This window comes from Caretta caretta, chromosome 7 (assembly GCF_965140235.1).
Source record: "Caretta caretta isolate rCarCar2 chromosome 7, rCarCar1.hap1, whole genome shotgun sequence".
Taxonomy (NCBI): Eukaryota; Metazoa; Chordata; order Testudines; family Cheloniidae; genus Caretta; species Caretta caretta.
This window is the reverse complement of record NC_134212.1, coordinates 126,500,097-126,707,012: the sequence shown is the minus strand read 5'-3', so window position 1 is coordinate 126,707,012 and position 206,916 is coordinate 126,500,097. Positions and strand designations below refer to the sequence as shown.

At 52.3% G+C, this 206,916-nt stretch overlaps 4 protein-coding genes and 2 long non-coding RNA genes across 12 annotated transcripts; 2 read left to right on the top strand and 4 right to left on the bottom strand.

Moving 5' to 3' along the window:
• The first annotated feature begins 9,303 nt into the window (after nt 1–9,303).
• Nucleotides 9,304–93,274, top strand: DNMBP (dynamin binding protein). 5 transcript variants are annotated; one of them, XM_075131147.1, is made up of 18 exons: nt 9,304–9,385; nt 38,896–39,050; nt 42,782–42,904; nt 43,347–45,314; nt 66,703–66,890; nt 70,020–70,119; nt 72,122–72,269; nt 72,859–72,876; nt 73,528–73,727; nt 74,065–74,195; nt 74,574–74,678; nt 74,910–75,038; nt 85,452–85,784; nt 86,322–86,504; nt 86,586–86,784; nt 87,005–87,471; nt 87,926–88,004; nt 89,612–89,734. In XM_075131147.1, exons 2-17 carry the CDS (start codon nt 38,906–38,908, stop codon nt 87,977–87,979), a joined length of 4,491 nt encoding a protein of 1,496 aa, XP_074987248.1. In that variant the 5' UTR covers nt 9,304–9,385; nt 38,896–38,905; the 3' UTR covers nt 87,980–88,004; nt 89,612–89,734. The 5 variants fall into 5 exon arrangements, with proteins under 5 accessions (XP_074987248.1, XP_074987246.1, XP_074987245.1 ...); XM_075131145.1 differs by lacking the exon at nt 87,926–88,004 and having other exon boundaries at nt 70,026–70,119; nt 89,612–93,274; XM_075131144.1 differs by lacking the exon at nt 87,926–88,004 and having other exon boundaries at nt 89,612–93,274.
• On the bottom strand, nt 63,558–66,706 carry LOC125639696 (uncharacterized). Its single transcript, XR_012669454.1, has 2 exons — nt 66,161–66,706; nt 63,558–65,340 (listed from the first exon to the last, which is right to left on the bottom strand). It is a non-coding gene; the product is annotated as an uncharacterized LOC125639696 (long non-coding RNA).
• On the bottom strand, nt 91,795–165,825 carry ABCC2 (ATP binding cassette subfamily C member 2). Of its 3 annotated transcripts, none has more exons than XM_048857241.2 (32): nt 165,732–165,825; nt 149,055–149,228; nt 148,345–148,491; nt 139,978–140,112; nt 139,408–139,530; nt 133,940–133,995; nt 133,258–133,489; nt 132,375–132,550; nt 131,419–131,596; nt 130,648–130,902; nt 130,078–130,143; nt 129,536–129,673; nt 128,749–128,895; nt 125,702–125,786; nt 125,134–125,200; nt 124,185–124,311; nt 121,763–121,939; nt 120,294–120,461; nt 119,326–119,512; nt 117,279–117,402; nt 116,384–116,516; nt 114,928–115,147; nt 114,452–114,606; nt 113,616–113,771; nt 113,243–113,442; nt 108,683–108,809; nt 108,059–108,160; nt 107,737–107,880; nt 98,387–98,545; nt 97,432–97,598; nt 94,415–94,609; nt 91,795–93,007 (listed from the first exon to the last, which is right to left on the bottom strand). In XM_048857241.2, exons 2-32 carry the CDS (start codon nt 149,109–149,111, stop codon nt 92,878–92,880), a joined length of 4,533 nt encoding a protein of 1,510 aa, XP_048713198.2. In that variant the 5' UTR covers nt 149,112–149,228; nt 165,732–165,825; the 3' UTR covers nt 91,795–92,877. The 3 variants fall into 3 exon arrangements, with proteins under 3 accessions (XP_048713198.2, XP_048713197.2, XP_074987244.1); XM_048857240.2 differs by lacking the exon at nt 165,732–165,825 and adding an exon at nt 160,499–161,209; XM_075131143.1 differs by lacking the exons at nt 148,345–148,491; nt 149,055–149,228; nt 165,732–165,825 and adding an exon at nt 144,810–144,848.
• Nucleotides 164,612–185,880, bottom strand: CUTC (cutC copper transporter). The gene is made up of 9 exons (XM_048857322.2): nt 185,772–185,880; nt 179,992–180,063; nt 173,786–173,845; nt 172,995–173,204; nt 169,928–169,963; nt 168,299–168,432; nt 166,251–166,278; nt 165,732–165,837; nt 164,612–165,063 (listed from the first exon to the last, which is right to left on the bottom strand). Exons 1-9 carry the CDS (start codon nt 185,815–185,817, stop codon nt 164,952–164,954), a joined length of 804 nt encoding a protein of 267 aa, XP_048713279.1. The 5' UTR covers nt 185,818–185,880; the 3' UTR covers nt 164,612–164,951.
• Nucleotides 176,475–177,732, bottom strand: LOC125639723 (uncharacterized). Its single transcript, XR_007357574.2, has 2 exons — nt 177,147–177,732; nt 176,475–177,057 (listed from the first exon to the last, which is right to left on the bottom strand). It is a non-coding gene; the product is annotated as an uncharacterized LOC125639723 (long non-coding RNA).
• Nucleotides 185,881–186,010: 130 nt separating the features above from the next.
• COX15 (cytochrome c oxidase assembly factor COX15) lies at nt 186,011–201,095 on the top strand. The gene is given in 10 exon segments (XM_048857298.2): nt 186,011–186,028; nt 186,030–186,161; nt 187,713–187,882; nt 189,381–189,503; nt 189,808–189,994; nt 190,348–190,515; nt 198,723–198,804; nt 199,198–199,352; nt 200,235–200,348; nt 200,713–201,095. Coding segments are annotated over 10 exon segments (1,281 nt in total). The 3' UTR covers nt 200,845–201,095.
• Nucleotides 201,096–206,916: the final 5,821 nt, after the last annotated feature.

Here is a 206,916-nt window from a genome sequence, read left to right as displayed (position 1 = left end):
TGAACAAAACCGGTCCCAGGACCGACCCTTGGGGCATTCCACTTGATACCGGCTGCCAACTAGACATGGAGCCATTGATAACTACCCGTTGAGCCCGACAATCTAGCCAGCTTTCTACCCACCTTATAGTGCATTCTTCCAGCCCATACTTCCTTAACTTGCTGACAAGAATACTGTGGGAGACCGTGTCAAAAGCTTTGCTAAAGTCAAGAAACAATACATCCACTGCTTTCCCTTCATCCACAGAACCAGTAATCTCATCATAAAATCACTTGATTTTATAAAATAAAATAAAATAAATATAAATATATACTTTATAAAATAAGTGATAAAATCACTTGTTTTCTTCGTCTCCTAAAGTGAAAGATAAAGATGGATTCTCGCTCTGCCCCTTATGTTCCCACAGGGATGTCTTTGTCTCATAAGTCAGGAAGGCTTCCTGAGCACTCAGTCTCTTGTGTCTCTCTGGAGTGCAGGAGGCATGTTTCTCTGTCTTTGAGTATGGGCTCAGGATAATCCCTGCTGGTTTAGCTTGATGGCTTTTGTGTACTGCTAATGTAACTGGAAGTAAACCCTTTGTCTAGGACAGACCTCCTTACCACCTTTATCTAGGCTAGGCTGTCTGGTCTTAAACCATGTTCTAATAACCTCATGTAGAGGGAAATGATAACTTCCCATATAACATTAACACAGGCACTTTACAATATTAATAACCAGCGTGTTACTAGTTTTCATACCATACCTCACAGGGTGTATTTTGTACAAAAATGCTTGCAGTAAGGTGTAGGGTGTGAATACAGGGGTGCTTAGCGTCACACGTCCCATCTTCATCCTTTCCATTTCTCTCCTAACTTCAGACCTATCCAGAGACATTACCAAACTGTCTTGCAAACTCCTCCTCTTTCCCAGGTGTCTCTTGGTCTCATCTCCATCACTCCTGAGCCACCCAACAGCCCATCACATGAGCCCTATTCAGCATCAGTACTCTCAGGGACAAATCCCTCCTTGGCTCTGTCTTCTCCCACACAAATCACTGACTCTCTGTCTTACTGGGCTGCAGTGAGCAACTCCACCTCAAACCTCTATTTGCTTCCAGATGCTGCTTCCCTACAATGTCTCCTCCTGAGAAAGGACCGTGGCTCAGGCCTAGAAAGAGGTGGTCACTTTTATATTGTCTCTGTTGCTGGGAGGACACTGGGTAGGAGCACATAACTACATCCATTTGTGAAAGTGATTTCACGCTGACTGCCCACACTGGGTGTGGGAGGCATACAGGTTAGTTTCCCACTTGTAGCCAAGGCTGGATTCAGATTCTCTATGCTCTCCTCCTTGAGGCTGAGAGAAAGCAAGGAAGAGGCTGAGCCATTCAACCGCTCTGTGATTTAACACCACCTTCCCCAGCCAAGTCTGGCTGCCTCTCCCCATGTTCTTGTCTCTTCTTATTTTCAGCCAGATTTTTTCATAAGAACCTGTCAGCCATTGATTGTAAACAAACATTCATGTATGAAAAGTGTTTAAACTGAGTGCGCAGGGAGAGGTCCAGCTCTTGGCCTATCAGGCAGCCTGTGGCCCCTGTTGCATGTAGCATGACTGGGGTATATTTGTCTGTCTGTTGGTGTAATTCAGAATGCAGGCTATTTGGGGCAGGGCCTATGGCTTCCTCTGGTTGTCCAGAGCTGACACCACTCAGGGAGTAATAACCAGGCATCACACTGTTAGCTGGACATGTTACGGGTCCCCATTAGGTGCAGGACAAGAGCACACTCATCACCCTCTTGTGCCGCTGGAGAGTGTGACAGGAAAAAGTATGACAGGTTTCAGAGGAACAGCCGTGTTAGTCTGTATTCGCAAAAAGAAAAGGAGGACTTGTGGCACCTTAGAGACTAACCAATTTATTTGAGCATGAGCTTTCGTGAGCTACAGCTCACTTCATCAGATGCATCTTGTGGCACCTTAGAGACTAACCAATTTATTTGAGCATGAGCTTTCGTGAGCTACAGCTCACTTCATAGTGAGCTGTAGCTCACGAAAGCTCATGCTCAAATAAATTGGTTAGTCTCTAAGGTGCCACAAGTACTCCTTTTCTTTTTAGGAAAAAGTATGTGTCTGTCTTGCTTTTCAATTTCAGCAAGATCCAGGGACTCGGGATTTCTTTGCAGCTCTGCCTTTGGAACAGGGCTGCATGTCCCAGAGGACTTGCTGGTTTCACCTGCCTATGGCCTGCCTTCACTCTAGGTAGAGATGCATGAAGTCCTATAGTCCTGGGTACAGAGGCCCTTTCATTATAAAACTGTTCCCATGAGCGTGTAACTTTCTGATGGAATCTGCCTCAGACCTGGAATTCGTCCTGTTTATTCTCAGCCCAGTGAGGAATACTTTGTGTGTGGACAGTTTGGCAGAGATTCATTTGGCTCTTTTTGAGTTATCCATATGTAGGGAAAAAATGGTTACAAAATGTTTCCACTGTGTTTAGCCATTGCTCACTTAAACCTGCTCTCACATAGCCTCAATGTGCTGGAAGACGTGTGGGCTAGAAATGACATTGCTAAATGTATACAGCTAATGTGACCAGCTGTCCCGATTTTATAGGGACCGTCCTGATATTCGGGGCTTTGTTTTATATAGGCACCTATTGCCCCTCCACCCCCGTCGCAATTTTTCCACACTTGCTATCTGGCCACCCTATATACAGCACAAGGTTTTCCATTAATTTTGGGAGGCAGTTCCAGTTAAAAGAGTTGATAGTGTTGGATCGAACTGGGTCAGGGTCTTTTAATAATTAGTAATTAATTAATTAATAAATAATAGTAATAGCCCTGGTAGCACTTCACATCTTCCAAGTGCTGTAGCTAATTCACCCCACAACCCTTCTGAAAGGAGGATCAATATTTTAGGTTGGGAGCTTTTCAAGGCCGGAAGTCTGTCGTCCTCCCTGCATGAGAAATTGGGAGCTATATGAGAGAGGGGGAGAATTATTTCAGCTGAGACTGTGGATTTGCAGCTCTGTACATGTGACGCATGCTTCTTTTCTGTGGACTTGGTGGGCCATAGTGGAGGGAGTTTCAAGTAGCTGAGGTAAAAGGAAATGAAGGCTGCCTGGCTGGGGATTGCAGCAGAGATGGCCTCAGGGCAGTGGCTGAATCACAGAGATGGCCATGGAGGATGTGAAAGACATCAGGACAGTGGCATTCATGGGCAACACAGCGGGATAGGAAAAGTCAAATATAGAGTGTCACGGAGTCCCCGGGCGATGCTCTGGAACTGCTCCCCATGAAGCCAGGCAGGACTCTGGGGCAGTCTCCTTTCTGTGAGCAGCCTTGTCTTCAGGACACAAAGCTCACACAGCTTCCACCTTCCTGGGTCTGACCTCGGAGCATTCAGCATCCTCTACCCCTCCGTGCGCTTCCCACAGCGAGTCCGCTCAGGCGGGGCTCCTGGGGAAGCCAGAGGGTCCTGCCCCCCAACTCCGCAGTCAGACGTGACTCTCAGCCAGCCAGTAAAACAGAGGTTTATTAGATGACAGGAACATGGTCTAAAACAGAGCTTGTAGGTGCAGAGAACGGGACCCCTCAGCTGGGTCCATTTTGGGGGGCAGTGAGCCAGACAACCACTTCTGCCCTTCACTCCATGTCCCAGCCAGCCTCAAACTGAAACTCCCTCCAGCCCCTCCTCCTCTGGGCTTTGTTCCTTTCCCCGGGCCAGGAGGTCACCGGATTCCTTTGTTCTCCAACCCTTTAGCTCTCACCTTGCAGGGGGGAAAGGCCCAGGCCATCAGTTGCCAGGAAACAGGGTGTCGGCCATCCTCTGTGTCCAGACTCCTGCACACACATGCCCTCTAGGGCTCTGCAGTGATTATACACCCTTACCCCACCACCTAGATACTTAAGACCTGACTAGGGGAAACTGAGGCACCCCCACACTATTCAGAGGAAACATTAAGAACAGTCCCACTTTGTCACATCGAGACAAAAAGAACAGGAGGACTTGTGGCACCTTAGAGACTAACCAATTTATTTGAGCATAAGCTTTTGTGAGCTACAGCTCACTTCATCGGATACATGATAGATTTCCACTCCATACGGCTAAATGCAGTGCCTTGCATAATGAAATATAGAGATGTGCGTGAAAAGGAGAGAGTGAAATCTGCCTGGAGAGGGAGAAAGGAAGCAGCTGAGGATTTTTTAGGGCTAAAAATATAAAAGTATTCTTTAAACCTGCAACTCTTCTTCGAACACTGGAGGGGCTGGGACCAAAGTTAGGTAAGGAGTGAATTGGGAATAGACATGGCAAAGAGAAGAGGAGAGAAGCCAGAGCTATCAAGGTGAATAATATCGAATCACAGTATGAGAAGCAGGATGTCTGCCTGTGTGACTGCACCCTTTCCTCACTCAGGGGCCAGGAGAGCGATTACAGAATGAGCAAGGAGCAGAGAAGCTGGAAGACGCTTCTCAATTGTGCATTGCTTGCTGATATAATTAGCTATAGGTAAGGCTAAGATTTTGTTATGGATATCTTTAGTAAAAGTCATGGACGGGTCATGGGCAATAAAGAAAAATTCACAGAAACCCGTGACTTTTACTGAAAATATCCCTGACAAAATGGGTCTCCACACCATCTGCAGAGGTTGGGCAGCTGCGGGTGCTGCCCCGAGCTCTGGGGCCCCCCATTGCCCATGGGGGCTTGGAGCTCCAGGTCCCCTGCTGCCCCGAGCTCTGGGGGGTCCCCGCAGCAGATGGGAGCTCTGTGTGTGTGTGTGGGGGGGGGGGGGGGGCTGCTGCCCACGGCGGCCAGGAGCTGTGGCGGTGGGGTGACCTTGCAGCTCCTGGCCAGCATGGCTGAATTCATGGAGGTTGCTGGAAGTCACAGATTCCATGACTTCAGCGATTTCCATGAAGAAATCATAGCCTTAGCTATAGGCTGCAATCCAATAGGAGCCACGGCAGGATGGAAGGAAGCACTTGGAGCTGAGGAAATGTTATGAAGGTTAGTTCCCAGAAAGGACCCGTTTTTCCATGAGTGGATACAGAGTTTGGTGTTTGTGTATATGTTTATCCATTGGTACTGTTTGCTATGATGTGCTGTCTGCACATACAGCCCATCTTTATCTCCCTTATTCTTTGTATTTTCCGTATTGTTGTTATATAGTGTAACAAACTTGTGGCCACCTGCCACATAGCTGAACATTCCTGACTGTGGGTCAGATAATGTCTTTATTGGGCCAACTTCTATGGGTGAGAGCCCAGGCTCTGGCATCCTCCCTCCTCATGGCCTGTCAGAGGTGAGGCTCCAGCCGGAGCCTGAAAATCTACCTGGAATTGTACAGCCCTGCAAGCTTGTGTCAAATGACCCAGGCCAGCCCCGGGTGTTTAATGGTAGCATAGAAACTCCCAGGGGAAGGGAATATGTGGAGCGCTGGGTTCTGGGAGCTGTCTCAGCTACGCAGGGGCAGCACTCAGCCAGAGGGTGGGGATGTTACTGAACTGAAATAAAACAGCAGGGCTGGACAGCTGCTGCTCCTGAAGCCAAAGGTTCAATTTAAAAGGAGCCAAGATTGATCGCAGGAGTGAGAGACCTGGCAGGTCAACTCTGGGGAAGTGACTGAGTCTCACACTGGTCTGTGCCAGGCCATGACCTGTTGCTGCAATGGGTCACCTGTGCTAGGTCTGGGACCAGTTCCACTGCCCATGTAGATGGGACAAAGCCGAGTGCAGCCCACAACAAAGCATGTGAGTGAGATACATTCCCCCACAAGCTTGCAACACTGCGGGAGCTAGGGTGCACCCACCTTTCCCCTAAGAATCACCATGGATCAGCTCCCCCGTTTCAGGTGCATGGTAGGTGTTTGTGTCCATGTGCCTGTCTGGCATGGTGTCAGCTGTATGGTGACAGGGGCTCTGTGTCCCCCTATGTGGTGTGTGTCCCTGTGCTGTTGGGGGAGGGGGGATGTAAGTTTGTGCCCCATGCCATCCCCATGCAGGGGGCTGCATGTCATGCGCCTCTGTCCTGTGTAGGGCGTCACTGTGTCCCATGGCTATGTAATGGGCTGTGCACCCATGTCTGTGAGTGGTGTGACTCTGTGAGGTGTCCCTATGTCTGGGTCCATGTCCCTGTATCTGTGCAGAATGTCCTGTGTCCAGGCAGGCTGTCCTGTGTCCATGTCCGTGAGGGGTGTCCCTGTATCCATGGGGGAGGGGAGAATCATAGAATCATAGAATATAAGGGGTTGTGTCCACTTCTTTGTGTCCGTGCAGGGTGTCCCCTTGTCAGCATCCCCGTGTCCATGTGGGGTGTCCCATGTCCATGTCCCCATGCTGGATGTCCTATGCCACGTGTCCCCATGTCCACGTGGGGTGTCCCATGCTGCATGTGGAGTGTCCCGTGTCTGTGTCTCCATGCCCATGGGGGGTACCCATGTCCCCATGACTATGCAGGGTGTCCCTGTGTAGGGGTGTTCCCATATCCGTGTCCCCGGGTCCATGTGGGATGTCCCTGTGTCCGTACAGGGCAGCCTATGTCCACGCACCGGGGGTTAGTCAGTGTCTGTGTCCCTGCAGGGTGTCCAGTGTCTCTGTGTCCTCATGTCGATGTGGGATGTCCTGCATCCATATCCCTGTGCCCATTCAGGGTTTCCTGTGCCCATGCAGGGGGGCTGTGTCAATGTCCCTGTTTCCCCAGGGGGTGTCCTAGGTCCCCATGGGGTATCCTGTGTCCTTGCGTCTAAGCGGGCTGACCTGTATCCATGTCCCCATGTCTGTGTGTGATGCCCTGTGTCCCATGGGGTGTCACCATATCTGTGCAGGGGGTCTGTGTCTGTGTGGAATGTCCTGTGTCCACGTCCCCCGTGCTGTGCAGGGTGTCCTGTGCCCACAGATGGGATTGTCAGTGTCCCCACAGGGTGTCCCATGTCCCTCTGAGGGGTGTCCCCATATCCATGTGAGGTGTCCCATGTCTCTGTGTCTGTGCAGGTTGTCCTGTGTCCAAGCCTGGGGGATTTGTCAGTGTCCCTGTAGCGTGTCCCCATGTCCATGAGGGATGTCACCAGGTCTGTGCCATCTCCACAGAGGGGTTTGCGTCAGGGTCCCTTTGTCTCTGTGAAATGTCCCTGTGCTGTGTGCAGCATCTGTGTCCCTGTGTCTGTGTGGGATGTCCATTGTCCATGTCCCTGGGTCTGTGTGGGGGCTGTGTCTATGCAGGGTCTATGTCAGTGTGTTCCCCCCCCCGGTAGGGTGTCCCTGGGTCTGTGTCTGGGGTCCTATATCCGTGTCCCTGGGTCTGTGTGGGGTCCTATGTCAGTGTCCTGGTGGGGTATCCCGTTTCTGGGGGAATGGGGAAGTTTCTTGTGTCTCTGGCTCTGGGACTGTGCAGGGGTGTCCTACATCCATGCGGCGGGATGTCCCTGTCCCCGTGGGGGGTCCCTGTCCCAGCGGGTTTGTCTGTGTTCCTGTGGGGGGCCCTGTCTCCGTGGGGTGTCCCTGCCCCCGTGGGGGGTCCCTGTCCCGGCGGGTTGGTCCCTGTCCCCGTGGCGGGTCCCTGTTCCTGTGGGGGGGTCCCTGTCCCGGCGGGTTGGTCTATGTCCCTGTGGGGTGTCCATGTTCCCATGGGGTGTCCATGTCCCGGTGGGTTTGTCTGTGTCCCCGTGGGGGGGCCCTGTCCCTGTGGCGGGTCCCTGTCCCGGCGGGTTGGTCCCTGTCCCCATGGGGGTCCCTGTCTCAGTGAGGGGGGTCCCTGTCCCCAAGGGGGGCCCTGTCTCAGTGGGGGGGTCCCTGTCCCCGTTGGGGGCCCTGTCCCAGCGGGTTGGTCCCTGTCTCAGTGGGGGGGGTCCCTGTCTCAGTGGGTGGTCCCTTTCCCCGTGGGGGTCCCTGTCTCAGTGGGGGGGTCCCTGTCCCCGTGGGGGTCCCTGTCTCAGTGGAGGGGTCCCTGTCTCAGTGGAGGGGTCCCTGTCCCCGTGGTGGGCCCTGTCTCAGTGGGGGGGCCCTGTCCCCGTGGGGGGGTCCCTGTCTCAGTGGGGGGGGGGGTCCCTGTCTCAGTGGGGGGGGGGTCCCTGTCCCCGTGGGGGGCCCTGTCCCGGCGGGTTGGTTCCTGTCCCTGTGGGGGTCCCTGTCCCCGTGGGGGGCCCTGTCTCAGTGGAGGGGTCCCTGTCTCAGTGGGGGGGGGTCCCTGTCCCCGTGGGGGGCCCTGTCTCAGTGGGGGGCCCTGTCTCAGTGGGGGGTCCCTGTCCCCGTGGGGGGCCCTGTCCCGGCGGGTTGGTCCCTGTCCCCGTGGTGGGCCCTGTCCCCGTGGGGGGGTCCCTGTCTCAGTGGGTGGGTCCCTGTCCCCGTGGGGGGGTCCCTGTCTCAGTGGAGGGGTCCCTGTCCCCGTGGGGGGCCCTGTCCCGGCGGGTTGGTCCCTGTCCCCGTCGGGGGGTCCCTGTCCCCGTGGGGGGCCCTGTCCCGGCGGGTTGGTCCCTGTACCCGTGGGGGGGTCCCTGTCCCCGTGGGGGGCCCTGTCCCGGCGGGTTGGTTCCTGTCCCTGTGGGGGTCCCTGTCCCCGTGGGGGTCCCTGTCTCAGTGGAGGGGTCCCTGTCTCAGTGGGGGGGGGTCCCTGTCCCCGTGGGGGTCCCTGTCTCAGTGGGGGGGGGTCCCTGTCCGCGTGGGGGGCCCTGTCTCAGTGGGGGGTCCCTGTCCCGGCGGGTTGGTCCCTGTCCCCGTGGGGGGCCCTGTCTCAGTGGGGGGTCCCTGTCCCCGTGGGGGGCCCTGTCCCGGCGGGTTGGTTCCTGTCCCTGTGGGGGTCCCTGTCCCCGTGGGGGGGCCCTGTCTCAGTGGGGGGGGCCCTGTCTCAGTGGGGGGGTCCCTGTCCCCGTGGGGGGCCCTGTCTCAGTGGGGGGGTTCCTGTCCCTGTGGGGGTCCCTGTCCCCGTGGGGGGCCCTGTCTCAGTGGGGGGGTCCCTGTCCCCGTGGGGGGCCCTGTCCCGGCGGGTTGGTCCCTGTCCCCGTGGGGGGCCCTGTCCCGGCGGGTTGGTCCCTGTCTCAGTGGGGGGGTCCCTGTCCCCGTGGGGGGGTCCCTGTCTCAGTGGGGGGGGTCCCTGTCCCCGTGGGGGGCCCTGTCCCGGCGGGTTGGTCCCTGTCCCCGTGGGGGGCCCTGTCCCGGCGGGTTGGTCCCTGTCCCCGTGTCCTTCCCCGGTCGGGCCCGGAGTCGCGGGGGCCGCCGGGCCGGGCGTGGGCGGCTAGAAGGGCCCGGCCCGGCCCGACCCCCCCGGCTCCGAGCGGCGCCGCTCCGAGTCTCGGTGCCCGGGCGGGGCGGGGACTCGGCCGGGCGGGGGCGGGGCCGGGGCCGGGGCTCCGGGCCGGGCCGGGGCGGCGGCGGCGGCGGCAGGACGCGTAGGGGCTGGAGCGGCCGCGCGGGAGCAGGTAGGAGCCGGGGCCGGGGCCGGGGCCGGGAGCCGCTTCCCGCCGGGCGAGATGGGCCTCCGGGGCCTCGGGCCCTCAGCCGCTCCCGCGGGGCGAGCCCCCCGAGACCCCCCTGGCGCCCCACTCCCGCCGACCCCTCCCTGCCCCGACCCCCTGAACCCCCCCTGGCTCCCCACCCCCGCCGACCCCTCCGGCCCCCTGAACGCCCCCAGCCCCCCATTGCGCCCCACTCCCGCCGACCCCTCCCTGCCCCCTGAACCCTCTCCAGCCCCCCATTGCGCCCCACTCCCGCCGACCCCTCCCTGCCCTGACCCCCTGAATCCCCCTTGGCCCCCTATTGCCCCCCACTCCCTCTGACCCCTTCCTGCCCCGACCCCCTGAACCCCCCTTGGCCCCCTATTGCCCCCCACTCCCGCCAACCCCTCCCTGCCCTGACCCCCTGAACCCCCCCTGGCCCCCCATTGCGCCCCACTCCCGCTGACCCCTCCCTGCCCCGACCCCCTGAACCCCCCTGGCCCCCCACTCCCGCCGACCCCTCCCTGCCCCGACCCCCTGAACCCCACCTGGCCCCTCCATTGCGCCCCACTCCTGCCGACCCCTCCCTGCCCCGACCCCCTGAACCCCCCTGACCCCCCATTGCGCCCCACTCCCGCCGACCCCTCCCTGCCCCGACCCCCTGAACCCCCCATGGCCCCCCATTGCACCCCATTCCCGCCAACCCCCTTATCCCTCCCACCGCCCCCTGCCCCGACCCCTGGCCTCCTGAATCCCCCTCATGGCCCCCCATTGTGCCCCATTCCTGCTGACCCCCTCATCCCTCCCACCACCTCCTGCCCAGACCCCCTTGCCCCCTGAACCCCAAAACAGAGGCTTTTCCAATTCTTTTTTTTGAGATCGGTGTGACCAGATCTTCATGCAGTATTCAAGGTGTGGGCATACCATGGATTTATATAGAGGCAACATGATATTTTCTGTCTCATTATCTATCCCTTTCTTAATGATTCCCTGCATTCTGTTCCCTTTTTTGGCGGCTGCTGCACAGTGAGTGGATGTTTTCAGAGAACTATCCACAGTGACTCCAACATCTCTTTCTTGAGTGGTAACAGCTAATTTAGACCCCATCATTTTATTTGTATACTTGGGATTATGTTTTTCCACATGCATTACTTTGCATTTATCAACACTGAATTTCATTTGCTATTTTGTTGCCAGGTCACCCAGTTTTTGAGATCCCTTTGTAACTCTTCCCAGTCTGCTTTGGACTTAACTATCTTGAGTAGTTTTGTATCATCTGCAAATTATACTATCTCACTGTTTATCCCTTTTTCCAGGTCATTTATGAATATGTTGAACAGTACTGGTCCCAGTACAGACCCCTGGGGGTCACCACTATTTACCTCTCTCCTTTCTGAAAACTGACCATTTATTCTTACCCTTTGTTTCCTATCTTTTAACCAGTCAGTGATCCCTCAGAGGACCTTCCTTCTTATCCCATGTTTGCTTACTTTGCTTAAGAGCCTTTGGTGAGGGACCTTGTCAAAGTCTTTCTAAAAATCTAAGTACACTATATCCACTGGATCCCCCTTGTCCACATGCTTGTTGACCCCCTCAAAGAATCTAATAGATTGGTGAGGCATGATTTCCCTTTACAAAACCCATGTTGACTCTTCCCCAACATATGGTGTTCATGTATGTGTCAAACAATTCTGTTCTTCACTACAGTTTCAACCAGTTTGCTCAGTACTGAAGTTAGGCTTACCGGCCTGTAATTGCCAGGATTATCACTGGAGCCCTTTTTAAATATTGGCGTCACATTAGCTATCCGCCAGTCATCTGGCACAGAAGCAGATTTAAATGATAGGTTACATACCACAGTTATCAGAGTAGCAGCCGTGTTAGTCTGTGTCCGCAAAAAGAACGGGAGGACTTGTGGCACCTTAGAGACTAACCAATTTATTTGAGCATAAGCTTTCGTGAGCTACAGCTCACTTCATCGGAATGCATCCGATGAGGTGAGCTGTAGCTCACGAAAGCTTATGCTCAAATAAATTGGTTAGTCTCTAAGGTGCCACAAGTCCTCCTTTTCTTTATACCACAGTTAGTAGTTCTGCAATTTCACATCTGAGTTCCTTCAGAATTCTCTGGTGAATGCCATCTGGTCCTGATGACTTATTACTGTTTATCAGTTTGTTCAAAAACCTCCTCTAAAGGCACCTGAATCTGGGACAGTTGCTCAGATTTGTCACCTAAAAAGAAAGGCTCAGGTTTGGGAATCTCCCTCACATTCTCAGCCATGAAGACCGATGCAAAGAATTCATTTAGTTTCTCCACTATCGCCTTTTTGTCCTTGAGTGTTCCTTTAGCATCTCGACCGCCCTCCTGGTTGTTTAGCAGGCTTCCTGTTTCTGATGTGCTTAAATGTTTTTTTGCTATTATTTTCTGAGTCTTTGGCTACCTGTTCTTCATGTTCTTTTTTGGCCTTCCTAATTAAATTTTTATATTTCATTTGCTAGAGTTTATGCTCCTTTCTATTTTCCTCACTAGGATTTAACTTCCACTTTTTAAAGGATGCCTTTTTTGCCTTTCATTGCTTCTTTTACTTTGTTGTTTAGCCATGGTGGCACTTTTTTGGTTCTCTTACTATGTTTTTTAATTTGGGGTATACATTTAAATCGAGCCTTTATTATGGTGTCTTTAAAAAGTTCCCATGCAGCTTGCAGGGATTTCGCTTTTGGCGCTGTACCTTTCAATTTCTGTTTTACTAATATTCTCATTTTTCTGTAGTTCTCCTTTCTGAAATTAAATGCTACTGTGGTGGGCTGCTATGGTGTTTTTCCCACCACTGGGATGTTAAATTTAATTATATTATGGTCACTATTACCAAGCAGTTCAGCTCTATTCACCTCTTGGACCAGATCCTGTGCTCCGTTTAGGACTAAATCAAGAATTGCCTCTCCTCTTATGGATTCCAGGACTAGCTGCCTGCCTCCAAGAAGCAATCATTTATCTCTGCATCCCTACCTGAGGTGACATGTACCCAGTCAATATGGGGATAGTTGAAATCCCCCATTATTACTGAGTTTTTTATTTTTATAGCCTCTCTAATCTCCCTGAACACCATCCTGGCCAGGTGGTCGGTAGTATATCCTTACTTGTTTGTTCTTATTATTCAAGCCTGGAATTACTATCCATAGAGACTGGTTTCAGAGTAGCAGCTGTGTTAGTCTGTATTCGCAAAAAGAAAAAGAGAACTTGTGGCACCTTAGAGACTAACCAGTTTATTTGAGCATAAGCTTTCGTGAGCTACAGCTCACTTCGTCCGATGCATAAAGTGGAAAATACAGTGAGGAGATTTATATACACACAGACCATGAAAAAATACACATTGTAAGGAGAGTGATCACTTAAGATGAGCTATTACCAGCAGGAGAGTGGGGTGGGGGGAGAGAAAACCTTTTGAAGTGATAATCAAGGTGGGCCATTTCCAGCACGTTTCCAGGAGTTAACAATAGAGATTCTGTGGTACAGTTTGGTTCATTTAAGGTTTTTACTTCATTTGACTTTACGTTTTCTTCCACATATACCTTTCTTAATAGTTCCCAACCTTCTGTTAACCTTTTTGACTGCTGCTGCTCATTGAGCTGAAGTTTTCAGAGAACTATCCACAGTGACTCCAAGACTCTTACTTGAGTGGTAACAGCTAATTTAGACCCCATCATTATATATGTGTAGTAGGTATTCATTTTTCCAATGTGCATTACTTTGCACTTATCAATGTGGTATTTCATCTATCATTTTGTTGCTCAGTCACCCAGTTTTGTGAGATCCCTTTGTAATTCTTTAATTTGTAATTCGCGGGCTGGATTGAAAGCCCTGACAGGCTGCATCTGTAGTTTGCCCTCCCCGATCTATATGTTGATAATTCTGTACTGTACTGTAGTTTCTACCAATTTGCCTGGGTCTAAAGTTAGGTTTGCATCCTGTAATTGCCAGGGTCGCCTCTGGAGCCCTTTTAAAAAAAAAATCAGTGTTACGTTAGTTACCTTCCAGTTATCTGGTACAACGACTTGTTTCAGTGATAGGTTACATCTGCAATTTCATATTTGAGTTCCTTCAGAACTCTTGGGTGACTACCATCTGGTCCTGGTGATATATTAGTGTTTAATTTATCAATTTGTTCTAAAACATCTTCTGTTGATGTATCAGTTTGGAACAGTACTTCAGATCTGTCACCCAAAAAGAATAGCTCTGATGTATGTATCTTCTCCACATCCTCTGCCGTGAAGACCAATGCAAAGAATTCATTTGGCTTCTCTGCAATGACCTTGTCTTCCTTGAGTGATCCTTTAGCATCTTGGTCTAGTTGCCCTAATGTCTGTTTGACAGACTTCCTGCTTCTCATGTACTTAAAAAATTCTTACTGTTAATTTTTGCAACTTTACCATGTTGCTTCTCAAATTCTTTCTTTGCCTGCCTTATTACACTTTTACACTTAACCCGCCAGAGTTTGTGCACCTTCCTATTATACTCACTAGGATTTGACTTCCAAATTTTAAAGGATGCCTTTTTGCTGTTGACAGCCTCCATTGTTCTGCTTTCTAGCCATGGTGGTGTTCTTTTGGTCCTCTCATTGTTTTTCTGATTTGGGGTATACATTTAGTCTGAGCCTCTGTTATGATGTTTTTAAATAGTCCCCATGCTTGCTGGCATTTAACCCATGTCACAGCTCTTTTTAATTTCTATCTAACAAGCCTCCTCAGTTTTGTGTAGTTCCCCTTTTTAAAGTGAAATGTTACCGTGGTGTGGGTTTTGGTGTTATCCTTCCATACAAGGATGTTACATTTAATTACACTGTGATCGCTATTACTGAGCTCTTATGTAATCACTATTACATCTGTGATATGGGTCCAGCAGCAAAGGTGGGTGAAGCTGAGGCATGCAGAGATTATGCTTGAGGGTTTAGTATGACGGTGTGAGTCACACAGCTGCAGTTTGTGGGTGAAATCCTGGCTCTGTTGAAATTAATGGCAAAATTCCCATTGATTTTAGTGGGGCCAGGATGTCACCCTCCAAGTGTCTCATGGCTACTGCTCCCAGAGGGCCTGGCATGCTAACTGCACAGTTAATACCCACCTTAGTTTGTTAGGAAGACTGGAATTGGGATTACAGGTACATGGAAGCTCTGATTTAATGATGCACTGTGCCAGATCTGCCCGTGCTACTGGTAGGTCTGGCAGAGTAAATTCTGATGGTCTGGGGAACATCGTCGATGTGGTGACGGTGTCAGAAGTAGTAAAGCTGTCGAACAGGCAGGACACCGAGAGGAACACTCCATTTGTAGGGCTAACGATATAGGCCTGATTTTAAAACCTGGCCTCTCTGCGCCCACAATTTGCTGCCCAGAGACATACATGTATAAATGACCTCAGTTGTGCCCACATTTAAGGAGACTGGGTTGAGCAATGTCCAAGCCTGGGACTGCTGCTTTAGGCAGTATTGTCACTGTTACTCCTTCTGCAGCATAAACGCTGCCTTGTAAACACTATGGGCATGTGGCCCAGCTGTCAGGTAAAGCCATTAATGCTGCAGAGCACTGCCTTTATAATTCCTGTATAGAGCACCCTTGACAGAGGGCCATCTGGCCTAGGGATTTCGATCCTCTGGGGACATGTCCACACAGCGACTGGCAGCAAGCGTGGAGCCAGGCTCAGGCTAGCTGTGCAAATGTAGCCTAAGAAAGGGGGTGGGCTCAGTCTGTACAGCTGTTTTTAGTGCCCTAAGAAAAGGAGGACTTGTGACACCTTAGAGACTAACCAATTTATTTGAGCATAAGCTTTCATGAGCTACAGGGCTGTGTGGACATACCCATGTGATCTGAGTTCCAATGGCCAGGGGGCTGTTCTGGGGTAAACCAGCAGGAGGGACCTGTATTTTGTGGCACTTGGTATTGACCTAATAGCTTATGAGAGAAAATAACTCCAGGGAGAGACAGGAGGGCAGCACAGCAGCTCCTAACTGTATAAACCCAGAGGCAGATGCTGGGGCCTCTGGGTGCTGCTGTGATACAAACATTGAACAATGTTATTTTGCTTGTCAGTAATTTGGGCCTGCCCTCTCTACCAAGCAGAAACACTAAGCCTGAGGCCTCAGAGTTCAAAGGTAGGGTTGGTGCTGTGTGCATCCTACTGGGGCGCTGAGGCCTTGTTGGTGTTGAGGAGCGGGGGACAGATGGGCAGACCCCCTCCAGTTGAGAGACCAGGTGCAGGCTTCACCCCATGGGTGTATCTTGGCTAATGTTCTCATTCTACTAAATCTCCTTTGTTTTTTAGAAAAGCCTGGGTTCAGGCATAGTGAGGGACAGAGGCAGCTTACTTTATAGATGATCTGAGCTGAGCGGCAAAAGGTGCCACCTTGATCAGCTCCTGAGGGGGTGCCTTATGACATCTGCAATCAGAGCAATGGAAGCAGGCACCTCCTGCACCTCCTCTCCCTGCTGCAGGATGTCTGACAGAGTGATGCCAAAGCTGATGCGTTATCCTTCACATGCTCTAGCCTCTCCTTGTGCAAGCACCTTCTCCTCTGCGGCTCCTGACAGGTAGAGCTGCCTCGCTCTACTCTTTTCTAGTTCTAGTTCTAGTTCCTATCCTGTCCTCATCTCTGTAGCATCTTTGTGCCTTCCAGTCATTCATTAAGCAAAGTGACTTATGTCTGTCATGTGAGGTTTGCCATGTTTCCATGGCTTTCAAATTTCTGCTGAAAAGAACCACTCTTCTGCCCCCCACTTGCCACTGCCTCTCTCTCCTTGGCTTCTGTTACAGTCTCTGTCTTTACCTCTGACAAAGATAGGAGAGAGAGTGTCTGCCCTACACAACTTTCCCAAATACAGTTACTTTGTACCATACGGCACAATCTCACCCCATCTACTCCTCCTTACTCACTTCCCTGCTTCCCATTGTGCTGTGTGTCACATTTCAACTTCTCGTCTGCACTTTGAGTGCAGAAACTGCCTACATCTCTGAGCTGGCTGGTGTCTGCTTCCCACACCCCGTGTTCTGCCTATGACAGCAGCTGCAGTTGTCTCAGTTTTTGTCTCCAGTGCGCCTTGTAACCTTCCAAGATCTTTTTGTCACCAAATTCAAATCTCTTCTATAAACCTGCTTCTGAAATAGTTTACAAAAGGAGCCTGTTTGCAGTTTAATTACAGATGGCCTGCAAAGGGATTTGAAAGGATTGGGCTTGGACTCTTGTGTGACGGAGAGGGCAGCCCAAAGGGGTTTTATTCTCATTTATTGGTTTCCAGCTTTTTTTAACCTGAAAAATATTATGACTATAAAGAAATATGGCTTTGTTGGAGGATCAGTGGGAGGCCTCAGAGGTATTTTGTTGAGCTCTTTGTGCTAATAAAACTAACAAAAACAACAAAAAACCCCTAGACTAGAAATCTTCTCTTTCAGCACAGGTTTTCTGTGTTGTTTTGTGAGGTCATCATGTATGCAAGCTACCCTGTCACCACAGAATCCTCCAGCCTTGACAGTACTTAAGTACTGGAAAAACAAGCAGAATTTTATTGTATTTATTTTTACAGAACCTTTTCGGGATCCTACGTCTATCATAAAAGGGAAGAAATGGCACAAGCTCAGTTTTTTTCCTTTGCAGGTTCCTGTTGAAACAAGTAGTATTAACCATCCTGCTGAAGGGCAGCTGGGGGTAGTTTATTTTGTGGAAGTGTCGGTCACAGCTCTGTAGCAAAGGGTGGGTGAAGATTTCTCTCTGAAGTTTGGCTGAGATCCCTCTGTATCTCTCACATGTTAATGATTGAATTGAGTCTCCAGATCTAGCACATGCTCTTCGGGGATAGTTGGACTTTCTATAATATTGTTATGGTAAAATATTTGCTCACTCTTGCAGAGGAAGCACTTAGAACTACCTTTCTCTAAGATTTTTCCCCAACAGCCTCAATTCACCACCCCCAATTAAAATACCAGGGTCCCCACAAATTGCAAATTTTCATGTATGTGTCTTTCTCCCTCACATGTCTCTGAGAGAGGCCACTGTTTAAACTGTGCAATTATGTTTAACCTACAAGGTGTTATTCCCTGTTAGGTACAGGTATTTTTTTGTGAGAGCACCCCGATGTGCCATGTGCTTTCCAGATATTCAAGAAGGAAGGAGAGTCCCTGCCCTGAGAAGCTCAAAGTTTAGAGATAGACCAAAGCCAGGGGAGGGAAGTAACAGAAAGTGATTGTTATACAAACCATCAAGATTTGCTGTGGGCAGCACAGTTCTGTTTGTTATAACTGAATGAATATCACCAAAGAAAAGCCAGAGGAACTGCCCAGGCCTGTTAGCTACTTCTGTGCGTGGACATGACTTCCCTAGTTCCTGGCTACAGCTGCTCTCCCCACATGCCTCTGTGATCCTCCATTCACTGGACTTAACGTTTATTTTTAATAGTTAAATATTAATAAAAATGGACATTGGTAAAACGAAGTTGTTTAAAACTTTGGCAGGGGTTAAGGGAGTGGGGAGATGTGGCGGGGCATGAAACTAGTGAGTCTGGCTGAGCAAGAGGGGTGGAGAACTGGTGTGGGCAGCATGGCTGTGTGACCTCATTGTGTGGAGCTCAGAGTTCAGCGTGTGACTGGGATGTGTACGCTGTGGGCGGCTCTGTGAAGGGACTTTGTAATGAAGATGATGTGTGTGAGTACACTTGCTGCCTTATGCTTGGCTTGGAAGTTAATGTTGCCTTAACTAGTTGTTTCCTACATTTCCAGTGATTGTGTCACTTGAAAATGTATTTGGGCAAAATTATAAAAGCTTTTTGCTATAATTACTTGTATTCCAGTACCACCTAGCAGCCCAGCCAAAAGCAGGCCCCCAGTGAGCTAGGAGCTTACAAACTGAGTAAGAGACAATCCTTGCCCCAAAGAGATGACAGTCTCAATAGACAACGCTGACAAAGGATTGGAAATGTCCCAGATCACATAGCAGAGCTAGAAATAGAAGCCAGTTTTCTTGACTCTCATTCCAGTGCCCCATCCGCTGGACCATGCTGCTTCCCAATGGACTCCATCCAAAATCTAAATGAAAAGTCAAGCAATTAGAATTAGAAATGCTCTTGCAACTGTAATTCATATTGCAGGGGCTCTAATACCCTATCATAGAATCATAGAATATCAGGGTTGGAAGGGACCCCAGAAGGTCATCTAGTCCAACCCCCTGCTCGAAGCAGGACCAATTCCCAGTTAAATCATCCCAGCCAGGGCTTTGTCAAGCCTGACCTTAAAAACCTCTAAGGAAGGAGATTCTACCACCTCCCTAGGTAACGCATTCCAGTGTTTCACCACCCTCTTAGTGAAAAAGTTTTTCCTAATATCCAATCTAAACCTCCCCCACTGCAACTTGAGACCATTACTCCTCGTTCTGTCATCTGCTACCATTGAGAACAGTCTAGAGCCATCCTCTTTGGAACCCCCTTTCAGGTAGTTGAAAGCAGCTATCAAATCCCCCCTCATTCTTCTCTTCTGCAGGGTAAACAATCCCAGCTCCCTCAGCCTCTCCTCATAAGTCATGTGTTCCAGTCCCCTAATCATTTTTGTTGCCCTTCGCTGGACTCTCTCCAATTTATCCACATCCTTCTTGTAGTGTGGGGCCCAAAACTGGACACAGTACTCCAGGTGAGGCCTCACCAATGTCGAATAGAGGGGAACGATCACGTCCCTCGATCTGCTCGCTATGCCCCTACCTATACATCCCAAAATGCCATTGGCCTTCTTGGCAACAAGGGCACACTGCTGACTCATATCCAGCTTCTCGTCCACTGTCACCCCTAGGTCCTTTTCCGCAGAACTGCTGCCTAGCCATTCGGTCCCTAGTCTGTAGCTGTGCATTGGGTTCTTCCGTCCTAAGTGCAGGACCCTGCACTTATCCTTATTGAACCTCATCAGATTTCTTTTGGCCCAATCCTCCAATTTGTCTCTTAGCTGCCTTGTCTCTTAAGTACTGTGGCCCCATGTGTCTGTGAGTGTGTTAGTCTTCCAGCAAAAACAGGGTAAACAAAACCCATATTTCCAATGTACAAAAAACTCCATTAATTTTATCTACATCCATCCTAAAGAGGCTAAAAAGGGCACAAACTCATTTCATCATCCTCTTTCAGGTCACCCTCCCTCTGAGTGGTGGCTTCTTTGAGTAAGGGTCTAACACTCATCTTCTCCCTTGCCTTTCCCCAAAAATGGTGAATCCATTAATGAAAATTTCTTGTCTGGCCTCATTTCAGATGCAAAGAGAGAGGCTGAGGGATGTGGGAAATGGATCTGAAATCTATGAGTCACTGTGCGGCAGAAACGTGACAAAGTCTCCACTACCCCTTTCCGCTGTATAACCTGGTTTGGTCCAGTCTGGACAGATGGCACCAAACAACATTGTAACCAGGTTAAAAGCTGCTGTGCTTTGCTTCAAGTCTCTACTTTCTTATCCTGCACTGGCTGGTCTCGCTGAAAGGACAGACGGATTTGTTGTAGGATACCGGTCTGGCTCTGCCAGGCTGCAGATTCCTCAGCGTGCTGCAGCATGGAGCTGGGATTTCTTCAGTAGGGCTCTGGGGAAGTTGCTAATCTAGGAACTGAGATGCAGTTAGGTATTGACATGTGTCACCTGCTCCGGTTCCGGGAGTGGGGGTGAGGAGTGCCTTGACAGGGTCAGGTAATTGCCTAGCTTTCTCCTCATATTCGTACAGGGGGCCCCAAACCTGCCTGGGAGGGGTATCTTGCTGCTGCTGAGCTGAGTCAGGAATTTTGTGCTCTGTTTCAGCCCTGACCTCTGCTAGGGTGAAGTCTCCATGTTTGTTCAGTCCTGGGCCTTCCCTTCCTCTCCTGCACTGCCTTGAAGGGATTACCCAGTTCTGAGGTGAGAGGGAAATAGTGCTTGGCCAGAAGTCAGGGATAGTGACTCATTGCAGATATCAGGCGGAGTGCAGCTCTCCCTAGAATTTGCTTTTCCTGCTGCTGTGTCGGGCACAAAGAGGAGGCTCTTGGGCGGAAGCTTGGGGGAGTTTTGTTTTCACCTTTAAATCCAGAGGTTTAGATTCTGTAACATCTTCATTAATGATCTGGATGATGGGATGGATTGCACTCTCACCAAGTTCGCGGATGACACTAAGCTGGGGGGAGAGGTAGATATGCTGGAGGGTAGGGATAGGGTCCAGAGTGACCTAGATAAATTGGAGGATTGGGCCAAAAGAAATCTGATGAGGTTCAACAAGGACAAGTGCAGAGCCCTGCACTTAGGACGGAAGAATCCCATGCCCTGCTACGGGCTGGGGACTGACTGGCTAAGTGGAAATGGTAGGACGGAGAACAGCACAATAAAGACAATGGATTTCAAGAAGGCAGACTTTAGCAAACTCAGGGACTTGGTAGGTAAAATCCCATGGGAATCAAGTCTAAGGGGAAAAACAAGTGAGCACAGTTGGCAGTTTTCCAGAGAGACATTATAAAGGACACAAGAGCAAACTATCCCACTGCGTAGGAAAGACAGGAAGTATGGCAAGAGACCACCCTGGCTTAACCAGGAGATCTTGAATGGTCTAAAACTCAAAAAAGAGTCTTACAAAAAGTGGAAACTTGGTCAAATTACAAAGGATGAATATAAACAAATAACACAAGTATGTAGGGACAAAATTAGAAAAGCCAAGGCACAAAACAAGATCAAACTAGCTAGGGACATAAAAGGAAAGAAGAAAACATTCTACAAATACATTAGAAGCAAGAGGAAGACCAAGGACAGAGGAGGCCTGTTACTCAACGAGGGAGGAAAGACAATAACAGGAAATGTGGAAATGGCAGAGGTGTTTAATGACTTATTTGTTTTGGTTTTGACCAAGAAGGTTGGTGGCAATTGGATGTCTAAAATAATGAGTGCCAGTGAAAATGAGGTAGGATCAGAGTCTAAAATAGGGAAAGAACAAGTCAAAAATTACTTAGATAAGTTAGATGTCTTTAAATCACTAGGGCCTGATGAACTGCATCCTAGAATACTCAAGGAGCTGACTGAGGAGATATCTGAGCCCTTAGCAATTATCTTTGAAAAGTCATGGAAGATGGGAGAGGTTCCAGAAGACTGGAAAAGGGCAAATATAGTGCCCATCTATAAAAGGGAAAATAAGGCAAACCGGGGAATTACAGACCAGTCAGCTTAACTTTTGTACCCGGAAAGATAATGGAGCAAATAATTAAGCAATCAATTTGGAAATGCCTAGAAGATAATAAGGTGATAAATAATAGTGAGCATGGATTTGTCAAGAACAAATCATGTCAAACTAACCTGATAGCTTTCTTTGACAGGGTAACAAGCCCTGTGGATGGGGGGAAGCAGTAGATGTGGTATACCTTGACTTTAGTAAAGCTTCTGATACTGTCTCGCATGACCTTCTCATAAACAAACTACGAAAATGCAACCTAGATGGAGCTACTATAAGGTGTGTGCATGACTGGTTGGAAAATCGTTCCCAGAGAGTAGTTATCAGTGGTTCACAGTGATGCTGGAAGGGCATAACTAGTGGGGTCCCGCAGGGATTGGTTCTGGGTCTGGTTCTGTTCAGTATCTTCATCAGTGATTTAGATAATGGCATAGAGAGTACATTTATAAAGCTTGTGGATGATACCAAGCTGGGAGGGGTTGCAAGAGCATTGGAGGATATGATTAAAATTCAAAATGATCTGGACAAACTGGAGAAATGGTCTGAGGTAAATAGGATGAAATTCAATAAGGACAAATGCCAAGTATTCCACTTAGGAAGGAACAATCAGTTGCACACATACAAAATGGGAAATAACTGCCTAGGAAGGAGTACTGCGGAAAGAGATCTGGGGGTCATAGTGGATCACAAGCTAAATATGAGTCAACAGTATAATGCTGTTGCAAAAAAAGCAAGCATCATTTTGAGATGTATTAGCAGGAGTATTGTAAGCAAGACACAAAAAGTAATTCTTCTCCTCTACACCGTGCTGATTAGGCCTCAGTTTGAGTATTGTGTCCAGTTTGGGCGCCATGTTTTTGGAAAGATGTGGACAGATTGGAGAAAGTCCAGAGAAGAGCAACAAAAATTATTAAAGGTCTAGAAAACATGACCTATGAGGGAAGATTGAAAAAAATGGGTTTGTTTAGTCTGGAGAGGAGAACACTGAGGGGGGACATAACAGTTTTCAAGTACATAAAAGGTTATAAGGAGGAGGGAGAAAAATTGTTCTTGTTAACCTCTGAGGATAGAACAAGAAGCAATGGGCTTAAATTGCAGCAAGGACGATTTAGGTTGGACATTAGGAAAAACTTCCTAACTGTCAAGGTGGTTAAGCACTGGAATAAATTGCCTAGGGAGGTGGTGGAATCTCCATCATTGGGGATATTTAAGAGCAGGTTAGACAAACACCTGTCAGGGATGGTCTAGATAATACTTAGTCCTGCCTTGAGTGCAGGGGACTGTACTAGATGACCTCTTGAGGTCCAGTTCTTCTAGATGTGAGTTTGCAGCAGGTGCTCAGCAAGCAGGCACTCCTGGGGCGAGACAAGGCCAAGGTCCTGGAAAAATTAATAATACATCTGAGTCTTGTAATGGAAGAAACAGAGATGAAAGTAAGCCGGGTCGCTCCGGTGCGGCCTACTGGCAAGAGCCTGTGCGCCACAGCAGGGCAGATCGGCTTCCCCAGGTGGCAATTTAAAGGGCCTGGGGATCCCAGCAGTGGCTGGAGCCCCAAGCCCTTTAAATTGTCGCCAGAGCCCTGCTGCCAGAGCCCTGGGGAAGCGGCCTGGGTGGCTCCTGCCGCAGCTACCGCCGCGTGTCCTTTAAATTGTCCCTGGAGCCTGCCGGAGCCCTGGGGTAGCCGGTGTCGGGGCTCTGGTGGCTATTTAAAGGTCCCAGGGCAGTAACGGCGGCCAGAGCCCCGGGCCCTTTAAATCACTGTCCGAGCCCCCCAGCTGCCACTGCTACCCCGGGGCTCCAGCAGGGGGCTTGGGTGGCGATTTAAAGGGTCCCCCGGGGCTCCCACTGCTGCTACCCTCCGGAGCCCTTTAAATCGACAGCCGAGCCCTGCTGCTGGAGCCCCAGGGTAGTGGCAGCCGGGGGCTCCAGCAGTGATTTAAAGGGCCAGGGGCTCCCAGCTGCCACTACTGCAGCAGAGCCCTGGGCCCTTTAAAGCTCCGCCAGAGCCTGGGGCCCCGGGGTAGCAGGGGCAGCCGGGAGTCCCTGGGGCTCCGATGGTTATTCAAAGGGCCTGGGGCTCCGCTGCGGTAGTGGCAGCTGGAGCCCCGGGCCCTTTAAATTGCCTCTGAGCCCCGGGGCTCCCAGCCGCCTCTGCAGCTGGCAGCTCCAGGGTGATTTAAAGGGCCTGGGGCTCCCAGCTGCTGCTGCCATAGTCCCAGCCCCTTTAAATCTTGATTTAAAGGCCCTGGGGATGTAAAGGCCCCGCCTCTTCCGGTAGAACCCTAAGTCCTTTAAGTTACTTTCACCCCGGGAACAAGTAAACTTCACAGGTTGGTTTGCTCCCTTCAAACAGATCAGCACATTGACTGAGCCCACAGAGAAAGACACAACAAACACTCCTGTGTTCAGGGAAGAGTCCCAGCGCATTCCAGAAAAGGGACAGCTTTTCTCAAATGCTGAGACCTGAAGTTTCATGGTGCTTGCAAGGGTGTAGTTTGCAATGCTGCAAACCTTTGTGTGCAAAGAAATAGCATTACTTCTGGAAGCCCCAGTGAGATATCTGATGTAAATGGGAATAAGAGCAGGAAGGGCTTGGTGCTGCCTAGTGATGTTCACAATCTTTGCTCAGATTCTCCAGAAATCCTGGGAGCAGTTTTTGGGCTCACCACTCCCCCATTCAATGGCTCCTGTAACCCAAAAGAAAATTGTTAGCAGATGAGAGTTTGAACTGTGGTGAGACCAAATTGTCACTTAATTGAAAATATGGACTTCCCCCCCAGCTCCCTTAGACTCCTCACATTATTAGTTTGTCACATTTTACCATTCCCCTGAAATTCTGGCCTTGCTCTTCCCAAGGAGCTGTTACTTTAACCATTTTTTTGGGTTCCTCAGCAGCTGGGTGAGAACACCCCTCTTTCCTCACACAGCTGAGAGAGACATGAGATGGCTGGGATTTTATTGGCAGCTTTGGCAGTTGTTTCATGCTTCCTTCAATTGTGGGTGCTCTCTTTAAAGATCTTGTTTGAATAAATACATGTTAGTGGATCAGACATGATGTGCAGAGCAACACTCGCCCCCAGTGCCACTTGGAGGTTGAGCAGAGGAGTGCAAGTTGACTTTCTTCCAGGCATTCCCCTTTCATAGCACAGCTCTGCCGCGTGGTGGTCTGTCCTTTCAGTGACTCAGCCCTCCAGACAGGTCACATTTTCAAGTCCACTCCTTTTGGGGTAGCAGAGTCCAGTAATGGGGAGGTCTTTAGGATTAAGCAAGGTATTCAGGGCTTCCCCCTTGGGTTGGGGGTCTCATGGTCCTGGACCCTTGTATCTTCATAGTCTTTCCCCATCTAGGTTCCCCCAAGGGATAAACTTCCATAGTTATCCCTCTTGAGGGGTTGGTAGGGGAGCCCGGACCATCCTCTACACTAAGCTCCAATCCAGAGCCCAGCTGAGTCCTGCACCCTAGGTGGCTATGTGGCTGCCTTCTTGGATCACTTCCTACCACTCCCCTCTCTTTCCACAGGGTAAAATAAATATCTAAACACACAAATCAAGTCTCTGACCTTCAAAGAGTCACAGGTCCCTTCTTTGTAGGCTTGGTCAGGTCACTATCATAGAAATGTGGGACTGGAAGGAACCTCAGTAGATCATATGATCCAGTCCCCTGGATCAATATTATCTAGAGACCATTAGTGACAGGTGCTTGTCTAACCTGTTCTTAAAAGCTTCCAATGACAGAGATTCCACAACCTCCCTAGGTAATTTGTTCCAGTGCTTAACTACCCTGACAGGAAGTTTTTTCAAATGTTCAACCTAAATCTCCCTTACTGCAAATTAAGTCCCATTACTTTTTGTCCTATCCTCAGTGGTTAAGGAGAATAATTTATCACACTCCTTCAGTCTTCTCTTCTCCAAACTAAACAAATGCTGTTTTTTCAATTTTTCCTTGTAGGACATGATTCCTAGAACTGTAATCATTTTTATTCTCCCCTCTGGACTTTTTTCAATTTGTCCACATCTTTCCTGAAGTGTTTCAGAGTAACAGCCGTGTTAGTCTATATTCGCAAAAAGAAAAGGAATACTTGTGGCACCTTAGAGACTAACCAATTTATTTGAGCATGAGCTTTCGTGAGCTACAGCTCACTTCATCAGATGCATACCGTGGAAACTGCAGCAGACTTTATATATACACAGAGAATATGAAACAATACCTCCTCCCACCCCACTGTCCTGCTGGTAATAGCTTATCTAAAGTGATCATCAGGTGGGCCATTTCCAGCACAAATCCAGGTTTTCTCACCCTCCACCCCCCACACAAATTCACTCTCCTGCTGGTGCTAGCCCATCCAAAGTGACAACTCTTTACATAATCAAGTCGGGCTATTTCCTGCATAAATCCAGGTTTTCTCACATCCCCCCCACCCCCATACACACACAAACTCACTCTCCTGCTGGTAATAGCTCATCTAAACTGACCACTCTCCAAGTTTAAATCCAAGTTAAACCAGAACATCGGGGGGGGGGGGGGATAGGAAAAAACAAGAGGAAACAGGCTACCTTGCATAATGACTTAGCCACTCCCAGTCTCTATTTAAGCCTAAATTAATAGTATCCAATTTGCAAATGAATTCCAATTCAGCAGTTTCTCGCTGGAGTCTGGATTTGAAGTTTTTTTGTTTTAAGATAGCGACCTTCATGTCTGTGATTGCGTGACCAGAGAGATTGAAGTGTTCTCCGACTGGTTTATGAATGTTATAATTCTTGACATCTGATTTGTGTCCATTTATTCTTTTACGTAGAGACTGTCCAGTTTGACCAATGTACATGGCAGAGGGGCATTGCTGGCACATGATGGCATAGATCACATTGGTGGATGTGCAGGTGAACGAGCCTCTGATAGTGTGGCTGATGTTATTCGGCCCTGTGATGGTGTCCCCTGAATAGATATGTGGGCACAATTGGCAACGGGCTTTGTTGCAAGGATAAGTTCCTGGGTTAGTGGTTCTGTTGTGTGGTATGTGGTTGTTGGTGAGTATTTGCTTCAGGTTGCGGGGCTGTCTGTAGGCAAGGACTGGCCTGTCTCCCAAGACTTGTGAGAGTGTTGGGTCATCCTTTAGGATAGGTTGTAGATCCTTAATAATGCGTTGGAGGGGTTTTAGTTGGGGGCTGAAGGTGACCGCTAGTGGCGTTCTGTTATTTTCTTTGTTAGGCCTGTCCTGTAGTAGGTAACTTCTGGGAACTCTTCTGGCTCTATCAATCTGTTTCTTTACTTCTGCAGGTGGGTATTGTAGTTGTAAGAAAGCTTGACAGAGTTCTTGTAGGTGTTTGTCTCTGTCTGAGGGGTTGGAGCAAATGCGGTTGTATCGCAGAGCTTGGCTGTAGACGATGGATCGTGTGGTGTGGTCAGGGTGAAAGCTGGAGGCATGCAGGTAGGAATAGCGGTCAGTAGGTTTCTGGTATAGGGTGGTGTTTATGTGGCCATTGTTTATTAGCACTGTAGTGTCCAGGAAGTGGATCTCTTGTGTGGACTGGACCAGGCTGAGGTTGGTGGTGGGATGGAAATTGTTGAAATCATGGTGGAATTCCTCAAGGGCTTCTTTTCCATGGGTCCAGATGATGAAGATGTCATCAATATAGCGCAAGTAGAGTAGGGGCTTTAGGGGACGAGAGCTGAGGAAGCGTTGTTCTAAATCAGCCATAAAAATGTTGGCATACTGTGGGGCCATGCGGGTACCCATAGCAGTGCCGCTGATCTGAAGGTATACATTGTCCCCAAATGTGAAATAGTTATGAGTAAGGACAAAGTCACAAAGTTCAGCCACCAGGTTAGCCGTGACATTATCGGGGATAGTGTTCTTGACGGCTTGTAGTCCATCTTTGTGTGGAATGTTGGTGTAGAGGGCTTCTACATCCATAGTAGCCAGGATGGTGTTATCAGGAAGATCACCGATGGATTGAAGTTTCCTCAGGAAGTTTCCTCAGGATTTGATTTAACTGGGAATTGGTCCTGCTTTGAGCAGGGGGTTGGACTAGATGACCTTCTGGGGTCCCTTCCAACCCTTATATTCTATGATTCTATGATTCTAAGTCAGTGGTGTCTCGAAGGTAGCTGGGAGTGCTGGTAGCGTAGGGCCTGAGGAGGGAGTCTACATAGCCAGACAATCCTGCTGTCAGGGTGCCAATGCCTGAGATGATGGGGCACCCAGGATTTCCAGGTTTATGGATCTTGGGTAGTAGATAGAATATCCCAGGTCGGGGTTCCAGGGGTGTGTCTGTGCGGATTTGATCTTGTGCTTTTTCAGGAAGTTTCTTGAGCAAATGCTGTAGTTGCTTTTGGTAACTCTCAGTGGGATCATAGGGTAATGGCTTGTAGAAACTCGTGTTGGAGAGCTGCCGAGCAGCCTCTTGTTCATATTCCGACCTATTCATGATGACAACAGCACCTCCTTTGTCAGCCTTTTTGATTATGATGTCAGAGTTGTTTCTGAGGCTGTGGATGGCATTGCGTTCCGCATGGCTGAGGTTATGGGGCAAGTGATGCTGCTTTTCCACAATTTCAGCCCGTGCACGTCGGTGGAAGCACTCTATGTAGAAGTCCAGTCTGCTGTTTCGACCTTCAGGAGGAGTCCATCTAGAATCCCTCTTTCTGTAGTGTTGGTAGGGAGACCTCTGTGGATTAGTATGTTGTTCAGAGGTATTTTGGAAATATTCCTTGAGTCGGAGACGTCGAAAATAGGATTCGACAGAAGTTACCTACTACAGGACAGGCCTAACAAAGAAAATAACAGAACGCCACTAGCGGTCACCTTCAGCCCCCAACTAAAACCCCTCCAACGCATTATTAAGGATCTACAACCTATCCTAAAGGATGACCCAACACTCTCACAAGTCTTGGGAGACAGGCCAGTCCTTGCCTACAGACAGCCCCGCAACCTGAAGCAAATACTCACCAACAACCACATACCACACAACAGAACCACTAACCCAGGAACTTATCCTTGCAACAAAGCCCGTTGCCAATTGTGCCCACATATCTATTCAGGGGACACCATCACAGGGCCGAATAACATCAGCCACACTATCAGAGGCTCGTTCACCTGCACATCCACCAATGTGATCTATGCCATCATGTGCCAGCAATGCCCCTCTGCCATGTACATTGGTCAAACTGGACAGTCTCTACGTAAAAGAATAAATGGACACAAATCAGATGTCAAGAATTATAACATTCATAAACCAGTCGGAGAACACTTCAATCTCTCTGGTCACGCAATCACAGACATGAAGGTCGCTATCTTAAAACAAAAAAACTTCAAATCCAGACTCCAGCGAGAAACTGCTGAATTGGAATTCATTTGCAAATTGGATACTATTAATTTAGGCTTAAATAGAGACTGGGAGTGGCTAAGTCATTATGCAAGGTAGCCTGTTTCCTCTTGTTTTTTCCTATCCCCCCCCCCCCGATGTTCTGGTTTAACTTGGATTTAAACTTGGAGAGTGGTCAGTTTAGATGAGCTATTACCAGCAGGAGAGTGAGTTTGTGTGTGTATGGGGGTGGGGGGGATGTGAGAAAACCTGGATTTATGCAGGAAATAGCCCGACTTGATTATGTAAAGAGTTGTCACTTTGGATGGGCTAGCACCAGCAGGAGAGTGAATTTGTGTGGGGGGGTGGAGGGTGAGAAAACCTGGATTTGTGCTGGAAATGGCCCACCTGATGATCACTTTAGATAAGCTATTACCAGCAGGACAGTGGGGTGGGAGGAGGTATTGTTTCATATTCTCTGTGTATATATAAAGTCTGCTGCAGTTTCCACGGTATGCATCCGATGAAGTGAGCTGTAGCTCACGAAAGCTCATGCTCAAATAAATTGGTTAGTCTCTAAGGTGCCACAAGTACTCCTTTTCTTTTTCCTGAAGTGTGGTGCTCAGAACTGGACACAGTACTCCAGTTGAAACCTTATCAGTGCTGAGCAGAGCAAAAAAATTACTTGTGGTATCTAGTGTACTACACTCCTGCTAGTACATCCCAGAATGCTGGTTTCTTTTTTGCAACAGCATTACATTGTTGAATCATATTCAGTTTGCAATCTGCTATAACTCCCAGATCCTTTTCTGCAGTACTCCTTCCTAGGCAGTCATTTCCCATTTTGTATTTGTAATTCTAATTCTGTCCTCCAAAGTACTTGTAACCCCTCCCAGCTTGGTATTGTCCACAAACTATATAAGTGTACTCTCTATTCCATTATACAAAATATTTATGAAGATATTGAATAGAACCGGCCTGAGGATAGTTCCTTGCCGGACCCCACTTGATATTCTCTTCTAGCTTGACTGTGAACTATTGATAACATTTCACACAAAGATGGACTACAGGCCGTCAGGAACAGTATCCCCGATAATGTCACAGCAAACCTGATGGCTGAACTTTGTGACTTTGTCCTCACCCATAACTGTTTCACATTGGTGGACAATATATACCTTCAAATCAGCGGCACTGCTATGGGTACCCGCATGGCCCTACAGTATGCCAACATTTTTATGGCTGACTTAGAACAACGCTTCCTCAGCTCTTGTCCCCTAATGCCCCTACTCTACTTAGCACTATATTTATGACATCTTCATCATCTGGACCCATGGAAAAGAAGCCCTTGAGGAATTCCACCATGATTTCAACAATTTCCATCCCATCATCAACCTCAGCCTGGACCAGTCCACACAAGAGATCCACTTCCTGGACACTATGGTGCTAATAAGCGATGGTCACATAACCACCACCCTATACTGGAAACCTACTGATAGCTATTCCTACCTACATGCCTCCAGCTTTCACCCAGACCACACCACATGATCCATTGTCTACAGCCAAGCTCTATGATACAACCGCTCCAACCCCTCAGACAGAGACAAACACCTACAAGATCTCTATCAAGCATTCTTACAACTACAATACCCACCTGGTGAAGTGAAGAAACAGATTGACAGAGCCAGAAGAGTTCCCAGAAGTCACCTACTACAGGACAGGCCCAACAAAGAAAATAACAGAACGCCTCTAGCCATCACCTTCAGCCCCCGACTAAAACCTCTCCAACGCATCATCAAGGATCTACAACCTATCCTGAAGGACGACCCATCACTCTCACAGATCTTGGGAGACAGGCCAGTCCTTGCCTACAGACAGCCCCTCAACCAATTTGCAAACTAGGTACAATTAACTTAGGCTTGAATAGAGTCTGGGAGTGGATGGGTCATTACACAAAGTAAAACTATTTCCCCATGTTTATTTTCCCTCTCCACCCCCCACTGTTCCTCAGATGTTCTTGTCAACTGCTGGAAATGGCCCACCTTGATTATCACTACAAAAGGTCGTCGTTGCGCCCCCCCCCCCCCCCCCCCGCTCTCCTGCTGGTAATAACTCACCTTAAGTGATCACTCTCGTTAGTTTGTATTTTACACTGAATGCATCTGATGAAGTGAGCTGTAGCTCACGAAAGCTTATGCTCAAATAGATTGGTTAGTCTCTAAGGTGCCACAACTACTCCTTTTCTTTTTGCAAATACAGACTAACACAGCTGCTACTCTGAAACCTGTTGATAACTAGTTACTCTCTGAGTGTGTTTTTCCAACCACTTGTGCACCCACCTTATAGGAAGTTCTTCTATTCTATATTTACCCAGTTTGCTTATGAGAAGGTCATTTGAGACCGTATCAAAAGCCCTACTAAAGTCGAGATATATCACATCTGTTGCGTCCCCCCATCCACAAGACTTCTAGGTCCTTACAAATTGATTGTTTGATTATTTGCTCCATTATCTTTCCGTGTACTGAAGTTGAGCTAACTGGATCGTAATTCCCTGGGTTGTCCTTACTCCCCTTTTTACAGATAGGCACTATGTTTTCCCTTTTCCAGACCTCTGAGATCTCTCCCGTCCTCCATGAATTTCTCTGAGATAATCACTAATGGCTGAGAGATCTCTTCAGCCGGTTCCTTAAATATTGTAGGATGCGTTTCATCAGGCCCTGCTGACTTGAAGACATCTAACCTGTCTAAGCAATTCTTAACTTGTTCTTTCCCTATTTTAGACTCAGATCCTGCCCCATTGGCACTGATGTTCACTGTGTTAGTCATCCAGTCTCTGCTGACCTTTTTGGTGAAAGCTGAAACAAAAAAGACATTTAACACTTCAGCCATTGCTGCGTTTTCTGTTGTTCTGCTATTGCCAGGCCTCAGACAGCAAGAGCTCCTGTGGAATTTCTTCCCAGGAGTTCAGAGTGCAGGTCAGCTCACCTGCACTGTCTGCCTGCTACTGAGCTCCTCAGCCAATCCAAGCTTTGCAGGTGCATTGAAACACGGTTCCCAAACCCCTTCCTCTCCAGGGTACACCCCATCACACATGGATACTGTGTTCTATTATTACTGACATTGTTTGATACATAGCAACAGAGGAATTGCCATACTGTATCAGAGCAGTGGTCCATCTATCTGGGCATTTATATGGCTCACATCTGTGCCTCTTCCCCCTGGTGAGGTAGGGAGAGGAGTTGTTATCTGCATTTTACAGATGGGGACCTGAGGCACAGCGAGTGGAAGGGACCTACCCAAAGCCTGACAGAGAGTTGGTGGCAGAGCCAGGAACTAGAGTCAGAGAATTTAAGGCCGGAAGGGACCACTAGATCATCTAGTCCAGTGTTTCTCAATGACCGGTCTGTGGACTGGCGCCGGTCCCAGAGATCTCCCTGACACAGGTTAGGAAGGCAGCAAGCCGGTCACTGGTATCAAAAAGATTGAGAAACACTGGACCTAGCCTGACCTCTTGTATGTTGCAGGAACGGAACCTATAACCTCCAGCCCAGTGCACTCCAGATACTTCCTGTCATAGCTTCTGACCACAACCAGCGCCAGCTGCTTCAGAGGAAAGTGCAAGAAACCCCATACGGGCCTGTTATGGAATCATATGCCCATGGGGGAAGTTTCTCTCTAGTGCCCATCTTTTAACTGGCTGGCTTATGTTCTGAAGCAGGAAAGTTTAGTATACCCTCTTCTAATTTTAGCCTTTCTAATGTACCCGTGTACATTCATATTCTCGTTATAAATGTCTCATCTTTTTCTGACTCTCACTAAGATCCTGACCTCAGTGGTTGGTATCTTGTGGCAAGGAGTTTCACCGGCTAATTATAAGTTGTAGAAAAATATTTCCTTCTACCAGTTTTAAATGTATTGTCTTTCAGTATTCAGAATGTCCGGTGTTCTGCATTGGTTTGTATTTTTATGGTGCTGTTCCGTTCTCTTTGTGGATTATATTGCTATACATTGTATCACATTTGCTGTGAGTTTGTCTCACTGACTTTTTACTTTGCTACATGTTAGTACAGAAATGTTTGATAAATGTGTTATAGAGCTGTGGGAGCAGTGTGGTCACATGAGGTACAAAAGCACTACCCTGTTGGGACATCTCTGGTCCCGTCCCCTTCCTGTAGGCTATAGAGGGACTGTTCTCTTCAGTATTTTTCCCATTGCTTTCTAGCTCAATTTTAAAGGCCACCTGCAAAGGAAAGGATGATTTGGTTAGTGCCCCTTTTTAGCTGCTTTATGGTGAATGCAGGGGCCTGGAATGTTGTGGAGGTTACATTTTTTCCTCTGATACAGAAATTTTAGTAAATGAGGGTTGGGCATTTGACTAGTCCAAAAATTAGTGGTCAGTTGACCAGTCAAATATTGGTCAAATAATGTCAAAAACAGTCAAATATTTTAAAGATTAATTTATTGGAACAGTAACAACAGTAACAAAAAAGAGAGAGGCCAAAGAGGAAAAGAAAAAACAGCCCTCTGAGCGACATAAGTTACACGAAGAAAGAAAAGGAGTACTTGTGGCACCTTAGAGACTAACCAATTTATTTGAGCATGAGCTTTTTCTGAGTTAAAATAACTCAGGCTGTGTCTGCACCAGCACTTTTGTCAGTAAAACTTATGACGCTCATGGGTGTGAAAAAACACCCCAGAGTGACCTAAGTTACGCCGTCAGAAGGGCCGGTGTGGACAGCGCTATGTCAGCAGGAGACGCTCTGTGCTGACAGGAGAGAGCTCTCCTGTCGACGTAATTAAATCACTCCCAACGAGCAGCGGGAGCGATGTCAGTGGGAAAAGCTCTCCTGCCAGCACAGCACTTATATTCGTGTACTGGCAGGTTTCAGAGTAACAGCCGTGTTAGTCTGTACTCGCAAAAAGAAAAGGAGTACTTGTGCACCTTAGAGACTAACCAATTTATTTGAGCATGAGCTTTCGTGAGCTACAGCTCACTTCATCGGATGCATACCGTGGAAACTGCAACAGACTTTATATACACACAGAGAATATGAAACAATACCGCCAGTGGGGTGGGAGGAGGTATTGTTTCATATTCTCTGTGTGTATATAAAGTCTGTTGCAGTTTCCACTGCATGCATCTGATGAAGTGAGCTGTAGCTCACGAAAGCTCATGCTCAAATAAATTGGTTAGTCTCTAAGGTGCCACAAGTACTCCTTTTCTTTTTGCGAGTACAGACTAACACGGCTGTTACTCTGAAACCTGCCAGTACACAAATATAAGTGCTGTGCTGGCAGGAGAGCTTTTCCCACTGACATCGCTCCCGCTGCTCGTTGGGAGTGATTTAATTACGTCGACAGGAGAGCTCTCTCCTGTCAGCACAGAGCGTCTCCTGCTGACATAGCGCTGTCCACACTGGCCCTTCTGATGGCGTAACTTAGGTCGCTCTGGGGTGTTTTTTCACACCCATGAGCGTCATAAGTTTTACTGACAAAAGTGCTGGTGCAGACACAGCCTGAGTTATTTTAACTCAGAAAAATGCAAAACAAAGTGAAGTGAAGCTCTAAAAAAGGGGTGGCACCATCATGCAATCAAACAAGTAGGCTGCCGCCAACATCAGGACATTCTTGCTGGAATATTTGACGGTATTTGACCCTGGTCAAGTAATAGGTCGTCAATTGACATTATTTGATTGGTCAAATTATTTGACTTGCCACTCCTAGTAATGACAAATCCAGACTTCCACAACCTATGTTGCAGGATGCTTTGGATGACCCAGAGATGTGCCTTGGGAACCTTCTTAGCCCTTAGTTGAAGGGATGGGGGTGTTGAATCCTTAACAAAGACCTCTTGTCTCCTAAGTAATTGAGTTTGGAAGGTTTCAGAGTAACAGCCCTGTTAGTCTGTATTCGCAAAAAGAAATGGAGTACTTGTGGCACCTTAGAGACTAACAAATTTATTTGAGCATAAGGGCTTTCGTGAGCTACAGCTCACTTCATCGGATGCATTCAGTGGAGATGCATTCAGTGGATGTTCAGGATTGAAAGCCCTGACAGGCTGGATCCAGCCCGCGGGCTGTAGTTTGGTCCCCCCGCTTTAAGGTAAAGATTCTGTCACAGGTATTTTGACTAAAAGTCAGGGAGAGGTCACAGGCAATAAACACACATTCATGGAAGCCCATGGCCTGTCCCTGACTTTCACTAAAAATACCCTGGGGTGGGAGGAGACTAACAGTCAGAGCGCTGCAAGGGGTTGACCTCCTGCAGCTGCTCCAGCCCCAGGGGGGCTGACCCAACCACTTCAGCCCTTTGGCCGCTGCTTCAGCAGCCCCGGGGCTGACTGCTGCTCCAGCCCTGCCCCGGAAGACGTCACAGAATCCATTACCTCCATGACAGAATCATGTCCTTAGTAATACCCTTTAGCTGCATCCATGTGACACATCTGTTGAACACATTTACACATTCTTCTATTTAAACGGGCTCCAGTTATCCCATCATGAACCACCCTAAATAATTCTTCATCCTCCTTCGTGCTTACAGATAGTTATCATGTCTCTCCTCCCTCCCCCAATCAGGATTTAGATGAGTAGCACATAGCTTTGTTGTTCGTTCTGCATCAGTCTGTCCCTGCAGCCCCGAGCTTGTGTCTGGTACATGTCCCTGCATTCCCTCAGGTCCCCTGATTTCTTTCTGGTACAAAATTGCCTTCCATTTTATGTGTTGTATATTATTTGTATTGAAGCATGCCTACTAGACCTTGTTCCACTGTGCTGTGAGCGCTGTACAAACATATAATGAAGAGAGAACCTCTGCCCCAAAGAGTGTATATGGGAAGGATAAGATGAGACGGCAGGTCGGTACAACAGCCAGACAAGCCACCAAAGGTGACTGATTCTGGTTAGTGTGATAAGGAGCCATCACAGCACACTTGCTCATTGTTGAGTGTTATGCAGGCGCTGTGGCAGAGCTGAATGTTAAGAGGCAATTTGGAGGACGGGATGTGGCTTTGTGGATGTCTGCAGGGAGCTTGTCCTCTGTTTGAGGAGCAGCAAGGGAGAAAGCAGGATGATGCATGCTGGAAACTGTAGTCACCCTGTATGCTTTTACTGCCCTCTAGACAGAGGCTGGCGTTACTCTCTGTTGTTGTCGATGCTGCTGTATGACGTTCCTGGAAGCATCTGTTTAATTTCCTGCCCGCTCTCACTCTTGGATTTCCCCTGCAGCCCACCCATGTAGTTTGATCCTCGTTCGGATGCACATTAGGGTTTGTGCTCCTCGGGGCCACGTGTTGGGCGTGTCTCCTGGGCACACTTGGCCTTTTGGACGCACTAAGCAGGCTCCTTTTTTGAAAATTCTCTTTGAAGGGAGAGACCGAGAACTCTCCAGTGCTCAGGTTTCCTGCATTCTGGCTCGGTGTGTCTATGAACCTGTCCCCGTTCTGTGCGGCCCCTGCCAGCTGTGAGAGCTGCCGAGGCCCTTTGCTGGGTGGTGTGTGTCTTTTCCTGTGTGCTGGCTGTATGGGAGAGCCTGGGATGAGGAGAGACATGCCAAGGCAGCGTTCTGGCAGAACACAAACTCTGCATTGTTCCTGTGAGGTGATTTGCACTTGATAAATAAAGCAGCCCCGTCAGCAGAAACTGTTGCCATGGCTGGGTTCTCCTCTGCATCCAAAGGCACTGCTGCAGACCTGGGGCGGTTGGGGGAGCCTCTGGCTGGTCTGGGCCCTGCTGTTTTCTGAGGTACAGACCCGGGGCTGGGGGTAGCTGCTGGCTGGTCCAAGCCCCGCTGCTCTCTGAGGTGCAGACCTGGGGCTCTGGGGGGAGCCTCTGGCTGGTCTGGGCCCTCCTGCTCTCTGAGGTGCAACCCTAGGGTATGTGTGGGGAACTGCTGGCTGATCCGGGCCCAGCTGCTCTCTGAGGTGCAGCCTTGGGGCGGTGGGGGAAGCTGCTGGCTCGGGGTTGGGGCCCTGTTGCTCTCTGAGGTGCAGCCCCGGTGTGGTGTGAGGGAGCTGCTGGCTGGTCTGTGGCCCACTGCTCTCTGAGTTGCAGACCTGGGGCAATGTGGGGAGCCGAGGCTGATCTCGGCCCCACTGCTCTCTGAGGCATAGTCACTGAGAGCTCCTTTCTGGTCCCCAAGTCAGAGGATCCCTTCCAGTTCCTCTCCTGAGGGCTCAACGGCCGTAGGTTGGGATGAGAGGAATGCTCTGCTCAAGTTGCAGGTTCATCCCTTGGGCTTGGGCGCGTTACAGATGCCTTTAGAGAAGACCTGTTGGATGCAAAATGGAGCTGAGTCAGACGGGGGGGTCTCAGCTTGCAGAGTCATTTCCAGCAGCACCCCTGAGTTGTGAGGCCCGTTGCAAGCAAGGGGAACTGGTGCAGTGTGTGCATGTGCCCGCCTCGCTGGGTGTGTTCCCAGGCATGTTTCTGCAAGGAGGGCTCGGGGCCTGGCCCATGTTTGCATTGTGTATGTGGCCGTTTCAGCACCAGTCTCCAGAACGCAAGCTGGGGTCTCGCTGCTCCCTCCCCGGTACCAACCCCAGCCGCTGGGAGCAGGCAGTTTGGGGGCTATCTCAGCCTGTTTGTGCTGGCACCCTTCCTACAAGGGGCACTGTGGAGCCGCATGGAGAATAACTGACGCTACAGGCCGTGGGAGCTTTCATCGTTACTGGCGTGTTCCACTCTGTACAGGACCCAGTCTCAGCCACCTCTGCCCAGAGATCACAGTGTATAGTACGTGTCAGGGGACTATGCCAGGCCAGGCCACGAAGGGCACACAGGGGGAACGACAGGGCGACATTTTCCTGTTGGTTCCTTGAAGGTATTGTGATTGGGGAGAGTGATTGGGTGGACTGGAATGGGGAGGGAAATCCATGCCCACAGCTCTTACTGGGGAAATGAGTGGCAGTGCCCTCTGCCCCCCTCTGTAACTCTGATAGGGGGTTGGTGGTGCCCCGTGCCCCCCGTGGCTCTGGCAGTGCACGGGCGGGTGTTGCAGTGACCCCCCCCCCTTGCTCTGGCAGTGCACACAGATGGGTGTTGCAGTGACCTTCCTCTCCCCCGTGGCTCTGGCAGTGCGCGGGTGGGTGTTGCAGTGACACCCCCCCTTGCTCTGGCAGTGCACACAGGTGGGTGTTGCAGTGACCTTCCTCTCCCCCGTGGCTCTGGCAGTGCGCGGGCGGGTGTTGCAGTGACCCCCCCCCTTGCTCTGGCAGTGCACACAGGTGGGTGTTGCAGTGACCTTCCTCTCCCCCGTGGCTCTGGCAGTGCACGGGCGGGTGTTGCAGTGACCCCCCCCCCTTGCTCTGGCAGTGCACACAGGTGGGTGTTGCAGTGACCTTCCTCTCCCCCGTGGCTCTGGCAGTGCGTGGGCGGGTGTTGCAGTGACTCCGCCCCCCTTGCTCTGGCAGTGCACACAGGTGGGTGTTGCAGTGACCTTCCTCTCCCCCGTGGCTCTGGCAGTGCGCAGGTGGGTGTTGCAGTGACCCCCCCCATGGCTCTGCAGTGGGTGGGTGGGTGTTGCGGCGCCCTGTACCTCTTCTGTATGACTGTCAGAGGCAACGCCATGTTGCTGCTGCTGTTTATCTGCCTGCAGGTCCCGCAGGCAGCGTGCCCAGTCCGGTGTGTCAGGGAAGCGGTGAGCTTCCTCTCCCGCCTCTTATTTCCTTTCTGACGGGAATTAATTTCCAGCATCTCTCGCTGCTTCTTCCCCATTATCTCCCCCTGAGTTCAGCCCAAGTGCGCTCTCTGGCACCAGGGTCCAGAGATACGGGACAGGACAGCTAAAACACTGCGAGCCATCCTTGCTGCAGGGTTTCAGCTCCCCCTTGCAGTGAGCTCTGATCCCTGTGGGATGAGTGAGTGCAGGCATGGGGACCCCTATGCGGACATTAGCCCGTTTTCCTTGGGGAGGGTTTACACCACCCTCATTGCTCTGTCTGTCTCTCTGGCGACTCTGTGCTCATTGCCATGTATTTCAGCCTGAGGGACTGAGTCTGTCTGTGTCCTGTCCTGCAGATCCTGAGCAATGGAGGCTGGATCCGTGGTGCGAGCTGTCTTTGATTTCTGCCCCAGCGTCTCTGAAGAGCTGCCCCTGTTTGTGGGGGACATCATAGAGGTGCTGCGGGTGGTGGACGAGTTCTGGCTCCTTGGGAAGAAGGAGGGGATCAGAGGTAAGAGCTAAAAGGTGCTGAGCAGGATCCACAGAGATGGAGGTTTTCTAGGGTCAGTGGTTCTCACCTGTGGTCTGTGGACTATGTCTAAGGCTGTGGTCCCCAAACTATGGGGAACACCTCCTAGGGGGCACGGAGGAACATTTTGTGGGGGGAGCGGCAGGGCCCAGGCCAGCCCCAATGGGGAAGGGGGAGGACGCACCACCCAGCCCCGCTCTCCTCCCAGCCACAGCTGCAAGTCCAGCTGTGGTCCCTGGCTCCTGGCCCCAACCATGGGCCCACTTCTGGCTGCAATTCCCGACCCCGGGCCTGCTTCCGGGCTCCCGGCCACAGCCACAGCCCTGCTCCTGGCCCAGCTCCTGATCGTGGTTCTGGGGAGGGCGCGGAACAGGTAAGGGGGGACATGGACAAAAACATTTGGGGACTGCTGGTCTGAAGGGGTCCATGAAAGCCAGACTGAAAACTGAACAGAATTCAACTGTAGGTAAAGACCATAGATTTCCAAAGGGGTCCATGCCTCCATTCAAAATTTTTGGGAGTCCGCAGTGAAAAACGGTTGAGACCCACTGTCCTAGGTAACTTTGGGTAGGTCAGTTTCCCCATCTGGGTGCATCCCCCTGGCCAAGGGCCATTCTGATGGCGAATGCGGGGGCCAGAGCCGTTTGACCAGCTCCTGGAGTCTTCTCTCACTTGGGCTGTACCTGATGCTCAAAATGTTTTCCCGTCAGCTTCATGGTGAGTCTTAAACTGTCCTTGCTCTTGTTTTTGTTTGTTTTTCAGTAGCGCTGAGTGCAGATAAATCCTCAGCAGGTGGGAGCTAGGTGCTGTACAACGCATAGTGAGAGAGACAGTCCCTGCCCTTACAGGCCTACTGGACAAGGCCATGAAAGGGTGGGAGGGAAACAAAGGCACAGAGAGGGGAAGTGACCTGTGGGTCAGTGGCAGAACTAGAAACAGACCCCGAGTCTCCAGAGCTCTGGTCCAGTGCCCTGCCCGCTGGGCCCTTCTGCCTCTCCATGACAGTCTCTTCAACATCCACCTATTTCTGCTCCTGAAAACTCCCTCTCCCACGGGCCAGTATCCGGACCTGTCTGGATCAGGATAGAATGTGATTTCATTGGGCTCCTGAAAGGACATAAAGAAAAATTGGAAGCTCCAAAATTCCCATAAAGGGCCATTTTAAACTTTTGTAATCTCAACGGCTCTTTCTCGGTGTAATAACAATATTGAGAGAGCATTCAAGCTCTCAGTCAGATGGGAACCAGATCACCTCAAAATGTGATGATTGTTCTCGTCTAGTTACAAAGTGGGCTCAAATCAACCTTAGAATAGGACTGGGATTGCAGCCTTCGGAGAGGCTACTTCGCCTCCTTTGTAACAGAGCAGAGACCCAGAGTCCTGGTCCTGTAGCTCCAAACATGCAGACCTCTGCCACTTGGGCTAAAAAACAAAGGTCGACATTAACTCGAATCTGCAGAAGAGCCCTTTTCTTCTCTCTAGGCCTCAGGTGGCCAACAGAGGGCAATATGTGTGCACATGCATGCACACACAGTCAGCCTGCTCCTGCTTCTACTGACATCATTGGCCCCAAACCATCTACAAGGAAAGTCACCACAGCTACTTAATCACAAAATTTTTTCCCCTGGGCCCGCATTCTTAAGGAGATATGGCTGTGGAGAGTGTGAAGGGGCAGTAACCAGGTGTGTCCTGCGAGCTCAAAGATGAAGAAACAGACAAAAGTCAATCAGGCTAATTCTTAATGACTTGTAACTGAAAAACCATTTGAATTTCCTGCTTTCTCTCTGAGGATATCTGGCTATTTTCAAACTAATTTTCCAAACCAAAAGTTATAGGGGGCCTAAAATAGACCTTTAGAATGGAGAGGCTGCAACCTACCCATAATAATACTTAACACGGTATGGAAATTAATTAATGAAGCCTCACAATTTGGTGTAAGACACAGCAGGATTATTATTTCCATCAATGGGGAGGGAGACCCAGGCAGAGAGCAGGGAACAGACTTGGTCTAGGAAGTCAGCAGCAGAGCCTGGACTAGAACTCGGGTGCATATTAGGCCACTGGCACTGCAGATTAAGGATAGTGACACACTGAATTACACTGAATTGGGAAGAACCATGTCAGGGCGTCAAGAGAGCATCCAGCTCATTATCCCTGTGATTCTTCCAGAAAAAAATATGTAAGCCCAACTTTACTGGTTACTAGAACATCTGCACAGGGCAGTTTCCCTCATCATGGTAATCAGCCTGTCGGTATCTGAGCCATATCTCACCGTAGTATCTGAGTACCTGGCTCCACACTGGGGAGATGCTGCGAACCTGTCCTACGGAATTGCAAACTATCGGTCCAATATATGTAGGGCCCTACCAAATTCACGGGCCACTTTGCTCAATTGCTTGTTCATAGGGTTTTTAAAATTGTAAATTTCATAATTTCAGCTGTTTAAATCTGAAATTTCACGGTGTTATAATTATGGGGGTTCTGACCCAAAAAGGAGTTGTGAGGGGGTTGCAGTATTGCCACCCTTTCTTCTGCGCTGCCTCAGAGCCGGGCAGCTGGAGAGTGGCAGCTGCTGGTCGGGAACCCAGCTCTGAGGGCAGGGCCGCCACCAGCAGCAGCGCAGAAGTCAGAGTGGCCGGGTATCGTATTCTGCGCTGCTGCCTGCAGAGCTGGGCCTCGGTCAGCAGCCGCCGCTTCCTGGCTGCCCAGCTCTGAAGGCCGCAGCGCAGCGTGAGGGTGACATGGTGTGGTGTTGCCATGCTTCTGTGCTGCTGCGGGCGGGGCACTGAAGGCAGCACAGAAGTAAGGGTGGCAATCCCGTGATCCCCTAAAATAACCTGGCAACCCCCTGCAACCCCCGTTTGGGTCAGGATCCCCAGTTTGAGAAACGCTGGCCTACCCCATGAAATCTGTACGGTATCGGGTGAAAGCACACGAACGACCAGATTTCACTGTCCGTGACGCGTTTTTCATGACCACAGCGCTTTGTAGCTTCCAGCCGGAGTCTTGCCATCTGATCTGTGTGTGCAGCACCCCAGGGGGCAGGTCCGATTGCAGGATTGGGGCCTCTTTTTATAACCAGTACATCCTGATCCTGACATGGGGCTTCCCTGTCATAAGACAGAAGATGGAGGCTAAAGGTTATATGTTTGCTTTCCCTGTCTGGGTGTTGGTGACAGTGAGATCACAGCATGCATCTGATGAAGTGAGCTGTAGCTCATGAAAGCTCATGCTCAGATAAATTGGTTAGTCTCTAAGGTGCCACAAGTACTCCCTTTCTTTTTGCAAATACAGGCTAACATGGCTGTTACTCTGAAACCAGTGAGATCACAGTAATTCAGATGGGCTGCTCATTGCCCTGGGGTATTGGTTGGTCTGTTGGGCATGCAGGGTGGAGGGTACTGTATTTTTCTTTAAAAACTAATAAAGAACAACATTTTCAGAAATCCTCAAGAGCGCCTGACTTCCAAACCCATGGTCATTCCTGTGGTCCATGGGGCCAGCCAGAGGGGATCCTGGGGAGGGGTGGGACTCTTTCCCACACAGAGGAGGGAAGAGTCTGAGTGATGGTGGGGCCGGAGGCGAGGTAGATCCCGGGGGAGGCTGGGTGGTGATGGGGGCGGGGTGGATCTTAGAGGAGTTGGGAATGGGGGACACAGTCTGGGCCCCTGAGAAAGGGGTGACCATGTGCTGACAACTGCTTCTCGTTCTAGGGCAGTTTCCCAGCAGTTTTGTGGAGGCAGTGGATATTCCCAGTTTGAAGCAGGGGGAGAAGCTGTTTGTCTGCACCAATGACTTCACGTCCCAGGAGCCAGGGAGCCTGTCACTGCAGAGAGGTAACCTCTGCTCCCTCCCTTTGGCTCCTGCCCTCCCGCTCCCCTGTCCTGTCACTCATGTACCTTGGGAAACAGAGGGAACCTAGAGCAGCTGAGAAGGGGTTTCCTAACAGCTGTGGATTCTAGGTCCATCGGCTGCTTTGTGCTCCTGCCCCTGTGCACCTGCGGGACTCAGGCCAGCTTTGTACCCTGTGTTCTGAGTTCTGCATGTCCTGCCCCCGCCCCCCAATACACATGCGCTGCACTGGGGTGGCCCCCCAACCCTGGTGTCTCTGTGGGGCTGGGCCAATACCATATACATGTGCCGCAGGTGCCCCACCACTGCACTCTGCATGGCTGGGCTGGCGAAGGAGGTGACCAGGCCTGGAAGGGGAGTGGGGAAGGACTCAGAAATTGCCATCGGGGTGAGTCCCTGACCCTGTGTTTCTCATTCTCCCCCCAGGAGACATGGTGATCCTGAGTGGCTCCCCAGCCTCCAGTTGGCTCCAGGGTAGAAGCTGCTGGGGCTCCAGGGGCTTCTTCCCATCCTCATGCGTGCGGGAGCTTTGCCTCTCGCCCTGGGGCCGCCGGCTCTCTCAGAGCACTGTCCTGAAGGTGCCTGCTGACTCACTGGGCCAAGCCCGAGCCTTGATGAGCCTCTCTGCTCAGCTGGAGGAGGAGCTGGACTTTAGGGAAGGGGATGTGATCACCATTGTCGATATCCCTGAGCCTGGCTGGTTCACAGGGGAACTGGGAGGTCGAAGCGGGATTTTCCCAGAGGGTTTCGTGGAGCTGCTGGGTCCCTTGAGAGTGACAGGTGGCCCAGAGGAGCCGGGGCCCTACGAGCATTACAGTGTTAATGGCGTTGCAGACATGCCCCCCCAGGAGGAGGGCGGGCAGGAAGGGAGTGAGAAGCCACTGGGCACGTATGGCATTGCACTCTATCAGTTCCAAGCGCTGGAGCCCCAGGAGCTGGATTTTGATGTGGGAGACAGAATCCAGATTGTGGGGGCACTGGAAGATGGCTGGTTGGAGGGCTTGCTGAGGGGGAGACGTGGCATTTTTCCTCACCGGTTTGTGAGGTTGGAGGGCTCTGCTCCCTTCAGGGAAAAGAGGGGCACTGGGATGTTGCAGGAAGAGGGCAGCTGTGGAATGGCCATCCATCAGGACCCAGCAAGTGCCTGCGTTGGGGCCCTTCCCCTGCAAGGGGAAGAAGGGGAAGACCTGAGTGCCTGGGGCTCACACCATGTTGAAGGGAAGTCCAGTACAACTTTGTCCCAAACACCAATGAGGTCAGAGGATCCTTCTGATGTTGGGGTTGGACAGTGCAAGTCTGCATCCTTGGAAGGGCACCCTCCCAGCACAGAGCTCCAGGGACCCCTTCCCAAGGACACAGTGGGCTCCCTCCCCATTGACTCTGCAAAGGCTATCAATGGCATTTTCCCTACCCCGCAGCTCCCTCCCCAGCCAAAGAGCAGACCCCGTTGCCAAGCAGTTGAATTGGAGCCCAGCCAGAGCCCTGGGGCCTTGCAACGGCCCTTGGACATCCCTGCTTCACCAGAGAGGGAGGGAGAGAGTCCCAGTGTGCCCCCATGGGCACCATGCTCCCCCCTGCACAGTAGCAGGAGCCAAGTCTTCCCTCCTCCCAGTAGCTGGGCTGCAGCAGAGCCCGGAGAAGGTCGGAGGAGCACCCTTTTCCAGGACCTGGCCAGCTGGGTGGAAGATCAAAGGCAGAAATCTAAATCCCGTTCTTCCAGCTTCAGTGGTGCCCATGAGGGCCTGGATACATGGCCTGGTGCCCGAACAGACCGGCCCTCGCCCATGCTGCATGGAGACAGCTGCACTGACCTCGACTCCAAGCTGACAGAGCAGCTGGCACAATTTGAGAAGAGCGTGACTAGCTCTGGAGCTGAGTCGGACAAGAAGGTCTCCCGCCACTTCTCCATCCTGGACTACAGTTCAGAGAAGGACATTGTGTGTGGCTCCCCAGAGTGTGCCCCCCATTGGAGGCTGCCAGAGAGGAGGAAAGGCCTAAGGCCTCCACCTCCCCGCCCCAATGCCCCAGCCCGAGCCGTTTCTCCCTCCTTCTCAGTGCGGCCCTCCCGGCCAGCCCCTCTCCCTCCTCCAAGTAGGCAGAGGAGGAACATGGCCTCTCCACAGCTTCAGCACAGGAGCCAGCCCAGGCAGGAGCCACAGGCAGAGGCGGGCCAGGGGGATTCAGTTGGGGCAGCTGCACGTCAGTGCCCCTTTCTGCTGACAAGGATCCGGGAGGTGGAACAAGACCTGGAGGCTTATGGCAAGACTCGAGCTGAGCTGAACTCGATGCTAGAGCAGCAGCAGGATGAGCTGGTGAGATCAGAGACCCTGGAGAACCTGGATTTCTGTGACTCCAACATCAAAAGCCTCAACGCAGAGTTGCAGGAGCTGAGAGGTGAGACTGCAGCAGCCCTGGAAATCAGGGTGTGGGAGGTACTGGCCCTTTCTCTGTGTCACAGGGGTCCTGGCCGCTGTGGCAACTGGTTCCTTCTCTTTCCTTCTGAGTTCTGAAGTTTGTCTATTTTTGTCAGAGTTGTTCTTATACTAATTTTCATTAATTAAGTTCTCCCAATGCCCCCTCCCTGTTCCCCCATCTCCTCCCCCTCTTTTGACACCCCCTTCGGTCATCCTTCCCTGTGTCCCTCAGACTCACCTTCTCCACTGTCCACTCCTCCTCTTGTACTGCTCCCCCTTCACACTCCTCATCCCTGTTTCCCTCCTGTCCTTCTCCCCCTCCATTGCCCATCCCCATCACCAGTCAGGGCTGTTGCTGGTGCTACCCTGCCGTGCCCTCTCTCAGGAATAATATGGTCCCTGTATCCCACCCTCTGTCCCCTTGTCTGCTGTGGGGGAAGCAGCAGGCCCAGAGTTGCCTTAGAGGCTGGTGATCTCTCCCTGGAAACAGCAGATCAGACAGTGCCTGTGGAGAGAGAGGTGGCAGCTTTTGGCCAGCTCTGGCACTAGGCTTGCTGAAGGACTCCTGCCTGAGATGGAGCTCCAGAGCCATGGGAAGTTGTGTTCTGCTCTGGACCTCTCTGTGCCAGACAAATCAGAGTATGTAGAGAAGAACAGTGAAGCTGAGCTGAGTTAGTGGGAAAGACTAAAGCAGGGTCCCATGCACCTGCCATTCTGTGGAGTCCAGAATTTCAGCTTCCATTGGAAAAAATAACTCTCCCATGCTTATGATGGTCAAGAAAAGCTTAAACATGTGACCTGAGAGTAACTGGTGCAATGATATCTGCCTGAGTTTGCAAAGAACCTGTAACAGTTGCTCTAAGAGGGGAGACCTTCCCAATTTCTCTCAGTGGAGTGTTGTCTCTGAAACATAAAGTTGGTGAGTTAAATATCAACATTGTTTCACTACTGACCATTTTAACAGAAACATCTGACCCATGTGGTACTCCCACACAGCACCTCTCTTTCCTTCCAGGTGCCCCATCACCCCCATTAGTGTTTTTACAATCCAGCTCTCTTAGCAGCACAAACCATGGGCCCAGCATACGTTCGTTTGGATCCACTATCAGAACAAATAGCACGAGAGCTGCTGCTGGGGGGGGTGGTCTGCATTCTTTACTGAATTAATTACAGATCTCTATTCTATCTTTTAAACGAAGCTGCCACAAACCTCCTGTTGCCGGGCTGCAGAATGCAGGGTTCTAGTTGCAGAATTTAGGTTTGTCTGGTTCAGAGCACATGGGGCCTTGATTCAAAGCAAATAAATCCATGTAACTCGGTTGGGGGAGAGAGGATAACAGACTGCAAAGCACTGGAGAGGGAGAGATGATTTGGTGTGATGCTGAACCCGAGGGAATATTCCCTGTTGGGGGATGCATCTGGCCAGGGCACTGTTTCCCCAAGGACGAGGTGAGAGCCCCACTGCCCTGGAGAGGGGAGGGATCTGGTTGAACCTGTGCCATGGCAGTGACTGAGACTGGAAGATCCTTCTCCAGAAGTACAGTGTTAGCCCCCTCCTGATGAGGGACATTGCTCAAGCTCAAATGAACCTGGAAGAGCCTGTCTGGACCCATGACCAGCACCTGCCGTGTCAGAACTGGGTCTGTCCTGCAGAGGGAGGCATAGAAGGGAGCCCCTGCGGCCTGGACCCAGGCCTCTCCCAGGTGCTCAAGGTCAGCAAGGGAACACCTGGCCCTTCTGATCACGGAAATTACCGAAATCCTCTGGCAGGTGCCCTGGCCCGTGGTCCTTGGATTCTAGCCCTTCTTGCCAATGTCCTTACAAACACCTGCCCCAGCACTGACCACCCCATCCTGGCACAACTGTCAAGGTGGTGGCAGGGAACTGATTCCAACAGCTCCTGCCTCTGCTGAAGCCCTATATCCCTCCCAGCTGGGTCTAGGCCAGGCCATGGAACCAGAGCCATGCTGGCCACACTGAGGACCGATGACCTCCTGACAGTGGACACAGATGATATGCCGAAGCAGCTGCTACTCGACCTATTGTCCGCCTTGGCAGTATTGCTCCTGAAGTACTGTTGACCGGCCTACCTGTCCTGCCTGGGCAACAGAACTGTGCTGCGTGGGCCTTGTTCATTCCTTCCCAGCCGGTCCCACACGGTGCTGATGTGCAGCTGTCGTGCTCCTCCTCTCTCTGGGTATTTGGCTGCGTTGTGTCCCTCCGGGCTTCTGGAAACCACTCCCAAAGGTGGTGGTGTCAGCAGTATGCCAGTAGAACCGCTGTATGGATCCTTGTGTCCAGAGCAGACCCCAACATCTCCCCGGTAATGCAGGGCCAGAGGAAGACTGTAGTGTGCCTGAGGAGCGGCTGGGCTAAACCAAGTCTAGGAAAGACCTAAGTTATTCCAGTCAGAATAAGCAGTTGCTCTGAGGAGCTGTTAACCACCTCCACCTCTCCTCAGTAGTTACTGTAGTACCCAGACTGACCCTGTCTCAGTAGTCATTAAAACCATCTCCACCTGGCAGGCTGATTCTGTCCATTCTTCTTGAATGAAGACCAGGCCCTGGCAGCTGACATGTTCATCACCTCCAGGCTGGTGGCTGCAGCTCCTCTGCCTTGACAAGAGCAGCCCAACCCCTAAGTAGAACGGGCCGGAGAAAGTGTATCACACTGGGGCTTTCATTAACGTGGACACCCCCTTTTACTCCAAACACCCCGCCATCCTCGAACAAACAAAAACCTTGAAACAAATCAACCTTAAAAAATAAAAGTAAATTAATATATTTACAATACAATACAATAAAACAACCCAAACCCCTCTCTGAGGCAGAGTTTTCACCCTATAAAGAGAGAAGAGCCAGAGACTCCATGGAGTCCACTGGAGTCTCTTCTTTTGCTGTCAATTCGATGTGGAAGGCACTCAGATACTACAGTGCCGGGCAGCAGATACCACTCTCAGGTGGAAGATAGATAGCTTTGCAGCCCACTCTGCCAGATCCAATGCAGGACCTAAGATTGCAGATGAATCTGAAGCAGCCTGTCTGGCCCCATGACCAGCACCTGCCATGTCAGAACTGGGTCTATCCTGCAGTGGGAGGCATAGTAGGAAGTCCCTGCATCCTGGACCCAGGGCTCTCCCAGCTGCTCAAGGCCAGTAAGGGAACATCTGAACCCTATGGTTATGTCTACAGCAGCACTTTTGTTGGTCAGGGGGGTGAAAAACCCACCCCCCGAGTGACATAAGTTTTACTGACAGAAGCGCCGGTGCAGACAGCGCTATGTCGGCGGGAGAGCACTCCTGCTGGTCTTTGGGGGTGGTTTAATTATGCCAGCAGGAGAGCTCTCTCCCATCGGCATAGGGAGACCTTACCGCCGTGCAGCTGGTACAGGTCTCTAGTATAGGCATAGCCTTAGTGGGACCTGTTGAGAAGGAATGAACATGGCCCACCTAGCACAGCCCTGTTGTCCCCTGGCAGGCCAGTAGTCCTTCAGGAGCAATAATTCAAGATGGATGACATGTCAAGCAGTAGCTACCTCTGTTCAGTTGGAGAGGCTCACATTGCCTCATAGACCAGCCTGTAGGTGAAGGGCCACCCACCATGGCAGGAATGACCCCCTGCGATGCCACATTAGTTGGAGCTAGATGCAGACCAGAGTGAGCAGGGCAGAGCTTACTCCAAGCCGCCCAAGGCTTTGGCCACCTCCCAGGGTAGGGCAGGAGGAATCCTGGAGAAGGGCCCAGCCTCGTTCAAAACGTTCCCTTTGGGAAGCCAGAGCAGGAGAAAATATGTCAGTCATTAACGTGGAGGAGGGCAGAGACTGTGCCTAGAACGGGGCAGCTCTCACTGTGTGTGACTGACGGCCTGTGTTGGTATAGCTTACGTCACTCAGCAGTGTGAAAAAACACCCTCCCGAGTGACCTAAGTTACGCTGACAGAAGCGCTGGTGTGGACCGTGGTATTTTGGTGGGAGACGCTCTCCTGCGAACATAGCTGCCGCCATAGCTATCGTGGGGGGTGGTTTAATTATGTTGACGGGAGAGCTCTCCGCCGTTGGTACAGGGCGGCTACAGGGGAGGCCTTACGGGGTGCAGCTGTGCTACTCTAAGGTCTATAGTGTAGATGTTGCCTTAGATACTGCCCAGTTCAGACGACATGTTACAGCAGAAATCCTGGTCAGCCCTGCAGGAAGAGCTTTGTGCTGCCTGGTTGCTCCTCCTCTCTGTCCTGGCAGCTGATGACTCTGCTCTGTGGGTGAGGTAGTTAAGGAGGAGCCTCGGGCAACCCCCTGGAGTTTGGCCGGGGAGAACTAGGGAGAGCCCTGGGGAATATGTGGGAGAGGGTTGCTACCCTCATTTGTGGAGGGCTCCACAGGAGCTAACTGGTCTTTGATTTCCTCTGGCCCTGCTTGTTTCTCTTTTTCGGCAGGGGGGCAGGGTGGGGTGCGGGTGTGTGCTGTTCTCAGCATGAGGCTACCTCACACCCCAGTGCCAGCTCCTCCCTGCCTCTGAGCAGCCTGCAGGGCCCTGCGGTCGCTGGCTGCCGCCTTCAACATAACAAAGCAGAGAAGCCGGTTTGGGCAGGGCAGGCCCATCCAATCCGCAGCCCCAGCTCCCAGAAGGCTGGTTACTAATTACCTCGGGCAGCAGGTGGGGGAGGCTGGAGCTGGCTGCTGATTGGGTATGAAGGTTAAAGTCTCACAAGTGAATTTCAGGCAGAGAGTTTCAGAAGGGAGCATCAGGAGTTAGTCAGGAAGAGTCCTGGAGCGCTGGAGAGAGGTGGTTGCAGGCCGGGCCCTAAGGCTGGGCCTGGGCTCTTGGAGCTGACCAGGGCTGGGCACTCTGCACGCCAAGAGAAACATGTGCACTTACCCCAGGGCAAGAAACGGGGCCGAAGTTCCAAAGCAGGAGCCCAGGCTCCTCAACTGGGAATATGAGGACTGCAGCATTCTGAAGAGAGGGAACATCACTGAGCTGGACAAGCTCTGCAGAGACCATGGCTGGAATGACAAATACAGAGGAGAAGGGCAGTATGTGGACTCCTGGTCACTGGACAGAGAATGTGGGCCTTATAGGAAGGGAGAAAGCCAGTATATGCAGCATGGGAGAGTAGATGGGGACTACAGGGATTATAGGAAGGGAGAAAGCCAGTATATGGACCGTAGGAGAGTGGAGCTTGACTGCGGGGATTCCAGAAAGGTAATAAACCAGTATAGGGATGATGAAGACTATGGGGATTATAAGAAGGGAGTTACTCGGTATATGGATCACAGGAGAGCAGATGGGGACTATGAGGATTACAGGAAAGATTATACCAAGTATATGGACCGTAGGAGAGCAGATAAGGTTTATAGGAAGACAGATAGCCAATATAAAGAGGATGAAGACTATGAGAGTAATAGAAAGGGAGAGATTCCGTATATGGACCACAGGAGAGCAGATGGGGACAGAGATTCTAGGAAGACAGAAAGACGGTATAGAGAGGATGTAGACTATGGAGATCATAAGAAGGGAGTTATTCTGTATATGGATCACAGAAGAGCAGATGGGGACTATGAGGATTACAGGAAAGATGATACTAAGTATACGGACGGTAGGAGAGCAGATAGTTGCTATAAAGAGGATGAAGACTATGGGGGTTATAGAAAGGGAGGTGTTCAGTATACGGACCACAGGAGAGCAGATGGGTACAGAGATTCTAGGAAGACAGAAAGACAGTATATCAGGGATGTAGACTCTGGGGGCTACAGGAAGTGGGAAGGCCCGAATATGGGCCTCAGGAATTTAAACGAGGACTTTGAGCCCTGTAGGAAACCCAAGAGCTGTGTTATGGATTGTAGGAATCTGGCTGGAATCAGTGAAAATTGTGAGGTGTCTAATCTGGGGCCAGAAATCTGGAGCAGAGAGCCCAGGACTTGGGATGTGGAATACAGTGGCTTTGGGGAGCCAGAGGAAGTGGCCACAAAGCATAGGCAGCTGGATTTGGAGAGTTTGGGAAATGGATACTTAAGGAAACATATGGAGCATTCAGACTGGAGCCGGACCTGGGAGCGTGAGGCCGAGCGAGCAAGTGGTGCAGAGTCCTGGCAGCGGAACAGCTGTTACAGGCGGACAGCCCCGAGTGCCCTGAGGCACTGCGAGTTTGTACGGACCAGGAAGGAAAAGCAAGGTACAAAACAGAATTGGTTGGGAATTAGCTTGGGACACTGTGCGTGTAAGGGATTTTTGTGCTCCTCCTCATCCCAACACCAGAGCTCCCAGTGAGACTAGCCCCCTGCCATGAGCTGTAGTAATACATTGCACAGTGAGAACAGCCGATGAGTGAATTACATTTTCAATAGCACATTACAAATGTTAAATAACCATCACTGAGAGTCAGAATCATTGCTGGAGGCAGGGGGAGGAAGGGACTTTTCCCAGAGTTACTGGGTCAGATTCAGAACTAGGATTCAGAGTAGCAGCCGTGTTAGTCTGTATTCGCAAAAAGAACAGGAGGACTCGTGGCACCTTAGAGACTAACAAATTTATTTGAGCATAAACTTTCGTGAGCTACAGCTCACTTCATCGGCTGCATCTAGGATTAGAACTAGGATTAGAACTCAGGAGTCCTGGCTTCCAGCCCCCTGCACAGATTGCTAGACCACATTTCTGCTTTTCATTTTTTTGGTAGGTCGCAAGCTATGAGCCTGCTTTGTCCATCCTTTCTAACCTTTGACTGACTCCTGGCTGCATTCAGCTGGTAGTGACTTGTGACTCGCTGAGTATTTAATCTGATAATCTTCCATTGCTATAGTGCTTCACCCTACTGGTTTCCAGCCTGCTTCAGTAACTGTATCTAGGAACCACACCCCAACTCTGCCATGCAGCCCTCCCTGGGTGGAACCTGAGAGCTATTTAGCAGCAGTTCACAGCAATCATGCTATGCAGCAGTTTGAGATAGGAAGGGAAGAAAGATTTTGTATCCATTTGGAAATGTAGGGAGGGCAAATACCACCTTTCAGAATTCCACTGTTCAAAGACACCAGGGCTGATCCTCTGACACTTCCCCAAGAGGAGGGATTTTTAATGAACATGAGAGATCAGGGATGTGGTCTTGAATTTCAAAAGATGACACCTATCAGCCTAGCTGTCCCTGGTAGTGAGCTGGTCACTGATATCAGAGGGAGGAATGCCCCTTGCTTATGGCAGCCACCAACTCCATATTCTGCAGCGCCTAAACTTTCCCCTAGACTATCCCATCCAAGTAAAAAGAAAAGGAGTACTTGTGGCACCTTAGAGACTGTACTGACATCCAAGTACTGACTGCATAGTTTGTGAGGTTTAAATGCACAGCTGGAGGGTGCAGGCTGCATAGCTGCTGAATGGATTATCCTGCTGTTCTTTGATATCTGTTGTTGATTTGGGCACAACAGCTTCGCTGGGGTTTAGTTTCCTGCTTGAGAGCAGGTTAGTGTGTGTGTGTGTGTGCGTGTGCGCGCGCGTGGGCGGGGGGGGGGTGGATGGGAGGGATGACATAAGAGGGGCACATCTGCTGGGGCTAGAGCTGCCCTCTTGGGGGATGCAGGGAACTGCGCTTGATTAGTGAAGCACCCTGTTGGAACTGCAGGGGTGTTTGAGAATCAGTGTTCATATGGTTACATCTTCTGTCAGGATGTCCTTTCCAGCCATCAGAAAGAGTAGGAACTTGGTCGGAGCTGTCAGGGCTGCAGGCTGCAGCAAGCTACCGGCTTGTGTCCTGTGGAGTCTGTTCTCTGGAGGCAGCTGGGAGAGCAGGCTCTGTTGTTTGCATTCCTGAGCTCACAGTTGCCTGGAGCTCTGTCGTTTGCATGGAACCTTCTTGTGCCTGCAGCTTCTCCAGGGCGGGGAAGGCAGGGAGATTACAATGGAGGAGTGTTCAAAGGGCAGCAGCACAACTGATGCTAAATGGGGAGGAGCCGAGGAAAGAACTAACCCAGAGCCTGGGGAGAGCAAGAGCATGGCTAAGCTCTGGAGAATGAAAAGGAGTACTTGTGGCACCTTAGAGACTAACCAATTTATTTGAGCATGAGCTTTCGTGAGCTACAGCTCACTTCATCGGATGCATACCGTGGATACTGCAGCAGACTTTATATACACACAGAGATCATGAAACAATACCTCCTCCCACCCCACTGTCCTGCTGGTAATAGCTTATCTAATGTGGCTACTGCTCTTGGGGAAACTATCGGAGCCCTGCTTCTCCCTTGGAGGTAGCAGCCCTGCTGCAGCTCTGCTGGGAAAGTGCTGACCTGTGGGAGTTACGGCTGAGGCTGAGGTGCAGAGAGGGCCTGTGTGCATTTACTCCCAGCGGGGTTAGAAAGAGAGCAGGCACTCACCTAGGAGAAGGAAAACTCTGATTTCAAACGGAGGTGTCAGGCTTGGACAGCCAGGCTGTAAGGCTCATGTGAGCTGAGTGTTAGACAAGAGAGTGGTAAAAATGCCCAAACCCCGTCTACACTAATACCTGCACTGCGGGTGAATTAGGCCTTTGATTGTTTTCCTAGAGTAAACAAAGTCCAGGGAAGCAGGAACAGCTGAGAGATACCAAGGCATGAGATGTATTTTAGAGTACTGGTAGCAAACTGGGACTTAGTTTGCAAGATAGTGTGTGATGCTGTTCATCCCGGGGAGGAGGAATGTGGCTGGAGCCTGGCTTAGGTCTTTGTAGCAGTGTTCACTCTGTTGCCCTCCTCTGGCTGAAATTCCATTACCTTGTCACCCCATCCTGCCCCTGTGGGGACAGTTTTACTTACTGCTGGACTTCTCCCTACTACAGGACATGCAGCTTTGCTAGTGCCTCTCCAGCCCCATCAGATTCCAACAACCCCTCCCCGCCCCCCCCAGCTCCTCAGAGCCTACCCACTTTCCCCAAATCCTCCCAAAGTACCTTGCTTCTCATCGGCAGCTGCCTGGCTTGCTTGGTTGGAGGTTGGTGCCTTGAACTCCTTCCTCTCTGTTCTTTTCTCTTAGCTTACACCATGCCCCTCGCTGTGTTGTCTGGGCTTCTTACAATGGGCTACAGTTCCCTACAAACTTCCCCCTTTTCAGGATCAGCAGGTGAGGGTCCCACTCTCCTCTTTTTGGGGTGATTTTTCTGCTCCCCTGTTCTCAAAAGGGTGGGTCATGAATTATTCTAGTAGACTATCTGTAGCTCATGACAGCCTCTTAGTCTTTACGCTCCCTGCTGCCTGGGCCCCTGACTACAGAACCCTGTACACTACAGCCTGTCTGTCCTGCCCAGCTGTGAGTCCTCTCCCAGGGCTCTCTCCCTCTGTTGGAAGGGGAGTCGCTTCTAAGAGAATTTGTCCCTCAGTCCCTGTCTCTCTTGAATTGAATCTGCTCCAAGTCAACACTGGTCCTTTTTTCTGAGGATGCCATCTTATGTTCCAGAATCTTGGCTTTCATTAAAAAGTCTGTAGCCCTTATGGTTGTGAAGCAAACATTCAGAACATGGCCTGAATATAGCTGATTCAGTTCTGCCTCCCTGAGTTTACAGACAGCTTGAAGCAGTAGCAACTGCCCCATTTAGGGAGAGGTCACCAGTCTGGTTGGGCTCCCTCTGCCTGCCACCAACCAGACTGCTAGGAGGAGAATCCAAGCTTCTGGATCCTCCAGTGTATTTAAACTTCCCTGGGTCTCAGCAGGCTGCAGCCCTCTTTCCTCCCTTGACCTCTCTGGCATATGTCCTAGTCCCTGACTCTGTCTGCGACCCCTTCGTGGAAATGGAGCCCCTCAGCTCAACTGCCTTAATCTCCCAATATCAGTGCTGACCCACAAGGTACCCCAAGTAGTTTAACACACCCTTTTCCAGAATCCCATTGAAGGAGTGAGCCTTTTGGGTTGCATTTTAACTCCCTCTGTGGCCCGTTGTAGTTGAGTAACATAGCACACAGACACTTTACTCAGAACTCTTAACAAGTTATTGCTCTTTAATAATGTGATAAATACACAGAATCATACACAATAATAAGTGCCACACACATTTCCCTGCCTCAGTTTCCTCACCATTCAAGACCATTCTTTGGGCTTGGGTCATCCAGGTTCTTCTGCTGCAGTGCATGGCTTGGGTTCTGTTTGGTAACTTTCCACTCCCCCCCTTTCCTTCTTCCCTTTGAGAGGTCAGGTAAAACAGGGTTTCCCCTAGAATGCAGTTACTCTTTAGTATAACTATTGACTGGATGTTAAAAGTAAAGTACTGGGGAAGACTGACACCACCTTGCTAGGCCACAGTGGAGAGACATATAGGGGCATTCGTGGTATGGTAATTTCCATAGCAACAGCTTCACAATATCATCCAAAATTGATTTTTTGTTGTTGTTGCAGAAAAGCAACATCATTCTGGGATGTATTAGCAGGAGTGTTGTAAGCAAGACACAAGAAGTCATACTTCTGCTCTACATGTGGTGCTGATTAGGCCCCAACTGGAGTATTGCGTCCAGTTCTGGGCGCCACATTTCAGGAAAGATGTGGACAGATTGGAGAAAGTCCAGAGAAGAGCAACAAAAATGATTAAAGGTCTAGAAAAAATGACCTATGAAGGAAGATTGAAAAAATTGGGTTTGTTTAGTCTGGAGAAGAGAAGACTGATAGGGGACGTGATAACAATTTTCAAGTACATAAAAGGTTGTTACAAGGAGAAGGGAGATAAATTGTTCTGGTTAACCTCTGAGGATGGGAGAAGAAGTAATGAGCTTAAATTGAAGCAAGCGTTGTTTAGTTTGGACATTAGGAAAAACTTCGTAACTGTCAGGGTGATTAAGCACTGGAATAAATTGCCTAGGGAAGTTGTGGAATCTCCATCATTGGAGATTTTTAAGAGCAGGTTAGACAAACATCTGTCAGGGATGGTCTAGATAATACTGAGTCCTGCCATGAGTGCAGGGGACTGTACTAGATGACCTCTTGAGGTCCCTTCCAGTCCTACACTTCTGCAGATTAAGCCCATTACTTCTCATCCTACCTTCAGTGGGCCTGGAGAATAATTTATCACAGTCCTCTTTATAACTGCCCTTAACATATTTGAAGACTGTTATCACATTCCCCCTCAGTCTTCTTTCATCAAAACTAAACATGCCCAGTTTTTTTTTTACCCTTTCCTCATAGGTCAGGTTTTCTAAATCTTTTATCATTTTTGTTGCTCCTCTCTGGATTCTGTCCGGTTTGTCCACACCAATTTTTGATCCATTCTAACCCCCAGATCCTTTTCAATAGTACTGCCACCTGCCCAGTTATTCCCCATTTTGTGGTTGTGCATTTGATTTTTCCTTCTTCAGTGAAGTGCTTTACGCTTGTCCTTATTGAATTTCATCTTGTTGATTTCAGACCAATTCTCCAATTTGTCAAACCCTCCAATTTTAATCCTGTCCTCCAGAGTGCTTGCAACCCTGCCCAGTTTGGTGTCACCTTCAGATTTTATAAGCAAACTCTCCATTCTGTTGTCTATATCATTAATGAAAATGTTGAATAGTACATGACCCAAGACTGACCCCTGTGGCACCTCACTAAATACACCCTCCCAGTTGAACAGTGAACCATTGATAACTACTCTGGGTATGGTCTTTTAACCAATTGTTCACTCACTTCATAGTAATTCAATGTAGACCATGTTTCCCTAGTTTGCTTATGAGCATGTCATGTGGGACTGTCAAATCAAGAAATATCACATCTACTGCTTCCCCCTAGCCCAGTAACTCTGTCAAAAAAGGAAATTAGGTTGGTTTGGCATGATTTGTTCTTGACAAATCCATGCTGGCTATTCCTTATCACCTTATTGTCTTTTAGGCCTTACAAAGTGATTGTTTAATAACAATCATTATAAGCTATAATAATGACCATAATGATAATTATTATAAACTATATTAAAATCCCATGCTTCATGTCATTAACTGGTTAACTGCAGGGATCAGGAAGAAGTTTTTTTCCCTGATGCACTCTGTTCTCTCCACCTCTGAAGCTCCAGAGGTTGGCCACAGCCAGAGGCAGGACCCAAATAGGGTGGATCAGTGGTGTGACTTGGTACAGAGAATCCTTTGTCTTAGGAGGTTGGCTGGTGTTATCTTGGTTACCTGCTCAGTGTCAATCTGATCACCAGATTTGGGGCTGGGAAAGAATTTTTACCCCTGTCAGACTGGCAGTGTTCTTGGGGGTTTTCACCTTCCTCCGCAGCATGTGCATGGATTGTCTGCTAGGACCATCTGGGCATACTTCACCTAATCAGTTCCCTGCCTTCTCAAGTGTCTTGGGCATTGGTATTACCTTGGTCTCTCCTGTCTCCGCCTGTGGCCACATAACAGTTTAGTCTCCTGAGGACTGAAATGCTTTAATCTAATTAAAGTATTTGGGCTGAATATAAGGGTATCTGTGTGAACATGAATTGCCAGTGATATATAGGAAATCAGGCTAGATGATCTAATGGTTCCTTCTGCCCTTAGACTCCATAAATCTATGAAACCCCACTGCAGGGCAGCCAAGCCCACAGATTCTAGTAAAGCATCCCTGCCCCTGGAGCACATCTTCACTGTCCACTGAGTGGTGTCTCGTTCTAGCATCTTGAGCGGATGGAGCCTGGAAGAATCATAGAATTGTAGGACTGGAAGGGATCTTGAGAGGTCATCTAGTCCAGTCCCTGCACTCAAGGCAGACTACCCTGCTGTTTTGTTCTAGTTTGACCCCTGCCTCCTTCCATCAGGACACTGGCTTTCTTGAATGGGGAATTTAGCCGTCCAACGTGACAATGTCCCAATACACTATATCTCTTACCTGACTGGCTCTGGCTCTCCCACTCATCCATGCACACTCACACAAGGAGTGTTCCTTGGTTGGCAGACCCTAGAGTTTCTGGCACCATTACATAAAATAGATTAGCCCATTGGCCACATGTCAAGTTGTCACACATTCTACAGTAAATTGTGTACCACTCCCTGAGCAAACGGCTTGATGCCTTCTCCCCATACCTGGCTGCTGACTCAAGGGCTGCACCTCTCCAAGAACTGAGCTGACGCTTCTGGTTTATGTCCCGTCCTTTAGTCACTGGACTCTGGTTTGTGTGGTTGAATTTACTGCCTCAGACCAAAGCTCCCTTTAACAGAGCCCTTCTCTGCCATGTACCTCACCAGTTAGTCCTTGGGACATCACATTTTTTAAATTCCAGAGCTGGAAGGCACCTCTTGGGTCCCATCCAGTCCCTCTCTCAAGAGCCGCTGGAGTACAGTTCTGTACTGTGCTGTTTACTGATGTTTCGTCCCTAGCGGTGGGGTTTCCACCCCATCCTGTGGGACCCTGTGCCCCAACCAGCTCCATCCCCTGGCAGAGAGTTTAGCCTGACACTTGGCCTAAGTTTTCTCTCTTTTCTTTCACCACCTCCTTCTTAGTCGATACCCTTAGTATCTATCACCTGAAATAACTCCTCCCTTCTTGGTGTTTAAACAACAGATATTTTCAGCCTATTATTTGCCTCCATGCTCATCAATTGCCTGGGCCTTATTGAAATATGGGGCTGGATTCACCCCACAAATTATGGGTATAACTCCCATTGCCTTCAGAGGGAGTTGGGGATTTGTACCTGCTGAGCCAGGACTGAACGTGGCTTACAGTACTGAGCTGTTCTCATCTTTCTTCTGCCCCCAATCATCGTTGCTGCTCTTCTTGGGTCTCCCTCCAGTTTGTCTCTCTCTGTCCATCTACATCTCTAACCTATCTCAGCATCGTGATGGTATCCAGCTGACTCTCTTTGTCTGGGGAGCTGAGTTCCTCAGCATCTTTCTGGTAACGAGGTGCCCAGAAATAAAAGCAGGTTCCCATGTGCAGTTATGCTGGAGCTGAAGCAAGAGGAACTGCCCCCGCCCAATTGCTTAATATGATGCCCTTATGCTGAGGGGAGCCTAGATTAAAAGATTCATAGATTGAATGCCGTATGGGATAACTAGAACATCTAGTCTAACGTCCTATATAACAAATACCAAAAAATTTCATCCAGTGACCCCAGTGTTGAGCCCAATAATTTGTGTTTGACTACAATATCTTCTAGAAAGGCATCCGGTCTGGATCTGAAACATCAGGAGATGGAGAATCCACCACTTCCCTTGGTGGTTGGTTCCAATGGTTAATTACCCTAAATTGCTAAAAATGTGTTCCTCAGTTGAGACTCATTCTGGGGGCCCCAAGGCAGCTGGCTGAAACTAAGTCTGGGGAATCGGAGAGATCGCTTCTAGGAGACAGAAAACTTTTGAAGTATCCTGCTTGTTTGCTTCCAGCCCTCTGCAATGAGATCTGCCACAATCAGGTTGATAAAAGGTTCACTGCTTGAGAGCTCATCTGGGAGTGGCTTCTTGACTCCTAGCCTGCATGAGTAATGCACTTTATTTGGGGCACCCTGAAACCACTCATGAGGTGCAGCTATTGCAGAATGTGGCCACATGACCGCTTAAGGGCCTTTGCACATAAGAGTTAGTGACACCGACTCTTCCTCAGTTGCTTTGACTGTGCTCCAAGGCACGAGGCACTGAACAGCATAGGGCTAGCCTATCGTGCTCTGTCCTTCTGCAACCACTGAACTCAGCAGAGCTGGGTCTGCTCACCCGCTCTAGGTGGAGTGGCTGATAGGCGGGAATCCATTCATTGGCTGAGGACGCTCTCCTCCTTCCTATAGCTGGGCATTGTGTAAGGGAGAATCCAGACTCTTGTCTTCCCTTTTCCTGTTTGCTGAGGGGCAGCTGTTGGTTCTGTAAAGTTATTCGGCTCCTGCTTTTACTTCAATTCAGGAGGTGCCCTTCTATGCTGAGATGTTTAGTTACCATTTGGTGAGCTGCCCCTGGGCTGAGCTGTCTAAGGCTACACTACAGCTTATGTTGGCAGAACTTATATCGCTCAGGGGTGTGAATACCCCACCCCCCCCAAGTGACGTAAGGGCTGGTCTATGCTAATGCTGTAAGTTCGTTTAAGTTAAGCTACTTCAGTTACGTAACTGAAGTCGATGTAACTTAGGTCAACTTACAGCGGTGTCTACACCATGCTATGTCAATGGGAGACGCTCTCTGTTGACATAGCTGTACAGACATCTATGGAAGATGCTGTCCCATCAACTTAGCGTGTCTTCACCAGACCCGCTAAATCAACACTGCTACATCGTTTAGCTGGTAGTGTAGACATGGCCTAAGTTACACTGACCTAAGCGCTGGCCTGGACAGTGCTGTGTTAGCAGAGTTCTCACCAACATAGCTACCGCCACGCACGGGGGCTGGAGTCGTTAAGTCGGCAGGAGAGCTGTCACCCGTCAGCTTACAGTGGCTACACAAGAGAGCTTACAGAGGCACAGCTGCATCAGTGCAACTGCGCTGCGGTAAGCTCTCAAGTGTAGCCATGCCCCAAAAGCAGTAACATGGCTTAAAGCATAAATACAGGCAAATTCTCTGCCTCATCCCAACAGAATTTCTTCCCTTATCTGGGGCATCAGTTCCATGGGAGAACACCGCTCATTAGAGGGCTGGGCAGGGTCCTGGAGAATTCTTTTAGGCTATGACAGCAATTACCCTGAATGTCTGTCACATTGTTGCTGGTTATTCATGTGTTATTCATGTTATTCATTCTCTCTGCACATTCCTGAGCAGGACACCTGCTCCTCCTGGATCCCAGAGCAACGCACCTGTGATTGGATCCTGGGAAGAGGGGCAGGCTGGGGGGAACAACCGTGGAGCAGCTTCAATGGGATCTATATAGATGTATGTTAGTGGAAGGGGGGGAGCATGGAGCAGCGGTTACTGGGCCCTGGGGAGCTTCTGTTCGGGCCCTGGGGAGCTTCTGTTCAGCCCCAAGGGAGCTTTGCAGTAGGGGAATATGTTCCCTAAACAGCCTAATGCCAGCTCTCCTTTGTACTTGGTTGCACAGTCTAGTTAGGATTTGTAGATTCTGCCCCAGGGAGTTGCATTCTGGATGCCTCTGGACTTGGACTTCCCCTCTGTACAGTGGAGACTTTTGCCACTAAGTGCAGAGTCCTGGTGCTAAAGGGAGTCTCTGGGCATTGTGCTCTCAGCTTTGCAGTGGGTCTGAGGAACCGACATGAGCTGGGGACATCCTAGCTGCACCACCAGGAATGCAAGTCCTGGAGGCATCTATTCCTGAATGACAGGGCATGGTCAGAGATTGGCCTCAAGTGGAGATGGTGTGAACTCCAGCTCTGCAAGGGGCTGGCAAGATGCTGTGTGGGATGTACTTGGGCTGCTTAGGTTTCAGAGTAGTAGTCATGTTAGTCTGTATCCGCAAAAAGAAAAGGAGGACTTGTGGCACCTTAGAGACTAACAAATTTATTTGAGCATAAGCTTTTGTGAGCTACAGCTCACTTAATCGGATGTATGCAAAAAGCTTTTGCTCAAATAAATTTGTTAGTCTCTAAGGTGCTACAAGTCCTCCTTTTCTTTTTGGGCTGCTTAATGATTCACTGGGCATGGACCCCTCCCCCCGGAGCTGGCTGCTGCAGCTTGCCACCGTTGTTAGCACTGATTCAGCCCCACTGATGTGAGCACTGAGTGCAAACAGGGCTGCAGGCAGCTGCTAGCATTTTTACCACCATATCATCTAACCCTGCCAGAGCACAGCTTGACGTCAAGGGGGAGCTGATCCTGCCTTAGCAGTGGTGGGAAAGTTGGGGAAGGAAGATGAGCCGAGATAAAGCCTTTGATACCATCCAAAATGAACATACCGCAGGGTGCAGGCCTGCTTACCAGGGGTTGCCAGGGTGTCTAGTCACCGGAGCAGAGATCCAGCCCAGTGGCATGAGGCTGGAGTGAGTGCGTAGTGCATGTGGACAGAGTGCATTGGAACATTTTTGTCATCGTAGTTTTCTGTTGGAAAATTTTTCATGAAATCATATTGATTTCTATGAAACTTCTTGCTAAATGAAAATTCTGAGTTGTGACTAGTTCTAGTACAGAATCACCTTGTGTTGCAATGTGGGGCTTGGCCTGGGCGGGTGGTGGCTCCAGCATTTGGGGAGGCTGGCACGAGCAGCAGAAGTTCCTCTGGTGCCTGGGCCATGGCTCTGCCCTGAGGCCCACCTCAGTTTGGCCTCTTCCCCCCGAGGCCCTGCCCATGCTCTGCCCACATTCTGCCCCAAACCCCGCTCCCACTCGGCCTCCCCGCCAGCCTCTCGCCATTGCTCCTCTTCTCCACTGTGGGAGTGAAGGAGAGGAGTGACTTGGCAGGTGGTGGGGTCTTCAGGGGAAGGGGCGGAGCAGGGATGGGAAGGGGGGAAGAGTGGGAGTGGGACCTCGGGGCAGGCGGGGCAACAGCCCAGGCATCTGTACTGTCAAAGGCAGCGGGTTGGCAGCTGTTTGGGGAGGCCTAGCCTCCCCTGGTCTTTAATACCTGCCGCCCATGGGGCTTGGCTTGTTAGAAGGGCCGTAAGCAGCTACAGATGAGGATCATTTCCCTGGTTTTGTTACATATTCAAGCACCTTCTCCCATTCCAAGTGCAAATCCTGCTCCATTCCTGCACTGGTTATTATTTATAATTTATTTGTATTACCATAGTGCCTAGGAGCCCCAGGCATGGCCCAGGACCCCATTGTGCTAGGAGCTGTACAAACACAGAACAAAGCTGTCCCTGTCCCAAAGAGCTTACAGTCTAAGGGCTTTTCTACACTGGCACTTTACAGCACTGCAACTTTGTCGCTCAGGGGTGTGAAAAAACACCCCCCTGAATGCAGCAAGTTTCAGCGCTGTAAAGCCTCAGTGTAGACAGTGCACCAGTGCTGGGAGCTACGCTCCTGGGGTTGGTAGCTACGCCCCTCATGGAGGCGGGTTTTTTAGACTGTTGGGAGAGCTCTCTCCCAGCGCTCTGCCATGACTACACAAGCCATGTTAAAGCGCTGCGTTGCCAGTGTAGACTAGCCCTAAGCCTAAGACAGCTGGATCCAGACAGAAGAGGGAGTACAAAGAACTGATTGGGGCAGAGGGGTTTCAGCAGTGGGCAGAAGCTGGAGTGGAGAGGTTCTAGCATGGAATTGGAGGAGAGGAACTCCAGACTCTGTGCCTGTATGTCCCTGAATGTTACTGACAGATGCCATTGGAACTGGTGGGAGACTTTTTAGCTCAGCAGCAATAAAATCCAAGCGATATGGAGTGGGAAACTATGCCCGAAACTCCATCCCATACAGGTTTCAGAGTAGCAGCTGTGTTAGTCTGTATCCGCAAAAAGAAAAGGAGGACTTGTGGCACCTTAGAGACTAACACATTTATTTGAGCATAAGCTTTTCTGGGTTACAGCCCACTTTATCAGATGCGTAGAATGGAACATATAGTAAGAAGATTATATATATATACACACACAAACAGACACATAGAGATAAGTTGGAAGTTGCCATACAAACTGTGAGAGGCTAATTAGTTAAGATGAGTTATTATCAGCAGGAGAAAAAAAATTTTGTAGTGATAATCAAGATGGCCCATTTAGACAGTTGACAAGAAGGTGTGAGGATACTTAGGGAAATAGAGTCAATATGTGTAATGACCCAGCCACTCCCAGTCTCTATTCAAAGTGAAGTTAATGGTATCTAGTTTGCATATTAATTCAAGCTCAGCAGTTTCTCGCTGGAGTCTGTTTTTGAAGCTTTTCTGTTGGAAAATTGCCACCCTTAATCTTTTACTGAGTGGCCAGAGAGGTTGAAGTGTTCTCCTACCAGTTTTTGAATGTTATGATTCCTGGTGTCAGATTTGTGTCCATTTATTCTTTTGCGTAGAGACTGTCCGGTTTGGTCAATGTACATGGCAGAGGGGCATCCCCTACAGTTCCTGCAGGCAGATCCTCTGAGGGGGTAGGAGGCTCTGGACAGAGCTTAGAGGTGGGAGAGAAACGGAGCCCAAAGGAGGAAATGCCCCTGAATGAGGGACTCAGTCTGGGGCCCAGGGAAAGGATGGGGATGCAGGCTTTGTGGCTGGCCGGCCTGTGCTGCCCCTTTAAGAGCAGGCGGAAGGGCAAGTGGTGTACTTGAAAGTTGCTGGGACCCCAGAATCTGCATGGATAAAATGTCTCAGAACTTGCCTGAGAATGAGGGGGCTGGACTGCTGAGGAGCATCAGGTGGGACAGAAAATCAGGAAGCAGGCAGCTGCCAAGGAAGGGCACAGACAGGGAGGCAGGAGCCCATCCACATGCCCACCTGCAGACCCTGTACCGCCTGTGTGTGCATGTGTTCCACCTGATCTACCTGGGTGTGTCTGTTTAGCCACCTAGCCTGCCTGCTTTGTCTGTCCACTCAATTCAGGGTGCTTTATTGGGGTGACACGCAATTCACGTGCTGCCGGCATGTATCAGAGACAGACCCCGTGGCTCCATCTGCAGGTCTGGTCTGCCAGGACAAGACTTCACACTCTGTCGGGCTTTGAGCCCTGGCCATTCCTGCTCTGTAGCGCAATGCCATCTGTCCATCTTGCCCATGTGCGTGTCTGTCTATCCCACTTTGCCTGTGTGTGTCTGTCTGCATTGTTCTGCCTAGGGGCGTGTCTGTCCTGCTGTGCATGTGTATATGTCCTTCTGTCCTGCTCTGCCACTGTGTGTCTGTCCTCCTCTGTGAGAGTGTGTATGTGTCTCTCCCGCTCTGTCCATTTGTGTGTGTGTGTGTGTCCTGCTCTGTGTGTGTGTGTTTGTCTGTCTCCCCCGCTCTGCTCGTGTTTGTGCATTCCCTTTGGTGCTTAGCAGAGGGAGACACTGGGCAGGGAGCCTGGACCCTGGCTGTGCACTCGGACCCCAAGGATGAGGGCAATGCGAGTGGCTGCATCTGCTCAGGCCCAACCCTCGTCATGGCCAGTCCAGCGTGCACAGACTGAGTCTGGCCTGGCCTGTTATCTTTGGTGTACCAGCCGGGGAACGTTTGGCATCTAGGATCCAGGAGGTTGGTTGTGTGGACTGTGGCACTTCCTTGGAAGCTGATGCCAGAGCCTGCAGACCCCACGCAGGGCACTTGGAGGCCATTCCTGGGTGTGGTGTGTGGGCCCCACTCTCTGGAAAGAGCAAAGGAAAAATTATGGAGACAAAAGCCATGCTCTGGGGAGCTTACCTGTCCATGGAGGGCTCTGGTACTCACTCCCAGTTGCCTGGGGCAGGAACTCCAGCTCCAGGCTTTGGCACCTGCCGGCTCCATTGTGGCTGCTGGAGTCATTCTCGGCTATTCAGATGGAAATGCCCTGAGCTGGAGAATAGAGGCCCTGTTCCCACAGCGAGGGGCAGTGCAGGGGAGAGGAGAGCCAGGGGCTCCCGGACATGCCCTGCACCCGAGCAGGTAGGTAGCTCTGCAGTGCTTCCTCTCTAGGATCCCACTGCTGAGTGCTTCCCCAATCCTCATCCCAAAGGGAACAAGGAGGAAAGGGGCCCATCCTTGGTGTGAGAAGAGGAAGCAGGTGGGCTGCCTAGTTCAGCAGGGATCAGTGGAGGGACAGGCTGGGGAGGGAGGGGGGACGCGCCGTCAGCTCTGCAGGAGTTGTTCCCAGAGTCCCATTCTGCACAAGAAGGGATAACTCAAGTCCCTGCCTATTTTCTTCGTGTGTATGCCAGAGTGGGCTTAGTTTTCTCCTCCCCTTTGCCTGGAGCATACAGTTTTAACAGCCAGTGTTTCCTAGCTCATTAGCATTTGCTGTCAGCCCATTTTGAATCCGAACCCCACTCGCAGGGCCTGACCCTCCAGTCTCCCAGTCTGGCCAGACTAGGTGATTGGCCACTGGTCTAGTTGTGTGTTTGAAAGGTGCAGCCCAGACAGGTCCCCGGGGGTTCAGGAACTAGAACGTTGTGGGGCTGGGAGAGGTCTGTGCAGCAAGGCATGCTCACCTGTTTTGCCTGCTGCCAGAGTCAGCAGGGAAGTGGTTAATACTGGCACCATATTCCAAGGTGGCCTTCAGCATTTCCCCGTCCCTCTCAGGCTGAAGTGAATAGACTCCTGGCAGCAGCCTCCCTTTGGAGGTGAGCTGGGGGCTGTGACTGTCTGTGTCCACGCAGCACCAGTCGAATGAGGCCCTAGCGGTCTCCTGCAATACAAATAACCGTAATGTGAGAGCGGGAGCACTACGGGCAGCCGATGGGGTCAGACCTGGAGCCCTCAGGATTCCTGGAGTCGTGGCAGGACATGCCAGCACGCCAGGGTCTGTCCTCAACAGTCTGGAACCTGAGGGCAGGGCATTCCTACTGGCCAAGGTCCTCGCCATTCAGGGTGGTTCAGCTGCCCCGGGGCTTGGGGAGATTTCTGCACTTGTCGGGGTCCAGGCAATGCAAGTGCCTTGTTGATGTCACAGACCCATGGAGGATGCAGGCATCAAAGGGGGCCTGGCCATCTGCTGTCAGTCCCTGGAGCTGACCGTGCCTGTTTCTTTCAGAAATGACCCTCCTTTCCTCTCAGACTGTGTCCCTGGAGGCAGCATCTGGCTCAGCTGCCACTGAGAAGCAAAGGATGCTGGAGAAGAGGTCGAAGGTCATTGAGGAACTTCTTCAGACAGAACGGGATTATCTCCGAGACCTGGAAATGTGTGTGGAGCAGATCATGGTGCCTCTGCAGCAGGCGCAGGTGGGGAGTCTATGGCAGGAGGCGATGGGACAAGAACAGCCAGACAGGATCAAATCCGGGGTCCACTGAGTCCAGTTGCTGTCTCTGACAGTGGCCCCGGCTGGCTGGTTCAGTCCCCCTAGACTCCCGTAGTGGCAGCTGTGGAATCTCCTGCTCGTGGTGGGATGTTTCACTCTAACTTGTGTCACTTAGTGTTTGGTTTGATTTTTGTTGTGGCTTATGTGACTCGGACCATTATCATTCTCCATAGAAATGTCCAATCCTCTTCTGAATCTTGCCAAATTCTTGGCTCAGTTTTCAGAGTAGCAGCCGTGTTAGTCTGTATTTGCAAAAAGAAAAGGAGGAGTTGTGGCACCTTAGAGACTAACCAATTTGAGCATAAGCTTTTGTGGGCTACAGCTCACTTCATCGGATGTGAGTTCCACAGATTAATTATCAGTGGGGTAAAAACTTGTCTCCTTTGATCTGTTTTAACTTTGGTGGCATGAGAGATTGTCGTGGTTAGTGGAGCTGGATGACAGCCTGTGGGAGGATGGTGGTGCGAGGCAGAGGTTGCTGTAGGGGGGTGGAGGGTGCGAGGCAGAGGTTGCTGTGAGGGATGGGGGGTGCGAGGCAGAGGTTGCTGTGGGGGATGGGGGGTGCGAGGCAGAGGTTGCTGTGGGGGATGGGGGGTGCGAGGCAGAGGTTGCTGTGGGGGATGGGGGGTGCGAGGCAGAGGTTGCTGTGGGGGATGGGGGGTGCGAGGCAGAGGTTGCTGTGGGGGATGGGGGGTGCGAGGCAGAGGTTGCTGTGGGAGGGTGGAGGGTGCGAGGCAGAGGTTGCTGTGGGAGGGTGGAGGGTGCGAGGCAGAGGTTGCTGTGGGGCGGGTGGGGGATGTGAGGCAGAGGTTGCTGTGGGGGACGGGGGGTGCGAGGCAGAGGTTGCTGTGGGGGACGGGGGGTGCGAGGCAGAGGTTGCTGTGGGGGACGGGGGGTGCGAGGCAGAGGTTGCTGTGGGGGGTGGAGGGTGCGAGGCAGAGGTTGCTGTGGGCGGATGGGGGGTGCGAGGCAGAGGTTGCTGTGGGAGGGTGGAGGGTGCGAGGCAGAGGTTGCTGTGTGGGGCGGGGGTGCGAGGCAGAGGTTGCTGTGGAGGGTGCGAGGCAGAGGTTGCTGTGGGGGGATGGAGGGTGCGAGGCAGAGGTTGCTGTGGAGGGTGCGAGGCAGAGGTTGCTGTGGAGGGTGCGAGGCAGAGGTTGCTGTAGGGGGACGGGGGGTGCGAAGCAGAGGGTGCTGTGGCGGGGTGGGGGGTGCGAGGCAGAGGTTGCTGTGGGCGGATGGGGGGTGCGAGGCAGATGTTGCTGTGGGGGACGGGGGTGCGAGGCAGAGGTTGCTGTGGGAGGGTGGAGGGTGCGAGGCAGAGGTTGCTGTGTGTGGGGGGAGTGCGAGGCAGATGTTGCTGTGGGGGACGGGGGTGCGAGGCAGAGGTTGCTGTGGGGGGGGTGGAGGGTGCGAGGCAGAGGTTGCTGTGGGGGGGTGGAGGGTGCGAGGCAGAGGTTGCTGTGGGGGGGGTGGAGGGTGCGAGGCAGAGGTTGCTGTGGCGGGGTGGAGGGTGCGAGGCAGAGGTTGCTGTGGCGGGGTGGAGGGTGCCAGGCAGAGGTTGCTGTAGGAGGACGGGGGGTGCGAGGCAGAGGTTGCTGTAGGGGGACGGGGGGTGCGAGGCAGAGATTGCTGTGGGGGACGGGGGGTGCGAGGCAGAGATTGCTGTGGGCGGATGGGGGGTGCGAGGCAGAGGTTGCTGTGGGGGATGGAGGGTGCGAGGCAGAGGTTGCTGTGGGGGGGATGGGGGTGCGAGGCAGAAGTTGCTGTGGGGGGGATGGGGGTGCGAGGCAGAGGTTGCTGTGGGGGACGGGGGTGCGAGGCAGAGGTTGCTGTGGGGGGGGTGGAGGGTGCGAGGCAGAGGTTGCTGTGGCGGGGTGGAGGGTGCCAGGCAGAGGTTGCTGTAGGGGGACGGGGGGTGCGAGGCAGAGGTTGCTGTAGGGGGACGGGGGGTGCGAGGCAGAGATTGCTGTGGGGGACGGGGGGTGCGAGGCAGAGATTGCTGTGGGCGGATGGGGGGTGCGAGGCAGAGGTTGCTGTGGGGGATGGAGGGTGCGAGGCAGAGGTTGCTGTGGGGGGGATGGGGGTGCGAGGCAGAAGTTGCTGTGGGGGGGATGGGGGTGCGAGGCAGAGGTTGCTGTGGGGGACGGGGGTGCGAGGCAGAGGTTGCTGTGTGGGATGGAGGGTGTGAGGCAGAGGTTGCTGTGGAGGGTGCGAGGCAGAGGCTGCTGAGGCGGATGGGGGGTGCGAGGCAGAAGTTGCTGTGGGCGGATGGGGGGTGCGAGGCAGAAGTTGCTGTGGGCGGATGGGGGGTGCGAGGCAGAGGTTGCTGTGGGGATGGAGGGTGCGAGGCAGAGGTTGCTGTGCGGGATGGAGGGTGCGAGGCAGAGGTTGCTGTGGGGGGCATGGAGGGTGCGTGGCAGAGGTTGCTGTAGGGGGGACGGGGGTGCGAGGCAGAGGTTGCTGTGCGGGATGGAGGGTGCGAGGCAGAGGTTGCTGTGGGGGGGATGGGGGTGCGAGGCAGAGGTTGCTGTGGTCGGATGGGGGGTGCGAGGCAGAGGTTGCTGTAGGGGGACGGGGGGTGCGAGGCAGAGGTTGCTGTAGGGGGACGGGGGGTGCGAGGCAGAGGTTGCTGTGCGGGATGGAGGGTGCGAGGCAGAGGTTGCTGTGGGGGGGATGGGGGTGCGAGGCAGAGGTTGCTGTGCAGGATGGAGGGTGCGAGGCAGAGGTTGCTGTGGGGCGGATGGGGGTGCGAGGCAGAGGTTGCTGTGCGGGATGGAGGGTGCGAGGCAGAGGTTGCTGTGGAGGGTGCGAGGCAGAGGTTGCTGGGGTGGATGGGGGGTGCGAGGCAGAGGTTTCTGTGGGGGGGTTGGGGGTGCGAGGCAGAAGATGCTGGGGGGGGATGGGGGTGCGAGGCAGAAGATGCTGGGGGGGGTGGAGGGTGCGAGGCAGAGGTTGCTGTGGGGGGCATGGGTGAGGTGACTGCAGGGCCTGCCCTTGAGTGTTTCTCCCACCTGGATGCCTCTCTTCCCTGCCTCTCTTCCCATCTTTGCAGGTGCAGGGTGTGGACTTCGAGGGGCTCTTTGGAAATATTCAGATGGTCATTAGCTTCTCCAAGCAGCTGCTGGGCACCCTGGAGGCTGGGGATGCTGTTGGTATGGATTCTGTTATTCCTTCTTCCAAGCCAGGCGAGGGCCTGGGACCCTTTGGGGTGGGGGCGGGGGAGAGGGGGAGCTGTTTCAGGGGGAAGGGGCGGTCTCAGCTCGTATGCTGCCTCACCGCCTTGGGCCAGGCCAGCCTCGGGCCCTGCTGCTTGTTCTCCAGGGCTTTGTCCCATGCTCAGTGACTCCAGTAAGGAGGCTTCCCCAGGAAATCGTTCCATGTCTGCTGGGTCTGTGCGCTGGGACATTCAGATCCCTCCAACCCCCAGGAGGCTCACTGTGTCCTGGGTCTCACTGGAAATGCCCTGGCGCGCCTCAGGATGTTCCCACTCTATTCCCTTCCTCTCTCTTGTGACCCTCCCCCTCTCCGTGGCTGCCCAGCTCACTCTGCCCCAGTGCTCTCCTCCACTCATGCCAAGGGTGCAGCTCCCCAGACTCTGTCTTGCTCCCCTCCGTGGGCTCGGCTGGCCAGGGATCCTGCCGTTGGGGGTCTCTGGCATTAGGCTCCTTTGATTTTTTTCCAGGTTTTTCTTGACTAGGATAAAAGATATTTTGAGGTATTAGTGAGCATGTTCTAAGTAGTTTGAAGTCCCCTTGGCAGCAGCTCACCCAACAGCACGTGCTAATGGGCAACTTGCCTCATGAGAGAACCCACAGGGATACCTCCTACCACTCCCTTTCTGTCCTAGTCATGGCAAACCCTCAAGGCTGCTCAGTTTCTCACCACTCCCCCTCCCGCCATGCACAGTGGGCACCTCAGGGGCACAATTCCCTCCTGGGCTTTGTGCATCCCAATGGTTGACTGCCCTGGAACATGCCTCGGGGTTATTCTCCGCCCCAGAGGCGGCTTCTCTGCTCCTAGTGACCCTTTGCACCTTCCGTCTCCTGCCGGAGCTGGGCTCTCTGCTTTCTCCTTTGAACACCCAGGAACTCAGCTCTTTTTGGTTTGCTGCGTCCCACCTGTGACAAACGAGTTGCCCTGGGGTTGGAGAGAGGGGCAGGATGGTGGGGGTGGGAGTATGAGGGTCCTGTGGAGCCTAGAGCAGTTGGGAGGAGGAAGTGCCCCAGTGAGGTGCTGACGTCTGCTGGGGACTCAGCTGGTAAATGCCAGAGGGATTAGGGGAACCTCCAGAGGGATAGAAGTACTGTATGTTGGCAGTGCAGTCAGCACAGTGGCATGCAAAGCTCAGCTTGAGTACGTGTCCATTAATGTGTGTGCAAAGACAGTCTGAACTGCCCTGGACTCTGTGGGTTTCTGAACATGCCAGACCCTCTGAGGAGAGATGCAGGAGTCAGAGCTATGATCTCGTCGTGCTATTGTCTTCTGTCTCCACGGTGCCATGAGCCAGCCTCAAACCCTGCTTCTTCGTCTGTGCTGACTCCCTGGCCTCCCCATTTGTGTGTGAAAACCCTGTCCACATCCATAAAGCCAGTGTCTTTTCCTCCTTGGGTCCATCCTTTGCTGTGCTGTGATACCCGCAGAGCGCAGCCAGGGGTAATAGCCAGGAGGGTGGGGAGATGAGACTGCTGCCCACTATGCAAAATGAACTGGTCTTACTGTTCACCGTGTCTTCCTTCCCACCCCCATGTGTCTGCTTCTGCCTCTGTTGTGTCTTGTTGTAACTCAGGCTGTGGGCTTCGGGGCAGGGACTGTATTTTTGTTCCTGGTGCAAGGGGGCCACAGTTGTAGCAGGGCCTTCGGGCACTGCCCTAATACATGTAATAAGTAATGAGTTGGCATGGGGCGCTCGGTGCCAGCAGCTGCACAGGGACGGCAGCGGGCGGAAAAGCAGGAGGATGTACAGGTGCATTAAGAATGATTGGAAAGTAACCTGGGTGCTCTGATACTGCCGTCCCCTCGAGCAACATGTGTGCAGGGGGAGTGGACAGCTCTGGGCATCTCGCCAGGACAGAAATAGAGATTGTAAAGGCACCAGTGCTGTGCAGAGCTCAGGGTGGGCAGGAGTCACTGAGCAGCCTTCATCATTCTCCGCAGGGCCAGCATTCCTGGCACACCAGGCAGGGCTGGAAGAGGTGTACAAAGTGTATTGCCAGAACCATGATGAGGCTATTGCGCTGCTGGAGGCCTACGAGAAGGATGAGAGGATCCAGAAACACCTGCTGGACTCCCTGGAGAACCTCAGGTGATTACCTTCCCCACTCCGCATCCTGGCCAGGAGTCTGGGCCGCCTCCTTCCCCTCTCTGCCCCTCATCCTGAGCATGCTGAGACAGGAGCCTGCCTTCCTGCCCCTTTTGCAGACTCTCTCTTTACCCCTACAAGAATACACGGGACTGTCTTGGTGCCCAGGTCCTTTTGATCTCTGAGGCCTTAGCAGAAGAGTAGAGACAACGGTAGAAAAGGCCCCCTGGCCTGAATGCTTCATCTCCCGCTCCCACCCCAGGCAGGATACCTGCAGGGTCCCTCCAGCCACACAGGGTTACAGAGAGCAGCACATCTCTGGGGCGAGGATTCCTGAGCCTTCGGTCCTGTCGGGTCAGCGGCATGACGGCGCTGGCTTCCTTGCCTGGCTGATGTTCTCAGCTGCCTGCTCAGGGTCACAAAAGGCTAATCCCCTGAAGCCAGCAGCTTCAGTCTCTGGACTCTGCAACAGAGCAGGCAGCTGCTTCCCAGTGTCACTGCAGGGCAGAGGTGCTGGCTGTTGGATCCTGCACCTGATCATCCCATTAACCAGCTTCCTTTCCTTGCTTTTCCACCCTCTGCGGCCCTGCAGGAGCCTGTACAGTGAGTGGTAAGTGCCTCCTTCCCATTACTCACTGCATGCCTGTCAGTTTATCTCAGCCCTGCCACCGATCCCCACAACTAACATCCTCCTTCCCTGGGCTGTGTGCGTGCCTGCAGAAACGTAATGGTGCTGCATGGAGCCTGTGAATGCAGAAGCCTGGGGCTGGGTTTGGTGGGTCTGTGGCTGGGCTGGGCAGAGGAGGGAGGCGTAAAGAGTGTCTGTGCAGGAGTGTGGCAGAGCAATGGAGAGGCCATGGGGACAAGGTATGTCCAGTGTAGACAGTTCATATAGAATCAGCCTGTGTAGAGTTTAGGTTAGGATCTGGACTCTGGGGCGCACAGCCAGGATAGTGGGATGGGAAGGTGCGAGGCTGATGGGTTGGTGAGATTGTGGGGTCAGGATTGATGGCAGGCAGGATTGTGGTAAAAGGAAGGGGCTGGCGGTGCACTGGGCCCGGGCAGTTTGAGGCTGATGTGGATTGCAGGGTGAGAGTTTGCGGCAGGTTTGAGATGGGTGACCCCTGGGTTGTTAGGAGCTTGTTGAATCTGGGGGTTGAGGCTGGGAAGCTGTGAGGATGGAAGGGTGCAAAACAGGGTAGGCCCTGTTCTGTGGGGCTGGATTGGAGTTTGATCCATCTCTTTCCTCCTGACTACCAAGGGGCTGCACAAACTACATCAACCTGGGCTCCTTCCTCATCAAGCCTGTGCAGAGGGTGATGCGATACCCACTGCTGTTGATGGAGCTGCTGAGCGCCACACCCGAGTCACACCCTGACAAGGCACCACTCACTGCTGCAGTCCTTGCAGTCAAAGAGATCAATGTCAACATCAACGAGTACAAACGTCGCAAGGACCTGGGTGAGCCAGCCTCGCAGAGCCGGGCTGGGAGGCACCCGCTGAGCAGCTGGGCACGGGAACGGGGAGGCAGCAGGGGAGATGCAGCAGCTGGACTGGGAAAGCAGCTGCGGAGAGGATGTGGCAGCTGGGTGTGGGGGACACGGTGGCAGGGCTGCAATGGAGATGTGACAGCAGGGCTGTGGGGTGGCAGTGGTGATGCAGTGGGCGGGGGGATGGAGATGCTGCGGCTGGAGGGGAAGAGGGAGGTATCTGGGGATATGCAGCACCAGGGGTAGGTGATGAGATTGCAGGGCTGTTCCCCGTGTGGAGCTTTGACTACTGCTCCTCCCTCTCCTAGTGCTGAAGTACCGAAAAGGGGATGAGGACAGCCTCATGGAGAAAATCTCCAAGCTCAACTTCCACTCCATCATCAAGAAATCCAACCGTGTCAGCAGCCACCTCAAGCACCTCACAGGCTTTGCCCCCCAGGTAATCTACACGCACAGCTGGAGCCCACTTCAGGCAGTGGGAGCAGGAGGGAGGGGGTTGGTACCCCTCTGGCCTTCCCCTTCCAATTATGCTCATCATGTGGCTCTGCCTGGTGATCCAGAGCTCAGCACAGATGATGCAGGGAATGGTCATTGGGAGCCTGGTACAGACACAGCCAGGGGTCAGTTCCTCTGGCCTCTCTCCCCTCTGGGTAAAAGTGTATGTTGGGGTGTCAGTGTCCCTCAGTCTCTCTTCCCTTGGAGGGAGGCATTGCCCATGGCCTGTCTCTGCTCTGGGAGCAAAGGGCCACCTGCAGTTCCCATTGGGTAGGACACTGTAGTGCTGTATTTGACCCCTTTGAGCCACTCTCCAACACAGCTGAAGGATGAGGCCTTTGAGGAGACGGAGAAGAATTTCCGGTTGCAGGAGCGGCTGATCAAATCCTTCATCCGAGACCTTTCCCTCTACCTGCAGCATATCCGGGTGAGTCCATGCTCAACTGGGGCTGCCCTCGCTCGTCAGCCTGGTGCGGTCAGTGATTCCCTTCTCCTAGAGGAGGGTTCAAGCTCTGGCAGGCCCCATTCTCTGGGGTGAGAGTGGAAGGGGAGGGAAAGGACCCTGTTCTCTGGGTCCCTGACTGTGTGGGAGGGGTGCTGCACAGCCCTCAGCAGGGGGGGTCATTGCACTGACTGCTGTTTGTGTCCCTCGCCCCAGGAGTCGGCCTGCGTGAAGGTGCTGGCAGCTGTGAGCATGTGGGACTTGTGCGTGTGGCAGGGCAGTGGGGATCTGGAGCAGTTCCAGAAAGTGCATCAACTCATCAGCGACCAGCTCTTCTCCAGCTTTGTGAGTGAGCCTCCTCCCCTTGCGTCCTCTCTCCTCTCTGCTGACCCGCTGTCTCTGCATGGGCGGGGGCAGTAGGGCCCTTGGAATGAGCGTGGGCGAGTAACGCGGCCCCGTCACATGTTCCGGAATACGTGCTCAGTCTGGCTACGAACGTTTGTGTGTATTTACACTCCGGGTAATGCCAGCTGGGCGGTCGGACCGTGCTGTTTTGAGCTGGGGAAGGCTGTGAAGCTTGGTGTTAGGCTTGGTTTTTTGGGCTATTCTCTGACAAAACACGTAATTGACATAGAGTTACGATAAGGGAGGAGGATTCAGGGTGAAACATGGGGTGTTAACTCGAGGGGAGGATTATGGGTGAAATACAGCAGAATAGAGTAGGGGATGAAGAGGGAATGACACAGGGTTGATGGGGATGCTGATTTATGAAACATGGGGGTTTAGCAGTGGCCAGATTACGGTGAGACAGAATGACGGTTAGCAGGTAAAATTGAGAGTGAGAGTCGAAGGGGTCATTAGGAACGAATTGGGATGATACTTGAGGTGATGTGGGGATCAGGGATATGTACAGGGTGTGACTCACAGGAAGGTTTAGGGTGAAACGAGCGATGTGATGAGAGGCGAAGATTAGTGAGAGAAAGCACGGGTAAGTCGGGGGATGACTGAGAGGGATTCGTGGAGTGGTCAGTGAGTGTGATATAGGGTGGTGACTAGAACGGATGATTTACTAATCAAATGGGTATTACTAGAGGGAAGATTTAGGGTGAATCATGGGGTGGCCGCAGGAGATGTATAGTGAAACGAGGATTGACTAGAAGGGAGGACTTAGCTTGAGACACAGTGTTGGGGACTAGGAAGGAAAGTTTCATGTCAGATATGGAGGCAACGAGGTCTGATGTTAATGGAGACTAACCAGGGGTTTTAATTAGGTTTGTGCTCTGCCTCCTTGGATCTGGCAATGGCCACTGGGAATTATCTCCATGTACTGCTGCTGTGTTCACTAAGTTAGGTGTAGCTGCATTGAATGGTAGTGGGATTAGTGGGAGCAGTTTGGAAGAGCTGTGATTGTGATAGGAGGTGATCTGAGGGGCTGTACTGTATCCCGGGGGGTGAGCCCCTCTCCCTGACCCCCATGTATCTGATCATGGGGAAAAGTGTACCTTGAGAGATCCAGTCAGCCTCACTTCAGTGCAGCGCTGTGTCAGTGGCTGGGTACAGGGTGGTGCTGGATGTGTGCTCTGCATTTAATGACGGGTAAGGGAACATATTGTGTTAGACAGCATTGTACGTATAGGGGTTAGTGGGTTGTGAAAGGCGTTGAGGAGGTTGTAAAGTTTAGCAGATGTGCTGTTCTGTCTAGGGAGTAGGTTAAATGTTTGAATGTATGGCAGGGGTAAGTAGCTCTTGTTCAGTACAGCGCAAAGGTAGACTGAGAGTATGTGTCACATGCATATTGGGGCTTTGCTCAAAGAGGGCAGAGTTACGGTTATGTGGGCATGTATCTTAACTCTGTATTTCCTGGTTTCCAGAAGTTTGAGTTTTCCATTCCACTAGTATCTCTGGAGCAATGGTTCTCAACCTGTCGTCCATGGACTATGTCTAAGGGGTCCGTGAAAGATTTTGACTGAAAACTGACTGAACAGAATTCAACTATAGATACAGACAATTGATTTCCAAAGGGGTCTGCACCTCCATTCAAACTTCTGTGGACCACTAAAACTTTTTAGTGGTCCACAGATGAAAAAATGTTGAGAACCACTGCTCTGGAGGACATTAAACAGCAGCTACTAAAGTTAAGATATTTTTAAATCAGCAGGTCCACACAACTTGCACCCATTGCATCTGGACTGTTGATGTTGATTTTCAATAAGTCTTGGAACACTAGGGAAGTTAAAGAAGACTGAAAGAAAGCTATTGTTGTGCCAATATTTAAAAAGGGCAACCAGCATGACCTGGGCAATTATGGGCCTGTCAGCCTAACATTGATCCTGGGCAAGATAATGGAGCAGCTGGTACTGGACTTAATTAATAAAGAATTAAATCCTGAAGCACTTACATGGGAGGAATGTGATCAGGAACAGTCAGCATGGATTCACCAAAGGAAGGTCATGCCTGACTAATCTAATCGCCTTCTATGATGAGATTATTGGTTCTGTGGATAAAGGGAAAGCAGTGGATGTATTGTTTCTTGACTTCAGCAAAGCTTTTGACACGGTCTCCCACAGTATTCTTGTCAGCAAGTTAAAGAAGTATGGGCTGGATGAATGCACTATAAGGTGGGTAGAAAGTTGGCTAGATTGTCGGGCTCAACGGGTAGTGATCAATGGCTCCATGTCTAGTTGGCAGCCGGTGTCAAGTGGAGTGCCCCAGGGGTCGGTCCTGGGGCCGGTTTTGTTCAACGTCTTCATAAATGATCTGGAGGATGGTGTGCATTGCACTCTCAGCAAATTTGCAGATGATACTGAACTGGGAGGAGTGGTAGATACGCTGGAGGGCAGGGATAGGATACAGAGGGACCTAGACAAATTGGAGGATTGGGCCAAAAGAAATCTGATGAGGTTCAATAAGGATAAGTGCAGGGTCCTGCACTTAGGACGGAAGAACCCAATGCACCGCTACAGACTAGGGACCGAATGGCTAGGCAGCAGTTCTGCGGAAAAGGACCTAGGGGTGACAGTGGACGAGAAGCTGGATATGAGTCAGCAGTGTGCCCTTGTTGCCAAGAAGGCCAATGGCATTTTGGGATGTATAAGTAGGGGCATTGCCTGCAGATCGAGGGATGTGATCGTTCCCCTCTATTCGACATTGGTGAGGCCTCATCTGGAGTACTGTGTCCAGTTTTGGGCCCCACACTTCAAGAAGGATGTGGATAAATTGGAGAGAGTCCAGCGAAGGGCAACAAAAATGATTAGGGGTCTGGAACACATGACTTATGAGGAGAGGCTGAGGGAACTGGGATTGTTTAGTCTGCAGAAGAGAAGAATGAGGGGGGATTTGATAGCTGCTTTCAACTACCTGAGAGGTGGTTCCAGAGCGGATGGTTCTAGACGATTCTCAGTGGTAGAAGAGGACTAAGAGGACAAGGAGTAATGGTCTCAAGTTGCAGTGGGGGAGGTCTAGGTTGGATATTAGGAAAAACTTTTTCACTAGGAGGGTGGTGAAACACTGGAATGCATTACCTAGGGAGGTGGTAGAATCTCCTTCCTTAGAAGTTTTTAAGGTCAGGCTTGACAAAGCCCTGGCTGGGATGATTTAATTGGGGATTGGTCCTGCTTTGAGCAGGGGGTTGGACTAGATGACCTCCTGAGGTCCCTTCCAACCCTGATATTCTATGATTCTAAAGGAGGGTGATGTAATTAATGCTAATCAACATAAGGTTCTGGAAAATAGATCCTGTTAAACTAACTTGATAACTATTTTTGAGGAGATTACAAGTTTGGTTGATGCAGGCAATAGCGTTGACGTAATAAACTTAGACTTCTGTAAGGCGTTTGACTTGGTGCCGCACGACAGTTTGATTAAAAACACCTTAGAATGCTATAAGATTAACCTGGCACACATTAAATGAATTAAAAGCTGGCTAACTAATAGGTCTCAAAACTATAACTGTAAATGGGCAATTGCCATTGAGCAGGTATGTTTCTAGTGGTCTAGCCAGGATCAGGTTTTGGCCTTATACGATGTAACATTTTTATCAATGACCTGAAAGAAAAACATAAAATCATCACTGATAAAGTTTGCAGATGACACAACATTTGGGGGAGTGGCAAATAATGAAGAGGACGGGTCTCCAATACAGAGTGATTGAGATAGCTTGGTAAAGTGGGCAGAAGCAAACAAATGTGTCTTTTATATGGCTAAATCTAAATGTATACATCTAGGAACAAAAAAATGTAGGGCATACTTACAGGATGGTGGACTCTATCCAGGGAAACTCTGAAAAAGATTTTGGGTGATGGTGGTGGATAATCAGCTGACCTGAGCTCCCAGTGCAACCCTGGGGCCAAAAGAGCTAATGCAATCCTGGGATGCATAGACAAGGGAATCTTGGGTAAGAGTAGAGAGGTTACTTTACCTCTGCGTTTGGCAATAGTGTGACCGCTGCTGGAATACTGTGTCCATTTCTGGTGTCCACAATTCAAGAAGGATGCTAATGAATTGGAGAGGGTTCTGTGAAGAGCTACTAGAATGATTAAAGGATTACAAAACCTGCCTTACAGTGAGACTCAGGGAGCTGAATCTATTTAGCTTAGCAAAGAGAGGATTATGGGGTGACTTGATTACAGTCTATAAGTATCTACATGGGGAACACATATTTTATAATGAGCTCTTCAGTTTAGGAGAGAAAGTTCTAATGTGATGCAAGGGCTGGCAGTTGAAGCTCCACAAATTCAGGTTGGAAATAAGGCTTACATTTTTTACAGTGAGGGGTAATTAACCTACGGAATAATTTACTGCTGATAAAAAGACTCTGTATCCCCCCAAGGATATGGAATTTCTTTTCTCCCTCCTTCCGCCTAAGTCCATCCTGATTGATGCAGTGAATTCCCGTGGCTGCCAACATCATTCCAAATCCACCCCTTGTGATAGGGATCGGAAGCTCCTTCACAAGTTTAGAAGGAAGGCCTGCTCTTCTGCTGTTCTGCAGTTCAGAATTTCAAATTACCAGGCCGTAATGGCAAAGTACAACTACATGAACTATGCCAAATTCAGCACCTTTATTGACCATCTCCCAGAATGCAAACGGGAACAGTTCTGGGCCATTATCAGCCCAGGGCAGTTAGTGGCCAAAACAATACTCCAGACAGCACTTGATGCAGCTGATACAGCAGCCTGTTCCATCTCAAAGGTGGTTGTGATGCAGTCAGCTTTGTGGTTGCATATTTTTGGTTTCCTGAAGGAGGTTCAGACAACTGTTGAAGGCCTCCCCTTCGAAAGCTCTAAGTTGTTTGCTGAGAAGACTGATGTGTCCCTCCACACACTTAAGGACTCCAGAGCCTCACGTTGGTCACTGGGAAAAATTTAGTCCTCAGTCTTCTCACAAACTGGAGTTCCCACCACAACTCTATTACAAACCAGAGTAAAAGGTCCAAATTTCAGAGGCATAAACTCTCAGGTTCTCAGTCCTCAGCACCGCAATCTTTGACCTCAAAACATCAGTTTTGACGCCTTGGTCAAGACCTCGAGAGACCACTCGCTTAGACACCAGCTGCCACTTTCCAACTCCTCGCATCCCTTTGGATGCTGCCTTGCTGTGTTCCATCCCAACTGGGAACAGATAATGTCTGACAGATGGGCTTTGGAAATTATCTCCCATGGGTATTCAATCCACTTCATCTCCCTCCCCCACCCCCTTTCCCTGTCCCTCTTCAGGGACCCTTCTCACACGAGAGAATTACAACAGGAGATAGGTCACCTCCTCTGCCTAGGAGCCATAGAACCCGTACCAATGCATCTCCAAGGCAAAGGGTTTTACTTTTGATATTTTCTGATTCTCAAGAAAAAGGGAGGTTGGAGACCCACACTGGATCTCAGAGCACTGAACAGATACATCAAGGCTCAAAAATTCAAGTTGGTCACACTAGTGGTGATTATTCCATCTCTGGAACAAGGAGATTGGTTCTTGGCCGCCAGGACACGTATTTCCACACATCGATCCTACCATCCCACAGATGAGTCCTCCGCTTTACTGTGGGTTAGACCCATTACCAGTACAGAGTACTCCGTCTTGGCCTCTTGTCCACCCCCAGGGGATCATGATCAACCCATTCTTAGATGACTGTTTCCTCAGGGCCTGCTCCTTCGAAGAAGTCCTGTGGGCCACCCACGGAACTATAGACGTGTTCATGAACCTGGGCCTACAAATCAATGTCCAAAAATAGTCCCTACCTCTGGTACAAAGCTTGGAGTTTATAGGGGCTGATCTCGACTCATTGCAAGTGAGGGCACTCCTTCCACAGCACAGATTTCATAGCCTGTCCGCGCTTGCAGAGTCAGTGCAAACCAGCCCTCAAATGCTGGCCAGACATTGTCTCCAGCTTCTGGGGCACATGGCAGCTGGCACGTTTGTAATGTCTCATGCCAAACTTCACATGAGGTGCTTGCAGACACAGTTCAGCTTGGTTTACAGGCCAAACAAACCTCTCTCTATGCTTGCCAGAGTCAAACACTCCCTGGACTGGTGGAAAGACCCAGCAAACTTTTGCACGGGGGCCCTGTTCAGTTAACCGCGCCCCAAAATTACTTCTCATTACAGACATATCCTTTATGGGTCAGAGTGCTCACCTCAACAACCTCACAACTCAGGGCAAATAGTTGCTCACAGAGGTGACTCTCCACATCAACCTCCTCGAACTCAGGGTGGTCAGGAATGGTTGCACCCACTTTCTCCCACTGATCAGAGGTACACACACGAAGGTCACGACGGACAATGTTGCATGCATGTACTACATAAATCATCAGGGAGGCACCAGATTGTCCTCCCTATGTGCAGAAGCACTAAAAACTCTGGAACTGGTACATTTCCCACCATGTTCTAATATCAGCAACCTGCCGCCCAGGAGCGCAGAATACAACAGCGGACAGTGTCAATCTCAAGGTCTCACGTGACCACGAGTGAGAACAGAACCCAGCAGTACTCTGCATCATATTCTGTCAACAGGGGACACCAACAATTCCTTGTTTGCTACATAGCTGAACAGGAAGTGCCCATGTTACTTCTCCAGGGCCAGCCTCAGACAGCACTCCGTAGGGGACGCTTCACTTTTTCCATGGGACAAGGGCCTTTACGCCTTTCCCCCATTCCCTCTGCTGTTAAAAAGAAAAAAGAGCAAACGTCATACTGATTGCTCCCACCTGGCCAAGACAGATGTGGTACCCGTACCTGTCATAGCTGGCTGTGTGTCCATTGATCCCTCTTCATCCCTCTCCATATCGCCTCTCACAGAATGAAGGGTGTACTCTCCATCCCAACCTGCGGATACTCCAGCTCAACTGGCTTCTTCTTGGTTCCTGTGCATAGAGAGCTCCTGCCCCAAGAAGGTACAGGAAGTGTTACTACACAGTAGGAAATTGGCAACCCATCATAATTACCTACAGAAGTGGACCAGGTTTCAGGTTTGATGCAATTCCAGGTACATTACCTAGCATCCGCTGCTCTCCCCGTGATGTTAGACTACATTCTGACTCTCAATAAGTCAGGACTATCTCTCAATTCGCCCAAAGTACACCTGGTGGCCATTGCGACTTTCCATCAGCAAATAGAGGGATACTCAGTTTTCTCACACCCAACTACAAAGTGGTTCCTCAAGGGCATAGCAAACCTCTTTCCCCAACACAGACATCCAATCCCAACATGGGACCTGAACTTAGTTTTTACGAGCCTGACTAGATCACCCTTTGAACCTATGGCCACTTGTTCACTCACATATCTGTCACTGAAGACGGCATTTCTGGTCGCCATCACATTGGCAAGAAGAATAGGGGGAGATGGCCGCACTTTTGGCGCACCCCCCCTTTTACAGTCTTCTTTCATGAGACGGTTACTCTCAGGCCACACCCAAAGTTTTTTCTCATCTTTCACATGAACCAACCGAGTCACCTCCCGTCCCGACCTTTTATCCTAAGCCTCACCGTGATAATAGAGAAGTCATACTTCACATGCTAGATGTTAGGAGAGCCCTGGCCTTCTACCTGGAGAGGACAAAGGCTTTTTAGAAAATCTCCTAAACTCTTCCTTTCCTTTGCCGATAGGTCTAAAGGTGTGGCAGTATTGGCCCACAGACTCTCCAAATGTGTCTTGAACCGTATCGAACACTGCTATCAGGTTCGCAGTGTTGTACCTCCATCTGGAATCCACATACACTCCGTGAGATCAATTTCCTCCTCTGTCGCCTTCTGCAAGAATGTCCCTATCTCGGGAATCTGCAGAGCAGCCACCTGGGCGTCTGTGCATACCTTTGTAGAACAGTATGCAATAACTGGGGAGTCTGCTTCCAACGCTAGCTTTGACTCCATGGTATTATCGTCCATAACAGACTCGACTCCGAAGCCTCAGCCTCCCATCCGGGATACTGCTCAGGAGTCACCTAGGGTGGAGCACCCATAGGGACGCTACTTCAAGAAGAGGAGGAAGTTACTCATCTTGTGCAGTAACAATGGTTCTTTGAGATGTGTGTTCCTTTTGGTGCTCCACAATCCACCCTCCTCCCCTCTACTTCGGAGTTCTTCATCGGGACTCTGCGGTAAAGAAGGAACTGAGGGTGGTTCGCCTGTGCAGCGCTCACTAGCCTTGAGGCAGAGTATGAGGGAGGGGGAGCACATGTGCGGGCCCAACGGACATTGCTATCAAAGATCTCTGATCAGCAACACGGGGCTGCACATACATGGACAGTGGAGCACCCATAGGGACACACATCTCGAAGAACCATCATTACTGCACAAGGTGAGTAACTTCCTCATCTTTGGTGGTCTGGATGGGCACAGTATGCCACCAGGCAACCTTAACTTTGAATTAACAAGGTTTTTTGTCAGTGAATTTCCTAGTTTTTTTAACCGAAAGACACTTGATGGCAGGACTTAGTAGTTATTTAGGAAGCTGTAATTGTGTACATGTGTAGCTGTTCTCCTATGATAATAGTAAGGATGATAATCGCTAGCCTTTACATAGTGCTTTTTGTCAGTGAAGCCCAAGGAGGGAAACATCATTAATCTCATTGTACAGATGAGAAAAGTGAGGCACAGAGAGGTGAAGTTAGTTGGCCAAAGTCACCCAGCAGGCCAGTGGCAGAACCAGGAATTGAGCCCAGGTTTTTTGAGTCCCAGACGGTTGTTCTCGTCACGTGGTTGTGTCATTCCTAAGAGCTCCCTCCACCAGTACACTTTTTGTGATCATGGAATGGGGGTAATGTCATGCTTTGAAATGATTGGCGTATGTGGTTAACAGGATGCATGAGTGATTGGGGGACTATTCCTGGTGAGAGGCAGAGAGGTGATTGGGGGGTCCAGTTTTGTGTGAGAGATGGGTTTGAACAGGGGGAGATTTAGGGTGAGACCAAAGGTGTGTGGGACTGAAGAGGAGGGAGGATTGAGCATGAGACACAGCGGTGATGACTAGGCGATGATTTAGGCAGAAGCACGGTGTGACTGGGGGATTTAGTGATACAAGAGGGTGATTGGGAAAGAGGGTGACATGGGGGTTGACTAGCGAGGAAGGATGCTTCAGGGTGAGACACTGACGGGGATACATTAGACTGATACTGGGCTGAGGAGCAGGAACGAGTTGGGGTGGTGGGGAGGAATTGAGGTAAGACGGAGATGCAGAATGTGGTATTGTAAGGGTCGAGTTAGGGCAAAGTGCCGTGGCCCGTGACTAGAATGAGACCGTGAGAAGCGATTCGGGAGGTGGGTTAGGCTGAGGTGCAGGGTGGTCATTTGGATGGTGGTTTTGTCTGAGAGTTGGGAGGTAACTGGGATGGAAGCTTCAGCCTGAGGCACAGTGGAGTTGACGGGAGTGATTTAGGGTGAAACACTGAGGTGGCTGGGAGAGAGGGTTTAGGGTGAGGTGTGCCAGCAGGAGATGTGGGAATAGTGTAGGGAAGAGGTTCTCAAACTTCTGCAACCTGAGGCCCCCTATTTTGATATACAAAATTCGGCAGACTCCCACCCCTGCTTCACCCCAGCCCCTCCTCTTCTCCGCCTCTTTTTGCCCCCTCCCTTGAACACACCCCCCATCCCTGCTTCCCCCCTCCCTCCCTCCCAGGGCCTCCTGCACACCGCTGAACAGCTGTTCCCCGGTGTGCAGGAAGCCCTGGGATGGAGGGGGAGGAGTTGATCAGCAAGGCCCACAGACTCCAGTTTGAGAAACGCTGGTGTAGGAATATGCTGGGACAGAGGAGAGAGAGGGCAGAGATGGCATTGTGCTGCATACAAAGCTGTCACCAGTGCAGGAGTGGACACTGCTGACAAAAGGGTACAGGGATTCGGACCCCAGGCACAGCATGTGGTCCTACCCTGTGTGGCTTATTCCTACCCACAGACCTGCCACTTTGGAAACACTTGTATAGCTTGCCAGGTCGCACTGGATGGAATTGACAAAGAGGGAAGATTCAGGGTGATCCATGGGGCTGACTCAGGAGCCCAGGGGGAGATGGCTTAGGAGGTGATTGGGGTAAGGGGCGACTAGGAGCTTTCTGATGAAGGTGAGTGAAGGGTAACGTAAATTGAATCTCAGTCCACGTTTAGTGCCAGTGAGATGACTCTGGCTGTCGCATCAGGACAGCTAGGACGCCCCATCACTTGGGACACGTGCAGCTAGCTAGATAAGTCCCTGAATAACCAGCTGCCCTGGCTGAGAGAGGCTGAACCAGGAAAGAGAGGGATGCCCTATCACCTGCCTATTGTTTTACTGTCTTCCAGAAAGAGAGGACGGAGCGGCTGGTGATCTCCCCTCTCAACCAGCTGCTGAGCATGTTCATGGGGCCGCACAAGCTGGTGCAGAAACGCTTTGACAAGCTCCTGGACTTCCACAACTGCACGGAGCGGGCGGAGAAGCTGAAGGACAAACGGACACTTGAGGAGCTGCAGTCGGCTCGCAACAATTATGAGGCGTTGAATGCCCAGCTGCTAGATGAGCTGCCCAAGTTCCAGCGCTTTGCCAAGGAGCTGTTTGCCAACTGCTCGCGGGGCTATGCCAGGGCTCACTGCGACTTTGTGCACCTGGCACTGGGGGAACTGAGGCCATTGCTGTCGGTGAGTTCCCAGAACCCAGCCAGGCCCAGCTCAGCAACAGGGGCAGGGGATGGAGCAGGGAGGATGTGATTGCAGATGCTCCTGGCTCACTGCAGACATGTTGCCTCTGTGGAGTTTGTTTCTCGTGTGTCAGGGGAGTTTCTACTTCCTGAGGCTCGTCTCGCTTGTGTGCGAAGCTGTGCCTGTCGTCTCAGACTCTGGCTTCCCCTCGAGGCTACGCCTGTAGGCTTCCCGTGCTCCAGGGGATTGGATACTGTTGGTGGCAGGGGCTGCTGTGAAAGGTGCTGGATCAGCAGGCCTGGGGGCTCACTCTCTGGCTGTCCCCACCCTCTGTCAGAGACCGCAGGGGAAGTGGCAGGATAGGCTCACCCCTGCCCTGCCAGAGGGGAGTTCCAGGGCTGGCTCCGTCCTGGCCCTGAACACTGGTGCAGGTTCTAGATCAGCATCTGGCTCGTCTTCCGTCCCCTTTGGCTTCTGGGTCTCTGGGTTAGCAGCGCTCTGCTAATGGCAGCTTCCTACCCTCTGCTCCTGTTCCAGTTGCTGCGAGTGGTTGGCAGGGAGGGGAACCTCATTGCCATCTTCCAAGAGGAGCACAGCCGAGTTCTCCAGCAGCTCCAGGCCTTTACCTTCTTCCCAGAGTCCCACACGGTTGCCAAGAGACCCTTTGACAGGAGGAGCGTGGAGCACCAGTCTGCCAGGAGGCAGCCACTCCTGGGCCCAGTGAGTCTCTTCTGCCTTATTTCGGGGGCTTGGTCTGGGGAGCCCCAGGGGCTTTCTCATGGGTGTCTTGTTCCCCTCCAGCCCAGCTACGTGCTGCAGTCGGATGAACTCCGAGCTGCCCTCCTGGCCAGGTACCCCCCGGAGAAACTCTTCCAGGCAGACCGCAATTTCAACGCAGCCCAGGACCTGGATGTCTCGCTGCTGGAGGGTGATCTCGTGGGTGTTCTCAAGAAGAAGGACCCCATGGGCAGCCAGAACCGCTGGCTCATTGACAATGGAGGTAGGTGGGGTTCTGTGCCTCCAGCAACACAGGGTCTTCCCTGACTCTGCCATCAGCCGGGATCCATGAACAACTAACTGTAACCCTCCGGGGACAGGCGGCCATTCGGGCCTGTCTCCTGTGGTCTCCTCTCTGGTTTATCATCCTCTCCCCTTTGACCCACTCCCCTCTCCATGGGAGCCTTTTCGTTTCTGACTATGATCCGCTCCCTTCTCCGCAGTGACCAAAGGCTTTGTGTACAGCTCCTTCCTGAAGCCCTATAACCCACGTCGCAGCCACTCGGACGTCTCGGTGGGCAGCCACTCCTCCAGTGAGTCTGAACACAGTAGCTCCTCACCCCACAGCAGCAAAACCCTGACCTTCAACTCCAGTGGCATGACCATGACCTTCACCCAGAAACCTCTGCAGGACTGTGCCTCTCCAGGGGATCCATACCACTCCCTGAGGTCCCCCTCCGAGACAGATGCTGCCTCCCCGCCCCAGGCTGGCACCTCTGGTAGAACGGTTCCCATGGAATCCAACCCGCAGCCCAACATGACACCAGCTCTCCAACACGACAGTCGCCCTGAGCCGAACAGCAGCTGCAGCGCCCGCAGTGGGCACCCTGCCAAAGCATACCTCAGGCCGGCGCCTTCGCTGGAGGACAGAGACTCGGGGCTGGAGAGCAGCGAGTCTGAAGGCAGCCAGGTAAGCCCCCCTGCTGTCTTTGCTCTATGGTGGAGGGGCTGCAAGTCACACCCTTCCCTGGGCAGAGGCTGAACCCTCCCTTCACTAGGGAAGGGGGGGGTGCTGGCACATGTGAGGCAGAGGCTGATCTGTCCTCTTTACCCCGGGGGTCCTCAACCCCAACTCCGCCCCAGGCCCCGCCCCCACTCCACCCCTTCCTCCAAGCCCCCACCCCGTCCCACCTCTGCCCTCCCACAAGCATGCCCCAGCCCCCCTTCTCCCTTTCCTCCCAGTGCCTCGTGACCGCCACTGAACAGCTGTTCCTAGGTGGGCAGGAGGCAGTGGGAGGGAGGGAAGGAGTTGATCAGTGGGGTCACTGGTGGGGGGAGGCACTGGGTGGAGAGGGGTGGGAGGGGAGCTCACCTGCTGGTCGGTGCTAAACCACCTACTAATGTTTTTTCCATGGTTGCTCCAGCCCTGGAGCACCCACGGAGTCAGCGCCTATGGACCTCAACCCCGTCTCTTGTGAGGAATGTGCAGACCCCCAAGGCTAGGTGGGAAAATGGGTTGTACAGGGTCTCTCGGGCGTGGGACAGCAAGAAGATACCTGCCTTTCAGGACCAGCCCTTGTCCATATTTTCAAGTAGTGACCCGGGCAGGAGAACGGGGCTCTGGGAGTGATTGCCCTAGAATTCTTTGAGGGGGTCGACAAGCATGTGGACAAGGGGTAACCAGGGGATCTAGTGTACTTAGATTTCCAGAAAGCCTTTGACAAGGTCCCTCACCAAAGGCTCTTAAGCAAAATTAGCAGACATGGGATAAGAGGAAAGGTCCTCTCAGGGATCAGTAACTGTCTAAAGGACAGGAAACAAAGGGTAGGAATAAATGGTCAGTTTGCAGAATGGAGAGAGGTAAATAGTGGTGTCCCCCAGGGGTCTGTGCTGGGCCCAGTCCTATTCAACATATTCATAAATGATCTGGAAAAAGGAGTAAACAGTGCGGTGGCAAAATTTGCAGATGATACAAAATTACTCAAGATAATTAAGTCCCAGGCAGACTCTGAAGAGCTACAAAAGGATCTCTCAGAACTGGGTGACTGGGCAACAAAATGGCAGATGAAATTCAATGTTGTTAAATGGAAAGTAATGCACATTGGAAAACGTAATCCCAACGGTATGTACTTATAAAATGATGGGGTCTAAATTAGCTATTACCACTCAGGAAAGAGATCTTGGAGTCATTGTGGATAGTTCTCTGAAAACATCCACTCAGTGTGCAGCAGTTGTCAAAAAAACTATCAGAATGTTGGGAATCATCAAGAAAGGGATAGATAATGAGACAGAAAATATCATGTTGCCTCTATAAGGCCCACACCTTGAATACTGCATGCAGATCTGGTCACCCTGTCTCAAAAAAGATATATTGGAATTGGAAAAGATACAGAAAAGGGCAAAAAAAATTATTAGGGGTGTGGAACAGCTTCCATATGAGAAGAGATTAATAAAACTGGGACTTTTCAGTGTGGAAAAGAGATGATGAAGGAGGAGATATGATTGAGGTCTATAAAATCATGACTGGTGTGTAGAAGTTAAATTAGAAAGCATTATTTACTCCTCATACCATAAGAACTAGAGTTTACCAAATGAAATAGTAGGTAGCAGGTTTAAAACAAACAAAAGGAAGTATTTCTTCACACAAGGTCAGTCAACCTCTGGAACTCTTTGCCAGAGGATGTTGTGAAGGCCAAGACTATAACAGGGTTCAAAAAAGAACTAGATAAATTCATGGAGGATAGGTCCATCAATGGCTATTAGCAGGGATGGTGTCCCTAGCCTCTGCTTGCCAGAAGCTGGGAATGGGCAACAGGGGATGGATCACTTGATGATTACCCGTTCTGTTCATTCCCTCTGGGGCACCTGGCATTGGCCACTGTCGGAAGACAGGATAATGGGCTAGGTGGACCTATGGGCTGACCCAGGATGACTTATGCCCTAATGACCCTGGGAGATAGTGCTTTCCCCTTGCTGTGCCTCAGTTTCCCTCTGAGTGTGTCTGAGTAATCCTCACAGTACACAAAGAGCTACATGATAGTGTTGATCCTGGCTTGTTGTTCCTCAGGCCCGGCCCAGCTCTGACCCGCTTTCTCCCCCTGTCCCTCTAGGTCTATTATGCTGTCTACACCTTTAAAGGCCGAAGTCCAAATGAGTTGAGTGTTACAGCCAATCAGAGACTCAGGATCCTACAGTTTGGAGATATCACGGGCAATCGAGAGTGGTGGTTAGCTGAGGTGCATGGGAGGCAGGGCTACGTGCCGTCCAGTTACATCCGGAAGACAGAGTATACGTGAGGCTGTACCATCCCCACAGAGAGAACCAAGTTCTGGTGCCTTAATCCCAGCTGGACCATGTCAGAGACTTGGCGGGGGGAGGGCTCTGCGGCCCCTGCTGTGCTGAGTCAGCGTGTGAAACACTAACCCTCCAGCCCCGGAAAGCCATGCAGTATTGCCCGTGGTGCTGGACGGTCCAGGACCGGCAGGGGCTCTGCCCCGCCCAGGCTGCAGGCAGTTGGCGTGGTGACCGTGGCTTGGCCGGGGCAGTGAGGTTACACTGTGCAGGAGGAATCCCTGTGCAGCAGGAATTCATGTTGCCTCCTGTCCTGTCTCTTCCTCCTAGCAGGGCAAGTAGCTTCCCCTTAGATCTAGCTGCTAGAAAGAAGCTGGCTGGGCCTGACTGGGCAGAGCAAAGCCAACTCCCTGAGGAAGTGGCCTCCTCACTCGGGCCACAGTGCTGCTTCCTGCCTGTGTGCGGCATTTCCTTTCCCTTCAGGGTTTCTGGTTTAATGCAGATTCCCTCTTTAGCCAAGTACCGTTAAAAGCAACCAGGGCTGTTGAGAACAGGAGCCCCACAGCTCCTCAGCAATGAGCATTGGGAGCAAGGGCCAGGCTCCCTCACCGGGCAGGGGGTAGAATGTAGCTGGGAAGTTGGGGCTGGAGTACGGTACCTGCTCAGGGTGGGATTCTGCCCCTTCCCCCGCTCCATATAGAGGACCCATTGTCACTGGTTATAAGCCATTTGATTCCACAGCTGGGAAGACCCATCTCCCCAGAACTGCGAGCCTCCCTTGGGGGAGCTGCTGGTCTCCTAGGGTATTTCCTGCTGCCCGTGGCCCTGTAACTCGCAGCGCAGACAGGCTCACACGCTCAGCTGAACCATGGGTGATGGGCAGGGCTAGCTTCCGAAGTCCAAGCCCCCCAAGCCTGCTGGGCCCTACCTTGGGCGGCTAGCCTGTGCTGCAGGAGCCCCTCTACTGGTGTGAATTCCCAGCACGGGCTGAACGAGTGCACGTGGGATCTGCCCGTGCTGGGAACTCACACCTCCCCTGCAGTGGAGCCATCCCGGGGTGGGGCGCTCCCAAGCCCTCGTTTCAGGACTAGCAGCACCCCGCTGCTGTGGGAGATACGTGATACTCCTTCCCATAGCGCCCAGCAGGCAGCAGCTGCCCACAGCAACCCCTGACTCCAGTCGTTCAGATGAGCCAAAGGTAAGACAGCAGCCTCACCACCCTGTCACTCGAGCCATTTCCCCTCCTTACTCCAGCCCGCCACCAGAACTTGGGGGTCACGCGTCCCAGAGTGCTGTGAGGGGCTGGTGAGACTCAGGCAGATCCTTTGGCAAGAGTGTAGGTTAAAGGCATCAACACCCCAGACTGCCTGCTAGGCTCTGGCCGGGCGCCCCCGGAATGGGGCAGTACTATTGGAAGGATTGTATTTGGGGGCTGCTGTTCCTGGCCCAAGAGACACTTTCCTCCTCCCCCTCACTCCCCTGCACTCTGACAACAGTGTCTGTGTCCCCTAAGTAAAGTGTCTCCCTTGGTGGTGCTCAGGTTTGTTTGTGTCAAGCACCATGTTTCTGGTCAGGGACATGCACATGGCAACGCTGTAAGCAGCTGCGCATGGGCCCCTGGAGCAGCAGCCGCCCTGCTGCTTGCTGAGAGACTAACACAAAGTTTGGGACCCGTGCCCAGAAGCTGCTGGAGTACAACAGTTTATAGGGCAAGAATCCAGCAAATGGCGTGTAGCCAGATGGCCCAGCTCCTGTGCAGAGGCGATAGGGAGTGCAAGGACAACCAGAATAGCTGTTCCAGGCCTTAGACCCCAGCGTCACACTGGAGCCATGTTTCTATTTCAGCTTGCAACTCACAATGGAGCCCTGCAGAGCAGCAAACCGGTGCTTAGGCAAATCCTATGCCTCCTCTGTCCTCCGCCCCTACTGCTGGACTAGGCCCAGGCTTTAGCAACATTCCTCAGCAACTCCCCCCGCCCCCCCAAGTAATATCACAAACAAGTGTTTGAATATCCTTTATAGAGACAGAATTGCAACCACACACTTAATGGGGCTCTTCAGGGCTCCTGCCTGGATGAATGAGCACCAGCAGGGACCAGGGGAGTGTCAAGTTGTTGCGTGGGCTTGGAGCAAAGCCCAGAGACTAACACTGACTCCAAGTCTTGCAGTGGGGGGCAGCGGGGACAGCCCAGGGCTGCAGTCACCTTTCATGGGGATGGAGCTAAGTTTTGCCTGTGCATCCAGACATTAGTATCAGGAAATTCTGTTCTATGTAGATTTTATACTGCCCTCATCAGTGAGGTGTCTGCATTAAAGCCGTGGGTCTAATGTGTCACGTGGGGTTCACTTGTGCTTTCAGCCTCTTCCCCAGGGTATTCGTCTTTTTACAGTGTCCTGACATGCTGTTTCTGCTGGGGAGGGCTGCTCAGAGCAGTGGACCTGACACTTGGAGCAGAAAGTGAGGAACTCTGCGATGGGCCATGGTTCGAGCCCTGGACTGGCCCCTGAGGCAGCTGTCTCCTGCCCAACTTTGCCCTTGCAGTAGAGAGCTCCACTCTGCTAGAGGAGCATTGCTGTCAACCATGGTCTTCAGGCTGGAGCTTTAGTTACTCTTTCAGCTATGCTGGGCCTATGCTAGTGAGTGCCTTGAGAATAAGGACCAATAAGTAAAATGATTGTAAAAATACTCTGTTAGAGCTGCTGCCCAAGTGCACGTGGGGTCTGGCCTGCGCACGTCTAACTACCCCCCCATAGCAGGGTTTGGATCTGTCCCCCGGGTATGGCAGCAGCAGGTTCAGAGCTGCTGCCTGCAGTGAGGTAAGTCCTAGCCCAGCCCCAAAGTCCCCTCTTCAAGGGACTCAGAGCCCCGTGGCTTCACTCTCTCCTTTAAAGTCCCAGGTGAAGAGGAGTGAAGTCCTGGGCAGGTCCCGCTGCTCGGAGCTGCCAGGCACCCAGAGGCAACAGGAAACAGATTCTGGCAATCCGCCGTTTGTCCGTCCCAGTTTGCAGTGGGCCCTGCCCTAGGTTCTGATGCTGGAGATGGGTGACTCTGGAGATGGGGCTCACCCTGTCAGCTCCAGCTGTCCTACAGCACCGTGGCTTGAGCGCTCACGATCCCGGCGTCCCTCGCCATGGCAGAGAAAAGGCCTTGCTGCTGGAGCAGCCGCTCAGGGCTGTCATACTCCACGATGCGCCCCGCCTGCAGCACCATCACCCTGCAAGCACAAAGGACACTGGGCCCCTCAGGACCAGCTCTGCTCTCATGCAGCTCCTCGCAGCGCATGCCCTTCCCGGTCCGAGGTTGTCTGCAGCCCCTTCCCCACCCGAGGCAGGACAGTAAATTGCTCCCCGGGCCGGGGCCTGCCTGCGTCAGTCCAAGACGACATAAATGATGCCTCTGCTACTGGAAAGACGGGAGGGGGCTGACGCAGTGAGCTGCAGCCCACAAAAGCTTGTGCACAAATAAATCGGTTAGTCTCTAACGTGCCATGAGTCCTCTCCTGTTCCTTTAGGGGACAAAGGCATCTCTTTTACTGGACCAACAGCTGTGAGTGAATGCGACAAGGTTTGGAGCTGCACAGGGATCTTCAGGTCCTCTACGGCCTGTCCAAGATGGGGGGCTAGGCCGCATCTGCATACCCACTTGGTGCAGGCCACAAAGGAGTGCCCAGTGCCCCATCCACACCCCCTCGGGCAGTGGGGGGTCGGAGTCTGCCACCCCTCCCCCATTTGTGTGTGTATAGCCCCCTGCACCTACCATCTGGCGCCTGGCCCCTTGCACTCCACCCTCAACTTGTTTGCTGGCCCTGATGGTGGGTACAGTGCCCCTTCTCTTCCGCCCCCCTGCTAGCCAGGATGATGCAAACTTGCCTGCAACTTCCCCCACCCCAAGTGCACAATGATGCGTATAGCAACTGCTCCTGGGGGGGGTCGGGGGTCCAGGATGGTGTGTACAGCATCTCCCCCGAGCCTAGCCACGATGGTGCGTATAGTACCCCTGTGCGCCCCCCCCCTTGCTGTCTGCGATGGTGCGTACAGCCCCCCCCCACCCCCCAGCTGGCCACGATGGTGCATATAGTGCCCCTGTGTGCCCCCCCCCTTGCTGTCTGCGATGGTGCGTACAGCCCCCCCCACCCCCCAGCTGGCCACGATGGTGCGTATAGTGCCCCTGTGCGCCCCCCCCCTTGCTGTCTGCGATGGTGCGTACAGCCCCCCCCCCCCCCAAGCTGGCCACGATGGTGCGTATAGTGCCCCTGTGCGCACCCCCCACTGCTGTCTGCAATGGTGTGTACAGCACCTCTCCCCCCGCCCCCCCCCCCCCGCACATAGAACCTGTGTGCACCTACCCGCGCAGAATTGAGTGTACAGCAACTGCTTCAGGGGGAAGGGGGTGGTCCAGGATGGTGGCTACAGTGCCCTAACCCCCTTCGGGCGAGCCAGGATGGTGTGTAAAGAACCTCCCTGGAGCCCCCCCGCATTGCTCTGTGGAATGGTGTGCACAGCAACTGCTCTTGGCTGGCCACTCTGGTGGGTACAGTGCCCCCACGCTCCTCCCCCACTCCCCTGGCCATTACGGTGAGTATTGCAGGGGCGCGAGTGTGTACACACAGACACACACCCACCTGTTGCTGTCCATGATGGTGTGCAGGCGGTGGGCGATGGTGAGGACAGTGCAGTTGGCAAATTCGCTCTGGATTGTTGTCTGGATTAAATGATCTGTTTCCAGATCCACAGCTGCTGTTGCCTCATCGAGGACGAGGATCTTGGATTTGCGGAGCAGGGCTCGGGCCAGACACAGCAGTTGCCGCTGCCCAATGCTGGGGTGGGGAGAAAACACCCGCTCTGACGCTGGGCAGACTGAGAACAGGCCCAGCACCAGCTCTGCCACGGAGGGCGAGTGAGCGACCTGGAGTAGCCTAGTGGCAGCATCACATCCTTCCTCTCCTGCCTCGTCAGCCAATCACTGAGCAAGGTTAGGCCACAGGGCACGTGGGAGCCGGGCTCAGACACAAGGCTGTCTAGCCCAGCACCGGATGCTGCCGAGGAAGGTGTAAGAATGCTGCTGGCAGCAGATGTTGGAGCCTCTGCCCCCATTGGGGCTCAGATGGACCTCGCTTAGTCAGAGAGCAGCCCGTACCTTGAAGAATTAGACTTAATCATGTAGCAACATTTTTCTTAGCATTAACCAGTCTAACACTGGATAGTCTTACTAGCCATACACATGTCCAATTCCTTTCGGAAGTGTGTTAATTAATTTCTTGGCTTCAACAACTTCCTGTGGCAAGGCGTTCCACAACCTAATTACACATGTGGGGATGGGGAAGCCAGGAGGGTCCTTGTCTGTCTCCTTGGTCTTGTTTTAGAAGACAGGGAAAACAGACATTCCCCATTTAGCCTCTCACTTTGTCAGTATTTTATATAGATTTAGCCCAATATGGCCATTCTTATGTGTCTCCACCCCCTTAGCTGTCTTCTATCGAAGGGACACAATTCCAAGCCTGTCACTCGCTTGTCATGTGAGCGTTTTTCCAGGCCCTTGCTCATTCTCTTTGCTTGACTCTGAACCCCCCTCCCCCCCCCCCCCCCCCCCCCCCCCACACACGTCAGCACTATGCTGAGTGAGATGAGGTGACCGATACTGGACACGCTATTCAAATGTGGCCACATCACTGACTTAGGAAGTATTATGCACCAGTCTATTCCTTACGCGACCTCACACAGAAGCGTAGAACTGCAGGGCAGGAAGGCCAGACCATCTAGTCCAGGCCCCTGCAGTGGGGCAGGCCTACGTCTTAGCTAGAGCAATGAGTCTCAACCTTTTTATAGTTGTGGACACCTAAAAAATTTCGGATGGCGGTGTGGGCCCCTTTGGAAATCTATTGTCTGCATACATAGGCGAATTCTGGTCAGCCAGGCTTCAGAATAAGTCTTTCGCGGACCCCTTGACATAGGCCAGAGACCCCTGGGATCCGCGGACCACAGGTTGAGAACCACTAATCTAGACCATTCCTGGGAGCTGTTTAATCTGTTCTTTAAAAACCCCTCCAATGACGGCAACTCCACACCCTCCCTAGGTCGTTTGTCCCAGTGTTTAACTACTGTTACGGTCAGGAAGTTTTTTTCCCGATGTCCAACCTAACTCTCCCTTGCTGCAACTGAAGCCCACTGCTGCTTGTCTTGTCCTCAGTAGCAAAGGAGAACAAGTTAGCATCCTTCGCTTTATAACAACTTTTTACATACTTGAAGACTGTTATCATGTCCCCTCTCAGTCTTCTCTTCTCCAGCTTAAACAAACCCAATTTTTCCAATCTTTCCTCATAGGTCATGTTTTCTAGCCCTTTAATAATTTTTGTTGCTCTCCTTTGGACTTTCTTCTCTGAAGTGTGGTGCCAGACCTGGACACACTAAATCCAGTTGAGGCCTTATTAGTGTGGAACAGAGTAGAAGAATTACTTTTCATGTCTTGCTCACAACACTCCTACTAGCACATCTCAGAATTATGTTCACTTTTTTTGCACAGTATTACACTGTTGATCCACTATGTTTGTGATCCACTATGATCCCCAGATCCTTTTCTGCAGCACTCCTACCTAGGCAGTCATTTCCCATTTTGTATTTATGCATTTAATTGTTCCTTCTGATGTGTAGTGCTTTGCATTTGTCCTTATTGAATTTCATCCTATTTACTTAAGATCAATTCTCCCGTTTGTCCATCTCACTTTGAATTCTAATCCTGTCCTCAAAAGCGCTTGCAACCCCTCCCAGCGTGGTATTGTTCACAGACTTTATAAGTGTACTCTCTGTGCTAGTATCCAAATCATTGATGAAGATACTGAACAGAACTGAACCCAGGACAGATCCCTCAGGACCCCATTCGTTATGCCCTTCTAGCTTGACTCTGAACTGTTTTGTACCCTTTTTGGACCACAGCTGCACTTTGAGAAGCGGTCACCATTGAGCTGGCTACAGTGAGGTACGAGTGTCACTAATACAGTTAATTTACAACCCCATATGGTGTGTGAGTTGTTCAGTTTTTCCTCTCCCTCCAGTGTGCATTACTTGCACTTATCACCAGTGAATTTCATCTTTCATCATGTTGCCCATTCCCCTAGCTTGATCAGGTCCCTCTGAAGTTCCTCCCAGTCATCTCTGGATTTGACTCCCCCATATAGCTGTGTGTTATCTACAAAATCACTGCCTCACTGCTCAGCCTCTTTCCGGACCATTAATAAATGTATTGTACAACCCTGGACCACGTACTTCCCGCTGCCAACCTTTAGCCAGAATGAAAATTGGCTATTTAAGCCTACTTTTTGCTTTCTGTTTCCTAGCCAGTTTTTGATCCATGATGACACTTTGCCTCTCACCTCATGATGACTAGGTTGCACCCACATGCGCCTTGCCCACTCCCCCCAAACCGCACCCTTCCCCCTGGCCTTGCTGCCCCCCATGCACTCCCTCATTCCCTATAGCCTCACAGAGGGTCATGCATTCCTACAGGGATTAGTCCTGCTGGCTGGCTGGACTCTTGGACAGCCTAGGGCATGCTCAGGCTGTGCTCTACTCTCCCTGGGAGGGAGGAAGGATGTGTCTCTGGAGCTGGGCAGGCGGTGAGGCCCCCCAAGATTAGCCCACCTACCTCAAGTTCTCCCCTGCTTCGCTCACTTGGTGGGACAGTCTCTCAGGTAGGTCCAGCACGTATGTCTTCAGGTGGGCCAGCTCCAGGGCTTTCCAGATCTCCTCATCCGAGTACTGGTCAAACGGGTCCAGATTCATCCGTAAAGTCCCGGAGAACAACACCGGGTCCTGCAAGGCCAGCTCAGGGGTCTTTGACTGCGCTAGGTCTGGGGTCCTGCCAGCCCCAGAGCCATGAGGTGCTTGTAAGCCCATTACAGTTAGACACAAGGGGGGACACCCGCTGCAGCTAAGTCTGCTCTGTTTGGCTCGAGCCAGCTCTGAGCTGTTTGTCCAGCCACTCAAACTGGCTGCCCACGGTGCCCACAGCTGGGCAACGCACTGGCTGGAGGGGCAGGGTTAGTCTCCTACCAGGGATGCTTCACCAAGAGCTTGGCCATGCTGCAGCTCCAACAGCCACAGGCTGAGGGCAGGTCACCAGCCTTGCGGATCAGAGGAGCCAGCAAGTCGGTCTCAGAGGCTGGGTGAAGGTTACTGGCTGAGTCTAGGCTCCCAACGAGAGACCAGCAGGCTGATCCTGGGCCTGGGCTGAACATTTCCCACAGTGCCCAGGGAGCAGAATGGGAGGCGTCTGAGCTTTCGCTTCCAGAGCTCAGGAGGTGCCCAGGATGGGATGGGCCCCGTCATGCTGTGTCTCCTGCTGCAGCTGCTGTCAGCTCCCCTCCTTCCACACCGAGGGGCTGGGGGCTCCGGCTTGGGCCCCTCCTGCTCATAGTGCCCCATTAGGCTTTGGCTGCCCCACAGTGGCAGGTTGGGATAAGTTAATGAACAGAGACACCTGGGGCATGGAGCTTCTATGGAGAGGCACAGCGCCCACCCCACACATTTGCCCTATTGCGAAATCCCTGGCCAGCTGCTGCCAGAGACCGGGCACGCAGCTCTGCCCGTGCAGCGCTCACCTGGGGGATGATGGTGAGACTCTGGCGTAGGTCATGGAGGCCAATGGTCGATATGTCCACCCCATCAATCACGATCTTCCCTCCTGCAGCCTCCAGGACCCGGAATAGGCAGTTGGTGAGAGAGGATTTCCCAGCCCCCGTCCTGCCCACAACCCCGACCTGTGGAGACAGCACCCTGGGCAGTTAGCCTGCTGGAGCTGGGAAGGCTGCCCCCCCCCCCTCGCTTTAGCCACAGTGGGCAAGTTTTGCTCTGTCGCTCCCACTCACTGGCCCCCTGATTAGTTCTGTGGCTCTTCTCTGGCTGGCTCCCGTTCTCGGTGTCTGTATGGTAGGGGGTGCCCAGCCCTTGTGCTGCCCACACTCACGCGCCCTGCGGTAGCCCTGGCTCTCCCATGGCTTCATTCCCCTGGATTCGCTTTCATAGATTCATAGATATTTAGGTCAGAAGGGACCATTATGATCATCTAGTCTGACCTCCTGCACAACGCAGGCCACAGAATTTCACCCACTACTCCTACAAAAAAACCCTCACACCTATATCTGTGCTATTGAAGTCCTCAAATCGTAGTTTAAAGACTTCAAGGTGCAGAGAATCCTCCAGCAAGTGACCCGTGCCCCATGCTACAGAGGAAGGCAAAAAACCTCCAGGGCCTCTTCCAATCTGCCCTGGAGGAAAATTCCTTCCCGACCCCAAATATGGCAATCAGCTAAACCCTGAGCATATGGGCAAGATTCATCAGCCAGCTACTACAGAAAATTTTTTCCTGGGTAACTCGGATAGATGCTTTCCTGGCATCTATCCCCGGGTAGTGCTGCCCCCTCCCATGCCCACCTCGCTGCCCCTGCCTGTGCCTCACGGGCTGAGTTCTGGTAGCTCACGTCACTGCTGCCCGGCTTCCCAGCTCTCACAAGCGCAGTGAGTGCAAAGCCAGGACAGCTCCCTTCCGGTTGGAGGCTGCATGGCAAAGAAGCTTCTTGGTGTGTAGGGTCGGCTCTGCTGACCCGGTGACTCCAGTAACCGGTGAGTTCAGATCCCTGAGTTTGGCCAGGCAGATGGGATGAGACTGACAAAGAGACCACTGACATCCTCCGCTCTGGACTTGGGAGCAGGCCTTGCTATTTCAACTAGAAGATGACGGGAGAAGGTTGGGAGAGACTCATGAAATCTCCATGTCAGGCTTCCATGCTCAGGTGTGGAAAAACCAGCCAAGCAAAGCTATAGTAAGGGCCAGGCAAACACCACAAGATGAGCGGATGGGGAGCAAGGAGAGACAAAGTACAAATACGAGTGTTACAGTTCATGAGTCCGGCCTATCGAGGTCGCTTCCAGTCCTACAGGGCTGTGATTCTATGTGCTGTTCAGGAGGGATAGGCATAAAAGTAAAGGTGGTGGGGTAGCTGTGATGTTATCTGATTAAAATATGACCGTATAGATCAGTGTTGCAACCACTGTTATATCTTTGCAGGAAACTTGTACAAAGGGTGTCGAGTGAGGTGTCTATGGAAAGGTTATGATTATGCTATTTGTATTGATGTATCATTTTTGTATTTGAAGTTATAAGTATTGGCTCTATACCTGGATTGCAAATGTTTGCTCCTGAGGTAACGCCCACAAGGTAGCTAGGCAGCACATCGTGGAGGGACTGTTCAAATTGAGTGACCCATCAAAGTACATTAACTCACAATGGACCATGGGAGACGCCCATCTACACTGAATGGAATGTCCCGCTGTGACTAGACAAAATGCATGGACATGGGACTTGCGCATGTGACTCCAAATGCCATTGTGTTGCTGTAATTTTCCACAGTAAGAACAATGGCATGCTCTCCACATGGCAAAAGCTATAAAAGGCCCTGGAAACACCTCCATTTTGTCTTCAGTCCTGCTCCTCATCTCCGAAAGAACTTTGCTACAAATTGAAGCTCTGAACAAAGGACTGAATGACCCATCCATGCTGTGGATGTACTCCAGAGACTTGACTTAAGCCAGCAGTTTATTCCATCACTGCTACAAGCCTGAACCAAGAACTCTGCAAATACTGTATGTATTTGTTTCTTGTAACCAATTTTAACTCTCATCTTTATTTGTGTCTTTTTATGAATAAACCTTGAGGGGGCTAGGGATAGTTCAATGGTTTGAGGATTTGCCTGCTAAACCCAGGGTTGTTAGTTCAATCCTTGAGGGGGCCATTTAGGGATCTGGGGCAAAAATTGGGGATTGGACTAGATGACCTCCTGAGGTCCCTTCCAACCCTGATATTCTATGATTTTACCTACTAAAGGATTGGCATCAGTGTGATTTTTGGGTAAGATCTAAGTTATATATTGACCTGGGTCTGTGGCTGGTCCTTTGGGATCAGAAGAACCTATTATTTGATGAGACTGGTTGTAAAGAACCACTCATCTCTGAATCCAGTGTTTTTGGTGGAGATATAAGAACTGGAATGCCTGAGGAAAGTGCCTTTATGTTTTCTTGTTAGCCAACGTGGTGAAACAGAAGTTTACTTTTGTTGCAGATTTGGTATATCTTATCGGGGATTAGCCACCAGTCTCGGGGTGTATCTGCCCTATTTCTCAGCAGTTTGTCTTGAATTTGACATCCTCAGTTGTGACCCACTGAGGCATGATTACAGTAGCATTGTACATCAATGATTCAGTAAACTGTAAGAGGTAATATGGACAAAACAGAATCTGTTTGGGTCAAAATCATCTTGAGGAGGGATTGTAAAAGAGGTTCTGTTAGGATAGTGTTAGGGGTCTGTTGTAGACCCACAGGGTCAGACACAGATATGGACAGAGAGCGCTTGAATATTATTATTAGATCAATCAATACTATTGGGAATTGTGTCATAATGGGAAACTTCAACTGCATGGACATAGCTTAGTGAATAAATGCTACTCATACCAGTAGGGCTCAGTTATTCGTGGATGTGATAGACAACAGTTTTCTTCATCAGCTTGTCACTGCACCAACAAGAGGTGATGTAATTTTAGATGGTTGGGTAAGTAGTGAGGATATCACAGAAGAGCTGGTTGGAGGAGCTAACCTTGGATCAAGGGATGACGAGTTGATTCAGTTTAGATTAAATGGAAGGATCATCAAAACCAGGGCATCAGCTATGGTTTTGATTTCAAAAGAGCACAGTTTGAGAAATTAATGGAATTAGTTAAAGAAGTCAACTGGACCGAAGAGCTCAAGGACTTAAAAAAAAACCAAAAACTTGTAGGGAAAGGCTCCAGATCCAGCTGGACGAATAACCACCTCAAAAAAGCGGCAAAGCATCGTGCAGCCTCATGCATCCGACGAAGTGGGTATTCACCCACGAAAGCTTATGCTCCAATACATCTGTTAGTCTATAAGATGCCACAAGACTCTTTCGCTTTTACAAATGCAGACTAACACGGCTACCCCTCTGATACTTGACACCTCAAAAAAGTTATTAGGAGTAAGCAGAGAGCCTAGGGGAATGGTAAAGGGATTAATCAAGAAAACTATATTGTGCAGATTAGAAAATGTAGGAATAAAATGAGAATTTCTAAAAGTCAAAATGGTTTAATGTTTGTCAAAGAAATTAAAATAACTAATGAAGTGCTTTAGTTATAAAAATAAGGAAGGATGAGGCTTGGTCACTTTTCAGTGTGGATGGGAGGAGATTAAAGATAACCTAGGTGTTGCCCAAAAACGAAATGAATACTTTGCCTCAGTTACCAATCAGGATGATAATATGGAACATGTGTATGAAGGCAGTATGGCTGAGTGAAGTTAACCACATCTGAGGAGGAAGAAAAATTCCAACAGCTTAATGTACTCAAATTGGGGAGAAACCTGATAATTTCCATCCCAGAACGCTGAAAGAACTGGCACATGAAATTGCTAGTCTGGTAACAAGGATTTTTAATAAATCTGTCTATTTGGGGAGGTAGTACCATATGACTAGCGAATAACCAATGTTGTACCTATATTTAAGAAACAGAAAAGAAGTGATCCAGGCAATTACAGACCTATTAGTCTGACCTCAGTAATATGCAAGACTTTGGAACAAGTTGTGAAGTAAATAATAATTAAATTCATGGAGGTAAACAAAAAAGGGGATGTAATGCAATATGAGTTTACCAAAAGTATATTATGCCAGAGTAACCTGATTTCCTTCTTTGATAAATAACTGCTTTTTAGATAAAGGAAATCCAGCAGATCCAATATACTTGGACTTCAGTAAAGCATTCAACATGGTACCTGTGGCACTCTGTACCTCAAAGCAGCACCCTGGAACCCCCATATCCACCCTTGTCGTATAATTATGATATATTTCATAGAAAGCATGCCATGTAGAATATCATATGAATGGTCATGATCTGCTGAAACACATTGTTCTGTTAAAATATGTATATCATCGATATGGATGAAGTTATGAGATTTTGCTGTATGGTTGCTAATGAAATATGTTGTAAGTCTGAGAGTCTCTACTATAAGGGTGATGAGCCCCACCCAGGAGGGTGTTAAATGACCATTAATCAGCAGGGGAGTTGTAATCAAGGAATTTACATCTCTATGACTCAGTTGCACAAGACTACACCGGGGAATTGCTTAGCTCTGTGACTCAGCAAAGCCCACCAGGACATGCCTGGGCTCGTGTTTTCCAAGCACATGGACTAAGGATATACAATATGGGACAGTGGCATCATGTTTTCACCTTTCTCCTCCCTCTACCTACACTAGAAGCAACAAAAACACTGAGAAGACACACTTCAACTGAGGAGACTGGTCCCAGGCTTGAAAGGGGAAGCCTGTGTATTAAGAATTGTAACATCCAGTAGGGTGAGAAAACTGCTTGATCCAAATACTGCCTAGTCAAATAAGGTTTAAGATTTAGATTGTGCGCTTACTTTTATTTTCTTTGGTAACTATCTCTGACCTTTTATGCCTACCACTTATAATCACTTAAAATCTACCTTTCTGTTGTTAATAAATCTGTTTTATATTTTACCTAAAACAGTGCGTTTTGGTTGAAGTGCTTGGGAAATCTCAGTTCAGTTTACAAAGGCTTGTGTATGTCTCTCCACACTGAGGGAGGGGCAGACTGGGTAATAAACTTACACAGGTCAGGATTCTGACCAGGCAGAACAGTACAGCTCTGGAGTGCCAGGCTGGGGAGCTGAGGGGAATTAGAATCATAGAATATCAGGGTTGGAAGGGACCTCAGGAGATCATCTAGTCCAACCCCCTGCTCAAAGCAGGACCAATTCCCAACTAAATCCTCCCAGCCAGGGCTTTGTCAAGCCTTACTGGTGCCTTTCTCTGTGTGATTCGTGAGTGGCTCTGGGAGCATGCATGCAATCTAGCTGAATGTGGGGCTCCACACGCTGTTGTGCTGAGCGATAACAGCACCTGGAGGGGTTTGCTGTTTGTCCCTAGCAAAACATTGGCAAGACAGCCCAAGCTGGAGAGTACAGTGGTACCCCAGTTCCAGGTTTTACCCCGGGGATCCTGTCACAGAACAACATGGAAAATTACTAATTAGAGAAGATGGGGATTAGTACAAGAATTGCAAGGTGAATAAGGAACTGGCTAAAGGGAAGAAGGCAATGGGTTGTGCTGAAAGGTGAACTATCAGACTTAAGGGAGGTCACTAGTGGAGTTCTTCAAGGAACCAATTTTATTCAGTATTTTTATTAATATTAATGATCTTGGCACAAATAGTAGAAGTGTCCTTGAAGACAGGAGTGACAGATATGAGATGCAATTCAATAATACAAAAGTGTAAGCTTATGTACTTAGGGTCTAATAATAAATAATAGGGAAAGCAGTGGATGTATTGTTTCTTGACTTTAGCAAAGCTTTTGACACGGTCTCCCACAGTATTCTTGTCAGCAAGTTAAAGAAGTATGGGCTGGATGAATGCACTATAAGGTGGGTAGAAAGTTGGCTAGATTGTCGGGCTCAACGGGTAATGATCAATGGCTCCATGTCTAGTTGGCAGCCGGTGTCAAGTGGAGTGCCCCAGGGGTCGGTCCTGGGGCCGGTTTTGTTCAATATCTTCATAAATGATCTGGAGGATGGTGTGCATTGCACTCTCAGCAAATTTGCGGATGATACTAAACTGGGAGGAGTGGTAGATATGCTGGAAGGCAGAGATAGGATACAGAGGGACCTAGACAAATTGGAGGATTGGGCCAAAAGAAATCTGATGAGGTTCAATAAGGATAAGTGCAGGATCCTGCACTTAGGACGGAAGAACCCAATGCACAGCTACAGACTAGGGACCGAATGGCTAGGCAGCAGTTCTGCAGAAAAGGACCTAGGGGTGACAGTGGACAAGAAGCTGGATATGAGTCAGCAGTGTGCCCTTGTTGCCAAGAAGGCCAATGGCATTTTGGGATGTATAAGTAGGGGCATAGCGAGCATATCGAGGGCCGTGATCGTCCCCCTCTATTCGACATTGGTGAGGCCTCATCTGGAGTACTGTGTCCAGTTTTGGGCCCCACACTACAAGAAGGATATGGATAAATTGGAGAGAGTCCAGCGAAGGGCAACAAAAATGATTAGGGGTCTGGAACACATGACTTATGAGGAGAGGCTGAGGGAACCTGGATTGTTTAGTCTGCAGAAGAGGAGAATGAGGGGGGATTTGATAGCTGCTTTCAACTACCTGAGAGGTAGTTCCAGAGAGGATGGTTCTAGACTATTCTCAGTGGTGGAAGAGGACAGGACAAGGAGTAATGGTCTCAAGTTGCACTGGGGGAGGTTTAGGTTGGATATTAGGAAAAACTTTTTCACTAGGAGGGTGGCGAAACACTGGAATGCGTTGCCTAGGGAGGTGGTGGAATCTCCTTCCTTAGAAGTTTTTAAGGTCAGGCTTGACAAAGCCTTGGCTGGGATGATTTAATTGGGGATGGGTCCTGCTTCTGAGCAGGGGGTTGGACTAGATGACCTCCTGAGGTCCCTTCCAACCCCGATATTCTATGATTCTATGAATAAGAATTTCTGCTACAAGTTGGGGGGGCTCATCATTTGGAAGTGACAGAGGAGGAGAGAGACCTGAGTATGTAGGTTGATCACAAGGATGACAAGCTACCAATGTGATATGGCTGCAAAAAAGGCAAAGTGATCCTAGGATGTATCAGGCGAGGCGTTTCCAGTGGAGAGAGAGAAGTATTAATGCCACTGTACAATGCACTGGTAAACTCATTTGGAATACTGGGTAAAGTTCTGGCCAACCATGTTCAAGAAAGACAAATTCAAACAGGAACCAGTGCAGAGAAGAGCTGCAGGGCTGATCCAGGGAACAGAGGGACTATTTTATGAGAGCAGACTGGAAGAGCTTGGGGTTATTTTAGCTTATTTAGAAATTAGAAGATTTCTAGCCTGCAGAGGAGAGAGGCACTGGAATTAACTTCCAACAGGAGTTATGGAGGCAAACAACTGAATTAGTTTTGAGAGAGACCTGGGCACATTTAGGAGTGTAATTGTATGACAGGGTAGCATGTCATGGTTGTTGTGAAGAAGTAAAAAGGGATCTCACAAAACTGGGTGACTGAGCAACAAAATGGCAGATGAAATTCAATGTTGATAAGTGCAAAGTAATTCACATTGGAAAACATAATCCCCACTATACATACAACATTATGGGCTCCAAATTAGCTGTTACTACTCAAGAAAGAGATCTCAGAGTCATTGTGGATAGTTCTCTGAAAACATTCACTCAATGTGCAGCAGCAGTTAAAAACCTAATTATCTATCCCAATTAGGAAAGGGATGGATAATGTGATACAGAATGGCCAGGAAGCAGTGGTAGAGGCGAAATATATAAACCCTAGGCTAATTAAGGTGTGGTTCCCTGTGGACTAGGGAGGGTTGCTACAGGTTAATTGGAGCACCTGTAGTCAATTAAACCCTGTCAAGACCCTAATAAAACCCCCTGCTTCAGGCAGTCAGAAAAAGGAGAGAGGACTGGAGCTTGGAGGTGTGTTGTTAGATTTGAAAGACCAGAGAACTGAAGTGAGGGAGACTTCCTCCCCCAGCGTCTAAGGACCAAAGGTTCCCCATCCAAGGGGGAAGAGGTTAAGAACCTGCAGGGGTTAATAAGAGGGGTTGGGGCTCAGAGTGAGGAGCAAACCCAGACCCCTCCCCTGCTTCCCTCCTCTACCACCTTTCTGGGCCACTAGCAGAGACCTCGGTGGCCCAAGAGCAGGGGCAAGGGGTGGTGTCTTAGCCCCCCTGCCAAGAAAAACGCAAGACCCACCATACTAACATCGGCCATCTTGCCACAATAATAAGACAGAAAATATCATATTGCCTCTATATAAATCCCTGGTGTGCCCACATCTTGAATATTGTGTGCAGATGTGGTTGCCCCATCTCAAAAAAGATATATTGGAACTGGAAAAGGTTCAGAAAATGGTAACAAAAATGATCAAGGTATGGAACAGCTTCCATATGAGAAGAGATTAAAAAGACTAGGATTGGTCATCCCTCTGAAGCATGTGGCACCAGCCACTGTCAGAAGACAGGATATTGGGCTAGATGGGCCTTTGGTCTGACCCAGTCTGGGCATTCTTATGTTCTTATGGTGGGGAGCAGGGCTTGGAAGCCCTGGGGTTCCTTTCAGTTTCTCATGTTTCTAAAGCTCATGCTTCAGGACTTCAGCCACCTGGAGGGGTCAGGAAGGAATTTTTCCTTTCCCTCAATGTATTCTGTGGGTTTTTTTCTGGGGAGGTGGGGTGTCTCCTTCCTCTGAACCATCAGGGATGGCAACAGCTGGAGATGAGACACAGGATGTGGGGGGACAGGGCTCTGAGGTGAGACCGAGCATTCATTCTTTCTTTCAGGTGCTGGGCTGGCTGGTTCTAGCTCCCACGCTAAGGGTCTAACTGGTCACCGTATGTGGAGTTGGAAAGGAATTTCCCCTGGTCAGATTGGCAGTGACCCTGGGTGTTTTTCATCTTCCCCTGCAGCATGTGGGTCACTTGCCAGGATTATCTTGGTACATCTCAGTCAATTCCCTGCCACTGCAGGGGCCTCAGGCACTGGTGCAACTAAGTGTCTCCTCTCCTCTGCTGCAGCAGATAATCTAGTCTAAGCTGTTGTAGTTTTGTCTAATTTTGGTTGTTGGGCTTCGGGGGTGGGTGCTGAGTGGGGCTGGTGGCCTGTGATACACAGAGGGTCAGACGAGGTCATCTGGTGGTCCCTTCTGACCTCAAACTCGAGGACTCTCCAAAATAAAGTGATGTCTTCTGGCTCTGATCTGAATCAATGAGTGTTTCAGTCCTGGAATCAAACTCCTGAGGGGGTCCCCCCCCCATCATTAGCTGACAGCAAAGAACCAGAGGGGTCTGTCGGGGAGGCTTCTCACCTTTTCAGTGCTCCCAATATCACAGGTGAGCCCATGAAGAACCAGCTCCAGCCCAGGTCGGTATCGGGCTTGGTAGTCAGTAATCTGGATCTCGCCTTTGCTAGGCCAGCCGGGGGGTGGTCGCTGCTCCGTCACCCACGGAGCCTGGGGGTTGGCGAAGGAGTGTTAAAAGGATGTCTGATAACTGGGGAACTGTGGTGCAAAGCACTCTGGGTAGCAACATGCAAATGAAGTGAGATATGCAGAGAAGCAGAGGTGCCCAGTTCTCCCTGTACCACTTCCCGCTCTATCTCCCAGTCACCTTTCCCTCACCCGCTCTCACCTCATTCTCCACCTGCGTGTACTCATGAACTCGCTCCACTGCCACGATGTTGGTTTCCAGCTCCGATGTCATCCGCACCAGCCAGTTCAGCGTCTGGGTTATCTGCACAGCAGAGACCAGCGGGTCCTGAGCCTGGAACACCCAAACCTTCGCCCCTTCCTAGGGCCCAGTGCCCCAAGCAGGAGCTTCCGCATCCTGACCCCATCCTGCTATAACACACCAAGCAGCAGGCCCCCCAACCTCGCTCACCCCGTTGCATCCAGCAGCAAGGCCCCTGCCCTGTCCCCACCTCCTCCCAATGGGACAGTCCCCTTCCCAGCCCCATCCTGGCCCAGGACCCACAGAGGGAGTGCCCCTGTCCTGGACCAGCATATGCCTCCTCCCTCGCTATGGGAACATCTTTCTTATCTCCAGCCATCCCAGCACCCCCCAGCAGTGTCCCCCTCCCAGCTGGCAGCCCCCGGAAGAGAGCCCCTTTGCCGGCCAAATGCCCAGCAGCACTTCCCAGCTGAAGGCAGGAACCAGCCACTGAGGCTCTGCCACCGGGAACAGCCCTGCCCCCCTGGATGTGAGCAGGCCCCCGCACAGCAGAGAGGCCTTGTTCCCCTGAGCGGCTGGACTCACGTTGAGTGCTGAGGAGATGGAGAGCCCAACGATGCCACTCCCCAGAGAGTCCCTTGTAATCACGGCCAGGAGAGCTGCAAAGAAAACCACCAGGTTCCCGACAAACTCCTGGCGGATGGCCAGCCACCTGCAGCAGGGAGAGCGTTGGCAGTGAGGTGTGGGAGAGAGAAGCCTGCCTGCACCTACGCTCGCATGGTGGGGCACTTACAGTGAGCACCATCAGCACCATTCCTGGCCACCCGGAACACCCAGCACCACCCCATCCGCTCACCGCACCCATCAGTGCAGTGAACGTCCGTCACAATCCCCCTCCCCAGGCCTCACCATAAATATTCCCCTCAGGCACCTGTTTCTCACACAGAACTGGTGCTCTTAATCTCCTACCTGTGGCCTCAATATTCCCTACTAATCCACCCTGTCACACCCTACCTCATCTGCGAGCGAGCACCCTAATAAAACCCCACTGGCAAACAACTGTCTGACCAGCAATATTCTTTCCCAGTAATCACCCAACTCACACTAAACTGCCCCTCCCAGGCAGCTGGCTGTGCCTCATTTTAAATATTTCCCTCTCATCATCCCCATCTCCCAGTTACATCCTAAATTCATCCCGTCCCATCACGCCTGGGTATTCACCTGGAAAGCCCTTGTGTAACACCATATATCTTCCCTTGTATTTATATATACAAAAAATAAAAGGGGGCACAGCTGCAGGCGCATCACAGAACGGGGGGAGACACCCACTCAGTCAAAGGTGAGGTATCAGCCTCGCCATGTCATCTGGTTACGTCCCCCAGGCTACCAGCCCCACGTCAGCCTGATCTGGATGGAGCTAGTCCTCACTAGCATCTCTCCTAGCATCTCATGACTCCCACAGTCGCCTCACGCCCAGGTATGTGCCGCCAGGGACATTACATATGCGTCTGACCATTTCCTCAACGTTACACCAAAAGGGGCTGTGTGTGGTCTCTGGCGAAAGCGAAGGTCTAGCTGATTGTCCTAGTCATTGGGAGATGTTTTATGGAAAACAATTTTAGAGCCATGTAATGTAGGATATTCGTGTTCCAAATCTGCTGGGAGTGAAAACTACCACTTGAGGAGGAGGCATCTGAGAGCCCACCAAATCCACATGAGAACAATGGACGCCCATGGAGACAGGGTGTTTATTTACTGTCTGGAGTAGATGTTGGCTGGAGATTTACAAGGACAAACAAACTCCAAGAGAGTTCTGGGAAAAGGGGCCATGGGCTAACAGACAATAGGCTCTGACTGTAAAAGAGGAGAAGAGTTGCCCATGTGGTTATCCATGACAGGAGAAGACACTCTGTCAACCTGGTTCATAAAAAGTTGACCCCAGCTTTTTAGACTGGTCAAACGCTGCAAGAACCAACCTTTGGGTGAGAAATACCTGATTAGACAGAAAAGTAACTTGTGAATAAGTCTAGGCTAGAGATTGAGCGTAATGTTTTTCTTTTACTTGTAATCTTATCTTTCCAAATCTTTAGACTTGCTTTGATTTGAATCTTTACCTCAAGCTCTGTTAAATAAACCTCAATTTCTGTCCAAGTGCCTTGTACTAGGGCAACTGCTGAACTGAGGTGAAACCGGTGAACTATGGTGCACGATCTCTGTGGAGCCAGTGGGTCAGTGTACACAGCAGGTGTTCTGCAGATAGGGGACTGGTCACTCAAGTGTGACAAAGCAGGTGTGTAAATTGCTCGCCTGCAGAGGGAAAGAGCAGGCGCTCACAGAGACAAGTAGCTGGTGTCTGAGGAGTGTTTCCCCTGGTGGGCACAGACAAGGCTCTCTCATGCTGTGAGCAGGTGGTAGTGATTCACCCTGGGTGTAGCTCTGAAACACCGTCACACCATGTTTCATCATAAATCATCCTCCCAAATCACCAGGTCTCATGCTCAATTGTCCTCAAGTCACTTTCACTGTCCCATCCTAAATCCTCCCCCAAATCATCCAGTATCTAACCTAAACCAGTCACTTCCATTGCACCTCACACCTACATTGTCTCCCTGTCCATCCCATCTCTCCTTCTACCCTGCTCCGCCTAGTGGGTTCCCTCAGGGATTGGTTCTTGACCTTGTGCTATTTAACATTTTTATCTAGGTCATGGAAGAAAACGTAAAATCGCCAGTGATAGCATTTGCAGATGACACACAGATTGAGGAAATGATAAATAATGAAAAGGACAGGTCACTGACTGACAAGAGAGCAATCTTGATCAGTCAGGAAGCTGGGCACACTCAAACAATATCTTTTTCAATACTGCCAAAGGTATAATCATATCTCTAGGAACACAGAAAGTAGGCCATATTTACTGGATGGGGGACTCTATCCTGGGAAGCAGTGCTCTGAAAAAGACTTGGGTACCAATGTGAGATTTCTAAAAATAGCTACAGCACTCAACAGAGGATGTAGGCTCAGGTTATGGTTACCTCTACATTTGGCACTGGTTTGACTGCTACTGGACTACTGTGTTTTAAATGAGGACTGGACGTTTTTCAAAAGGTCTGCTCTAGTTCAAATCTGCATGAATTCCGGGAAGTCCCATGGCCTGTGCTATGCAGGAGTTCATGATACATGATCACAATGGCCCCTTCTGGTTTTATAACCTATGAATCAATGTACCTAGGCGGAGCAGGGTAGAAGAAGAGATGGGGTAGACAGGGAGACAATGTAGGGCAGCATTATCTCCTGCAAATTGTAACCAAACTTGTTTGTCTGAGCAATTGGCTGAACAAGAAGTAGGACTGAGTGGACTTGTACACTGTAAAGTTTTACATTGTTTTATTTTTGAATGCAGTTATTTTTTTAACATAATTCTACATTTGTAAGTTCAACTTTCATGATAGAGATTGCACTACAGTGCTTGTATTAGGTGAATTGAAAAATACTATTTCTTTTGGTTTTTACAGTGCAAATATTTGTAATAAAAAATAAAGTGAGCACTGTACACTTTGTATTCCATGTTGTAATTGAAATAAATATATTTGAAAATGTAGAAAACATCCAAAAATATTTAAATAAAAGGTATTCTATTATTGTTTAACAGCACGATTAATTGCGCAATTAATTTTTTAGATCGCGAGCTTAATCGCGATTAATTATTTAATAGCTTGACAGCCCTAAAAAAAACTATTGAAACAAGACACTTCACTGCACACACCTCTCCCTCTGGGGAGAGGATGACAGAACAAACAACATGTGACAAATGTGTAATTATAGTGCTTAATACACTACTAGAAGGTGCTCATACTTAGAATAGAATAGGAAAATTTTAGCATTTCCATCTAGTAATGGATCAATACCGTTGTTAGGATTCCTTCTGTTCTTAATACACTTTTAAAAATCCCTTTTTATTGTCCCTTACTCTTCTGGCTATAGATGTCGCAGTGTGTTATTTTGCTTCCCTTATCAATTTTCTACAATTCCTAGCTTCTAAGCCCCACCCACCCAAAGCACTCAACCAGCAATGTGCCCAACCCCCAACAATGCCCTCCAGCATTCAGTCAAGCACTCCAACACCCATCAGAACCATCCCAATCTATCTGAAGCATCCAATACTCCTAATACTGACCCAGAACACCTCAGCACCCCACAGTGTAACCTCCCCAGTTCTCCATGAATCCCATGGGCACCAGGTTTGTATAATTTTTGGTGGTGCCCAGAATGGGTCCAAGCAGAACCGTCCCATCCATAGGATGTACCGGGACAACCGCCCCAGGCCCCACGCTTCAGGGGGATGCGGGGTCCAGGGCGGCCTGGGGAGATAGTGGGGGGCCTGGCACCGGCAGCAGCGAGCAACCCGGCCCCAGCCTTCCCTGTCCTGCCAGTTCCCGGCATCGCTTGGGGGAGGGGGAGGAAGCTGGAAAGAGGCAGGGTGGGGACTTGGGGGAAGAGGTGGAATTGGGGTGGGGAGGGGGTGGAGCAGGGCTTGGGGGAAGGGATGGAGTGCGGCAGAGCAGGGATGGGAAGAGGCTGGCCAGCACCAGGCCCCCCGCTAACCCCCCCAGGATGCCCTGTACCCCACGTCCCACTGAAGTGTGGGGCTCCCCAAAGAGCGGGGCCCGGGGTGGTTCCCCCGGTCCATCCTAGGGACAGGATGGCTCTGAAAATATAAGCCCAAACATTGGTGGAGCCTGAATATTGATGGAGCATAGGCCCATATAACTCGCCACCTATGGAAGCCCCCAGCAGCGCCCCACCCTATCAGCCAAAATCACCCCAACAAGGCCCCGTGCTAGAATGTGATCCTGTCCCAAAAGTCCCCTGTTCCTAACAGAAATATGCAGACTCCATGCAGGGTCTGGAACCTTATGGGATTAGCTCCACAGTATCCAGTTCAGCCAGCCAAGACCCAGAACATCCAGAGGCCAAATGAGGCTCTTCAGATAAGCCAAAGGCCAGGAGAGCCCCAGCTCCTAGTGATCCCCACACAGCCATCGAAATCACGTGCACTGATTTTACTGCAGCGAGCTGCACTCAGCCCAGTCACATGATGAATACAAGCCCTGCTGGTCTGTCCCTTTGGGGGAGGAGTCATCTCACCTATTCGAGACAATCCAGGAGTAAACACTTTTCTGGTTGATGTCCATGATCCGGTCGTTGTGCTGCAGGAACCGCGCCTGGTGTCCGTAGGCCCTGATCACAGACAGGCCTGACACTGTCTCGCTGAAGTGGGAATAGATGGGAGACCTGGTGACGGAATCCAGACGTCTCAGCTGGCGGGACGTGGAGACGTAGATGCGCTGGGACCAGAGAAGCAGCTCCATTACTGCAATGGGCACCCAGGACCTTCCCACCCGTGGCAGACGGCAGAGACCTCAGTTCCGCTAGGTGTGTCTGCTCTGGGAATGCCCAAGGAAGGAGAGAGGCTGAGCTCTGCCCCGCCCATTGCGCCAAAAGTGCCAGAACCACTCACCAGCAGGAAGAAATAGAAGATGCCCAAGGGAATGATGATGAGAGCGAAGTAGGGGGTGGCCAGGCAGATCATGAGCAGGGTGCTGATGATGCCCAGAAAGCAGGTCAGCCAGCTACGGAAGGACATGGGGATGGTCTCATCCACAGTAAAGATGTCCTGGGAACAGATGGAGAAGAGGGGAGATGCAGGCAGTGATGCAAGGCCCTGCGCGACAGGAGGAGGCCAGAGGGCCCTGCACGTGCTAAGGGACGCTCTGATACCACTCTGCCTTCCAGCCCTGGGGCTCAGCGTGATCCTGCTGTCCAGACAGGGAGACTGACGCAGAGAGAGGGGAAGGGGCTTGCCTCATGGGGCATGTCGTGAGTCAGTGGCGCAGCTGGGAAAATGAACGCAGGGGTCTTGATTTCCAGATCCCCATATTCTAACCATTAGACCCCACGTCCTCCCAGATCTGAGAACAGAACCAGGAGTCCTGGCTCTCAGTCCCCCCAGCTCTAACCACTAGACCCCACTCCTGCTCTAGCTCTGCGTGATTAAAGGCCAGTCAGGTTCCTAGTTTGGACCCACCTTGTTCACATCACAAAGCCCTGCTGAGACCTGACCAAATGCTGCCACGTGAGGCTACTGACAAGGCAGTGGGCTGTTGGGGAAGGCGTCATGTCTCCACCAGCACAGGAATTGCCCCGGGTGAGGGTTCCTAGGATAAAGCTACTGGCATTGCAGCAAGAAATGTGCCTGTGAAACATTTGACGGAACGTCCCTCCCTCTGCTGCCACCCCTGGCGCTGATCCCGCCAGGACAACTGGGCACAGGGTCCCCCCGACACAAGCACTCACCTTGGCAAATCTGTTGATGATGCGACCCATGGGGGTCGTGTCGAAGAAGCTCATGGGCACCCGCAAGATATTGCTGAGCAGCTGCTGGTGCAGCACATGGGAGGCCCGGATGGCACCGCGGGAAGCCAGGAGGGCTCCGGCCATCAGGAAGGCAGCTAGAACGCATGCATGTGCCAGTTAGGGTCAGGCTCACGGGACCTTGGGCCCGACATAGCCCCGGCACACATGGAGAGATTGGGTGCTGCTGGGCTGCAATCCTCCAGCTTCCAGGGAGGCCTCAGACCCCAGCTGCCTGCTCCCAGCTCCCAGGGAAATCTTGGCAACCCCATTCAGTGCACTGGGGGGAATCTTGGGCCCTGGCAAACTGCCAGCTCAAGCAGAGGCCTGGGGCCTCAGCAACCCTTCCCTGGGCTCTCCAGCCCAAGTGCCCCCAGCTCACAACATCCCATTTCAACTGGGTGGGTCCCCAGACGTACCCTGCGCCATGCCCAGCGCCCCGAAGACCCCGATCCGCATGTCCCGCTGAGAGGTGGGGTAAGTCTTGTTCCAGTACTGCAGCGAGTCGTCGGTCCAGTCACTGAGCCACAGGTTGGAGCCCACGAAGGCGGCATATTGTGCAACGTAGGTGACGAAAACCCAGGCGGAGAATCCCCAGCCCACGGCACGCAGGTACCGCAGGTACAGGGAGAACTTCACCTGCAGAGCTGCACAGCTGTGGTGGCGTCCCAGGGAGTCCAGCCGCCGCACGCACCCCGACGCAGCTCTGCCTGCAGGCCACACCTCTGCCCTCCCCACACAGCGGCACTCAACCCCCCCACAGCCTCCGCCCAGCCGCCCCCCAGGCTCCCGCGCCCTCCCCACACAGCCCAGCTCGCCCCCCCCAGCACCGCCACGCTCCCGCGCCCTCCCCCCCAGCCCCCGCCCAGTCCCCCCCCCCAGCACCGCCCAGCCTGCCCCACCCAGCACCGCCACGCTCCCGCGCCCTCCCCCCAGCCCCCGCCCAGTCTCCCCCCCCAGCACCGCCCAGCCTGCCCCACCCAGCACCGCCAGGCTCCCGCGCCCTCCCCCCCAGCCCCCGCCCAGTCCCCCCCCACGGCACCGCCCAGCCTGCCCCACCCAGCACCGCCAGGCTCCCGCGCCCTCCCCACCCAGCCCGCCCCCACAGCACCGCCACGCTCCCGCGCCCTCCCCACACAACCCCCGCCCAGCCTGCCCCACCCAGCACCGCCAGGCTCCCGCGCCCTCCCCACACAACCCCCGCCCAGCCCGCCCCCACAGCACCGCCAGGCTCCCGCGCCCTCCCCACCCAGCCCCCGCCCAGCCCGCCCCCCCCAGCACTGCCAGGCTCCCGCGCCCTTCCCACCCAGCCCCCGCCCAGTCCCCCCCCCACAGCACCGCCCAGCCTGCCCCCCCCAGCACCGCCCAGCTCCCGCGCCCTCCCCACCGAGCCCCCGCCCAGTCCCCCCCCACAGCACCGCCCAGCCTGCACCCCCCAGCACCACCCGGCTCCCGCGCCCTCCCCACCCAGCCCCCGCCCAGCCCGCCCCCCCAGCACCGCTTAGGCTCCCACACCCTTCCCACCGCACTGCCCAGAATCCCATGCCCTCCCCACACAGCATCATCAAGCCCCCTCAGAGCACCACCTAGTCCCGCACACTCTCCCCACACAGCCCCCCACACACCCCAACCCTGCTCTCCCCAGCACTGCCCGCCCACCCTGCCTTCCCATAGCCAGCAGCCCACCCTCAAAACACACCCCAGCAGCACCCCTCCATGCCTCCCTCTTCACACAGAGGCCGGGAGCAGTGAAATGGGGGTCAGCAAAGCTGAGGGTCAGTTTTCTCAAGCAACTATTGTGGTTGTAAAGCGGCGAGCTGTGGGGTGGGATTTCACAGTGTCCCCGCCCCCAAGCCACAAGATCCCTTCTCTCACCTTCCCCGTTTCCATGGCCTCCTTCTCAATCAGCCTCTGTCCTGTCACCTCCTCAGAAGGCTGCTTGTCCTTGGGCCCCACCTCACTCGCTCGCAGGGCCTTTCGCAGGGACCCATTGTTGCTGGTGCTGAGGCTGCAATAGGGCGATTGCTCATCGTTAGCCATGGGGCAGCTGCACTTGGAGCCACCCACCCGCCTCGCCCCGCACTGAGCCTCCCGCTCCAGCATGCTGGCTGCAGCGGGATCTGCCAGGGACCAGCCATGGGACTCACTGACTTTGGCGAGAGAAACATTTCAACTGGACCCTTTGGTAATTCCTCCGAGTCCAGCGTTGTTCCCACCCTCTCCAGCTAAACAAGCCCAGCCCCGCACTCCGGACACACCTTTGCCCAGCCAGCCAGCCCCAGGGAAAAGCCCAAGGGCTGGATGTCTGACATACAGAAACCGCTGGATAAGTCACACTAGAGGGGAAGCTAGCTACTCAGCAGTGCGATCCTGCCCAGTGCATTGTGGGGGAGCAGAAAGCGGTGGGGTCGGGAGGCAGCTGCAACAGAGGAGCGTGGGGGGAAGACTGCTGGAGAAACCCTGCAGGCAGGAACTTGCCGAGCCTGGGCTGGGGAGCAGAACCATGACAGACAGGCCCTTTCCGATCAGCAGCTGAGCAAAGCAGAGGGCCCCACATGCCATGCAGGTCAGGGAGGCTCCAGAGACCAGGGCTCTCAGACGCTTTCCCACAGGTTCCCCAAGAAGTGAAGCCTCACACAGGGCCCCTCCATCCCAGGAAGCCCAGCAGAGGCCCAGGGCAGAGGGAGATGCCTGGACAGGGAGAGGGACAGAAAGGGAGAGGTTCTGGTGGTGGGGGAATGAGATCCGATGACTGGGGACAGGTTCCTACCTGCGGCTGAATCCTCTCTGCTGGATGCTGGCTTCTCTTTTCAGGGTCATGGTCACTATGTCAGCTGGCACTTCCTCCGGGCTAGTCTCAGGGACCTCGCCGTCTTGCTCCTCTGCAGCTTCCACTGAAATAGCAGACATAGGAGTTAGGAGGCGCCTGGACTGGATGTGGCATTCGGCATTGAACAGAGAGCAGCACACGGCTACGTAGTACCAGGCCTGTGCTGTGTCCTCCTGCACAGCAGCCAAGAGCTCCCTGCAATACCTTCAGGAGCCCTTATTAAACTGTGCTCAAGTATCCTTGGGGTCCATTGTATTACATGAACGGCTTGTGTGTGATGGTGGGCAGGGATGTATGTAACCTCTGGAGTGGGGAGATGTAATTCCTGGGGGCTCAAAAGACTATATCGAACAATGTGTCAGACTAAAACAGACTCTTGGAAAAGTGTGGAGTGGAATATACAGGGTGCGGGGAATCCCCACCTCCAGTGATGCAAACCCAGGCCCTGAGGAGGGGCCACTGTCTGCTGATCACTCTTGCTGCCATCTGACAGGTTCCTAGCTCTCTCCCCTGAAGCAGCTGGTGCTGGTGGCCCCTGTTGGAGATGGGGTACTGGGCTACACAGACCCCTGCTCTGAGCTGGAGTGGGAACCCTTCGCCTCTAGGAGTAAGAGTGCAGTGTTCTCTAGGTGGAACCGTCCCACTCCTTGTCAGGGCCCGTCTTGGGGAAACCAAGGGCCTTTTCTGGCTTCCCAGGACTGCACACTCTCCTCAGGTGAGACGCTGGGCTTGCTCCTAGCCACAGAAAGGGGAACGTCCAAGCGGCAAGGTGAGCGCGGTCTCCCAGCCGCAGCATGGGGCTTTGGGGCCTGAGCTCCAGCCAAGCTGAACAGGGAAGGAGAAGAGACCATGCTCTGGGAACCACTGTGGGTGGGAAGGTTCCCAGTAGGGGTCAGGGCAAGGTTCCTGCAGAGCCATATAGCTCTTTCTGCTGACTCATACTGAGGTAAGACGAGCTGCGTCACACTGGGTCCAGTTCAGGAGGAGGCAGGGTTGGTGTGTCCCCGGAGGCAGAGGGGAAGGGGCAGAAACAGAAAGGCCCTGCAGAGACAGACCCAAGCCCCGGAGACAGTGCGGCCGAGACTCTCCTTGTATTAGTGTTACCCTCTGTGACGGGGCAAGGCCAGATGGCTATAGAAAAGTAGTGGGAGATAGATATGTTAGCTCCAGGCTAAACAAATCCCTGGTACCAGGTTAAGTGAAATGGCAGCTGCTCCAGGTCAATTAAGACACCTGGGGCCAATTAAGAACTTTCCAGAAGGCAGGGAGAAGGCTAGGTTGATTGGGACACCTGAAGCCAATCAGGGGACTGGCTGAAACTAGTTAAAAGCCTCCCAGTTAGTCTAGTGGGTGTGCATGTCAGGAGCTGTGGGAGGAAGTTGTGCTGTTGGAGAGGCTGAGTAATACACACCATATCAGGCACAAGGAAGGAGGCCCTGAGGTAAGGGTGAAGTGGAGCTTGAGGAAGTGAGGGCTGCGGTGGGGGAAGTAGCCCAGGGAATTGTATATGTCATGTTTCTAAAAGGTCAGCTACCATAGCTGATACTATTAGGGTCCCTGGGCTGGAGCCCGGAGTAGAGGGTGGGCCCAGGCTTCCCGCCCCCACCTTTGCCCCCTGATTAATCACTGAGACTGGGAGACAACAGAGACTGTGCAAGGAAGGATAACTTCTCCTCACCTCCCTCACTGGCTTATGATGAAAATGGCTCAGTAAACTGTGACCCTTGTCCCTAGAGAAAGATGGGTTACGTGGAGGGTCACAGTGAGCCTCTGAGGCTAGCGAAATCCACCAGGAAACGCGGGACCCACGGAGGCAAGGACAGAACTTTGTCACACCTCGTTAACAGGGGCAAACCCCAGGTGGGTGAGTTAGGGCTGTCTCCTTCCCTCCCGCCAACACTGCGGTGCTCTGGGCAACACAGCACAAAACAGGACTCCATGGGCACCTGTATGAAGCTGACCCTGGGTCCAGCACATGCCCCTGTACCTGTAGCCTCCCCCTCGGGGGTGCTACCCTGCTGGCTTCCATACATGCTCAAGAGCTGAGCGAAGGCCCCCCCGTTAGCCAGCAAGGTGCTGTAGGAGCCCTGCTCAGACACGGCACCGGCCACCAGCACGACAATCTCATCCGTCTTTGGCAGGAAACTGATACTGTGCGTCACCAGGATCCGGGTCTGCCACGAAGAATGGCACAGAGGTTACAGGGTCCAGCAGCTACAGGACTGCCGCCCCCTCCCGTGTCCTTGGCTGGAAACACATGCCACCCCCGGCTGAGGACCGGCAGGGCACTCCATCACCTACCTCCCCCCCTGGTTGGGGACCTGCAGGGCTCCCCCTCACCCACTCCCCCCCTGGCTGGGGACTCACAGGGTTCCCCCTCTTTCAGCCCTGCCCCATGCTGGGGACCCAGAGGGCTCCTCCTCACTCGCCACCAGCTGGGGACCTGCTGGGCTCCCCCTCACCTATTACCGTCCCCAGCTGGGGACTCAACGGGCTCCCCATCATCCACTCCTGCCCCCCGCTAGGGACCTGCCAGGCTCCCCATCATGCCCCTTCACCATTTAGATTTAGTTGGGGATTGGCCCTGCTTTGAGCAAGGGGTTGGACTAGATGACCTCCTGAGGTCCCTTCCAACCCTGATATTCTGTGATTCCCCCAGCCCTGTCTGGGAACCTGCGGGGCACTCTGTCATCTACCCTCACCCCTGGCTGGGGATGCACAGGGCCCCCCTCGTCCACTCATGCCCCCAGTGGAGAGCCTGGAGGTGTTCCTGTTGCCAACTGCACAGAACTGCCCACCAACTAGTCCCTCGTTCAAGCCCCCTGTTAAGCCACTAAGAGGGCTTGCCTGTCTGCAGAGGGAGCCACACCAGAAGTGCCCCAGATGAGGGTTGATGGGGGAAATCTCCTAGGTGGGGACTGCTCCCTGCCCCGATCAGTTTGGGGCTGTTCTCACCTTGCCCTGCAGCAGCCCGTCCGGCCCCAGCACCTGGTCAAAGAGGTGCTTCCCCACGTGAGCATCTACGGCCGACAGGGGGTCGTCGAGAAGGTAGATATCTGCGTTGCTGTACACCGCCCTAGCCAGGCTGACCCGCTGCTTCTGGCCCCCACTCAGGTTAATGCCCTGGTAGGGGAAAGCACCTGACACTAAGTCCTGGGGCTCTCCCTGCACCCCAGTGTGCTGACTGAGGGGAGCAAAGTCTTCCACTGGTGCTCACTCACCCTCACCCAGCCCCATGTTCTCCAGACAGCCCCCCCCCGAGCATCACACGCTCTCTGCACCCCCACCCTACCCTCACAGGCTCCAGACACTCTGTACCCCCTGCCTTATCCCTACAGGCTCCAGACAGCCCCGACAAGCACCATACGCTCTCTGCACCCCCACCCTACTCCCATGTTCTCCAGACAGCCCCCCTGAGCATCATACACTCTCTGCACCCCCACCCTACTCCCATGTTCTCCAGACAGCCCCCCTGAGCATCATACACTCTCTGCACCCCCATCCTACTCCTACATGCTCCAGACACTCTGTACCCCCTGCCTTATCCCTACATGCTCCAGACAGCCCCGACAAGCACCATACGCTCTCTGCACCCCCACCCTACTCCCATGTTCTCCAGACAGCCCCCCTGAGCATCACACACTCTCTGCACCCCCACCCTACTCCCATGTTCTCCAGACAGCCCCCCTGAGCATCACACACTCTCTGCACCCCCACCCTACTCCTACATGCTCCAGACAGCCCCTAAGCACCACACGCTCCCACGCCCTCTGCAGCGCCGTCCTACCCCACGTGATCCAGATAGCACCATACGCTCTCTGCACCCCCACCCCACCCCCACAGGCTCATACAGCCCTCCAGTACCACACGCTCTCTGCCACCCCCTGCTTCCCCCCCATGCTCCAGACTGACCCTGAGCACCATACACACTCTGCACCCCACCACCCTACCCCCACGTGCTCCAGACAGCCCCCCTGTGCCCCATATGCTCTCTGCACCCCACCACCCTACCCCCACGTGCTCCAGACAGCCCTTCCCCCCGAGCGCCACATGTTCTATGCCACCCCCATCCCACCCCTAGGAGCTCCAGACACTCCCCAAGTGTCCCCCATCATTACCTCCCAAATACACACCCAGGGGCTGCTGCTTCTACCACCAAACATTCCTCCTCAGCCTTGGACACCCATGCACCTCCCCAACTCCACATACCTCCTCCTCTTCTTCTACCTTCCTCAGATGCCCACGAGCCACCCATTCCTACTACCACACGACCCTCAAGCTTCCTACACTAACACACCCTCCACCCTCTCTGAGCCACCCCAGACACCTCCCCCGCTCCTATCCCCCACCTACTCCCCAGGGCGCCTCCTCCCAGCCTTCCCCTCCATCACACTCTCCTTCCCCGACATGCCCAGTGCCAATACCTTCTCTCCAATCTCCGTGAGGTCACCTCCAGGGAGCAGCTTCAGGTCTGGAAGGAGAGCACAGGCCTCCACAACCCGCTGGTACCTAGCCTCATCCAGTTCTGACCCAAAAAGAATGTTGTCCTTCAGCGTGGCGTTCTGGATCCAGGCCTGCTGGGGAACGTAGGCCACAGAGCCCTGGAGGGAAGAGCCCAATCTGAGCTGACTCATCCAGTCAGTGCAGGACTTGGGCCCTGGACTAGGGGCTGGGGAAAGGAGGGATGGGGGAGTTGGGCCTGGGATGGGAGCAGTCACATCCCCTGTGCAGGGAACTAGACAAAGCCAAGATTGTGACATTGGCAGACCAGGTGCCAGCTCATGCCAAGGCCTCTAGGCCTCAGCTGAACATAGACCAATACATTGCTGGAAACCAGTCTGGCTCAGCTGTGTGTTGGCATTGTTCAAATAAAGTTGAGGTGTATGAGAATGTGGTTAGACATTATGAAATGCTGGTAGGAGCTGCATGTAGTAATCTCACTTACAACATCTGTACCCCACATTTTAAGGTTATATTGAGCATTTACTTTGTAATCCCCTGTAACTGTGTAACTTGTGAACCAGGAACGAAGCATTAACTAATGTAAAATGCTGGCTTCCTACTGAAGTGGTTAGGCCTTGCCCACCAAGAAAGCCCATTGAAACAAAGGAGCCATTGTGAAACATCAGAGGACAAAGATGTTGTTAATTGCTCCCCACACTCCCAGGAAGAGGAATCATCCCATCAGCTTGAGCTCTGGGGGAAGGGAATAAAAATTCCTGCCAAAGAAGAAGCTGGATCTTTTATGTCACTTGGACTTTGAAGGGCAAGGATTACCAGGCATAAACAAAAGATCCCCAATGCTTGGCCTCGCTTAGCCCTAAAGGACACATAGAGCTTGCTTATTATAGAAGCTTCTATTACTTTTTGAAACTTTAGATTGGAACCCATTGGTGTGTTTGTTTATTTGCTTTAACCTTGTAAATAGCACTCATTTCTTTTTCTTAGTCAATATATCTTTAGTTAATTTATTATAGGATTGGCTACAAGCATTGTCTTTGGTGTTAGATCTAAGGTGCAACTGACCTGAGGAAAGTGACTGGTCCTTTGGGACTGGGAGTAAACTGAATGTTGTTGTGATTTTTGGTGTAAGGGACCATCTATCACAAAGACAAGTTTACCTGGGTGACAAGACAGATCAGAGTACCCAAGAGTACTGTCTGTGACTCCCTGGTTAGGCTGTAATAATGCCTGAGGAGTTTACACTTGATGCATGGCTGGTGAAATAATAGAATCCTAGAACTGGAAGGGACCTCATCTAGTCCAGTCCCCTGCACTGAAGGCAGGACTAAGTATTATAGACCATCCCTGACAGGTGTGTGTCCAACCTGCTCTTAAAAATCTCCAATGACAGAGATTCCACAACCTCCCTGGGCAATTTATCCCAGTGCTTAACCACCCTGTCAGGGTGTTTTTCCTTATGTCCAACCTAAACTTTACTTGCTGCAATTTAAGCCCACTGCTTCTTGTCCAATCCTCAGAGGTTAAGGAGAACAATTTTTCCTCCATGTAACAACCTTTTATGTACTTGAAAACTGTTATCATGTCCCCCCTCAGTCTTCTCTTCTCCAGATTAAACAAACCCAATTTTTTCAATCTTCCCTCATAGGTCATGTTTTCTAGACCTTTAATCATTTTTGTTGCTCTTCTCTGGGCTTTCTCCAATTTGTCCACATCTTTCCTGAAACATAAGTACAGAACTCACAACAGGGGTGTGTGCTCTGGCTCTTAACAGACAGCTTGGCAGAGCTGATAATTCCTGTGACACTAAACATCCTGCAGGATAAATGTTGTTCACTGCATCTCCCCAGGACTTAGGGGGAAGAGGGTGCTGGAGGCTAGGACCCTAACTAGCCTTTCCACCCTACAGACCAAGGGTTTGCTCTCACTTCCATGAACTGGGTGGATATTTGTCCATGGCACCAAGCTGCCATGTGATCGGTCGTGACAGTTAGTGGATGTCCGGAGCAATAGCATGAAGTGTGTGAGGGAGGTCTGAAGCGTATTGGCAGAGTCGGGTAGGAACAATTTGAGTAGCGGGGGGCTGCAGATCAGGATTGAGGGGCATCGGCAAAGATATGCACATAGGGAACCCAGGGCTGGAAGAGCAGCAGGCTGTGGGGCGGGGCTGAGGGGCACCAGCAGAGCTAGAGGGTGTCCCAGAGCTGGAATACCAGGGAAATCTGCAAGTCATGACTGAGGCTGCTTGGCCTGGATACTGGCTGGGGAGAAGGGTGGGAGGGGCCTTGGTGTTCACATCTTTGCCTGGGGTGGGAACTCTTAAGTGCCCCCCAGGATCCAACAGCAGCTCACAGGGCCTCCTCCACCCAGGGCAGCTCCTCTCACCTGGATGTTAATGTGCCCCTTGAGGTTCTCCATCTCTCCTAGCACGGCTGACACCAGTGAGGATTTCCCTGAGCCCACAGCCCCGACCACAGCCACCAGACACCCAGGCTTGATATCCAGAGTGACCCTGGAAGGACAAGAGAGCTGAGTGGGACACAGAGCAGCGCTGAGCAGCTACTAGGGATGTAAATAACGCGTAAAAACAATAACCGTGTAACCAATTAAAATTCTATGGTTACATGGTTAAACGTTTAACCGGGGAATTAGGAATGTGGGGGCTGCTACAGCATGGGGATCCCTGCTGCCCGGGGATCCCCATGCCCGGGGATCCCTGCTGCTAACCCCACGCCCAGCATCCCGGTGTGCCTGGCATCCTGGTTTCCGGCCCGCGCCCAGGGTCCTGGCTGCCGTCCCATGCCACAGATCCCGGCTGCCGGCCCGCCCTGGGGCTCTGCGCTGTGGTGGCAGCCGGGTTGCTGGGCGCAGATGGCAGCAGAGCCCTGGGCACGGGGCCGGCAGCCAGGATCCCAGACGTGCGGGGCAGCAGCCGGGACCTCGGGCGGAGTTTAATTGTTAACAGAAACCGATAAGCCTCAAGCTTATTGGTTAACCAGTTAAATTTTTACATCCCTAACAGCTATGTTATCCAGGCTAACCACAGGCTCCTTCCTGGACTCCTGCGTCTCCTGGACTTGCCACCTGGGCCTTGCATGGGGCTGGAAACGTCATGAAAGGACCCAGACCATGTCATCAACGAGAACAAGCCAGTGAAGCAGGTGTTTCCAGCTGCCCGTGTCTCTGCTCTGGGGGATGTGTGTCCTGCAGAGCCAGGCTGCACAGGGGGCTGTGTTCCACCCATGACAGCACAAGGCGATTGCCTGGCAAGTCAGTAACAGGGAAGGGAGCCCCCCCCCAGCACAGCACAAGGCCCTGGACGCAGCACACTTACTCTCTGATCACAGGCCCGGCACCCTGCTCCCAGGCAAAGGAGGCCTCGGAGAACTGCATTGCACAGTCTGCCAAGAGAACGGGCAGCACCTCAGAGACTGGGTGGGGAACAGATCTCTCCCCAGCCCAACCCCAAACTCAGTGTGTCCAGCTCCCAGGAGCCACCAGCCCACTCGGGGGCTCCCCCTCATGCCTAGTGGATCCTGGATTTGGGCTGAGGGAGGAAATCCTCCCCAAAGGGCCCTGCACATGAGGGGAGGGTTGTTGTAGCACAGGACCCTGAAAACCAGGTGCCCCCCCATGAGGTGCGAGGGGGGAGGGTGTATCTAAGGGCCCCACACATGGGGTAGGAGTGGAGGGGACATTGTGCCAGGGGGCACCACACACTGGGTGGGAGAGGGGGGATGTATCTAAGGGCCCACACATGGGGTGGGGGTTGTGCCCAAGTGCCCCCCACATGCACTGGTGCTGACAGGGAGTTGTATTTGAGGGCCCTACACACCCATGATGTGGCAGCAGGCCCCCCACAGGCACACCAGGGCCCTCTTTAAGACTGGCAGTTTATTTACCAACACTGGGGTCATCTCTTATGGCTGAGGGGTCCAGGTCGCCACTCCCCAGGTACCGCTCCAGCCGCTCGGTGGACACGGTGGTCTGCAGGAAGCAAAAGGGGATGTCACACAGGTGAGACACAAATCCATCCGAGTGGGGTAGAGAGCTCCAGAATCTTCCAGCCCAACCCTCACACACTGGGGGCAACTCCCCAGTTCTGTATTTCCCACGAGATTGAACAAAAAGGCAGGGACCGTGTGTCTGCGTGTGCAGCACCCAGAAGGTTACTCTCCCTGCGCAGTAACTCGGGGTCTTCGAGATGTGTGTTCCTGTGGACACTCCCCTGTAGGACGCTCCTATGGACACCTCCTGCACCTGGGTTTGGAGAGCTTCGGTACCCACCCCCGCTGGGCTGCACATGTGCTCCTCCCCGTCTCGCACCATCTATATAGCGCTCTGTGGTCCAACCACCCTCAGTTCCTTCTCTGCTGCAGAGTGTGTGTGTGCGCTTCGAAGCAGAGAGGAAGGAGGGTGGGGAGTGGAGCACCCGTAGGGACACATCTTTCAGAACCTCCGTTACTGCACAGGGGGAGTCACTGTTCCTTCTTCTTTGAGTGGTGTTGTGATGGATGGTCCACTGTCAGTGACTGTAGAGCAGTGCCCCGAGATGGAAGTGACTTCGGAGTGATGTCTACTAAAGCTGGGAGGTTTTGCCAATACAGAGAAGGACTGGGATATCATACAGGAAGATCTGGATGACGTTGTAAACTGGAGTAATAGTAATAGGATGAAATTTAATAGTGAAAAGTGCAAGGTCATGCATTTAGGGAATAGTAACAGGAATTTTTGCTATAAACTGGGGACGCATCACTTGGAAGTAACAGAGGAGAAGAAGGACCTTGGAGGATTGGTTGATCACAGGATGACTGAGCCGCCAACGTGATATGGCCGTGAAAAAAGCTAATGCGGTCTTGGGATGCATCAGGTGAAGTATTTCCAGTAGAGATAAGGAGGTGTTAGTCCCGTTATACAAGGCACTGGTGAGACCTCATCTGGAATACTGTGTGCAGTTCTGGTCTCCCATGTTTAAGAAAGATGAATTCAAACTGGAACAGGTACAGAGAAGGGCTACTAGGATGATCCAAGGAATGGAAAACCTACCTTACGAAAGGAGACTCAAAGAGCTTGGCTTGTTTAGCCTAACCAAAAGAAGGCTGAGAGGAGATACGATTGCTCTCTATAAATATATCAGAGGGATAAATACCACAGAGGGAGAAGAATTATTTCAGCTCAGTATCAATTCAGTGGACACAAGAACAAATGGATATAAACTGGCCATCAGGAAGTTTAGACTTGAAATTAGATGAAGGTTTCTAACCATCAGAGGAATGAAGTTCTGGAACAGCCTTCCAAGGGTAGCAGTGGGGGCAAAAGATACATCTGGCTTCAAGCCTAAGCTTGATAAGTTTATGGAATGGATGATATGATGGGATAGCCTAATTTTGGCAATTAATTGATCTTCAACTATTAGCGGTAGATATGCCTAATGGCCTGTGATGGGATGTTAGATGGGGTGGGATCGGAGTTACTACAGATAATTCTTTCCTGGGTGTCTGGCTGGTGAGTCTTGCCCATGTTCTCAGGGTTTAGCGGACAGCCATATTTGGGGTTGGGAAGGAATTTTCCTCCAGGGCAGATTGGCAGAGGCCCTGAGGGCTTTTCGCCTTCCTCTGCAGCGTGGGGCACAGGTCACTTGCTGGAGGATTCTCTGCACCTCCAAGTCTTTAAACCATGATTTGAGGACTTCAATAGCTCAGACATAGGTCAGGGGTTTGTTACAGGAGTGGGTGGGTGAGATTCTGTGGTCTGCGTTGTGCAGGATGTCAGACTAGACTATCATAATGGTCCCTTCTGACCTTAAAGTCTATGATTCTATGATTATTTTTGTTGAAGTGGTGGGTACCGCTTTTGAAAGTCTTACACTGTCTTTCTCAGTGCCAAGAGACAATGTTTCCACCTGTGATCCCGCCCACTTTGGACCTGTCCTTTGCACCAGTACCGGAGGTTCCCAGACAGTCACGGTAGCTGTCTCACGTCTGTAGCCACAACGTCCTCACAGCTCCCTGGGGATGCCTTTTTCTGAGGCAGCTCCTTAGCGGGGGAGCTTGTGGCCCTTTCCTTTTTGCCTGGGCGGGAGAGGGTGGGTTTCCTCTTGGTGGCGCGCAGTGAGTGAGCGTCGGCTGATGACCGGGCAGATGGTGAGCACCGCATAGGAGAGGCATCGGGGCCCGGGTCTGAGGCTGGTCGCAAAGAACTCTCCATGAGTAAAAGTTTTAGCCTCAGTTCATGGGCCTTCAAGTTGAGGCAGCAGGTACACTTCTGAGAGATGTGTCCCTCACCGAGGCAGTGTATGCACCAGGAGTGACCACTGCTCATGGGGATGGCTTCGCAGCAAGAGAGGCACCTCTTAAACCTGGGGGATTGGGGCATAAACGACCAGGGAGAGTTTCCCGATCGGGAAAAGCATATTAAAAAAGGGAAACCTATGCTAAGTTAAAGAATAATGGGGAAGAAAGAGCAATGGAATTTTTTTTTAGGGGAAAGAAAAATGAAAGGAAACGGCGATTCTACAAATGAACAGAAACGACTATTACTGCTATTACTAAAGGCTAGGGATGTCCGAAGGGCACTGCTCAGGATCCCATCCCAGACCAAGGGCGGTTGAGAAGGAACTGAGGGTGGCTGGACTGCACAGCGCTATGCTGCACAGACACCACTCACGGCATGCATGGGCGGCCCAACGGGCCCAGCTACCAAAGATCTCCGATCCCAGGTGACACTACTGGACGAATTACAGCCCCAATCCTGGCAGGGCCTCCGGGTGCCGCCACAACACACTCGACCCACCGAGGAAATAAATCAGAATGCCGGGTGGATAGGGAGCCTTGCAACCCAAGTCCTCCTGAGCCCCACACGCTGAGCCTGAACCATATGATTCATTTGGAGGTTAACAAAAGGGCCCAAGACTCAACCTCCTTCTCTCCGCCCTGCCCGGGGGGCTCACCTGCACCAAGGAGGAGATGACCATGGGCAGCATGGCCATGGGGAAGCGCAGCACGTTGAAGAGGGAGATGGAGGTAAATGCCTTCTGTGCATCTAGGATGTTCTTCTCATCCACCATGACGTAGACAGCGAAGCTGGCCACAGATACCTGGGGGCAGGGGGTGTTAGAGCCACAGCCCCATCTGCCACTGCAGCCACGCCCTCACCCCCACCCCACCTTGTGCTCCTGCCCGGCATCCCATCCTCCGCATGCAGGGGCACGTGCTCAGGCCAAGGGTCCCATCTCCCAGGGCTTGGTGCTCCTTTTGGGGCCCCAGCCCATGTGTCCCCCACACACAGCGCTCCAGCTGGGGGACCCCCCCAGAGCTCTTGTTGGGGTCTCCCCAGAAGAGTGGACAGTGGACAATAAACACTTTGGTGCTTTGCCTGCCTTCCCTGGGACAGACGCCCTGGCACAGGGGCCCTTCCCAAGGACAGACACTCCGCCACAGGGGCCCCTCGGGACAGGCGCCCCGCCCAGGGCAAGTCCCAGTCCCTGATCATAGGGAGGTAGTATGGGATGGTGCGGGGAATAGGCACATTACTCCCCGTCCGCAGCCTGTCAGCCCCTGGGCACATCCTACCCCCTAACCTCAAAGCCTGATCCCCCCCTCCCCTCCCCCAAAACCACCTACGCATCCACGCCCACAGCCTTATCGTCCTGGGCATATCCCAATCTGTCCTGCCACCCAGGAGGCAGCCCCGTCTCCCCGGAGGCCTCCCACCACCGCCAGCCCCCGGGCACTCACCAGGAACGGGGCACAGGAGAAGATGAAGATGGAGAAGGCCTGAAGGTAGGTAAAGTGCAGCAAGCCCTTCAGCTCACGCACCCGGATCTCCCCAACCTGTTGCTCAAATGAAGGCTCCCAGGCAAACAGCTTCAGGATCTGAGTGACGACCAGAATGAGCGGATCCAGCTCCCACAGTGACCCCTGCTCCCAAGGCTCATCTCATCTGCACGCAGCACCCCATCCACCGGCTCTGGGTCCCACTCTCCTGCCTGCAGCCCCACCCATAGGTAGCTGCACAACCAGCCAGGGGCATTATGGGGGTCACCTTCCTGGACTCATACAGCAAATCCTATACCATCACATGCCATCAGCTGGGGGGGTGGGGCACTGCCAGACTGCTGCCATGCAGAGAAGGATGGGACCCTATGTGCCCTGGGGAGGGGATGGCCAGGCACCAATCCCAGGTGTCCTGGTGGGGGGCAGGGCAGCCAGGCACGCCCCTAATGCCCTGGAGGGGGAGGGGCAGCCAGGCACTCGGGGGTGGGGTCCATGGTGCTCACCTTGATCCCACTAAGGATTTCATTCATTATTTTCATGCGCTGATCCTTGTTCTTCATGTTCTTCATCTGCCAGTGAGAAAGGCGAGTTGGATCCCCCAGCCCGAACCCCAGCCCAACGCAAAGAGCAGCTCCTAAAACCCAGGAACTCCATAAACGCCCCATCTCAGCCCCAGGCTCACTCATCCCTCATCTGCCTTGCCAGCACTCCCCATCTGCAGGCCCCACCTCTGGACTCCGGTCTATTCCAGGCGGGCCCCCTCTCCCGCTGGCAGGGCCTGGACCAGCACAGGTGCAGGAGGGTCAGCTCACAGGGCTGGGGTCTCTGCTGGAGCTTGGTGCTCCACAGAGCGGCCTCCAGGCTGCAGGGTAAAGGGGCAGCCCCAAGCAGGCTCTGCATTTCCTCTCTCGGACCCCATCTACATTCCCACTCCGGAGAGCCACTGGCAGTGTGCAGGGGCACTGGAGGGAAGAAGACGGGGTGGCTGGTGCGTGGGGGGCTCAAGCGGAGAGGGGCAAGGAGGAAGCCTTTGCCAGGCCAGCCCGGGGAGTGGACCGTGCCCAACCACTGACCTGAATGGTTCTGGCCTTGGTGGCCAGGAGAGCGTTGATGGGGATGAGCAGCACCATGACCCCGATCCCTGCCAGGACGGAGGGGCCCAGCTCCCACCACAGGAAGACAACGGACAGGGCGATCTGCAGTGGTGCCGACCACAGCTGGTGGATGAAGTTGGCCAGATCCATGAACCTCTGGGCATCGGCCGACATCAGGTTCACCGTCTCACCCTGAGTGTACTCCTTGCGGGTGGCGTTGGAGATAGTGAGCGCCTAGGGTGGACAGCACAGTCACCAGGGGCCAGGCCAGCCCCCAGCCCCTGGGCGCAGTGCAGAGTGCTGCGTGCGAAGTCGAGGCCAAACGCATCAGAGCAGCTCCTGGTGGGGGCCAAGCTTCCTGGACTGACTCCTGAGTCCCGGATTTTGGACACTCCTCCTTGCCGGGCCTCCCGCCTGGCTCTGGGGGCCGCTGCACTATTGTGGGTAAATGCCTCCCACCAGGACTCTGCAGCCTGCGCTTCACTGCATGGGGATTACAGCAGGGAGCCGGCCTGGTGTGCATGGTTCTTACTGCATGACTCCCGGCAGCTAACTCCCAGGATGTCCAAACCCCCAGCCCCTTCACTGGGGAACAAAGGCCCAGCTCATAGGTGCCCTTGGAGGAGAGGCAAAGACACAAGAAGAGGGAAGTGTATTTGGGGGACAGGGTTTGGGGGGAGCAGGAAAGCCCGACATGCCGTCCTGCAGCTGTTCCTGGCAGGGAATGCTGATGGGGGTACACACACCGACCTTCTTGTAGACAGCAGCCATGAGTGCCGTGCGCACACTCATGCCCAGCAGGAAGCAGAGCTGAAAGTACTGCTGCAGGCAGATGGACTGGACCAGCGTGGTTACGAACAGTAGCAAGGCGTAGAGGTAGCCCTGCCAGGCATACGCCGTGGGGTCCGCAACAAAGGAGATCAGCAGTCTGACGGTCAGAGCAGCCCGTGAGACCAGTCAGGCATGGGGAGACCTCTGCCCCACAGAGACCAGCCCCCCAGGGACACCGCCACCCCAGCCCCACAGAGACCAGCCCCCCAAGCATGCTATCACTTCCTCCCTGCAGAGACCACCCACCAGGGACACCACAAACCCTACCCACAGAGACCAGCCCCCCAGGGACACCCCCAGCCCCACAGAGACCAGCCCCCCAAGCATGCTACCACTTCCTCCCTGCAGAGACCACCCACCAGGGACACCACAAACCCTACCCACAGAGACCAGCCCTCCAGGGACACCCCCACCCGCATAGATCGGCCCCCCAAGGATGCTGCCACCCCTCCCTGGAGAGACCACCCCCCCAGGGATGCCACAACTCCTGTCCCACAGAGACCAGCCCCACACAGATCCCGCCACCCCTGCCCCACAGACACCAGCCCCCCCAACACCCCTCCACCCCACAGAGACCCAGAAGGGTATTGCCACCCCTTGCCTCAAAGAGACTAACCCTGGGGGTGCCACCACCCCCAGCACACAGACGCCAGCCCCCGGGGTCCCCCACCCTCATTCCATCTAGAACAACCAGCCACTGATGCTAAAGTCTGGACCTGACACTGATGCTAAACCCTGGACCATGAAGCAGCCCCCTTGTCTGGGCATGTCCCTGCACCGTCCACAGAGAAACCCCCTGGGCCTGCCCTAGCTCCTGGCTGGGTGCAGGGCAGGCGAGAGGTCTCTGTGGAGGCAGCCCAGAGATGGGGACTCACTTCAGCAGCTGGGGGCTGGCAAACACCAGCAGGTCATGCACCAGCTTGAAAGCCACCGATTTCAGGAGGTTCCCTGCAAAGGTTCTGATCAGGACCTTGGCCAGCCAGGCCTTGGGGTAATCCCCACTGGGGCCACTCACATCTTCCTTCTTCTTCCTCTTCGGCTGCTTCTCCTCCTAGACAGGAGCCAGCATGTGAGAAAGGAAGCTGGATCAGACAGGCATCCTGCCGGACACCCACCCTGGGTCAGACACCCCACAGGGTCCTCCCCCACACCCAACACTCCATGGGCCCCCTGGATCAGACACCCCGCACAGGTGCCCCCACCCACCCAGAGGCCCTTCCCCAGGACAGATGCCCCCACCCACCCAGGGGCCCCTCCCCGGGACAGGTGCCCCCCCCCCAGCCAAGGCACCCTTCTCCCTGGATCAGACACCCCACTCAGGGGCTCTTCCCCGGGACAGGTGCTCCGCACAGGTGCAAGGCCCAGTCCCGGATGGCAGGGAGGCAGCATGGGATGGTGGAAGCAGTGGGTGCTCGGGAAGGGGTGGCGGAGCTGCAGGCGGCTGGTTCCCGGGGCTGGGAGGGATGTGTGGGCAGCACAGAACCCCAGAGGAGAAGGGGCGTCACAGCCCTGTGCTTAGACCCTCAGCTCATCACGGAGCAGCACTGATGGCCCAGGGAGAGGGGAGTTGTCAGACAGGCCTGTGGGGAGCTGGTGAGGGGAGAAAACCTTAAGACATGTGGAGCATCTATTGAGGGCTCCCTCCAACCCTCCTCACTCACGTCATTGCAGAGCCAAAGCTCCAATGGCCTGTGCCAGAGACACAGTGACCTGGAGCCAGAGCCCCAAGTCCAGCCCAGAGGGCAGTGAGAGAGTTACCAGCACCAGGATGTCTTGGCTCTGAGCCTTGCTGAGCCCATTCCTGTGGTCTGGGGCTGCCTCGCGCAAACTCCTCTTGCAGCGCCGTCTCTCCAGCCCCCGACGGGCCTTCCTCACCTCGGCCCTCATGTTCCTGTCAAACCTGCTGAAGATTTGCTGCGTTTTCACGTTTTCTTTCAAGTCCCAGAGATCTTCCATCTCCAGGGGTTTGCGATAACCCTTCAGAACCATCCTGTGGGGCAGAGAGAGCCTCTGGTCAGCAAAACCTTCTCCTGCACACTACAGAAACGGGTCTCTCCTGCTGACTGTCCCTCATACCCAGCCCGGAACAGACACAAAGACAATACTCGGGGTCACCGGGTGCAGGCAGCTGAGTCCACCGTGTCCCAAGCAACCAAGCTGCCTCTGGGGTGCTCAATCTCGCTGCAGTGCAAGCCAGGAGCAACTCATTTCACCCACAATTCCTCCCACCCTGCACCTCCTGCACCTGGCAGACAGTGAAACTCAACAGAGTAAGAGAACAAGAGTAAGGTGAGCAGACCTTAGCCTCACACAATGCCCCTCCCTGCCATCCCAGTCCTGGCCTCGCCACAACTCACTCCACTCTGCCGGGGTCCCTCAGTCCCAGCTTGCAACCCTTGCTGTTCCCGCCCTGGGCTCCCTCCCACCCTGCTTTGCCTACCTGGTGTACCAGCCAAAGGTGATGGAGCTCAGGAAGGAGGCTGTGACCTCTGGGTTCTAGGACACCAAGAAAGAGGACAGGTTTCAGAGTGGTAGCCATGTTAGTCTGTATCAGCAAAAAAACCGAGGAGTCCTTGTGGCACCTTGGCCCTGGTCTAGACTACAAGTTTAGGTCGAATTTAGCAACATTAGATCGATTTAACCCTGCACCCGTCCCCACAACAAAGCCATTTTTGTCGACTTAAAGGGCTCTTAAAATCAATTTCTGTACTCCTCCCAGACGAGGGGATTAGCGCTGAAATTGGCATCGCCGGGTCGAATTTGGGGTAGTGTGGACACAATTCGATGATACTGGCCTCTGGGAGCTATCCCAGAGTGCTCCATTGTGACCGCTCTGGACAGCGCTCTCAACTCAGATGCACTAGCCAGGTAGATAGGAAAAGCCCCAGGGACTTTCGAATTTCATTTCCTGTTTGGCCAGTGTGGCACAGGTGACCATGCAGAGCTCATCAGCAGAGGTGACCATGGAGTCCCAGAATCGCAAAAGCGCTCCAGGATGGACTGAATGGGAGACACTGGATCTGATTGCTGTAGGGGAGACGAATCTGTGCTATCAGAACTCCGTTCCAAAAGACGAAATGCCAAAATATTTGAAAAAATCTGCAAGGGCATGAAGGACAGAGGCTATAACAAGGATCCGCAGCAGTGCTGCGTGGAAATTAAGGAGCTCAGGCAAGCCTACCAAAAAACCAAAGAGGCAAACGGCCGCTCCGGGTCAGAGTCCCAGACATGCTGCTTCTATGATGAGCTGCATGCAATTCTAGGGGGTGCCCCTACCATTGCCCCACCGCTGTCTGCGGACTCCTGCAAGTGCGGAGTCTCACGCAACAGGGATGAGGATTTAGGGGATGAGGAAGATGAGGGGGAGGATGAGGATGAAACCGTTCTATCCGACAGCCAGGGACTGTTTATCACCCTGGATCCAATACCCTCCCAACCCTCGCAAGGCAGGCTCCCGGACCGTGAAGGGGGAGAAGGCACCTCTGGTGAGTGTACCTTTGTAAATATAATACATGGTTTAAAAGCAAGCGTGTTTAATGATTAATTTGCCCTGAAGACTTAGGATGCATTCACGGCCAGTACAGCTACTGGAAAAGTCTGTTAACGTGTCTGGGGATGAAGCAGAAATCCTCCAGGGACATCTCAATGAAGCTCTCCTGGAGGTACTCCCAAAGCCTTTGCAAAAGGTTTCTGGGGAGGGCAGCCTTATTCCATCCTCCAAGGTAGGGCACTTTACCACGCCAGGCCAGTAACACGTGTCTGGAATCATTGCATAACAAAGCATAGCAGTGTATGGTCCTGGTGTTTGCTGGCATTCAAGCAACATCCGTTCTTTATCTCTCTGCGTTACCCTCAGGAGAGTGATATCATTCATGGTCACCTGGTTGAAATAGGGGAATTTTATTAAGGGGACAATCAGAGGTGGCTGTTCCTGCTGGGCTGTTTGCCTGTGGCCAAAAAGAAATCATCCCCGCTGTTAGCCACGCGATGGGGGGAGGAGTGAAGCGATCATCCCAGAGAATTGGGTGTGTGTGTGTGTGTGGGGGGGGGGGGTTAGTTGGGTTTGTGCTGCACGTTAACCCAGAAACTTCAGCCCCTCCTTTTAAATGGCCAACCCAACAGGTGCTTGGTATGGGAAATGGGGGTGCTGCTGTTTTGAACTTTTCCCACATGTTAGGAAAGTTAAAGAAGCCAAAAGACTGTGGCTTACCATGGCTTCCTGCAAGCCGAATTCTGTTGCCCAGCCCTGCGTGTGTGATCTCTCACACCAAACCAGCACGCCCTCAATATAAGAGGCAAAATGCGACCTTGTACCGAAAGCACATGTACTATGTAATGTTAACAGCTTGGTTCATTGTTCTAACAATTGTTCTCTAAAATGTGTCTTTTTAAATACTACTCTCCCATTTTTTCCTCCCACAGCTGCAAATGTTTCAACACTCCCCCTATCATCTCCATCCCAGAGGCTAGCGCAGATAAGAAGGCAAAAAAACTGCACTCGCGATGAACTGTTCTCTGAGCTCATGCAGTCCTCCCGCACTGAAAGAGCTCAGCAGAATGCGTGGAGGCAAGCAATGTCAGAGTCCAGGAAAGCACAAAATGAACGTGAGGACAGGAGGGACACGCGAGAGGAGAGGTGACGGGAGCAAGAGGAGAGGTGGTGGCAGCATGATGAGAGGAGGCAGGATGCAATGCTGAGGCTACTGGAGGATCAAACTGATATGCTCCGGCATATGGGTGAGCTGCAGGAAAGGCAGCAGGAGCACAGACCCCCACTACAGCCCGTGTAACCGTCCGCCCTCCTCCCCAAGTTCCATAGCCTCCTCACCCAGACACCCAAGAACACAGGCTGGGGAGGCTCCTTTCTGTGAGCAGCCTTGTCTTCAGGACACAAAGCTCACACAGCTTCCACCTTCCTAGGTCTGACCTCGGAGCATTCAGCCTCCTCTGTCCCTCCATGCGCTTCCCACAGCGAGTCCACCCAGGCGGGGTCCTGGGGAAGCCAGAGGGCCCTGCACCCCAACTGCGCAGTCAGACGTGACTCTCAGCCAGCCAGTAACACAGAAGGTTTATTAGACGACAGGAACATGGTCTAAACCAGAGCTTGTAGGTGCAGAGAACAGGACCCCTCAGCCGGGTCCATTTTGGGGGGCAGTGAGCAGACAACCCCGTCTGCACTTCACTCCAGGTCCCCAGCCAGATCCAAACTGAAACTTCCTCCAGCCCCTCCTCTGGGCTTTGTCCCTTTCCTGGGCCAGGAGGTCACCTGATTCCTTTGTTCTCCAACCCTTTAGCTCTCACCTTGCAGGGGGGAAGGGCCCAGGCCATCAGTTGCCAGGAAACAGGGTGTCGGCCATTCTCTGTGTCCAGACCCCTGCACACACCTGCCCTCTAGGGCCCTGCAATGATCATAGTCCCTTACCCCACCACCTAGATACTTAAGAACTGCATAGGGGAAACTGAGGCACCCCCCACACTATTCAGAGGAAACATTAAGAACAGTCCCGCTTCGTCACAGTGAGACAAGAGCAGGAAAGCAGAGTTGCAGCGGAAGCAGTGGATGACGACGGTCATATAGAGGACCTGCAAAGTGGATTCATGGCACCAGGAGAGCAGAGTTTCAGCGGAAGCAATGGTTCAGTGACAACGGTTAGCAGTCCTACTGCACCGTCTGCTGAAAGCAGTATGGCATCCGCACGGAAAAAAGGCGCAAAACGATTGTCTGCTGTTGCTTTCAGAGAGGGAGGGGCGATTGACGACATGTACCCAAAACCACCCACGACAATGTTTTTGCCCCATCAGGCACTGGGAGCTTAACCCAGAATTCCACTGGGTGGCGGAGACTGCAGGAACTGTGGAATAGCTTCAACTTCTATAAATTTGACCTAATTCCGTGGTGTAGACATACCCTTAGAGACTAACAAATTTATTTGGGCATAAGCTTTTGTGGGCTAAAACCCACTTCATCGGATGCATGCAGTAGAAAATACAGTAGGAAGATATATATACACAGAGAACATGAAAAAATGGGTGTTGCCATACCAACTGTAATGAGACTAATCAATTAAGGTGGGCTACTATCAGCAGGAGAAAAAAAAAACGTGTGTAGTGATAATCAGGATGGCCCATTTCAAACAGTTGACAAGAAGGTGTGAGTAACAGTAGGGGAAAAAATTAGCACGGTGAAATAGTTTTTACTTTGTGTAATGACCCATCCACTCCCACTCTTTAATAAGCGATGGTCACATAAACAGCACCCTATACTGGAAACCTACTGACCACTATACTTACCTACATGCCTCCAGCTTTCACCCAGACCACACTACACGATCCATTGTCTACAGCCAATCTCTACGATACAACTGCATTTGCTCCAACCCCTCAGACAGAGACAAACACCTACAAGATCTCTATCAAGCATTCTTACAACTACAATACCCACCTGCTGAAGTGAAGAAACAGATTGACAGAGCCAGAAAAGTACCCAGAAGTTACCTACTACAGGACATGCCCAACAAAGAAAGTAACAGAATGCCACTAGCCATCACCTTCAGCCCCCAGCTAAAACCTCTCCAGCGCATCATCAAGGATCTACAACCTATCCTGAAGGACGATCCCTCACTCGCACAGATCTTGGGAGACAGGCCAGTCCTTGCTTACAGACAGCCCCGCAACCTGAAGCAAATACTCACCACCAACCACACACCAGAACCACTAACCCAGGAACCTATCCTTGCAACAAAGCCCATTGCCAACTGTGCCCACATATCTATTCAGGGGACACCATCACAGGGCCTAATCACATCAGCCACACTGTCAGAGGCTCGTTCATCTGCACATCCACCAATGTGATATATGCCATCATGTGCCAGCAATGCCCCTGGCTGCCATATACATTGGCCAAACCAGACAGTTTCTACACAAAAGAATAAAGGGACACAAATCAGACGTCAAGAATTATAACATTCAAAAACCAGTCTGAGAACACTTCAGTCTCCCTGGTCACTCAATTTCAGACCTAAAAGTCACAATTCTCCAACAAAAAAACTTCAAAAACAGACTCCAATGAGAAACTGCAAAATTGGAATTAATTTGCAAACTGGACACCATTAAATTAGGCTTGAATAAAGACTGGGAGTGGATGGGTCATTACACAAAGTAAAAACTATTTCACCATGATAATTTTTCCCCTACTATTACTCACACCTTCTTGTCAACTCTTTGAAAAGGGCCATCCTAATTATCATTACAAAAGTTTTTTTTTTTCCTGCTGAGAAGAGCCCACCTTAATTGATTAGTCTCGTTACAGTTGTTATGGCAACACCCATTTTTTCATGTTCTCTGTGTATATATATCTTCCTACTGTATTTTCCACTGCATGCATCTGATGAAGTGGGTTTTAGTACATGAAAGCTTATGCCCAACTAAATGTGTTAGTCTCTAAGGTGCCACAAGTACGCCTCGTTTTTTTTTAAAGAAAGAGAAGAGGCTGTTCACCAGAGCTGTGTCTGTGGCAAGAGCTGACTCAGTCTCCCCCTTCCAAGGTGGAATCCTGGGGGCCTCACACTGAGGCAAAGGGGATGGGCCACTGCAAGTCCCACAGAGCATGTGGGGCAGGTCTGGCCAGTCCTGGGACCTGCACAGGCTGAAAGGCAGGAGTTGAGAGCCTTGCAGGGCTGAAGTGTGGGGACTCTCTCCACCCACCTGGCCCACACTGAGACCTCACAGATACTGTCTCACGACCTCGGCCTCAAAGATGCGTGGAGATGGGATCTTGCTATGGAGCCCATGTGCCACCAGCCCCTCTAAGCTGAGGCACCTTGTGGCAGCCTCTCCCTCCCCAAGCCGCCTGCAGGGTCTACAGGCTGTGCTCACCCCAAAGCCCAGATGGGGGCATAGAGCTCTCACCTTCTTGGCCATTTCCTCTGTTTCTGGGGCGACATCTGAGAAAGCTGAGATGATCAAGAGGAGAAGCTGGAGCCCATAGGAGATGAGGAAGAGGCTGAACCGTGGCAGGTCAGGAACCAGGCCCTGTGGGGGAGGAAAGCCCTCAGGGATAACTGATGGCACCTGCAAGTGAGGTACAAGCCCAGCCTGGACCCAGGGACAACCAGGAAAGTGAATTGGGCTAAGGCTGCCTGAGCGTTTCCACTCAATCCCCCATTTCAACTGCTCCTGAATTCCTGGAGCTGTCTACTTTCAGCCCAGGCACCTCTGGACATGACCCCCAGGGGCACGCATTGGGGTGGGCAGAGCTGAGGCCCTATGGTAGGAGAGATAGGAGCTATTTCTGCTTTACCCCCACTCACGTTCCCCATGGGTGCTTGCTCACAGGGGGCTGCAGTGCCCCAAAAGCTGATGCTAGTTAACAGCCCACAAGGGAGGGGATTTCCTGGGCCAAACCCTGCCCCTTTGGGAGAACTGGGAGTGTGAGGGATTTCCCAGGGGCCCTTGCCCGCGGTCCCCGCTGCTCCTGACCGGCAGTGCCTTCCGGATCAGCGTCTGGAGCGGGAACACCCCGCAGAGCAGGGAGAGAATCCAGAAGAAGAAGAGTGGTCCGGAGTCCCTGCGCGGGTGGAAGCGCTGGGTGTCATGAAGCAGCAGAACCAGGAACTGGGGAGAGAGCAAACTGGGTTAGAGCAGGGGGTGCAGGGAGGCTGGTGACAGAGGAACCCAGGACAGTGTAACCTGGACAGGGGGCTGAACTTGAGGCTCATGACCTGGAGATTATACATGGGTCCCAGGATATCACAGATGCAGAATCGGGCTGTACAGTATTGGCTTCCATTTAAAAATGTGATCCAAGTGTACCCGATTGTGATGTTATCTGATTAAACTATGACCATGTAGATTATTGTTGCTATCTCTGTTATATAATTGCAACAAATCTTGTACAAAACGTGTCATGTAAGATGTCTATGCACAGATTATGATTTACTGAATATGATTATGCTATTTGCATGCATGTATCATTTTTCAGAGTAGCAGCCGTGTTAGTCTGCATCCACAAAAAGAACAGGAGGACTTGTGGCACCTTAGAGACTAAAAAGAAAAGGAGTACTTGTGGCACCTTAGAGACTAACCAATTTATTTGAGCATGAGCTTTCGTGAGCCACAGCTCACTTCATCAGATGTATACCGTGGAAACTGCAGCAGACTTTATATACACACAGAGAATATGAAACAATACCTCCTCCCACCCCACTGTCCTGCTGGTAATAGCTTATCTAAAGTGATCAACAGGTGGGCCATTTCCAGCACAAATCCAGGTTTTCTCACCCTCCACCCCCCCACACAAATTCACTCTCCTGCTGGTGCTAGCCCATCCAAAGTGACAACTCTTTACATAATCAAGTCGGGCTATTTCCTGCATAGATCCAGGTTTTCTCACATCCCCCCCACCCCCATACACACACAAACTCACTCTCCTGCTGGTAATAGCTCATCTAAACTGACCACTCTCCAAGTTTAAATCCAAGTTAAACCAGAACATCTGGGGGGGGGGGTAGGAAAAAACAAGAGGAAACAGGCTACCTTGCATAATGACTTAGCCACTCCCAGTCAATGTATCATTTTTGTATCTGAAGTTATGAGTATTGGCTCTATACCTGGATTTCTAATGTGTTTGCTTCTGGGAAACACCAACAAGGTGTTTAGCCAGCACATTGTGAAGGAACTATTCAAGTTAACGAGTTTCAGAGGGGCAGCCGTGTTAGTCTGTTTCAGCAAAAACAACGAGGAGTCTTGTGGCACCTTAAAGACTAACAAATTTATTCGAGCATAAGCTTTCATGGGCTACAGCTCACCTCATCAGATGTTTGAAGAAGTGGGTCATAGCCCACGAAAGTTTATGCTCTAATAAATTTGTTAGTCTTTAAGGTGCCACAAGACTCCTTGCTGTTTTTAGTCAAGTCAAGCAGCTCATCAAAAGGACACTTAACTCACAATGGAAGACACCCATCTACACTGAATGGACTGTCCTTCTGTCTGGGGTGTCGTTAATGGCTTCTTCTGTGACTAAGCAAAATCAGGCATGGACATGTGACTTTCCCATGTGACTCCAAACTCCATCTTTTACTTGTAATTTTCCACCAGCAGCAGTGAGGGCTTTGTTTGAAACAATGGATTTCCCTCTACATGGCAGAAGCTATAAAAGGCGCTGGAAACATCTCCATTTTGCCTCTTTCCTGCTCAAGCCTCTGGACTATGGATTTATAAAAAGAAAAGGAGTACTTGTGGCACCTTAGAGACTAACCAATTTATTTGAGCATAAGCTTTCGTGAGCTGCAGCTCACTTCATCGGATGCATCCGATGAAGTGAGCTGTAGCTCATGAAAGCTCATGCTCAAATAAATTGGTTAGTCTCTAAGGTGCCACAAGTCCTCCTGTTCTTTTTGCGAATACAGACTAACACGGCTGCTACTCTGAAACCTGTGGACTTATACTAATCGGAGCATTCTAATCAAGGGATCAAGGACCTTCCAATGTTTTGGAAGCAACCAGAGACTTGACTATGGCCCCGTCTACACAGGCAAGTTTGTGTGCAGTAAAGCAGCTGTGAGCGCTGTAACCCCCAAGGTGCACACACTGGCAAGCCACCGAGTGCACAGAAACTGCGCAGATGCAGCGCTCTAAAAAAACCACCCCGAGGAGAGTTGTACACCTTTCTGCACCAGGGTGTGACGTTACTGACATAATCTGGGACCGTATAAATCATTGTTGCAACCAAGATCCTGGAGTGGCACCAAATTTTGTATAAAGGGGGTCAAATAAGGTGTCTAAGACAAGGTGATGGTTGTCTGGTTATGATTATGCTGTCTGTATGCAGGTATCATTTTTGTATTTAAGTACTGGCTGTACATTGTCTGTATTTCAAACTTGTGCTATGTTTCTTGATGACACCCCAGACAAGTTGGTGTCAGCTCTGCCTAGCCTGCTTGACGGACCATTAAGGACCATCAGCTGTACAACTGACCCACTGAAAGAAGGAGTGGACTACATCCACCCTGATGGAATTGGCCCTGTCAGCACTGGTTCTCCACTTGTGAGGTAACTCCCTCCTCTCCATGTGCCAGTATATTTATGTCTGCATCTGTAATTTTCACTCCATGCATCTGAAGAAGTGAGGTTTTTACCCACGAAAGCTTATGCTCAAACAAATCTGTTAGTCTTTAAGGTGCCACCGGACTCCTGTTTTTGTGGATACAGACTAACATGGCTACCCCGATACCAGACACACCTTGGGACTCAGCAAGGTGTGCAGGGACCTGCCTATGGACAGAACTCTGAGGGTTTTCCAGGCCATGGGATGGGCAGTTTGTCTTTGGGACAAAGAAAGCAGAGACCACATGGCAAGAGACTATAAAAACCTGCTGCAGCTCCTCCATCTTGTCTTCGATCCTGCTTCTGACCTCTGGAGGGACTTTGCTACAAACGGAAGCTCTACACAAAGGTCTGATGACCCACCCCAGCTGGGGATGTTCTCCAGAGACTTGATTTGAACCTGCAGCTTATTCCATCATTGCAACAAGCCTGAACCAAGAACTTCGCCATTGCTGTGTGTCATTGATTCCATTTAACCAATTCTAGCTCTCATCTCTATCTTTTTCCTTTTATGAATAAACCTTTAGATTTTAGATTCTAAAGGATTGGCAACAGCGTGATTTGTGGTAAGATCTGATTTGTATATTGACCTGGGTCTGGAGCTTGGTCCTTTGGGATCGAGAGAACCTTTTTCTCTTTTACTGGGGTATTGGTTTTCATAACCATTTGTCCCCATAACGAGTGGCCCTGGTGGTGATACTGGGAAACTGGAGTGTCTAAGGGAATTGCTTGTGTGACTTGTGGTTAGCCAGTGGGGTAAAACCAACGTCCTCTCTGTCTGGCTGGTTTGGTTTGCCTTAGAGATGGAGAAACCGCAGCCTTGGGCTGTGACTGCCCTGTTCTAAGCAATTTGTCCTGAATTGGCACTCTCCTGTTGGGTCCCGCCAGAACCAGCCTCGTTACACGGGGGTACAGCGCTGCGATGCCAGTGTAGACACCGTGTGATTACAGCGCTGTGATTGGCCTCCGGGAGGTGTCTCACAATGCCTGTTCTCACCTCTCTGGCCATTGGTTTGAACTCTACTGCCCTGCCCTCAGGTGACCAACCGTCAGCCCCCCCCATACATTCCTCTGCAAATTTGAAAGTCCCCTCCCTGTTTGCTCGGTGATGCATGCAGTGGTCTCAGCGCATCTTTCCGGGTGGCCACGCCTGCTCCACGCACCAGATGACCCCCAGCTTGGAGCAATGCCGAGCTGCTGGACCTCATCGGCATTTGGGGAGAGGAGGCAGTGCAGTCCCAGCTGCGCTCCAGCCATAGGAATTATGATACCTACGGGCAGATTTCTAGATGCATGACAGAAAGGGGCCGTGACCGGGACACGCTGCAGTGCAGGGTCAACGTGAAGGAGCTGCAGGACGCCTACCACAAGGCGCGGGAGGCAAACCGCCGCTCCGGTGCTGCGCCCATAAGCTGCCGGTTCTACAAAGATACTCAGTGGTGACCACACCTCCACGGGGAAGGATCCTGTGGATACTTCGCTGCCTCGCGTGCCAGTCGAGAGTGGGCTGAGCCAGGGGAGGCAATCTTGGACGAAGAGGGGGAGGGGGACCCAGAGGCAGAGGATGACTCGGAGGTCAGAGATGCAGGCAGCCAGGAGCACGTTTCTACCCCGGAGGAGCCTAGCCAGTCACAGCAGTCAGAGCTTGGCGAAGCGCAAACAGGAAAGGAGGCCCCTGGTAAGTGGATCTGATTTTGGGAATCGCTGAAGCGAGGTGCTGGGGGCAGGCGGGTTGCAGGAAGCAGGCTTGTCTCCCGTCTCACGCCTAGTCTGAGCGACGGAACAGGCTGTTGATACACTCCCTCACTTCACGGGAATCTGCCTCCGAGATCTATAGGAAACACTCGTGGATACATGGGGCAATCCACTGCCGCAGGTTGCTCAGCAGAGCTGCTTTGTTTCTTGCCCCATTAACGGTAACTTCCCCGCGCCACTGTGCCGTGATGGATGGGGGGACCATTGCTGCACACAGGCTAACTGCACAGGGGCCAGGGTGGAAGCTGCAGGCTTGGAGAAGAGCCTCCCTTAATTCCCTGCTTACCCTCAGCAGCGAGATATCTTCCATAATGATCACCTCCTGTGGAAAGTGTGGGGACAGGAATGATTATCAGGCCCACCCTACAGTGCTGGCTCTCCCCAAGTGCCACGTGCCCAGTGTATGGCAGGGTCCAGGAACAGTGATTTACCCTGCCCCTGCGGCTACTCACCATTTTGGGGGTCTTGTGGCTCATGTGTGCTTGTCTGGGGTCAGTCAATTAGTGACAGGTGTGTGCGTATTGGCTGTTTTAAAGCACCGAATCAGTGTTGTCTGTGTTGCAAACAATATTGCTTCTGTAAAATGTTGCATTTAAACTTCACAGAGATGACCTTGGGAGCACAGCCTCCCTCTTTGTTATCGGTGGCAGAATGGTTGTGTAGTATTAGGAAGTGTCCAAGAAGAATAAGGAGGACTTTCTGCGCGAGGTTATGATGCACTCCGCCGCCGAGAAAAAAAGAGTCGAAGGAGTGGCAGGACAGCAAGAAAAGGGACTGAAACAAGAATGCAGCACACCAGAAAGAAGCCATGGAGCAGCTCCTAACAGTTATGGAGTGCCAAGCGGACATGTTCCAGGCGACACTAGCTCTTCAAACCGAGCAGCTCTGTGCCCGCCCTCCCCTGTAGCCGCTGTTGCCAAACTCTTTCCCATGCACCCCCCCCCACCCACACTGCCAACACAGTTATCAACCTCCTGGCTCCACTCTACCCGCAGCATTCCACTCCTCCTGCTCACAGTCCAGCAGTGCAGACTCCCACTACCCACTGCACTCAACACCCATCCCTCTGTAGTTTGGCCCGGCTGAAGTACAGCACCCGCTACATCTTACTCCAAAGGAGAAGGTTGGGTATGATCCCTGGACATACACAAATCTGTGGCCGTCCTGGGACCCCTCCTCCTCTTGAGACCTTCCCTTCCCCCTTCCCCCTTCCTGCTGATGATTTCTTTCGTTTGACTCTCTCCTCTCGTTGTTGTCTTTCCATAAAAGAATTGTGTGTGTTTATTTGAAAGCAATCTTTATTCTATCATGTGAAAGCAAAAAAAGCACTGCAAAGCAACATACAATTATGTTAAGGCCCCTTCTTGCATCATGTGCACCAATCACCTCCTAGCATTACAAGCACTGCAATCCCAAGCATAGCAACAAATATTAGTGGCTTTCAGCTTCAAATTGCTGCCTCAAAGCATCCCTGATCCTTGTGGCCCCGCGCTGTGCCCCTCTAATAGCCCTGGTCTCTGGCTGTTCAAACTCAGCCTCCAGGCGTTGATCCTCTGCGATCCAGCCCTGAGTGAAGCTTTCACCCTTCCCTTCACAAATATTATGGAGCGTACAGCATGCTGCTATGAGCATAGGAATATTGTCATCGGTCATGTCCAGCTTCCCATACAGGCATCACCAGCAGGCTTTTAAATGGCCGAATACACACTCAACAGCCATTCTGCACTTGCTCAGCCTGTTGTTGACAGGCTGCTCCTTGCTGCTGTCAAGGTGCCTTGTGTATGGTTTCATGAGCCATGGCATTAAGGGGTAGGCGGGGTCTCCCAGGAGCACAATGGGCATTTCGACTTCCCCTCTGGTGATCTTGCGGTCAGGGAAGAAAGTCCCTGCTTGCAGTTTCTTGAACAGGCATCCGATGAAGTGAGCTGTAGCTCACGAAAGCTTATGCTCAAATAAATTGGTTAGTCTCTAAGGTGCCACAAGTCCTCCTTTTCTTTTTTTGAACAGGCCAGTGTTCCGAAAGATGCATGCATCATGCACCTTTCCAGACCAGCCTGCATTAATGTCTGTGAAAAGCCCACGGTGATCCACAAGCACCTGGAGAACCATTGAGAAATACCCCTTCCGATTAATGTACTCAGTGGCTAAGTGACTGGTGCCAGAATTGGAATATGTGTGCCATCTATCGCCCCTCCGCAGTTAGGGAATCTCATTTGTGCAAAGCCATCCACAATGTCACGCACGTTGCCCAGAGTTGTCTTTCGGAGAAGGATGCGATAAATGGCCCTGCACACTTCCATCAACATGACTCCAATGGTCGACTTTCCCACTCCAAACTGGTTAGCGACTGATCGGTAGCAGTCTGGAGTAGCCAGCTTCCACAGTGCAATCGCCACATGCTTCTCCAGCGACAGGGCAGCTCTCATTCTCATGTTCTTGTGCTGCAGGGTTGGGGTGAGCTCATCACACAGTCCCATGAATGTGGCTTTCCTCATCCGAAAGTTCTGCAGCCACTGCTTGTCATCCCAGACGTGTATCACGATGTGATCCCACCACTCAGTGCTTGTTTCCCGAGCCCAAAAGCGGCGTTGACTGTGGTCAGCACCTCCGTGAATGCCACAAGCAATCTCGTGTCATAGCTAGTATGCGTGGCGAGATCAATGTCGCACTCCTCTTGCCTTTGCAGTTTAAGGAATAACCCCACTGCCACTCGTGATGTGTTGGTCAGAGCGAGCAGCACACTGGTCAGCAGCTCGGGATCCATTCCTGCAGCCCGAAAGAGGCAGGGCCCAGCGCGCAGTACACAAACCGTTGAGAGATGGCACCAAATGCGGACGGAAGCAAAGGGATTGCTGGGATGCAAAGCAATGCATCATGGGACATTGGGACAAGACCCAGGATGCCCTGCAACCCCTTCCGCCTTCCCACAAGTCTTAGTGGCAAAAGAGAAAGAGGTGCTCTGTGGGATAGCTGCCCAGAGTGCACCGCTCCGAATAGCGCCGCAAGTGTGAACACGCTACTGTGCAGGCAGCTGTCAGGGTGAACACACAACAGCGGTTTTCCTTCGGTGCTTTCTGAGCGGCACTGTAATATTGCAAGCGTAGACATGCCCTTAAGTCATCAGGTTATTCCATCACTGCTACAAGCCTGATCCAAGAACTTTGCAATTATTGTATGCATGTGATTCCTTTAACCAATTTTAACTCTCACCTTTCTTTCTTTCTTTCTTTCTTTCTTTCTTTCTTTCTTTCTTTCTTTCTTTTTATAAATAAACTTTCAGATTTTAGATACTAAAGGATTGGCAACAGCATGATTATTGGGTAAGATCTGAGTTGTATATTGACCTAGGTGTGTGGCTGGTCCTTTGGGATCAGGAGAACCTTTTATTTGACAAAATTGGTTTTAAAGAACCACTCATCTTTAAGTCTAGTGTTTTGGGTGGTGATACAAGGACTGGAACGTCTATGGAAACTGCTTTTCTGACTTCTTGTTAGCCAGTGTGGTGAAACAGAAGTTTACTTTTGTTGCTGGTTTGGTATATCTCATGGGAGAATAACCACCAGTTTTGGGGTGTGTCTGCCCTATTTCTCAGCAGTTTGTCTTGAATTTGGTATTCTCAGTTGTGACCCATGGAGGCACAGTTACACCAATGCAGTGACCACTGCCTGAGTGTGCAGGGAGCCTGGAACCATCACTCACCAGCCCTCCAGCTGAATGAGTGGTTCGCTCTGGAATCTAAAGGTGCACAGTTACATTTCTATATTAACTACTTCACTGCAGCCTCTGTTAGCAGACACATCTAATCAGTGTGCTGCTCCCACAACCCATCTGTCCCCTAGGCTATGGCCCCTATGGCCATATGATGCTAGGGAGTTTTCCCGAGATTCAGCCTAAACCTCTCTTTACTGTTTCCTCCCTTCACCCCAGCTCTGTCCCCTCGATGACCCAGTGTGAATTCAGCCAGTGGCAGGCTTGGCAATCTCTTACCCATGTCACGGTGTACAGAGCAGGGTTTGTGTATTGGACAGCGGGGTTCCTGCTGGCGGGAGTTGGGTGGGGGTATTGGCCAAAGTCCTCTGCAAGCGTGAAGGCCAGTTCAGCCATTGCTGTCAGTAAGAGCAATGTGGTCAGCGCCTGGGGGAGAGCAGCTGTTAGGAGAGACACTGGCCTTGTCCCTGCCTGTTGGACTACTGGGGAACACAGCCGTAGGTCTGTCAACACCACCGCAGGGGAGACAAGTGGTGGAAGTGGTAGCATGCCCACAAGCCCCACACCCTGTTACATCCCTCCACCCCATGCAGGCCTAATATTAACCCTCTAGTCCAGGGCCATTCCCAAGGTCCTGTTCCATCTGTCCGGGTCCACATGCCTCCTTCCTCATGAGTTCATGCCATTCTGGCCTTATGAGCACAAAACTCCAATACCCCACAAAGCCCTCATTCCCACTGTGTTCTCCACCCTGCACCCCATTACATACCTCCAGTCCAGGGCGTTCCCCAACCTACGCCCCAGTACACCCCATTACATCCCATTCTATCCCTCCAGCCCAGGACGTTCCCTACTCCATTCCCCATTCCACCCCGTTACATCCCTCCAGTCAAGGGCATTCCCCACCCCTGACCCCATTACAGCAGATGACATCCCTCCACCCCGGCCCCATTATCCCCCTGGTTCTGTAGGGCCATAGGATGCTGTACCTGCTTGGTGAGGTAGATTTTGGTTAGAGATGATTTCTTGGTCCTGGGTTTAAACATGGGAAGAAGCTGCCAAGGGGATGAAAGCCAGAGAAAGCCCAGAGGGATCCAAACAAGCACGGTCTGTTCAAAGCAGAGCGGCAGGTCGGGCTGCGGTACATCCAGTAAGGAAGCGTTCTGGGTGGGGCAGACACAGCGAGAGCAGAATCGGAGTCACACCACAAACTCACCAGCATCCCCTGCCCGGAGCACCACTCCACCTGCATGCACCCTGACGCCATGCGCCCAAGTGCCTCTCCCGCTGCACACCTCAGCCTTCCCCTGCAGGCAACCTGAACCCAAAACACTGAGAGCATCCCTCCTGCTTCACCTGCCCGACCCCTAACCCCTCAGACCTCCCCCCTAAACGCACACCCAACCCCACATTCCCCACAGCACCCCTCCCCTTCACCTGCCCGACCCCTAACCCCTCAGACCTCTCCCCCTAAACGCACACCCAACCCCACATACCCCACAGCACCCCTCCCCTTCACCAGCCCGACCCCTAACCCCTCAGACCTCTCCCCCTAAACACACACCCAACCCCACATACCCCACAGCACCCCTCCCCTTCACCTGCCCGACCCCTAACCCCTCAGACCTCTCCCCCTAAACGCACACCAAACCCCACATACCCCACAGCACCCCTCCCCTTCACCTGCCCGACCCCTAACCCCTCAGACCTCTCCCCCTAAACACACACCAAACCCCACATACCCCACAGCACCCCTCCCCTTCACCTGCCCGACCCCTAACCCCTCAGACCTCCCCCCTAAACGCACACCCAACCCCACATTCCCCACAGCACCCCTCCCCTTCACCTGCCCGACCCCTAACCCCTCAGACCTCTCCCCCTAAACGCACACCAAACCCCACATACCCCACAGCATCCCTCCTGCTTCACCTGCCCGACCCCTAACCCCTCAGACCTCTCCCCCTAAACGCACACCAAACCCCACATACCCCACAGCACCCCTCCCCTTCACCTGCCCGACCCCTAACCCCTCAGACCTCTCCCCCTAAACGCACACCAAACCCCACATACCCCACAGCACCCCTCCCCTTCACCTGCCCGACCCCTAACCCCTCAGACCTCTCCCCCTAAACGCACACCAAACCCCACATACCCCACAGCACCCCTCCCCTTCACCTGCCCGACCCCAAACCCCTCAGACCTCTCCCCCTAAACGCACACCAAACCCCACATACCCCACAGCACCCCTCCCCTTCACCTGCCCGACCCCTAACCCCTCAGACCTCTCCCCCTAAACGCACACCAAACCCCACATACCCCACAGCACCCCTCCCCTTCACCTGCCTGACCCCTAACCCCTCAGACCTCTCCCCCTAAACACACACCAAACCCCACATACCCCACAGCACCCCTCCCCTTCACCTGCCCGACCCCAAACAGCCTCAGCACATCCCTCCCCTAATCATGCACCCAACCCCATATACCCCACAGCACCCCTCCCCTTCACCTGCCCGACCCCAAACCCCTCAGACCTCTCCCCCTAAACACACACCCAACCCCACATACCCCACAGCACCCCTCCCCTTCACCTGCCCGACCCCTAACCCCTCAGACCTCTCCCCCTAAACGCACACCAAACCCCACATACCCCACAGCACCCCTCCCCTTCACCTGCCCGACCCCTAACCCCTCAGACCTCTCCCCCTAAACGCACACCAAACCCCACATACCCCACAGCACCCCTCCCCTTCACCTGCCCGACCCCTAACCCCTCAGACCTCCCCCCTAAACGCACACCCAACCCCACATACCCCACAGCACCCCTCCCCTTCACCTGCCCGACCCCTAACCCCTCAGACCTCTCCCCCTAAACGCACACCAAACCCCACATACCCCACAGCACCCCTCCCCTTCACCTGCCCGACCCCAAACCCCTCAGACCTCTCCCCCTAAACACACACCAAACCCCACATACCCCACAGCACCCCTCCCCTTCACCTGCCCGACCCCTAACCCCTCAGACCTCTCCCCCTAAACGCACACCAAACCCCACATACCCCACAGCACCCCTCCCCTTCACCTGCCCGACCCCTAACCCCTCAGACCTCTCCCCCTAAACACACACCAAACCCCACATACCCCACAGCACCCCTCCCCTTCACCTGCCCGACCCCAAACCCCTCAGACCTCTCCCCCTAAACACACACCAAACCCCACATACCCCACAGCACCCCTCCCCCTCACCTGCCCGACCCCTAACCCCTCAGACCTCTCCCCCTAAACGCACACCAAACCCCACATACCCCACAGCACCCCTCCCCTTCACCTGCCCGACCCCTAACCCCTCAGACCTCTCCCCCTAAACGCACACCAAACCCCACATACCCCACAGCACCCCTCCCCTTCACCTGCCCGACCCCTAACCCCTCAGACCTCTCCCCCTAAACGCACACCAAACCCCACATACCCCACAGCACCCCTCCCCTTCACCTGCCCGACCCCAAACCCCTCAGACCTCTCCCCCTAAACACACACCAAACCCCACATACCCCACAGCACCCCTCCCCTTCACCTGCCCGACCCCAAACCCCTCAGACCTCTCCCCCTAAACACACACCCAACCCCACATACCCCACAGCACCCCTCCCCTTCACCTGCCCGACCCCTAACCCCTCAGACCTCTCCCCCTAAACGCACACCAAACCCCACATACCCCACAGCACCCCTCCCCTTCACCTGCCCGACCCCTAACCCCTCAGACCTCTCCCCCTAAACGCACACCAAACCCCACATACCCCACAGCACCCCTCCCCTTCACCTGCCCGACCCCTAACCCCTCAGACCTCCCCCCTAAACGCACACCCAACCCCACATACCCCACAGCACCCCTCCCCTTCACCTGCCCGACCCCTAACCCCTCAGACCTCTCCCCCTAAACGCACACCAAACCCCACATACCCCACAGCACCCCTCCCCTTCACCTGCCCGACCCCAAACCCCTCAGACCTCTCCCCCTAAACACACACCAAACCCCACATACCCCACAGCACCCCTCCCCTTCACCTGCCCGACCCCTAACCCCTCAGACCTCTCCCCCTAAACGCACACCAAACCCCACATACCCCACAGCACCCCTCCCCTTCACCTGCCCGACCCCTAACCCCTCAGACCTCTCCCCCTAAACACACACCAAACCCCACATACCCCACAGCACCCCTCCCCTTCACCTGCCCGACCCCAAACCCCTCAGACCTCTCCCCCTAAACACACACCAAACCCCACATACCCCACAGCACCCCTCCCCCTCACCTGCCCGACCCCTAACCCCTCAGACCTCTCCCCCTAAACGCACACCAAACCCCACATACCCCACAGCACCCCTCCCCTTCACCTGCCCGACCCCTAACCCCTCAGACCTCTCCCCCTAAACGCACACCAAACCCCACATACCCCACAGCACCCCTCCCCTTCACCTGCCCGACCCCTAACCCCTCAGACCTCTCCCCCTAAACGCACACCAAACCCCACATACCCCACAGCACCCCTCCCCTTCACCTGCCCGACCCCAAACCCCTCAGACCTCTCCCCCTAAACACACACCAAACCCCACATACCCCACAGCACCCCTCCCCTTCACCTGCCCGACCCCAAACCCCTCAGACCTCTCCCCCTAAACACACACCCAACCCCACATACCCCACAGCACCCCTCCCCTTCACCTGCCCGACCCCTAACCCCTCAGACCTCTCCCCCTAAACGCACACCAAACCCCACATACCCCACAGCACCCCTCCCCTTCACCTGCCCGACCCCTAACCCCTCAGACCTCTCCCCCTAAACGCACACCAAACCCCACATACCCCACAGCACCCCTCCCCTTCACCTGCCCGACCCCTAACCCCTCAGACCTCTCCCCCTAAACGCACACCAAACCCCACATACCCCACAGCACCCCTCCCCTTCACCTGCCCGACCCCTAACCCCTCAGACCTCTCCCCCTAAACGCACACCAAACCCCACATACCCCACAGCACCCCTCCCCTTCACCTGCCCGACCCCTAACCCCTCAGACCTCTCCCCCTAAACGCACACCAAACCCCACATACCCCACAGCACCCCTCCCCTTCACCTGCCCGACCCCTAACCCCTCAGACCTCTCCCCCTAAACGCACACCAAACCCCACATACCCCACAGCACCCCTCCCCTTCACCTGCCCGACCCCTAACCCCTCAGACCTCTCCCCCTAAACGCACACCAAACCCCACATACCCCACAGCACCCCTCCCCTTCACCTGCCCGACCCCTAACCCCTCAGACCTCTCCCCCTAAACACACACCAAACCCCACATACCCCACAGCACCCCTCCCCTTCACCTGCCCGACCCCTAACCCCTCAGACCTCTCCCCCTAAACGCACACCAAACCCCACATACCCCACAGCACCCCTCCCCTTCACCTGCCCGACCCCTAACCCCTCAGACCTCTCCCCCTAAACGCACACCCAACCCCACATACCCCACAGCACCCCTCCCCTTCACCTGCCTGACCCCTAACCCCTCAGACCTCTCCCCCTAAACGCACACCAAACCCCACATACCCCACAGCACCCCTCCCCTTCACCTGCCCGACCCCTAACCCCTCAGACCTCTCCCCCTAAACGCACACCCAACCCCACATACCCCACAGCACCCCTCCCCTTCACCTGCCTGACCCCAAACCCCTCAGACCTCTCCCCCTAAACGCACACCAAACCCCACATACCCCACAGCACCCCTCCCCTTCACCTGCCCGACCCCTAACCCCTCAGACCTCTCCCCCTAAACGCACACCAAACCCCACATACCCCACAGCACCCCTCCCCTTCACCTGCCCGACCCCTAACCCCTCAGACCTCTCCCCCTAAACGCACACCAAACCCCACATACCCCACAGCACCCCTCCTGCTTCACCTGCCCGACCCCTAACCCCTCAGACCTCTCCCCCTAAACGCACACCAAACCCCACATACCCCACAGCACCCCTCCCCTTCACCTGCCCGACCCCTAACCCCTCAGACCTCTCCCCCTAAACGCACACCCAACCCCACATACCCCACAGCACCCCTCCCCTTCACCTGCCCGACCCCAAACCCCTCAGACCTCTCCCCCTAAACGCACACCAAACCCCACATACCCCACAGCACCCCTCCCCTTCACCTGCCCGACCCCTAACCCCTCAGACCTCTCCCCCTAAACGCACACCAAACCCCACATACCCCACAGCACCCCTCCCCTTCACCTGCCCGACCCCTAACCCCTCAGACCTCTCCCCCTAAACGCACACCAAACCCCACATACCCCACAGCACCCCTCCCCTTCACCTGCCCGACCCCAAACCCCTCAGACTTCTCCCCCTAAACGCACACCAAACCCCACATACCCCACAGCACCCCTCCCCTTCACCTGCCCGACCCCTAACCCCTCAGACCTCTCCCCCTAAACGCACACCAAACCCCACATACCCCACAGCACCCCTCCCCTTCACCTGCCCGACCCCTAACCCCTCAGACCTCTCCCCCTAAACACACACCCAACCCCACATACCCCACAGCACCCCTCCCCTTCACCTGCCCGACCCCTAACCCCTCAGACCTCTCCCCCTAAACACACACCCAACCCCACATACCCCACAGCACCCCACCTGCTTCACCTGCCTGACCCCTAACCCCTCAGACCTCTCCCCCTAAACACACACCAAACCCCACATACCCCACAGCACCCCTCCCCTTCACCTGCCCGACCCCTAACCCCTCAGACCTCTCCCCCTAAACACACACCAAACCCCACATACCCCACAGCACCCCTCCCCTTCACCTGCCCGACCCCTAACCCCTCAGACCTCTCCCCCTAAACGCACACCCAACCCCACATACCCCACAGCACCCCTCCCCTTCACCTGCCCGACCCCTAACCCCTCAGACCTCTCCCCCTAAACGCACACCAAACCCCACATACCCCACAGCACCCCTCCTGCTTCACCTGCCCGACCCCTAACCCCTCAGACCTCTCCCCCTAAACACACACCAAACCCCACATACCCCACAGCACCCCTCCCCTTCACCTGCCCGACCCCAAACCCCTCAGACCTCTCCCCCTAAACGCACACCAAACCCCACATACCCCACAGCACCCCTCCCCTTCACCTGCCCGACCCCAAACCCCTCAGACCTCTCCCCCTAAACGCACACCAAACCCCATATACCCCACAGCACCCCTCCCGTTCACCTGCCCGACCCCAAACAGCCTCAGCACATCCCTCCCCTAATCATGCACCCAACCCCATATACCCCACAGCACCTCTCCCCCTTCACCTGCCTGACCCCTAACCCCTCAGACCTCTCCCCCTAAACACACACCAAACCCCACATACCCCACAGCACCCCTCCCCTTCACCTGCCCGACCCCAAACAGCCTCAGCACATCCCTCCCCTAATCATGCACCCAACCCCATATACCCCACAGCACCCCTCCCCCTTCACCTGCCTGACCCCTAACCCCTCAGACCTCTCCCCCTAAACACACACCAAACCCCACATACCCCACAGCACCCCTCCCCTTCACCTGCCCGACCCCAAACAGCCTCAGCACATCCCTCCCCTAATCATGCACCCAACCCCATATACCCCACAGCACCCCTCCCCTTCACCTGCCCGACCCCAAACAGCCTCAGCACATCCCTCCCCTAATCATGCACCCAACCCCATATACCCCACAGCACCCCTCCCCTTCACCTGCCAGACCCCTAACCCCTCAGACCTCTCCCCCTAAACACACACCAAACCCCACATACCCCACAGCACCCCTCCCCTTCACCTGCCCGACCCCAAACAGCCTCAGCACATCCCTCCCCTAATCATGCACCCAACCCCATATACCCCACAGCACCCCTCCCCTTCACCTGCCCGACCCCAAACAGCCTCAGCACATCCCTCCCCTAATCATGCACCCAACCCCATATACCCCACAGCACCCCTCCCCCTTCACCTGCCTGACCCCTAACCCCTCAGACCTCTCCCCCTAAACACACACCAAACCCCACATACCCCACAGCACCCCTCCCCTTCACCTGCCCGACCCCAAACAGCCTCAGCACATCCCTCCCCTAATCATGCACCCAACCCCATATACCCCACAGCACCCCTCCCCCTTCACCTGCCTGACCCCTAGCCCCCCAGAGCACCCCTCCCCCTAGACACCTCAGAACATCCCCTCCCCCTAAACAAACCCTGACCCCAAACCCCTCCCCAAACACCCACTCAACTCCTAAGCCCTCAAAGCACGCCTCCCCCTAAACACACACCTGACCTCCATCCCCTCAGAGTACCCCTCCTACACACTTGTACAATAAATACAAAATTCAAGAATTAGAATGAATTTAAATTTGGTTGAGGAAATAGATTTGTGCTGTAAAGAAAGGTCCTAAGCAGCAAGCAGAATGAAGGCCTTGAAAATAATGAGTTACCAGGCCAGAAGGAATGAAGTAGGGAGGACGTCTTGTTCAAGGAATAACTAATGAGATAATGGGAAGTTTCTAAAAAAAGCTTCTGGTGATAGGGGTGCCTGCTGATGGCTTTCTATAAGGCAAAGAGAATTTGTCATAAAAGGAGCCAACATGACCCTTCCCAACCCCACACACGTGCTACAGCCTGGGTGAACCCAGGTGCCCCGGAGAAACTGGGGCAGCAAGGAGGGAGGAAAGGCCTTGGGGAGAAAGGTGGTGGTAAATGTTATCTGGATTAAGACTGGACACCTCGTTCCCCTGCACACCCCCAACCCCATCCCCCCAGAGAACACCCCCGACACCGTCCCCCCGGGAGCCCTCGTCCCCCTGTGTGCCCCCGACCCCATCCCCCCAGAGCCCTCATCCCCCTGTGCACCCCCGACCCCATCCCCCCGGAGAACACCCCCGACACCATCCCCCCGGACTCCAGCCCCCAGGAGCCCTCGTCCCTCTGTGCAACCCCGACCCCATCCCGCGGGAGACCTCATCCCGCTGCGCACCCCCGACCCCATCCCCCGGGAGCCCTCGTCCCCCTGAGCACCCCCGACCCCATCCCGCGGGAGCCCTCGTCCCCCAGCGCACCCCCGACCCCATCCCGCGGGAGCCCTCGTCCCCCTGCGCACCCCCGACCCCATCCCACGGGAGCCCTCGTCCCCCTGTGCACCCCCGACCCCATCCCCCTGGGAGTCGTCATCCCCTTGCGCACCCCCGACCCCATCCCCCCGGGAGTCGTCATCCCCTTGCGCACTCCCGACCCCATCCCCCCGGGAGTCGTCGTCCCCCTGCGCACCCCCGACCCCATCCCCCGGGAGCCCTCGTCCCCCTGCGCACCCCCGACCCCATCCCCCCGGGAGCCCTCGTCCCCCTGCGCACCCCCGACCCCATCCCGTGGGAGCCCTCGTCCCCCTGCGCACCCCCGACCCCATCCCCCGGGAGCCCTCGTCCCCCTGCGCACCCCCGACCCCATCCCCCCGGGATCCCTCGTCCCCCTGCGCACCCCCGACCCCATCCCCCCGGGAGCCCTCGTCCCCCTGCGCACCCCCGACCCCATCCCCCCGGGAGCCGTCGTCCCCCTGCGCACCCCGGACCCCATCCCCCCGGGAGTCGTCGTCCCCCTGCGCACCCCGGACCCCATCTCTGGAGCCCTCATCCCCCTGCGCGCCCCCGACCCCATCCCCCTGGGAGTCGTCATCCCCCTGCGCACCCCCGACCCCATCCCCCCAAAGCCCTCGTTCCCCTGCGCACCTGTCATGAATTATATCTAATTGATCACGCACACAAACTGCTGCGACTTATACCTGATAGGTCACGCACAGTTCGAATCTAGGCTGAGGCACACGAACAAAGTCCACAACTGCAGAGTTCCCAAAGATATTAAGTTTATTACGCTCGAGCGTGGTGCACCCCTGCTATTCAGGAGGGGACCCCGAATGCAGGTTATACAGAGATTATATACCTTTTAGCAAAGCATGTTGCCCTCGTCGGAAACCTTAGCCAATAGACAAACCCTTCCCTTATCTACCACCTAACCCTGCTAAGTGCACCCCCCCCCCCACAAACCATTACTTCAGCTACACAGCATGGTCCTAAAGCAATGCACCAGTAGCCTTTCTTTACAGGATGGGAGGCTCGCATCAAGGCCAGGAGGCAGGGAGTTAGAAACAGACAAAGAACAGAAACCGGGAGTCGAGGCAGGCTGGAAACAAGGAGGGGGGGTTTTCACAAAAATGCAGTATCTAAGAAACTCCTCCTGGTGCATAATGTGTTTGCTTTTAAACAATAGCAGGCCCCAAACCAAAATAAAGTCACATATGCTAACTTTTCCTTAACAGCACCCCCGACCCCATCTCCCTGGAGCCCTCGTCCCCCTGCGCACCCCCGACCCCATCCCCCGGGAGCCCTCGTCCCCCTGCGCACCCCCGACCCCATCCCCCTGGGAGCCCTCGTCCCCCTGAACACCCCCGACCCCATCCCCCCGGGAGCCCTCGTCCCCCTGCGCACCCCCGACCCCATCCCCCGGGAGCCCTCGTCCCCCTGCGCACCCCCGACCCCATCCCCCCGGGAGCCCTCGTCCCCCTGCGCACCCCCGACCCCATCCCCCCGGGAGCCCTCGTCCCCCTGCGCACCCCCGACCCCATCCCCCCGGGAGCCGTCGTCCCCCTGCGCACCCCGGACCCCATCCCCCCGGGAGTCGTCGTCCCCCTGCGCACCCCGGACCCCATCTCTGGAGCCCTCGTCCCCCTGCGCGCCCCCGACCCCATCCCCCCGGGAGCCCTCGTCCCCTTGTGCGCCCCCGACCCCATCCCCCTGGGACTCGTCATCCCCCTGCGCACCCCCGACCCCATCCCCCCAAAGCCCTCGTTCCCCTGCGCACCTGTCATGAATTATATCTAATTGGTCACGCACACAAACTGCTGCGAATTATACCTGATAGGTCACGCACAGTTCGAATCTAGGCTGAGGCACACGAACAAAGTCCACAACTGCAGAGTTCCCAAAGATATTAAGTTTATTACGCTCGAGCGTGGTGCACCCCTGCTATTCAGGAGGGGACCCCGAATGCAGGTTATACAGAGATTATATACCTTTTAGCAAAGCATGTTGCCCTCGTCGGAAACCTTAGCCAATAGACAAACCCTTCCCTTATCTACCACCTAACCCTGCTAAGTGCACACCCCCCCCCCCCCCACAAACCATTACTTCAGCTACACAGCATGGTCCTAAAGCAATGCACCAGTAGCCTTTCTTTACAGGATGGGAGGCTCGCATCAAGGCCAGGAGGCAGGGAGTTAGAAACAGACAAAGAACAGAAACCGGGAGTCGAGGCAGGCTGGAAACAAGGAGGGGGGGTTTTCACAAAAATGCAGTATCTAAGAAACTCCTCCTGGTGCATAATGTGTTTGCTTTTAAACAATAGCAGGCCCCAAACCAAAATAAAGTCACATATGCTAACTTTTCCTTAACAGCACCCCCGACCCCATCTCCCTGGAGCCGTCGTCCCCCTGCGCACCCCCGACCCCATCCCCCGGGAGCCCTCGTCCCCCTGCGCACCCCGACCCCATCTCCCGGGAGCCGTCGTCCCCCTGAACACCCCCGACCCCATCCCCCCGGGAGCCCTCGTCCCCCTGCGCACCCCCGACCCCATCCCCCCAGGAGCCCTCGTCCCCTTGCGCGCCCCCGACCCCATCCCCCTGGGAGTCGTCATCCCCCTGCGCACCCCCGACCCCATCCCCCGGGAGCCCTCGTCCCCCTGCGCATCCCCGACCCCATCCCCCCGGGAGCCCTTGTCCCCCTGCGCACCCCCGACCCCATGCCTCCAGAGCCTCGTCCCCCTGCGCACCCCCGACCCCATCCTGCGGGAGCCCTCGTCCCCCTGCGCACCCCCGACCCCATCCCCCCGGATGCCAGTGGAGTTCTTGCCATCCTGTAACACTGAGTTAAAACAACTGCCTCCTTCCCCGGAGCAGAAAGGGCACCTGGGGCTTTGTCTGTCCTGTCTCCGGAGGACAGCGTGCCCTGCCGTGCCGTGCCCCATGTCTCTGGACACAGTCTGGGAGGGGGCGAGCTCAGGCCACTGGCTGCTTTTCAGATCATGCTCATCTCACCATTACCTGCTCCTCCCCAGTCTGGCTTGCCACGGTGGATGGTCGGGCTGCGTGCTATGTGTGTGCAGTGTCCAGCACCCGACAGGGCCCTTCGGCATTACACCCATGGGAAACAACGACTACAACGCCAGAGCCCCGACCTGGGCCATGCCCCCTTCCCATGAGGGTGCTTTGCCTCTGAAAGGACTGGGGGACCCCAGGCTTTGGCTTGTGTTTTCTGCTCTCCCCAGGTATTCACGTGCCCCTGCCCTGTGGGGTGAGGACTCTGCGAGGACATGCAGCCACTTACCCAGAAAACAGAGCCACAGAACTCCTCCAGTGGTGCAGGCATGGCCCAGGCGTTTGCGGAGCTGACAGCTCCTTCCTCTTCGCCCTCTGCAGGGGTGTGTTAGCCCTGAGCAGGTGAGCAGGGTAAAAATCGCAAACACCCCGAAGAGGGAGGATGAGATCAGATGGCAGGGCAGTTAATCATTAACTCTGTCTTGCTCTTGCACAAAGCCCCAAATGGAGCGATGACTCAGGGTCCTCGGAAACCTGTACAGGACCCTGGGCAGGCAGACCCCAGCTGAGAGCCACAGGGGGGCCCCAGCAGGCAGACCCCAGCTGAGAGCCACAGGGGGCCCCATGGATCAGCTATCTGTCTACACTGCAGTTGAAAACCCTCAGCTGACAAACAGCGCCAGCTGACTCGGGCTTGCAGGACGTTTAACTGCCATGTAGACGCTCAGGCTGGAGCCTGGGTTATAGGACTCTGCGAGGTGGGAGGGTCCCAGAACTCAAGCTGCAGCCTGAGCCCAAATGTCAACACTGCAATTCAACATCCCCTTAGCCCAAGCCCGGGCCCGGGCCAGCGCAGACACAGGCTCTGGGAATAGCCCAGGCTCAGAAATTCCAGCAGACCCCAGCTGTGATCCATGGGATGCCCCGAGAGACACAATCTCAGACTGATCTAGTGAAACCCTTGGCAGCAGGAGGAAGACAAGTGTTGCCAAAGTGTAAGAAAATGCCCCACCCCTCAGGTATCAGTGAGGAGGGGTAAACCCCTCTGCGTGCCACCCCAGCCCCATGGGCCCTGCTCACACCTGTGTGCCCCCTCAGCCCCTGCTCACACCCGTGTGCCCCCCCCAGCTGAGAGCCCTATGGGCCCTGTTCACACCCTTCTGTGTGCCCCCCCCGAGCCCCACGGGCCCTGCTCACATCCTTGTGTGCCCCTCCCCAGCATGGCAGGGGTTGAGCTGACAGCACTGGCCTACACCACCGGCTTGAAGGGGGCCCTTTACTCCTTACAACATCAAATGGGGATATGGGGCAGGAGATGGACTTCTGGGCTTTACACTGGGATGGATGGTCCTCCAGAGCTCCCTCCCTGCCTTGGGGGGATGGCGGGTCACTCCTGGTGAGGCTGCCTGGATACCAAACCGTAACCACCCAGCTAAGGGAGTGCAGAGCAGGGGAGGGCAGCAGGTAGGGGCACAAGAGAAGCTACATGGCATGTCTTCTAGATAAAGAATTGGACCTGCCCTTGCAGTTCCACCCGAGGGCCAGCAGGCAGCGCAGGATCTCATGAAAGGAGCACATGCGGGATGCTGGAACAAACTGGGATAAGCCAAGGGAAAATTTGTTGTCTCATTCCTTAAGTAATTAGTAACTAGCTCAAGGTCAACAATGGTTCAATAAGTAATTGCACTAACATTAGCTACGAGCCACCGGCAGAGAGGCGGGTCAATGTCCAGGGATGTCAATGCAGAACTCTCACCAGTTAATTATTAGAGGCTTCATTGATTTAAATACCATCTTCATTTCACAAACAACGCCAGCCCCAACCCCACGTCGGACCCTTTAACACAGGGTTTCTCAATGCCGGGTCCGCCAGTCCCTAAGATCTCCCTGACACAGCTGAGGAAGGCAGCAAGCCAAGCCCCGGTAACAGAAAGGTTGAGAAACACACCGTGCAGGTACCAAAACATTCCTGATGGACACCCAGGAACCTGCAGCCTTGTACACAGGGGAAAGCTAGAAAAAACAGCCATTCATAGTGCAACAAAATCCCATCTGTAGTGTGGATTGTGACCTCTCTTTGAGACCTGCAACACAGCTGCTCCTTTCCTCCTTTCTTGAACACCAGGGACAACTCCACTAGCCTGCCCATAACTCAACCCTGTAACCTGGGCATCATCTTTAACTCAGCTCTCTCTCTAGAGCCTCTCATCCAGGCTGTCTAAATCTTACCAATCCTTTCGGCATGATGTCTGTAAGGTCTGGCCTTTCCCAGCCATCCACACAGCGAAAGCTCTGGTCCAAGCTCTCCTCATCTCACATCTCGATTACTGCACAATCCTTTTCTCCAGCCGTGACAAATGCAATCTGCCCCCACTCAGATCCATTCAGAATGTGCTGCAAAGACCATTTTCCTTGCTCATGACTTTGACCATGCCGTCCCTCTCTTTGTGTCCCTCCACTGGCTCCCCCTTCTCTAGTTCATCAAACATAAGCTGCTTGTCTCCACTTTCAAGGCCCTTCACCATCTCTCACAGGCTATTGAGAGGCTGCCTCCCACCTCCATTCTGCCAGTGGCTCCAGCCTCCATTGTCCACCTGTCACAAGCAAGCGCCTTTGCACTTTCCCCCATGCTGCCTGCCCTCCCCCCGCAAGGTATGAGCTCCCCATAAGCATCCACAAAGCCACCTCATTATCCACCTTCCAATTACTCCTTTGCTGGGATACCTACAAAATACTTGGCAATGATTAGGCAGTTGGTGTGCTGAGGCCGCAGCCTGGCCTGCTGACCGAGATTTCTTCACTTCTGAGGGCTCAGTTTCTCCATTTTGCAGCCAATGATTTTAGTTTATTGTTCATTTATTGTGTGATTATGATTAACATATTATGTCATATAGTTATTGTATGCTAGAGCAGTGGTCTCCAAAGTGGGGGGTGCGCACCCCAGGGGGTGAGCCAGAGGATCCCAGGGGGTGCAGGGCAGGAGGAGTGCCGCCGGACGGCACTCCAGTGTTCTTTTTCTTCTGCATGCCTGCAGCAGGTCTTCCCCTCCGGTGGCACGACTGCGACAGGTCTTCCCTCCTTCTTTCTTTGGTGGCACGTCTTCCCATCTTCTTTCTTCAGCAGCACGCCTGCGGTGAGTCTTCCCCTCTCCTTTCTTTGGCGGCACCGTGGGGGTGCGTGATCCAAAAACTTTGGAGACCACTGTGCTAAAGAGAGCTAAATTGTAGGATTATAGAAGTATAAGATTGATCAGTAGTTAGAAGGGATAATTATGTATTAGATATCTAAGTAAGAAGGGCTGAAATGCAAGGCCTACAGGCTGAGACCTGTCAGATGTCAGCTTACCCATACAAGACCATAGGCTTAAGAAATGCTTGACATAAGTAAGTGACCAAAGAATGACCCTATGCCACAAGATTATGGGAAAAGCGGTACCAATGGGTGATATTGCAAACAATTAACAGTAATTTTTTGCTTACAAGATCCCTGGTAGTCACATTTTTTAACACATGCCCTAATCGCAGGGTGCACAATGCGTGTAAATGCTAATGAGGTATAGTCAGAATCACATTATAAAAGAGGGTGCCCAGAGTGAGACAATTGAGCTGTCTATGGGAAACCCAGCAGGAACCATCTCTCTACTGAGGATCAGTCCATGACAGACCCATCAGATCCTAACACTATCTAGGAGGATGTGACTATAACTATATTGGTAACTTGAGCATAGGTCTGTAGAGAATTTCTATATGCTTGGGTAACCATAACTTTGCTGGTAACTTTAATAAAACTTTGTGAGAGACTTGTACTGGTAAATGTGTGTGTGGTCACTACCCCTGGTCTTTATGTGTTCCTAGAGACTCTAAATCTGAAGCAAGTAGCAGAGGTGACTTTCATTCTGTTAAGCTTGAAACTGTAGCCACCAGAGCCGAACCCACGATGGTGTAATGCCACATTACTAAATTCACTTTAAATAAAATAAAAGGCTACAATTTGTTCTTTGTACTAACTCCAAGATTTTTTCAAATGATTTCCCTGTGGTTTTCTTTAAGAAAAGGGGAAGAGACCTGAGCTTTCTGTTTACGAGGCTGACAAGCTTTGTCAGCAGAACCTGTGTGTTGTTTGAGTTCTAGATATAGTTCTCAGTTCAGTGTCTCCTGAACGCCTCTGCCAACCTTAGCCATGGATTGCTAAATCAGCCTGAAAGCAAGAGTCCTGAATTCAAATGACCTTAACTCTGAATGAAATCATTTCCTCGTGCTGACTTTATCCTGCGCAGATTCCCTGGAACATGACTCCTTTGCAAGCACGTCACGACTCACCATAGCAGATACCATTCACATTGGCCAGCATGACACAGACCATCAAGCCCTTTCCGTAAGGATGAGCCACAGTGACACGGGAGTGGCTGCAGGGTGTTTATTTGACAATCACTGCTGGTAATGCACAATTTAGTTACCCTTAGCTAAGGTCCCCCCTCCCAATTGCTGCTGAATGGTTTGTGCCACTACAACAGCCAGGAATGGGTCCTTGGTGGTTGTTTTTTTTTTTTTTCTAAAAAGCCAGTTTAAGCCTACAGTCCAGGGAGCGTGTCCAGGTGAAGCCAATGAAGAGACTGCAGGTTCCGTCATAGTATCCACTTCATTGACAGCCCTTGTGAGACTGAAGCCTGAGCCCATCTGTTCAGATGGGCAGAGAGGATCCCAGGGTCTGCGCGCTCCTGTCCCCCACTCAGCACTTGCCCTCTACAGGATGTTCTTTGCAATAGCGTTCAGGGTCCTCACTTGAGCCACATCTGCTACCTTTAGGGAATATTCGGAGACAGAGAGAGAGGATCCCATGGCAACACTGCTGTTTCTGTCAGGAAAACCAACAGGGGACTGATTACTGTCTGGAATGTAGAACAGCTGGACACAGGCCCTAGCCAGGAGACATCAAGGTAACTGCCAAGCTACAGCATTGTCTCCTCTTTTCTCAGCAGCTGGCAGAGGATCTTCCGGTGCCACCGCCGAGTTAACAGAGATGCTAGACAGTAGCAGCAGGAGAAGCGGTATCCCAAGCAGAGGAAAGGGTCCTGCCTCTAGGCCAGAGGCACCAGCATTACGGGAACGAAGTACAGACCTCCTAGACCCATGTCTCACAGAGATGCACCCCCACAGCCCACCACGGCACCAGCATCAGGGCTCATGCTCCCAAGTGCCATTCACATACCTCAGTGCGCTCATGCCAGGAATCATGCTCCCAACAGCTGAACACAGGAGGTTAACGCATCCAAGGGGACCTCATCGTGCACAGGACTCGCGCCCCCAAACGCTGAGCCCAGCTGAATTCATGTGCCCCAGAATACCAGTGCCAGGATTCACACATCTAGCCCCCCCGAAGCACAATTCTCACACCCTGGGGCATCAGCAGGATCAGGGAGTTTTCTCTGTAATTCGCAGACTCACTTTCAGAGCAGCAAATCTGTGGGAGGAACAAGCCAGACTGTAACTCCTCACTGGCTTAGTGCAGAGACAACCTCTTACCTGAACTTCATTCCTGAGTCCCGGGCTGAGCGAGCAGAGCAGTGAAACTCAGGTGCACCAGAGCCCTCAAGAATCCTCTGCAGGTTCCTCTCTGTTATACCACCCCCTAGTGGAAAGAATACATTCATACATCACATTCGAGCAGGACAATCCTGAGCATCACCCGGTGACTAGCCCCTAAGACCAGATCCAGCCTGGACAGCAAAGGGAAACAGCACCACAGAGGCACAGGAGGCTGGATGAGGAGCTGCATGGGACCCCTGGCTGATCCAGAGAGTATCCCCAGACCTCACAGAATGCAGCAGCTGTACAGGGCTTCACTGCCCACAGCAGGAAGCGGGAATGGTGGCCTTTACGTTCCCTGGAGGGAGGGAGAGCCACTCCCCGGTGAGGCAGCAGAATGGTTCAAAGCTGAAACATGGATCTTATGCACCTGGGCACGTGCATGAGACTGGGACCCCAGAGCCAGGGACAGATTCAGCCCCCAGTACGTGCACAAAGTTGCAATAGAGTCATTACCTGGCACCACCACAATCCTGCCCTTTGCCTGAAAAGGAGCAGAGTGACAGGTGTTAATGCTCTTGCCCACTCCAGCTTGACACACAGGAGAGACACAGTACTTGCATGCGCCCCACCTATATGCAGCCTATCATGTGGAGGATCTTGGAGTAGCATGAAGAATTCACACTCACACACCTCAGGACATGCCCAGTTATGCAGCTCACAGCATCGTCCCCAAGACACATTAGACCAGGGGTCGGAAACTTTCAGAAGCAGTGTGCCAAGTCTTCATTTATTCACTCTAATTTAAGGTTTTGTGTGCCAGTAATACATTTTCGCGTGCATTGGGGGGGAGGGATAGCTCAGTGGTTTGAGCACTGGCCTGCTAAACCCAGGGTTCTGAGTTCAATCCTTGAGGGGGCCATTTAGGGATTGGGGCAAAAATTGGGGATTGGCCCTGCTTTGAGCAGGGGGTTGAACTAGATGACCTCCTGAGGTCCCTTCCAACCTTGATATTCTATGATTCTAATGTTTTTAGAAGGTCTCTTTCTATAAGTCTGTAATATATAACTAAACTATTGTAGTATATAAAGTAAATAAGGTTTTTAAAATGTTTAAGAAGCTTCATTTAAAATTAAATTAAAATGCAGAGCCCCCTGGACCGGTGGCCAGGACCCGGGCAGTGTGAGTGCCACTGAAAATCAGCTCGCGTGCTGCCTTTGACATGCGTGCCATAGGTTGCCTCCCCCTGCATTAGAGGAAGCCACTGTCCTTGTGATTTTGCCGGACTTTCATTCTTCAGCCTGGTGCCTCCAGTGCGACTCATGCTGGAAACTCCTCCAGCTCTTCTGAAACTCAGCCCCCTGAGACACTTAGAGGCTGGCTCAAGGACTCTGCCTACTTAACATGCTCCAGCCCAGGAACCTCACAGACTCTGGGACACTGCAGCCACTTCTTTCAAGAGCCCCCTAAACTCCAATAACTTACAAGCCAACCAATAATACATGTGTGTGTGCATAGCCGTGTACATGCACGTGTGTGTGTCTCCATGGACATGCATGTGTCTACATGCACATATGCAGATAAAGTGTGAGTATTGTGTCTGTGTGCATGTGCATGCATGCTGTACTATGTTCTCAGACTTAGCCCTTTGTGCTGTTGGAGTTTAGTCTGCCAGACTGCAGATCTCCCTAAACACACCAGCCAGAAAATGAGCAGTTAAGTCATTCAACACCCCAGCTACACTCCGCTCATCAGTCCCCCTTGTCAGCCCCAGCTGTCCCCTGCCTTCTGACACTCCTAGCCCAGAGAGCTCTCTCCTCAACCCACGCAATCAACCCCAGAGCACCCCAGCCAGCACCCAATGGTAACATTCATAAACCATCACACTGCGCCGGCCTCTAGTGCCTTCCATCTGACAGTCCCACTGCCTGGCCGGCTCACTCTCTCCGGCGAGGCACTTCGCGATTTTATGTACGTCTCAGACAGAAAAACATGCAGATGAGCCGGACTCATTAAAGCCTCATCTCAGAGAGTCTGTATCCTTGGGATCCTGTCACCATCCCCCCTCATTTCACTCTTCTCGTCCTGCACCTTTCTTACTCCCATTTGTTGCATTTCATCTTAAACAGGATCGTGAGCTTGTGTGTGTGTGTGTGTTGTTTAGCACAACAGGGCCCAGGCCCTGATGTCCCGGGGGGCCTCCATGTGCTACTGCAATACAAATATGGTGTGAAGGACAACAGACACAGGTGCTGTCACACCAACAGGGAGAGCAAGTTAGAGACAAGGCCCCTCCCCTCCGTGAGGTCACCCCATCTGTAGCCTGTGAGCAAGAGCAGCCCAAGTAGCCTCCCTGTTGGCAGACGCAGGTCTCTGCCAAGTGGGGCCTCACAGCTCAAACCCACAAAGCCCTGTTGTGCCCCTGGAGCCAGTGCAGAAGCAGGAGCAGATGGGGAAGGTGCTCCCAGCCAAAGACTTCCCTAGGGGCAGCCCCCACAGAGCAGTGAGTGGTCAGGGTAACTGAGAGCAACAGCAGAGACAGAAGTGGGGGAGGGGGCGCTCACCTGTTCTGTGAGTCTCTTTATTAAGGGTAACCCCTCCAGTGCTGAGCTGTCACAGCCGCTGGTCAGCACCCGCTCGAATCCCAGGGACACCAGGGTCTCCAGGGCCACAAGAGGATCATGGACCATGTCGAAGGCTGAAAGACCAAACAAAGCAGCTCAGAGATGCCATGCTGGCACAAGCTGCAGCACTGAGTCATAGAATCATAGAATATCAGGGTGGGAAGGGACCTCAGGAGGTCACCTAGTCCAACCCCCTGCTCAAAGCAGGGCCAATCCCCAACTAAATCATCCCAGCCAGGGCTTTGTCAAGCCTGACCTTAAAAACCTCTAGGGAAGGAGATTCCACCACCTCCCTAGGTAACGCATTCCAGTGTTTCACCACTCCCCTAGTGAAAAAGTTTTTCCTAATATCCAACCTAAACCTCCCCCACTGCAACTGGAGACCATTACTGCTACCACTGAGAACAGTCTAGATCCATCCTCTTTGGAACCCCCTTTCAGCTAGTTGAAAGCAGCTATCAAATCCCCCCTCATTCTTCTCTTCCGCAGACTAAACAATCCCAGTTCCCTCAGCCTCTCCTCATAACTCATGTGTTCCAGTCCCCTAATCATTTTTGTTGCCCTCCGCTGGACTCTTTCCAATTTTTCCACATCCTTCTTGTAGTGTGGGGCCCAAAACTGGACACAGTACTCCAGATGAGGCCTCACCAATGTCGAATAGAGGGGAACGATCATATCCCTTGATCTGCTGGCAATGCCCCTACTTATTCATCCCAAAATGCTATTGGCCTTCTTGGCAACAAGGGCACACTGTTGACTCATATCCAGCTTCTCGTCCACTATAACCCCTAGGTCCTTTTCTGCAGAACTGCTGCCTAGCCATTCGGTCCCTAGTCTGTAGCGGTGCATGGGATTCTTCCGTCCTAAGTGCAGGACTCTGCACTTGTCCTTGTTGAACCTCATCAGATTTCTTTTGGCCCAATCCTCCAATTTGTCTAGGTTCCTCCGTATCCTATCCCTACCCTCCAGGGTATCTACCTCTCCTCCCAGTTTAGTGTCATCTGCAAACTTGCTGAGGGTGCAATCCACGCCATCCTCCAGATCATTAATGAAGATATTGAAGAAAACTGGTCCCAGGACCGACCCTTGGGGCACTCCACTTGATACCGGCTGCCAACTAGACATGGAGCCGTTGATCACTACCCATTGAGCCCGACAATCTAGCCAGCTTTCTATCCACCTTACAGTCCATTCATCCAGCCCATACTTCTTTAACTTACTGGCAAGAATATTGTGGGAGACCGTGTCAAAAGCTTTGCTAAAGTCCCACCCATCAGCCAGCTCACCAGCCAAGGGCGGGTGGATATATCCGGGGCCTAGAACCAAAGGCTTCCCTCACAGCTGCCAACCCCTGCACAGAGGCTTGGCATACACAGCCCCCACTCAGGGCAGCAGCACGGCCATAGAGCCTGAGCCCGCACGGCCCCCACTCCCAGGCAGCCGGACGGCTACAGAGCCTGCTGGATCCGCAAGGCCATAGAGCCTGGGCCCTCAGAGCGCCGGGCAGGGGCACAGGCATAGAGCCTGGGCCAGCTCCTTCACAGCAGGACAGCACAGAGAACAACTCACCGCGGTGGAAGGTGACTGGCAGGGGACGACAAACAGCTGCAAAGAGAAGAGTTCACATGGTTAGTGCAGGCCTCGCTGTGTGAGGAGAGGATGCTGCATCAGAGTGGGGTCCCTTTCTGTCAAGGTTCCCTCCCCACTCTGAACTCTAGGATACAGATGTGGGGACCGGCATGAAAGACCCTCTAAGCTTATTTCTACCAGCTTAGGTTAAAAACTTCCCCAAGGCACAAATCTCTATTTGTCCTTGGACTGAGGTATGGTGCCACCACCAAGTGATTTAACAAAGAACCAGGGAAAAGGACCACTTGGAGTTCCTATTCCCACAAAATATCCCCCCAAGCCTACACCCCCTTGCCTGGGGAGGCTTGAAAAATAAACAAGGTGAGCACAAACCAGACCCGTGGGTTTGTAGGACACTAAAAACCCCATCAGATTCTTAACAAACAGAACTTTATTATAAAGAAAAAAAAGTAAAAGAAGCACCTCTGTAAAATCAGGATGGAAGATAATTTTACAGGGTAATCAGATTCAAAACACAGAGGATTTCCCTCTAGGCAAAACTTAAAAGTTACAAAACCCAGGGATAAACCTCCCTCTAACACAGGGAAAATTCACAAGCTGAAAACAAAAGGTAATCTAACGCGCCTTGCCTTATTTACTTACTCTTTTTGTAATATCAGAGATTTGTACAGGATGGTTTATAGAGGAAGGAGTTTTTTGACCTGATGCTTCTCTGCTTTCCCCAAAGAACACACCAACAAAGCCTCCTCCCCACCCCCATGTGAAAGTATCTTCTTTCCCCACTGGTCCTTTTGGTCAGGTGCCAACCAGGTTATTTGAGCTTCTTAACCCCTTACAGATAAGGAGGAATTCTAGGCTACCCTTAGCTGTATGGTTATGACACTTTCTCTTCCTAACTGCTGAAAGAGTGGCCCAAAGACAAGCTCCTGGACCATCTTTGGAGAGCCCAGCAGGGAGCATAGCCACGCTGGAGAGGTGAGATGGCTGTTTCCTCCACCAGCCTTTGGAGAGGCCCAGGCTACCTAGGCTCTGGCACGGGTTTGTATATTTATGGGCCTTTTAAAGTGTCCATGTGTTTTCTGCGAAGCTCCTTGTGTATGGACTGCCCTGCAGCAGTGGGAATGGCTGGGACAGTGGCCCATCCATGCGATGAGCCCTGCAATCCTAAATTCCACTCTCTACTGCATACTGTGCTTTAGACTCATGGAAGACGGGGCTATGCATCACCGAAAGCCTGAATTGGAGAGTAGCAAAGGGTGCTCTGCATTGCAATGGCTGAAAGGCCGACCAGATTGCCAGCTTTGTGTAGCAGACAGAGCCTCAGTCAATGGCCCTGAGAACAGTGATAAACTGGGTTTGTGCCTAGAGTCCCTCTACCACCCAGCCCCACTTGTGGTGTGCATTAAGGAGAAAGGATCAATCCGGTGGGGTGGAGGGCCTGGGAAACCAGGGGAACAAACCTGACACTGGCAGGAGTGTTTCCAAGTGTCTGAAGGGAGTACTCAGACACATCACAGTTCCTCTGTCTGGAACACTGAAGGAACCACTGTCTCAGGAGGGCATAGCTGAGTCCATATTCCCTCAGATACACACTTCTGCTACCACTATGAATGACCCAATGATTGCTGGGAACGCGGTGGGTGCTTCTCCCCTGACTGTCCAGACTCTCTCTGGATGACAAATTTTTTGCCCCCAGTTAGTGGGTCTCTATTCCCACCATGGAAGCAACAAAATTTTGTTCTGCTTATGAGTAACATCAGCAGCTGCTTTCAAGAGCTGATCTTTACCCTGGCTGTTAGACAGGGACAGTGATGACGCTGCCTATATCACCCTTATCGTCTAATTCACACAGAGGGATTCTAGCTCCTTTAAGAGACAGCTTCCTCTGCAGGGACGATTTCTAGGCATTCAGAAAGGAGTCTGCTCTCCCATCACAGAGGCAGGGAAAGGATCAGGATCAAAGCTATGTGGGAAGCCAGAGAGTTAACCAGTCTGAGCTCTCCCCTGCTTTTCCACCACTTCCACAGAGCCCTCCACTGAGGACTGCTCCTTCGGACCAGAGCTGGTTATTTTCCTGATGAAGCTCAAGCTGTCTCCTCTGTTGACTATACCAGCCCCTGCAGACCATCCCATGTCACATGTAGTGCAGAGTCCTGGACAGACCCCTCTCCTCTCGCTGCACCTTCTAGGGTGTGTTCGTCTGCAGCCCAGGACCCCGAGGATCACAGATCTCAGATAGTCAGCTGCTAGCTTGGCCTCCCTGTGTCTTGGCTACAGCTCACAGATGAGGTGCTGGAGGATCCTTTCCTCCCTTGGCTCAGAAGGGGTTCGGGTCTCCCACAGCCCAGCTGCTCCAGGCAACGCCAGTTCCACCCACTTTCTGCATTTTTTCATTTCTCCCCTTTAGGCCTGTTTTTCTCAGCTATTTTGGAAGACAGAAAAATTCAGAGCGAGGTCTGGAACAGCTGGTATGCAGAAGGCCAAGACAAGCACTTCCTGGGTATCTTTACCAAGGTTTCTGAGCCGGCTCTGCTCTCACCCACAAGTAGGAAAGGAAGGTATGGGGGGAGTTTGCTAGCCATAAAATACACTGGCCTCTCTTGCATGTACCCTGGATGAGCCTCTCCAGGACGGGCTCTAGGCACCAGCAAAGCAAGCACAAAGCAGCACAATTCCAGGGGCGGCGTTCCAGCCATCCTTTTTTTTTTTTTTTTGGCTTGGGCAGTTGTGGTCTCGGAGCTTGGGGCAGCAAAAAAACCTAGAGCCGGCCCTGAGCCTCTCCCTCCCTTACCACATCATCTCGCCCAAGACTGCATTTCAAGCTGGGAACTCCTGGGGACAGCCGCGCTGCCTGTCTGCAAAGCGCTCACCCACAATGCTAGATGGCAGCATGAAACCAGGAGAGGCTGGAGTGAGGGGGCCAGACCCCAGCCAGCTATCATTAGCCAGAGCAACCTACACGACATCTTCCAGCATCACCAGGTCAGATAGCACTAAGCTGTCTGCATCAGTCAGAGCTGAACCCCATAACTGGGGGCCTCCTTACCCAGCAGGGCTGTGCAGAGCTCTGTGTCGATGCGCCCGTCCTCAGTCAGGGCCCCAAACACCAGTCCATCGGCTCCATGCAGCTTGGCTAGGCGGATATCAGCCTTCATCACTTCCAACTCCCGGTCGGAGTAGAGGAAATCTCCCCCACGAGGGCGGATCATCACAAACACTGGGACCCGCACACACTGCTTTACCACCTGCAGGAGTCCTGCCGGGACAGACAGAGAGAGCTCAGCATGGGGACAAGCAGGGCAGACACCCACCCTTCCCACTACAGAGGCCTCCCAGCCCTCACTTCTGTCCAGCAGGGAGAGCCTCACCTGGGGTTCAGGGATGGGAAGGGACCTTTGACCCCCATTATCCTGGAGCATGGGAGTTAGGCAGGAATCCCTGGGGACAGAGGAGAATGAAGGAGAGCAGGAGTGAAGAGCTAGGTGGATGGAAGTGAGGTGCTGAAGGGATTGGGAGATTGGGATGCAACTTCCATGGCTGGGCCAGCTGAAGAGCTGGGAGGTTCCCTGCCAAATCCAGGACACATGGGACCTGCTCCCTGCACTGAGGCCCTGGAGGGTAGAGAAGCCACTAAACTCCATGGACATTGGCAAAGTTTGGGCCAGCTGGACAGGAGGCTTCAGAAAATGCATGAATTGGCTCTTCCTCATGCACCCATGGCCCTGCAGGACTGGCCCTCGTCCCACTGAATGCTTCCCCAGTACGTATTCCATTGGTGCACTTGCAGGGCAGTAGTCCTGATGTCCCTGTATGAGCAAGATGCCCTGGGGCACTCACCCATACTGGGCGTGGTTCCTCCTTCCATCAGGCCAGCACACAGCTCAATCCGGCCAGCACCTGGACAAGAGACCGAGTAACAGTCGCTAAGTAAGGGGCACAAACCATCCCTCTAGACTCCTCAGAAGGCCTGGACATGGACCAAGGAAGGGATCTAGGGCTTATGGAATAGGGCCACTGGGAGACAGAAAACTGGGACCTACCGCCTGTAGAGCCAGGACACTAGAACAACAGGCCCCTGCCTTCCCATCAGGATGATAAGCCCGGACACCAGAGCACTGTGCCAAAGGGGAGAGTCATCTGCCCCACTCTCTGCTTCACACCACCTGTGATGGGATCCCTGAGGTGCAGCCTGGGAGTGTGGGATCACTGTGCCCCCCTAACTCTCTCCAGACTGGGCTGTCTCTCACAATGCCTTGCTAGTGACCAGCAGCAAACCCCTCCAGGTGCTGTTATCACTCAGCACAACCACATGTGGAGCCCCACACCCAGCTAGATTGCATAAATGCTCCCAGAGCCACTCATGAATCACACAGAGAAAGGCACTGGCCGAATCCCCCCAGCTCCCAGCACTGTGCCTCAGGACTATACCATCTTGCACTGCTCACTTGAGCAGAGCAAATTTCTTAGTTGGTTCACCACTTCATCAATGGAAAGTGGATATACACCAGCTTTTGCAAATCTGAGCAGATTTGCCACACACTTCAGGCAAACTCACTGGTAAAGATAAATAGTTAAACAAACTTATTGACTACAAAAGATAGATTTTAAGTAACTATAAGTGTTAGGCAAAAAGTCAGAGTTAGTTACCAAAAGAAATAAAATATAAGCATGCAGTCTACACTCTCAACTCTATTAGACTGGGCAACAACTAGACTAAGTAGTTTTCCTCACCCCTTTGGATACTGCAGTCCTTAATATACAGATTTGTCCTGTAAATCTGGGCCAGTCTCCTCTGTTGGAGTCTTCAGTCTTCTTCTCAGGGTGTGTCTACACTGGCAGAGTGACAGCACCGACAGTTACAGCACCGCTCAGAGAGCACTGAAGGGAAACCGCTGTTGTGTGTTCACACTGTCAGCTGCCAGTGCAATAGCATGTTCACCCTTGTGGCACTTGCAGCGGTATTTGGAGAGGTGTACTCTGAGCAGCTATCGCACTGAGCACCTCTTCCTCTTCTGCCGCTAAGAGTTGTGGGAAGGCGGAGGGGGTCACAGGGCATCCTGGGTCCTGTCCCATCCCAATGCCCTGTGATGCACTGCTACGCATCCCAGCAATCCCTGTGCTTCTGTCCACATTTGGCGCCATCTTTCAACGGTTTGTATACTGCATGCTCTGCCTCTTCAGTCTGCAGGAATGGATCCCGCAGTGTTGACCAATATACTGCTTGCTCTAACATGTCACAAGTGGCAGTGGAGTACAAAGGCAAGAGGAGTGCGACAATGATCGCGCCACGAGTCGTAGCTACAACACGAGATTGCTTGTGGCATTCACAGAGGTGCTGACCACAGTGGAATGCCACTTTTGGGCTCAGGAAACAAGCACTGAGTGGTGGGATCACACTGGCATGCATGCCTGCAATGACAAGCAGTGGCTGCAGAACTTTCGGATGAGGAAGCCACATTCATGGGAGCTCACCTCAGCCCTGCAGTGCAAGGACACGAGAATGAGAGCTACCCTGTCGCTGGAGAAGCGTGTGGCGATTGCATTGTGGAAGCTGACTATTCCAGACTGCTACCGATCGGTCACTAACCAGTTTGGAGTGGGAAAGTTGACCGTTGGACTCGTGTTGACGGAAGCTTGCAGGGCCATCAATCGCATCCTGCTCCGAAACATCGTGACCCTGGACAACGTGCATCACATTGTGGATGGCTTTGCACAAATGGGCTTCCCTAACTGCTGAGGGGTGATAGATGGCATGCATATTCCAATTCTGGCACCAGACCATCTAGCCACAGAGTATATTAATTGGAAGGGGTATTTCTCAATAGTTCTCCAGGCACCTGTGGGTCACCGTGGGCATTTCACGAACATTAACACAGGCTGGTCCGGAAAGGTGCGCAATGCATGCATCTTTTGAAACACTGGCCTGTTCAAGAAACTGCAAGCAGGGACTTTCTTCCCTGACCGCAAGATCACCAGAGGGGAAGTCGAAATGCCCATTGTGCTCCTGGGAGACCCCGCCTACCCCTTAATGCCATGGCTCATGAAACCATACACAAGGCACCTTGACAGCAGCAAGGAGCAGCCTGTCAATAACAGGCTGAGCAAGTGCAGAATGGCTGTTGAGTGTGCTTTTGGCCGTTTAAAGGCCTGCTGGCCCTGCCTATATGGGAGGCTGGACCTGGCCGATGACAAAATTCCTATGCTTATAGCCGCATGCTGTACGCTCCATAATATTTGTGAAGGGAAGGGTGAAAGCTTCACTCAGGGCTGGATCGCAGAGGCTCAGTGCCTGGAGGCTGAATTTGAACAGCCTAGAGGGGCACAGCACGGGGCAATAAGGATCAGGGATGCTTTGGGGCAGCAATTTGAAGCTGTAAGTCACTAATTTGTTGCTATGCTCGGGAGTACAGTGCTTGTAATGCTAGGAGGGGATTGTGATTGGTGCAGATAATGCACTACAGTGTAAGAAAATCGCCTGTTGCCTTGCAGGGCTCTGTTTGCTTTCAATTAATGGAATAAAGATTGCTTTCAAACCCAAACAATTATTTTATTAAAAACCAACGAACGGAGGAGAGAGACAAACAAAAAACACATCAACACTGAGGAGGATGGGGGAAGGGAGGGTCCCAGGAGGAGGTGGGGTCCCGAGAGGGTTAAAGGTTTGTGTATGTCCAGTATCATATCCAACCTTCCCCTCTGGAGTACAGTGCAGCGGTACTGTACTTCAGCAGGGCTAAACTGCAGAGGGACAGGTGTGGAGTGCAGTGTTTGGGGGGCTCATGGGAAAGAGTTTTGCGACAGCAGCTGCAGGGGAGGGAGGGTGGGCGCGGAGCTGCTCGGTTTGCAGTGCTAGCCGCGCCAGGAGCCTGTCTGCTTGGCGTTCCATAACGTTTAAGAGCTGCTCTGTGGCTTCGTTCTGGTGCACCATGTTCTCCTTTTGGTCCCTCTTCTCCCTGTCCCACCACCCCTTCAGTTCTTGTTTCTCAGTGGGGGAGTGCATCATGACCTCACGCAGAAAGTCCTCTTTAGTTCTTCGTGGCCGCTTTCTAATTCTTCACAGCCATTCAGCCGGCGATAACAAAGAGGGGGCTGGGCTCCCAAGGTCATATCTGTGAAGCCAAAATGCAGCATTTTACAGAAGCAGTATAGTTTGCAACACACAGACCACTGATTTAAAACACAGCCACTCTTCACATACCTGTCACGAACTGGCTGACCCCAGGCAAGCACACATGAGCCACAAGACCCCCAAAATGGTGAGTAACCACAGGGGCAGAGGAAATCAGTGTTCCAGGACTGTACTATACACTGGGCATGTGGCTCTTGGGCACTGTAGGGAGAACATCATAATCATTCCTGTCCCCACATTTTCCACAGGCTGTGTTCATTATGGAAGATCTCGCTGCTGAGGGTGAGCAGGGAATCAAGGGAGGGTCTTCTCCAAGACTGCGGCTTCCATCCTGGCCCTTATGTGGCTTGCCTGTGTGCAACAACGGTTCTCCCCATTCCAATGACGGCAGAGTGGCGTGGGAAATTTACCCTTAATGGGGCAAAAACCAAAGCAGCTCTGCCAAAGAACCTGCAGCAGCGGATTGCCCAGTATCTCCATGAGAGTTTCCTGGAGATCTCTGAGGCAAATTCCCGTGAAGTGAGGGAGTCAATCAACACCCTGTTCCATCGCTCAGACTAGGCATGCAGTGGTATATGCATCATACAGACACAAGCCTGCGTTCTGCAGCCCTCCTGCCCCCAACAACTCACTTCAGCAATTCCCAAAATCAAAGCCACTTACCAGGGGCCTCCTCTCCTGTTTGCACTTCGCCAAGCTCTGACAGCTGTGACTGGCTAGCCTCCTCCGGGGTAGAGAAGAGCTCTGGGCTGCATGCATCACTGACCTCCAAGTTGTCCTCTGCCTCTGGGTCCCCCTGCACATCCTCGTCCAAGATTTCCTCCTCCTGGCTCGGTGCACTCTCAACTGGCACATGAGCCACCGAAGTATCCACAGTGGCCTTTGCAGTGGAGGTGGGGTCGTCACCAAGTATCGCGTCCAGCTCTTTGTAGAACCAGCAGCTCATGGGCACAGCACCGGAGCGGCGGTTTCCCTTCTGCACCTTGTGGTAGGTGTTCCACAGCTCCTTCACTTTGACCCTGCAGTGTGTCCTGGTCATGGCCTCTTTATCTCATGCATCGTGAAATCTGTTCATAGGTATCACAATTCCTACGGCTGGAGCGCAGCTGGGGCTGGACAGCCTCCTCTCCCCAAATGCTAGTAAGGTCCAGCAGCTCAGCATTGCTCCAAGCGGGGAATCACCTGGTGCGTGGAGCAGGTGTGGTCATCTGGAAAGGTGCGCTGAGACCAATGCACCACCAAGCAAACAGGGAGGGGACTTTCAAAATTCCCAAGGAATTTAAGGGGAGGGGCTGACGGTTGGTCACCTGAGGACAGGGCAGTAGAGTTCAAACTGATGACTAGAGAGGCGAGAATAGGCATTGTGGGACACCTCCCGGAGGCCAATCGCAGCGCTGTGATCGATTAGGGTGTCTTACACTGGCACCACGGCGCTGTACCCGTGGTGCAGAAAGCTGTACGCTTCTCATCGGGGTGGTTTTTTTACAGCACTGATTCTATGCAGTATCTGCACACTAAGTGGCTTGGCAATGTGTACACCTTGGGAGTTACACCGCAGAAAGCTGCTTTACTGCGCAGAAACTTGCCAGTGTAGACAAGGCCTCAGTGTCTTTGTTGCTTGCAGTATAGGTGAGGCCAGGAGAAGAGACGAAATATGGGCCTGCTCTGTTCTGTTCTATACCCCAGTCCCATGTGCACACAAGTCCAGGCATGTCTAGGGGGCATTGCTGAGTCTCTCCAGGCAAGGTTGAGCAATTCCCCTGGTGTGGCCTCACGCAGGTGAGTCATTGTATTGTAGCTCCCTTGCTGGACAATGACTGTTGGTGGGTTGACACCCCGCCCGGGCATTAGTTACTTTCCTTGCTGTTGAGCTAAGATCTGGCTGATTCCTCAACTTACAGCATGTTTTACTGACAACTGTACAACACAATTCTCATAACTTCATACACATTAATGATACACATCTCTGGATAAAACATGACTTTCAGCAGATCATAACCTTTCCTGATACCTCACACAGCCTGCTTTATATGCAAGATCACAATTATATATACATGAGGAATATGGGGGTTACAAGGCGCTTCCCCAAGGTACAGAATGTCACACCACCACCTACCACTGTGCTTGGACCTGGGGTCATTGTCTCTTGGAGATCTTGTATCTAAGTGTTGGGCCAGCCCTGGTTAGCTTGTGAGGGCTGATGCACACATTCACTGACATACCTTAGCTGCAGATTTCTGGTACTAAACATTCATAAATTCTAAGGCCACTCTGACCTTCTGTATCACACAGAAGTTCCCGGAAATAATTTCTGTTTGAACTAGAGCAGAGCTTTAAAAAATCTTGATTTTAAAATGGCCAGCGATGGAGAATGCAGTCTGGATTTGTCTAGCTTTGCCTTCCAGCCATTGGACTGTGACATACCTTTGTCTGCTAGCTTGAAGGGCACATTATTAAATATTTGTTTCCCAAGTAGATACCTCTAGACTGTGATCAAGTCACCCCTTCACCTTCTCTTTGTTAAGCTAAACAGATTCAGCTCCTTGTGTCTGTCACTATCAGGCAGGTTTTCCAATCCTTTAATCATTCTTGTGTCTATTCTCTGAACCATCTCCAATTTATCAACATCCTTCTTGCATTGTGAGCACCAGAACTGGACACACTATCCCTACTGTGGTCATGCTCTATGTCTGCTCCATACAGCTATATTAGACTGTGAGCTCCTTGGGGCAGAAACCGTGTCTTTCTCGATGGTCTGTATAATAAAGCTGAGACCCCTGAGTGCTCAGCTGATAGCACTGAGAATCCCTCTTTCAGGAGAAGCCTTGGCACCATAGAGGCTGTTGCATTCTACCCCACCAGGTTTTATTACACTGAGGACAGGTCAAGTCCCAGCTGTTCCCCTCTTCCTTACCTCCTCTCTCTGCATTCACAGCAGACTCCACTGAGTCAACACACACTTCCATGAGAAAGCCATCAGCCATTCCTAGGAAGGAAACACAGCAGCAATCAAGGAGGCAGCTAAGTCCAGTCACAGCTTAGGGGCAGGGTTTGCCTCAGGGATCCTCTCAGCTCCAGCCCTGGAAACTGGTCCTCCCCTCTTCAGTATCCTGCCCCACGTGGGGTTTCCAGTTGGCCCAACCCGATCCCTCTCCTGATCTCCTACTGCGTCCTGTCTCCAGACCCTTCTCACATCCACATTTCCCATCTCTTAACACTCTGGTTGGGCTTTGACCAAACATGCCTGCAGCTATTTTTGGTCCCGAATCCCTACTTTGTAATATCAAAGAACATAAACTGAAAGGGACCCCCAGGGCTTCCAAGCCCTGCTCCCCACCATAAGAACATAAGAATGGCCATACTGGCTTAGACCAATGGTCCATCTAGCCCAGTATCCTGTCTTCTGACCAGGTGCTTCAGAGGGAATGAACAGAACAGGGCAATTATCAAGTGGTCTATCCCCTCTCGTCTAGTCCCAGCTTCTGCCAGTTGGACGTTTAAGGACACCCAGAGCATGGGGTTGTATCCTTGACCATCTTGGCTAATAGCCAATGATGGACTTAGCCTCCATGAATTTACATCATTCTTTTTTGAACCCACTTACAGTTGTGGCCTTCACAATATCCCATAGCAATGAATTCCAAACGTTGACTGTGCGTTGTGTGAAGAAATACTTCCTTTTGTTTAAATTTGCTGCCTATTAATTTCATCAGGTGACATCTAGTTCTTGTGTTAGGTGAAGGGGTAAATAACATTCCCTATTCACTTTCTCCACACCAGTCACGATTTTATAGACCTCTCTCCTATTCCCCCTTAGTCGTCTCTTTTTTCAGATGAACAGTATCAGTCTTTTTAATCTCTCCTCATACAGAAGCTGTTCCATACCTTTAATCATTTTTTGTTGCCTTTCTCTGTACCCTCTCCAATTCTAATATATCCTTTTTGAGATGAGGCGACTAGAACTGCATGCAGTATTCAAGCTGTGGGCATACCATGGATTTATATAGGGACATGATGATATTTTCTGTATTATCTGTCCCTTTCCTAATGGTTCCTAACATTGTTCGCTTTTTTGACTGCCGCTGCACACTGCGTGGATGTTTTCAGAGAACTATCCACAATGACTCCAAGATCTCTTTCTTGAGAGGTAACAGCTAGTTTAGACCCCATAATTTTATATGTATAGTTGGGATTATGTTTTCTAATGTGCATTACTTTGCACTTATCAACACTGAATTTCATCTGCCATTTTGTTGCCCAGTCACCCGTTTTTGTGAGAACCGTTCGTAATTCTTCCCAGTCTGCTTTCGACTTAACTATATTGAGTAGTTTTGTATCATCTGCCAATTTTGCCACCTCACTGTTTACTCCCTTTTCCAGATCATTTATGAACACGTTGAACAGCACTGGTCCCAGTACACATCCTTGGGGGAGTATGCTATTTAGCTGTCTCCATTTTGACAACTGACCTAACCTATCCTTTTGTTTCCTATCTTTTAACCAGTTACTGATCCATGAGAGGACCTTCCCTGCTTACTTTGCTTAAGAGCCTTTGGTGAGGGACCTTGTCAAAGGCTTTCTGAAAATCTAAGTACACTATATTCACTGGATCCCCTTGGTCCACATGCTTGTTGACCCCCTCAAAAGAATTCTAATAGATTGGTGAGACGTTTTCCTTGTGAGTCCTGGGATAAGCGAGCTCCCTTTACCGAGGGGGTGGAACCACAAAGCACAGGCCACAATTGAATTTGAGAACAACAAATGCAAAAATAGAAATGGGAGTGTGGATGACAGTTTGGACATCAGGACTCCAGATAGGGGCACCAAGCAAAGAACCCCAGACAGTGCCCACTCTTCTTGAAAGGAGTTTAATAGCTCGTCTATACTAGAAAATTAAATCAACCCAGCTATGTCACTCAGGGGTGTGAAAAAGCCACACTCCAGAGTGACTTTGTTAAACTGACCTAAATCCCCATGTAGACAGCACTAGGTCAATGGAAGAATCCTTCTGTTGACCTAGCTGCTGCCTCTTGGGGAGGTAGATTACCTATGTCGATGGGAGAACCCCTCCTGTCGGGATGGGTAATGTCCACATTGAAGCACTGCAGCTGCGCTGCTGTAGCATTTCAAGTGCAGACAAGCCCCAGGAATCAGCAGACATTACCCTGAGGAACTCTGCTCGGAGACGTGATATGACAAGGGAACGGAAACAGGTCCCACAGTCACAGAGCACCTGCCATCGAGCTTTCTCCTGGTCTGGTGGCTGGCCACCTTGGCCAGTACCACGAGGAGGCTGACGAGGGAGTCTTGCAACTTTGTGGGGATGGGGACTGTGAGAACAAACAAGTGAGGGGAAAAGTGTAGCCAGAACCTCAGTTAACGGTTCTGGAGGAGCTGCAAGAGGGGCTGTAGCCTGACACCCCCTACATAGGTGTGCACCAGGCCTCTGTATCACCTAAAGAGTAAGTGCAGCCCCACCTAATCCCTTTGAAAACCCCATCCCCCAATTTGTTCTGGCACGAAAGCTACAAAAGCATGAGTCTGGCCCCTGGCCCCTGTGCTGCATACCCTGCCTATTCCCTTGCTCCCCTGTGAACAAGTCTCTTCTTTCCCTGCACCTCCTTCAGGCTCCTCTACACAATGCCTCTGGTTCACTTTGTTCCATGCACATGTTGCCCAGCTGTCAGGTTCCTTTCTCCCATGAATATTCCTCAAACCACTCCCATTGGTGAGTCATGACAGTGGTTAGCAGCTCTAGATTTAAAAATTTTATTAAGAGGATGTTAAAATAAAAAGAAAACGGTATAGAGTTTAAGGATAGAAGTTTCTGCTTATCAGGCAATAACGTACAGATTATCAAGGGTTGCAAAATTCGGTTTAGGATCGAATGGCGTAAGGAATACATAATCTGCAATATCCCCGATTGGGGGGTAAAAGGTTAATGGGTCAAAGTACAGACATTGAGATATGAGGGTATGTTGTTCATATAATGGCTATGTTCAGGTGTGGAGTATAATGACTCGATATGATGATGGGGATGGATTGACCCTCATTTGGTGAGATTTAATGTCCAGTGAGTTTATGGTTCCAGTTCATATCGTCCAATGGAAAAGTCTCTTGGTCCCCTTCTCGTAGTTGATGCACGATGTTGTTCCGGCTCACACCTCCTGGTGCTGTCGGTGGCCGGTGATGTGTTCGACGTAGATGTCCCTGGACCATCGAATGGTGTCCGAGACCATGAGGCGCCGCATGAGCCATGCGTAGCGTCGACCGATCCCACAGGTCCGCAGCACATGCTCGTTGCAGGGGTCCCAAGTGCCCAGGGCTCCAACAATCAGGGAGTCCATCTGCATGTCATAGCCCTTTGCTCTCAGGGTGTCGGCCAGGGGGGTGTAATTTTCCAGCTTACGAGCTCAGGCTTCGCAGAAGGCCAGGGTCCTGTTCTCAAAGAAGACCATGACGTCAACAAGAATGATCTTTTTCTGGGCCTTGTCGGTGACGACCATGTCAGGTCGCAACTGGTTGTCAGTCCCGGGGATGGCGCAGTTCACAGTGACCTCCCCCAGACGCGGTGCAATGGCTTTCACCAGGCGGTTCTGGATGGTGTTGTGGCGCAGCTGCCAGGCTCTGGAGTGGAGCTTGCAGCTGCACAGGACGTGGGGCAGAGTCTCGTTGGAGTAGCCGCACTTCCTGCAACGCTTCTCTCCGTTCCCGTGGCAGACGGCTCCGTTGACCAAGACGCAGTTGAGTCGGGCACAGTGGATGAACCGCCAGTTGGCGAAACGGGTGAAGCCGCCCCAGGCGAGGAAGTGGTTGCTGGCATCACACTTGCTGGTCAGTTCGAAGGCTTTACCCTGGTCCGGTTTACGCTTCAGGGTTTCCATGTACAGTGAGTGGATGGCTGCCTTCAGGGTCCTCTCCAGCATGCCCCTGGCGCTTGGGGTGACAATGGTGTTGTTGTCGGACCTGATCTGTGGCACCAGGACTCCCAGATCCTGGCACTCCTCGCACCATTCCCAGCGGCAGCCGATGCGCTTCCCCAGGCGACGCATGGCGTTGCGAGCGCGGGACCACAGTGAAGCGATGTCACGCCCGTCCCGTCCGAATTTGCCATCCAGGGATCCACTCAGGAAGGTGGTGATGTCTTGGTTGGAGGGGGCTCTGCCAATCCACTTTCCTTTTGCCTCTTATATAGCAGTGGCCCCCAGTGGAGGCTGCTGGGCTGGTTCCTCCACCTCATTTCCTATAATTTTTACAAGCAACGATGGAGCTGGGGATGTCTGGATATATCACTGGCAGAAAGGTGGCCGCAATAGTGTCAATGCAGATATTTCTTGTGGGACAAATTTTGGTCACCATCGCTCCCCAGCAGGGACCCTGTTCTGGTCCCTGCTTGTCCTCCCCCGGCCTCCTCTCTTTCTTACCCAAACCGCACCTGAGCTGGTGTCACCAGGAGTCAAGTTCTCAAGAGAACACTCGTGTGCTCTACTGTACAGAAACAAACTGTGTGTGTGCCAGGCTGGAGCATCACGTGACCTAGCTGCCTCTTTGTCAAACATCAGTGATGTGGTGACCACACAACTGCTCTGGACCATTCTGATAGCAGTTGTGCTGATTAAGTATGGGACCACTGCTTAAAAATGATCAGGCCAAGGCCCCCTGGCTCTGTGACCTATGGAACTTTAAGTAAGTGCAAAAATCTTGGGGATGGTCCCACCACCTCCTCAGCCAGTGCCATTACCGCAGTATCATGTGACCTGTCAACTTCCCACAGACTACCAGCAGTTCCCCTGTAAGTTACTGTAGAAATGTTTTTAAATTCATGGAGAATAGGTCCATGAACAGCTATTAGTCAGGAGGGTCAGGGGTGTCTCTAGCCTGTTTGCCAGAAGCTGGGAATGGGCGACAGGGGATGGATCACTGGATGAGTCCCTGTTCTGTCCATTCCCTCTGGGGCACCTGGCCCTGGCCACTGTCAGTCCTCCTGTTCTTTTTGTGGATACTGACTAACACCGGCTGCTACTCTGAAACCTGTCGGAGGGCAGGATACTGGGCTAGACGGCCCCTTGGTCTAACCCAGTCTGCCCGTTCTGATGTTCTTGTTTGGTCATGGGTACTTTGTGGGTCGCTTGGAAATTAGGGTTAGGGCACAGGAGAGCAAGGGCAGGAGAGAGACAACTGACCCGCTGTAAGAGAGCGCAGGCCAGCAGGCCCGGCGCGTCCGCGACCCTGGCAGCGAGCAGAGGGACCGGCCCAGGGGCAGGGGTCCAGACCTAGGGGCCGCTACCCCCACGCTCGCTCCGGGCCGCCCTGGGCGCTCGGCAGCCTGGGCTCACGGCCAGCTCGCGCCCCAGGCCCGCTCAGGTAGCGGGCTGCGGCGGCGGGGGGGGGGGGGGCTTCCCTTCAGCCGGGGGCCCCGCTGCGGTACAAGGCGGCCCCGCGGGACCCCGGCCACGGAGCGCCGCGCCGCCGCCCGGCCCGCGGGCAGCCGCAGTGACTCCGCAGCGACTCCGCAGCGCTGCGAGTCCCGTCCACACGCGGCCGCGGCCGACCCGGTCCCCGCGACGCCCCGCCCGCCCCAGGCCCGGCCGCGGCTCCGGCCGCCACCTCAGCTCAGCTCTGCCCCGGCCCGGCCACAGCCGACCGCCGCCAGGGTTTCCGGGCCCTGTTTCCGGTACGGGCTCGCCCGCTCACCGGCATTTCCGGCCCCCGAGCCCCGCTTCCGGTCCCGTCGCTCCATGGCCAATTCACCCCCCGCCCTGCCGGCTCCGCCCGCGGCGGAGCTGAGTCGCCCTGGTCACGTGTCCGGAAGGAAGCCCCGCCCCGAATCATGTGGCCCCGCCCCCGGGGATCGGGCCCCGCCCCGGACTCGCGCTCACCTGTCCTCAGGGCGCGCACAGCGCTCCCTCCTCCCTGTCACGTGCTGGATTGTCATGGCGACGGCTAGGTGGGTCCGGAAATGCTGGCTTTGTTTCCGGGTCACAGGTCAGGTGGCTGTTTCCGGTTGTGCTCGTGATGCTGCGGGCGGCGCTGGGGAGTGCGCGGGTCCGCCTGCTCCCGCGGTGCGGGGGCCCGAGGGCCCAGGTAAGGGAGGCGTCGCGGCTGCCCTCCCCCGGCTGCGCTCGTCCCCCGCCGGGCCGGGGCCCCGGGGATACTCGGGCCCCGCTCGGCCCCGCCCCGCACCGACCCCCCCCCCCCCCCCCGCAGCGATGTCTCCGTCGGCTCGTCCCCCGCCCCGCCCCCCCCCTCCCGCATCGATGTCTCCGTCGGCTCGTCCCCCGCCCCGCCCCCCCCCTCCTGCAGCGATGTCTCCGTCGGCTCGTCCCCCGCCCCGCCCCCCCCCCTCCTGCAGCGATGTCTCCGTCGGCTCGTCCCCCGCCCCGCACTGACCCCCCCCCCCCGCATCGATGTCTCCGTCGGCTCGTCCCCCGCCCCGCACTGACACCCCCCCCCGCAGCGATGTCTCCGTCGGCTCGTCCCCCACCCCGCACTGACCCCCCCCCGCATCGATGTCTCCGTCGGCTCGTCCCCCGCCCCGCACCGACCCCCCCCCCCCCGCAGCGATGTCTCCGTCGGCTCGTCCCCCACCCCGCACTGACCCCCCCCCGCAGCGATGTCTCCGTCGGCTCGTCCCCCGCCCCGCACTGACACCCCCCCCCCCGCAGCGATGTCTCCGTCGGCTCGTCCCCCGCCCCGCCCCCCCCCTCCCGCAGCGATGTCTCCGTCGGCTCGTCCCCCGCCCCGCCCCCCCTCCCGCAGCGATGTCTCCGTCGGCTCGTCCCCCGCCCCGCCCCCCCTCCCCCTCCCGCAGCGATGTCTCCGTCGGCTCGTCCCCCGCCCCGCACCGACCCCCCCCCCCGCATCGATGTCTCCGTCGGCTCGTCCCCCGCCCCGCACTGACACCCCCCCCCCCCGCAGCGATGTCTCCGTCGGCTCGTCCCCCGCCCCGCCCCTCCCCCTCCCGCATCGATGTCTCCGTCGGCTCGTCCCCCGCCCCGCACTGACCCCCCCCCCCGCAGCGATGTCTCCGTCGGCTCCTCCCCCGCCCCGCCCCCCCCCCCCCCCGCAGCGATGTCTCCATCGGCTCGTCCCCCGACCCGCACCGACCCCCCCCCCCCCCGCAGCGATGTCTCCGTCGGCTCGTCCCCCGCCCCGCACTGACCCCCCCCCCCCCCGCAGCGATGTCTCCGTCGGCTCGTCCCCCGCCCCGCACTGACCCCCCCCCCCCGCAGCGATGTCTCTGTCGGCTCGTCCCCCGCCCCAACCCCCCCCCTCCCGCAGCGATGTCTCCGTCGGCTCGTCCCCCACCCCGCACCGACCCCCCCTCCCGCAGCGATGTCTCCGTCGGCTCGTCCCCCGCCCCGCCCCGACCCCCCCCCCGCAGCGATGTCTCCGTCGGCTCGTCCCCCGCCCCGCACTGACCCCCCCCCCGCAGCGATGTCTCTGTCGGCTCGTCCCCCGCCCCAACCCCCCCCCTCCCGCAGCGATGTCTCCGTCGGCTCGTCCCCCGCCCCGCACTGACCCCCCCCCCGCATCGATGTCTCCGTCGGCTCGTCCCCCGCCCCGACCCCCCCCGCAGCGATGTCTCCGTCGGCTCGTCCCCCGCCCCGCACTGACCCCCCCCCTCTCCTGCAGCGATGTCTCCGGTGGCGGCCGCCGCGGCGCACGGTGTCGGAAGTCGCTGCCCGTCCCAGGCCGTCGGCCCCGCCTGTGCCCGGCTCCGGCGCGGAGCGGCTCGTGGGACGCTGGCTCCTGGGGTGCAGCGGCGCGGTGGCCGGAGCTGTCGTGCTGGGCGGCGTGACCAGGTGAGAGCAGCCGCAGCTCCCTCTGGCCAGGCCCCTCGCCCCGCTCGGTGGCAATGCAGCAGTTTAATCGGTTCATGGTTAAACTCCGCCCGGGGTCCCAGCTGCCAGCCCCGCGCAGAGTCCCGGGGACCCCCGGCGCAGGCAGCGGAGCCCCGCCTAAAATGTGGGGATGCTGCAGCTCCCCCCGCCCTCCACCAGACCCACTAGCTCCCTGGTTAAATGTTTAACTGTGTAACTAATAGAATTGTAATTGGTTACCTGGTTATTGTTTTTACACATTATTTATATTCCTACTTCTCATCCACAGGAAGTGCTGCTGAAAACACTATCGACCTACTTCCAGCCCTCCTTCAGCCTCCTGCATTGCCATCTCTTCTTCCCTGTGTGCCACGTTAACCTGCTTTTCTTAAAGGCCCCTCGCCATCCCATCCCAACTGACCTGCGTGGTTTCTCATGCCTTCCACTGAAGCATATGGCTTTGGGGATGCTGAGACCATACTGAGCCAGATAGAACAGCAATACCTTTCGTTGACTGCCTTCCCATTACACCTTCATGTCCTCCTCCTGATCCCACCTCCAAGTCTTTTTCCCACACTCCCCTGGGTACCTGGCTAACTGACCTGCTGCTCCAAAGCTCCATGCTCTCCTCTAAATTTCTGCACCTTTTATGACATTTTCCCTCCCTGCAGAACTGTTAAGGAATCGATGAGAGAATATCATAGAACACTGACTGCATCCAGGCAGACAAATGGATGAAGGAACTTTAACAAGTCAGATGCTTAAAATTCACCATTCTCTCATTGCCTTTTCTTTGGCACCCATTCTCCTCTCCTTTATTTGTATGGTGTCTGTTTAGATTGTAAGCAGTCTATGGGGAGAACCTTGTTTTCATACCTGTCTGTCCACCACCATGCAGCTAGTGCTGTACAAACAATAAATATCCCCCGTCTTGTCTGAACTGTTTTGAATCTACAGCATTCTATTGTATGTGGCTAGTCACTTATTTCTTCTCCTCAAAATGAGTAGTGTCATACTGGTCTCTTTCCTTCTCCATCAGTAAGCTCATCCACTCCTTAACCGTGGGCTTCCTGTAGGGATAGGAGGCTTCTGTCACAGATCCTGCCTTTTTCTCCGCCCCACCCTTCTGTGATCATCTCTGTAGAAGCAATTGATCTTTATTGCAGCCTCATTCTTCACCTGTGCAGGGCTAAATGGTGTCAGTTATGAGGACAACACCCTTCCCACTAGATATGTGGGGGGGGGGGGGCTGCAAGGCAGGTCTTCTCTGTATTACACTGCCTCCAACTTCAGTTTGTTGTACCCACCTCTGGCTTGTATGTGCCTGATAACTCTTCTGGCCTGGTTCATAGGGTCCTTTCTCCCCGTCACCCTTACTGCTGGGGAGTGGCTGTAGTTCATCTGTGGAAATGTGCCAGTGCTCTCCTTACTTTAGTGAAGGAGTGAGTGAGTCGCATCTGTGTGTGTCTGTCCTTCCTAGGCTGACAGAGTCTGGGCTTTCCATGGTTGATTGGCACCTAGTGAGGGAGATGAAGCCCCCACGGACACAGCAGGAATGGGAGGCTGAGTTCCAAAAGTACCAGCAGTTTCCAGAATTTAAAATGTAAGTGCTGCCGGTTCCAGGCAGAAGAACTGGGATGGGACAGGGAATCCTCCTCTTTGTGTTCACCGAGCCCAGACTGACTGTGAGTCAGCAGCACAAGCCTCTTTCTTTCTATGGGAATGGACTAGCACCAACAAGGGGCACTCAATACATAACTGAGCAGGATCCAAAGGTGGCTTTGGTGCTCATCTTCCCTGGCTATCCAAGGTGAAGAAAACCCCTGTGAAATTGGAAGTGTGAAGGAGGCCACTGTTCCATACCAGGGAGTTTCTTGCTTATTCTTCTGCTCTGTCTTTTCCAACAGCCTGAATCATGACATGACATTGAGAGAGTTCAAGTTCATCTGGTACATGGAGTATTCGCACCGTATGTGGGGTCGGGTTGTAGGTTTGGCCTACGTTCTGCCTGCTGTCTACTTCTGGAGAAAAGGCTGGCTCAGCCACCCCATGAAGGGACGTGTCCTTGCCCTCTGTGGGCTTGTCTGCTTCCAGGTATGGGAGCTCTGCAGCTGCTGGGATATGTAGCATTCTCTCTAGAGGCTTCTGGGGGATGAAGATGTGCAGTGGTGATGCCTAACTGTAAGTATTTCTTAGTGGTGGGCTGAGACTATGGCATCTGTGAAGGCTTTGGATGGTGGTACTGATGGTGGAAGTATGGTTATTGTACAGCTAACACCTGTATTATGTTTAAGATCAGTGCTGGAACAGATAGTTCCCTCTCCTTCCCTTTACCATGTGCAATTTACATGAAGGTGGGTTCTTTGTTTCTCCCAGCTGAGGCTATGGAAGGGGGCTGGGTTTTGCCCCTCAGTAGCTCTCATGTTATCTTTTTGGTCCTTTGGCAGGGACTGCTAGGTTGGTACATGGTGAAGAGTGGATTGGAAGAGAAGCCAGATTCTCATGACATCCCCCGAGTCAGTCAGTACCGTCTAGCAGCACATCTAGGCTCTGCACTGGTTCTGTACTGTGCCAGCCTGTGGAGTGGACTGTCCCTGCTGCTCCCGCAACACAAAGTAAGTGGGGTCCATGTGCAGTATATGGGGAGTGCAGGAAAATAGTGTTGGTGCAAGAATCTGGGGGATGGGTGGGTAGTTGGGGTTCCAAGGGATGTCTTGGAATATCTTTGTTTTAAGGAGGATCTTAAAGGAGTAGGGAAGGTGAAAGGTAATAGCACAGCCCTCACATCTCTGCTTCTGGCTTACCTTTGATCTGACCAAGTACGTTGCAAAACACTCTGCTGCATAGAATGACTAACTGTGGGGTCATTTCCTTCAGCATCCCAGTCCATCCTGATTGACAGTGATGCCTCACCCTTCTCTTGCTCCCAGCACCAGTTCACTGGGACATGTGACTAACAGAAGATAGTTCTGAGTTCTTTGGCTTAGACACTTTGTTCCATTAAGGAGGAAGTCAGGAAAATGCATTGGGGTATCCCCAGAGTCAGAATATTTGACCCGGGAAGCAGGGGATTGCCTTGCATCAGGATTGAATCCAGTACTGGGGCACTGTTCCAGTAATTTTCTGCTGGCCCCATTGGTTTCTGTAGGATTAAAGATTTCTCACGTAAATGAAAGGCTAGTTGTTGTGGTTGCAAAGAACCACCTGAGTGTGACTCTGCTAAGCTGCTGTTACTGAGCCCGAGCTGGACAAAAAAATACAACCAAGCATAGTCCCTAACACATCTACTGGAACCATTCCCTGACTTGTATTTGAACTGCATGACTTTAGTGGTGCGTGAAGTGTTTTGCATTTAGATTCCTATGCTTAATGAGAGCCCTGAAATGGTCACTGTTAAGCTTTGAAATCACGCTTCTGGTTGGGAAAGGGATAAGTCCCTACCGTCACTTCTGATGTGGCTTGTTTGGAGACAGCTTCCTGCTGAGCTAGGCGATTTGACAGTGGAAAAAGAGAAACTTTCTTTTTTCAGTGAATACTTAACCTCTGACTGCCTTCAGATTGTAAGGGACAGCCAGAGGCCTGGGAAGGGATCCCTGACCATGATGGGTTTCAGAGGAACAGCCGTGTTAGTCTGTATTCGCAAAAAGAAAAGGAGTACTTGTGGCACCTTCAAGACTAACCAATTTATTTGAGCATGAGCTTTCGTGAGCTACAGCTCACGAAAGCTCATGCTCAAATAAATTGGTTAGTCTCTAAGGTGCCACAAGTACTCCTTTTCTTCTGACCATGATGGCTAATAGTCACTGATGGACCTATCCTCCATTAATTTATCTAATTCTTTTTTAACCCACTTATACTTTTGGCCTTCACAACATTCCATAACAACAAGTTCCACAGGTTGACTTTGCATTGTGTGAAGCAGTACTTCATGCTGCCTATTGATTTCATTTCAGTTCTCTGTTTGTGAAGAGGTAAATAACGCTTCCTTATCACTTTCTCCATGTTATCCATAGTTTTATGGACCTCTATTGTATTCCCCGAGCCCTTACTCATCTCTTTTGTAAGATAAACAGTCCCAGTCTTTTTAATCTCTCCTCATATGGAAGCTGTTTCATACCCCAAATTATTTTTGTTGCCCTTCTCTGTACTTTTTCCAATTCTAATATATCATTTTTGAGATGGGGCAACCAGAATGGCACACAGTATTCAAGGTATGGACGTACCATAGATTTATATGTTGGCATTATGATCTTTTCTGCCTTATTATCTATTTCTTTCTTAATGGTTTCTAATATTCTGTTAGCTTTTTTGACTGCCACTGCACACTGAACAGATACTTACTTTCAGAGAACTATCCATGATGTCTGCAAGATCTTTCTTAAATGGTAACAGCTAATTTAGGCCCCATCAGTAGGTATATATAGTTGGGATTATTTTTTCCAGTGTGCATTAGTTTGCATTATCAATGCTGAATTTCTGTTTCCCCGTCACCTAGCTTTGTGAGATCCCTGTGTAACTCTTTGCAGCCTGCTTTGGCCTTCACTATCTTGGTAATTTTGTATCATCTGCAAACTTGGCCACCTCTCTATTTACCCTTTTTCCAGATCACCTATGAATATGTTGAACAGCACTGGATATCTTTGGGGAGACCCTGCTATTTACCTCTTTCCATTGTGAAAATGGACCATTTATTCCTACTCTTTGTTTCCTATCTTTCAACCAGTTTCTGATCTATGATACGACCTTCCTTCTTACCCTAGGACTTCTTACTTTGCTTAAGAGCCTTTGGTGTAGGACCTTCTCAAAGGTTTTCTGAATGTCCAAGTACTCTATCCACTGGATCACTCATGTCCACATGCTTGTTGAGCCCCTCAAAGAATTCTAACAAATTGATGAGGCACGATTTTCCTTTACAAAAGCTATGTTGACTCTTCCCCAACATATGGTGTCTGATAATTCTGTTGTTTACTATAGTTTCATCCAGTTTGCCTGGTACTGACGTTAGGCTTCCTGGCCTGTTATTACCAGGAGTGCCTCTCTGGGGCCTTTTTAAAAATCAGCCTTCCCTTATCTACCTTCCAGTCATCTGATACAGTGGATGATTTAAGTGATAGTTACACACTACAGTTAGTAGTTCTGCAATTTCATACTGGAGTTTTGTCAGAACTCTTGGGTGAATGCCATTTGGTTCTAGTGATTTATTACTGTTTAATGTATCAGTTTCTTCAAAAACCACTGAGTAGTTATCATTGGTTCACAGTCAAGCTAGAAGGGGATATTGATTGGGGTCCTGCAGGGATCAGTTCTGGGTCCAGTTCTGTTCAATGTCGTCGTCAGTGATTTAGATAATGGCATTGAGAGTACACTTAAAAAGTTTGTGGACGATACCAAGCTGGGAGGGGTTGCAAGTTCTTTGGAGGATAGGTTAAAATTCAAAATGATCTGGACAAACTGGGGAAATGGACTGAAGTAAACAGGACGAAATTCAATAAGGACAGATACAAAGTATTCCCCTTAAGAAGGAACAATCAGTTGCACACATACAAAATGGGAAGTGACTGCCTAGGAAGGAGTACTGCGGAAAGGGATCTGGGGGTCATAGTGGATCACAAACTAAATATGAGTCAACAGTATAACTCTATTGCAAAAAAAAGCAAACATAATTCTGGGATGTATTAGCAGAAGTGTTGTAAGCAAGACACGAAAAGTAATTCTTCCACTCTACTCTGCACTGGTTAGGCCTCAACTGAGGTATTGTGTCCAGTTCTGGGCGCCACATTTCAGGAAAGATGTGGACAAATTGGAGAAAGTCCAAAGAAGAGCAACAAAAATTATTAAAGGTCTAGAAAACATGACTAGTAAGGGAAGACTGAAAAAATTGGGTTTGTTTAATCTGGAGGAGAGAAGAGTGAGAAAGGACATAACAGTTTTCAAGTACATAAAAAGTTGTTACTCTGAGGAGGGAGAAAGGAGAACAATTTTAAGCTCGGAGATTAGGACAAGAAGCAATGGGCTTAAATTGCAGCAAAGCCGGTTTAGATTGGATATTAGGAAAAAAAAACCTTCTGTCAGTATAGTTAAGCACTGGAATAAATTGCCTAGGGAGGTTGTGGAATCTCCGTCATTGTCTAACCTGTTCTTAAAAAAATCTTCAAACACCTATCAGGGATGGTTTAGATTGGGGTGGCCAAACTTACTACCCTCCGAGCCGCATATGACAATCTTCAGAAGTTCGAGAGCTGGGGTGTACCTGCCAGGGCTCAGGGCTTCAGCCTTGCAGGGAGGGGGATCTTGGGGCTTCAACCTCATGGGAGGTGCCTGCTGGGGCGTGGGGCTGAAGCCCTGAGCCCCGGCAGGCATGCTCCACAGGGCTGAAGCCTTCAGACACCCCTCCCTAGTGGGCAGAAGCCAGAGGTGGCGGGGACATCATGTACCCCCTCCAGATTTTTGCCAGGGTTTGCTGGCCCCACTCAGTCACATAGTGCCACCAGGCTTCCTCCCTGCATGTGGCAGGTTCTGAAGCTGGGAGCTGCAGCTGTCGGGAGAGGCAGCGGCAAACATCTGAGAGCTGCAGGAGAGCTGCTGCCTCTCCCCACAGAGCTAAAGCAGTGGCCTCTCCCTGCAGCTCCCAGCTGTTTGCCACTTCATCTCCATGGGGAGCTAACACCTGGGAGCTGCAGGGAGGCACTGCTGAGGGGAAGAGGGGGGCATGCCTGGGGGACATGACTCAAGCTGTTGGGGGGACCTGAGCCTTTAAATTCTGCTGCCTCCTTTCATCTCTGGCAGATGCCCTTAACCCCCCCACCCCACTGCAGGGCAGAAGCCCTGAGATCCCCCCCCACCCCAGTCTGGTAGGCTGAGAATGGGGGAAGGTGGCGGGGGAGCGCCACGAGCCACACTTTAATGGTAAAAAAGCTGCATATGGCTCACAAGCTGCAGTTTGGCCACCCTGGCCTAGGTAATACTGAGTCCTGCCATGAGTGCAGGGGACTGGACTAGATGACCTCACAAGGATCTTTCCAGTCCTGTGATTCTGTTGTTCTAAAACCACCTCTATTGACAACTCAATCTGGGACAGTTCCTCAGATTTGTCACCCAGAAAGAATGGCTCAGGTGTGGGAATCTCCCTCGCATCTTCTGCAGTGAAGGCCAATGCAAAGAATCCATTTTGTTTGTCTGCAACACCTTTATCTTTCTTGAGTGCTCCTTTAACACCTTGAATGTCTAGTGGCCCCACTGATTGTTTGGCAGGCTTAGAATCATAGAATCATAGAATATCAGGGTTGGAAGGGACCCCAGAAGGTCATCTAGTCCAACCCCCTGCTCAAAGCAGGACCAATTCCCAGTTAAATCATCCCAGCCAGGGCTTTGTCAAGCCTGACCTTAAAAACCTCTAAGGAAGGAGATTCTACCACCTCCCTAGGTAACGCATTCCAGTGTTTCACCACCCTCTTAGTGAAAAAGTTTTTCCTAATATCCAATCTAAACCTCCCCCACTGCAACTTGAGACCATTACTCCTCGTTCTGTCATCTGCTACCATTGAGAACAGTCTAGAGCCATCCTCTTTGGAACCCCCTTTCAGGTAGTTGAAAGCAGCTATCAAATCCCCCCTCATTCTTCTCTTCTGCAGGCTAAACAATCCCAGCTCCCTCAGCCTCTCCTCATAACTCATGTGTTCCAGTCCCCTAATCATTTTTGTTGCCCTTCGCTGGACTCTCTCCAATTTATCCACATCCTTCTTGAAGTGTGGGGCCCAAAACTGGACACAGTACTCCAGATGAGGCCTCACCAATGTCGAATAGAGGGGAACGATCACATCCCTCGATCTGCTCGCTATGCCCCTACTTATACATCCCAAAATGCCATTGGCCTTCTTGGCAACAAGGGCACACTGCTGACTCATATCCAGCTTCTCGTCCACTGTCACCCCTAGGTCCTTTTCCGCAGAACTGCTGCCTAGCCATTCGGTCCCTAGTCTGTAGCTGTGCATTGGGTTCTTCCATCCTAAGTGCAGGACCCTGCACTTATCCTTATTGAACCTCATCAGATTTCTTTTGGCCCAATCCTCCAATTTGTCTAGGTCTTTCTGTATCCTATCCCTCCCCTCCAGCGTATCTACCACTCCTCCCAGTTTAGTATCATCTGCAAATTTGCTGAGAGTGCAATCCACACCATCCTCCAGATCATTTATGAAGATATTGAACAAAACCGGCCCCAGGACCAACCCTTGGGGTACTCCACTTGATACCGGCTGCCAACTAGATATGGAGCCATTTATCACTACCCGTTGAGCCCGACAATCTAGCCAGCTTTCTACCCACCTTGTAGTGCATTCATCCAGCCCATACTTACTTAACTTGCTGACAAGAATACTGTGGGAGACCGTGTCAAAAGCTTTGCTAAAGTCAAGAAACAATACATCCACTGCTTTCCCTTCATCCACAGAACCAGTAATCTCATCATAAAAGGCGATTAGATGAGTCAGGCATGACCTTCCCTTGGTGAATCCATGCTGGCTGTTCCTGATCACTTTCCTCTCATGCAAGTGCTTCAGGATTGATTCTTTGAGGACCTGCTCCATGATTTTTCCAGGGACTGAAGTGAGGCTGACTGGCCTGTAGTTCCCAGGATCCTCCTTCTTCCCTTTTTTAAAGATTGGGACTACATTAGCCTTTTTCCAGTCATCCGGGACTTCCCCCGTTCGCCACGAGTTTTCAAAGATAATGGCCAATGGCTCTGCAATCACAGCCGCCAATTCCTTCAGCACTCTCGGATGCAACTCGTCCGGCCCCATGGACTTGTGCACGTCCAGCTTTTCTAAATAGTCCCTAACCACCTCTAACTCCACAGAGGGCTGGCCATCTCTTCCCCATTTTGTGATGCCCAGCGTAGCAGTCTGGGAGCTGACCTTGTTAGTGAAAACAGAGGCAAAAAAACCATTGAGTACATTAGCTTTTTCCACATCCTCTCTCACTAGTTTGCCTCCCTCATTCAGTAAGGGGCCCACACATTCCTTGACTTTCTTCTTGTTGCCAACATACCTGAAGAAACCCTTCTTGTTACTCTTAACATCTCTGGCTAGCTGCAGCTCCAGGTGCGATTTGGCCCTCCTGATAACATTCCTACATGCCCGAGCAATATTTTTATACTCTTCCCTGGTCATATGTCCAACCTTCCACTTCTTGTAAGCTTCTTTTTTATGTTTAAGGTCCGCTAAGATTTCACCATTAAGCCAAGCTGGTCGCCTGCCATATTTACTATTCTTTCGACTCATCGGGATGAGGCTTCCTGCCTTTGATATACTTAAAACATTTTTGCTGTTAGTTTTTGTCTTTTGCTGGTTGCTTTTCAATTTTTTTTTGGCCTGCCTAATTATTCTTTTATGCTTGACTTACCAGAGTTTGTTCCTTTCTATTTTCCTCAGTAGGATTTGACTTCCAGTTTTTAAAGGATGTCTTTTAGCCTCTAACCACATCTTTTCTTGCTGTTTAGCCATGGTGGCATTTTTTGGGGTCATCTTACTATTTATTTTTAATTTTTATTTGAGGTACGCATTTAGTTTGAGCCTCTATTATGCTGTTTAAGTACTTTTTATGTAGCTTACAGGTATTTCACCCTTGTGACTGTTACTTTTAATTTCCATTTAACTAACTTCCTCATTTTTGTGTAGTTCCCCTGTTTGAAGTTAAATGCTGCTGTGGTGGATTTCTTTGGTATCTCCCCGGCCCGCTTCCCACAAGGATGTTAAATTGAATTACATTATGGTCAAGTGGTTCAGCTTTATTCACCTCTTGGAGCAGATTCTGTGCTCCACTTAAGACTGAATGAAGAATTGCTTCTCCCTTTTTTGGATTCCAGGACTCGTTGCTCCAGAAAGCAGTCATTAATAGTATCTAGAAATTTTATTTATGCATCCCGTTCTGAGGTGATACATACTCCGCCAATATGGGGATAACTGAAATCCCCCATTATTGGGCTTTCTCTTTTTTTGTAGCCTCTCTATTCTCCCTGAGCATTTCACAATTACTATCCCATCCTGGTCAGGTAGTCAGTAGTATATTCCTACTGCTATGCTCATATTATTTAAACATGGAATTTCTATCCATAGACATTCTGTAGTACAGTTTGATTCGTTTAAGATTTTTACTATATTTGGCTCTCTGCTTTGTTTCAAGTATTGTGCCCCTCCCCCACCAGCACTACCTATTCTATCATTCCTGTATATTTGTACTCTGGTATTACCGTGTCCCTTTAATTATCATTGTTCCACCACATTTCTGTGATGTCTATTGTATCAATATTCTCATTTAATATCAGGCACTCAAGTTCACCTATCTTAATATTTAGACTTCCAGCATTTTTATACAAGCACGTACAAAATTTGTAAATATTTCTCTGCCTTCCTTTGATGTAATTGAATGGGTCTTTTTCATTTGACTGTTTCTCTTCAGTTCCTATCTGTGTTTTATCAACTTCTTTCATCTCCTCTTTACTAGGATATACATATTCCCCTTAATAAATCTTCTCCTTAAGGGGTGTGTCTGTCCAAAACGTGGACTGCTTCACACCACTGATCATTGTGTCCTGTTGCTATGAAAAGGGAGCAATTAGTGATCTCTTTAATCACAGAAATTTTCTCTTTTACAAGTTGGCTGCAAGTTTATTCACAAGCTGCCTCACTCTTTGTATGTTTCTGCACTGGGGGAACGTTCCTCACCTGGTGCAACGAGCTCACCCCACCAGGAGCATCTGTGTCCATTCTCTTGCAAGGCCCCTGGGAAGTTTGTTTCTGTAGCCCCTTTTGTGGCTTGTGTTTTACAGTTACCTGAAACCTATCAGCTCCTCCGTCTGAGACGATTTGCTCACGGGACAGCAGGTCTCATCTTCCTCACTGCTCTCTCAGGTAAGGGCCTCTCCCCTTGTGGGGCTGCCTCCTTTGTGACCCTGCCTGCCCTATCGCTGTCCTGAGGGGGTAAAATATAGCAGACCCTACCTCCCACCCAAGAAGTTTCACGTCCCATGGGGGTTTAGCTCCTTTCACATGTATAGGCACCTTAGAATTGCCTTTGATGGTCCCAGACAGAGCAGCTGGAACATTTCCTTCTGCAGGGCAGACTGTGTAACAGAGTATCATTGTCTGATCACCAGTGTGTTGCTGTGGGAGAAGGAATACAAAATCAGGTTGCCCTGCCCTCAAGCCCAATTCCAAGCTTGCCTAACTCTAGAGGCTAGTCTGGTGTGTCACCTGCCTTGTCCCTGGTATATTAGTCCCTAACTCTCTTCTCTGGAATTATAGGTGCCTTTGTGGCAGGACTGGATGCAGGCCTTGTGTACAACTCCTTCCCCAAGATGGGGGAGCGCTGGATCCCAGATGATCTCCTCTCCTTCTCCCCAGTGCTGAAGAATATCTTTGAGAATCCCACTACTGTGCAGTTTAATCACAGGATATTGGTAAGTGCTATCCAGCCTCTTCTGGGGACCATGCCATCCTGTTATTGCTTTCCCTTCATTGGCCTCCTAAAGTCATTGACTGCTCACTCTCAGGCTACCTCCCAGAGTGAGCGAGGGTGAACTTCAGGGCATCATAATCAAGGTTCCTACTCCTGGGCACTCATTACCTTCAAAAGGCGGAAGCATGGTCTCTTAGCTGGCATGAGTCTCCTCTTTATCTGTGAAGTACTCTCACTTGCTGGAGGAGTTGTGGTCTTACTTCCACACCTGGCTTCCCCCCAGAAGGGATATGTTGGGAACAAAAGAGCCCTTCCCCCTGTGTGCCTCAGTTTCCCCAATCTGTAAATTGGGGATAAAGATAACCGGCTCCTTTGTAAAGTGTTCTGAGAACCCTGGATGAAATAACATTTGGATATCAGGAAAGGATTGGATATTGTACATCAGGGAACCCTCTACTAGAATGCTGTACAACTGCAAAGCTCTGTGCAAATACTAGCTCAGCGAGCTGCTTGGGCAAGCTCAGATGAATGTTTCTAGTACCCATGATGTCATGGACTGAACCACAATTGAGACCACAGACTGAGAGGGGAATACGAATGAGTGCCTTGAGGTGGGGTGACACAAGGGTCAGAGTTCGGTCTGGTGTTACTGAACACCTTCACTGATGTGCTTTAGGTGGCATCTGACACTAGCTAATAATGTGTTTGTGAAATGCAATGCTGCCCCATAAAACTTCATCATTTTGCTCTGTGGAAAATGCAGCCAAACAAGTGTGTGGTAATCTCCTTCCAGCCCCCAGGTTAGCTGGTGTGTGGGATTCCTCACCTCCGCCCTTCCCACACCCACTTCCCTCAAGTAACTGCTAGCTTCTTCCACCTCTAGGGGATCACCTCAGTCACTGCCATCACAGCACTATATCTCCTTTCTCGGAAGATCCCCCTACCACGCAGGACCAAGATTGCCATGGCTTCCTTAATGGCTGTGGCATATATGCAGGTACTGTCCCCTTTTCTCTCCTAGTGCTAAGCTGCTGTGTCACATTCAGCAGAAGTACCTTTAGTTACCCAGAGCTGGCATGTGGAGCTGCAGAGTCTGTGGGAAAGTGAAGTATGGCCGTAGCTGAGGGGTGGAGGCTGTACAGGTCAAGGTGCCTGTGGCAGTCTGTACTATATATGAGGATGGGGCGTCTGGGTCTTGACGTTTTTATTTCTGGAGCCTCTCCCTCTCCCAGTGGGTAGGGTTGTGATTGGGAATGTGAGGGTTTCTGGAAATGTTTTGACAGGCACACCCCGTGGAGTGATTTAAAACATCAGTGTTGAATCAGCTGTTGCTCGTCTCACTCCTGGGTGCTTCTTGACAGGTGGGCCTGGGCATCAGCACCCTTCTACTGTACGTCCCAACTCCTCTGGCTGCCACTCACCAGTCGGGATCCCTGGCACTGCTCACTGTGGCTCTGTGGCTTATGAATGAACTACGTCGGGTCCCAAAATAGCCTGGCTTCAACTGTGCTCTCCAAGGATATCTAGTTCTTTTCCCCATTGCACTGATGTAGATGCTCTATCTGATTGCTTTCTTTTGTGGTGACTTGCTGGGGTTTGAAGGGTCTCTGAGTGGGGAGTTCTGCAAGCCTGAATTTAGACTGACCAGTATTTGCTGGTTTGTTTACTGGGACAACTTCTTGACTGTAAGATCATGTTCACTTTTGATTGTAAACTTTGTAACATAAATTTATTTGTTTATTAAGCTGTTTGTCTTTGGCTGGATCCCTGGATCATGGGACTGGGAAGTGAGGGGTGGACTAGGATGGCACACCTCTGTGGTGGCAGCTGTTCCATGCTGTAGCATCTTAGGTCTTGCCTACCCTACAGTTTTGTCGACAGAAGTCAGCTTTCGTCAACAAAGCAGTGGAGGTGTATGCATAACAATGCTGCTTCTGCGGACAAAATTCTCCTTTTTTGCTGACAAAACCACCTCAATGAAAGGTGTAGAGCTTTTTGTGGCAAAGTTATATTGACAGTGTCAATGTAGACACTGTGCTTGTAAATAGCCTCCAGGAGGTGTCCCACAGCGCCCATGCTGACTGCTTTGATCAGCAGTTCAAACTCCGCTGCCCTGCACCCAGGTTCACAGGTATCTGCCCCTCTCTCTTTAAAGGCCCAGGAATGTTTGAAATTTCACTTCTTGTTTGCTTGGTGTGGAGAGCTCACATTGCATCTTCCCAGCTGACCATGACCGCTCCACACAGAAAACGCTCTCTCGCTTGGAGCACAGCTGAGTTGTTGGATCTGCTGGCACTGTGGGGAGAGGAGGCTGTGCAGTCCCAGCTCCACTCCAGCTGTGGGAACTTCGATACCTACGGTCAGAATTTTCATGGCATGTTGAAGAAGGGCTATGAAGGGGACGCACAACAGTGCAGTGGGAAGATAAAGGAGTTGAGGTAGGTGTACCAGAAGGCAAGGGAGTCAAACTGTTGCTCTGGTGCTGTGCCGAAAACTTGCTGCTTCTATTAGGAGCTGGACGCCATCCTCGGCAGCATCCTCACCACCTCTACCAAGAGCCCCGTGGATGCGTCAGTGGGGCTGGACACAGCAGACTTCACCCCCAAAGTCATGGACGAGGTCAAGTTGGAGGACGATGTGGAGCACATAGCAGGGTCGTCTGTTGACGCAGTGAATCAGGATCTCTTGTCCACTCTGGAGCTGTCTAGCCAGTCCCAGCATTCGGTCTCTGGCGCGCATGATGCAGAGGAAGAAAGCTCTGGTAAGTGATCTTTTTGAGTTGATGATGCTCGGTTATAAGAGGTAGAGCAGTCCTTTGCTCTGTATATTCTAGAAGTGCATGAAGGGATAGAAATGTACAAGACAAGCTGTGTTTGCGTGTGCTTCTCATTCCCCTATGCAGCTAAGCAGTGCGGCAAAACTGTGTCTTAATTCACACTGAGATTTCACGTGAATCCTCCAGACAGCTCTCTAGGAAACTTTCCTGGAGGTGCTCTCCAATCCTCTGCTGAAGTTTCCTTGGCAGAGCTGCTTTGTTCCTTCCCACGTCATAGGAAACTTTCCCATGCCAATCGGCAATCACTTGTGCCAGGGACCAAAGCGGCACCCAGGGAGCAGCATAGGGACCCAGTCAGAAGATGCAGGAGATGCACCCTTGCATACCCTCATGAGAGAGAGAGTGGCTTCAGAGACCCCCACCTGTGGGAAATGATGGCAAAATTTAAAATATTGTCCTCAGTTGCCTGCAGTGATCTCCTTAAAAAACCACCTAAACCTTCTCCCCCCACCTGGAACCCCGTCTCCCGGGCGAAACTCACCATGTTTAGGGCATTTGCCAAGCTGTGTGCTTGCCAAGGGAAAATGAGAAACTGATTTGTATTTTAAAAGAGATGTATTATAGGTAATTATTTAATGCTGTTCATGCACTAATAATCATGCTTCTGTTTGTTGTGCTTCAGCAGATGTGGCCTTCAGGGGAACCCCATATACACCAGTGCAGCGCCTCCGCCAGATAAGGAAGCGACTGAGGAGCAAAGAGGACATGTTTTGAGAGGTGCTCCAATCATAGAATCGTAGAATATCAGGGTTGGAAGGGACCTCAAGAGGTCATCTAGACCAACCCCCTGCTCAAAGCAGGACCAATCCCCAACTAAATCATCCCAGCCAAGGCTTTGTCAAGCCTGACCTTAAAAACTTCTAAGGAAGGAGATTCCACCACTTTCCTAGGTAATGCATTCCAGTGTTTCACCACCCTCCTAGTGGAAAAGTTTTTCCTAATATCCAACCTAAACCTCCCCCACTGCAACTTGAGACCACTACTCCTTGTTCTGTCATCAGCTACCACTGAGAACAGTCTAGATCCATCCTCTTTGGAACCCCCTTTCAGGTAGTTGAAAGCAGCTATCAAATCCCCCCTCTTTCTTCTTTTCCGCAGACTAAACAATCCCAGTTCCCTCAGCCTCTCCTCATAAGTCGTGAGTTCCAGGCCCCTAATCATTTTTTGTTGGCCTCTGCTGGACGTTTTCCAACTTTTCCACATCCTTCTTGTAGTGTGGGGCCCAAAACTGGACACAGTACTCCAGATGAGGCCTCACCAATGTTGAAAAGAGGGGAATGATCACGTCCTTCCATCTGCTGGCAGTGCCCCTAGTAACACATCCCAAAGTGCCACTGGCCTTCTTGGCAACAAGGGCACACTGGTGACTCATATCCAGCTTCTCGTCCACTGTAACCCCTAGGTCCTTTTCTGCGGAACTGCTGCCGAGCCATTCGGTCCCTAGTTTGTAGCGGTGCATGGGATTCTTCAGTCCTAAGTGCAGGACTCTGCACTTGTCCTTGTTGAACCTCATCAGATTTCTTTTGGCCCAATCCTCTAATTTGTCTAGGTCCCTCTGTATCCTATTCCTACCTCTCCTCCCAGTTTAGTGTCATCTGCAAACTTGCTGAGGGTGCAATCCACACCATCCTCCAGATCATTTATGAAGATATTGAACAAAACCGGCCCGAAGACCGACCCTTGGGGCACTCCACTTGATACCAGCTGCCAACTAGACATGGAGCCATTGATCACTACCCGTTGAGCCCGACAATCTAGCCAACTTTCCATCCACCTTCTAGTCCATTCATCCAGCCCATGCTTCTTTAACTTGCTGGCAAGAATACTGTGGAAGTCCGTCAAAAGCTTTGCTAAAGTCAAGGAACAACATGTCCACTGCTTTCCCCTCATCCACAGAGCCAGTTATCTCGTCATAGAAGGCAATCAGATTAGTCAGGAATGACTTGCCCTTGGTGAATCCATGCTGACTGTTCCTGATCACTTTCCTCTCCTCTAAGTGCTTCAGAATTGATTCCTTGATGACTTGCTCTATGATTTTTCCAGGGACTGAGGTGAGGCTGACGGGCCTGTAGTTCCCAGGATCATCCTCCTTCCCTTTTTTAAAGATGGGCACTACATGAGCCTTTTTTCAGTTGTCGGGGACTTCCCCCAATCGCCATGAGTTTTCAAAGATAATGGCCAATGGCTCTGCAATCACATCTGCCAACTCCTTTAGCACTCTCAGATGCAGCGCATCCGGCCCCATGGACTTGTGCTCCTCTAGCTTTTCTAAATAGTCCCGAACCACTTCTTTTTCCACAGAGGGCTGGTCACCTCCTCCCCATGCTGTGCTGCCTAGTGCAGTAGTCTGAGAGCTGACCTTGTTCGTGAAGACAGAGGCAAAAAAAGCATTGAGTACATTAGCTTTTTCCACATCCTCTCTCACTAGGTTGCCTCCCTCATTCAGTAAGGGGCCCACACTTTCCTTGACTTTCTTATTGTTGCTAAGATACCTGAAGAAACCCTTCTTGTTACTCTTAACATCTCTTGCTAGCTGCAACTCCAGGTGTGATTTGGCCTTCCTGATTTCACTCCTGCATGCCCGAGCAATATTTTTATACTCTTCCCTGGTCATTTGTCCAATCTTCCACTTCTTGTAAGCTTATTTTTTGTGTTTAAGATCAGCAAGGATTTCACTGTGAAGCCAAGCTGGTTGCCTGCCATTCTTTCTACACATCAGGATGGTTTGTCCCTATAACCTCAATAAGGATTCTTTAAACTACAGCCAGCTCTCCTGGATTCCTTTCCCCCTCATGTTATTCTCCCAAGGGATCCTGCCCATCAGCTCCCTGAGGGAGTCAAAGTCTGCTTTTCTGAAGTCCAGGGTCCGTATTCTGCTGCTCTCCTTTCTTCCCTGTGTCAGGATCCTGAACTCGACCATCTCATGGTCACTGCCTCCCAGGTTCCCGTCCTCAGATGCCAAAAAACACAGAGCATGGAGAGAGACTTTAAAGGAAAATTTTAAAATAGGCAGGAGAGAAAGAAGAGCCAGGAGCAAATTTTACTAGGCTAGATGCAGATGATAAAAGTGATGGAGGGAGCAAAAGGAGATGCTGAAGTCCCTAATCACACTACAGCCAGAACACATGCATGCTCAGACACCCCCATCCCCCACCCTTGCTGATACAGAACTGCTTTCCATGCCCTCCTCAAACGTCTCCCACAAATTCCTTGCAACTTCCTGGCCCATCTCAGTTCCCTGTTCACTCCACCCCTTCAGACAGCTTCCACAATGATAGCTGGACTTACAGACAGCTATAAGAGCCTATACTGTCCTTTACTGTTATCTCTCTTGCCACCAAGCCTTTTGTTTGTGGTGTTAATTGATATTTAATAAAAACTCCCTGAAAGATAGCTGATCTTTGTCTCCTACATGTGGTGGTTGCTGCTGGAATAAATACACCATGGCAATTTGATCATTTGCTGACCACAAATCACAGTCAGGAATCCAAAATTTTCAGCAAGTCAGCAAATAAAGCATGACTCTGCTGTATTGAAAGACACATTACTAGTGCTCACTATCAAAATGGTGCCTCAAAGCCTCTTGGATTCGAATAGCCCCCTCCGCTCCTCTACTAGCCCTCAAAATCAGCTGCCAGGTGATCCATCTCCACACTCCACCCTAGGGGAAACTTTTCATTCTTAAAAAGAAAAGGAGTACTTGTGGCACCTTAGAGACTAACCACAAGTACTCCTTTTCTTTTTGCGAATACAGACTAACACGGCTGTTACTCTGAAACTTTTCATTCTTAGCCTCACAAATGTTATGGAGTGCACAGCAGGCTGCTATGACCATGGGAATGTTTTCCTCATTTAGGTCTAACCTGCCATAAAGGCAGCGCGAACATGCTTTTAATCTGCCCAAGGCATGTTCTATAGTCTTTCTGCACCTGCTCAGCCTATTATTGAAGTACTCCTTGCAGATATCCAGGTTTCCCAAGTAAGACTTCACGAGCCATGGGAGTAAGGGGTACACTGGGTCTCTCAGGATCACTGTGGGCATTTCAACATCCCCTATTGGAGTGCTTCCCAAACTATGGGAAAGCCCCTGGTGGGGCGGGCCAATTTGTTTACCTGCTGTGTCCGCAGGTTAGGCTGATCATGGCTCCCATTGGCCATGGTTCTCCGCTCCAGGCCAATGGGGGCTGTGGGAAGCAGCGTGGGCTGGCCGCCCTTCCCACAGCCCCCATTGGCCTGGAGCGGCAAACTGCGGCCACTGGGAGCCACGGCAGACGCGGCAAGTAAACGAACCGGCCCGGCCTGCCAGGGGCTTTCGCTGAACAAGCGGTGCCCTGAGTTTGGGAACCACTGCACTAGGGGATGTTGAAATGCCCATCCTGATCCTGAGAGACCTAAGGGAATCTTCTGGCCGCCGTGCTCCGCCAGACTGGCCCAGGCACGGCCCGAGGCGCCAGCTGCGGCCCGCACGCACGGGGCCGGAGCCTCTGCCGGGGAACCCGCCCCCCCTGCACCCCGCCACGCCCTGCAGCCCCCCTGCCCCCTGCAGCACCCTCCACGCCCCACAGCCCCGCCCCGCAGCGCCCTGCCACGCCCCCCACAGCTCCCCTGCGCCCCGCAGCCCCCGCAACGCCACGCCCCGCAGCCCCCCGCAACACCCCACCACGCCCCGCAGCCCCCTCCGCGCCCCACAGCCCCGGCCCGCAGCCCCCCCCTCCGCAACACCCCGCCA

Excerpts from the sequence above, each read along its gene's own strand:
- ABCC2 (XM_048857240.2), bottom strand. The coding sequence starts at position 160,540 with ATGCCTGCACCACTGGAGGAGTTCTGTGGCTCTGTTTTCTGG. Across the intron at positions 108,810-113,242 it reads TCCTGGATTGTCTCGAATAG|GTGGCTGGCCATCCGCCAGG; the intron begins GTGAGATGACTC and ends TCCCTGCTGCAG. Across the intron at positions 94,610-97,431 it reads GAAGCAGGGGAGAACTTGAG|CATTGGGCAGCGGCAACTGC; the intron begins GTAGGTGGGCTA and ends TCCCCACCCCAG.
- DNMBP (XM_075131144.1), top strand. The coding sequence starts at position 38,906 with ATGGAGGCTGGATCCGTGGTGCGAGCTGTCTTTGATTTCTGCCCCAGC. Across the intron at positions 45,315-66,702 it reads AGAGTTGCAGGAGCTGAGAG|AAATGACCCTCCTTTCCTCT; the intron begins GTGAGACTGCAG and ends TGTTTCTTTCAG. Across the intron at positions 73,728-74,064 it reads CAAACGTCGCAAGGACCTGG|TGCTGAAGTACCGAAAAGGG; the intron begins GTGAGCCAGCCT and ends TCCCTCTCCTAG.
- CUTC (XM_048857322.2), bottom strand. The coding sequence starts at position 185,817 with ATGGAGCGACGGGACCGGAAGCGGGGCTCGGGGGCCGGAAATGCCG. Across the intron at positions 180,064-185,771 it reads CTCGGGGGCCGGAAATGCCG|GAATGGCTGATGGCTTTCTC; the intron begins GTGAGCGGGCGA and ends TTTCCTTCCTAG. Across the intron at positions 166,279-168,298 it reads TAAAGAGACTCACAGAACAG|GCAAAGGGCAGGATTGTGGT; the intron begins GTGAGCGCCCCC and ends GCTCCTTTTCAG.